Raw genomic sequence first — 240,533 nt, forward strand, 5'->3', positions numbered from 1 at the left:
ACGTTTCAAGATCAAAATCTATAAATCCATCGTCAGACCTGTACTAACATATTATGGTTGCGAAACGTGGACCATGACCAAATCAATCGAAGAAAAGCTCAGACGTTTTGAACGAAAAATACTTAGAAAAATTTTCGGACCTCACCACGACATTAACACAAACCAGTATAGGATCAGAACCAACTTCGAATTAAAAGAACTCTACAATGACACCGATATTGTCCAAGAAATTAAATCACAGCGAATAAGATGGGCAGGCCACGTGCACAGACTTCATAACGAGAGACTTGTAAGACTGGTATGGGAGGAGCTTCCTACAGGCAAAAGACCACTCGGACGTCCCAGAATGCGATGGAGAGATAGCATCCAAGCAGATCTCCGAAAAATGAACATCCCATTTGACCCTAGGTTGATGGAAGACCGAACAAATTGAAAGAAAGTTGTACAGTCAGCCAGTACCCACCTAGGGTTGTAAAGCTACGTGATGATGATGATGATGTGTGGCGGGTATCATTCATCAATGGTTCTCCGCACAGTTACTCAAGTAGGTCTTCTGGCCAGATTCGTTTCAATCTTCTCTCTTCCAAGGGTTGATCGAATAGATCTCTTATAAACAAATTGTCATTATCTAATGTCCGTTCCTTGTATTTATTCAGTCTAGACGTTATTACATCTTTTATTAATGGGATTTTCAGATCGCTGTGTAAGGTTAGATTTATTACATACCAAGGTGCTCCAGATATCATGGACTGAAATAACTAATATTTTGAAAAATATTCTGAAATTGGCTTTAGTATATATTTGTAGATGGTCAGTTTGTTTTCAAGTGATTCTATTGAGTAGCCAGTACATATTTTTGATTTTCAGATTAAGTTTGCTTTTATGAGTATCTTCCATGCCAGTTTCTCGTCCAAGATATTGTACCAGTTTTTATGGGGATAGGGTTGTTATTTATGGAAGCCTGGTGTGGTTTGCTAGAAAATAATGTGTAATTTTATTTAAAACATTTTTAAAAGCGAGAATTATAGTAACAACAAATGGAATTCAGAGAAAATATACCTACATCAAATGAAGAGTACAGGGGAAAAACAAGGAATGACACATTTTATACATATTGAGATAAACACCAATAAAGGTTTAATTCTTATGATATCTAAAAAGTACTTAGGAGATTCTTAGCAGAATTCTAGCAATTCTTATTGCTAAAGTGAGGCTACTTTGTGACACTTTTTAGGTTTTGTGATGATATAGTACATACACTTTCGGTTTATTATAATTTTAAAAATACCACATGAAAGCTCAATGTTTCTTCTATGTTCAGTGAAAACTACAAAGCGCTATATGTTACAGAAATCAAGAAAATGTCAAAAAAAGTTGTCACAAAATCGCCCCATGGGTGGGGGTTTCTTTGTGACACTAAGTTTTTCTGCGATATTTATATGGAATTCTAACTGTGGCACAAAGAAGCACCCGTACATTTTGTACAGACATTTTAATATTAAATGGAGGTAACATAATGTGTTAAAATATAAATTTACTTCGCTAGAAATATCTTCTAAAAATTCTTCTAGGCAAGCCAAATTTTGCGCGCCAAACTAAAATCACCTCTTTTGACGATGATCAAATCAGCTGTGGCATAACGAGCGAAGTTGCACTAAGAACTTTGGTTATTGTTCCCTAGATAGCGCACAGAGTCTACTATTGAAATAAAACATTTTAATTATTCCAGCATTTTTAATGGCACGGCCAAGTTAATAAGTTTAACTTAGAGGCCACTGTCACAAAGTAACCACATGTGTCACAAAGCCTCACTTTACGGTTCTATAATCTTAATATAATATTAATCTATATTTATTTATTAATTTAATAATGCACCAAAAAACTGCTATTAATAACATTCCTTATTTTTGTCCAGTGGCGTGCGGACAATCCTGGTTCTTCGCCTGGATACAAATTCTTAGAAAAATTTTATAGACTGATCTTTCTGGTTATTGTCCTAAATCGATAGTACTCAGTTTTTACTACCACATGGCAAGAAAAGCAAAAATTCATGAAAAAGTGGCATTCCTTGTTTTTCCCCTGTACTCTTCAAATAGCTTCAGAAGTGCCAGGAAAACGAAAAAAAAAAATAAGAAGGTAGGTCTTAAATTATGGAAAACCTAACTTAAAAACATTATTAAAAAGAAAATGAGTAGCCTATCCAAATTATGCTGGAAATCAACAAGTAAAAACAAAGAAATGTAGAGGATAATACGCGATGGGCCTAAAAATGCCACAAGAAATTTTCAACGTTCTAGTCGGGAAAGAGATATCAGTAACATTGAACATAATATCTATAGACGTCAAAGTAGTATATAAAATAACAAAGCATCTAACCAAATATGAAAAACACACTGCACGTTTGATTTTTATCCCCATACATCAATGAAAAAAGCATTATAAAAATTTGTGGTAGAACTCAGGTCATTTTGAGGAACATGGAGAAACTTACAATTGAGAGAGCGTTGATTTAATAAAAGTAACTTGAAGCCCTTTTTTCGCTAAAATAGGAAAAGCTACTGGAACAGGTAAGCTAACTACGGAGCACTTATTTGTAAATTACAAATGCGAAATACCTGAAGAGTGGAAGATAGAGGAAGTGAGATTAGCTGGGAAAATGAACACTAACATATCAAAAAATAAAACCCCATGGTTTAGAGAGGAGCTAAAGATAAATAGGGATGAAGAAGAAAGCCTTTTTATAATACGGAACACAGCAAACACAATAGGCATGCAACCACTATAAACAAATCCAAAATTAAACACATACTTTAGTCAGACAAATATAAAGGGAATACTGGGAAAGCTTCTCAAAACAGATGGAATACGATTTCTGCGGAACAAGAGAAATATGAATTAAACCTGGAAGACAAAATAATCATGTGTGATTAAAAAAAGAAATAGAAAGGTTTTCCATAGCCACAAAATTTAGTTATTAACAAATATTAGGAAAAACACACATTCACCCTGTATAATTACTCGAAAAGAAGAGATCTAACAATAAGCGATTAGTTCTGCACTCAACATACAGAGTAGCCCCTTCTCATCATTCGAGAGAAAAAGAAGAGGTTAAGCGATAAGCGGGACTTCTGGTCATTGACCACTACTCTTCAGTTACCCTCTGGCCATTGAAGTCCATCTGTATTAAAAGGAAGAAGAAATCTAGCGATAAGCTACCACTTCTCACGACCCTCTGAGCATTGAAGACCAGTTCTTGTACTTCCTCACCGAACCAAGGTCACCCAAGGACATCAACACCATCCAGAACGAAGAACTCGATGGCATGTTACCAAAGTGGACTGCCACTGTACTACTGATACTGTGGCTTTGAGATTCTGTTTTATTCCGTTTTATTTTAAGGATAAATACAATTCATCATCATCAATGGTGATGCAGCCCTATAAAAGAGCCTCGACCTTCCCAAGTCTATTACGTCAGTCAGTTATATCCATTGCCAACTGTTGCCAGTTTGCTGCGCCTATTTTTCTACCATCCTCATCTACACCATCCTTCCATCTGAGTTTTGGCCTACCCCTATTTCTACTTCCCACAGGCTGTGACATAAGGATTCTTCTAGGAGGGTTGTTCGGCTGTGATTTTGCTAGATGTCCTGCCCATCTTAGTCTTCCTATTTTTATAAGAGATACTACGTCTTTGCCACCAAATATATGTTTATATCTGTGGTATATTTCGTAGTTGTACCTCCACCTCCAAACACTATTTTCACAGATATTCACACCGAATATTCCTCTCAGGATCCTTCGCTCTAATATAAGCAAAAGGTTTTCATCTGCCTTGGAGATAGTCCATGTCTCCAATCCATAGGTCAACACTTTTTGTATAAGGGTTTTGTATATGGTTATTTTTGTTTTTTGGCTTAAGTTTCTGCTTCTCATATGTCTACTCAGTCCAAAATAGCATTAAATGCTAACAACAAATTTTGTTTCTTCCGTAAATAAAATGAAGGTGAATAATTTACTCACTATACAACAATAAAGGTTTATTTAGAAAATATATTAATTTGGTATAAAGCTTTAGATAAAATGTAAAAAATAAAGTATATAGAACACACAGTAAATCAATATTTAAGTCTTACACTATAAATAGAGCACGTAGGTACTGTTAAATACAAAATTTTAAATCAGATCTAATGAGATTCTTCTAGAAAAGGGACAACTAAGTTCGTCATATTTTATGAGTATTTTATACAAAATTAACTAAACAAGATTTTAAAACACACACCAGTATTCTATTGCCAATAATCTAGATGGAGGATGTACAATATGTAAATCATATTCATTTTTCCTAACTCATGTAACTAAATTAGCTTTGAGGTACCTCTTAAACATTCGACTGTCGCAATACATCCTAAGAACCAGTCGCTATTTAAAAAATGGCATATAATACAATGTCAATCATACCGATTGAGAAATTTCTCATGGCTGGTATGGGCCTTTAATGAGAGCGACAAAGAGACATGTATTTACTATACATTTAAAACGGGCTAGAAGATATACGCCGGCAAAGCGAGGTAGCGCCATCAACCCACTTCGTGTCGTAGGTAGGGCTTTCTCAGCACAGCGTTGCCAAAGTAGATTTAAAAAAGAAAATACCAAAGTAGAAAAAATTATAATATTTAACTTTTTGTAAACGAATATAATAAACAAATTATTTAAAAGAAAAAAACTTATGTAAAAAAACACCCATTTTAAAAAAAGTGGCTGAAAAAGGTTGAATTATAATAATATTTCAACGTTTTCACATTTTTTTAAAATGGATGAAAACAATATCTTTTTATTTAAGTTTTTTTCTTTTAAATAATTTGTTTATTATATTCGTTTACAAAAAGTTAAATATTATAATTTTTTCTACTTTGGTATTTTCTTTTTTAAATCTACTTTGGCAACGCTGTGCTGAGAAAGCCCTACCTACGACACGAAGTGGGTTGTTAATGCTACCTCGCTTTGCCGGCGTATATCTTCTAGCCCGTTTTAAATGTATAATAAATACATGTCTCTTTGTCGCTCTCATTAAAGGCCCATACCAAACATGAGAAATTGCTCAATCGGTATAATAAAATAATTCTCCTATCACCTGGTGAAACATTTACTTGGGGAAAGTTCTGTCGTCGCCAAAATAGCTGTCGAGAGTTCAGTTAATAAGTAAAATTTGTGAAAATGTAAAAATGCAGTATAAAATAATAATAAAATAATAAAAATAATATAATTAAGAATCCCTGAATAATCATAACATATTGGACATAGATTAGATGTAATGATTATACAAAGATCAAATTTATAAACAAAAAATCACTGAAATAAACGCTCTTAGTTCATCCCTTCACAAATATTTATCTTAATATTCGAATAATCCTTAATTATACAAGTAAAAGTGTTTAAGAAAAATATGATATTTTAGCATATTATTCACTTATTTTGGGAAACGTTTAATTAGTTACACAAAATTATGTTAAGACAGCAATTAACTAAAAACTAAATTAATCCCTCCAATATAAATTGAATAAGTAACACCTTTATGTTCTTGAATTCGTTCAAAGCTTGAATTTTGTTCACTTTTTTAAATAGAAAATATAATCATTAAATAAAGAACTAGAACGATATAAATATTTATACGAACACAAACAATTAAAAATCGTGCAAAAAACATACCTACCTACATTATTTTACTGAAGATTCAAAAAATACACAGCAATCCTAAATTGCAATGTAATTTTTAACCATTTTCTTGAAATTTGTCTAGGATTAAGTTTGTGTCTACGAAAACATTGAAATTCAAACAACAATACAGGGACCTAAATAGAGAAGTAAAAAGAGAAGTGATTAAAAGAAAAAACGCAACCTGGATAAAAAAATGTGAATACATAGATCAACAATTAGGAGGAACTAGGAGTTCAGAAGCATGGAAGATGATAAAGAATGTCAGAACATCACAAAAAGGTGGGCACACAATTGAGTATATCTGATGCAGAGTGGGAACAACATTTTAAGGAATTATTAGTAGAAAAACGACCACAATACATAACAAGAATACAAGAAAAAGTGAAGGATATACAGAGAGAACACGAAATTGAACTAGATAAAAGCAAAGTGGAAGAAGCTATTAAAACTATGAAATCCCGGAAAGCACCCGGGTCTGAAGGAATTAATCCTGAATTAATAAAATATGCACCACCCAAACTATGGGATATGCTTAAAAAACTTTCCGAAAGATGTCTAAATGGAGGAAAAGTACCAGATGAATGGCTAACATCACATATTACTCCCATACATAAGAAGGGGCCTAAAAATAACCCCAAAAATTATAGGGGAATTGTAGTCATCAGCACCATTGGAAGATTATACTCCAGGATATTAAGAAATGAAATATGTAGAACGAGAAATTCAAGGAAAGCAAGCTGAAGAACAAGCTGGTTTTTGTGCGGGACGTTCAAGGGTAGACAATCTCTTCACTTGAAAAATAGCACTAGAAAAAAGAATACAGAGAAATCAGGAAACCCACATCGCTCTTATCGACCTAGAAAAAGTCTATGATAGTGTCCCCATAACAGAACTATGGAAGTCAATGAAAGACATCGGTATCGATGGAAAACTGATACAAGCAACTAAAATGTTATATGAGACCACTAACATCAGAATAAAAAACGGCAAAAATTTCACTGAGGCATTTAATACTTCAAAAGGCCTCCGACAAGGATGTTATCTATCTCCCACTCTCTTTAAAATATATCTTGACCAATCCTTACAGAGGTGGACAAAAGCAGTAAAACCGATGGGACTGAAAGTGGGAGACGACTCCCTATTTACATTATACTTTGCGGACGACCAAGTTGTTATAGCTCAAGATCAAGATGACTTGAGCTATATGATACGGAAGCTAAATGAACATTACCAACAGTCAGAATACTTCATAGTGGGAAACGAAGACATTGAAAACCTACCACTGGAACAAGGACATATTGTTGGTGTGAAACAATGCAAATATTTGGGAGCTATATTTAACAAACGAGGAAATAGTGAAGATGAAATACAACACAGAATCAATAAAGGTAGAAGCATCACTAGATCCCTCAATTCAATTTTATGGGACAAAGATATCAGGAAGGAAACAAAGAGAAGAACATATGAAAGTATGTATAATGAAGAGCGCTACAATCTACGGTACAGAAGTTTGGGACATAAGTGCAAGAAATAAAAAGAAGCTACTTAGTACAGAAATGGACTTTTTGAGGAGAAGTTGTCAGGTCTCAAGATTAGAACATGTAAGAAATGAAACAATTAGAGAACATATGAAGGTAGAAAAAACTATAATAGACAATATTGAAAGGAGACATGGTTCGGTCACGTTAAAAGAATGAATGAGACTAGCTGGCCGAGAAAAATATTAGAGTGGGTCCCACCGGAGAGAAGAAAAAGAGGATGACCACGGAGAAGCTGGAGGGACAATATTCAGGAGGCAATGGATTCGAGGCAATTAGATGAAGATATGTGTTACGATAGAAAAAGTTGGAAGCTGGGTATGGAGAGGCGGCGACAGCCGTAGAAATCCATTATATGTTACGTTTGTGTAAGGATTTATCCATCTTGAAGCTATAAAAAATAGAAAATATCTCCTTTACTGAAATTGAAATTGTTTCATGCAAAGGCGTGGCTTCAGAATTCAAATGTTTAAATTTCGGTTCCTGCGCTACGCGAAGCCAGGACAAATAATCCCCGGACAAAAAATCCCCACAAATTATCCCTGAACAAAAAATCCCCGGACAAAAAAAAACCCACAAAAAATCCCGGACAAATAATCCCCACAAATTTTTTTGGATGTGAGTTTTTTCAAAAATCGTGGAAAATATGGGGAATGAGCTAAGGTCCCGTTTTCATGGCAGGCGCTTAACGCGCATTTTGATAACGCGCGATTACAACTACATACATTTTACTTGATACCGTTCACATGCCAACGCACATCCTAATGAAGTAAAACGCTTAGCATGTAAACGGTCTTCAGTAAAATGTATGTAGTTGTAATCGCGCGTTAAGCGCCTGTCATGAAAACGGGGCCTTAGCTCATTTCCCATATCTTCCACGATTTTTGAAAAAACTCACACTCTTTTGTCATGTAAAATTTTAAACTTTCAGCATGCAATTGGAATTCGAAATTTGTTAAAATTTCGGAAAAATTTGTAGAGAACTATTCGGCAGCAAATATTTTTTGGGGATTTTTTGTACGGGATTTTTTGTTGGCATATTTTGTCCAAAAAAATTTGTGGGGATTATTTGTCAGGGATTTTTTCTGGGGAGTTTTTGTCCGGGGAATATTTGTCCGGGAATTTTTTGTCCAGGGATAATTTGTGGGGATTTTTTGTCCGGGATTAGTTGTCAGGGGAGTATTTGTCCGGACCCCGCGCTACGCCTTTACGATTGGCATTATGTCAATAAGAAAATTACGATCAACCTAGTACCAACGCTTGCTCCAAATATTCAGTTATGCATTTGAGCATATAGGAAAATAATTGATACATTGGGAAGTTGTGATGGAAGGACACTTCCAACACGCAGCTTCGAATATCTGTATCCAGATACGACTGTAAGGCGGTCGTCTCCAATACACGCTGTACGCAGCCTACGGCATCTATTGGGTACCACTGGCTAAGTCGGTGGTCACTTCAATTCACTCCTTAATTTGAATTTGTTTTAGAATTACTCTTTTTTAACTAAACTTACGTGCATAGAAATCGGCCCACTTAAAAATTTGGTCATTTTTGATGTCTCATATTTTCTAAACCTGTTGGCCGATTTAACTGATTTTTTTAACACGTTATAGCCTGATTCTTTAACAATACCACTGTCATAATATTGTTGCTAAACAGGTAAATTTTCATTGTATACCGGGTGTACCAACCAAACTGTGTTTTTTTCTCAAAGTTTGCATCACCCTGAGGAATATTCTAGCATTTATAAAATACTGAAATTAAAACCCAACTATAGCCTCAGGTTTTCTTAACATTATGTTTTTTGATTTATTCGTTTATGTTAGGTAACAAAAAAGTTAGGTACTTTAACATCTAGACATGTTCTTCATCTATACACGGTGTTTTTAAATAAGTGCGACAAACGTTAAGGGGTAATTCTGCATGAAAAAATAATGACAGTTGGCTTTATAAACATATGTCCGCAAATGTTTCGTTTCTGAGATACGGGATGTTGAATTTTTTCTTACAAACTGACTATTTATTTATTGCTTTAAAACCAGTTGAGATATGCAAATGAAATTTGGTAGGATTTAAGAGATAGTTATTGCGGATTTTTTGATACAAAATTAAGAATTTTATATTCACCATTAGCGTGCATACGGGTAATATGATCGGTCATATTACACGTATGCGCGCTAATAGTGAATATTAAATTCTTAATTGTATGTCAAAAAATGTGCAATAATTACGTCTTAAAACCCACCAAATTTCATTGGCATAGCTCAACCGGTTTTAAAGCAATAAAATAATTCGTCAGTTTGTAAGAAAAAATTCAACATCCCGCATCTCGGAAACGAAACATTTGCGGACATACGTTTATAAAGCCAACTGTCATTATTTTTTCATGCAGGATTATCCCTTAAAGTTTGTCGCACTTATTTAGAAGCACCGTGTATTGATGAAGAACATGTGTAGTTGTTAAAGTACCTAACTTTTTTATTATCCAACATAAACGAATGAATAAAAAAACAGAATGTTAAAAAGACCTGAGGCTATAGTTGGGTTTTAATTTCAGTATTTTATAAATGCTAGTATATTCCACAGGTGATGCGAACTTTAAGAAAAAAACACAGTTTGATTGGTAAACCCGGTATACAATGAAAATTTACCTGTTTAGCAACAATATTACGATTGCTATTGTTAAAGAATCAGGCTATAACATGTTCGAAAAATCACTTAAATCGGCCAACAGGTTTAGGAAATATGAGACATCAAATATGACCAAATTTTTAAGTGGGCCGATTTCTATGCACGTAAGTTTATTCTAGCTGGTAAGATAGTTTTTGTCCTTCAAAGTTTATTAAAAGTAACGAAAATGAACAATTCTCCTACGGCGTGACGTTGTACACAGCCTACAGCGTCTATTGGAGACCATTGGCTTAGAGTGATTTCAAATCATAATCTAAATATCACTACACATCTGTTAAAGTGTACAAAATAAAATGAGACAGTGTGAAACTTGCATGAAGCAATTAGTAGGTACGTACGCACATAGAATTCACATTTTTGAAGTTATACTTCTTTAGGCACGAGGGTAAATTTTTATTTTACTGGGCGCATGCGCACACCGACAGTATGGTATAAACGTTATACGGGATCTGACTGGGTGTTAAAATCATCTGTCAATAATTGTTCAATATGGAGATTTTGGATAAACAAATTAATGTTGTGTATATTAGTTTTTATTGTTGTGATGGCAGAGTAAAAAGCAAGTTTATAATATTGTAGTGACTTTTTAAATAGTTTTTAAAAGCGACAGGTACGTAATAATTGTAAATGTTTCAGTATCCTAATAAAAAATTTCATAGGTACCTACCTATTTGGAAAATTTAAAAAGAACCTACCAAAATAGTATGTAATGCTTTGATTTACATAATTTGATTACGATCAAAATTTCTATCAATATTCACCTAATATATTGTTTTCTTACTCTATGTTTTGTTGTACTTTAATATTTCTTTCAATTCTAAAAAATTTCAATTCAAAATAATTTGGTTAAATTCAGAACCGTCAAAAGTTTAATCCGTTTAGTTAGTTAATCTTCGCACATGATGACACATGGTCTCCGTGGGTAAAAGTTTAAGGTGAATGAATTTCAATACTAACTGCGCTGATAAGCGGGTTCGAACTCCAATGGAAACTTTTATTTTTTTTATACATTTTATGATTGTAAGTTTATTTATTATATAATTTTTTTTTTCAGAAAATACGTATTTAGTTAAAATTTTTTCCTAAATTGTTCAGAAATCATTTGTGGCATTTTTCAATGTGTTTGTTTGTGTGTGTTTTATTCTTTTATTATTTTAATTTTTGGCACTGTTTTAATAAAAAAATTTGAGAAGTAGTAAGTATTAAAATTAGTTTAATATTTAAATAAAATATAAATAAACTGTTTAAAGTATATTAATTTCGTTGAAATCATATAATAGAAGTATAACTTCTTACGTGCGTACAAAGTACACACACATTCTTTTTTTTTTTATTTCTATTGATAACCGTTTTCATAATATTTCAAGAATAAAAGTAGCGTAAAACCAATCATTTTGGCTGCCTTATTCAATTTACATCAGATGTGATAATTATGTCATTTTATAAAAAAAAAACCATCACAATAAATTCAATATATTATGTAATATAGTAAATGCGGTGTGTAACACCTTCACTGCGTCACGAGACAAATAGACCTCGTATTACACTAACGGTTGATTGCGTCAACTATCTCGTAATGCACTGTGGCAAAAGTTCACTACGGGACATATATGCCTCGTAACGCACTCAACGGAAGTTTGTAAATATCTCTAAACGCAGCCAAGGTGTTAAGGGAGGTTAATACTAAAATATGGCACTGGTAACGAAGCTGGAAGGAACATAACCGTTAATGCAATACTTGGTCAATGTTTATATTAAATGATAAACATATCTTAATACTAAGAAAATGTACTAATAATGGATTTGCATTACCAGCCTGAGCCAAATTTGTTATCTGAAATTTTTAAATTTATGGTTTGTATACATCGACACTCAAGACCATAAAGGGAAATGCCAAATATTGTTTTCTGACAATTTTATGACTCTTCGATACTGTGTTGTATCTTTCACTGGCAGTATGAGTTATACCAAATACTATAATAGACTATAATACGTACAACTCTTGACATTTCCCGTTCATTTTGTGGCAGCAAACAAAATAGCGTCATCTAGTGGTATAAGTTGATAACCACAAACTATGCATTTAAAAGAAAGGTATTTTTATACCATTAAATCAAAATACAAATTTAGTTGTGAGCTATTTTCTTTAATTTTATATTGTTACTTTTTAATTTACATAATTTTTCCTTTTTACTATCGTTAATTGTATTTACATACGCTTTTATTAAAAGACTAAAACATTTATCTATAAAAGTTTTGTACAGTGGAACCTCGATAACTCAGATTAATCGGGACCGCGGCCGATCCGGGTTATCGAAAATCCGTGTTAGCCGGAGAGTGTGGTAAAAATTAATAAAATACGGTATACTTATAGATAAAGTCCGTTATAATTGAAATAACATGAAATATATATGCACAGTACACATCTAACTGACCTATAGTTGTATAGAGTATAGTATAGACAGTATAGAGTATTGTTCATATCTAGGTAAGAAAACTCAGTCAGTTTCGGTTGTGTCAATTTCGTCTGACATCGGAATGATGTTATGTTATTTAAGAACAGTGACTCTTTCATTGTTTAAAAGACCATTGTTTAAAAAAGAATATTTTAAATTGTCTTTTAGTCTTTTTTAAACAATGCTAAGACAGTTGGAAATAAATAAACGAATAACAGGTGCTTGTTGTTTCCGATAGCCCGAGTTAATAAACGTCGCTCTGCCGCCGCCTCCGTGTGCCATGAGTCATTTTTACTATCGTATAGTTCAAATTACACAAATACCCATTATCTCTCAAATATTATTTATGGTCGAAGCGAAGATCGGTGGGATATGCGCATTTTATCAATGAAATTCGATATTTTTAAGACATTCCAGAAGCGGCTACAGATAAAATGTTTTAACATAATACATACATTTTTATTATTGTAATGTTTGTCTGATGAAAATCGGTCCGGGTTAGCCGGACTTCCGGGTTATCGGGGCCGACTTATCGGGGTTCCACTGTACATACATTTTGGAGAGTTTCTTGTAAGAGTAACATTTTAATTTTAATTTATATTAAACATTTTCAGCACTATCTTGTAAAGGGTGATTCATTTAGAGGTAGGTATTTTTGAAGTTATACTTCTTTAGGCGCGATTGAGAGTGAATTTTTATTATTCTGGGCGCATGCGCACACAGACAGTATGTAGTTCGTTGCTAATCTTTCAAGTTATGTATATATCAGCGCAAATAAGTCATTAAAAGAATATATTAGTGTTTTTAGTAAATATATTATTTATTATAATTTTTGTGCCTTTGGATTTGTCTTCCTCGGGAGTAAGATAATAAAGTATATATTATAACATTTTTATACTTCAATTGATCTATTTGTCACCGTGATTTGTAATTTTGTCCGAAATGTACACAAAGTGATAATAGCTTCGTTGGTAGAGCATTGGACCAGAGATTAAGAGGTCCCACGTTCAAATCCCGGACGATTCATATTCTTTTTTTGTTAATTTTTGGTATTGTTTTAATAACAATTTTTTGAAAGTGGTAGGTAAGTATTAGAGTTAGTTTAATATTTAAATAAAATACAAATAAACTGTTTAGTATATTTATTTCATTGAAATTATACAATAGAAGTATAACTTCTTACGTGCGTACAAAGTACACACACACACATTCTTTTTTTTTTTTTTTTGGTGGGGATTTGATATGAGATCGTGCGTGAGTCGTATCACCTGACGTTGTGTTTTTATTCAGTATTGTTTGACATTTCATCCTGGAAAGACTTAGCCCGGCACAGCGTCTAGAAATTATGCAGCTGTATTACGAAAATAGGAGTCCTATGAGGAATGTGTTTCATGCGCTTAGAGCAATTTATGGTCCACATATTTGTGGACTGTTTTTGGCTTAATCTCTCTCTCTTGTCGTTTCCCCATTACTGAGGATCATGATTTCTTCAAATATTCCTAACAATGTTTCTCCATTGGTCTCTATCTTCAGCTGCTCTAAGAGCTTCGCAGATTGAGTTTCCAGCTGAATTATTTATTTGGTCGGACCATCTAGTTGGTGATCGTCCTCTTGATCTTCTCCCCGGAACGTTTCCAGAAACAATTAATCTCTCCAAACTGTCGTCACCTCTGCGAACCACGTGACCAAAGAATTGCAAAATTCGTTGCAGACATATTGTGGAGAGCCTTTTTTTATTATTGAGTTGGTTTATAATGGAAACGTTTGTCCTACGAGCTGTCCAAGGTATGCGCAGCATTCTTCTCCAGCACCACATCTCAAAGGCATCAATTTTTTGGCGCTCGCATGCGCGAAGAGTCCAAGTCTCTGCTCCGTAAAGAAATATTGAAAATACAAGGGCATTCACCAGTCTCATCTTGATATTTTGAGAGATAGATCTGTCTTTCCAAACTTTAGTTAGGCGACTCATCGCATTTTTGCCGTACCAATACTCCGAACTTCTGCTTCAAAGGTGTTTACTATCTGGTATTCCTGTAACATGTTAGTCAGTTGAATAGTGTCGAATCTGTCGACCACCTTTATTTTTGTCTTAGCTTTATTGATTTTCAGACCAACTTTATTGCTTTCATACTCAACTCTTCGCAGAAGATCAAACATTTCTTGCTCATTTGCTGCTATAAGTGTAGTGACATCAGCAAATCTTACATTGGAGATTTTCCTACCAGCTACTGTTACTCCACCGGCCCATCCTTCTAAAGCCATCCTCATTACATGTTCACTACAAATGTTAAATAAGTCAGATGACAACACGCACCCTTGTCTAACACCTGTCTCGGTCTTGAATTGGTTTGAGAACTTCTGATCTAGTCGTACTGTCGCTATATTAGACTGGTACAGATTTTTAATAAGTGTCACCAGGTGCATTGGTGCGCTTATTTCTATTAAAATTGACCATAGATTTATCCAGCTTACACAATCAAATGCCTTTTCCTGTAGTACCCAGAAGTAGTAGTAGAAGTAGTTCCTGTAGTGGCCAGAAGGCCACTTATTTTCTGCTGATACCTCGTTATTTTTATATAGCTCGCCACAGTAGTTTCGCCATGTTTCCAATATTTCATCAGTATCGGTCTTTAAATTACCTTCCTTATCTATTACAGATCACGTTTGAGGTTTAAATTCTCTGGTAAGGAGTTTGATCTTCTGGAATAAGTCCCTCGGTTCATTTCGACAGCCATGTTCCTCTATCTCTCTGCTTAATGGGGACATGAATAAACAAAACACCAGTATTTGGGGTAATAAGCAACCCGAAGAGATTCAAGAGTTGCCATTACATTCAGAAAAAACAACTGTTTGGTGTGGTTTATGGGCCGGTGGAGTTGTCAGTCCATATTTCTTTAAAACATGGACAGCCAGAATGTTACTGTGAATGGAGACCGTTATCGCGCCATGATGACGGACTATTTGGTGCCTGCAATTGAAACCCGTGGTCTTGACGACATTTGTTTCCAACAACATGGCGCCACTTACTATACATTCCGTGAAAATGTAGCTTTTCTGCGGGAACGATTCGGTGAGCAATTTATTTCACACTTCGGACCAGTGAATTGGCCGCCTATATCCTGTGACATCACACCTCTAGACTTTATCCTCTGGGGCTACCTTAAGTCCAAAGTCTACATTAATAAACCGGCTGTCATTGGTCAAATACCAATCGAAATGCTCGAAAGCGTCATCGAGAATTGGAACTTCAGAATGGACCATGGTAATCGCAGTCACAGTCAACATTTAAAAGAAATTATCTTTAAGAAGTAATTGTAAAGCATGGTTCTTTTATATGATTATAAGATTTCGAAATAAAATTCATTTTTCATTGTTTTTTCTTTTTGAAAAAAGTACCTCTAAATGAATCATCCTTTATACTCCATCCAATATACTTACCGTTTTACGTCATCCGCGTCATAGCCCGTGACGTCACATGATACCAACACGAAATATTTAAGCGGTAGGTGTGTTCTTTTTTAGAATAATTTTGCCGACTACACTGGAATTTCAGCCACTAGACATATTTTATTATATACGCGTAGAAATAATATTTGAAGATTTCTATTAATGTTAACTTAAAGAAATACACAATAATATGTTTCATTTAATTTGTATAAATGGATTATAAAGCGATTTTATGAAGCACATTTATTCGGAACACACTGTATTTGTAATCGAACGAAGGTGATATTTTAGCATAAATTGGTAACATTTATTTGACAGTGGCCGTGATGACACTTCATATTTGTTTTTATTCAATATTATAAGTATTTGTTTTATTATATTTACTGTTTTTATTATTTACTTTAACGTAAGATTATAACTTAATTTTTGTTTTATATTTCTAAAGTTTTTATTTATTTACATTGAATATTAATTTGTTTCGTTGTATAATCCACTTCCTCAAAAATTATGTGATGTATTTGATTTAAAATGAATTCAAATTTTTTTTTATTATTGGGCAACAATGTCAACTTACATCTCTGACGTAGATAATGACGTGCAACGGTAAGTATATTAGACGAACAGTATATAATTTTGAGAATATGTAGCTTTTAAATATATCTTTAATTTTATCTGAAGCTCCCTTTATAAGTTACACCTAAATTTCACAGCACCAGGTGTATTATTATTAAAACCCTTAGCCCTAATAATAGAAAATAAATTTTCTGTACAGTCTTGGGTTAGCCTTCTTGTAAAAAGAAATTGCAGCTAAACACCCTCTCATCGGGGTGAATGGGGGCAAAATAATACACTTTTTAGTTAATTTTGTTGCCATCCTAGGTATTTACTGAGAATCCATTTTACCGAACCTATTTTATAAGACATTTTGTGTAAAAATATAAACACGATTCACCAAGATTGGCTACTTACCCAAAACTAACAAAATTAAATTTGTATGTTTACGTTGAGAAGACGTAGTTATTAACTCGAGCCGGCAGAGGCGCTAGTGGCAGCGTGCTGCCAGTTTTCTGAGGTTGTTAGATGTATTATAGTAGGTATATAGTATTTGGTTATACATTTGTAAAGTGAACATTTGAATTACCAAATCACAGTTTTATCAGAATGTATTGGGAAATATAATCGCATCTCCAAACGATTCGAATTTTTGTAAAATGATCTCAAGAAGTTAATAACACAATAAAAAAATGAAACAAAACGTTGCAACGTTGAACAATCAATACAAATAGTTGAATTGCACCTTTTTAATTTCCAAATAACAAATTAGTTCGTTTTAATTAATATAAAATTATACCGGGTGGTGAATCGTAAAACGAGCCTTAGGAAACTCAGTGTAAAATTCTAAACTGTTGAATTCCTGCTTCCCTAATTATTTTACATCAAAAGTCATGAGAGAATATTTGTAGAGAATTGAAATTTGTATTAAAATCAAAAGTTAAAATTGTTCTACGATTTACATGCATTCCAAAATTTTGAAAAATACAATACATTTGCCACAGTAGGTATATGCGTAAAAGTTAGGCCACACGTTACTATTTAACTGACAGCGCTCACACCATTGAGTGAATAAAAAATCTTTATTATTAATACTTTCTCCGCAACTGAGGGTGTCTTATCAACTGTATTGTTTTTAAACAATAAATGATAAAATAAAAATATTGACAGTTAAAAAATGTGAAAATAATAACTTCATTGTGACACATTATTGCACTGTGTGTGGCCTAATTTTGGGCCGAAAAGCTGAAAAATTTATTACATTTTTACAAAATTTTGGAATATGTTTAATTCGTAGAACAATTTTAACAGCTGTTTTCAATACAGATTTCAATCCTCTACAAATAGTTTCTAATGTTTTTTGATGTAAAATAATTAGGGAAGCATGAATTCAACAGTTTAGAATTTTACACTGAGTTTCCAATGGCCCGTTTTCCAATTCACCACCGGTATATTAATATCTGAGATTTTTAGAAAAGTGTGATTTGGGTTTGTGATTTGTTTCTTACGTATTTGAAATAATCAACATGATCCCATTTCTTTCAATAAAGAAAACGTTATAAGCATTAAGTTGAAAAAATTTTTTAAACCAAGTAGTTCATCGAAAAAATGTTAAAAATGTATAAGATGTACCAAAAAACCTTTTATAGTTCGTCATGGTCGTGCTGCTCTTTCTGTTTTTCTAAGATTTCCGTCACCTGTTTCAAAATATCGGATACACCTAAACTTTCAATAGTATAGTATTTTGATGGCGATATATAGAGCCTCACTGTTGGGTAGGCTGTAATTCCTAGAGTCTTTCCACAAAAAATTCGTTCTTTTTCACAATCGAGCTTTCCGGTCCTAACTATACCTTCCAATCGCTAAAAATAAGAAAATAACATTTACTTAATTAAATTTATATCAAAATTTATGTCAGAAATTGTATAGTATTTTGTAAATATATTCATATAAAATAAATTAAAACTTTACCGATTTAGTAATTATTCAATATTGATAACTATCGATTAAAAATCGAAAGCGGCCATATTGCAAAAGTTATCTATCTGTCATCACTGTCATGAAATTATTATGACGTCTAAAATTTAAAAGGTTCTTAAATTGTAAATTCCAAGTAAGTGTTAAAACCAATATCAAATTTTTGTAGAAAGTGAAATTGTAGATAAAATATATTTTGGCATTATCCAAGCTGTCAAGCTTTCAGTACTTCATTTTCCAGTTTTTCATTCAGGGATAATTAAAATTAAAGATGATTAATTTTATGAAATAATGAAGATAATCAAATTAAAAAAATTGTGTAGTGTTATAATGAGATTTTAAAGAAGTTAAATAAACGACAGGTTTTTATTGAATTTATTTTATAAATTTTATATTATTTTTAAATTATTACAGAGCCCAAACTCTTACGTAGTCAACTTTAAGGTGCGTATCATCGGAATTAAAATTCCAAGTTGATTTCCAATCAAACTATGTTGGCGATCAAATTTTGTATGCACCACGTCAGTAAAGACTCTTTATCGAACTCGTCTATTAATCGCCTCGCTCGCTACGCTCGCTCTTCTCGTAATATCAAGACTCGTTTGATAAAGAGTCACTTTACTGACTTGGTATATAAATAACTATTACCGTATTGAATTTCGAATCATAAAGTAAAATTTTTATTTCTTGTTTACTATGAATTTTGACGTTTATCATTTTCAGTAACATTGACATTAGCGAATTTGTTGTGTTTATTGGAATTTATAGCTTATATTGTGTTTATTTCATAAAGTTATATTGTGTTAAATATATTATAACATAGTTAAATATAAACGTACAATATAACTTTATAAAATACGTCCACTGATAATAGCCTTTTGCTAATTTATTACATTGACAGTAGGACATATCGTAGATAATACATATCGACGTACGTTTCATTAATGTTTTGATTGAACTTGTTTGCAAATAAATCATGACGTTGGTAGAAAGATACAGTCGGAAAAATGAACGAATACCCATGAACGATCACATCAATCACTTATTTTGTATTTGCTGTCTGTTTCTATAAATAACACAAACATTTGTTATAGAAAAAGACAGCAAATACAAAATAAGTGATTGATGTGATCGTTCATGGGTATAGGGCTTTTCATTCACAGTCATTTGTTTCGAGCTTCTGTCATGTGTCACATAATATTAATATATCTACGTCATACGTTATTGGTATATAACAATAATACAAAGCAAAGACGTATGGCGTAGATATATTAAAATTATGTGACACATGACAGAAGCTCGAAACAAATGACAATCGATGAAAAGCCCTATTCTTTAATTTTTCCGACTGTATGTGTGTGCGTTTAGATGTATGACCTTGGCTTGAACCAATTGGCCAGCTCAATTTTTTTTAATTATCTTTTTCATACACACAATTTACTAATCTTAACTGAGATACATTATAGTTTAATAAATACACATATTATAATATAATACATACTAATATTAAAGATTATTACTAAATACTTATACTAAACCACTAATGGATTTCAAAATATTTTTTTTCAGCGCTAAGACCTAAACCCGATTCAACACCTCGGAGGTATAGGCCTTCTTTGTTATTTTTTTGTGTGTTTTTATTTTTATTTTTTTTTGTTTTTTAATATTTATTTCTTTTTTTTTTCTTTGTTATTTTTTATTATTTTTTTTATTGTTTTTTCTTAATTTTTTATTTTTTTTAATATCAATTTTCATATTTTTTTAAGTGGTTATAATCAATTTTATAGAAATTTATATTACAATTTATATATGTAGTAAGATATAATGGAACAACTTTATTTGGTATCTACATAGATATAGAAGTTGTATTAATGTATTATATCAGCCAGTTAGTGACAAACTACTTTATATGTGCGTGGAATATTTACTTACTTCTGCAACAGTTCGAAAACTGGGTTCAAATTCAACACAATGACCACACCAAGGTGCGTAGAAATCTATAATCCAAGGTAATATGTATTTCTTAGTTAATACTTGAGCTTCTAGTGTTACTGCAGTAAATGATTCCACTGAAGAAGGCAATAGGCTAAAAGTCCATGATTTTAACGAGAGTAGATCCCTTCTTCCCCTATAGTCCCTAAAATTAAAATTGAAATATACTACTAAAACAATGAAAAATATTACGCTAATAAAAATTATTAACGAATTCAAGATTCAAGAGAAGTTTTGGTGAAATCCAATATAATAAACGATTTCGATGACGTTTAACTAGGGTTACCATACGTCCGGATTTCGTCCGGACAGTCCGGATTTGAAAGACATGTCCGGATTGGCGTCCGGATATGAGATGTGTCCGGATTTTTGTCGTTACGAAAAAAATAGAAAATACTTGTCCCAACGGTGGGAAACCCACGGTGGAAAATTTCATTCTGCGCTAAATCAAATTGTTAAGGCTACAAGGCTAACTTGAAAGAGATGGAAGAGAGCGCTTTAACTATAGTCAGCGTTGTTCCGAATTCTGTCAATGTGGATGAATTATTTGATGAGCGCTCGTCACTTCTTGAAGTTCTAAAAAAGCTGAAACCTAAATGAACTTTATTTACTACCTAAAGAAGAAACCAAACGCACTCATTACAAATGGCAAGAAATATTTGAAGCATTTTCTAAAAGCAACGTTTCCTTGAACGAATATTTTTAAAATAGTAGAATTCATCATTCGTCTGTCTGGTACTTCGGCTCCTGCTGAACGTATCTTTTCGATGATGAATTTTGTATGGACGGCTGAAAGAGGAAGATTATCTCTGCCTGTTGTAAAGGAGCTTCTCAATATTAAAGCAAATTCTGTAATGTCATGTTCCGAATTCCATGAGAAAATAAAAAATGACAAGCCACTTTTGAGAAAATTTATGTCTTCTCAAAAGTACGAAAAAAGAACAGATGAAGAACATCCTATCCCTTGGCCCAATACAGACTAAGCATTTCGCATATACAATGTAGAGGTAGCAACACTCACGGTCAAATTCACATTTTACATTTTCTACAACTCCTTGTACTACCCCTGTCCGGATTGGGCCTTAATAAATTATGGTAACCCTACGTTTAACTACAAAATTACGAGATTGTATAGGTATTATACCTCGTTTTTAAACTAGGAGGAGTAATTCAAATTTACCGCGTCCAAATGCTTGTTTGTAATTGGTCCAACAGTACGCAAGTTTACTCCATTAAATTATAAAATTTTGACACTATTAACGTTTATGAAATTTTGACACTATTGACATTTATGAAATTTTGACACTATTGGCATTTAAAATTTATAAGTTAATTAAGTTATATCGGCGATTTCTTGTATTTTCTGCGTTATTCTTTTAAGGTAGTCACTTTAGAAAGATAAAATAAAGCATTTTTTTAAGATTTTTTTCTCAGCCCCTTTATCAAATATGAACATAAAGCTTTTTACATATTTATATCTAAGTCTTACGACAGTATAAATTGCTTTTTAATTTTTACGTTTACACATATTGTAGAGGTCGTCAAAGTCGAGGCCTCCAAAAAAGTTGTTCCAGTGGCGGACAGGTTTGGGATATTTGAAACAAAAAAATCGTACGGCATTTGAAAAAGGAAGGTTTTTCACCAGTTGGTGACAATTTACAACCGTCAATTGAAAATTCCCCAAAAAGAAAAAATGGCGAAAAATTGGAAAAAAAATTGTGAAAAAATCGCCATTTTTCTTCTGTTTTTCATGTTTAAAAAATAGTAATTGTTTATTTTTTGATCAAATTGTGATGAATTGTCACACAGAATATAATAACAAATAAAACGCACCAAAATTTATTTAAATCGGTCTAACCAATCCGGAAATTAACTGTCCACCAGTTGAAAAAATGAGATTCGCACAAATTGAAATTTAAATTACTATATACAAAACCAAAGAACTGTTACAGCTCATTGGTATTCGCGTTGTGCAAGTATTGTCCTTTTCATGATTATTTTTCAGTGCATAACAAATGATAGGAAAAAGGGTAAGTCCGTGATAATACACATTTATGACATTTATTCTAACATGACATTTTAGTTAAATCTGACAGTTGTCACATTTTATTTTCAATTTGGAATAAAAACAAATCAAAAGTGTTTCTTGCATTTATAAAATGGTATTTTCTTTGATTTGTATAGTCTTATAAATTATACAGATTATATTTGTAATATTATTATCTAATTAAAAAAAATATTTTTTTATTATGGCGCCATCTATCGACAACTAGAATAACTAGAATAAATGTTATAAAAATGTCACCGACGAAATGTAATCACCGACGTGCCTTTTTTTCTGTCACATACAATTTAATGCGTTAGAAAGAAATCGAAAAACTGTGACGCACTGAAAGATGATCATGAGAAATACTGTACTTGGAGGTGATACGAGAAACGATCGTGCGCGAATAGCGGAGAAATCTTGCAACTTTCTTAAATAATTCATATTGTCAATTGAAATTGTCAAATTGACGTATATTTCATATCTACTGTAATTCAAGAAGAAAAATTATATGTTGCTCACAATATTGATATGATATGCAATTATTATAAATATAAAAGTATATTTAATTTATTGTATTTTGCTTGCAGTACTGCATTTTAATAATTAATTTTATTTACTACATACAATTGTTTACCTTTTAATAACATAACCTGAATCTTACTTTTTCTTCTTATAATTTTTTTGGGCTACGGCCTTGACAATTATCCAGCAACCAGGACCAATATGATTGGCCAATATAATTAAAAGTGCGAAAAAAATTGCCGAGCTATGAAACCAGGTGTCGCTTTTCCGAACTTCTTCTTCTTCTTTAGGTGCCGTGTCTGTATTCAGACGTTGGCCGTCATCATGTTGACAATTTCCTGAAATCTCTATCCGCTGCTGCGCGAAATAATTCTTCTACTGTGCAGCCACACCATTGTCAAATATTACGCAGCCATGAAAGTTCCTTTCGACCAATCCATCTCTTAACCTCCACTTTTCCTTGTATTATAAGGCGAAGCAGATGGTATTTGGGTCCTCTAATTATATGGCCGAAGCATTCTGTTTTTCCCCTCTTATGATGCTTATGAGCAGACGTTCTGAATTCAGCATTTGAAGAACATCTTCATTGGAAGTGTGCGAAACCCACGATATCTTTAGGATTCGTCGATAGCACCACAATTCGAATGCTTCTATTTTATTTAGCATTGTGGTTTTTAACGTCCATGTCTCACAACCATACAATAGGATAGACCACACATAACATTTCAGCACCTTCTTTCGAATATTCATCGATTTCCGAACTTGCACGGTTCCAATACAGCCATTTGTTTGTTTTCACGAAACAAATCCCAAACGACGAATCATCCTCCACCAAGACAATGCATGTTTGCACTCAGCTCGTGTCACAATATAATGTTTGATGCACCAAAACATCATCCTCATAACAGTCCAGACTATATAGCAACGATTTTTTTTTATCCAAGACGAACTAAGTTGACAAGTCTCAAAAAAATAACACTCGATGCCTTCAAAAACGCAATTCTGACTGCGCTAGAAAACGCGTGGAATAACTGTTTCCAGAATTGATTGGAGCGAAACAAAAGAGTTTTAATGTTCGTGCGTAACATTTCGAAAAAGACTAAAGTCTGTAAAAACCATCTCGTGTGTTATCCTAACTCTAGATAAAGAATAAAAAAGGTTGTGTACTTACTCATAATTATCCAATCCTGAAGAATCTAATGGATAGGCTCTAATTGTAGGATATCCTCTAATATCCATTTGATTACAAATATCATGATTACTCGAACAATCCAACTGAGCTATTTTTACTGCTGGTACAGTCACCTATAAATAAAAGATTAGATGCATTAGAATACCTTACAACACGCTCAATACTATTGATAACAGTGCATTAAAAGTAGGTTACTAAATAGTAAATGAATGCATATCGATACACATTATATATTTTTATTGTTTAGGCTATTAACCTAAATGGTATTCTTGGATGATATGATATTAAGAAAATAATAGGATACGATTAAATTGCTTCCCTACTTGTTGGTTTCATTTGACATATATTTAAAAAAAAACAGTAAATCCTTTATAAAAGGTATATTTAAAATTCCTAAAAAGGGCTACATCACAATCAGAACTAGTTTTCGACTGGTTTACCAGTCATCATCAGTGCTTACGTGAAGTTTACATGCTAACCACCAAGATATAATTTTACAAAAATATGTGGGTCAAAGCCCTATATACGTGGTCCGTTAAGGAAACATCGGTTAAAGATGCCAATTAAAACATGGATGTTAGAAATATTTTACCATTATGCCCTAGGTAACATCTGAGCTGTAGTGTGACTTGATTACATGGTGGAAGTCAGGTGGCAAGTCACTTGACATATGTCAGATGATGACTGGTAAACCAGTCGAAAACTAGTTCTGATTGTGATGTAGCCCTTTTTAGGGATTTTAAATATACCTTTTATAAAGAATTTACTGTTTTTTGTATTACATGGTATACAGCCAACTACAGGAAAACTTTTTCCTTGTGGAATATTTATATATCTTAACCTTGAGCGATGATTCGGTTTCTTAAATATTCTTAGTAGGAATATTAGTACATAATCGATAAATATTCTTAGTACATAATCGATATTATGACATATAAAGCATCTATAATAGGCAATAGACAGATAGTCCACAGTACATCGTCCTTTTTGGAAGATGATTACAACAGTCTTAAAAATGGTTTTAGCTGCTTCGTTTGAGCGAGTCTACCACTTTCTGAAAAATTTCAGAGTGCAGGCTGGACGCGTTTCCGCACGCCCCACGCCTAAACCTGTAGCTCTAGCGCGGTTAGGTTTTGTTATTGCAAAACTATAAAAATTTTAATTTTAATCAAGATTATACGATATAATAAAATAAATTCTTCACCAAAATCATATATAACAGAATCTACAACAAGTGTGAAGCGGAAATCAACGAGTCACAATTTGGTTTTAGGAACGATTTGGGCACAAGGGAGGCAGTGTTTTGTCTGCAAGTATTAGTACAGAGGTGTAGAAATATGAACAAGGATGTCTACATGTGCTTTGTAGATTACTTGAAGGCCTTTGACAATGTAAGACATGACCAACTAATTGAAATTCTACAAAACATAGGAATTGATGATAAGGAAACCATTTATATCAGAAAAGGTGTGCGACAGGGATGTGTTCTCTCCCCTCTCCTTTTTAATATTTACTCCGAACAAATTTTTAAAAAAGTACTGGATGAAGCAAACGAAGGCATAAAAATCAATGGAGAATTGACAAATAACATCCGATATGTGGACGATACAGTCGTACTTGCTAGTAGCGTCGATGAACTTCAATACTTTATGGACAGATTACAAAGAGCGAGTGAAGAAAGAGGACTTAACCTCAACATAAATAAAACAAAATGGATGCTGGTCAGCAAAACTCAAAAATCTGTCAGATAATTGAAGATAAAAAACCAATTAATTGAACACGTTGACTCGTATATATATATATATATATATATATATATATATATATATATATATATATATATATATATATAACATGATGTTGGATAATCGAGTACAAATATAAAAATAAATAAGCAAAATCATTGGCTAATACTCGTAAAGTGAATGTGAATTTAGTTGGAAATATATAAAATGATGAAGGGTCATCATTCCATACATTTCTGTGCAACTATATACACCGGTGTTTCGGCCTATTTGGGCTTCGTCAGTATAGTGTAGCAAGTTAAAAAAGTTGTTTGTTAACTTGTAAAAGGATTACTACAGGAGCAAGGTTACCAATTTTGGTCAGGTTGTTAGAAGACCCGCAGTCGCAAGGCTACAACTAACATTGCCAAGGAGGTAAAGCTACCTGAGGAAATGAAAAGCCATAACATTATTAAATAAAATGATGTTGGATAATCGAGTACAAATATAAAAATAAATAAGCAAAATCATTGGCTAATACTCGTAAAGTGAATGTGAATTTATTGGTGTTATATATACAAAGTCAAAAAAGCCAAATAGGCCGAAACACCGGTGTATATAGTTGCACAGAAATGTATGGAATGATGACCCTTCATCATTTTATATATTTCCAACTAAATTCACATTCACTTTACGAGTATTAGCCAATGATTTTGCTTATTTATATATATATATATATATATATATATATATATATATATATATATATATATATATATATATATTTATATTTATATATATATATATATATATATATATATATATATATATATCTTAGAACAGTCGTCAACTCGAAATGGGATCAAACAACCGAAATACGATCTAGAATTGAAAAGGTCAGAGCAACATTTAACAACATGAGAAATATATTCGCCCATACCGACATATCTCTCCCATTAAAAATACGGTTGATAAAATGCTATGTATTTCCAGTCTTGCTGTATGTCGCAGAGGCATGGACACTAATGGAAACATTAATGAGGAAGCTGGAGGCATTCGAAATGTGGGTGTATCGACGTATCCTCAAAATATCCTGGACGACTCACACGACCAACGTAGGGGTATTGCGCCGACTGGGAAAACAAAAAGAAATCTCTTTCACAATTAAGAAACGCAAACTTTAATACCTCGGTCATATTATGAGACATGATAAATATCATATACTCCAACTGATAATACAGGGTAAAATAGAAAGCAAACGCGGACCCGGAAGAAGAAGTCACTCATGGCTTCAAAACTTACGGCAATGGTTTGGACTAACATCGATCGAGTTATTCAGAAACGCCGCAAACAAAATTAAAATTGCTATGATGATAGCCAACGACCGCAACGGACAAGGCACATGAAGAAAAGAATAAAATAAATTATTTTTGTCGGACAAAAAAGAGGGCGCGATCGTAGAGTCCGACACCCGCAAGATGTCACTCGAGCGCCGTAGTTTTGTTATTACAAAACTCTTAATTTTCAATTGAAAGTACTTATATTTAATTAATAAATATTGTCGATCTCTTGTCCGACAAATTTACAGCCTCGTTTCGTTAGTCCGACAACGTAAATATGTTAATGATGCGGGACGCGGAAACGCGTCCATCCTGCACTCTGAAATTTTTCAGAAAGTGGTAGACTCGCTCAAACGAAGCAGTTAAAAGCATTTTTAAGACTTTTGCCATTAGGCCATTTTTGGGAAAAGTTATTTACCAGCAATTTTATAGTCCGCAGATGTGCTACTTTTTTTATAAACAAAATGGCGCCCGAAAATCGTGTTTTTTTTTTCAATTTTTGCTCTATAACTCCAAAGATTTTAACTTTACACCAAAAACACCCAAATAAAAATTCACCGTAATTAAATTCTGAATAGAAACATGTTTTTCCCGATTTACTTCGACGATAACTTTGCTCGGAAAATGCGGGGTTTTCCAACAAGATCTTTAATTTTCAACTAAAATTTTAGACGAGTAATTGTTTATCAATATTTAAATAACTTGGTAATATAAAAGCTGTTTTCGTATGAATTATAATTACAGAAGCCGATGGAAATTGAATGAACAGTTTAGCAACAATTGAATTGTTAATTAAAAATTTACGGTCGCTATAATAACCACAATAATTATGATACATAAGAATAACTATGATTTTTGTATAAAAAGACACTGTACCTATATAATGTACTTTACAGAATTGAAATTGGACTATTTAAGCGGCCTCAGGAATATTTTAAAATTATAAACAATTTTTTGGCTTATAAACAAATAGAATATCTCGGGAAATATTCAATTAAATTAAATCATTAAAACGGTATTGGAAAAAAAGCGGCAGGACGCTTCTTTTAAAAGAAAAAACGTTTAATTGTGATGAGTGGTTCCTGGGATACAAACGGTCAAAGTTGACCGGCATTTACGGCAAAGATATAAACAATAGTATCATAATTTTCGAACCATCACCTTTTTATTTCGGTCCTCTTTCTTCACACCAATTTTCATATCTTCAACATACTCATAACATATATTATTATAATAAAAACTATCGATATTACGAGTAAAAATTGCCAAAAATAGCAAAATTCCAATCAAAAATTAGGTTGGAGAAAATGTAATCTCAAAGTTCAAAATCGGTGTACGTTAAAAAAATGCATTTTCTCGGCTTCCCATGGAGCAATTTTCTTCATTCTTTTTTTGTTCCCAAATAACTCGAGTAGAGCCATCTAACTAAGGCATTGTTAAATGTCAAAGTTGCTTTTGTTTTGTTATAATAAATTAATTTATTTATTATAACAAAAATTTTTAATTTGTTTAAATAAAGATTGTTTAAATAATTATACAGCTTTCAAATGAAAATCGTTAAAAGGTACACTTGTAGTAAGTTTATCTAAAAAAAATTTACAACTGGAAAAAATATGTAGTTTTCTTTTCTTATAAATAAATTAATCTATTACAACAAAACAAAAGCACGTTTGCCATTTAATAATGTGTTAGTTAGATGGCTCTACTCGAGTTACTTGGGAAAAAAACGAATGAAGAAAATTGCTCCATGTGAAGCCGAGAAAATGCATTTTTTTAACGTATACCGATTTTGAACTTTGAGATTACATTTTCTCCAACCTAATTTTTGATTGGAATTTTGCTATTTTTGGCAATTTTCACTCGTAACTCGTAATATCGATAGTTCTTATTATAATAATATATGCTATGAGTATTTTAAAGACATGAAAATTGGTGTGGAGAAAGAGGATAAAAATAAAAAGGTGATGGTTCGAAAATTATGATCCCATTGTTTATATCTTTGCCGTAAATGCCGGTCAACTTTGACCTGTTGCATCTCAGGAACCACTCATCACAATTAAACGTTTTTTCTTTTAAATGAAGCGTCCTGCCGCTTTTTTTCCAATACCGTTTTCATGATTTAATTTAATTTAATATTTCCCGAGATATTCTATTTATTTACAAGCCAAAAAATTGTTTATAATTTTAAAATATTCCTGAGGCTGCCTAAATAGCCCAATTTCAATTCTGTAAAGTACATTAGATAGGTACAATGTCTTTTTATACAAAAATCATAGTTATTCTTATGTATCATAATTATTGTGGTTATTATAGCGATCGTAAATTTTTAATTAACAATTTAATTGTTGCTAAACTGTTCATTCAATTTCCATCGGCTTTTGGAATTATAATTTATACGAAAAGAGCTTTTATATTACCAAGTTATTTAATTACTTATATAAAATTTTAGTTGAAAATTAAATATTTTGTTGGAAAAACCCGGATTTTTCAGGGAAATTTTCGTCGACGTATATCGGGAAAAGCACGTCTCTATGCAGAATTTAATTAGGGTGAATTCTTATTTGGGTATTTTTGGTGTAAAGTTAAAATCTTTGGAGTTATAGAGCAAAAATTGAAAAACACACGATTTTCGGGCGCCATTTTGTTTATAAAAAAAGTAGCACACTATCTGCGGACTTTGTATACCTATATTATTAATATATATGTACAATCATAAGATTCGATTCCAGCAATGAAATTGCTGGTAAATAACATTTCCTTGTATTTTGCTAATTATCCCAGAGTAGATGTACTGTGGACTAAGATATAAAGTCAATAAAAAAATCAAAACGCCGCTTTCAAATCAAAGACGGTCTCATGATAAAAATTTTCAAACTGATAGTCTCAGTATCTGATGCCATTTTTTCTTGTAGAATGTGGCAGTTTTCTGGACTATTACCTATGTGTATATTATTTGTTAATGTACTTGTATTTTAATTAATTGTTAATATTATTATTTGTTAATATATTTGTATTTGTATTTTTATATTTACCTGCTTAGCTAACTGCCTCCAGGAAGATTCTAAACTCTGACAAGCCCCACAGTTGGGATGTTGAAAATTCACAAGCCACAATTGTTTCTTCGGTTTTCGCATTAGCAAACCAATGTTATCTTGGTCCAAAGTTACAACTAAAAATTAAAAAAAAACATAAGTAAATTAAAATATTTGAGATGAATATTCCACGTAGGCATTTTGGACCTGATTTCTATCACTGTATGTGACAAAAAGTATGTACAGTAGAGCGTCGATAATCCGAACACTGGTAATCCGAACGTTCGCTAATCCAAACGCAAAAAAATTATAAAATTAAAAAATATGATCGCGGACCGAATTTTTGGATTTAATATTTAATATACAATATGGGTAAAATATGACCGCAGATTTTTGTTTTGTGTATACAGAAATACATACAATATATTTGTTTATTATGCAGGTGTTTTATTCCTTGTAACTAAAACGTAGGTATGTACATATATGTACATACTATGTTTATGAGCTTTGTATGTATTTTGAACATATGTTCGATAATCCGAACAATTTGATAATACGAACTACCCTTGTACCAATTAGTTCGGATTATCGACGCTCTACTGTATTTGTTCTCAATACAAATTTACTTCTTTCATAAAGATAAAATTGCTAACATTACTTACTTGTCGGATTTAACATGTCATCTAAATACTCTATAATACTTCTGGCATCTGGTGAACCATGGAAATGATGGGTTTTGGAATTGTTATATAAGATTGATGTTGGATACGAATTGATCCCTTGACTTCTGCAAAGATCCACATGAGAAGTGCAATCGATAGTTCCAAATTGTACTTTTTGGGAATCGAAATTTTGGCTCGCTTTTCTTAATACTGGAAGTAATCTTCTACAGGGTGGACACCAGGGTGCATACCAGTCAATAAACCAAGGAGTGCCTATAAATAATACAATAAAATATGAGAATTAATTCCTGGCTGCACCAACAAATACTAAGCTCCAGCTTAGCCCAGCTCAGCTTATGCCTGGTTGCACCAATAGATCTTAAGTTTAAGACGTGCCCTAAACATAAATATAAATAAAAAATCAATGGGAAAATCCCAATAGTTGGCTGTATACCATAGTTTAAAAAAACCAATACAGAAGTAAAAACTTCGAGATGTATTCTGGTATAAAATCGTTTATTTAAAACTATAAAATGTCATCGATTGCAGAACGTTTTCGTTCTAAACAGAACATCTTCAGTGCATCCTGCCGAGTATTTTGAAACTAGCACACTGTAAATAGTGTTAACATCATCATATATGGTTTACATAATGTAATATGTTAAAATGTTATGACTACAAGTCGATGTTAATGGATAAAGTGGAACACATGCTAAAAGGGTGCCATGGTTCCCTGCTCGAAGATGCTAGGTACTTGCCAATTCAATGGGCACAGACCAACTTGGCACCCTTTTAGCATGTGTTCCACTTTATCCATTAACATCGACTTGTAGTCATAACATTTTAACATATTACATTATGTAAACCATATATGATGATGTTAACACTATTTACAGTGTGCTAGTTTCAAAATACTCGGCAGGATGCACTGAAGATGTTCTGTTTAGAACGAAAACGTTCTGCAATCGATGACATTTTATAGTTTTAAATAAACGATTTTATACCAGAATACATCTCGAAGTTTTTACTTCTGTATTGGTTTTTTTATAAATATAAATATAAATGTAAATTTTTAAAGTACAAGCTGAGCTGGGTTAACCTGGAGCTTAGCCCAGTTAGTTAAATTTAAAGTGCCTACCTTTTTTTATTATACCATAAAAGTCTTCTTCACATAAAGCATGAAAATTCTTCGATTTGGTACTTTCTTTGGCAAAATTAGCTACTTCATATAATACATCACGTCCATGATGTAATTCAAAAGCTCCACCAGCTTTTAAAACTCCCCACGTTGGATATCTTACGATATGTACACTTGAACACAATGCAGAATTTCGTCCACAATGAATTAAACCTGAAAACACAAAACAGAATCATTTATTTATTGAAACCTGTTGGTAGAAATAATAATGATTCGATATGCAGGCGCCATCTATCCTTGATGACTAGAAAATAGAAACAACTATACGAATCTAAACTACGTGTCAACCGCCAAAGAATTTAAAATATCTGTATCTTCCATATAAAAATGTCTGTAATTCGCTAAGTAGAGGACATTGTATTACGCAATGGAAAGCGCTGTGTATTATCTGACACCAAAGGCAGATGGCGCTTACATATTGTGTTCACCTTGTACTGCAAAATGCAACCCTGCCTCACTCCACGCATGATTTTCACATCTTCGGTGTGTTCACCGTCAACTCTCGAGGTTTGCAGTCTGATTCCAGTAAAGGTCTCTAATTATTTTCAGATCTTGGTTGTTAATTCCTGCTTCTTTTAGTATTTGCATCATCTTGGCGTGTTGTACTCGATCAAACGCCTTCTCGTAATCAACCAGACATGCGTATACGTCGCAATTCACGTCTCTGCATCTCTGGAATAAGACTTGTATTGAAAACAAAGCCTCTCTCGTACCAACAGCATTTATGAACCCGAACTGGTTGGGCGAAATTTGACTTTCACATACATAGCTTGTAAATTCTCGTATGGATTACCTTTAGGAACAATTTTAGGAGATGACTCATCAGGCTTATCGTACGGTATTTTTCGCATTTTTTGGCTCCTGGTTTTTTTGGAAGTGCAATAAACTCAGACTTCAGCCATTCTGTTGGTATTTCTCCAGAGTTGTATATGTTGTTGAATATCTTTGTGATTATTTCTATTGATTTGTTGTCCATCAGTTTAAGTAGTTCTGCTTGTCTATTATCGGGACCTGCTGCTTTGCCCTCCTTTAGCTGTGTTATGGCAGAATAAACTTCCTGCTGTAATATTCTTGGTCCATCATTTACCTCTTCTTCTAACTCAAAGGTGTTATCTCTTTGGTTTTCAAATAGTTTTTCTAGATATTCTTTCCACGTTTTAATTTTACTCTGTTTGTCTAAGATGATGCTTCCGTCAGACTCAGTTAGATTTCCTCTCTGTCTCCGTCTTAGTCCAACTGTGTTCTTTAACTTTCCTATGTACATTGTGACTGTCGTACTTTGACTGTAAAGTCTCAATTTTTTGGCATCTCTCCATTGCTTCTTTTTCTTTCGCTTCTCTAATTTTTCTTCTTATTGATATTGAGATTGTTTTATATGTGTCGGGGTCATTTTTAGCATTTCTTCTTTCGTCCATTAGTTTCAGGATCTCATCTGTCATCCACGATTTCTTCTTGGTTAATTTATCTGCCTTTAAGTGTTTATCCTTTACATTTTGAACTATTTCGGTCATTTGTTTGATCATTTGTTCTTCGTCCGATTCGTCTCTAATTGCAGTCACTTGCTCGTTTAACGTGGCTTGAGCCATCATTTTCATGTCAGGGTCTTTTAGCATACGTAGGTCATATGATTGTGATTTCTTTTTCTGTACTATTTTGAGTTTGACGCGAAATACTCCCACCAGAGGAACGTGGTCCGTCTCTAATTCCACCAATCTCTTTTTATTCCACCAATTTAATAGGTCTGGATCCCGCGTATGAAAAAAAAGTTAATTAATAGCAAGCTGAAAATTTGTTAATAGCTTAAGGATGTCTAGTCGGATAAACTTTGATATATGGGAACACTGGAACAGGGGCAGTTTTAATTGTGGAACAGGTTAAAAATTTGGAACGGTCAGATCACGAAAACGGCACATTTATTTTGTCCGACAGAACAGACTTAAACTCTCCGAACAGAGATTAAACTCTCATGCAAAAATCAGACTGCTATTTATCACCTGTCATAATTCCTGTCATTTGACATATTCTACATGTTCCACTCATGAAAACGCCCATTTGGTAATAAATAGCAGTCTGACTTTTGCATGAGAGTTTAATCTCTGTTCGGAGAGTTTGTCTGTTCTGTCGGACAAAATACATGTGCCGTTTTCGTGGTCTGACCGTTCCAAATGTTTAACCTGTTCCACAATTAAAACTTCCCCTGTTCCAGTGTTCCCATATATCAAAGTTTGTCCGACTAGACACCCTTAAGCTATTAACAAATTTTCAGCTTGCTATTAATCAACTTTTTTTTCATACACGGAATCCAGACCTATAATTACATTTCACTTGTGTCAATCTTGTGTGGTTGTGTTTTAACCAATTATACCAAGCAGGCAGGCAACATAATTCAAATACATTATTTTTAAGTTCATAGTACGGTTGGCCAACAATAAATTTAAAATCTTTCTAAGCACTACTTATTCGTGAATATACTATAAAAATGCAAACTTACCAACTTTTACGTTAGGTATTAGTTGAGGAAGCCGTTTGAGTTGTAAATTTAATTGAGTAGCAGCTCCTAAATAGAAGCAAAACAACCACGGCGATTCAGATTCATCTTCTAGTCCAGTTTTTATTTTCTGTAAGAAAAAATAACATTTTACCTTTTTCATGAAGTTGGAATGCGTAGCTCAGGTTAAGATATAGTTTTTTACGGCTTTGGACTTTGAAATATTTTTTACTTTACAATTATAAAGCTTCTTTGGGCTTACGAACCTTCATAATACGAATATTGTGGCGGCATTATTCGGTACGAGCTTAAACCATTTACGGCTAGCATTGAAGGTTTATACTTATAAAAATATTTAAAAGTTACAGTAATAATACTGCTCGATCAAAGAACACAAAACTTTACGAAAACCTCAAAAAAAATAAAGGAAGAATGAAAATTTGTAGATACGTAGTTGAAAGTGTCTATATTATATAAGAAAAAGTTTACACTTCTACATCCCCTCCATTTTACAAAAATTGGGAAATACCCCCTTCTCGGGGGTAAAAAAATATACATTCAAAATAAGTCCGGCATTGGATAAAATGACTAATTTTAAGTCACTTTTGTCCTATAGAATTTTTTCACAAGTCAATACTTTTGGAGTTATTTGCGAGTGAATATGTTTATTTTTAACAGAAAAGAGATGTTTTTGGACGGGTTTTCGCAAATAACTCAAAAAGTCAGTATTTTATCGAAAAAATATTCTTAGTAAAAATATAGCCTATAAGAAGTGAAAAAAGTATGAAGTCTGTTAACCCAGTAGAAGCAGAGTTGTAGCTAATTAAAATTAGGTTCGTATTCGTCAAATTCCAAATCGAATATTTCAACGGGAAATAACCAAAAAACGGAGCACTTTTCGGAGAAGACTGATTACAACTTATTTAAAAATCCACAAGGAAAAAGTTGTCTTGTAGTTGGCTGTATACCATATAATACACAAAAACGAATAAAATCATTTACAAAAGGTATATATTTAAAAATCCCTAAAAAGGGCTACATCACAAAACTAGTTTTCGATTGAATGACCAATCATCATCAGTGCTTACGTGATCTAACATGCTAACCACCAAAATACAATATTATAAAAAGATATGGGTAAAAACCCTTTAAAAGTAATCCGTCAAGGAAACATAGATGAAATATGATAACTTTAACATAGATGTTCAAAATATTCCATGTAATATGCTCTAGGTACCATCTGAGCTCTAATTCGACTTGTTCACATGATGACAGTATGGTAGCAGGTCCATGTAGTATCTGTAGTAGTAGTGGGGTCTACAGTAGTGGTCCATGTAGTATCTGTAGTAGTAGTGATACAGTATAATAGCAGGTCCATGTAGCCATGTAGTATGGACCTGCTACCATACTGTCATCATGTGAACAAGTCGAATAAGAGCTCAGATGGTACCTAGAGCACATTACATGGAATATTTTGAACACCCTTGTTAAAGTTCACATATTTCATCTATGTTTCCTTGACGGATTGGAAGTTGTCTAGAAATAACTTCAAAATTATTAATAATACCATTGTTTATATCGTGATCGTTTATATTGTGAGAAATCAAGTACAAAAAGCAAATAGATTGGCAGGATGCCTTAATAACACTATATGGCGAAACCGACATATTAACACTGAGATGAAGTCAAGAATTTATAAAGCCAGTGTAAGACCAATAATGACATATGCATCAGAAACAAGACCCGATACAGCCACAACACAAAGACTACTGGAAACGGCAGAGATGAGAGTACTGAGAAGAATTACAGGAAATACACTGAGAGATCGAAAGAGGAACGAAGATATTAGAAGACAATGTAACGTACAGTGTATAAACGAATGGACACTAAATAGAAAAAAAGAATGGAACAACCATATAACCAGAATGGGGGAGACACGTGTGGTCAAAATAGCACGAGATAAATCACCAATCGGCAGAAGAAGTATCGGCCGACCGCGCAAAAGATGGAGCGACAACCTTCCATAGAGGTATCAATCCGCCAATGAACAAGCAGAATTGCTTATAAAGAGGAAGAAGAAGAAGAAGATTGTTTATATCGTAATAGTTGGTCAGCTCAATAGGTAAATTTGTTTGATTCTAATTGAGACAGTCACCAGATGTCACCACCATTTCTGTTAGGGTCGCAACGTCACGTCTAACTAAGATACATCCAAAATGCATAGACATCAAGTTGGATATTCTTTTTCTCATGATCATCTTTCAGTGCGTCACAGTTTTTCGATTTCTTTCTAACGCATTAAATTGTATGTGACAGAAAAAAAGGCACGTCGGTGATTACATTTCGTCGGTGACATTTTTATAACATTTCTTCTAGTTATTCTAGTTGTCGATAGATGGCGCCATAATAAAAAAATATTTTTTTTTAATTAGATAATAATATTACAAATATAATTTGTATAATTTATAAGACTATACAAATCAAAGAAAATACCATTTTATAAATGCAAAAAACACATTTGATTTGTTTTTATTCCAAATTGAAAATAAAATGTGACAACTGTCAGATTTAACTAAAATGTCATGTTAGAATAAATGCCATAAATGTGTATTATCACGGACTTACCCTTTTTCGTATCATTTGTTACGCACTGAAAAATGATCATGAAAGGGACAATACGATCCTATTCATAACACCCCAACTCGCATACATATTAAGAAAAATGTGAGGACGTTTGAGTTGGAATAAATTCAGTATCTCGAGAACGGGCGAATTTGGAGAGAAATCCTGAGACAGGTCGATTTTTATTTTTTAATTATGACTTTTGGCATATATATCATACTTGTGACGTCATCCATCTGGGCGTGATGACGTAATCGATGATTTTTTTAAATCAGAGTAGGGGTTGTGTGAGATCTCATTTGAAAGGTTATTTAATTCTCTATTGAGTAATATAAACATTAACACAATTATTTATACAGAGTGTACAAAAAAAATTGATTAAATTAATTTACACAAAAAGAAGAATGTAAGCGATTTATTTAATTCAAAATACATTTTACTGCTATCAGAAAAACAGATAATAATGTTTAATTCACAAATAAACATCACTTTTCCCTTAAATTCAATGTTCAAACTGCTAAGAGACAGGTGGGTGGCAGTTTTAACATTGAATTTAAGCGAATAACAATGTTTATTTATCAAATAAACATTTCTTTCTATTTTCTGGACGACTCAAATTTATTTTGAAATAAATGAATTACATATATTCTTTACGTCTCAATTAAATTATTAAAAAAAATTTTGGACACCCTGTATAAATAATTATGTTAACGTTTATATTACTGAATTAAATATACTTTCAAATGAGCTATCACACGACCTGTACTCTTATTTAAAAAAATCATCGATTACGTAATCACGCCCAGATGGGTGACGTCACTAGTATGGTGTATATGCCAAAAAGTCATAATTTAAAAATAAAAATCGACCTGTCTCAGGATTTCTCTTCAAATTCGCCCGTTCTCGAGATAATGAATTTATTCCAACTCAAACGTCCTCACAGTATATGGAAGAATATATTTAGAAAATGAATGAATGATATCATGCTACTATATATTAATATTATACATATAATAGCATGACATCATAAAATATTTTTTCTATAAAATACTTACTTTTTGAGTTATTTGCGAAAAACCGTCCAAAAACATGTCTTTTTTGTTAAAAATTAACATATTCACTCGCAAATAACTCAAAAAGTATTGACTTAGTGAAAAAACCCTATAGGACAAAAATGGCTTAGAATTAGTCATTTTATCCAATTCCGGACTTATTTTGAATGTATTTCTTTTTACTCCCGAGAAGGGGGTATTTCCCAATTTTTGTAAAATGGAGGGGATGTAGAAGTGTAAACTTTTTCTTATATAATAATAGACAATTTAGACTACCTATTCCCAAATTTTCATCCCTCCTTTATTTTTTTTTTGTGAGATTGTTCTTTGATCGGGCTATATGCCTTTACCTGCAATATGGAAATAATTAATATTTACTGGACGATGTTAATTAAGTCAAGTAATGTAACAATACATTACAATATTTCCTTTCTGATTAAGCAATAGTGATTGTTCATAACTATGTGGTTTAACGGAGACATTATGCGAAATCGACGAAATCTCCTTTATTACCACGCTTTTTCATAAAAGTTTACCAGGTTGGTGTAATATGGTCTTTTTCTATGTACCTGTTTTATAGAATGATCCCTTGTTTATTTAAGTACCTACACATTTCTAATAATAGTACCTCGCTGAGCTGAACATTAACGACTCTCTTAGTTTGATTGCAGAACTTTATTAGCAATGGATGGCAATCGAAAGTGACGATTAAGAAATAATTCTGTTCGTTTATTGCTAATGTTCTAAATATTAAATTTAATATTATGATGATACTGGGGTGAAATGATATTTAGTAATAAATATATTGAACTTGCTTACCTTAAACTGATCTTCATCAACAGTTTCCGGATCGGGCAATTTTGATAAAATGTCCTCCAGTGTTTTTGATCCGTATTCTTCAATTGTGTGCATTTTTAAAGGACTAGGACCATCGGAGTCTGATTTGGATGGTTGTAATAGTATCATTGGATTATTTTTATAGTCGCTTGATAATTTTTCACATAATGATTCTTCTCGAATTACCCCAACAGATACCAGTCCTTCCTAAAAATATTAATCAAATGGACTTAAAATAGTTTACCAAATAATTTAAAATAGTTATACCTATTGCGAAGCTGATCAAAAATTGTCCAAAATGGTCGAGGTCTACGGAAGTACGTGTTTTTATAATTTGTTGATTATGAAATGGCGTTTGACATGATACACTAATGATAATTGATTGCAATATTAAAAAGAACTGAAGTTAATAAACTAGTTTGTCCTGATATTAATACGGACACCGCAGGATAAACTAGTAAGGCCTTTCTAATATACCTACACAACCAAAATAAATAGATAAACTGAAATAAAATACTCTGTAACTGGAAAATAATCATTTTAATTAAAAGATAATAACTCGTCGGTAAAATTATGGACAATTGGTAACACAAATAATTTTTCTTTTAATTAATATTTTTCCTTTTTAATTTTGAAACAACAACTTTTACTCAACACCTTCTTTCTTTATTTTCTCCATAAAGGTAATAACTAGAGACTGGAAAATATGCACTAAAAAATGTCTAAAATATGCATGCAATATGCATTTTAAAACAAGCTGAATATGCACAATTAACATGCAAATATGCATTTATATATGCACTTATTTTTATATGAATAATTTTATGGTTTACGTTAAATACATAAATAAATAAAAAATAATAAAAATAAATAAATAGGTTTGAATTTAAACCAAATTGTATTATTATTTCTTAATATATTTTTTTAACTTCAGGTTTTGTGACAAATAAAACGGCAAAATATTTTATTTTGACCACAAGATAAATAAGAGTACAATAAAATAAATGTACATATTTTTATTGTTACAATATTGATTCATATTTTCTAAACTAATATTATAAAAAGAGTACAATAAAACAAATTTACATATTTTTATTGTTACAATAAATAATTATATATTGATTCATATTTTCTAAACTAATATTATGTCTTCTATCTGTTAATATTTGTTTATAGGCAGAAAAAGATCTCTCAACGTCACAAGATGTAATTGGGGCATATTTAAACTTTGCTATTAGAGACGGATCCATATTAATATTTTCATCGAAGTTTCCAAAATTGATTATATTATTTATTGAACGCAATAAAGTGAAACCCTCATTTTTGTTTAAAACGTCATCAAGTTTATCTTTAATTTTTACTCCAATTTCCCCATTCAGATTTGTTATTTTCTGTTTAACCGAATCAACAATAGACATACTATTGTGAAGACATAAATTTTGAGCCTCTAATTTTGTAATTGAACTTTCAATGATATCGAAATTCGATTTTATATACAACAATTGATTTTTAATAGACTTTTCTTTAAAAATATTTTGACAGTTATCAATAGCGGTACAAGTCGGATCAAAACTTGAAATAACGCTTTTGATGTCGTCGTAGTGTTCAGATAAAAATATAGCACTTTTAAGCCAAGTTCCCCATCTGGTTAATACTGGTTCTGGTGGTAAAGGAATATCGGGAAGCATCTCCCTATATACCTGTACACGTAGTGGTGCTTTCAGAAATACTTTTTTTACATTATTTATTAAGGTGTTTACATTGGGAAATTCAATTCTAACTTTCTCTGCAACTCTGTTTAGGCCGTGCGCCAAACATGTACAGTGAATTAAATTAGGGAAAAAGATTTTAAGATTGGATGCAGCTTTCATCATATATGAGGCGGCATCACTAAGCATTAATAATATTTTTTCAAATGGTACTTGATCAGGTAAAAAAAAATTTGTTAGGGATTCGTTAACAAATCTAGCTATTGTAGCATAGTTTGTTTTTTCCAAACATTTTACACTAATTAAGTATGAGTTTTTAAAATCGCCAGAGTCGTTAAGAACTCCAACAATTAGATTCGCAATTTGTCGACCCTTTGTATCCGTTGTTTCGTCGACGGAAATCCAAAGATATTCGGCTTTTAACTGATTTTTAATACTCGTCATCACATCTTTGTAACATGCACTGACATATTTTTTCCGAAGAGTTGAAGAACTTGGTATTTGAGCTGGTTTATCTTTAATCTTGCAATAAGTTTTTAAAAAGTTTTGACACGATTTATGTTCTAACTTGTGCAGAGGGATATTGCAGTTCAAAAAAAAATGGCATAAATCCTTTGCAAAGGTTTCTTGCCCAACTGACGTATTCTGAATCTGCAAACTGTTCTGTAGAATCTGCTGGCGAGGTTTATTATCATTTTTTGATAGCTTAGTTTGGTGAAGTGAAGTTTTTATGTGTTGAACTACTTGGAATTTCTTTTGACATGGAATCTGGAATATAATGATAATGATGTTTTAGATGTTTTCGTAAATAGATACCTACATTAAAATGATCAAACTTTTTAAACCTCCCCCAATTTTTTTTTATTTCTCAAAGTGAAATTGAAATCGTCAAACAATAAAGTACAGTCAGTGTACCGTAGTATACAGGGTGGGCCACTCTCAACACCTCGCTCTGTATAAGCCAAACCGTTGCGAACTTTAAAAAACAGTTTTTGAAGAAATGGGACGGTTTGTCATTTTAGAATAGACAGACACATAGATGTGCAAAGAAGTTTGATAAGTTTAAAAATCTATTGAAGTGGAGAACTTACCTTTTTATCACAAATGGTGCAAAACATACTTTCACTGTCGATAACTTTTAGATGATTGTTACTTCCAATCCAACTTCTGAGAAGACTTGATTTTTCCCTTGCTACTTTAGGCATTTTCACAATAATAATAAAATGATTTTTTTACACAGTATAGTCAATAACTTGCAATCACAAAAGTTGAATAATCGGCGATTGATTTAAGACTAACCATTCATAAAATAAAATAATCTATCCTACCCTTAAAATGCTTAAAATTTCGTTTTGGTTGGTTTTCCCAGAATAATTCATAGTTGGCCGACACCAGCAGAAAGTACAGGTAATATTTGTAATGTTATTCAAAATATAATCGGTATTTACTTAGGTAATTTGTAAATTCTGAGAAGTCTATAAATCTTAAATATCCGGATAATGATACCTGCAGCTATAAATAACGCCCATTATGTTTATGGGTACAACAACAAAGGAGCTTAACAGCAAAATATTTACTTTCACATTTTATTTTAATGGATGTTGATGTTACTAATATATACCTTATTTTTAAATGGGGTAGAGTAAATTCCCATCAAAATATGCATTTATATGCTCTTAAATCTCCAAATATGCAAGGCATATGCATTTATGAAAAACATGAGAAATATGCAGCATATATATGCATATGCATTTTGCATATAATCCAGTCTTTAGTAATAACTTAGAAAAATCTTACTTAATTTTTTCATTGCCTAGATATACACATATATGGACAGAATAATATTTTTCTAAACCTTTTTATAACAACTAGCAGTCCTAATCAGTGTGGAGTAACCTCACATACCCCATAAACTTTAATATAGTATGAATTTCAGTTAAATTAATTCATCCTCCATATCAATATTAAAATATTAGACATATAGAGCTCATTGTCTCATAATTTTACCATTAGCCATACCTTTGTTGCCTTTCTCATTTCATTCAGTTAGGTACCTACTTTAATCATCTTCGTGCTGGATGTCAAATAACTGCACACTTATAAGAGTGGCAACTTCAACCTAGACATTGCCTTCACTATGTTTAATAGTATTGAAAAAATATTCACTTATTTTCTCTGCCCTAAATGCATTAGATCATATGGGCAAATTATTATTTTTCAACTATTAAAACAAAAATAAGATCTTCATTTTATTTAAAATACACTCATGTATGGTTGGTTGCCTATCTTTGATAATGCACTTATTAAACCCCACTGACATTTTAGTCGGAGAGATAGAAGCGGATTTTGTGCGTGATAAGTAATATGGAAAAACTATACGGGGATATGTTGAATTAGTTGTGTACATGACTTTCACCAACGACCGGAAACCAGAGTTGGGGCCGAGGGTAGTTATAAAGCTCTAGGGGCGGAACATTGCGTGGCCGACAAAGGGGTGGGGGTAGGGGTGAATATAAAAAATATAAAGGGTTTTTTGCGACGTTCGTGATTGAGATAGTGGACCAAAATTTGGGAATAAGTAGATCATGACATTACTAAGTAAAATCCCCAGAGCCGGAAACCAGAGTTGGGGATGAGGGTAGTTATAAGGGGTCAAAGTCGACGTTTTTATTATTTTTTTTTGTGACGCTCATGATCGAGAGAGTGCACCAAAATTTGGGAATAAGTAGGTCATGACGTAACTAAGTAAAATCTCCAGGGGTGGCACGCTGCGTGGCCGACAAAGGGGTGGGCAGGGGTGAATACAAAAAATATAAGGGGTTTTTTTGCGACGTTCGTGATTGAGAGACTGCACCAAAATTTGGGAATAAGTAGACCATGAGATAACTAAGTAAAATCCTCAGAGCCGGAAACCAGAGTTGGGCATGAGGGTAGTTATAAGAGGTCAGAGTCGCCGATTTTATTATTTTTTTTTTGTGACGCTCATGATCGAGATAGTGCACCAAAATTTGGGAATAAGTAGGTCATGAGGTAACTAAGTACAATCTCCAGGGGTGGAACGCTGCCTGGCCGATAAAGAGTTGGGGGTAGGTGTGAATATAAAAAATATAAGGGGTTTTCTGCGACGTGCTAGATTGAGATAGTGCACCAAAATTTGGGAATAAGTAGACCATGACTTAGCTAAGTAAAATCCCCAGAGCCGAAAACCAGAGTTGGGGATGAGGGTAGTTTTAAGGGGTCAAAGTCGCAGTGTGTATTATTTTTTTTGTGACCCGGCACAACATTTGTCCCCCACGCGGCGTTCCGCCCCTTGAGATTTTACTTAGTAATGTCATGATCTACTTATTCCCAAATTTTGGTGCACTATCTCGATCATGGACGGCAAAAAAACCCCATATATTTTTATACTCACCCCTGCCTACCACCCCTTTGTACCCCAAGCAGCGTTCCGCTCCTGAAGATTTTACTTAGTTACGTCATAACCTACTTACTCCCAAATTTTGGTGCACTATCTCCATCATGAGCGCCACAAAAAAAAATAATAAAAACCGCGAATTTACCCCTTATAACTACCCTCGTCCGCCACTCTGGTTTCCGCCTCTGGGGATATTACTTAGTTATGTCATGGTCTACTTATTCCCAAATTTTGGTGCACTATCTCAATCACGAACGTCGCAAAAAACCCCTTACATTTTTTTATATTCACCCCTCCCCACCCCTTTCTCGGCCACGCAGCGTTTCACTCCTGGAGATTTTACTTAGTTACGTCATGACCTACTTATTCCCAAATTTTGGCGCGCTATCTCGATCATGATCGTCACAAAAAAAATAATAAAAAACGGAACTTTGACCCCTTATAACTACCTTCCTTCCCCACTCTGGTTTCCGGCTCTGGGGATTTTAATTATTTATGTCATGGTCTACTTATACCCAAATTTTGGTGCACTATCTCAATCACGAACGTCGCAAAAAACCCCTTATATTTTTTATTATCACCCCTACCCCCACCCCTTTGTCGGCCACGCAGCGTTGAGCCCCTAGAGATTTTACTTAGGTACGTCATGACCTACTGATTCCCAAATTTTGGTGAACTATCTCGATCATGAGCGTCATAAAAAAAATAATAAAAACCGCGACTTTGACCCCTTATAACTACCCTCGGCCCCAACTCTGGTTTCCGGCCGTTGGTGAAAGTCATGTCCACAACTAATTCAACATATTCCCGTATAGTTTTTCCATATTACTTATCACGCACAAAATCCGCTCCCAGCTCTTAGACTATTTGGTTTTCAAATAACGGTACTTCCACTTTGTATATCATTCTTGGTAGTTTAATAGTGAATACTTATAATCCCAGCATATGATGTTTGTTGTTATTATCGTATTTTGCTACAAATAAATTTTTTTAAACTATTGGCTAGTGTACCTAACTACATATCAGTTGTGCTGTCATCAGTCAGAAACGCTTTCTTACCTGTCACCTTAATTAGTTGACTTTCACCTTTCTCTTTGTGAAGACAGAGAAATCAACTCAACCACCCACATACACGTGGTAGTACAGTCATATAATGCTGTGAGGTATATCTTTTTCATTTTCACCCATCGCCAGGGTTTAACATAATACACGCCAATGTAAGACTTTTGGTCGGCGTTTTAAGGGTTTTAACCTATGTATTTTTGGTGGCTTAGCATGTGGAGCTTGTAAGTATAACCTAATTTTTTATCTTGGTCAACCTTTAAATTTTTTTACTCTTGTCTTCACTAATTATGGTCGTACTTATTTTAGGCTTAGAACACTGATGATGCTCTCTTTAGAGCGAAAACGTTCTGTATTTTAATGTAGCCCTTTATTGGGGTTTTAATAAATATCCTTTTACACAGAAGTCTTTCTTCAATTTTTGTAATTAATGGTATACAGCCAGTTACGGGAAATTTTTCCTTATGGATCATATTATAAGAAATAATCAGTGTTTTTTATAAAAGTAATAATTATACCTCAATTGTAAAAATTATTTATTTTTCCATGGAATGTTTTGGTGACACTTATAATTGCGGATTATCATTGCCTTCTTGTTCTTGCATCTGTTTGTGGAAGAGTTTTTGTTGCAGCTACATTTGACAATACCGTGTACTGATCCAACTGAACCTCTCGTAGCTGCAACCCGATATTTCAGAGCCTTTGTTGATATCTACTACCTCTAAAAAAGTTTGATGGCAAATGTCGAATTCTCATCTGAAAGGGACAGACACATTAATACTCCAAAAATTTAGATAAATTGTCTCTAAAACATCGATAAGGGTTGCAGCTACGAGAGATCTAGATGGATCGGACAAGGTTTTATCAAATGTAGCTGGAACAAAAACTGTTGCACAAACAGATGTAAGTGCAAAAAGGCAATGATACTGCGCAATTTTAAGTGTCACCAAAACACTCCATTGCTTTTATAAAAAGAACTGATTATTTTTTATAATATGATTGTTTGTATTAGCAATTGTCCATTAGTTTTAACGACAAATCGTCATCGTTTTAGTAAAAATGATTATTTTCCAGTTACAGAGTATTTAATTCAGTTTGTCTATTTATTTTCGCTTTGTAGGTATACTATAATGTTTATACTAGGCCGTACTAGTAGTGGGCCCTGCAGCGTCCGTATTAATATCAGGATAAACTAGTTTGGCCTAGACCAAACTAGTTTGTCCTGAAATCGGGTTTGGCCGGTTACATATACATTAACATTGTTATTATTCTGTTCCTTATTAATCTATACTTGAATATAATATATAATAAATGATGCGCCCATGACTCGTAATATTATGATATATTTCTTTAATATTTGCCGTCAACCAGTTTGTTTGGGTTTTTAAACGGACAATATAAATACTATACAAGGTATAATTTTATATTGAAATAATTCTCAAAATGTCTAATTATAACTTCCTCATACCAAAGAAATACCAAAGAGAAAAATGTAAATATAGATATGGGAACGAATTATTGATACAGATCTAATAATCCATCAACTAAAATAATGACATCAACGTGAATAAAAATTGCGAGTAAAAAATATAGTATATAGCCAGTAATTTATTCCAAAACCAATATATAACGTAAATATAGCTTACCAAAGATGTTCCTAATTTTAGCATAGGTTTCCTCTCTGGACAATCCGGATTATCACCACACAAAAATAGCAGCCATGGAACATTTCCGGTGTCAAGATCAGTCCAATTATCAGAACTTATATCAGGTAAGTTTACATCCAATTTCGACAGCACATAATCCTCAAGAGCTTCCAATGTTCTGTCTCCTTTATATTCTAATCCTTCGTAGAGGTGAAACTGAAACAAAAATGTTATAAAATGTGCATATTTAAAATGGTATATAAGATCTTCGACAAATTAGATTTTAAGAAACCTTAAGGATCCTTTCCCGGCAACACTCAGATTTTATTAGTCTGCTCCCTGTATACAGGGTTCAGCCGAAATTGAATATCCAATTCTCAACTTCTGGTGGGATAATAAATAATCAGGAACAAATAAACAAAGAAGATGACAACGCAGCCTTAGTGATCCGGAAACTATAGAACTGAATCTCATTATAGTTCATATTTCCAAATAAGAGGATAAAGTATACTGAAAAATAGCCAGGTGACGAAACTCAGCACGGACCAAAGAAGGATTAGCCAGCAAGGGTGAGCAGCGCTGCGAAGAAAAGGTTTCAGTACTTCTTCAAACAGTCTCGACCTAAAAGAGCAAAGTCTTATCTAACAATCACAAACACTGATGTACAGTATGGTATACAGAAAAGATATTTCAGGTTGCAGTGTGGAGAGGACTACGTGGCCAAGGACCCTTTATTTATAATCTACACATAGTACAGGAGATCAATATTGATATTTATCTACCGCCTGTTTGTTTTTAAGTACTGAAAATACTATTAATTTAAGATACAGTACACCAAACATAGCTGTGTGAAATTCCCATTGCCTGCGCGAACAATGAAGTAAGAACGATAGATATTAACTGGACGGTCAGTGCGAGGTCCGTTGTATGACGAATACGCATCAAGGGCGTGGTTTTTATACATTTTCAGCTATATTTGGTGGGCTGTAATACTTAAAGGATATTCTTGTTGAAACGAAACAAAGACAATATAAGAGAAACGTTTGGAAAATACTACCACACGATAGTAGGATGATCGAATGCAAACTAGAATGTCCAATGATGCCATATACAGCGAGTGGCGTGTCGTGTGGTTTTTGAGACATATTTTGACCTCGAGGAAAACAGCGACACAAAGATTATGTATGGAAAAATTGGTGGAATAGGTTTATACTGCTATCTATCATTTGTATCGCCATCGCACAGATTGGTATTTTACATAAAAATCTGACCAAAAACGGAAATTTAAAAATTTACCTATCTAAACCAGGTAGGTAACTGTATGTGAGATACAGATAAAAACAATAATACGGTTGAGTCCGCGAGTCTTTACCCGTGCGTCATCATTTACCCGGATACGAAATAAGTCGGAAATCTATTTCACTCAACAACAAGTGACAGAAAGTAGCTGCTGTTCCGATTACGGGTTTTATTATAAAATTTGACGTTATCAAATATATTCAGTGTGTGGCCACGTGTTGTTAACAAGACGTTTAGAAGTGTTCTCTCTCCCAAAACATAAAATTCTGGTATGTACACATTAAATTAAAATTAAAGCAATAAACAATATACCAATACCAATTACAAGTAAGAGCCTGAAATAAAATTAAAATTGAATAACAAGTTAACAACGAAGAAATAAAGAAAATCTCATATAAATATCTATAAAATTATACAGAATTTGTTTACTGAATTAAGTTTTTATTTACCAAACGTTTTTATACCGAAGGTAATTATTAAAGTTCATTGTAATAAAGGTGACCACACACTGTAAACTGTAAATATTAAATATAATGGGAGAAAACGAAAACAACGTAACAATTCATGAAGTAATATCAGAAATTAGAAAAAATAGAACAGAGATAAAAAATGCAATAGAGGCTCTGGAAAGTAGATTATTAATACAGATTGCAGACTTGAAAAAGAAAAATAATACGTTAGAACAAGAAAATCAAACATTAAAGAAAGAAATTGAACAAATAAAAATAAACAGCAACGAAAATAGTATTGTAGTCTTTGGACTACACACATCTGTAAACAAACTAACCATTCAAGATATTTGTTTGCGCATATTTTCCCTAGTAGAAGTTGAAATTAAACCATCTGATATCAATAATTATTATACTTTGGGAAATAAATACAACAGCCCATTAAAAATAGATCTTGTAAACCATTGGATGAGAAGAGATATCCTAAAGAACTGTTTTAAATTAAAAGAAAAAAAGGGTATTTCCATTGCACCGGTGTTAACAAAGAAACAACAACAAGAATCCAAAATACTGCGACAAAATTTATTCCTAGCAAAACAGCAGAATAAAGAAAACAGCTACATAAAAAACGGCAAACTCTACGTAAATAATCAGCCCTATACCATTGAAGACTTAATTGAAGCTGAAGAAGTAAGCACTGATAGACTTTCAAATAGTGCTCCATCAACACCAAAACTAGAGACAGACACCCGTGTAGAAAACAACCCACTACCAGGAAATACCGAAAAGCCGAAATTTAAACCAGAAGAGAAGAGTGACCTAAATACAACACCATCATCTTCAAAAAATACCAGCAAGCCCAATACTCGCTTTCAAGACAATAAAAAGAGAAATAACTCCACTTCCACTTCTCATAGCATAATTAAAAAGTAAAGTAGTTTGCTTAATTCACATATCCAGTGAGACTATATTTTAATATATTCTAGATTTAATTATATACCATATTTTATTTTAGATTTACAGATTATTATTTTAGATTACTGTAATTTAGATTTACTTATAAATTGCAATTTCTGTCATTGAGAAACAGGAGAAAAAGTGAAGTTTATTAATTAATTATTTCTTTCTAATATTTTTTCCTCACTCTTTTGAATTATTTTATATTTGTATCGTATTATAAACTATTTCATATAAGGAATATTTTGTTGTATATATTATGGATACATACATTAGGGACATTAATCACATACCTTTTGAAACAAAAGAAATTAATAACTTATCAAATTTAAAAATTTACTTACAAAATGATGATCAACATTTTAAAATTTTACACCAAAATATAAGGAGCATTTACAGGAATTTTAATGAATTTGAAATTTTGATTAAACAATTAGATTGCAACTTTGACTGTATCGTGTTAACGGAAGCATTTCGTATTGGCGACGTTGGTTGTCATAAGCTTGAAGGGTACGAGATAATTTACAACCAAGGAAATATTAATAAAAATGATGGAACAGTACTATACTTCAAAAACTATCTTGATCACTGTACAAAAATTATAGAAGTAGGGGAACATAAAGTAATACAAATGCTGGTAACATGTAATAATAACAAAAAAATACTAATCACTGCTCTTTACCGACCACCTTCAACGAATGTAGAACATTTCGTGTCACACCTAAAGGAATATCTAGAACAAACAAAATCATGTCATGCGGACTGTCATATTCTGGTTGGAGATATTAATATAAACATATTAGAAAATAATGATAATGCTAATGACTACTTAAATACTCTCTCTGAATACAACTTTAATTCTTTAATAAATAAACCAACAAGACTAAATAACTGTCTGGATCACGTATTTGTAAAATTTAAATCCAAAGATCCAATAAACGATTGCAAGGCAGCTGTTCTAGATACAAATATTACAGATCATAAGGCAACTGTAGTCACTGTGCCACTAAATATTATAAATAATCTACCCAACAGAAAGAAAGAAATATTAAATTACAACAACTTAAAATTGGACATTAAAGATTTTGATTGGACTGAATATTATAACTTAAAAGATATTAATGATTTAACGGAATACTTAATAAAGATATTAACGTCTTACATAAATAAACATACTGACACCATTAAAATAAAACGTTATAATTTTAAAAGAAAAAAATGGATTACAGCAGGATTAGTAAACTCCATCAATAAAAAAAATAAACTATACAAACAACATATAAATATGCCAGGTAACAAAGAGATAAAGGAAACTTATATCAGATACCGTAAACACTTGAATATAGTTATTAAAGCTGCAAAGAAAGATTATTTCAGACAAGAAATTATTAAAAATAATAAATGTTCCAAAAATCTGTGGAAAATAGTTAATAACTGTAATAACGAACAAAATAATACCAAAAAGTTCAAAGAAATAGTTACTGAAAATAACCAATCTCTTACGAACATTGATGAGATAGCTGAAGAATTTAATGATTATTTTTCCACAGTCGGAGAAAAATACGCGCAAAAAATAATAAAACCTTTATCTCAACCTCCAAAAAGATGTACTACATTGAATTCCTTCTTTTTAGCAGATGTTAATGAAAATGACATTAAAATTATAATAAACTCACTGAAATCCAACAAAGCGCCAGGAATGGATAACATAAAATCAGAAGTACTAAAAGAACTGGGGCATATTTTAACTCGCCCCATTACACATTTAGTAAATAGCATTTTTGCTGTAGGAAAATGGCCCGAACAGTTAAAGCAAACCGTAGTTGTCCCCATACACAAGAAAGGTGATCCTAAATTAACAAAAAACTATAGACCAATTTCCATAATTAGTTCACTTTGTAAGATTTTAGAAAAAGCTTTAAAGAACCAGCTAGTAAAATACCTAGAAAAATTCAAGTTAATATCAAATAAACAGTATGGTTTCAGAGAAGGGTTCTCCACGGAAAATGCCATATCATATCTATCAAATAAAATATATAACTTAGTTGATAACAATATACCAACGGCTTGTGTATTCCTAGACTTGGCAAAGGCTTTTGATACAGTAAGTCACACACAATTACTAGATACTCTGATAGACACAGGTATAAGAGGGAAAGCATATAATTTGATGGACAGTTATTTAAAGGACAGGCAACAAGTAGTGAGAATAGAAGGGACACAAAGTAGTACAAGGAACATTAACTTTGGTATACCACAGGGAACGGTATTAGGACCAATTTTATTTATTATATATATAAATAACATACTGACTTTCCAAACTAAAGGCGACATTTTAAGCTTTGCAGATGACACTGCGATCCTATACTCTGCTGACACTTGGACCAATTTAAAGCTTAAAATGGAAAGGGACCTAGGAAATATTATAGATATATTCAGTCATAAACTACTCACGGTAAATATTGAAAAAACACTGTATGTCCCATTTACCAGTTATAAAAGTGGCTTACCCGATTATAACTCGTTAATTATAGGAAATCTGATGATTAACAGTGCAAGTAGTACAAAGTATTTAGGAATTCAGATTGATTCATATCTTCGCTGGGATAAGCACATAAATCAAACTTGCAAAACTTTAAGATGTCTTTTATATAAATTTAGATATCTACAAAGTATACTAGATATTCATCATTTAAAAATTATTTATTTCTCCTTAGTAGAGTCACGTCTAAGGTATGGAATTCTTAGTTGGGGTGGCATTGCAAATACGCACCTAAAGCAAATGAACATTATACAAAGAAAAATATTAAAAATTATTTACAATAAAAAACTAGGGCACAGTACTGACGATCTGTTTATTGAAGCTCAAGTGTTAGATATAAGGCAATTGTTTGTACTTGCAATGTTCACTAATCTATATAAAAATAAACAGTTACTTGTACCACTAGAACACACATACGATACCAGAAGTAGATCTCAGTCCTTTATTAGAACAAACTTAACAAAGAAAGTAGTTGGACAAAGAAACTTTGAATACCTTCAAATAAAAATATATAATTTGCTTCCTCAAACATACAAAACCTACTTAATTACTATAAATTCCTTTAAATTAATAAAGTGCATATTTCAGACGTATCTAAAAATAAATAATAGAAAAATGTTTAACCATCTTTTTGAATAAATAAATAATATAAACCTGTAAACCTATAATTAAACACAAAAAAAAATAAATAAAAAATAAACGCTCAAAAATTGATGAACTTCACTTCATACCATGTTCTTTTTGTTTATACTGATTTGTATTGTTCTTGCATGTAAAAATTTTACTTCTTAAAAAAAAATTATTATTATATCTAACACAATAAAATAATTGTTATGTTGTATATCTAACACAACTATACTAAAATGGCCCATGCACAACTTAATTGTTTTAATGGGTTCTATGGTTTGTTTGCGTTGAATACATAACAACATATCTAAAACACATAGATATTATATTGCATCATAATAATTATATATTTTTTTATATGTGTATATTTTTCAAGTGAATAAACGTTATTATTATTATTATTATTATTATTATAGAATGTCAAATGTAAGTTTTGCTTCAAAATTTTTGTGCAGAATTACAGCTACATTTGTGACGATAATAGAATTTTATCGTCTAGAGTACACCAATGAATTAAGTAAAACACGTTTTTGTACTGTTTCGAACGATATAAAAATCGGATCGAAAAGACTAGTTGATTATTATTCTTGGAGCGTTGATCGAAGAATAATAGACAACAGCGAGATACAGGAGGTGAGTTTATGTAGGTAGTATTTCCCGATTATTTTCCGCTGTCGTTTTGGCGAGCTGAGCGAATCCGACAGTTTTCTTCTTACCTATCCTTATATGAGCGGTGGTCGTATATCCTTTATATGTCTTTCCAATCCGGCGAGGTGAGCGGGATCTCCTTTCTCCCCTTTCCGTATACAATCATGTCGTATTGATCAAAGCAATTCCTATTTCGCGCGATCGTCAAAATCATTCATTCATGCACAAAAATATCGTCACATCGGCCGGAACAGTAAGCTCGATGCGTAGAAATTATAAATATATTTTATTAACGAACTTAATGAGTAATTAAGGCTAATTATCGTATTTTCTGTTTATTTTGATTCCAAAATAAAAATGTTTTAAAAAGCAACTCTTTTTCTTCGACTGATAGTTACCTGGAGCAACAACAACGCAACGACCTCGTTACATTGGCGCCCGAGCAGATATTTTAAAAGGGTTTAAGACATTTCAACGGATTGTACTAATTTATATTAAAATATGGCGGAATCAGACGGCACGGTGGGTTTAGAAATAGCGGATGAGAAGGTACGCTGGGTATATAAATTAAAGAAAGAGGAATTAATCAACGTTTTGGCAGAATTTAACTTAGATACGACAGGTAAATTAGATGATCTTCGATCAAGAATGGTCTTACACTTACGCTCAAAAAAGACCGGCACAGTTACCAATATCGAAACTGAGGATCCTAAAACAGACAACACACAAACGGAAAGTGAACACAGTCAAACAATGGACACAGTTAGAAAATGGGGCTTACCTTTTGACGGATCCAAAGACCCCACAGAATTATTGGAGAGGCTATACGAACTAAAAAGCTGTTACCGGATTCGAGACGATGCTTTATTGAAAGCACTACCAGAAGTATTTAGGGGAAAAGCGATACTATGGTTCCGAAACAACGTCGACTCCTGGGAAAACTGGAACAATTTTACGGAGGACTTTAATCTTGCTTTCAAATCAACAAAGTGTGACGATAATATAATTTTATCGCCTAGGGTACGCCAATGAATTAAGTAAAACACGTTTTTGTACTGTTTCGAACGATATAAAAATCGGATCGAAAAGCCTAGTTGATTATTATTCTTGGAGCGTTGATCGAAGAATAATAGACAACAGCGAGGTACAAGAGGTGAGTTTATGTAGGTAGTATTTCCCGATTATTTTCCGCTGTCGCTTTGGCGAGCTGAGCGAAGAGAAGAAGAAAACTGTCGGGTTTCTTCTTACCTATCCTTTTACCTATCCTTATATGAGCGGTGATCGTATATCCTTTATATGTCTTTCCAATCCGGCGAGGCGAGCGGGATCTCCTTTCTCCTCTTTCCGTATACATTCATGTCGTATTAATCAAAGTAATTCCTATTTCGCGCGATCGTCAAAATCATTCATGCATGTACAAAAATGTCGTCACATCGGTCCGAACAGTAAGCTAGATGCGTAGAAATTATAAATATTTTATTAACGAACTTAATGAGTAATTAAGGCTAATTATCGTATTTTCTGTTTATTTTGATTCCAAAATAAAAATGTAATAAAAAGCGAACTCTTTTTCTTCGACTGATAGTTACCTGGAGCAACAACACCGCAACGACCTCGTTACACATTTGAAGTAGCTTAATAATTTTTTTTTATTATTGAGTAATAAATAAATAAACAATTTATAAAAAAATTCAATAACATATTTTATTTTTGTTATTTTATTCACTTTGACGGAAACACAATAATTTCTTTACTGTGTGAATGACGTTAGCTTTGTATGTTTTAAATATTAATTGCTAAAATATAATTATTTACCTTAAAAGTTCAAAGCCCAATATAAAATTAGTTGTGAAAACAACTGTTTGTGTAATATAAAGAAACTTCAAAACGCAAAAATTCGACAAAAACCGCAAAAAATTCAACTGACTGACAGCCACAAAAGTAAACAAAGCAGAAACGTCAAACAAATTGTGCTTAAAATATGAAAACATACCGAATCGTCTTTTTTTGTACCTATCTCTTTTCAATGCACTGAGTCTAGATGGTTCATAAAAATAACATGTGTTTTTACTTAATAACAAACGGCAGCTGGTTTGTCACGAGTTTCATGCGTGGAAGAGAATGATGCTAGATAAAAAGTATGTGTTTTATTTCGCCAGGTATTAATGACGCACGGGTAAAGACTCGCGGACTCAACTGTACATACCTCTTTCTCGTAGTACAACAAAGTAGGATATGCTCGTATATTAAGCTGATGGCAGAGTTTATAGTCATCCTCGCAGTTCACGGCTGCAATTCTAATTACTCCTTCCAGCTCCTGCGCAAGTTTTCTCCATGTTGGCGCCAAGTCGTGACAATGATGGCAATTAGGGGAATAAAAGTTTACGAACCAGGCTTGGTTGGTGTCCAAAATATTTACCTCTGAAATACACAATTGTAATATGTAAGTTGATCTGACCTAATCGACGAATTTAAAGTAAATAACTCTAAAAAATACATGATATACATCGCCTAAAAACAGCGGAACGCGGTGGCCTGCGGCTTGTTTAGACCGTACTGGAACAAACACTTTAAGTCCAACAAAAAGACTTCTGCAATAAAATTGCACAATAACTTCACTTAAAAAACTCTAAACTAAAATTTCGACTCAACTCTTCAGAAACCACTATAAGCGGTCTCTGTCCGAGGCTACAACTACAACTTGAGTTCTTGACGGCTCCTACGTAACTGACTTTCCTCGTCCCAATTCAAGACCACATTCCTAAACCAAACGCCTTCTCCAGAAATCATTCGATCTTTCCCATCAACAATTCAACGACCAATTACAAACTTAAGACAATCAATTAATCAAAATCTTGACCAATAGAAAAATGCGAAACACGCTTCGGGTTGAATCCTCTGGCGTCACCAGAAACAGCTCATCCAATCAAAAATCCACTAACTCATGGGTTTAGCGTCACCTTGGGTTGAACTTTTCCCATCAAATTAGCTGAATCGGCTCAAACACATCTGGCCTCGCTGAACACTCTCATAGCTCTTATCGTTGAACCACTTATCTCTTAGATAAACATAGCAGCGACATTCTAGCTCTAAAATAAATAAAACTCAAGACTTTAAGACTACGTATTAAAGAATTATGACCAAAATTCTTTTGACGGTATAAGATAAAATAAACATATTAATGTCCCTCAGATAAAAATAGAGATACGAATACGCACGAGAATCGAGAATGAATTACGTAATACCAAAGATCCGTGAGAAACTTACGATTCTTTCTGAAACACAAATATGAATTCAACGAATTTAACATACAGTGTGGAACAAGAATAATACTAGGGTTCCGAAAACGTTAGTGACTTTCGTACCGTTACAGTATAAACTACTTGAATCGCTCGTATTCAATGTAAATGTTCGCAGTTCTACTCATAACTCGGATCCGAACTTCTCGGAACCGAGTACTCGTAAATATAAAGCCGGCATAACTCCGTCTCCATCTCCACGGTCATTCGTCACAACGATAGTGGAATAAGCAATCTTGCCGATTTTAGCGCTTCCCTCAGTCGCCTATATCTAATGTAAAACTAAACGTATTGTATATATTACGAAATAAATAAATTGATTACGTGAAGATAGATATACGCCATCCATCTTCTATTATTTAAATTATTTTAACAAATTAATATATACGTACCATAATCGTATCTACTGAGAGTAACAATGATTGGATCGTCATCATAGATACCAAATTGATCATGATAGTAACTGTAACTATGATATTTTTTCTTAAATTGTGTTGAGGGTGTCTGTTCTCCATAAAGATCATAATGTTTTCTGGAATCAGGATCTTTCAACACTTCATAAGCTCTAGCTAACAGAATGAAGTTTTTATCTGCATCTTCATCGTCCTAAAAATATTAAATTTTTTTATGTAATCTAAAAGAATCATCTAAGGAGTGTTGTACTTTTTAGTAATAGTCAAAATAATGGGGTACTCTGTTTGATGCATTAGTGGAAAGATTCCCAGCATCGCCCAATGGCTAGGCGAATCCAACGGGTTTACAGATTACTTTAATTGTTATCGACACACCATATTTCCTCGTTAGAGGTCGCTAAAGGGATGCGTTGGTATATTATTTCAATATATGTACCAACCAATCGGTGCGTTTTGATTCAGTGCAGTCTCCTTACAAGCCTCTTTAATAATGGGTAGACCCAGAACCATGTGTCAGAGGAAGGTAAGGGACTCGAATTGAGTCAAAATGCAACCGTCTATTTTTATTTAGTCAAAAGAATGTTTTAGTGTTAAGTGAAATAGGCAGTCATTATTATTGACCAGTACATAGCCGGCCAATAATAATAATAATAATCTTTAATAATAATAATTTAATCTTTTTTCCGCTCTTAGCTACTCATTTGGTATTATAAAGTGTTCAAAAACGGATATTCTTCAGCGAAAAGCAAGAACACTTCTAACAAAGGCACAAAAACATCATCCACGCAGTGCAGTAGAGAGAATAACATTACCGAGATACCTAGAAGGAAGAGGACTCATGGACATAGGTGAGCAACTGGATAAAGAAGTTACTAATCTAAGAACTTATTTTCAGGCGCAGGCTGAGACAACTACTTTACATCGCGCAATATGCGCAATAGATGACACAACACCACTTAAATTGAGGGAACAAGAAATGCGCATAAACCACCAATCCGGAAGAAAAAATGCGCACCTGGATGAGTAAGCCTCTGCATGGGGGCATCTAAATGAGGTTAACCAAGAACATGTCGACAATTCAGCGTCGAACTATTGGTTGACGTCAGAAAAGATGTTTCCCGAGACGGAAGGTTTCATACTTGCCATTCAGGATCAGGTGATTCCAACTAGAAATTACCTGAAATATATTGTCAAAGATCCTCAAGTCCAAAACGACAAATGCCGATATGGATGTCAAGCCCAAGAATCCATCCAACATCTTACCGGGGGCTGCCATGCCTTTGTCGGAACTGAGTATAAAGAACGCCATGACTCAGTAGGAAAGATTCTTCACCACGAACTAGCTAGAAAACTTGGACTTCTCCAGTCCGACCATCTCCCTTATTATCAATACGTCCCTGATAGAATGCTTGAAAACGACAACTACAAGCTATACTGGGATCGGACTGTGCTCACAAACCAACGAGTGGCACATAATAGACCGGATCTCATACTAGTTAATAAACTTACTAGGCAAACAACATTAATAGATGTGGCGATACCTAATAATAATCTGCTTGGTAAGCACAACGAAAAAATCGCCAAGTATAGAGATCTCGAAATACAAATAAGGAGACAATGGAGAATGGAAAGTACCCAGACAATACCTATTGTTCTTTCTACTACTGGAGTCATTCCGAAGAACCTCATAAAAAACATCAAAAAGCTGGGTCTAAATAAACATATTTACAAGACCATGCAGAAAGCTGTACTACTCGCGACGGCCTGAAGTGTACGAAAATTCTTGGGAGACACACCTGCATTCCAAGTCACCTAGGGCTCGATAACATGGAAAGAGTCCCACCAGAGCTCAATCCTTTTGATACGATAGGTATCTGGGATGAGTAAATTTTCCCCTTAGAGGGAGCGTGAGCCGCATGGCTAAATCTGGAGTAATCTTTAGTTAACAATAACACATACTACTTAGTGCATAACCAGTGATTTCCCACCGTGCTACTATCCATTCAATGTGACATCTGCAAATAATTATTTTGCCATAGATACTCACGAGATTTCACATTCTCAGAATAATTCTTGATCAACATAAATATCAAAAAGTTCCAGGGCTTCAAAATTGCATTTAAAGATATTAAAATACCATTCAACATATCCCCTTCAAAATATTACCCTTAACAAACTATACACTTATTTTGATATTGTTTCCACTACGGAAAGACCATGATAATGGTTTTTGTGGAATAATGTTTTGTCTCTAGTGTTTTTTTAATGTTTTCAATCTAGTCCTCAAATCTTCATCCTTTCAAAAATTGGTTGAACGAGTTTCAACATGGTCGCACTTTTGATGAGTTGATGATGAAAGTGTCTCGAAAACGGCTACCACGGAGGATAACGTGACACTCCTCGATCTCGTATTGGTATATGACCGATTGAAGGTACGCTAGATAGCTAAGATAGTAGACATCTCAAAAGATCACGTCAGCGTCATATCCTGCGTGAAATTTTTGACATGAGAAAGGTATTGGAATTATGCGTGCCGAGTTAGCTCACTCTGGACAATAAGTGCAATCCGAATGAGTTTCTGTGTCATTTCATAACCATCGAAACATGAATCCAATAATACATGCTAAAGCACAAAGAACAGACTAAACAGTGAACTTCATCAGATATTCTATCATCTGGAAAGGTACCTAATGGCCACCATTTTCTGGGGTTCACAAGATGTGATTTACACCAATTACCTGGAGAAGGACAAGTCAGTCACAGTCTACTTTTTAGACTTCGAGGAAACACATTTTTTGATACGGTAAATATTGCAAAAATATTTTTGTAAGATTTATGATAGATTTTAAACAAATTTATCATGAAAATGTGTCGAATTATTTGGTAAAATGAAGACAGCATCCGTAGCTAAAAAAAATCAATAATACACCAGTCTAGACTCAAGATATAGCATGAAACATACATAAATAGTAGGTACCTTCTTTAACGGTAAAATGTTGCAAAACCTCTATATTTTAAAGAACCACTTGGATTGACATGAAATTTGGCATACATATAGCTAACAAGTCAAAGAAAAAAAGTTATATTGTGCCGATGTGTGCTTTTGCCCTGGGGGTGGGTTTCACCCCTTCTCGGGGGTGAAAAAATATACTTCCAAAATAATCCGGAAATGGATAAACTGACTAATTTTAAGCAACTTTTGTTCTATAGAGTTTCTTCATTAAGTCAATACTTTTCGAGTTACTTGCGAGTGAATATCTTCATTTTTCAACAAAATAACCACGTTTTTAGACGGTTTTCGCAAATAATTCAAAAAGTAAGTATTTTGCCGAAAAAAACATTCTTAACAAAAAATATAGCCTGTAAGAAAGTGATAAAAATGTTGTATATATTAGGTCTCTAGACCTAGAAGAAGCAGAGATATAGCTAATGAAAATAGGTTCATATTCGTCAAATTCCAAATCCAAATCGAATATTTTAACGTGAAATAATCAAAACACGAAGCACTTTTTGGGAAAAACTCATTACAACTTTTTAAAGTGTTAACAAATTACGCTCAAAATAAAGTTGGTCCCTTTTTTAAACGCTTTTCTTTAGTTCAATCGTTTGGGTCAAATCTTTGGACGTTAATTTGACTGCTTTTTCTTCAATGCAAATGAATGAAAATTTGCAGACATATGCATTCACGGGAACAATACACGAATAGTCAATAAAAATTTTTTGTTTATTAATTGTTTAAATAAAAAAACGATTTTAACGGAAAATGCTTAACCCTACTGTCCCGTTCGAGTCAACTACACAAATGTACCTACTGTTCGGGTCAATATGACCCAACTATGGTTTACGCTCCTTAATCGAAATAAAATAAGCTAATGGTGATAAATTAAACCTTATTAACAACAACAAAAGGCATTTTTTCTTTCAAAAAAGCCTAGTAACAAATATCTATAGAAATTTAATTCAGTTTACAACTGGGACAGTAATAAAAAGAATGGATTTTACAAATATGTTTGTGATATACAACATAATAATAGGGAACTTGCATAAATTTTTAAATTCGAAAAAAATGTTATAAATCAAAACACAACATAATTTAAAACATGTATCAAAGATAAAAAAGTTTTGTTTGTCTTTCGTTTGGCCCCTAAAGACGATTAAAAATTCAAATTAAAACAGGTGGTCCAAAACGCCTCGTGACGTCACTTGGTTTTACATTTACATTTTTCCATTAAAATAAACAGAATTTTAAATTAGACGTTATAAACGTCACTAGAAAATACATTTATGTGACGTTACAAGTGTTTTTGATCGTTTGAACTATTCATTAGGGTGGGTCGAAAAAAATCGATATTTTTTTTTCGGATCGTAATACCGCGGAAAAGTTGCTAAATGGTATGACTAAAAAGGGGAAAAAATATTAAAATTATCGGATGTTATCTTCCGTTCGCGCATAAGCTCTAAAGTTTTGAAAAAAATAATTTTTTTTTGAAAATTTGTAATAATTTTTTTTTACGATATTTAATATGTAATAGTGAAAAATTTCATCTACGACACACTAATAAAGTAATATAAAAATACCGGTATTGCACTTCAACATCTTCCGTTCACGCATGGACATCCAAATATAGCCAAAATACAAGAAAATCGGATTTTTGTCCTATTTTCTTTTCATGTATAGTTACAGATATCAATAATGTAATACCTAATATCTGATTATACATGTTCTGATAGTTAAAGAAAAAAATTCAGACGTAATTAGGCTTGGTTTTTCGATCGCGCACAGCGATACAAAACTTACTGTCAGCGCCACTAGCGGGTCAACGACCCACGCCGCGTCACGTGATACCCCCTCTCCGCTGCAGGCAGCCATTACACTGGTCCGCCGCGCAATTTTGTGTGCCAGTCTGCTGTTGTCTCTTGAGTGCGGTGGATGTGTTGCGTAGTGTGTGTTCCAAATTTCATATTTTGGTGTAGTTTTTTGAACAATTGTGCAATGAATGATGGCATTATCAAAGACAGTGATCACTAGACAAGAATTCCAGTGTCCGTTTTTCGGTACACCAAGAGACTTGCCGCCTAACAAGCTCCCTATAGGAGAGGACGTTCTTCGATGTATATCGAATGAGAGGTATAATTTAGCAGTTAAAGTAAACAACAAAAGAGTTAGTTTTGGACAAGTAGCCAATACAGTAGCTGGCAAAATAGTGTGTTTGTACAATAGAGCATCAATTCCCACCGTAAGTGATAAGAGAGTAGTACAACTGTTGACTGCACTGCATGACAAGTATTATAGTTTAAGAAAATCTCATACTCGAGACAAAAACAAGGAAGTCTTTAAGAGAAACCTTGATGATTTTAAGAAAAAATGCTGTTTGCTTTTTGACATTGCGGCATGCAAATGCCCCATTGCCCTTGAATGTACCTGTCATAAAACATCGGATCAATGCCAGTGTATCTGCTCAATAACTTGTACTTGTGAAAAGCTTAAAAAAATACCTTTACTTGAGCTGAAATTTATCTATTCACTACGCACTCACGGCATTGGCAAAATTGGAGGTGTGGACTTAAATGAAACAAAGAAACGTGCCAAATCTTTACAGAGGAAATCTCGTTCCAGCTGTCCAAAACCAAAAGTAGATGTCCAAGTTTCCGAAACTGAACAACGTGATGAATCCTTGACCTCCAGTGACGATTGCAGTGACAGTGACCAAGAATTCATACCTGAATCTCCAAAAAAGAAATCCGGTTGGCAAATGAGGATTAACCTTAAATCTACTGCATTAACTAGTGATCGTTACGGTGTTTCCGATCGTGCTACAGCAGCAATAGCCTCAAGTGTTTTGCAGGACGTTGGCGTGGTAACTAATAGCGACAATTCACAAGTAGTTGACAAGTGTAAAATAAGAAGAGAAAAACACAATGTTAGGGCTGATTTGTCCAGTTCTATAACAGAAAATAAGCTAATTGGGCTATATTTTGATGGCCGTAAAGACGACACTATTGTGGTACAAGAGGCACATTCAAAACGATTTAAAAGAGTGGTAAAGGAGGAACATTACGTGCTTATACAAGAACCTGGTAATATATTTCTGGGTCACGTGACCCCGAATTCAGGAAGTTCAGAGGATATTGCGACCTCTATTATATCCTATTTGACAAGCAATGACATTTCTTTGGACGAATTAGTCGTTATTGGCTGTGATGGCACCAATGTTAACACCGGATTGAAAAACGGTATAATACGCCGTATTGAAACACACTTAGGTAAGCCTCTGCAATGGGCAGTTTGTCTTCTTCATTTTAATGAACTACCCTTCCGCCATTTATTTCAGTATTTAGATGGTAAGTCGACCGGGCCAAATTCTTTGAAAGGACCGATTGGTGGGAAATTGATCAAATGTGAAACACTTCCAGTAGTGCAGTTTGAAAGTATTGATTGCCAAATCCCTGAGATAGACAAAAAAACTCTTAGTAAGGATCAGAAGTATTTGCTGGAAATATCAGAAGCGATTAAATCAGGTGAATGCCCAAAAGATTTATCAATCAGGGATCCAGGACCTTTGTCTCACTCAAGGTGGCTAACAACAGCGAACCGTGCTTTAAGACTCTACATTAGTCAAGAAAATCCAACTGCTGAGTTCCAGGAAATAGTAATATTCATTCTGAAGTCATATATGCCGATGTGGTTTTGTATTAAGAAGACCAAACTTTTTACTGATGGCCCTAAGCTCGTGCACCAATGTATTGAAACCTCAAGATATCTTAAAGATGAACTCAAAGCTGTAATTGACCCAGTTATAGAGAGAAATGGGTTCTTTGCGCATCCAGAACATGTTATGATTACTATGACTCAAGATCCCAGAAAACATATAAGAGAACTGGGCCTCCGCCGCATCATTAAGGCAAGAGAAAGAGACCAAAAGAGGAAAACAATTCGAACGTACGTGGCACCTAAGCTAAACTTTTCCGCAACAGACTACACGGAATTAAATTATTGGACAAACTGTGAATTTTCTTCGCCGCCTCTATTGAAAGATGTCACTGATGATGAACTGAAAACCTACATCAAAACAGAAGAAGTACCGAAGTGGGAAATCCTATCACAGAAGATGCCAGTCCATACTCAAGCAGTGGAGAGAAGCGTCAAGTTGGTGAGCGAGGCTTCTGCTAAGGTTTGCGGATCTGCAGCTCGAGACGGGTACATAAGAACGACACTTAAGTCAAGGTCCACGATGCCAGCCTTTGATAACAAAAGACAGTTCAAACTACCAGACATGTAATCTGTTCGTAAGTGAAATATGTACTTTGTATTTATTGGATAATACATCAATAATATGTTGAAGCTTGTATATATTTATTTTTCATAAGTCCACATTTTTGAGGTTTTCAACACTTTTTTGCTATTTTTACAGCCCATGCGCGAACGGAAGATGTTAAAACTCATTACCAGTATTTTTATATTAATTCATTAGTGTGTCGTAGATGACATTTTTCCCTATTACATATTAAATATCGTAATAAAAAAAATTATTAAAAATTTCCAAAAAACTTTAATTTTTTCAAAATTTAATCAAACTTTAGAGCTCATGCGCGAACGGAAGATAACATCCGATAATTTTAATATTTTTTCCCCTATTTAGTCATACCATTTAGCAACTTTTCCGCGGTATTACGATCCGAAAAAAAAATATCGATTTTTTTCGACCCACCCTACTATTCATAGAAAAATTCGTACTTTTACAAAATGGTTTTATTTTCAATAGTAAACCTTCGTTCCTTTCCTTCAAAAACAGTATAAAACTACAATTTTAACAAACTGGTATATATTATTACAATGACATACGATAAATGTCATTAGAATATAAATATTTTTGACTTATTCCACGACAATGAGCTTGCCAAATACCCAAGTAGGTGGAGGCCAATAAACTAAAGAAGGAGAAGAAGAATATACCTAAATATAAGGTTGTGTCTAGGTATACGTTACCGTGTACGCAAATAAAAAAGTTAGAGTGTCAGTGATTTCTTATTTTTTATTTGTTTAGTGTTTGTTTTTAAATTAACTACGGAGTGTGGACAATTATTTAGTTCTTTTAATGAGTTTAAGAACATTTTAAAACAGTACGAAAAAGATAAGAGACTATAAATTAATATATATATTTTTTAGTTATAAATGAAATAGTATGTATTACCGTAAAAGATTAAAATAAAAAGAAGACCTAAAGCTTTCACAATAATAATTAACTTGTTCTGAAGCTATTATCCTTGTGGCATTTTTGTAATCAACTATTCTAAATGGGAACTAAGCCACAATTTAACCAAAAAATGATTTTATTAACGTTTCGGCGTCTAAATCGGACGTCGTTGTCAAAATACAAAATATTATTAAATTAAACAAAAATGGTGTTGCTTGGTAAAAAATTTTTCTAATAATTTATTTAATCTGACTAATTTTTGTATTTTGACAATGACATCCGATTTGGACGTCGAAACGTTAATAAAATCATTTTTTTAGTTAAATTGTGGCTTATTTCCCATTTAGAATAGTTGGTTATAATAATTAACTTACGTATAAAAATTATTTTAACAATATTTTTTACGTGTTATGTCAACTAAATACATATATTTATTTTGCTAACCTAAATATATACTTTAGTATATACATTGATTTATTACAATTAAGTTTGAAACATCTGAATAGTTCTGTTTTAACAAATTCTTCCCTTCCTTCCCTTCCTTTAACAAATATTTTTCTATCAAACACACGCTAAACATATCAAAATAGCATGTACCAAAATATACAGTCACTGCGCACGCTAAATAATAACGTCACTGGCTTGATGAAGTTTAATTCGCGTGTACATACCTAACTTTTTTTATTTGCGTACACGTTAGCGTGTACTTAGACACAGCGAAACATAACCATAATAATAACTAATGTAAAACTATGTGACGTCACGGGTCGTTTGAACTATTTTATACCGCTGAGGACTTTAAATACGTATTTCTAAGTTATTACGAGTTTTTGAAGCGTGAAATTTTTGAAATCTCATTTTTAAACAAAACTGAACATTATTATGTAATAAAAAAAATTGTGCAAGTTCCCTATTAGTCTTGTTATCGTTTTTACGGCAAGTTTACAGCGTGTTCGTTTAGCAGGCGGAGTTAGATTTAATAGACGGTTCACTAGCATTTCCATATTGTCTACTTGTTCCTGCTCGTGTCCTTTTTACCAGTTCGTAAGAGCCTTTAGTTACTGGTATATTTTTTCTGGAAATGATGACTGGATTCATTAGTTTTTTCCCAATTCCTCAAGAAAAATTCGCCGTTTTCCCAATTGATTGGTATTCCATTGGATATTTATTGACGCCCATAACACCAACGCGTTGTAGGCAGAAATGTCCAGTAGATTATTAAAAAAAAACAATCATTGGCCTGCGATTTATCTCTTCTCACATGTATACGTGTCAACAAGCTAATCTAGAGCATTCACTGCTCCCTTATTGGAATTGTAATCTAAAATAATTTGGGGCTTTTTCATTTGATGAAAGTGATGGATGATATGCATCGATTCATGATTCAAGGTACTCATAAGAACAACATTTTTATTATTTTTGGGAATATTGTCAAATCTTGCATGAAGCAAAAAAGACGAGCTATGAACTTCTTTATTCGCGATTTTTGCTGAAAGCTTTGGTTTATTTTACTTATAATCCCCGGCATTTTATCTACTTTGTTTTAGAAGAAATTGTCCTAAATTTTACGATGTAAAAAAGTTATTATACACGTAATATTGTGGCATTCCAAATCACTACTCAAGTCACACATCACACGCATTTCTGTATAGATCTGCAATTTTAGCGCATAAGAAGTTTTACTGTCCATAATTAAATAAACCCCAAAGTTTTGTGCCATATTTCGCTGGCTTGCTGGAATGTACCATTTGAAGGGAGAGCGGCCTCTAAAGGCAACTAGTTGCTTATTGACGGTAACATTTTCATTAGGGTTAAAATTTCTTTTTACATTTTCTACCCATGTTTCATAAATTTCACGTATTGCCGCAAGTTTATCAAAACGTCTTCTATCCTGTCTAGTAGTTTTGTTTGTTATCAAAACGTATTACTTGCAAATTTTTTGTAAATATATCAAGCGACATTGTTGATCGAAATATAGTACGACCCATTTCTTCATTCCATAAACTTTTAGTTGATTCACCCTGGGACTTATAAACTCGAGCTAAAAATAAAAGACCAATGTATGCTTGGAAACCAACTTTATTCATGTCTTTCCAGTTGGTTCCAAATACACGCTGTCCGTCCATGTTGGTCATATTTATAATTTGGTTTGCAACATCGCGTCCAGCTATACTACAGTTTATTTTACAAGTTTTAGCTTGCAGAAACCTGTTTTTATTTACAGACGTATCCGGCTGACAAACACACAGGTACTGCTAATATAGAATACTGCCAACTAAACACACATACACAGGTAATTTTTAACGGTTTAAATACGCGGGTCACATTGACCCGAACGTACCCTAGGTAACAATTTCATTTTTATCAAAAAAATCAGGAAGTTGAATGTTTATCTCATATGCAATTGAAAGACCTCATATTAGGTAATAAAGTCACTTAACACCAAATCGTTACGCCGCGTAATAATTTGTAAAATAAGAAATAAATTATTTTTTGGGTCAAATAGACCCGAACAGGACAGCAGGGTTAAATTCTCTTGTTTTTTACAATGAAGAAACTTGAAACTTTTACAGATTGTAGCTAATTATATGAACTAATTTCACTTTTTACGTTAATTGTTTACGTTATGCTTCATAAATGAACAATAAAGTTTCAAATTTTTTGCCGATTCCGACTACTTTTCATGTTTGTACATCATATTTTTTATACATATTTTAATAAACATGACGATATATTTTAATGTTTGAAAAGTGTAAGACTAAAAAGTAAAAAATAAAAAAATATGAAAAAAATTTTTTTAAGAAACGCTTTTCTTTAGTTACGAGTGGCTACAATTAAAAATATTATAAAAAAATCAACTAAAAACCAAAAATTTAAAAAAAATGAAAAAATCACATTCGTTAAAGAAAAGCGTGGTGCGAAAACCGTTTATTCCATGAAGACGCGCCACGCTTTTCTTTGACTATTAGATTTTTTCAATTTTTTTTTATTTTGGTAAAAAATCGGAAAAATCACCCCCTAATATCATCTCAAATGAACTTAATCGTTACCACTTCACAAGTTGATTTACTCGCGTATGTATTGTTTATATGATCTGTAAGTTTCTTACGGTTTAAAGTCCTCATTTTTGAAAGGGCTGTAGATGAAAGGGCTTGAAGGAGTCACTAAACACGAGTGTACTCAACATTTTGGACAGCATATCTTAACCAATTTTTGTCTTACAGAAAAACAAAAGAATACAAAATATTTAGAAAAGAAACTGCGACTTTATTATTTAAGATTTTTGGTATTTCCAATAACCCCCGTCAAAATAGCCCCGTCGAAAAAGCTCCGACAAAATAGCCCCGACATAATATCCCGCACGCAAAATAGCTCTGACAAAATAGCCTGCAGACAAAATAGCCCCGACAAAATAGCCCCGACAAAATTGCCCCGACAAAAAAGCTCCCTTCAGAATTCATCATGAAATAATCCCTTAAAAATACATTTTTTCGGAAATGGTAATTATCCTTTATTCAGATGTTTATCTTAACCACATTAAATAAAAATGGTCTTTTCAGAGAACTCGAGTCCTGTCTTCTCTGCCTCTTGGAAGTCTGAACCTTTAATTTAAGCGAAAATCAATGTTTATTTGTGATATAAACACTTTTTTCTGTTTTCGGGCAACAGTAAAATGCATTTTAAATTAAATAAATTACATAAATTCTTCTTTTTTTGTCAAATAATTTAAATAAAAAAAAGTTTTTGGACACCTTGTATAAATAATTATGTAATTGTTTATAGGTATTACTAAATACAGAATTAAATAACCTTTCAAATGAGCTAGCACACGACCCCTATTCTCATTTAAAAAATCTCTATTCTCGTTTAAAAAAATGATCCATTTCAGGATTTTTCCTTAAAGTCGCGGGTTTACGAAATAACGAATTTATTCCTTCCATTTGCACCATACTGTACGTCTGAATTACCGATATGAATGAGTCAGATTAAATTAAATTATTAGAAGAATTTTTTTACTGAGCAACAACATTTTTGTTTAATTTATTAATATTTTGTATTATGACAACGACGTCCGAAGTGGAAGTCGAAATTTAATAAAATAATTTTTTTAAAAAAATTGTGGCTTATTTCCCAATTAGAATAGTAATTTAAAATAAATGGTACTCCGTTAAAAGGTAAAACTTTTTATTGGAGGTGTTTTCTAAGAGGCTCTATTAGCCGGGGCTATTTTAGCCGGGGCTGTTTTGACCGGAGCTATTTTGTGTGCGATCTATTTTGTCGGGGCTATTTTGTTTGCGGGCTATTTTGTCGAGACTATTTTGTGTCCGGGCTATTTTGACGGGGCTGTTTTGACCAGGCTATTTTGACGGGTAACGCTTTTAAATCATTTTGAAAAAAAGCATTTTTTTCAAAATTAAAAATTTTATATTTTATTTTAAAACCAAATTTTTTTTTAAGATAAGCAGTTTGAATGAATGAAACTTACAGATCATATTATAAAAACAACATAACTAAAGCAACTTGTGAAGCGATAACGATTAATTTCATTTTAGTTGCTAATTAGGGGGTGATTTTCCCGATTTTTTTGCCAAAGCAAAAGGGACCAACTTTAGTTTGAGCCTAATGTGCTTATATTTGATGCTAGAAACTTTATTTATAAAAACAGAAATAAAAACACTTTAAATAGTTGTAAATGAGTTTTCTCCAAAAAGGGCTTCATTCTTTGGATATTTCACGTTGAAATATATTATTCTATCTGCAATTTAGCGAATATGAACCTATCTTTCATTAGCTATAACTCTGCTTCTACTAGGTCCACAGACCCCATGCATACACCATTTTATTCACTTTTTTACAGGCTATATTTTTACTGAGAGTGTTTTTTCAACAAAATCCTTACTTTTTGAGTTATTTGCGAAAAACCATCTAAAAACGTGGTTATATTGTTAAAAAATGAGCATATTCACTCACAAATAACTCGAAAAGTATTGACTTAATGAAAAAACTCTATAGAACAAAAGTTGCTTAAAATTAGTCAGTTTATCCATTTCCGGACTTATTTTGGCGTATGTTTTTTCATCCCCGAGAAGGGGTGAAACCCACCTCCAGAGCAAAAGCACACATCGGCACAATACCACGTTTTTTCTTTGACATGTTAGCTATGCGTATACCAAATTTCATGTCAATCCATGTGGTTCTTTAAAATTCACAGCAAAAACCGTGAAAAAATGTACTACAAATATTTCTAGATTTTCTTACCTTATTTTTGTCAGGATGCAATTTCACAGCCAGTGTTTTAAATGCCTTTCTAATTTCTTTAACAGTAGCATCTCTATTAATTCCTAGCAATTTGTAATAATCATTTTCTTCAGCTGCTGAGATACTAATTAAAATAAATGTACAGAACAGTAAAAACCACCTAAAAATAAAAAAAAAATATGTGAAATAAATTTATGTGATTTTTCAGTCTTCAACTCTTAAATTTACCAATTGTAAAAAAAACTTCTTATCTGGATACTGAAAGATAAAAATAAGTGGTTTATTCCCAAATAGTTGTATACTACGGAAGGAGGGAATAGAAGAAATTCCCCCTCCCCAACAAAGTTCAAAATTAAAGAAAAAGATTTTTTAAAAGGTAAAGGGTGGCGCAAGAAAGGCGATACTTGTGCTATCAGCTCAACTTAGATTTGTGATATCTGTGACAGTTTTTATGCTTAGTAATGGAAAAATCAAAATTTTTGTCAAAAAACTCCTACAATTTTGTACTGAAGCATTTTTTTTTTGTTTTAGAATTTTCTCAAATCAGAAAAAGAGACAGATTTCGAGCATACACAAAAAAGTCCTTTCACCTACCATATCTCGCATTGTGTTGAACTAGAAGATTTCTGAAAAAACTAATCTCTTTGTTTTTTCATAAACTAAAAAATGTTTCTTATACTTTTTTTTTTTCGTTAGATGCATAGTTTTTAATTCATTAACAGAAAACCCGTCCGAAAAAGTGTCAAATTTTTCAATGAAAATGGAAAATTTTTAATCACGAATACCTTAAAAAGTATTGAGTTTTCAAAAAAAATTGTATAGTACATTTTTTACTTAGAATTAGGACTTCTGAGGTTATTTTGAGCAAACAAATTTCTTCCCCAGGGAAGGGGTGGGGACCACCTCCAAGATAAGGCATATTTTAGAATAGGGTAAACTTTGTTCCTTAGGCTATTCCCTAATTACTATGAAAATATCCTGTAAATTGATGCATTAGGATGAAATTCGAAGCCAAATACCCTCACTGACTAAACTATGTATCAAAAAACATATTGTAAATAATATTTTATTGTTTACTGTGTCAATAATTATGAATACAGAAGTAGTCTGATGAAGTTTACATATATGACTTAATGCATTTAATATGCCTGGATTAAAATTATTGAACCCTTTACCGCATTATGTACCATGAATGGAACAAACCAAAAAAAAAATTTGTTTAATATTTTAACTCAATTTTTGTTAAGAAATCTCATAATTGGGTGAATGGTATTCTGAGATGATGAGAAAATGAAACAAAATTTACTGGTTCTGAAAATTTATCATCCTCGATTTGACAAAACTGAATGATATGCTGGAACAACGTTGTAACTGCCAATAGTTTCATATGTGGGTTTTCCATGGAACAACGTTCTGTATGCGCAAAATAATGTACTGCTGACTGTGAGCATATTACGAGACTTTTCTTTATGCATCCTAAAGTCCTATAGTCTATCATATCAAGATCATAAAGATTCTTTTTTTCAAAATGATCAATTATAACATGTTTTATTCAATGTGTCGACTAAATCTAATTTTGGTGTTTACAACGATGTTCCAACATAACATTCAATTAGCAACTCCAGTCCAACTTTTTAAGTTTCTCTTTCCGGGTTGTCTTATAGAGCAGATCACAGAACAATAAAATTTCACAGATAAACCAGCTAATATAAAAAAAATACGAAATAGAACAAATTATAGGATTGACTATTTATTATAATATGTCATTAGTTCAACTACCATCACCAAGACACTATTGATTTCCAATATTGGTCACCGAGCAGTTAGTTAGTATAACCCAGTGGTCGGCAAACTTTTTAGCCAAAGAGCCAAATATAAGCATTACAACAATTAAAAAAAAATTAGGAGCCAAATCTGCTTGTTCAGCAAACTTTTATTACACGAAATAAAATTAAAGCCCTACTACCTAGTCCCATCCATTACCCCCAAAAAATTAAAAACTGTTTTTTTTTTCGTTTTTTTGGCCGTTTCTAATCATCGTAGAAATTTCTGTTTTCTTTCGTTTTGTAAGGTTTTATTTCCTACAACACTGTCCTTTTACAAAAATTTTGGCGCAAAATCCATTTTTTAAATGTTTATATGTAGAACCAAAAAGGGAAAGAACAACAAACGTGATCTTTTTCAGCTGATCATAAGAATCAGGAATACTATCCCAAGCGTTGAAAATGGTCATGTCTTCCTTCTCCAGGTCATTCAAAGCAGACCACTTGTGTTGTGAACATTTTTTTCTTCTCCGATATTTCCAATTCAACACGAAGATGTTCGAATTTAGAGGGTCATACCTTCTTGTTCTTAAATACATATTTCAAAGCTATTAATGCAAATGTTAAAAGAACAAAATTTCAACTCTGTTATCGTAGCATTAAAAGGAATTTTGACAAATGTTAAAGTTTGTAAGTTTGATAAAAGCTAATTTATCAAAATAAGATGTAGGTAATATTTTTTTTCTACGAAGTATTTTTTAACTGAAAATATTGCGCTTTTCGTGGATATTTGTGCCAGAGCCGCTCCTAAGGAGCCAAAGAGCCACATGCGGCTCCGGAGCCGCACTTTGCCGACCTCTGGTATAACCCAAAAAAACCACATAAGTAGAGCTTCAAAAACTTTCTGCTGAGTGGTATTTCGGGATTCAGCTATGACTTTGATTGGTTTGCTGGTTCCCAAAGTAATATTGTACCTCCAGGAGCACCAAATCTTAGTATGAGCAGTAACATGGTTGTCAAATTAGCAGATTCGATACCAAAACATCAACAGTACAAGTTGTTTTGTTTTTACTGGTATTTCACCAACATACTTCTTTTGATATATCTGACCAAAGGGGACATTTTACCTTTGGGAACAGTAAGAATAAATCATGTTCCTGGAGTTGTAATGCAAACTAAGAAAAATGAAGAAACACAGCAGAGGTTATATGGTAGAGAAAATAGGCAATACAGGGTGTTTCATTAATAATTGTCCATATAGTAACTGGAGAAACCTTAGCACAAAATACGAAGATTTAACCTAAAACACTTAAATAAAATGTGGTTCCTTACTCAGTTGCAGGGTGTTTTATCTAAAAATATAAAAACTATTTTTGTTCAGCATTTTAAAACTATTCGACGTACCCTTTTCATACTTGGCAGGAAGTATAGGTACTGTACAAACTACTAAATTATGTTAAACAAACGTTTCTGTCTATTACCAGAGACGTACGACGGGGGAAAGTGAATGGTTGACCCTTTCCAAATTCTACGCCACTGGCGGAATTGCTATTTTAGTTCAATTTTTGGATTCTCCAATACTTTCTATGAAATTAATATACTCTTCATTCGTAACGATAACGATTTCGAGATCTTTGAAGTTAAAAATGAAACGACACGCTTATTTTGATTAATGTATTGTGTCGCCTCATTTTTAATTTCAAATATCTCGAAAACTAATCATTTTATCGTTACGAATGAAGAGTATATTATTTACATAAAAAGTATTGAAAAATCAAAAAATTACACTAGAATAGCAATTTCGTCAGTGACGTAGAATTTGGGAAGGGTCAACCAGCCACTATCCCCTGCCGTACGCCTCTGGTAGTAGCTACAAACGTTTATTTATCTTAATTTAGTAGGGTGTACAGTACCTACACTTTCTGCCAAGTATGATAATGATACGCCAAATAGTTTTAAAGTACTGGGTACAAATAATTTTTAAATTTTAATCATATGAATCATAGTTCATAGTATCATAAATTGATCAAAATAACTGTGCCGTTTCATATTTAACTTCAAATATCTCGAAAACTAATGACTTTATCGTTACCAATGAGGAGTATATTATTTACGTAGAAAGTATTGGAGAATCTAAAAATGGCACTAAAATAGTAATTCCTCCAGTGGAGTAGAATTTGAGAAGGGTCAACCATTTACTATCCCCAATCGTACGCCTCTGGTAGTAGCTAGAAACGTTTGTTTATCATAATTTAGTAGGGTGTATAGTAGTCACACTATAGTAATAGTAGTTCCGCCAAGTATGAAAAGGATACGTCTAATAGTTTTAAAATGCTGAGAAAAAATAGTTTTTAAATTTTTAGATAAAACACCCTGTAACTCCGTAAGGAACCACATTTTATTAAGTGTTTTAGGTTAAATCTTCATACTTTGTGCTAAGGTCTCTCCAGTTATTATATGGACAATTATTAATGAAACACCCTGTATAGACAATATGGATGTCAGTGTAGTGTCCTGGTTTGATAATAAAATAAAAATTCGTTACTACAATGTCAACATATGCTGGACATGAACCAAAGGGAGAAAAAAAAGAAGATTTTTGAAACAAGAAAGTACACCTAAAATGATACTTTTCCTTCTTATCCACAACAACTACATGGGAGGTGCAGATCTCCTTATTAGGATTACGGATATTTTTTCATTTCATTAATATTACAGCAGTTAGTTATTAGCCAGAAGTACGAAGAAATTTGATTTGCCCCTTTTGGATACCAAACTAGCAATAGCCAACTAAACAGAACAGAGTAGGAAGCAGTGGCGGCTCGTGATTTTTACAATAGGGGAGGCTATACCTAACTGTAAAATATCTAGACAAATTTGCACTAGCAAAAAAATTCGCCAACAAATCTAATTTAAGGCCCCATTTTTTTGACCATTTTTTATTTACATTTTATAATATCATCATAATTCACAATTTCATATCATATCATTTTAGAAATAGTCTAATTGTAAAAGTGTATTACCAAAGTTTGTGTCGTTTATTTGTTAACAATTCTATCTCTGTAAGTAGATATGCATATCAAAATAAATACAGATTTGAAGTTTTGCAGTCCATAAAGGTTGAAGGTTCACATTTTTTAAGATACTCCACTGAATTTTTTTAATTCTAAAAGCGGCCTACTGAGAACCCAAAAACACAGTAAATTACCGATATTTTGCTTTGCATTACAGATATCGGAAAAAGTTATTTGAACAAGTTGTTCCAAATATTATTCTAATTCCAGATACCAAATTTCATCACAAAATTCGCACTTTTAGTTTTTTCATTATTTGTAGTCAGGATCCTAAAATCGCAGAGGAGGCTGCTGGCCGATTAGCCGCCCTTGCCCAATCTCCGGGCAGCATGTGCGTTAAGCGAGAATGCAGCTCTAAGGAGACCGGGTCTCCTTAAACCATCCTTAAACGCTGCTGGGATGCGCGGAGCATTAGCAAGTGAGATTTTCCGGCCAGCAGCCTCCTCTGCGATTTTAGGATCCTGACTACAAATAATGAAAAAACTAAAAGTGCGAATTTTGTGATGAAATTTGGTATGTGGGGTTAGAATATTATTTGGAATAACTTGTTCAAATAAGTTTTTCTGATATCTCTAACGCGAAGCAAAATAGCAAAGTAAACAAAACAGTGTACCTAGTATGTGTAAAAAATTTATGGGGAGGCTAAGCCTCCCTTGCCTCCTCTGACCAGCTGCCACTGGTAGGAAGACTATCAAGTGGTAGCCTTCAGCAGATGTGTGAGTATAAATGAAAAAAGGGACCCACTAAAAAATACACCAAAAAGACATCTGTAAAGATGGGATTGATCATTTTCCCTATTGGGATGAGAGCACTAGGTCAAAATGCAAATTTCCAGGATGCACAGGAAAACCATATTGTGCACAAAATGCACAAGTTTTTTGCAGTTTCATACTGCATAGTGTATACTGTAGCTTCAAGCTAGTTTGACTTTAATATTACATTGTTGCAGGATGTTCCATATTTAGCACCTAATAAAAAATTTTTTTGTCAATCAAAGTTTTCCTAATTAATAAAAAAGAACAAGAAAAAAAGAAAGAAAAACAAAAAAACCAAAAAAAAAGAGAAAAAAACTAAGAAGATGTAAACCTCCGAGATGTTGAATCGGGTTTATATCTTAGCAAAAAAATATTTACATCCAAAACAGTGTATTTTTTAGATAGTAGTATGTTAGTTTGTTATGTACATATTTACAGTTAGAAATACAGAAGAAATTCCTCTGATTGAAAAAAAATTGTTTGTTCTTAAAATAAAATGTCTGGCTAATTGGCTCAGCCAAGGCCATCAAATTCACACAAAAAAAAAGTTTTCCTCATAGCTAGATTTTTTTCAATATTTTATGTGATTATTTTTTAATGATTTTAACTTCCAATCGTATAGTAAGATATTTGATCACTTGTTTAATTCTGTCCAATCAGATTAAAATTATACTGAGAATTATCTACTGTAGAAAATTACCGATAGAACTTTTTAAGTAGATTGTTTCTGTTTAATGGCAACCAGTTTCCTAGTTTTGACAACTGTCACATTTAAGAAAATATCCATAATATACGTATTAAAAAATAATCTTACAAATATCACACGACAGTAAGAATAAATAAGAAAATAATGCTTCATTTTTACTTAAATTTGTTGTCATTGGGCAATAGCCACTCGAACCCTGCGGGCTCTCGTGTCTATTGCCAGACAATAAATTTTTAAAAACTGTTGCATTATTTTCAATTTATTCTCATTCTCTTGTGATATTAGGTATACCCGAAAATAGAATTAAAATTCTTATCTGAGAATTTATTTTTGATAAAAAACAAAAATCCAGGGGGAAAGGGTTAATGACATTTTATAAGAAAACACAGTGATGAAATCGTAGATTTTATTTAAACTATGGATAATGTAGCGGAAGTTAAAATTTGCTTTGCCAAGTTTTACAAACAATAAAAATTATACTACTTTCTACCGCCTACACTCGTTTAAAAACTATGTAACAACTAGATAGTTCTTAAGTTAAGCAATAGTAAAGATTAATACACATAACATTGTTTAATCACATCTTTATTTAAAAATATCAAAACGTATAAAATTTAAAAAATGCTATATGAATAATAGGAAATAATGCAAATACATTCATCAAAAACCAATAACTTACCCTAAATATTGATTCATTGTTTATACACCTGAAATTAATAACAAATATTTAAATAACCGGTTTTGCTTATCAATATTTACTAACCGTTATTATTTAAAAAATAATTAAGATTAGATGTTACAATATTCAAATCATAACACAAAACTTTTGTATTTTTTCACGTGCAAAGAAGCAAAATTTACACCGGTACACGTATGGCAGGTTTTACATCAAAACCACGTCATTCTCAGCTGTTTATAGTAATTAGTAACTGTATAAGATAATATCGAAGTCCATCATGACCAATCCATATTTCGAATCAAATATCCAAAGAAAGAATTATTTCATAATTTCATTATTTAATAGAATATTTAATATAATATTTCATAGAATTATGATATACATAACTCCCACAAAATAGAGAAGGATGGGTTAAAATATTTTTCAAATTATTTTTATTTATTTTACGCTGTGTCTAGGTACACGCTAACGTGTACGCAAATAAAAAAGTTAGGTACACGCGAAACGTCATCAAGTCAGTGACGTCTGAACGTCACTATTTGACGTGCACCGTTACTATTTTTTTCATAGAGTTACATATTAGCATAGAGAGAGTATCATTCAGAGCGAAGTGACCACACCATCTTTTTTATTTGGATTAGTGCTGTTTCACTCTTACGCATAGTAAAGCTGCTACAGTTGTCCTCCTCTTCCGTGCCTATATTCACACTGAATGTCATTATAGATTCTCGATACAATGTGTTAGAAGGAGATGCAGCAAACCAGTCCCTGAGATCTTGTCGTCAGGAAGCGCGGAAGGTAGGCTCCCTCTATGTTAATATATACCTCTATGATTTTTTTGCATACAAGCTAACTGGAGCCGCGTGTATGCTTTGGTAAAAGTACCACGAGTGTCAACTTGCGGTTAGAATTGGTCTAATCGCGTTGTGTTTACACTTCAATATTGATTAGTAAAGAGATTTCTTTTTTTTTTGTTTAGTGTTTTTTAAATTAACTATGGAGTGTGAACAATTATTATTTAGTTCTTTTAATGAGTTTAACAACATTTTAAAACAGTATGAAAAAAAGAGACTATAAATGAATATATATTTTTTTAGTTATAAGTGAAATAGCATTACCGCCCAAAATTGAAATAAAAGGAAGACCTTAAGCTTTCACAATAATAATTAACTTGTTCTGAAGCTATTTCCTTGTGTCATTTTTGTTATTAACTATTCTAAATGGGAAATAAGCCACAATTTAACTAAAAGAATGATTTTATTAACGTTTCGTCGTCCAAATCGGCTGTCGTTGTCAAAATACAAAATATTAATAAATCAAACAAAATTGTTGTTGCGACGTTTGACGTCGAAATTAACGTTTCGACGTCCAAATCGGATGTCGTTGTCAAAATACAAAATATTAATAAATTAAACAAAATTGTTGTTGCTTAGTAAAAAATTTCTTCTAATAATAATTTATTTAAATCTGACTAATTTTTGTATTTTGACAACGACATCCGATTTGGACATCGAAACGTTAATAAAATCTTTTTTTTTAGTTAAATTGTGGCATTTTTATATAGTATTTTTACTACAAAAGCGATATTACGTAGGTCAAAATTTTTGTCGTAAGAGAACTGTCAAAACGTTAGAATGTGACTTTTCATTTTTGCCATGTTTATAATAAACATGGCAATAATGAAAAGTCACATTCTAATGTTTTGACAGTTCTCCTACGTTAAAAATTTTGACCTACGTAATATCGCTTTTGTAGTAGTAAAAATACTATAATTAAGTATTTTCTATGGGAAATAAGCCACAATTTTACTAAAAAATGAATTTATTAACGTTTCGAAGCCCAAGTCGGGTTTCGTTGTCAAAATACAAAATACTATTAAAATAAACAAAAATATTGTTGCTAAGTAAAAAAATTCTTCTAATAATTTATTTAATCTGACTCATTTATATTGGCAATTCAGACGTATATTATACATTTTAAAGTAGAAGACTTTAAAATGATATCGCCAATATTTATGAGTTGCGTTCCTGGGACGACTTTACTAAAAGATAGTTCATTCGATTACATGAAATCAATCCCAACTCAAGGATATTCTTGAGTTGGGATTGATTTCATGTAATCGAATGAACTATCTTTTAGTAAAGTCGTCCCAGGAACGCAACTCATAAATATTGGCGATATCATTTTAAAGTCTTCTACTTTAAAATGTATAATATACGTCTGAATTGCCAATATAAATGAGTCAGATTAAATAAATTATTAGAAGAATTTTTTACTTAGCAACAACATTTTTGTTTATTTTAATAGTATTTTGTATTTTGACAACGAAACCCGATTTGGGTTTCGAAACGTTAATAAATTCATTTTTTAGTAAAATTGTGGCTTATTTCCCATAGAAAATACTTAACATATTTATTTTGCTAACCTGAACATTGATTTATTAAAATTAAGTTTGAAAAATCTGAATAGTTTTGCTTCCTTTCCCTTCATAACAAATATTTTTCTATCAAACAAACACTAAACATATTAAAATAGCGTGTACTAAAATATACAGTCACTGCGCACGCTAAAATAATGACGTCACTGGCTTGATGATTTGATGAATTCGCGTGTACGTACCAACGTACCTAACTTTTTTATTTGCGTCTCACGTTAGCGTGTACCTAGACACATCATTTATTTTATGTTAAATTTATTTAAAAAAATTTTGTTTTAAAAACAGATCTGAAAATGAAGAAGTTTATTGACAATTGAGAGTGATAGGTTAGAAGTTTGTCATTATTTGACATTGACGACATTGTGACATTTTCAATATAATATAGTTTCCATTTGAATGTCGAAACTTAAATAAATAATAAAATGGAACGGTTTTTAAAATATTAGAGAAAAATAATACTTGCTATAGTTAACGGTATAATTTTGTAATATGCTAAAATAGTTGTCACCAAGTTTTCCGCAACTAATAAGTGCCCTTTCTATTTTTAAGTTTTCCAAAAAATCATAAATAATGAGCTATCTAAAATTACTGGCTCGTTTTGGTTCTGCTGGATATCGGTCGTGTCTACAAACCTATCGTAATGCTCCTAATACAATTGCTATTTTACATATACAAGATTTTAAATACGACCAGAAACGATATTATAAAGATTTTGGCCACAAACGGGAAAAAGAACCTACAATAACAAAAATTTATTACACATTCTTATTTACTATGTGTTTAATTCCTATGATAGATTGGGTCTGGTAAGTACTCTTTATATTTAAGTTTATTGGAAAAAAAATAATGACCTAGATATATTTTATATTACAAAATAGTGCTATTGTTTCATCTTAAATTGTTAAAATATATCCAGATCAAATAATCATAGTAACAAAAGTTAACTGTAACTGTAAGGTTACTCTAGCTAAAGAAATAAACCAAATAATCTGCAATTTGACTGCTCTATAACAGGTTGCTTCTATTAACATGTTTGCGGTGTATATTTTGTTAACTACTTCTTCCAGAACCTGAACTATTTTAAAACCTTTTTATATACTTGGCTTGGTTGGTGTCACGGACTCCGCAAATTTTGTAATCCATTTTAAAAATAGTTCTAGGCTACCTAGACACCTGAAATTTTCAGGATAGCTTAGAACTAGCTAACAATGCAATATTTAACTGCTATTATACAGGGTGATAGATAATTAGTGGGGTGAAGCTCCGTAGATCCGTTATAGTAATGTATAGCGATAATACTTAATAACAAAAATTGTTGCGAACTGTGAGCTTCACATTACAAAATTAGTTAGAATGTTACAGGGTGTTCGATGACATAGTGGCAGACAAAACTTATGTTTTTTTTTTAAATAGAACACCCTGTATTTTATGTTATATTCGAAATCTTCGTAACTTTTCGAATACAAAAATATAAAGGTTTGGTATGTTTTACGGGATATTTACAAAGTTATAACCAATTTAATATGAAAATCGTAACAAGTTTAACTACCTGTATAAATAAAAGCAAGCACAAGGGCAATGGTTTATTGACGTCATATTTTTTATTTATTGTCAAAATTTTCATAAATGGTTGTTTTGCTGATTTTCTTTATATTGAATACAGGGTGAGTCAAAACACAAGTACATTATTTTCTCAGTAATTTTAAATAGAACACCCTGTATTTTATATCATTATCGAAAAGTACCATTACCATACTATAATTTTTGTATAACATTCCCTATGTGTAAATTTATTAGTTTTCGAGATATTTTCATTTTTCAGAGCAAAATTATTAATAATTACGGGTCTTAATCTTTCCAAATTTTAAGTAAGCCATGACTGAATAATAATTGTCTAAGGGCCGGTTGTTCGAACGCTAATCAAAACTGATCATTATCAAATATTTAATTACAATTATATTTGATTAAGCGTACTTCTGACAGATGTCGTATTTTGAGGTTATGTTGACTGATTTATTTTATTATTTTGGTTTTAATTTAAAATAAAACATAATTAAACTCTTTCTGATGTTAATTTCTTGTTTTACTTACAAATCAATAATAATAATAAGCAATTTTTAATAATTTAAGAGCTGCGGCTATATTTTAATTACTGTTTTACCTACAATCAATAACTGATTAGTGTTTTACATGTATTTTTCATGTCGCGATTTGATTCCCATCAAGAAAATTGATTACAATAAATGATTGATTATAATCAACTTCTTGATTAGCGTTCGAACAACCGGCCCTTAAACTTACAATAATTTACGATTACTGATTATCAATATGTAATCAAAGTTGGCTACAATGTTTGTTATTAACTTTTATTACTATCTATTACTATAACGAATCTACAAAGCTTTTACCCCACTGACCAATCACACTACTGTATGGATAAATCGATTTTTTTAATTTCAAACTATTTTAAAAATGTGACTAATGCAATGATATTTTAAAGTGAGTTATTAAACCGATATCTACAAATTGATGGTGCCTCAGTGGCATTAGACTGCAGATCAAGAGGTCCCCAGTTGGAACCTGGCTGTTGCGTATCTTTTTTTAATTGTTTTAATAAATAATTAAAAGTTTATATACTTAAAATTATATATACCATTTTAAACAACCATGTTATTATAAAAACTACTATTTTATACTAGTGTAATTTTTGGAATCATAATAATTATAAATAACAGTTAATACACCTACTAAAAATTCATATTTTATAAGTTAATTATTCTTTCCAAACATGTGTTGTCCTATATACAATAACAGAACCGTGATATTATAAAAAGTACTTTTTTATTAGAGTGTAATTTTTGGAATTTTAAGCATTTTATGGTTAAATTATTTTATATTCTTTCCTATAAATAATAAAAAGGTTTTATTATAAAAAAGCTCTTTTTTATAAAAGTGTAATTATTTTGTAATGTAATGTAAGTTAACACATGTCACTCATTGGTGACATCTGCACTGGAGAGGGAAACCTAATGTTGTTGATGAGTGACATGCACAGTGAACGTGTTAACAAAAAAAATTAAAGATATCACATAACTTTTGTAAGCAATTGCTCAGATTGTTAGATGTTTGTATTCTTTATTTTGACCTACAGCATATTATGGTAGGGGAGCAAAGTATGCTAAATGTGCAGTCACTCGAGCGTTATGGGGACCTATTGGGTTGTGAAGAGTAGGTGCTAAAACCAAAAAAAGTTAAGTAAAGTTTCCCATTTTAGTGGGCGCTTGCCATTTTTTAATTTAATTTTCCATTTCCAACAATCGTTTTTCCGATTATATCGCCATCTATCCATAATTCGAAAAAATGTTTTGAATAAAAGGTACCTATTTTTACATAAGGAATTCAAATCTGTAATAAAAAATGGGGGCTCCTATTTAATATTTTAAAGTAACCCCCACCCCACCTCTATGGGGGTCGCGTTTGATGCCATTCGATAGATTTTTCAAAAATATTGAATAAGTATTTTACAGTTTTTCGATCTGATGTTTGTATTTAAAATATTAAATTTATCCCCCCCCCCCTCACCGTGGAAAGTAGTTTTTGGTATAATTCGAAAGACTTTTAAAAAATATTGAGCACATATTTTTTAGTTTTTTGATCTGTCATTCATTTCGCGAAATATTCGCCTTTTTGTTGTGAAACTTTGGGACTCACCCATTTCCTTACGCCCGGCTCAAATCCTCAGATTTTTGAAATATATACTCTTTGCATGTACTTAACTTACCTTATCTTAATCTGACAATTTCGAGTTTTTTTAACGATAGATTTTTTCTTTCGGGCCCCCCTTAATGAACTCCCCTGTGTTAAGAGCCAATATATGGTAGAGGTACATCTGCAGGGTATAGTTCGAGAAATTTATATTGTGAAACAGCTTTAAGATCGGCAAAATTTTGTATTCTTTGTCAAAGATGTTTTAAAAGGCGGTTCTTTTGATGACATCTGTTTTTCACACCCACATAATCGGTCCCCTCAGACATTTACAAGTTTTACAAAACTTTTAGTTCAGTAGTATGCACAAACCATACATACTCATAGACGTTTCACGTAAATTGTCAAGGTCAAGACAGCAAGTTAGTTACCATTCCAATCCAGAGATGTCGCTGTCAGTCAATTCTCTTGTCATATTTAACAACTGACAGTTGACAATTAAATTAATTTGTTATTTACATGTTATTTACTTTTAATTTTACAGTTTGTGGCTTAATTATTTTATTATAGTGGTGTTACGTTTTTAATTAGGTTTAATCAAAATTTTAATCAATCGTATTAATTTCCTCTCTGTTATAATGAGTAGAATTTTTAGTTTACATTGATCATCCCGTGTTGTGTTTCTCCACATTTAAAAAACAATATAATAGATCCTGGAACAGTTTATTTTAATAGACAAGTGTGTCATCGACATTTCGGGCCTATATATTTTTGGAGGTTTGTAAAAGATTATAAGGTAATATTTATCTAAACAATCATCCTACAAGATTCTTTCAAAAATTTTCATTCAACTCAATATTACACATCAGTGCTTTCACGTGACACATGGCAGTAGTGTTTAGCATTTTGAAAACAAATTGGAATATTTGAAGTTTTCACTAAAATATTGAATAAAACATTGAATTGTCTTTCTGTTGTTTTAATTTTCTGCGAAATTTCATAAAAAATCCCGCAAAATTTATAATTTGAAATTCCTACGTAACTAAAATTTGTCAATTTAGTTTCCATTCCAATCAAGAGATGGCGTTAATTCGATCCGAAAGATTAACATGGTCGTGAAACGTCTATGAGTATGTATGGTTTGTGGTAGTATGTCTTACTGGAGTATAGGTGTGTGATTTAAAGCTCGATAATGGAGTGTAAAATGTTGTTTAATTTAAGAATAATTAATTAATTAATAATTAATTTTAGCACATACGATATGTCCTGCTTTAACGGTATATCTAAGTAAAAATAAATATTTTTAATTACATATTTAATCACCAGAAAAAACAACCAGCCTCCGAACTATATTAAAGGGGAACTAGCAGGACTTACAAATCTGACCCGTTTCACTGTATTGGTTACTTAAACTATACCAGGTTTCTCCCCATATGATAATCTGACGAGCTCGAGTAACTGCAAAAATCCCCGCTTGGGCTCCCCTACCATTACAATGCTAGTGGCGAGTTCAGAAATATGCTAAATATTTCTGAAGACTATCTCAAACCACATATTATAATTAAAAACATATTTAAAGTATGTACCGGGTGTCCCAATAAGAATGGCTCTCTGCCATATCTCAGGAACCGTTTATTGTACAGCTTTGAGAAAAAAAAATTTTATAACAAAAGTTGTCTCGGGGAAAGCCTGGAAATTATTTTCATAATTGTAGGTTCACCGCTAGAGGGCGTAATTGAATATCAATAATTAAAAAATCTAAATTTTACAAAATTTTCCCAATGAAAGTGCACTGGAAATCCGATCATCGTATTCTTCATAAAATTCTGCGCATATTTAATTTCACTAGTTTAAGTCTACCCTTGCAAATAAGAGGTGGGGGTGAGTGGGAACCTTGTTATGAAAGAATGCCTGTAAGTCCGCTTCTGCTTAATCGAATTTTGCAAACTTGGTCTTGTTGAAAACAGCTCTTGTTCGTCAATGTAAAAGTTATAATTTCGAACCAGCTTACTAAGTAATATGCCAGCTAGGAGGCTTTTATTTAATTTTTTCAAAAATCTAGTTTTCTTTGGAAAATATTAAATACAAGTATGCATTTTTAATCATATATTACAAAATTAGACTAAATTAGCAACAGAATAGCGAAAACCGCATGTTGATACCTTTCTTCTATCTTGAGATATCTTACGAAACGTGTAAATTTAAAAACGTAACTGTAACTGTCACCGGTAAATGAAGTTAAGGAAAAGTAGTGTGCTGTGGAAAAAAACAAAGGAACATTTTCCAGATATCAACGTATATAACAGGGCTTTCCAACGCTTCTCATTTCTTTCAAACCTCTGTCATATATGGTACATTAATATTATACACGAATTATACGATATTATGACAGAGGCTCGAAACAAATGAAAAGCGCTGAAAAGCCCTATTAATTAAAGCAACAATAAGACAAACAACACTATAAAATATAACAAAGAAATAAAAACAATTATTTAGTGATGACCTAAATGTTCAAATTGTTGCCAATCATTTTCGATGCAAGCATTTACTCTTTCTAGAGTAGATTGAACAGCAGTCTCAATTTCTGCTCTCGAAAGGTTTTCTCGAGTAATGTAGTAAATGCTTGCATCGAAAATGATGGGCAACAATTTGAACATTTAGGTCGTCACTAAGTAGCTGTATTTATTTCTTTGTTATATTTTGTGTTGTTTGTCTTATTGTTGTTTTAATTAATTATATTTATATACGTTAACATCTGGAAAATGTTTCTTTGTATTTTCCGTAGCACACTACTTTTCCTTAACTGTTTACCGGTGACGGTAACAGTTATGTTTAAAATTTACACGTTTCTTAAGATATCTCGAGATAGAAAAAAGGTATCGACATGCGGTTTTCGCTACTCTATTGCTAATAGGGAACTTGCATAAATTTTTAAATTCGAAAAAAATGTTATAAATCACAACAGAACATAATTTAAAACATGTATCAAAGATAAAAAAAGTTTTGTTTGTCTTTCGTTTGGCCCCTAAAGACGATTAAAAATTCAAATTGAAACAGGTGGTCCAAAACGCATAGTGACGTCATATAGTTGTGCATGTACATTCTGCACCAACAAAGTAAACAAAATTGTATATAATTGACCATTCCAAATCACGTGATATAATATGGCCGGCAGTGGGCAAAAATTTAATAATATAGGGTTTACATCAGTTTTTGTAAAGAATATCCTGTTTGGTTTTGTTTTTTATTGTTAATTGTGCACCGAAATTGTGATAGCAAATAAATATAAACTAGTTTATCGCCTACATAACTGAATTATCCCATAGTAGGTATTGACCCAAACTGGTAACTAATATGGGATAATTCAGTTCTGTAGGCGATAAACCACTTCATATTTAATTTGTTATCACAATTTCGCAGATTTTCCTACACAATTAACATAAAAAAAACAACCAAACAGGATTTTCTTTACAAATTAATGTCGATGTAAGGTTAGATTTTGCCCACACCCGGCCATGTTTGACGTTTCATTGGAATGCCTAATTTTAAATTAGACATTATAAACGTCAGTAGAAAATACAGTGATGTAACGTCACAAGCGTTTTTGATTGTTTGAACTATTTTACATTGGCTAAGGGTTCTTCTAAACCAAGGCCAGAAAACAGAAAAAATATATAGATTTTATGCCCGGTTGCACCAACAGATCTTAAGCTTAAGTCGAGAATATCATAAGAATTAATATAATATAATTATAATATATTACAATAAGAATACCATAATATAATAATAGATAGGATTGAAAATAAGGTAAGAATCTAAAATTATGGTGCAACGTAAGTGATACTCAAGGAGGCACTATTTATAAGTAGATCTTAGCTAAGCTGGAGCTTAAGATATGTTGGTGCAACCAGGCATTATTAAATTATCTTCTAAGTTATTATGAGGTTTTATCGCGTGAAAGTTTGGAAATATTATTTTTAAAGGAAACTGAATAATATTACGTAATAAAAAAATGTGTAAGTTCCCTCATAAGTTTGGCGTTCGTTTTGACACTGACACTAAGTTTTATAAATATATTTGATAATTTCTATTTCTGATATATTTGAGTGTTTTTAAGATATATTTTTTAAAATGACCGAAGAGGGTTTTTGTAAAGGGCAGTCTGATAACTTACCTATAGTTGATATGTGTATGGTGGCTACATATTTTCAAAAAAGTGAAAATTTTTCCGTCGGAGAAGTTCGGGGAGTTAAAGCAGATAAGTAAGTACATATATTATGTATATTATACTCCCATTATACCTACTAATTTTATACTGTGATTTTATTCTGATTATTATTCTCATAAGTATTTAACGATAAAACTTAGTAGGTACACACTTTTCCTATTAAGTATAGTGGCAATATTATAAAACACAGAAATATGAAAAAATATACTTGTTTTATTTAACACTATTAAGCAGACAACAGACTACTTACGATAAAATGATCTTGACATACATGAAGACCTTGTGTATTATCTGAAATATATTTTTTCGACATGCAAATAACCACTTTAAACGGCGTTTTTTATCCCTTGGTAATCTAATAAATATTTTATTGGGGTTTTGAATGCTTGTACTTGTACAGAATGGCACTAAATAATACTTATAAAGTTTTTCTTTATTTTCCATATTAATCTTTCTCTTTTTTCCTTCAAAAACTGTAAACTCCAATCCCAACAAACTGGTATATTTTTTATATTATTACAATGACATACGATAAAAAAATGTCATTACAATATAAATATTTTCCCATATTTCGCGACGATGCTGTGGCCAAATACCCAAGTAGGTGGAGGCCAATAAACTAAAGAAGAAGAAGAATATACGTACATATAACCCTCCCACATCACTGATATAACCATATAAAAAACTAATGTAAAACTATGTGACGTCACGGGCCGTCTGAACTACTTTAAAATAAAGAAGACTTTAAATTTGTATTTCTAAGTTATTATGAGTTTTTGAAGCGCGAAATTTTGCAAATCTCATTTTTATACAAAACTGAACATTATTATGTAATAAAAAAAAATGTGCAAGTTCCCCATTCAATCTAATTTTATAATACAGGATTAAAAATGCATACTTGTATTTAATATTTTCCAAAGAAAACTAGATTTTTGAAAAATATTAAATAACGCCTCCTAGCTGGCAAATTACTTATTAGGCTGGTTCGAAATTATAACTGTTACATTGACGAAAAAGATTTGTTTTCAACAAGACCAAGTTTGCAAAATTCGATTTAGCAGAACCGGACTTACAGCCATTTTTTCATAACAAGGTTCCCACTCACCCCTACTTCTTATTTGCAAAGGTAGACGTAAACTTGTCAAACCAAATATGCGTAGAATTTTATGAAGAATACGATGATCGGATTTCCAGTGCACTTTCATTAGGCAAATTTTGTAAAATCTAGATTTTTTAATTTTTGATATTCAATTACGCCCTCTAGCGGTGAACCTACAATTATGAAAATAATTTCCAGGCTTTTCCCGAGACAACTTTTGTTATACATTTTTTTCCCAAAGCTGTACTATAGACGGTTCCTGAGATATGGCCGAGAGCCGTTCTTATTGGGATACCCGGTACAGTAAAACCTCCGTTAACTGAAATAATTGGGGGGAGGCCGTTTCGGATAACAAGAATTTCGTAATTAACTATTTAGATGGGAAATAAGCCACAATTAAATTGAAGAAAATAATTTTATTAACGTTTCGACGCCCAAATCGGGTGTAGTTGTCAAAATACAAAATACTACTTTCCCATCTAAATAGTTAATTATAAAAATGCCACAAGGAAATAGCTTCAGAACAACATCAAGAATTTCGGTTAAAAATAACATTGATTTTTGTATTTTTCTTATTAGATCGGCCAGTATCGTCGCCCCCGCTAGCGAAATTATTCCGATTCGATTTTTTTGCAGAAACTTACTCAAAAAGAGGTCTTTATAACATATCCACAGGGTGCCGGGCGGTGCCGTGGTCTAAAAATTGTTTAAACAATTTTTTTTAAACAAATTCACAAAAATAATTTTTTCACTTCGAACAAAATTTTTTTAGATAAATTGGCTTATTCTGAGCAAAAAAGGTCTCTTGTCATTTTTTTCTAAAATTGATTGTTGTCGAGTTATATGCGATTAAAAATTTGAAAAATTCGAAAATAGCCATTTTCAAGGCTTAATAACTCGAGTAAACATTATTATTATGCAATTCAAAAAGTGACCAATTTAAGTTTCAAACCCCTTCTTCAAGGTCCTGAAGAGATCTTTGTCATTATTTTATTACAAAGCTGTTATTTTTAATTATTAACAATTGGCGCTATAGTCCAGGATTTATCCGTCGCCCCCGTTAGTGAAATTATTCCGATTCCATTTTTTGCAGAAACTTACTCAAAACGAGGTCCTTATAACATATCCACAGGGTGCCGGGCGGTGCCGTGGTCGAAAAATTGTTTATGGGCCATTCCACGAACATACGCCTGTTTTGGATTACTTCGACAACGAATATTTTACTATGCAACATAAGAAGTACGAAAGTAAATGGCGCTAATAATTATTCCAATAAACAACAATGTAATTTGCAATTTACTTTCGTTCTTCTTATTATGCACAGTAAAATATTCGTTGTCGAAGTAATCTAAAACAGGCGTATGTTCGTGGAATAGGGTACACACAATTTTTTTAAATAAATTCACAAAAATATTTTTTTATTGCGAACGATTTTTTTTAGATAATTTGGGTTATTCTAAGCAAAAAAGGACTCTTGTGATTTTTCTCTAAAATTGATTGTTGTCGAGTTATATGGCCATTTTCGCATTTTTCAAATTATAAATCGCGTATAATTCGACAACAATCAATTTTAGAAAAAAATCACAGGAGACATTTTTTGCTCAGAATGTCCCAAATTATCTAAAAAAAATTGTTTGAAGTGAAAAAATTATTTTTGTGAATTTGTTTAATAAAAATTGTTTAAACAATTTTTCGACCACGTCACCGCCCGGCACCCTGTGGATATGTTATAAGGACCTCGTTTTGAGTAAGTTTCTGCAAAAAAATGTAATCGGAATAATTTCACTAACGGGGGCGACGATAAATCCTGGACTATAGCGCTAATTGTTAATAATTAAAAATAACAGCTTTCTAATAAAATAATGACAAAAATCTCTTCCGGACCTTGAAGAAGGGATTTGAAACTTGATTTGGTGACTTTTTGAATTTCATAATAATAATGTTTAATCGAGTTATTAAGCCTTGAAAATTGCCATTTTCGCATTTTTCAAATATTTAATCGCATATAACTCGACAATGACAAGAGACCTTTTTTGCTCAGAATAAGCCAATTTATCTAAAAAAATTTTGTTCGAAATGAAAAAATTATTTTTGTGAATTGTTTAAAAAAAAATTGTTTAAACAATTTTTCGACCACGGCACCGCCCGGCACCCTGTGGATATGTTATGAGGACCTCTTTTTGAGTAAGTTTGTGCAAAAAAATCGAATCGGAATAATTTCGCTAGCGGGGGCGACGATACTGCCCGGTCTATATATCAAATTACATAGTATTCTTGGGCACAGTTGGTATTAAAACATATTATGAGGTGATTTCGCAATGTGTTGTATATTTAATTTTCTTTAGTTGTATGAACACAATGTTGAAGATGTTGATAAATTAACATCGAATTGTTTCCGTTTTGCGATAAAAATTTAATTTCTATTGACGAAATCTGCCGTTTTGATTAAACAATGTTTCGGTTAAAAAGGTTTCGGTTAACAGAGGTTTACTGGATTTACATAATCAAAATACGCTAACAGCTCAGTCTTGCTCCTCTATTGTCATCAAATTGGGGTAGTTGTGCGGCCTCTTGAATTCCTCGGTTGATCAGTGTTTTTGTTTGATCCACCCAATGGGTTGGAGATCTTTCCCTATGTCTTTTCCCTTCAAATTTGCTCTTGATGATAAGTTTTTCTATTGTGCAAGTACCTCTGTTGTATTTGTTTAAGCAACCAATCTTTTATATTGATTATTCTATTATGGATACATGTGTTCGCTGTTCACCCCAAGCTATTCTCAACATGCGGTAGTATACCCCCGTCTCAAAAGCCTCAATTTTGTTCTTATCTGTTTTCTTCAAGATCCACGTTTCAGATGCACACGTAGCTATGGGAAAAGTGAGTGCTCTTGCTACTTTTAATTTTGTGTGCAGTGTTATGGTTGAGTTTCTCAAATGTAAACTGTAGCTTGTGCTAATGACCATGGATATCACATGCATGTTAATTACAGTGGAATCTCCATTAACTGAAATAATTGGGGGGGAGGCCGTTTCGGATAACGCGAATTTCGGTTAAAAATAACATTGTTTTGTGTATTCTTCTTGTATCAAATTACATAGTATTGGAGAGAGTGGCCGCACATGTGAGCGGTCGTGGAGTAACGGCAATACCGCTGGCCTCATACGCCAGTGCACGTGGGTTCGAGCCCTGACAAAGACAAACCATTTTCATTTCCATAATGACACTAGCCGTCTCACCATGCCTCGGAGAGCACGTTAAGCCGTCGGTCCCCCTGGGCTAGTGTATATCGGCACTAGTTGAAACAGGGTTAAAACATGTAAATGGCGCCGGAACTGTCCAAAAGGATCTCCCCAGCAAAAGTGCCATACGATATTATTATTATTATCAAATTACATAGTATTGGAGAGATATAGCTACAAAACATCGTTGTCAAAGGAAAACATAAAAGAAAATAGAAGATGCTCCAAACATGTTCTTTTTCCTGAATTTTATTGCTTTTTTAAATGTACTTTTTATTGACGAAATTATTAAAACTGTCAGCCATTTCGGTTTAACAATGTTTCGGTTAAAAAGTTTTCGGTTAACGGAGATTTTACTGTATTTAAATAAATAAATAATCAATTGTTTTATATATATTCAAGAAAATTAATCATTTTGTTTGTTTTAAGGTTGAAAAAGTTATTATCAGTTAAAGCAGAAAGTGAGAATATTAGAGAAGGAATTCACATTCCAAGGGAGGAACTGGATGATTCTGCTGAGGATGATACCAAGAAGAAAAAGCACAGAAGGGAAAAAATAGGATTTAGAGATAGAAAGGTAAGAACTATTTTATATCTTGCTAATAAATTTAGGTGTTAGTGCTTATTTATATAGCTTAGGTTACTTTTTGGCAATTTTTGGAGGTACAAATTAATGGTATATCACATATTATTATACATTTCTGTTATAATTTAAGACCATAATATTCAGTACTCAATGCAGCAGAAACTATAAAACAATACAAAATGAAAAATAATATTGCTGTAATCTAAATCATACATTTCAGCTATGTGAAATTATTCTATTAACTAACTGTTTACAGAGTAATTCTATCAAAGCGTCCACAATATGGTTCATTATATTTTTATTCTTTGATGACGTCAAATATGTATTTTTATAAATTCATACCTCAAAAATTGTCTTAAAAAGTAAACTAAGTTTTTGTAGTGTTACTAATCTAGAAAGTATTTAATTTTATATATTCTTTAATAAAAAAAAATGAAGCTACAAAATTTTAGAATTGGTTATTTGTACTTTTTGCCTAACGTCATAAAATAATGCTTGTATGTAACCGAAAAAACCTATCTACATTGTTTTGCACTATCTGCTAGGTTATGCTTTTATCCTGTAAGATTTATATTTTGTTTTTTTTTATTAACACAATAACATGATTTTTTAAACTATTTATCGAATTTTTGTTTATTTTTAATATAAATTTTGTAGCTTTTTAAAAAATATATGTCATTTTAATAAGAGCATTAATTCATTACCAAAATTTTGCCATATATTTGAGGAAAGAACACAAAGAGTCTATTGCAAGCTTTTCTCATTATTCAGATTCTTCTTCTTCTTAGCCCTCTATCATCCATTTATGGACATAAACTCTCCCAACTCCTTCCATCAATCTTTATTCTGAGCAACATACTTTTAATTTGTTCTGGCTATTGTGTTTATGTCGGGATACAAAATATTCACAAACATCCTTAATCGAAGACTTCAACCTCTCACGAAAAAAATCATCGGGGAATATCAAGCAGGGTTTAGGCAAAATAGATCTACCATCGACCAACTATTTACAGTTAAACACATACTAGCCAAAGCATGGGAATATGACATGGACGTTTACAGTCTCTTTGTAGATTTTAAACAAGCCTATGATTCAATAGATAGAACAATTCTACCTAATAAATTGGAAGAATTTAGCATACCATCAAAATTAATACGACTAGTGCAAATGACAATGACAGAAACAGAAGCACAAGTATGTATTCAAGGACAGATCACTGATGCGTTTACGATAACGCAAGGACTGAAACAAGGCGACGGACTGGCTCCAACGCTTTTTAATCTTGTTCTTGAATATGTAATTAGACGGTTGACGGTAAGCGGAAATAACATACTTACAAACAAATCTACCCAATTAGCAGCATACGCGGATGATATAAACATAATGAGCAGAACAATGAATGCAGCGGAAGAAACCTACGTTGAGTTAAAACAGAGTGCAGAAGCAGTAGGGCTAGCAATAAACACAAATAAAACAAAACTACTCATACAAACCAGATCAAATAGACCGGCGCAACAACACTTTATTGACGATATAGAACATGTGAATAGATTCACGTACCTAGGAATGGATCTGGTTGCAAGCAATGAAGAAGAACCGGAAATAAATAGAAGGCTTGTGCTGGCAAATAAAGCCTATTTCGCGATGGGCCACATATTCAAATCGCGAGACGTACACCGGAAAACAAAACTCCGGGTATATAAAACAATAATCAGGCCCATAGTAAGTTATGGCTGCGAAACATGGGTGGTGACACAGAAATCTGCCAATGCATTAGATGTGTTTGAAAGAAAAGTATTACGTAGGATACTGGGCCCAATAAGTGAAAATAACAACTGGCGAATTAGGTATAATAGAGAAATATACGAGCAATATAGCGAACCAACTCTAGCACAACACACTAAACTGCAGAGACTACGGCGGGCAGGGCACGTGGTCCGCATGCATGAGAATAGAATCCCCAGAAAATTGCTGAATGCAAGAATGCAGGGAAGAAGACCTGTTGGAAGACCTAAAAAGAGATGGGAAGACGAAGTCGATGAGGATGCCAGGAACTTCCTGGGAACCCGTTCATGGAAAAGAACAGCGGTAAATCGAAATGATTGGAGAAGCTTATTGAAGGAGGCCAAGGCTCGATTTGGGCTGTAGTGCCATTGGATGGATGGATTGTGTTTATGTCATCTACCCATCTCGTCTGTGGTCTTCCTTGTGGTCCTCTACCTTCGGAAAATCTCCAATATTGTATTGTGGCATTCCAACGTTGGTTTTTTTGTCTAGTAGTGTGGTCTGTGAAGCTCCATTTACGTTTGGCAATTTTTCTTGTAATATCCTCGACTTTTGTTTTTGATCTTACCCAGTCGTCCCTCTTTATATTTGTAGTAGTCCAAGTAATGAAGCTTAAAATAGGACAAAACCTCGCAATTTTTACAGAATAGATCGATTTGCTTAAAAATTTGAGAGTAAGTAGTGGATAGTCCAAGGATCATATATCCTGGGGATCATATATATGGGGGTTGGAAATTGTTTATTATATTTTGAACGCAAGAGTTGGTAAAAACATTCATTATAAGCAAAAAATATTTTATATATTTTTTTAATAAAATTAATAGTTTTCAATTTATTCGCTATCGAAGGTGTTAGTTTTATATCGAAAAAATCAATGTTTTTAATAAGTTTTCTGCTAAGAACTCCAAAAGTTTTCGTTTTATCAAAACAACTTTACTTAACAAAAATGTACCTTTTGAAAAAATAAAGAAAACCGTTTTTTTTTATTTTCTTTAAGACCAATAGTAATCGAACTATACTTTATTAGATGTTGGCTCTTCTTCGTCAAATGCTAAATATTGTAGTTTCAAAGTCAAAGGACGGAAAACTATGTATCTCCAGAAATAAAAAAAATCTCTAGCTCAAAAAATTAAGTGACATAATGAAAAGAATGTCAGAATGTCATTTTTTTCAACAAAAAAGTGATCGTAAACAACCCCCTAATCACCACCTTAATTAAAATTTGTCATTGACCTGATTTGGTTTTCTTGATTTATGTATTTTTAATAGGTTCTAGAAGTTTGATCGGCTTAAAATGATCAGTTTTTAAAAAAATGGAGTTAAAAGCGAATAACGAGTTTTTGTAGTTTGTTAAAAAATGCCCTTTTCTTCAGAATAGGAAGATTAGCATCAGAGATACGAAAAAATATTTTAATATAAAATTGTAGCTTATTTAATTCCCAAGAAAAATATTTTTTTACGGCAAAAATTGAGTGAGCTATTGACAATTAAAACTTGTAATATCATGCGAAAACCACCTTTCAATGCCACCTCTTTTTGTGACTGAGAATTTTAAAAGGATTTAATATTGATAGCTTTATAGATCTTGTAAAAACCTACAAAATTTTTTTTAACGAACTTTCTAAGATAAAAAATAAAAAGGTACGGTTAAAAAAAAAGAAGAAATCTAATTGGAAGCATAATAATGTAATTTAGCGGTGTTTTTAGTCATTGGCCTTATTTATTCTTCTTTATTTATGTATTATTAATAGATTCTAGAAGTTTATTGATTAGTTTAAAAAAAAACTGAAGTTTAAAGCGAATAACGAATGTTTGCAATTTGGCAAAAAATGCCATTTTCTTCAGAATAGAAAGATTACCATCAGAGATGCGAAAAAATGTTTAAATATGAAATTGTAGGTAGGTAATTTAATTCCCAAGAACTTGGTTTGATAAAATTTGTTCTACGGCAAAAATTGACTGAATCGTAAATGAGTATACCATCGAAAAACATTGATTTTTTAGATATAAAACTAACACTTTCGATAGCGAATAAATCAAAAACTATTAATTTTATCAAAAAAATGTATAGAACATTTTTTGCTTAGAATGAATGTTTTTATTAACTTTTGTAGTCAAAATATAATAAAAAATTTCCACCCCCGAGATGGGGTGGCAACCACCCCCATAGTAAAAACGCCTGTCGGCATCATACAGATTTTGATCCATGGACTATCCACTACTTATTCTCAAATTTTCAAGCAAATTGATCCATTCTGTAAAAATTGCGAGGTGAAAAGCTTTGGTTCCTGGACTATAGCAACACTGACTGTTCATGATCTGATTTTGTCTGTTATCATCACATCTAGTTGGTGTCTTTGATGTCTTAATATAAACCATCATATGCACTTTGGATCTAATCCCTTACTAAGCCAAATCTGTGATTATTCAGACTATCATGATTAGTGTTAAAAAATTCTCGAAAATGAAAAATCGGAGAATATTCTCGAGAACATTCTCAATATGGAAAATTTTCTGAGAATGGACCCCATGACGCACTTAAGAATATTGTTGAAGATGAAAAATGGGGTTTTAAAAATCATGATGTTATATACAAAATTATGAGACGAAACAGCAGTGTTCTTTTATATAAAAAATACAAAAACAACAGAATACACAAAATTTCTTTGATAAAAAAATGAAATTTTCTTTTTAACAGCAAATAATCGATGTGGTATGTATGATAAAATATGAGACCTCATGTTCAGAATCTATTTCTATCATTAGCTCATCCTAGTCATCTACAATCTGCATTTCAATGTACTGATGAGTTGTGGGATTGTTTTTCACGAGTGGCCAGCTCAGTCATGGATTGGTCTACGTCTAACAATTTTAAATTGTGAGCAATAAAAGTTACCTTACGAGCCCGTTCAGCAGTGAGCCGGTTTCTTTTAGAGGAGTGGATTAAAAAAACCATAAGTACTGAAACTTCTTTCAGTCTCTGCACTGGATGAAAGCATGCTTAATAATATATCAACTACTATTTTAGTTAATTTTGTTCCGAAACATGTACGTTTTCACCATATGATTAAGTCTAGTTTTTCAATTGATTTTACAACGTATGGTTTTCCAAAAGATCCCTCCTTAGGCCGATAAAGTGCCAAATCTGCCATTATTTCAGCCGACTCATCACCATTTTTAAAGTTGCTAAATTATCTACAAACTCAGTTTCCTCAACTTGTTCTTCTCTGCTTAAATGAACACCATTCTCAATATGTGCACGTTAATATTGCACCAAAACAATAAATATTGACACTGTCAACACCCTTGCTAGTGGTTCATGGGATTGGCAAAAACAATATACCTACATATTTTTTAAATTATAATAATTTGACCCGTATCTAGTTTTTATTTTTGTTTCGGTTTTTGAAAATATAGAAAAATTTTTGCCGAGAATATTCTCGAGAGAATTTTCTGGCCGAGAATATTCTCTTGAGAATATTCTCTTCTAACATCACGAATCATGATTAAACTTATTGTCCTATGATCTTACACTCTTTAACATTCTTCCTCTTTGGAATTGGAACGATAGTCAGTCATCCAGTCATTTGGTATTTCTTCATTTTCATAAACCGTATTAAATCATTTAATAAGCATATAAAAATTATTTTCATTAAGCGAGTTTAGTTCGATATACTAGGGGAGGAAAGTATGCTAAATGTGCAGTCACTCGAGCGCTTTGGCGACCTATTGGGTTGTGAAGAGTAGGTCCTGAAACCAAAAAAAGTTAAGTAAAGTTTTCCATTTTAGAGGGGACTTTCCATTTTTTAATTAAATTTTCCATTTCTCACAATCGTTATTTTTTTCGATTATAGCGCCATCTGTCCATAATTTAATAAAAAAATGTTTCGAATAAAAGTTACTTATTTTTACGTAAGGAATCCAAATCTGCAATAAAAAATGGGGACTCCCATTTAACATTTTAAAGTAACCCCCGACCCCACCTCCGTGGGGGGTCGTGTTTAATGCCATTCGATAGATTTTTGAAAAATATTGAATATGTGTATTTTTCAGTTTTTCGGTCTGATGTTCATTTCGCGAACTATCGCGGAATTCGTATTTAAAATTTTAAATTTACCCCACACCCCTCTCCGTGGAGAATCGCGTTTGGTATCATTCGACAGATTTTTGAAAAATAATGAGCACATGTTTTTTAGTTTTTCGATATGTTATTCATTTCGCGAAATATTCGCTGTTTTCTTGTGAAACTTTGACTCACCCATTTCCTTACGCCCCGCTCAAATCGTCAGATTTTTGAAATATACACTCCTTTGCATGTACTTAACTTACCTTATCTTAATCTGACGATTTGGAGTTTTTCTAAGGATATATTTTTTTTTCGGCCCCCCCTAACGAACTCCCCTACATTAAGAGTTAATATATGGTAGAAGTACATTTACAGGGTACAAGGTTTCTCCCCATATAATAATCTTACGCGCTCGAGTAACTGCAAAAATCCCCGCTTGGGCTCCCCTACCAATAGGCACCTCGTTTACATCTAGAATTTTTCTATTTTTCAATGCATAAATCACTTCTTTGTTTGTTATATTGTGTGAGTCTATTCCTTTGTTAAGATATCTGCTTCTGAAATTGCTGTAATGTTTTAATTTCGCAGCATTTCTCATTCAGCCAATTTTTTCGCCTTTTATTATCTTCTCTTGTATTTCTTGGTAAGTGTTACCATCTTAACTATTACCATTTTAACTAATCTTCTCTTTTCCATTAACTGAATAATTTCTTTGGTCATCCAGTCTTTTTTGAAGACTGAATAATAATTTTGCTCTTAGTAATTCCATAAATGTTAAAATGTATTGCAATAATATCTTTGTGTTTCAAATAAGTTCAATTTTTTTTTTATAATATTACCACATGAATTAAAAACTTCATGCAAATCATTATTTATATAAAAGAAATAATTAAATGCATAAACACAAATAATATAAAGAAAATATTCGAATTGCATTAAATACTTTTGCTCAATAAACAGATAATAAATTGAAACATTAGTTACAGTACTTATATTATTCTTTTTCTCCTTACTTTAAAATCTTTTTACTTACTTACACTGTAAACAGTTTTAGTAAATCTGCCGATTTAAACATGGTAAGAAATACTTTGCCAAAAGTCAGTAAGTTTGCCTGCTGGCAACTGCCAATTTACTTTTACAAATATATTATGATTAAGCAGTAACTTTGTGGTTAATTTTGTACATTTGCAGTTTCTTGTTATCATTTTAATATAGGCAAATTTACTATATGGTTAGCAACCGTCATGATATCAATATTATTATTTTCTGTTTACCATTCTCTCTCTCCCCAGCATCTGCCACCAAGTATCTCTTTCCCTGGCTGCTCTCCTCGTATTTTCCACCCGTAATATCTTTTCAGTATCGGTGTTCACTTCATCTATCCACCCTTTCCTCCTACTGACTGTCATCCGTAAAATGACCGTAGGTATATACAGGGTGTCCCGAAAAGATTGGTCATAAATTATTCCACACGTTCTGGGGTCAAAAATAGTTCGATTTAACCTAACTTATCTTAGTACAAATGTGCTCATAAAAAATGTAAGCCCTTTGAAGTTACAATATGAAAATCGATTTTTTTCAATATATCGAAAACTATTAGAGATTTTTTATTGAAAATGCACATGTATCATTCTTATGGCAGGAACATCTTAAAACAATATTATATTGAAATTTGTCAACCCCATAAAAATTTTATGGGGGTTTTGTTCCCTTAAACCCCCCCCCCAAACTTTTGTGTACGTTCCAATTAATTCATTATTGTGGTACCATTAGTTAAACACAACGTTTTTAAAACTTTTTTGCCTCTTAGTATTTTTTGATACGCCAGTGTTTATCGAGATGCGACTTCTTTTTTAATATATTTACATAAAAATTTTATGGGGGTTTTGTTCCTTTAAACCCCCCAAATGTTTGTGTACGTTTCAATTAAACTATTATTGTGGTACTATTAGTTAAACACAGTGTTTATAAAACTTTTTTGCCTCTTAGTCTTTTTTTGATAAGTCACCTTTTAACGAGATGTGGCTTCTTTTTCAAAATATACCTAAAAATATAAATTATAAATGAATTTTCAGATTATTAACAGGTCTCTATAATCGTACTTAACCATATACCAATAAGTGGTGGATTCGACAAATATTCAAAATATCTCGATAAACACTGGCTTATCGAAAAAGTATCAAGAGGCAAAAAAGTTTTAAAAAGATTGTGTTTAACTAATGGTGCCACAATAATAATTTAATTGGAACGTACACAAAAGTTTGGGGGGTTTAAGGGAACAAAACCCCCATAAAATTTTTATGGGGTGCACAAATTTCACTTTAATTTTTTGTTAAGAATTTGCTGCCATAAGAGTGCCACATGTCCATTTTCAATAAAAATCTCTAAGAGCTTTCGATATATGAAAAAAAAATCGATTTTCATTTTGTAACTTTTTTTGTGTGCACTTTGGTATATAGGTGAGGTTCAATCAACCATTTTTGGTCCCAGAATCTGTGGTATAATTTATGACCAATCTTTTTGGAACACCCTGTATAAAGGTAATTTAAGTAATGGAAGAGAATAAGTCTGCTAAAAAAAATTGACAGCATACTTTTTTTCATTGTTTTGCCTTTTCGTTTTTTTATAATAGTTTTTTATAAATATGTACTATTAGTTAATTGAAATTGTTTCGAGATTTTTTTAGTTAGCTTTAAATTGAAGTTTACATAATATTATATTTATGTTTATGCATCTAAGTTTATTTAAGGTGATACAGTAGCGATCAACAGGTAGTCAAAACGCGTTCCAAGATTGCGGCTGTAATATTGAATATTTTTTCGAGATATTTGGCACACGTATTCGTAAATTTGAAAAATATATTAATATGTGAAAAGTACTCTGTAATTAAATACAATATTAAAAAAACGAGCCTGTACCGCCATTAAGAAGAACAAAAAAATACACTTTCTTCAAATGAACTTTTTTATCCGATGTCTAGATTTTGTGTCATTTTGGAACTACTAATGAAATAAAAAATTTTAGTAGTTCCAAAATGACACAAAATCTAGGCATCGAATAAAAAAGTTTATTTGAAGAAATTGTATTTTTTGTTCTTCTTAATGGCGGTACAGGCTCGTTTTTTTCATATTGTATTTAATTACAGAGTAATTTCCACATATTAATATATTTTTCAAATTGGGCTCTGTACCGCCATTCTTTATTTTATTACGAATACGTGTGCCAAATATCTCGAAAAATATTCAAAATTACAGCCGCAATCTTGGAACGCGTTTTCGCTACCTGTTGATCGCTACTGTTTCCTCTTAAAGTTACCTAAAAAATTATATAAGAATTCATGGTAAAAATGATATAGACTATAGTGCAAATAATATAGTTGTATTAAAAAATGTCATTGTTATATCGTTGTATATTTGTAATCATTGAGACAGTACCTGATGAATTCTCGTATAATTTATAAACAAACTCATACCTTATATTCAAGCGTTTAAATATTTTCGTGAAATCGTTTCATCTGTTGAGGTGCTACAATCAAACTTATGATTTTTTAATTTTTTTTATTACAATTATTTGGATACTGGTGCAAGTAGAATTTTTACATAATATATTTTTCGATGCATCATAATCCAAAAAATTTCAGTTGTCTCCATCTTATCACAAGGGTGAAATGTTAATAATTTTTGAAACAGAAAAAAAGTTCAAAAATAATTTTTAATTTTTAGCAGAATGTTATAATACTCGTCTATCGTCTTCTTTAGGGTAAGAACAGAACAAGTGGGTCGCGGTGGAGGTGGAGGTGGAGGTCGCGGTCGATGTCGATATCCATGTAAAACAAACACATTGTAGTGAATGGAAGAGAACAGAGCAGGTAAGTCGCGGTGGAGGTTTAGCGCGATGCCATCCAGGAGGTTTACATCGATGCTTTTGAAAATAAAATGAGTTTGTTTTACATGGGTGTCTACTGCGAGGCCTACAAGGATGCTTCCCTGTGATTGCTCCGTTCGAAGCCAAGTTGTCATTACCTGCGCTATTTGAGTTGATACTTTTTATATAATCCCTTTTTTGTATTCAGTTTATTTTTGAATTTCTAAAGTAATTAAATTTAGTAAATTTTTGAAATATGAAGGAGGATCTGATTATTTACAACTGAGATTTCATTACTATCATCACTTGACTGACACAATATCGCAAAAGCACAGTCTTTTTGTCATTCAAATTTCATTAAACTACTTCACTTGATAGTGTTTCTAGCTCGACTGACAGCGCAGGTGACCTCCTTGCTATGTGCTGTCGACATCGACCGCGACTTAACTAGTAGCATCCACCGCGACCTACACCTCCACCTCGACGCACTTGTTCTGTTCTTAGGTGTCTACAAACCCATAACATTTCAAGTTGAAGCGTGTTTTTGCAGAAAAAAAACAGTAAGCAAAACGTTCTTAAAAGAGAATATTTATTTTGGACATTTGTGTTCAAAAATTTGATCTGTGTACTATGTCTGCTTAAGTTTTCACTGAGGTGGTGCTGTTACTCTTCGCCGATATTACCAGTTTTTATTGAAGGTATGCGAAGGTAAATAACTAGTTTTATTTTCTACCAAACAAAAAAATAATAATAAGAAATAAAAAAAATCGGAGAATTCACAAACTATTTATTCTTATTAACCAAAACTAAAATAATTCATATTAATCTTAATTGAAAATATAAAAAAACCCAAAAGGAAAAGGTAAAAAGCTCAACTAAAGTTTATATTTGCCTCTAAGAATATTCTTTTCAGCGTACACCCATATTATAATTCTTAAAACTATGTAATATTATATTTAGATACTATTTACAAGAAAAAAAATACAAAACCAAGATATTTGTCAGACTGCTGTATGGTGTGGTGGCTTAGACAGGCAAAACAACGTTCTTTTAAGAGAAGTATTGGTTTAATCCTACCTTATGTTTTCTTTTGTCGATGTTATACACGTGGACGATGTCGTACGGCATTTACATACTTGGATACTTCACAGATATACAGGTTATATAAATATCGACCCTGGACAAGGGTGTTTCAAAAAAAACTCACAACATCAAAATGAATTGGAGAGAAAGAAAAATTGTTGGCCTGAAATGAATAGATACATCAGCATGCAAGCAGAGCAAAAGGTATAAATTAAAATTACTAAAGGTTTCCCTTTAGACAACGAATCAGGTGTTAAAAAAACAAAGCTTACCTTAAAGATAGCGTATGGCCAAAAAGAAAGGTCTTGGGGACCTAAATATCCAGATATTTTAAATCCTTGCTGAGCAAGACAATCGTCAACTTCATCAAATTGAATATTTCTTAATTAGTTATCTGGATTACTTCTGATTAAATATCCTCAAGGAGTTTCATAGGACAATACTAACTTGTCCTCATGAAGTGTAAATCAAAAGTGAGCAAGATATGACACTAGACAGGTAAAGACAAAGAGATGACCCTTACTAGACAGGTAGCAATGTATACCTAAAGCCTACTTCATGCCTGATTTTCTATATGATTTCGGACTTAAAAATGGCTTGATAGCAGCTAATGTTCAAGACAATATAGAAGCCTGATTTTTATAATTGTTTAGGCCAGTACTTGTGACAATAAAGCAAAAATTATGACAATCTTATTTATAAGAATCGTTTCTAGTTGCTTAGCGACTTTTAACCCGTAACAACCCCACCCTTACTTGCAAAAAGTTTCAAAGAAACTTTTAAGTCCTAACGGTACAAAACAAAATAAAAATAAAACAAAAATAAAAAAAACAAAACCAAAAAAAATAAAACAAAAACTTGTAAAGATAACAAAATCTTACAATAAAATTTTCAACACATTGTAACTCTATACTTCCACATCAGGAGGTTTAGACTTAATGTCCTTAACCTCACTGTCCTGAGTAACCGGTTTCAAATCTTTTGCATTCCAGGTTCCTGCATGAGAGCCATTTTCATCAACAAGTTCATAACTCCATGGGGAGACCACTTTCTTAATACTAAATGGTCCTACAAACTTTTGGGCCAATTTTGCGCTGAAATATCTTGTAGCATCAGACTGAACGAAATTTCTTCTCCAAACCATGTCCCCTACTTTATATGTTTCTGTCCTTCTTCGCAGGTTATATGGAACTTTACTTTTCTCATACGCTGACTTAAGTTTCTTCCGAACATCAGAAAACAGTTTATCCAGAGATTCCTTCCTTGTTCCGATATTATACTGACCTTGTTCAGACTCATGTCTATTTCTATTGCCATTCAGATTGATTTCCCTACCAAAATTAATAAGGTTCGGTGAGACTCCGGTGACTTCATGAACCGAACATCGCAAGGCACATGTAATCTTTGGCAAAAGAAGATCCCAGTGTCTTTGATTTTGAGAGACATAGGCCGTCAACATAGTTTTTATTACTCTATGAACTCTTTCCACGGGATTAGCTTGTGGATGGTATAGTGCTGTAAACTTTAATTCAATACCATAGTTTGAGACAAGTTGTTGGAATGTATGGCCACGAAATTGTGCTCCATTATCCAACAAAATTCTCTCTGGTACACCATAGACTAGAAACACCTCATTTTCTAGCAACTTAACTATGTTGGCTGATGTCGCTGCTCTAATCGGGAAAGCTAAAATAAATTTGGAAAAGCAATCTAACACGGTGAAAATATACGAAAATCCTGAAGTGGTCCTAGGTAAAGGTCCAACTAAGTCTATACTGATGAGAGTCCATGGATGAGTGGCAGTCGGCTGCTGAGATAACAATTGACCTCTAGGACGTTGCTGTTCTGGTTTTATCCGTTGACATATTGTACAGTTCTTTATATAGCGTCCTATATCTGATCGCATCTTTGGCCAATAATATTTTTGACTAAGTCTTCCAAATGTTTTTGAAACGCCAAGGTGTCCATACGTTGGAGGATCATGATGATCTCTTATAAGGTTTAGTCTTTGTTCCCTTGGAACAACCGTTACCCACTCTGATAAAGCTAGTTCAGGGTATCGCGGTTTTATATTCTTCAAAAGTTTTCCTCCCTCTATCCTCCAAAGTGGATAGTTTCTAGGAAATTTGTTGACCTTGGAAATCATACCCAAGTACCATCGGTCTAGAATGACCTGTGTAGAAGTAGAACAGTCTACATCCAAAGCATTTATGCAAGGAACTGCACGAGATAGTGCGTCAGGCACTAGATGATCTTTTCCTTTCCGGTGTATGACTTCAAAGTCATATGCCTGCAAACGCAGAGCCCAACGAGCAATTCTGCCTATGGGGTCTTTAATGGAAAACAACCACTTTAAACTAAAATGGTCTGTAATAACTACAAATTTAGTAGCTTCTAAGTATGGTCTTAGTTTCTCTACAGCAAATAGAACGGCGAGACATTCTTTCTCTGTAGTAGAATACTTCCTTTCGGTTTTTGTCAGTGATCGACTCAAGTAAGCTATAACGTGTTCTTCATCTCCATGTTTTTGAGAAAGAACAGCCCCCAATCCATAGTCACTTGCATCTGTCTCTACTATAAATGGTAAAGAAAAATCTGGACACGCCAAAATGGGTGCCGAAACTAAATATTCTTTAACCTTATTCAGGGCGTCCTCGCATGTCTTATTCCAAACGAATTGTACATTTTTTCGAGTAAGTTGAGTAAGCGGTGAGACAACAGTACTAAATGATGGAATAAATCTCCTATACCATGATGCCATACCTACAATCCGACGAACATCCTGAACAGTTCTCGGTGTCGGTATTCCCAGTATTGCTTCTACCTTTTCTGGATCGACAAGTAATCCAGATTTATTTACTACGTAGCCTAAATACTTCAATTCTGAACGACATATTAAACACTTCTCCCTATTAAGAGTAACACCAGCGTCGGTTAAACGCTGAAATACTGTCTCTAAAACTTTTAAATGCTGCTCAAACGTTGATGTACAAATAATTATATCATCAAGATATACAAAAACATAACTGTCTAATTCGGGACCTAAAATATTGTCAATTGCACGCTGCCATGTAGCAGGAGCTGAATGTAGCCCAAAAGGCATACGACGAAACTGAAATAAACCTCTATTAGGCACTGTGAAAGCAGTTAAAGGTCTAGATTCCATAGCTACATTTATTTGCCAATATGCTGATTTGACATCCAAGGTAGTTAAATATCGTGCATCTCGAAGTTTATCTAGAATAGATGACACATAAGGAATTGGATATGCATCCGGAACGCTTACCGCATTTAACTTTCTATAGTTAACACAAAATCTCCATTTGTCATTCTTTTGTACCATGACTATGGGCGACGACCACGGTGAGGTTGAAGGTTCTACTATGCCTTTTTCTAACATTTGGTCCAGTTCGGTATTAACTACCTTTTGTAGAGCTGGTGACAATGGGTAGTACCTTTGTTTAATGGGTGGTGAATTGGTATGTATCACATGCTCCACGCCCTTTATACATCCTGTCTCTTGAGATGGCATTCCTAAAAACGCTTTATCTACAATCTTTTGTAATTGATCACATTGTTCTTTATTTAATGAATCAAAGTCCTGGATTCCAGAAATTAATACACTATTTAACTCTTCTTCACGGTTAAAAAACCATTCTCCCTTAAAAAGGTCTGGGACTATCCCCATAGCTGACCAAAAGTCAATACCTAAAATAAGCGAAGAAACAAGGGATGGGATAACTAGAATATTCAAAACACGAACCCGATCTCTTAACCGTACTGGTACAGTAATAGATCCTATACTTTCACATGAATCACCTGAAGCAACTATACATGATTTCTTGTTATCTTCATTTAATGGGCAAATGTCTTTAAACACATCCCAACCAGATTTTCCAAGAATGGTTCGTGATGCTCCACTATCCAATAATCCAAGTATATCCTTTCCAAGAATTGAGACACTCAAGTATGGTCGTTGATCACCTTCAGCATGGGCTAAAATGTATTCAAGGACCGCTGTATTATCAGTTGTCGGAGTTGATTTACATTCCACTCCACTCGTCCGACTTACCGAGGGAGAGAAGCTGCGTTTTTTTGAACATCTGGGACAGTTTTTCGTTGTCACATTGTTGCATCCACATTTATAACAGAAGAACTTCTTAGGCTGGTTACAATTTTTAAACTTGTGTCCCTCAGATCCACAATTAAAGCATGTACCCTTATTCAAATGTTCAGATTTATCGCTATTTGCAACTTCTTCTGTAAACACAGGTGTTGTAACCGGACTCGTAAAAATAGGAGTTGACGGCTTTCTATAAGCTAATTCAGGTTCTACCAAAAGTCTGGTGCTTGAAGGAGGAGGGCAAAATTGTCGAATCCTTGTTTCCATTGCTTCCATAGCCTTGGCTAATGAACAAAGATCACTGATGTTGCTAATTTTTGTTAAAGCCAAGCCCTGCTGAATATAAGGAAGCATATTCCTACGAATGATATTCAGTCTTTCTTCTTCGTTAGGGGGGATCAATAGTTTCTTGAATAGATTTTCCATGACTGAAATATAGTTTATAACTCGTTCCTGTGAGCCCTGTGTTCTTCTTCGGATTTCCTCCCATAAGGAATTCTCATAGTCATGGGGCTGGAAAGCAGACCTAAGTTCCTGGACCAGATTATCCCACGATGTAAAATTTCCCATTCTGTACCAGAGTAAGGCGTCTTTGGTAAAAAGTTCTGGAGCCGAACGAAGTAGTCTCTCTTTAGATACTCCTCTTGAAACTCTGAGTTCCTCCACTCTTTCTAGAAAACTAGTAACGCTCGAGATTCCATCATATTGTAATCTCCATCTACTTATATCAACGTTCTGAACATCATGCTTTAAGAAATCTAGCGAATCCATTATTTTACTGTTGAAGTTAGATGAAGGTGTTTCCAGATTAAAATGTCGAGCTAAAGTATTATCAATCTCCCTTGTAGGTACTGTTGCACTACTTCCATTATTAAAATTGTGCCTTGATAATCTTGTATCAGTTTGTGGTTCCGTATGCCTATTGTGATTTTCAGAAGAATTCATTTCTCTACTTGAATTAAGTGGTCTATTTATAGCACTGGACATATACTCTTGATTCCCATCTGATATTCTGCTTGAAACCCTCAGAGAACTAGAACATCTTTGAGAATGTACTTGTGGTTGTATCGTGCTATCATGTTGATTTTCTTCAAAAACCTGCCTTAAGAATGAAACTCTATTGCCTGCAGGTGGTGAACTGTTAGTAGCTCCAAACAGCGCAGCTTCAATAGGATGCTCTTCAGCTAATGATTCTGAGTTTACCAAACCACATTCATGAGACCCGGAATGAACAATTTCAGGCAATAATGGAACTGAAGTATCCAAAAGTGAGATGTGCTCTACTTGATTATCTTTCCCAAAGCTCTCATAAATCCTGTTGACTTCTAATAGTAACCGTTTGTGCCAATCTAATAGTTGATTCCTTTGAGCTTCCTGTTTTTCGTTGCATTGAAGTCTGTTAAGTCTAAGTTTAACATGTGTTAGACGGGAACTAATTCTTTTAAATTCATTAGTTCTGTTCTGTTCATTAAAATGTTCTATACCTTCTTCCAGATCGCTAAGTTTCCCTGAGCACAACGAAAACTCAAAAGATGGGTCTATATTAACCACCTTAGGAGAATCTCTTTGTCCCTCTCTTTCTGCTTTAAGAGCTTCTCTCAACGTAGCCCTTTTCGTGTGTACATTTGCATCAATTGGTAAACTTCTTATTGATAACTCATAACTGAGTTCATCACCCAAAAGTCTATTAACCTCCATATTAAGTAAACCGAAAAAGAATAAAATAAAACCCTATCTCGGTTAGAGATAAAAAAATATGATAAAATAAGAGATGAAGTATAAAGTAAAGACAAAAAAAAATCTCAACAGTATATTATAGTATCCTATTCTTAAATATTTTTGCGTGAAATGGCAACACGCAACCCTTACCCAATGTTACAAAAAACAAAAAAAAATAACTTCAACTACTACTTTAAGTTATGCGAGCTTACAAAAAACAAAAAAAAATAACTTCAACTACTACTTTAATTTATGCGAGCTAGTAGTAAGTCAATACACAACTATTGGGTTAAATCCGAACACTAAAACCGATAAAATACTATGCAATATATATTTTATGAGGTGCAATAATTTTGAGCCACCCTGTATATTGGAAATAAAGAAATAAAATTAACTATTTATTTGCAAGAAATCAAGAAAGTGTCCACAAAGCACAAAAATCAAAAATATTGTGCCTAATAATATTTGTGTGCAGCAGTGTATATCAAAATATCTGTGTAATATGTAATAATAATTAATATTAAGCCACTATGCCATATCAAAAATCAAAAATTTTATGCCTAATAATATTTATGTACAGCAGTGTGTATCAAAATATCTGTTAAATAATAATACTCAATGCTTTATAAAATAAACAATAACAAAAAATTTTACGTTGGAGCGCCAAATGTTACTCTTCGCCGATGTTACCAGTTTTTATTGAAGGTATGCGAAGGTAAATAACTAGTTTTATTTTCTACCAAACAAAAAAATAATAATAAGAAATAAAAAAAATCGGAGAATTCACAAACTATTTATTCTTATTAACCAAAACTAAAATAATTCATATTAATCTTAATTGAAAATATAAAAAAACCCAAAAGGAAAAGGTAAAAAGCTCAACTAAAGTTTATATTTGCCTCTAAGAATATTCTTTTCAGCGTACACCCATATTATAATTCTTAAAACTATGTAATATTATATTTAGGTACTATTTACAAGAAAAAAAATACAAAACCAAGATATTTGTCAGACTGCTGTATGGTGTGGTGGCTTAGACAGGCAAAACAACGTTCTTTTAAGAGAAGTATTGGTTTAATCCTACCTTATGTTTTCTTTTGTCGATGTTATACACGTGGACGATGTCGTACGGCATTTACATACTTGGATACTTCACAGATATACAGGTTATATAAATATCGACCCTGGACAAGGGTGTTTCAAAAAAAACTCACAACATCAAAATGAATTGGAGAGAAAGAAAAATTGTTGGCCTGAAATGAATAGATACATCAGCATGCAAGCAGAGCAAAAGGTATAAATTAAAATTACTAAAGGTTTCCCTTTAGACAACGAATCAGGTGTTAAAAAAACAAAGCTTACCTTAAAGATAGCGTATGGCCAAAAAGAAAGGTCTTGGGGACCTAAATATCCAGATATTTTAAATCCTTGCTGAGCAAGACAATCGTCAACTTCATCAAATTGAATATTTCTTAATTAGTTATCTGGATTACTTCTGATTAAATATCCTCAAGGAGTTTCATAGGACAATACTAACTTGTCCTCATGAAGTGTAAATCAAAAGTGAGCAAGATATGACACTAGACAGGTAAAGACAAAGAGATGACCCTTACTAGACAGGTAGCAATGTATACCTAAAGCCTACTTCATGCCTGATTTTCTATATGATTTCGGACTTAAAAATGGCTTGATAGCAGCTAATGTTCAAGACAATATAGAAGCCTGATTTTTATAATTGTTTAGGCCAGTACTTGTGACAATAAAGCAAAAATTATGACAATCTTATTTATAAGAATCGTTTCTAGTTGCTTAGCGACTTTTAACCCGTAACAGTGCGTTCTTACAAAAAATGAGTAATATAACGTCAGAACAAGCAGCCCAAATTGTAGCTCTAATTAGAGATGGACAATTGCAACAATATCTTGCTGATGTTATGGGAATCCACCAATCCAGCGTTTCAAGAGCTTTAAGAAGGCATAGAGAAATATGTATATGAACGTTATTTACATCTGCAGACTTTGCATACACATCATGTTACAGTTAGCCATCTGCGAAATGATCTTTCTACAGTCCGTGGCCCGTAATATTCGGTTCGTAAAGTGCCAATTCGGTTAGAAACAGATTAAGTGATTTTGGAATCAGAGCCAGAATGTCTGCTACTGATCCACTGTTAACGAGTTCACACCGTATAGCACGTTTAAGTTTTGCACTCGTTAACAATGGAGCAGTAGCAGGCATTTTGGCTCTGATTCCAAATTCCCTTAATATGTTTTCTAACCGAATTGGCATTTACTCATTAAACATTAAACATTACGGGATGTGGAAAGATCATTTCGCAGTTTTCTAGCTGTAACACGATGTGTACGCAAAGCCTGCAGATGTAAATTTGCAAATCTAAGAATCCGTTCCATACCCATATTAATTTCATTAAGAAAGATACTTTAGAACCATCGACTAATCTGGATCCATTGACCCCACCAAGAGTTAGATTAACCAATAACTCAAATAGTCGATATTTTTTAGCCAGATTAAGGGAACCGGATATCTTAAAGGCCATAAACTTCATCTTACTTTTCTACACGACCAACCAGCATCAGTATTTTATGATGAGTATACCAACACAAGTGTTAAACTGTTTCTGGCTTCCGAAGGACTTCCTACAAAGAGTGAAGATCTACGAAAAATTCTTCTAGATTTTAATGATGCTTATGGAATTGGTGCAGATGAGTTGGACGCTGATCTTGCTGCTTTTAGGTCTTTTCTAACTTCGGAAAGAATTATTCACCTGCAAAAATCAAGGGAATGCCACCGAAACTACTATTCCGCTGCCTCTTCAAGACGAAATTTTTAAACATCGCGACGTGTTCTGATGGACTAGAATCCTCAAATTATTTTAGTGATAACAACTTTACCATGATTCTGATTAATATTCGTTCTATAAGATATAAAACTGATGAATTATTTATATTTCTAGAGGAATTAGGGTTTCCACCGATAGTTGCGGTTACTGAGCACTGGCTTGAAGTCAACGAGCCTCTTTTTATAGAAAAATATTCCACTATTGCTAGGTATGATCGTCCAAGTTCAGCTCATGGAGGCATCCTAATTCTTTCTACAAATAATGATTTTTCTCTGGTAATAAAATATGACTTTCTATTAAGTGAAGCATTCTTTGAGTTTTCCTTAGTTTACAGTAAGAAACTTAATCTTAATCATAAAAGCAGAAAAATTTTATGCGGGGACTTCAACATATGCACAAATGTCCCTTGTCAACATATTTGAATCATATGGTCTATCAATGCACATTGATTCTCCTACAAGGATTACAAAAACTTCATCTACCATAATTGATTATATTGTCTCAGATTTCTCACCCCGTGATGTCTGCGCTACAACTGTTAATGCGGGACTATCTGATCATGCAGCGGTTTATACCAAGTTAAACATCTTCGGCAAACCCTCCTCGAAAACCCGACGTTTAGGTAGGATTTTTTCCGCTCGGAATTTTCATAAATTTCAAAATTTATGCTTAACCTCTGACTGACACTTTCCTTCTATGGACGTCGATTATAATTTCAATGATTTTCTGAATCTTGTCTGTATTTTCAATAAAGCATTTCCTTTAATTACAATTAAGCCAAAACATCGCGAACCCTGGACTACCAAAGGTGTCCGCATATCAGCCAAATAAAAATATAACATCAACTATTGCGTCACAACAAGATCCCATTTCCTATCTCCCTAATTCAAGAAAGGTTTCGAATTCATTCTTTATAAGACCGGTTGATAAATATGAACTGATCCAAACAATCAATAATATCAAAAGCAAATCTTCCTGTAGTACCGATGGACTATCCATAAAAATTTTCTCAAATCTTCCAGACAATGTGTTGGGAGTCCTCATCTCTCTAATTAATGATTCTTTTGAGAAACGTAAATTTCCAGAGTGCCGAAAGACGGACATCGTTATTCCTCTTCATAAGGGTGGTGAAAAATCTAATGCCTGCAATTATAGACCTATTGCATTACTACCGGTACTCTCCAAAATTATTGAGAGACTCATAAAAGTCCGACTTATGTCCTTTCTCGTGGATAACAATATTTTATCACAAAATCAGTTCGGCTTTTTAAATACTAAATGTACCACAGATGCCATGTTTTCTGTACTACATGAGGTTTATCAAGCATTAAACAATAATCTGCACACTGCCACTGTTTTTTGTGATTATGCCAAAGCTTTTGATTGTGTAAATCACGACATTTTGATAAAAAAAATTAGATTTCTATGGAATTCGAGGTATTTCTTTGAACTGGTTTCAATCTTACTTGGATAATAGGAAACAACTGGTTAGAGCAAATGATACAGACTCTATTCTCAAAAATGTTGTATGTGGGATACCACAAGGTTCAGTATTGGGTCCTCTACTTTTCCTTATCTTTATTAATGACATCACTAGTTTAGAAATCGATGGAAAAGTTTTTCTTTTTGCTGACGATACCATTATCACTTGGAACAACTCAAATATCGCAACTCTTCATGCTAATATAACTTCACAATACTCACAATAAAATCCTGGTCCGATTCTAATTTACTCTCTTTTAACGTAGATAAAACAATAGCATTATCCTATAAAGAAACTCTTCAACCCTTACCTCTTCATAACAGCCAGATCAGTATCGTTGATTCTGTAAAGTTTCTTGGTATTTTTTTAAATAGCAACCTTAAATGGTCCCTTCATATTGATGTGTTAAGCAAGAAACTATCCTAAGCTTGCATTGCAATAAGATCTGTTTCGAAGGAAATTAATTTAGCCTCTTCTAAAATAACATATTTTTCTTTGTTCGAGTCCCATCTTCGATGTGGTCTTCCTTTTTGGGGTTCTGGTACAGCTGGTACAGCTAAAGAAATCTATAATATATTCTGCAAAAAACTATACAACCATCTCCCTATACAACTTAAATCTGCAACATCCTTCCCCAAGTTCCGTAAAATGGCAAAAGCCTATTTATCTGAAAGACCATATTATTCAGTAACAGAGTTTCTTAACCAATAACTAAGAAATTACAGTATTCTTATGTATAAGTAGAATCTTAATATATATTTTATATGCAGCAGCTTAACTTATTAAATTTCTTAAGGTAGATTACGCAATTTGCATTTTTTTTTTTTAATTTTGCAATAGATTGTTACTGATTTTATTTCACTTTTTATGTTTTATTTATATTGACGATTTTTATATTTTTAGTAAATTGTATTTGTGATTGTTTTTATTTATGATTCTTGTAAGCTTTGTCTATAAAAAGTGTTAAATTTTTCATGACAATAAAGCATATTTCTATTCTATTCTATTGTAAATAACGTTCATCTGAGAGGTTCGTGCACCAGTTCCTGGAACTGGTCTTCTTGTGTATCCTCTACTTTCTCTGTACCTTCTTAAAGTTCTTCAAACGCTGGATTGGTGGATTCCCATAACATTAGCAAGATATTGCTGCGATCGTCCATTTCCTACTTGTTCTGGCGTAATATTATTCATTTGTTGAAAGAGCGCACCTCCTTATGGAAAACTTAAGCAGACATAGTGCACGGATCAAATTCTCGAACACAAATGTCCAAAATAAATATTCTCCTTTAACAACATTTTGTTTACTGTTTTTGTTTTTTCGGTAAAAACACGCTTCAACTTAAAATGCTATGGGTTTGTAGACACCTAAGCCAAGCCGCACACCAAAGAAACATGAAACGAAAAATATGAAACATGAAACGAAAAACATGTTTCATGAAAAGAAAACACTGCTAAAAACATCTCAAAGTCCGCCTACTAATGAAACGAGTGTGATTCATGCTCATGACACATTTTTATTTTCGGAGAGTCTCATAAATGGCCGGATATATATTTGTTTAGCAGTGGTTTATTTCCATGAAACGTAATTTACGTTTCATGTTTCTTTGATGTGCGGTCGGGCTAAAGAAGACGATGGACGGATACCTATTATAACATTCTACTAAAAATTTTAAACTTTTTCTGTTTCAAAAATTATGCGATACTTTTTGTGATTAGTGTATTTCACTTATAGGGCAGTCAATGAGAGTATTTGGCTCCGAATTCCATCCTACTACATCGATTTACTTGATATTTTCACAGTAAGTAGGGAATAGCTCAAGAAACAAAGTCTACCCTATGCCGATGTGCGCTTTTATCGTATGAGTGGTTCCCACCCCTTCTCGGGGGTGAAAAACGTTTTGGTTAAAATAGCCACGGAAGAGGTTAGAGAACCTAATTTTAAGCAAAAACTGTTCTATAATTATTTTTTGAAAACTCAATACTTTTTGCGATATTCGTGGTTGAAAATTGGCCATTTTCATTGAAAAATGACATCTTTTCGGACGGATTTTTGCGAATACCTTAAAAACTATGCATCTAACAAAAAAACTATATAAAATATTTCTGTAGGTCATAAAAAAACAAAGAGATTCGTTCCTTCATAAATCTTCTAGTTAAAATACAAAGAGGGATATGGTAGGTAAGAAGAGTTTGTTTTTTTGCTGCATGCTCAAATCGGTGTATTCAACTTGAAATAACAGAGAAACGGTCGATTTTAGGTGTATAATGATACAAATAACTTTTGTAGTGCTTGAAAAGACCTTTAAAATGAGCAATATTAAATGTCGATTCCATTCAAACTAAGCGAGATATTCAGCAAAAAAGTTGATGAGTAATGTATTTTAAGAAGAAATGAGAAGTATATTTAACCCCTCATCCATCAGAATTTAAATACATCGTTTTTCTTCTACAATAATTTTTATTATAGTGTTATTTCCATGTTCAAAACGTTTGACTGGTTTGAAATAAATGGTTTTTGAAAAAAAATAAGATTAAATTATAGAGCGCATTTTTAAATTTTCTTAAAAATCTTCCTTTTTCTCCATGTAACTCGAAAATGATAAGAGATACGAAAAAAAGATACCACACAAAATGTAGGTTTTTTTCAGATAAAAATTTCCTTGTTATTTTTCATTACTGTATCTCTTATCATTTTCAAGTTACATGGAGAAAAATTAAGATTTTTAAGAAAATTTAAAAATGCGCTCTATAATTTGATCTTTTTTTTTCAAAAAACCATTCATTTTAAACACGTCCAACTTTTTTAACATAGAAATAACACTATAATAAAAGGTATTGTAGAAGGAAAACGATGCATTTACCAGTGGCGACGCGTGACTTTTTCTAAAGTGTTACCAAACCAGATGTAAAAAAATCTTATTTAAAAAAAATTATTTTGAACCTCCCAAATATAAGTTTTTGTTTTCAATCATGTGGGATAAAATTAAACAAATCACTATTCCCAAATTATATGTATGTAATTATGTATATGTAACAGGTATAACAATAAATAATAAACAAACTAAACATATTATTCTACCATAAAATTAACATAAAAAATGAACAAGTAGGAAAAAGAATAGATTTTGAAAACTATTGTTTATATTTTAATTCTTCCATTTTCAATAATATCATTTTTTTTTCAAAATTATATATAAAAAAATATACAAGGAGAATAACTTTTCAAGTAGTTGATCAAATACGCAATACGTAGCAACACTCTTCCATGTTTAAATGCACGCACACTGTAATCTGTAATAGGTACTAAACTAATGTTACCAATCCTCAAAATGGTTAAAATACTGATATACACAGCGTGCCCGCGCGCCGTCTCTAACAGAGCAGTCGCTCCTTCAAAATTTTCAGAAACGAGCTAGTCCCGAGCGACAGCGAGGTTTCTCCTGCGTTACCACTGCCAGTATTGGTAACAGCATATAATAACGTGCAAGTGCAATGAATTAAAAGCACTACAAAATGTATTGGTAAAATTATACACCTAAAATCCACCGTTTCTCTGTTATTTCAAGTTGAATACACCAATTTGGGAATGTAGCAAAAAACAAACTATTTTCACCTACCATATCTCTTTTTGTATTATAACTAGAAGATTTATGAAGGCAAGTGTCTCTTTGTTTTTTTTTATAACATACAAAAATGTTTAATATAGTTCTTTTAGTTAGATGCATAGTTTTGAAGGTATTCGCAAAAAACCGTTCGAAAAGGTATTATGTTTCAATGAAAATGGCCAATTTTCAACCACGAATAATTCAAAAAGTATTGAGTTTTCAAAAAAAAATTATAGAACAGTTTTTGCTTAGAATTAGGTTCTCTAGCGAATTCCGTGGTAATTTTAACCAGAAAATTTTCCACCCCTCAGAAGGGGTGGGAACCACCCCAAAGATAAAAGCACACATCGGCATAGGGTAGACTTTGAATTAAAGGATAAGTAGAGGCTAGGCCGAAAATTTTATTAAAATCCATGCAGTAGGATAGAATTCGGAGGTAATTCTTGCTCCCATTGACTGGCGTATTAGGTCCGGTTTCACCAACAACAAATAAATGAATGAATAGTTATTCGTAGAATAAAATTTATTAGACGTTTAAGTTTATATTTTGTTTCAATATAATTTTGATAATTTGAAGTTAAACTGGCGAATTTACTTTCTTCCAAATATTTACAGCCAGATTAACTTGCCACTTTACTCGAAGAGTAAGTATTTTTTTAATAAATAATTAAAATAAGTCTTATTTGACATTAGTAAAATGGAGAAATGTCAGTTTATTGGTCGAATAACATTAATCATAGAATAAACTACTATTTGTCGTTGGTGAAACGAAATCGTAGTTATGTTTGTGTTATTCACATCAAAATTTGAAACGGTTTGGTTTGACTTAGTAAACACTTTTTTTTAATTTATCACACACCAGATTATCGAATACGAAAACAGAATGCGAGCTTATTCCACACCAGACAAGATTTTTAGATACTTTGCAACCGTTAAGCTCCTGTACCACGATGTAACAGAAGTATTCATGACACCCGACGATTTTCTGAGAGCTATAACTCCCGGAATGAAACAACCAGATGGTAAATGCCAAATGTCATGTTACTCACGATGACACTCTTGCTTGGTGTTGGATTGTACTAATTCGTGTCAGTTTAGGATGATGCTGATGCAATGATAAACGGAATGTTTAAGATAATGTTTCCAAGGCCCACTATTTCGAAAACACTTTGAATTTTTTATGTCATCCAGTGTTCCGTATGTTTCCCTTTTTTTACAAATTTTCATAAATATTTGCATTTAAAAAACCTATCACAGCATGAATTTCAAATTGGTGGTAACAGCGACTGGGACCTCCATCTTCGAAGGCTGCTCCGACACTGAGCAATGCAGCGAGATGAAACTGATGGAGAAAAAGAGTGTGAGAGTTGATGTGTTCTCAGCGGTATAGGGAACCTTATTTTACGAATGACATTTTTTCCTTCTGTACATTTATATTTCCACAATGGCCATTATATTCTCATTAATCTAATTTTGCCATTGATTAATCTTTACTAGAAAATCTACAAAACTATGCCTGCTGTCTTCTGTAAAGTTTTTAGTTACTTTGAAGGTCTGTTTGTTTTTATACATATTTATTGTTAGTCAATATTCGACCTTTGGTCACATTTTTGAAATATTGATCTTGGAAATATTAGCTGCAACATCTTGTATATGACATTTAATTTCTTACTAACATACTGCCTCTTTAAATCGCAAAATCACAATTCAAAAAACATATATTAGTAGAAAAAGATGTTTAGTCGATAAATCAAAATTATTACAGGTACTTTTATTGTAATGTTTTAAATATTTTACACTCGTAGAATTTTCACCTATATAGTAACTATCTATTCAATTTAAAAAAATGCGGTGAACTATTTTTCACACAAAACACTTCTAACCGAATAGGATCATATTGTTTTCACTTATTAGTTTCTGTTAATTTCACGTTTACAAATATTTTCTCTTCACAAAAAGTATCGTGCATTTTTGAAAACAGGGAAAATATTTATCAAAGAGAGAATTAAATATCACTTTTTCAAATAATATTTTATGATATATGTATATATTTATTTAGCCTAGCTCTTTAATCTGGGAAGCTGGACACTAAATAAGGAACTCCTTAAAAAGATTGTGGATCTACAGGCGTGTTCTCAGAGTCTCCTGGATGGATAGAATCACAAATCAGGTAGTGCTGAAAACAGGCTTTAAAGCCTACATACAAGAAGGAAGAAGAAGAAGAATATTTTGTGAGAGTTTTTTGTCCGGGATTATTTGTCCAGGGACTATTTGTCCTGGGTTCATTTTTTTTTTGTTACTCTTTTGATCTTTGAGTTAAATTAGATAAAGTCGCATTACCTGTATTTCTAAAAAGTTTTAGGAGATAATAACTATCGATTAAGAGGAAACAGTAGCGATCAACAGGTAGCAAAAACGCGTTCCAAGATTGCGGCTGTAATTTTGAATATTTTTTCGAGATATTTGGCACACGAATTCGTAATATAATAACCAATGGCGGTACAGAGCCCAATTTGAAAAATATATTAATATGTGGAAATTACTCTGTAATTAAATACAATATTAAAAAAAAGAGCCTGTACCGCCATTAAGAAGAACAAAAAAATGCACTTTCTTCAAATAAACTATTATATCCGAGGCCTATAGCCCAATAAATGACCGTTTTGGAGTGTAATTTCCAGGGGCAACTCTGAATTGCATGAAAATTTGGATTTAGGTTCTACTTACCCTCCACTTCAAAGTTGAATTTGTGCCGTTGGTTGCTTTTATTTGGGGGGTGACATTTACCCCTTCTCGGGGGGTGAAAAACGCGTGTTTAAAATAAGGCCGGAAATGGATAAATTGACTTATTTTAAGCACCTTTTGTTCTATAAAGTTTTTTACGTAAGTCAATACTTTTCGAGTTATTCGCGATTTAAAATGTTGATTTTTTAACAAAAAAAGTACGTTTTCAGACCGTTTTTCCCAAATAACTCAAAAAGTAAATATTTTATCGAAAAAAATATTTTTAGCAAAAGTGTAGCCTATAAAAAAAACGAAAAAAATGGTGTATCAGTAAAGTCTACAAATTGAGTAGAAGCAAAGTTGTAGCTCATGAAAAATACGTTCTTATTCGTCTAATTCCAAATCGAATAATTCAACGCGAAATCACCGAAGAAAGAAGCGTTTTTCGGGAAAACCTTATTAACATTTTTAAAGTATCGAAAAAAGCTTATTATTTGTTTTTTACAAAAGTTTACAGCATCAAAAATAAACGAGTTACACTGAAAAAAAAGTTGGCCCCTTTTTTTTTGGTAAAAAAAATCGTGAAAACCTCCCTCTATTTAGCACCCTAAATGAAATTAATCGTTTGGCTTTACCATCTATTTTAATTGTATGTGTATTGCTTAATATGATCTGTAAGTTTGATTGGTTTGAAGTGCTTATTTTTGAAAACATTTGGTTTTATAGTAAAAAAACCTTTTTTTATAATTTTTGAAAAATTTCATTTTTTCAAAATAACTTAAAAAGTATTAGTGATAAGAAAAATCTTAAAGAGTTAAAAAATGTAGGTTTTGTTATTATAAATATGCTAGTATAAATATGCTAGTTTCATTTTGTTTCTCCGTAAAACAAAAATTGGTTAAGATATGGCTGTTCAAAATTTGCATACACTCGTGATTAGTGACCCATTCAAGCTTTCTCAATTATAACCCTTTAAAAAATAAACACTTTAAACCGGTGAGACTGACAGATCATATACAAAATAGATAGGTAAGTAAATTGTTTGTAAAGCGGTAGCAATTAATTTCATTTGGGGAGCTAAATACGGCGAGAGTTTCATGATTTTTTACAAAAAAAAAGAGGGCCAACTTTATTTTGAGCTTAACTCGCTTATTTTTCATGCTAAAACTTTTGTTAACAATTAAAACAAAGCTTTTTGTAAACACTTTAACAAGTTTAAATGGGTTTTTCCTGAAAAGTACTTATTTTTTCGGTGATTTCACCTTGAAATATTCGATTTTAACTATTTAGCTTCAGAACAACATTGAAATATTCGATTTGGAATTAGACGAATAAGAACGTATTTTTCATGAGCTACAACTTTGTTTTTATTTGATTGATAGACTATACTGATAAACAATTTTTTTGGGATTTTTATAAGCTACACTTTTGCTAAGGATATTTTTTTCGATAAAATATTTACTTTTTGAGTTACTTGCGAAAAACCGTCTGAAAACGTAGTTTTTTTGTCGAAAAATCAACATTTTCAATGACAAATAACTCGAAAAGTATTGACTTACGTAAAAAACTCTACAGAACAAAAGTTGCTTAAAACCAGTTAATTTATCCATTTCCGGTCTTACCTTGAACATATGTTTTTTCACTCCCGAGAAGGGGTGACTGTCACCCCCCAAGTAAAAGCAACCAACTGCACAATTTCAACTTTGAAGTGGAGGGTAAGTAGAACCTAAATCCAAATTTTCATGCAATTCGGAGTTGCCCCTGAAAATTACACGGTATCACCGAATTTTCATTTCATTTACTGGGCTACTAGATTTTGTGTCATTTTGGAACTACATACTAAAATTTTTTATTTCATTAGTAGTTCCAAAATAACACAAAATCTAGGCATCGGATAAAAAAGTTTATTTGAAGAAAGTGTATTTTTTTGTTCCTCTTAATGGCGGTACAGGCTCGTTTTTTAATATTGTATTTAATTACAGAGTAATTTCCACATATTAATATATTTTTCAAATTGGGCTCTGTACCGCCATTCTTTATTATATTACGAATACGTGTGCCAAATATCTCGAAAAAATATTCAAAATAACAGCCGCAATCTTGGAACGCGTTTTCGCTACCTGTTGATCGCTACTGTTTCCTCTTAAAAGCAACTTGTGTGATACTTTTTGTAACGAGTGTATAATATATTGGTAATAGATAATGGCAGTACAATAGTAAGTTACCTTGACAGATTAGCACATCAATCAATGTTGATCAGGACCAAGGAATGTACGCTCAGAAGTGAACCGAACAAAAACCATTGGAAAATGTATGTGCTTTAAACCAATCAGTGTTTTCTCTGTTCAGCTTTAGTGTAAAATGTTTATTTTATCATTTACTACAGTTATCTTTTTTATGGCTAGGTTTATGGTTAGGTGTTTTTTATGAAACTTCCAAAATAGTTATAAATAAAAACTATAAGGATAGAATAGTATATGTTTATAGAAGTTGGTTATAGTATATTTGTACTACTATGTGTTATGCATGTGGCTTCAAACTTATAACGACATATTGACAACTTTCAGGTCTTTTGTGGTTTATACCATAAGGAATTTCGTACGTAATCCATCTATTATATCTATTGACATATTTAGTTTTGTATTTTGTTTTTTTATAACGTTAAATAATAATTTTGTTAATTGATGGATTCGACCGTTACTTGATGGAAGTTCATTTAATCTAACAATAAAACACTGAAAACGTTTGTTTTCTATATTTCCACAAAATTTATTATAATTATGTGACTACAGCTGTTTCGGCAGAGTGCCTTTCTCAAGTGATTTACTGCCGAAACAGCTGTAGTCACATAGTTATAATAAATTTTGTGGAAGTATAGAGTGTTTTATTGTTAAATAATTTTGTTGCTTAGAATACTCGTGTGAACTTAATTTTTTGCGTATGTTTGCATTTGCCTCACCCAACACAATTTTTAGATTATATAAATCATCACAATCATCATTTAGATAATAGGTTAGAAGCAACGTTTGCTTATTTTCGAACTACAAAATTCATATTTTGTCAACTTTTAGTCTTCCGCTATCATCATGGCAATTTTTATTTTGCCTGAAGCAGCTCGGAAAAGCTGCACAGATGTGGTGTTAAACCAGCTTCTGAGGTTCTGAGATATTACTATTACGTTGCACGGGTTTTGTTCTCCTTCTTTTTGGCATGGATCTGTCTGTTTTACAATGTGCCTCCAGTAAGTTGTCATTCGATCGTTTTCGTGTTCTTCCCACTGATCGTCTTCCTATTGGGGAACCGCCTCTCTGTCTTCACTACTCTATTTGTTGTCACTCCGCTTATGTATGTGGTCGTTCCATTCTACTCTTCTGTTTTTTACCCGGTTATTAATGTTGTTCACCTTGCGTCTCAGTCGTATATCTGCACTTCTAGCTCTATCCCATAGTTTCTTACCATCGATTTTTCGAAGGGTTTTCATCTCTGCTGTTTCTAGGATTCTTTTTGTCCTTGCTGTATCAGGTCGTGTTTCTGCCGCGTATGTCATTATTGGTCTGATGACTGTTTTGTAAAATCTGCCTTTCATATCTTTTCCAATATTTTTATTTTTCCATATTATTTCATTCAGCCAATCTGCGGCTCTGTTAGCTTTATTCACTTGATCTCCCACTTTTGTTTCGAGCTTTCCGTAGCTAGATAGTGTGATGCCTAGATATTTAAACTCCATGACTTTTTCTATTATCTGACCCTCTAGCTCCAATTTACATCTTATTAGATTTGTTGTTATGACTATGCGTTTGGTTTTTTTTGGGAAAATTAACATGTCAAATTTTCTAGTGGTTATATTAAATTGGTGCAGCATACGTTGTGAGTCATCTTTACTTTGAGAGACAGGTATTGCGTCGTCTACATAGCAAATTATTTTAAGTTGTTTTTCTCCCATTTTGTATCCTTTTTTAGTTCTTACTTTTTCTATTATTTCAACCACGATCAGGTTGAACAATAGATGATTCAGGGTGTCTCCCTGTCTTATTCCATTGCCAGTTTCAATTGGGTCAGTTAGTTCTCCGACTTTTACTTTTATTGTGTTGTTCTGGTATATATTATATTTTCGATCGTATTAATTATTCCTAGAGGTACCTCTCTTGCGTATAAAAACTGGATAACGTCCTTTAATTAGACCCTGGGCTTCTTAAGTTCCTCGAAACATAAATATGCCAGTTTGTTGAAACAGGTTTTCTTGAACTCTGTAATATCCCATTCATGCCCGTCCCCTTGTATGTATAAAGGAGGAAGGTAGAATAGGATCATAGCTGATCTCAGAGCCTCTGTAGTTTCAAAGCAAGGAGTTCTGTAGTTCCAAACCTTGCTTAGTTTGAGGATGGCACTTGTTTGCTACAACTTTGGCCACCATACTACTAATACAGGTGTTAATGTTGGTATTATGTCATTTCATTGCCGTTTACTTCTTAGTACGCTGTCGTAAACCATTTTTTAAATCAATAAAATATAATATGACACTCAGTACAATACATTAGACTTTCCTTCTGGTATATCTTGCAACTGACTGTACATTCAACTGACTTACAGGTATAGTGTATATAAGTCATCTCATGACCTGTAAAGATATTAACTTAGCATATTTTTAATACGCATGTGCGGCTCAGATAATCGAATACGAGAATCGAATAAGACACTACTCGACTCCAGATAAAGTTTTTCGATACTTCGCGACCCTTCAAGTCCAGGGACCAACGGTCGATCAACACGAAATTTACATGACTCCTGATGACTTCCTGAGATCCATGACTCCAGGTTTAAAACAACCTGATGGTTAGTTTAATCATCTCTTCTACCCGTTACGATATTTAAGTTGCAGTAAAAGCTTCTTTAAATTTGGAATTAGTTTTGCTTGCTTTTGTTATATACGGCATAGCTTATGTCCATATTCACCAACAATAAATAAATCATTAAGGGTCTACATTTATTCACATATTAAATTTCGTTTCACCAAAGTCAAGTAGCGCTAATCCTCCCGAACATCTACTAATAACTAAAGTAATATGGCCACTTAACTTTTGATACTTATTTATAACCGAAATTTTTAACATATTAAAATGTGTTTTTTTATATTATAACCTTTATATTTTATTTAGGCGATAATCAGTGGCGGCTGGTGATAATGTTAACAACTATTTTTTCAAAACTACAGTCGCATACATAAAGAGAGGGCCTGGGCGCAGATGTATATTCTGGCTGGCCAGTGGCCATATAACGTCAACTTATCTATTTTGAGGTGCTTGAAGTCAATGTGTTTGTCAACATCACAAGAAGATAGACACTTTTAAAAGAACAATATAATATAATGTGCATGTTGTTCTGAAGCTATTTCCTTGTGGCATTTTCATGATTAACTATTTAGATGGGAAATAAACCACAATTAAATTGAAAAAATAATTTTATTAACGTTTCGACGCCCAAATCGGGTGCCGTTGTCAAAATACAAAATACTACTAAATTAAACAAAATTGTTGTTGCTAAGTAAAAAAAATTCTTCTAATAATTTATTTAATCTGACTCATTTATATTGGCAATTCAGACGTATATTATACATTTTAAAGTAGAAGACTTTAAAATGATATCGCCAATATTTATGATTAGTAACTCAATAACATATCGAGCTAGTACATATTTTATATTTTAGTATTACTTTATCGATGTATTTTTTCCATGCCATTTTCTTCTTTTTTATTTCTGTTTTCACTTCTTTATTTCTTCATCTTGTCCTTTTCAATTGATTATTACATTTTTTGATCCCACATACTTCAGCTGCTGTTTTCTTTAATACTTCCCTGTAAGTTTTCCATCTTTCTTCCATTGTCCATGTTTCTTTTTGGCACTCTATCTGCCTCAATCTTTTATTGGTTTCCTTCTTGTAAAGTTCTCGCACACGTTCTATCTTTAGTTTGTTTACTTTTACTTTCTTGTACTGTTTTCTTTCCACCTCCTCTATTTTTTCATCCTTTATTTTTGCAGTGACAAGCCTGTGTTGTGTGGACAGCTCCGGCTCTTTTTCCGTTAAGATATTTTATATTTTTTATAATATATATATACTATATAGTCGATTAAGCTCTTTGCATTTCTTTCTTCAGCCACAAATGTGTATTTGTTGTCAATGGTTTGGTCACTGAATGTGTTTCCTATTATCAGGTCATTCGTTTGGCAGAATTCTAGCATTTTAATTCCATTTCTATTTAATGTTTCTTCCCCATATTGTCCAATACATCCTAACTCCCTATTAACGTCCTTACCTACTCTAGAATTCCAATCTCCTAAAATTATTATTTTTCTCCTGTCTGTCTTTACTTATATAATGGATATTGGAGTTCGTTGTAGAATTCTATCATAGCCTCTTCTTCACTACCTTCTGTTGGTCCGTATATTTGTATTATCCCTATCTTATCTTTTAGTTCTATTTGGGCTGTAATTATTCTGGATGATACTGCTTCGTAATTTGTTATCCTTGATTCTATTCTTTTATTAACTATTATACCAACTCCTTCTTTTGATCTTTGTCCCTGCAGTACTCCGGAAGTATAGGCTATATTTCTCGTTGATATTTATATGTCCTCTGCCTATCTTTTTTATTTCGCTTATTCCCAATATTTGTACATCCATTTTTTCCATTTCTTCTATAGCTTCTATTTCCTTGCCTGTCAGAGATGTCACATTCCATGTCGCTATTCCTATATGATTTGTCTCGTTATGATGTATTTCCTCATTACCGTTTCCTTCTTCTCCATTACTAGTATTATCGTTGATTTCATGCTCCCTGGTTTTTGTATTATCATTATATCTGCTATTTGTTTCGTTACTGTGTTTATTTATAATACTTATATTTTGTTTCCCTACCTTCATTACTATTTATATACCCATTCCCAATATTTCCTTCACCCATCATATTGCCCATATTGTTGTTATACTTAATACCTATATTTCCATCACCAGTAATATTATTAATACAGTATTTATCATTTTTACTCATAATCCTATTCTTATTACTACTTAAAACTAAACATTTATTAACATTGTCCAACTTATTTAGAAATTATTTTTTCCCTGTTCGTTGCATGTCCCCTCCTTGGTTCCTTGTATGCAGTTCTGGTAGTTTTTTGGACTCGCTATTTCCACTACTTTTTCTTCTTTATAACTCCATCTCCATTCCTTTTACCATCTACTGTGATTTTATTGTCTCCTATTTTGACCATTTTTCCATTTTCCCTCATCTCTCTTGCTTTATATCTTAAAGCTTTAATTTTCTCTCTCTCTCCTTTTGTGAGATCCTCTGTTATCCAGATTTTCTCGTGTGAAGCATTCTTAAGTTTATATTTGTTTCTTAGGACTGTTGCTTTTTCTTCTTAATCTTCTAGTTCAATTAAGCATGTTTGCCAAAGCCAAAAAAACTCAAAGAATTAAAATTTAGTTTCATTAATTCACACACCCTCATTGCCATTTCTTAAGATGATAAAGTTAAGTTTAAATCCGTACCTTGAAATAGCTAAAAATCCTGAATATTTCTTCAACGCTCCCCGCAGCACCTAGTAGGTAAATGTCCTATAGAAGATTTAGGGCCGGTACTTTATGTCCCGGTTAAACCTCGGTTAGCTAACCGGGGTTTAATCGGGACAGAAAAGTACCTCATAGGGCCTCTTGCGTTGTAATAAAAGCAATTATAATTATTATTATAATCATTTATGAATATAATAATAAGCATAATTGCGTTTATGTCTATGTTATGCATATATTTCTGTCCCGATTAAACCCCGGTGAACTAACCGGCTGTTAACGGAGACATAAAGTACCGGGCCTTAGTTGAAGAAACGGGTATTTTATAAACGTAGTCACCGAATAACTGTTTTGTTGCTATTACTTCAATTTTATATTTACTTTATCAACACAAAATAATTATATAGTACGTTTCCATTTGTAATAGTTAACCAATAGAACGTTAAGTTTTACCTCTGGACTGCTTTCTGAACGCCCATATAATCGGCTAGCGGCTCCGGGTCTGGATGGCGATGTGTCCCGAAAAGATTCTAGTTACTGCATGTTGTTTCCATGGTAACCGCATGCGTTTATCGGGCGTTATGAAATCAACCTCGAATATTGTATAGTGCATTCAGACGTTTAAATCAAATGAAATTGTAAAATTCAGTTTGGTAAGGTAAATATATTTTAATAGAGTTTTAAAAAAGTTTCAACAAAAACGTGAATGAAGTGTTAAAAAAATGTGAATGTGAAATATGAACATATGAAATACAATTCATTGTTTATAAATATTTTTTCTAATGGAGGCGATGCTCCGTATCCCTCCTTCACCAGCTGCCACTGGAGGTAAGCAATTAATCAGTGTATGGTTCCAGCCATATCTTTGTCAATAAACGTCCGGGTAAATGAATCAAAAACTTTCATTACCATATTAGTTTCCTTCCTATATCAATTTACACTGCGCGTCAATTGAAGTGGAACAGTAGAAGTATATGAAATTTGTTATTAATGTTATCAAATTCATAATTTTAAAGTTTTACATGTGGTTAAGACGTGTAAGTGGAAATTAAATACAAATCTTATTGAGAATGCATAAAAATGGATAACGGCCCACAAGCAACTCAGATTCAACTCAGGGCAACTCAATGTCCAAAAAATAAGAAACAGTTTTAAGCCCAATTTATCCTACGATGAGACGTGGACAGCACGTGCCGTAGAACAATAGACGGCGCACGTCCCCGGTGTCGCCCCGTTCCGTTGTACGATAAACTAGCCAATGATTTTCATATCAGACGACTCTTCAACGTGCCCCGTAAGACAGCCTTGTCGTCCACGTCCCCGTCATAAGATAAATTGGGCTTAAAGCTCAATTTATAATTTAACCTTGTTTAACTTTCTACGATTAAGATGAGCCCCTATTCATATAATTTGAGAAGTGGAAGACTTATCAGATATTCGAGAGTAAAGCTGTAGTACATATAAAATGGAAAGGCGAAACTTGGCAAGAGAACGCTTATAAGGGTCGCTGGAGAATGACATTTTTTCTTCCTTAATAATTTTGCTGAATGCGATATCCAGAGAATTGTCCTGCACGTTCTCTGGATACGATTCCTATAGAGTATATATGAGAATATTTTGGGAGCCGGATTAGACACTTTAGAACAATTAATAAGTACTTTAATGGAAGAGTAAGTTTCAATGTCTCAAGGTTTTGTGCAAACTTGACAATGAGCATGCCTCGCTGATATGAAGCTTTATATAAGCTTCAGTTGGGTGCCGCTAAATTGATAGAGCAATTTTAATTTTAAAATATTACACAAAATGTACAATACTCCACTTCAATGGACGCAGAGTTTAGTTTCATTCTTATTTATTCTTGTTTTATTTTATATTACTGGTCAAAATATTGATGAAAGGTAAAAGCGTTAAAAGTGTACGAATAAATTTTATTTGTCCAATATCTACATAGAGATTTCTTTGTTGTTAATGAATATAGGCATTAAACAATGAATAATGTTTGTTGTTTTGGTGATAATTTGTATACTCCATTTAAAAATAATTATTATTATTTAAATATTTTATCTTGTCTGGAAGCCGTCTGTTTAGTACGGTTGTATTCCAGCCAGTTGTTTTATCGTACATATTCACAATCAAAGCACCTTTCCATACACAACTGCAGAGGAAAGGGGTATGATGGGGCAAGCGTTATGAGTGGTGTACATTCAGGCGTACAAAGGCGCATAACTGACATTGAAAAAACAGCTTCCTGTGTTTATTGTATTAAATCCCATAATCTGAACCTAGTGTTGAATGATGCCGTTGCTGGTGTACAGGAGTTGGTTTTTTTTACGATATAATTAAGAAATTATATGTTTTTTTAGTGTTAGTATAAGAAGATGAGATGTACTATTATAACTTTGTATTCAACGCGTTTGCCAAGACTTAGACGATTATGTGAAACCCGGTGGTCATCCAGACATTATGCTGTAATGGCTTGCGCCGAGATTTTCATTGCTAACTAAAAAACGATGAAAAATTAGAACTTAATGCATTATTAGGGCATATGAATAATTTTGAATTTGCCGTTAACATTACTATTCAATCTAAAATACTTAACTTCCTTAATCTGCCATCAAAACTTTTGCAATCGGAAACGGCAGAGTTAACGGTCACCCTTCAACTTTTTGAAAAAACTCATGATACTCTTCGAAAAATGAGAAATTCGTTTTCCGAAACTTTAGCAGAAGCAGCAGGAGTAGCAGAATAGTGGGGTATTATATCGAAATTTAAAAATAAACGGATAAATCATATAAAAAAATTTTATCTACTCTATGTCATATTATGTATAGGTTTTTAGTTTGTGAAAACTGCCATTATAGATAGCAGTGCGTGAAGTGTTTAAAGTGTGCGTGAAATAACAATGTATTTTAAATGGGACTTACTTTTCGCACTGTTTGTGACACACTTTCATATAATTAAATATTCTTAACTTTCGCGTTGTCATGGTGATGACATAATGAGCAATAAATTACGACAAAAGTTTTGACAGTTTTATGGTTTGAAACAAGTTAGAATTTTTAAATGTCAAAGTTCTAAAAATTGTAGAATAGAAATAAATTCCAGTGACGAAAAGTTACAGTTTTTTATTTGTTCATCATAGATAAAATAAATATTGTATGAAACTGTGCATGAAGTACTTTTTGCGAACTTACGCGATGTATAGCACTCGCTCCGTTGTCTCTCGTGCTCTAAATATCGCGTGCGTTCGCAAAAAGCATACTTCACGAACTGTTTCATAAATAACTATTACGATGAGCTCAGTTGCGACGAAAAAATAGCTAGTAGAAAAAAAAGTTTTGAAGTTAATGTTTTCAATGTAAATTTTGATAAAATGTTGCAACAACTTACTAACAGGTTTGTCGGATTAAAGAGACATGTATAATAGGATTTCATGTCTATTCCCAAAAAATCTATTAACACTAACTAATGTAGACTTATTAAAAATAAAGGCCAAATAGTGCCATTTACATATATTTTAGTAATTATACTGTTATTAGTTGTAGTTACGTTTATAATACGGGGCCCCACAAAAATTGCAGCGGGAGGGCCCCCCAATCTTCAGCTACGCCACTGGTTGTATTCTGTAACTTTCTTTATCAAAAATTGTACCTAGTACTTGTAGGTGGTCATTAGTTTCAAATCAACTCCCAGAACAGCTTACTTTAGTGGTTGGTGAAAATCTAACTTAGGTCCCAGTCTGTTAGTAATGATTCTCATAATGAACTTATATTGATATAACAAGCTGATAGGTCTGTAGTTTCCAATTTTTGTTACATCTTTCTTTTTATACAATACTATTATAACGGCACTATTCCATTTTTGTGGTGTATGTAATCCCTCCAAAGAGGCAGGCAGGCAATGACATTATCATCACCATCCAGCCTTCTGCATTTAAAGTTGAACATAGGCCTTCTCAAATTTCTTCCAGTTCTGTTGGTCTTGGGCTTCCTGAAACCAATTCCCAGCAACCCATTTGAGGCCAGGGTAATAAGACAAAAATATACTCTGTTCGTGACACTTCAGCAGCCAGGGTACTGAAGCGTTTTTTCGACAAGCAATACCTATAGGAACAAATTGTAACTATTTCCTGCGTAGTATCTGGCGGCCATTTTTATTTATAAACAATTAACTGTCAAAAATGTCATTTTTACCTTTTTTTTTTTAAATCAATGGAAAACAGTGAAACTTATGATTTTTTTTGGTACAAATATCTTGGAGATTATGGAAAAAGCTTTAAAATGACATATTACAAAGTTTGATATACTCATTTATTGTTAATATAATTGCGAAAAAAGGTCGGAATTGCAAACAAATTATTTTCGCAATAACTATTGTAAAAATTAGTGTACAGGTTTGAAATTTTTGTCAAACGAGGGTTCTTTGGTGCTTAATATGTGATAAAAATTTCAAAGCAATTCATTCAAATTTTATTCGAATTGTTTATCTCATAGAGCATTTTTTTGCAATAACATAAGTCAGAAAAAATGACGTTAGAACCATCCAACAGGTGTCAAATGTAAGAGCATGAGCTATATTTTCAACTTGGCTTAAAAAAGCGAATAAAAATGCATTTATTAGTAATAAATAATTATGCAAAAGTATCGTAAATCTTTCCATATAAACTTTTTGGATAACTTTTTCCAAAAAAATTAACTTTTTTACCCTGTTTTAAGTGCACAACTACCAAGTAATGTTATTTATATCATAATTGATAAAAAAATTGTAATAAGTATATATAATTTCTTATATAACAAAATAAAAAGTTTATAAGGAAAGATTTACGATATTTTTGTATAATTATTTATTACTAATAAATGCATTTTTTTATTCACTTTTTTTAAACCAAGTTCAAAATATAACTCATGCTCTTTCATTTGACACCTGTGGAATGGTTCTAACGTCATTTTTGTTTACTTATGTTATTGCAAAAAAATGCTCTCTGGGATAAACAATCTGAATAAAATTTAAACAATTGAATGAATCGCTTTGAAATTTTTATCACATATTAAGCACCAAAGAACCTTTATATGACAAAAATTTCAAAGCTGTACACTAATTTTTACAATAGATATTGCGAAATTATTTTTTTTTTGTAATTCCGACCTTTTTTCGCAATTATATTAACAATAAATGAGTATATCAAACTTTGTAATACCTACGTCATTTTAAAGCTTTTTCCATAATCTCAAAGATATTTGTACTAAAAAACCATAAGTTTCACTGTTTTCCATTGATTTGAAAAAAAAAGTGAAAAATGCCATTTTTTGACACTTAATTGTTTATAAATAAAAAATGGCCGCCAGATCCTACGCAGAAAATAGTTACAATTATTTGCTCTTATAGGTATTGCCTGTCGAAAAAACGCTTCAGTACCCTGGACTATTTGACTTCGTCTGTCTATCTTCTAGATGGTCTACCTCTACTTCTTCTGTTTGCTCGTGGTATCCACACTGTAATTTTTTGGGTCCACCTCCCGTCCTTCATTCTGGCTACATGGCCCGCCCAATTCCACTTCAGCCATGCTATTCGCTCTATGACATCTGTGACGCCTGTCCTTCTGGTTTCCTCGTTTCTAACCCTGCCTCTGAGTCAGTCCAAGTAGTGACCGTTCCATTCTTTTTTGGGCCACTCTTTCCAGGAATGCCATGCTTTCCAGGTATTTTGTTGTTCTTCATACCTTTTAAGGCTGAATGAATTTACTTCTGTGGTGTCTTATTTATTACAAAACCACAGTATGAAATAAACTATATATATATATATATATACAGCGTGTCCGCGTAACTTGGAACCATATGGGAAACTTTTTTAATATCAATTTTACGAAAAAAAGTTATTCTTCATAAAGTGCTCTGCATAGTCTAAAACCTAAGATGCAATCATCAGATATCAAATTTTATCAATAATATACGAGGTATGTCCAAAAATATTAATTTCGCTCAAGAGTAAAGTGCCTTTATATTTCACAATATTAAAAATTGTTATTAAGAAAAGTTGTTTGTAATTAAAAATTATGTTCTAATATGCATTTTTTACACTCTTCTAATTGAAAGAATTTTTTGAAAATTTTGCTCAATTTACTGATACCAACATAATTTATATTTAAGATAACTCCGTTATTATTAATTTTGCGAGAAAAATTTATTCTTTATAAAAATGTCTGAATAGTCAAAAAACTAATATGCAATCATAAGATATCAATGTTTTTCAATTTTATACGAGGTATATCAAAAAATATGAATTTCGCTCAAGAGTAAAATACCTTTATAGTTTACAATATTTCAACTAGAAGGATGCAATTGCATATTGAAACATAGTTTTTAATTCTGAACAACTTTTTATAATAACAAAGTTTAATATTGTGAAAATTAAAGGTACTTTACTCTACAGCGAAATTCATATTTTTTGACATACCTCGTATAAAATTGACAAAATTTAATATCTTATAATTTAATCTTAGTTGTGAGAATATACAGAACGTTTTATAAAGAATATTTTTTTTTCGTAAAATTAATAATAACGGAGCTATCATAAATAAAAATGTTGGGTGTCCATCATTTGAGGAAAATTTTCAAAAAAAATTTTTTAATTAGAAGTGTGTAAATGCAGATTATAACGTAAGTTTTAATTACAAACAACTTTTCTTAATGACAATTTTCGATATTATGAAATATAAAGGCACGTTACTCTTGAGCGAAATTCATATTTTTTGACATACCTCGTATACTGTTGATAAAATTTGATATCTGATGATTGCGTCTTAGGTTTTGAACTATGCAGAGCACTTTATAAAGAATAACTTTTTTCGTAAAATTGATATTAAAAAAGTTTCCCATATGGTTCCAAGTTACGCAGACAAACTGTATATATAATATCGGTTTACAACGTTCTTCGACGTCTTCCGATTTCCAATCTCCATCTCGTTCTGTCATTTCATAGATCGTCCTCGAGTTCTCTGTCCTTGATTTCTCTATCAACTCCTTCTCTCTAACTTCTTCTAGTCCTTCCTTTTCTGTGCCTTCCTCTTGGTTGCCATTCGAGGATTTGTCTTGGTATTCTATTCTCCGGCATTCTCCTTACGTGTCCGTACCAGCTGAGTTGTTTCATCCTGATGTCGTCAAAAATAGTATGTGTAACCCCCATGATTTCTCGGACTCTCTCGTTTGTTATTCTGTCGCGTCAAGATATTCCCGCCGAACGGCGCCAGAAGTCCATTTCTGTTGCTCTAAGCATTTTCTCTGTTCTGTCTTTTAGGGGCCAAACTTCGCATCCATATGTTGTGATGCTTTTTATTATAGTGTTATATTATTTTTTTTTATTTTCCTTAGAAATATTTTTATCCCACAGTACGCTGTTCAGTAAGGATATGCCTTTCCTTCCCTGTATATTTCGTTCCTTAATAGCTGCATCTAATTTTCCGTCTTGGGTGATCTTTACTTCCAGGTATTTGTAGTCTTACATAATTTTATTTCTTGATTTTCCTCTACTCGGAGGCTTAGTTGGTCTCCTCCGATACTCATGTATTCAGTTTTTTCCATATTCACTTCTAGGCCCCACTCTGTAAACTCTTCTAATAGTTTTCGCATCATGTAACTAAGATCTTCAGAGTCCTGTGCGATGATCACCTGGTCATCCGCAAAGCACAGCGTGTACAAAGTTGAGTCCGTTAGTGGTATGCTCATATTCGTACATTTTTTTCTTCCAATGAAATAAACTACATTTTTAAAATGATTTTAATGTCAATATTGTATCATTGGTAATAATATTATGCATTTCCAAGATAACAAATTATTATTCATTGTTTAGCTTGTGCCTTTTCGACGTAATTTATAATTTAGAGAAGCTTCCTTATCATTTTTGATATGCACTGTATACTTTTTATTTTCTTATTTTTTTAGGAACCTATTTTTTAGATATATTTATCCCTTTTTTATCAGTAGGTACTTATTAAATTTGTAGTTTATATAACAGAAAACCCAAAGAAGTAATATTTTGTCTATTTCAGAATGCATCGTGCTGTTGTACAATGTAAACGTCTATACTGATAGAATGTTTAAACAAAGTACCTTTCTGTCTTTTGCTTTTGGTTGTAGACCGTAGATACATTTAGTTATGCTTGCTTACTGATAAAATTAAGATGCCTTAATCTCTCAATGCCTATAAAACTTAATTTCAAGTTACCGATATCAATAAATCTAAAATAAAAAGTGCTAGAAATATATACTACTTAGCAATATTTGAGCTAAATTGTTCCGCAAGGTGACAATAAGAAGAGCCATATAATAATGAACCACAGAAGTCCAGACATCTTCTGAAACAGTAGACCTTAAAAACCTCTCTAACCTAAAAGTTGCATCTAAAATTCCATGAGACCTTTAATACTCAGTTAGAATAAAAGTCAGCAGTAAACGTCACACCAGAATTTGACATAACAAAAGGACTAAAACAAGGATGTCATCTATCACCAACATTCTTCAAAATATACTTAAAAAGAGCACGAGCTACTTGAAAAAGAAATTCCAAAACATGGGTATGGCTTTGGGCATCGATACAACGTTCTAATATACAGTGCCATTTGCAGATGATCAAATTATTGTAGCACATGATATAGACGATATAGAATCTATCTATCTATCTAATCAGCCCTAAACATCTATCCTTGGATATGGGCCTCCTCTTCCTTCTTCCATGCCTCTCTATCTTGGGCAATTTGCATCCAATTTGACCCAGTGTGTTTCTTCAGGTCATTCGACCATCGCATCTGTGGCCTTCCCCTTTTTCGTTTATGGTTCCACGGTCTCCAATGTATAATCATCTTAGTCCATCTTTCATCCTTCTGCCGTAGGGTGTGTCCGGCGAACTTCCATTTAAGCTTTGCTACTTGGGTAGAGACATCTTTCACTTTTGTTTTGTTACGGATCCATTCGTTTCTTTTCCTTTTTGATAGTTTAATGTTCAGCATTTTCTTTCCATGGATCTTTCTGTCTTTGCTATTTTTTCCATATTTTCTTTTGTAAACGTCCATGTCTGAGAGCCATATATTAGAACAAGGAGTATACATTGATTGAATACTCTTATTTTTAGGTATTGCGGGTATTTTCTGTTCTTTAGAATATAAGACAGTTTTCCGAATGGTGCCCAGGCCAATCTTATTCTTCTCTTTATTTCTTCGGTTTGATTTTTATTTAATCTAGTGATTTGTCCTAGATATACAGGGTGTCCCGAAAATAATGGTCATAAATTATACCACACATTCTGGGGTCAAAAATAGTTCGGTTGAACCTAACTTACCTTAGTACAAATGTGCTCATAAAAAAAGTTACAGCTCTTTGAAGTTACAAAATGAAAATCGATTTTTTTCAATATATCGAAAACTCTATAAAGAGTTTAAGAGAAAACTCAATAAAAAAGAGATTTTTTATTGAAAACGGACATGTATCATTCTTATGGCAGGACCACCTTAAAACAAAATTATAGTGAAATTTGTCCACCCCATAAAAAATGTATGGGGATTTTGTTCCCTTGAACCCCCCAAACTTTTGTGTACGTTCCAATTAATTCATTATTGTGGTACCATTAGTTGAACACAACGTTTTTAAAACTTTTTTGCCTCTTAGTATTTTTTCGATAAGCCAGTTTTTATCGAGATGCGGCTTCTTTTTTACTATATTTACATAAAAAAATTACGGGGTTTTGTTCCTTTAAACCCCCCAAATGTTTGTGTACGTTCCAATTAAACTATTATTGTGGTAGCATTAGTTACACACAGTGTTTTTAAAACTTTTTTACCTCTTAGTCTTTTTTTGATAAGTCAACTTTTATCGAGATGTGGCTTCTTTTTCAAAATATACCAAAAAATTTAAGTTATAAATAAATTTTCAGATTATTAACTGGTGTCTATAATCATACTTAACCATATACAAATATGTGGTGGATTCGACAAATATTCAAAATATCTCAATAAACACTGGCTTATCAAAAAAGTACTAAGAGGCAAAAAAGTTAAAGTTTGTGTTTAACTAATGGTGCCACAATAATAATTTAATTGGAACGTACATAAAAGTGTGGGGGTTTAAGGGAACAAAACCCCCATAAAATTTTTATGGGGTGCACGAATTTCACTATAATTTTTTTTAAGATGTTGCTGCGATAAAAATTCCTCATGTCCATTATCAATAAAAAACCTCTAAGAGTTTTCGATATATGAAAAAAAATCGATTTTCATTTTGTAACTTCAAAGGGCTGTAACTCTTTTTGTGTGCACTATTGTATATAGGTAAGTAAGGTTCAATCAACCTATTTTTGACCCCAGAATCTGTGGTATAATTTATGACCAATCTTTTTTGGACACCCTGTATATCCTCTTTCATTTGTTCTATTCTTGTTTGTGCCACTGTAATTATTAGTTCTTCTTGTTGATTGGTCATGGTTTTTGTTTTACTGTAATTCATCTTCAGCCCTATCTTTGTCGATTCTCTATCTAGTTCTTCCATCATTCTTTGCAATTCTTCACTTCTTTCTGTTATTCATACAATATCATCAGCATATCGTAAGTGATTCAGATATTGCCCGTTTATGTTTATACCCAAGCCATCCCATTGTAGTTGTTTGACGATGTAGTTGTTGTTTGTAGACGATATAGAATATGGCACGCAAAATGATAGAGGACTATAAAATTTAAGGCCTAGTAGTCAACGTAAGTGAAACACAGAATATGTGCATTGGAGGAAAACAACAAGATTTACAACTAACAAGCGGTCAGAAAATAAACACGGATCTGTGTACAAATATCGGGGATGAAAATAGCAAAAGATGTAACACTCGAAGAAGCAATATTGGACAGAAATATGATAGGAGGGAAAGCAATATCAATGTTAAAAGGAGTCTTATGGGATAGAGCAATAAACAACATCAATTAAAAGCGAATTTACAATACTATAATAAAGAGCATAATCATGTATAGCTGCGGAATATGCATTTAAAAAAATTGATAGAAAATAGACTAAGAGCCACAGATATGGACTACTGGAGTCGAACAGCGCAGTGGGAACATCAAGACGAGAAAAAATCACAAATTAAAAAATCAGACAAATTATGGAGACATCACATCATAGTCGAAATACAATCCAACCGGGTGTCCCAATAAGAATGGCTCTCGGCCATATCTCAGGAACCGTTTATAGTAGAGCTTTGAAATAAAAAATTTTATAACAAAAGTTGCCTCAGGAAAAGCCTGGAAATTATTTTCATAATTGTGGGTCCACCGCTAGAGGGCGTAATTGAATATCAAAAATTAAAAAATCTAAATTTTACAAAATTTTCCTAATGAAGGGGCACTGGAAATCCGATTATTATATTCTTCATCAAATTCTGCGCATATTTGATTTAACAAGTTTAACTCTACCTTTGCAAATAAGAGGTGGGGGTGAGTGGGAACCTTGTTATGAAAAAATGGCTGTAAGTCCGGTTCTGCTAAGTCAAATTTTGAAAACTGGGTCTTGTTGAAGACAGATCTTTTTCTTCAATGTAAGTGTGATAATTTTGAACCATCCTGATAAGTAATAAGCCAGCTGGGAGGCGTTATTTAATTTTTTTTAAGAAATCTAGTTTTCTTTGGAAAATATTAAATACAAGTATGCATTTTTAATCATATTTTATAAAATTAGATTAAATTAGCAATAGAATAGCGAAAACCGCATGTCGATACCTTTTTTCTATCTCAAGATAGGTATCTCGAGAAACGTGTAAATTTTATACATAACTGTTACTATCACCGGTAAACTAAGTTAATGAAAACTAGTATGCTGTGGAAAAAAACAAAATAACATTTCCCAGATGTCAACGTATAAAAATGTAATTAATTAAAACAACAATATAAAGAGAAACAATACTATTAAAATTAAATATAACACAGAACACAAAGAACTACTTAGTGACGACCTAAATATTCAAATTGTTGCCCATCATACACTACTCTAGAATACATTATCCAGAGAATACTAAACGCCATTCAAAGCATATCGAGAGCAGAAATTGAGACTGCTGTTCAATCTACTCTTGAAAGAGTAAATGTTTGCAACGAAAGTTTATGTCATCACTAAATAGTTGTTTTTATTTCTTTGTAATAGGGCATTTCAACGCTTCTCATTTGTTTCGAGCCTCTGTCATATGCCGTACAATCCGTGTATAATATTAATTTACGAGATATGAACGAGGCTCGAAACAAATGAGAAGCGTTGAAAAGACCTAATATACGTTGACAGCTGGAAAATGTTTCTTTGTTGTTTCCATAGCACACTACTTTTAAAGAATTATTTCGTTTACCGGTGACAGTAACAGTTATGTTTTTAAATTTACACCTTTTGTAAGATATCTCGAGATAGAAAAAAGGTATTAACATGCGGTTTTCACTATTCTGTTGCTAATTTTGTCTAATTTTGTAATATGGTATTAAAAATGCATGTTTGTATTTAATATTTTCCAAGGAACGCTAGATTTCTGAAAAAAATTAAATAACGCCTTCTAGCTGGCATATTACTCAGTAAGTTGGTTCGAAATCATAACTTTTACATTGACGAAAAAGATCTGTCTTCAACAAGACCAAGTTTACAAAATTTGATTAAGCAGAACCGGACTCACAGCCAGTTTTTCATAACAAGGTTCCCACTCACCCCCACCTCTTATTTCCAAAGGTAGACCTAAACTTGTCAAATCAAATATGCGTAGAATTCTATGAAGAATACGACGATCGGATTTCCAGTGCCCCTTCATTAGAAAAATTTTGTAAAATTTAGATTTTTTAATTTTTGATATTCAATTACGCCCTCTAGCGGTGGTCCCACAATTATAAAAATAATTTCCAGGCTTTTCCTGAGGCAACTTTTGTTATAAAATTTTTTATTTCAAAGCTCTACTATAAACGGTTCCTGAGATATGGCCGAGAGTCATTCTTATTGAGACACCCGGTACAAATCATAGAATCCCAAAGAAAGTATTTGAGTGGAATCCAAAAGGAAGGAGAAAACGTGGAAGACCACGTAAAACTTGAAGAGAATACGTTGATTAAAAGATAAGATAGAGTGGTCTGGAAGATGGCATGTGGAAAAGCAGAGAAAAACAAAATGTGGCTTTTGTCGACTACAAAAAAGCGTTCGACTACAACTTATACATCGTTCGAATACATCCTAATGGAGATTTTATAATTGGTTGAATTTAAGTCTCGAACCTCTCTCTAATTCTCTATGTATGGTTATTTTTCCTTTTTATATGTTTGAGCGCAAAGTTTTAGAAAATAGTAACTTGAAATTAAGATTTGAGCAATTTTTTTCCTTATGCATGAACTTCGCTGTTTTATTGTAAAAACGTAAGTTTATTGACTGGAATACTGTATGGTTATTATTATAGTTCCCTATTAAGTTGTTTTTATTGTATGTATTTCTACATTGCTGTCAAGCACGCCAAAGGATAGAGGACCAGTTAATGGAACCAAAGTTGCCTATTAAACGTGTAAACCCATGTTAGCCCAACGTTGCCGTATGCCAACGCGAATCGGGTGTCTATAAAAAATTCAATGTATAAAATTTGTCTTGTAACACAGACGGTGGTGTAGGTCGCTTCAGTAAGATTGTCGGATTTACACGTAGACAAGAGACGTGTGTAGACAGAGAATTAAATAAAATATTAGGCAATTTTTCCGATGCAATATCATGAAAAACCGTCTAGCATCAACGCCTTTCCACCGTCTCCATGCTTTCCGATCTTGCGTTAGGTTTCTTGCACTTTCCAATGTCAATCCCTTCTTCTCGACTTCTTTCCTGATTTCATCTACCCACATCATCTTGGTCTTCCTCTTTTGTTTTCCCCTGCACTCTCGTTTCGAACACTCGTTTTGTTTGCCTCTCGCTCGACATTCTACACACGTGCTCGAACCATTTAAGTTGTCCCTCTACTATGTTTTCATTGATTGATTCTAGTTGTAGGTTTTGTCTAATTGTTTCGTTTCGTATTTTATCTGTCCTTTTTATGTTTGCTATTTTCCTCAGGAACCTCATTTCCATAGCATTGACTCTGGATTTTTGTCTCCCCGTCAATGTCCATGTCTCGCTGCTATACATGATTGTCGGTCTAACTACTGATTTAACGACTGCCGTTTTTACTTTCTCCGTTATCTCTTTTTTCCCAAAACTGTTGTTTTCGTAATGTTAAATAAGCTTCCCGTTCGTCCCATTCTCTCGTTTATTTCCATGTCTTGTTTACCATTTGATTCGGTTATTACTCCTAGGTATTTAAAATATTCCATTTGCTCTAGTTGTTTCCCGTCTAATTCTATTGCGTGTGTCTTTCTCGTATTTGAAGTTATCATTGTTTTTGTTTTCTCTGTATTAATTTTCATATTTATGTTTGATAGTTCTTCTTCTAGGATTTCAAGATTGTTCTGTAAGTCCTCTCTGTTTTCTGCTATCAATACCATGTCGTCTGCAGAGTCCGTTTCATTTGCCAGTATCCTAATGTTAGTTTTCTCATTCTTCTCTTGGCTTTCTTTATCGCTTCATCCAGTACCACTGAGAATAGCAGTGGACTTAGCACGCATTCCTGTTTGACGCCTTGACTTGTAGTAAGTTCTCTGGATTTCTCGTTATTGGTTCTTACTGTATTTGTATTATTTTTGTACATATCCTTTGTTACTTCTATTATGTGTCTGTCGACTCCCCTTTCTTTTAGTGTCTCCCATACGTCCTTTCTTCGGATTCTGTCAAACGCCTTTTCCAGGTCAATGAAGCACATTGTATCTCTCTATTCTTCTTGATTACCTTCTCACTTACTTGTCTTAATGTCAATATTAGGTCTTGCGTGCTTCTGTCCTTCCTGAATCCTCACTGTGTGCCTTCCATAGTTGTTTCTATTTGGGTTTTTATTCTTGTCTCTATTATTCTTGCGAATACCTTCCCAGAGATACTTGATGTGGTGATACCTCGGTAATTATTACAGTTTCTCTTGTCTCCCTTTTTGTGTATTGGTAATATAATGTCTTTCTTCCAGTCCTTTGGTAATTATTCTGCTCTATTTATGATATCATTCATTAGTTCTTTCATGCTATCCATTCCCTCTGTCCCCATGAATTTTATCATTTCCGGGGTGATATGATCCTTGCCTGGCGCTTTGCCCAATTTTACTCTTTCTATTGCTTTCTCTAATTCCTCTCTTGTTATGGATTCCTCTATGTTAAAAGTAATCTATGATTGATTTTTCGTTTCTGCTGTCTTGTACTCTCGTGTGTTTGTGTCTTCTTTATGTTTAAGTTTTGCATTTGTTATAACTAGTTTGTTCTCCATACATATTTCTATTATTCTTTCACCATTTCTGTTTAGTATTTCTTCTCCTTCTTTTCCCATGCACTCCTCTATTCCGCTGTTGTTGTTTCCGACTCTACCGTTTGGATCTCCCATTACAATTATGTTTTCTTCCCCATTATCAATTTGTATTTGGAGCTCCTTGAAAAATTTATCTTTCTCTTCCGTTCTTGCATCTTCATTTACTCCGTAGGCTGTTATTATTGTCCATATTTCTTCGTCCATCAGTTTCATTTTCACCGATAATATTCTCTGGTTAACATATGTTTCTTCTAGAACGTGTTTTAGTCTATTCGGTGCAATTATTATCCCGACTCCTTATTTTGCTCTCTGTTTTGTATCCGCTCCTACCCAAAGTAACCAATATCCTTTGTGTATTTTCTTAAGACCTTTTCCTTTCATCTTCGTTTCCGTTATTCCTAGTATTTCTATTTTTTGTTTTATCATTTCTTCTACCAGTTCTTCCTCTTTTCCATTGATGCTCCTCACATTCCATGTTCCCATTTTTATCTCTACTTTTTTCTGCAATCTATCTTTCCCCTTCTTCTTATTTTCATCCTTGTTTACCTTTGCATCATCTTTTTCCCTATCGCTTTTCCCATTCATTGCCTTGGTCGTCTTTGTTGTGGGTCCGGTCTCATTATTTTTTATTACTTTTTTGGGGTCTTTTCCCCGATATTTCTGTGAATTTGTATAATTTTCTCATTATTACGGTCCCATTTCCACTCCTTCCCATTAATCTCCAGTTTCATATATCCTTTCGTCGTAGTATTACCTTTGTATTTTTCTTCTTTTGCCATTTTCTTAATTTTTGCTTGTATTTCCCTTTCCTTTCTTGTTAAATCTGATTCTATATACACCTTTTGTCCCTGTAGATTTTTCAGTTTTCCTTTATTTTTTAGTACACTTAGCTTATCCGTTAGGTTTTCCATTTCTGCTACAAAGATTTGGTCTCCGATCTTTCTTCATATGAAGATTCAGATTTCTTCATATGAAGTCTTCTACTGACTCCTTTACTGGCTTTCCGTCGTTAGGATCCAATGTATATTATTTCACCGTCTCAATGTATATTATTTCACCTTTTAATACTATATTATTTCACCGTCTATCTTTTTCCAATTGTTCTATTCTTTTGTTTGCCATTTTTAAACCGTCTTCCAATTTTTCGTTTTTTTCTTTTGGCTCCTTAATATATTTCATCGTTTCCTTTTGGTCTTTCCGTATGGTTCTTATTTCTGCCATCATTTCATCATTTTTCCACATAACTTCCCGCATCATTTTTAGCATCTCTTCATTAGTGTTGTTGCTTTTATTCGGTATTCGTCTCGTCATGTTACTCTTTTCAAAATACAATTAATCTTCTTTATATTTTTTATTCTTAGATTCTTCGTCGCTACTATTTTCATTCCTTTTATTGGTTTTCTTTCGGATTGTTCTAGTGTTTTATGACGAAATAAGTTAAATGCAAATTTATCAATTAATTTAATTGTATGTGTGTGTATGCATGTAAATTACGATTGTACGATACCTTTGATGTTGTATCCTTCTTCATCTCTCCAGCGGGCTGGGATGTGGAATCTCGGGTTTGCTTCTTACACTCAGATTGCGGGTTATATCAAAAACTGGTGTTACTCTCACGTTGGATACACAAATACTGAATGTGTCAGTGCAGACTTCGCACCCCTTAAGTATATTAGGGTGGTGTCTACAAAGACCGTATTAGTAACGTAGTAAAGACATACACACAAGTGAATTAAACCAAATATAAAAGGAAAATAATAATAAAAAATACAAAAGAAAAAATATGTGTGGAAGAGCGGAACAATTATTTATGTTTATTATCCAAAATTCAACAATTCAACAATTATTATTCATGTGCGCGATTGATTTTGAAAAGGCCTTTGATAAAGTTCGCCATGAAAAAATTCTACATATTCTCAAGACTACCGGTCTGGACGGTAGGGACATTAGAATATTCGCAAATTTGTATTGGGGCCAGGCTGCATGTGTTAGGGTTGGGAATCAGTGCTCTGAAGAAGTAAAAATCAAGCGTGGAGTTCGACAAGGCTGTATATTGTCACCAATGTTGTTTAATCTTTACGCTGAAACAATCTTAAATGAATTGTTGGAAAACGCAAAAGAGGGCATACTCATTAATGGTATGCTTATGAACAATATCAGATACGCAGATGATACCTTGTTAGTGACAGGATCAATTGAACATCTTCAAGCGTTATTGAACCGAATTGTGACGTTCTGCGCGATATATGGACTCGAACTCAACGCAAGAAAAACAAAGTTTATGGTTATTAGTAAACAGGCAGCCGTAAATAATAATAACTTTAACGTAACAATCGGTAATGACTCAATTGAACGAGTAAGTAATCTTGTATATCTGGGTACTCATATTAATGAAAGCTGGAACCCTAGTACAGAAATAAAAAGTCGAATTGCCAAAGCAAGAACAAGTTTTATGAAATTTAAGAAAATCCTGTGCAGTCATGATCTAAATTTTGAACTTCGCATAAGAATGGTTCGGTGTTATATATTCCCAGTATTACTTTACGGGGTTGAAGCATGGACCCTGACAGAATCGCCTTTAAAAAACCTAGAAGCATTTGAGATATGAGTCTACCGCCGTATTCTGAAGATCAGTTGGGTAGAAAGAGTCACAAACGAAAGGGTTTTGCAACGTTTGAATAAAAGTTGCGAAGTAGTGAACACGGTTAAAAGGCGCAAATTGGAATACTTTGGTCATATAATGCATCATCCAGAAAAATATGACATACTTCACCTTCTCATGCAAGGTAAAATAATGGGAAAAAGAAGTGTAGGCCGCCGTACAACTTCTTGGCTTAAAAACCTACGCCAATGGTTTGGGAAAACTAGCACTGAACTATTTCGTGCGGCTGTAAATAAGACCGTGATTGTTACTATGCTGGGCAATATGAGAGCCAACGATCGACAAGCGGTCTCGGCACCTTAAGAAGAAGAAGATTATCCAAAACGTGAGTTCCATATTAACTAATGTTATTCTGAGATTCGTGGTTCTGTCACGTCAGCATGGTCATTAATTTTATTCCTTAAATTATTCCAGTCAATAAACATACTTATAGATGATAATTTCGATGGTATTTTAATATAATTTTGTGTATTTTAGGACTGGGTCTAGATCAGTACCGAAGATACGATCCCAAGGTAAGTGACTTTAAAGTAGGAAGTTATTATTTTAATTCTTTTTTCCAGCAATTTTAAGATAGCAATTTCTCTTTTTACAACTATTTTTTCTGTATCAAACTCTCCTCAACACTACTTGTGTAACTATCCAATGTGTAAATAAATTTTTGTTTTTATTCATTTCAGCACGGTGTACAGGTAATTATTATCTGTCGGATGTTTTGTGCATGTTCCCTTTTTGACACTTTTTTGTTGATTTTTCTATTTTTTATCTTATACCTGATTCTTGGCACCGACTTGTATTCAACTAAAAAAATATCTTTTTAACTCAATAAATATGTTAAATCCTAACAAATTTTTAATGAACATTATTACTTTAATTTTTATGTTCTGAACTTTTTTGTGAACTATTTTTAAAAACGGGAGTAAATTCCTAAATAAATGCTAATAATAATAGACCAGGGCATTTAGGAAAAAAATAAATCGATTTTTAAGTACAGCACCTATCGATTTGCAACTTTTTGCATTGTGTTCGGAATGACGTCAAGAACAAAGTCTACAATAGAGAAATGGGTGAAATGCTTAATTGATTAAGAGACAACAGTAGCACGTCATCAATATAACTTTGGGAGATAGTAGCACACCTTTTTGCGAAAGTTCTGCGAAACTTTGGCAACAGTGCGTCGGGATTGTTTGACATAACTTGAATATTGTGACATTAACTTATAGAAAACAGTTTTATTATGAGTAAATAAATATTTATAAAAATAAACCAAAATAGCTGAAAAATTTATTAAAAGCGTGTATTTTGGTTTTTTTATTTAAATTTAAAATTTATATTTTAAACCATTGATGATATTTCTAGACTAAAAAATCCTCCTAAAACTTTATATACTCGCATTAGAATTCGAAATATTTTTACGTAAATTATACTATAACTCACTTATAACCCAGAGCCGTGCGGTACATCTTTTCAATATGATGCAAGTCTTCGAAATGCCGCCCCCTAAATATTATTGAAACTTAATACTAGTATTTATTTTTATTACATGAAATTACACAAAATTAACGAAAACTTTTATTTTAAAAACAAAACATACTTTAAATTAAATGAAATAATATATATTAACATTAAATAACATTTATGAAAATTACAATTTTATCCTTTTGATTTTAATTTTGGCAAACTCGTCAATCAGATTGGTGTAGTCTAAAGTAGCAGCTAGTGAGGACTCTATTGAAATAAGTGCTAATTTTTTTAGTTTTGTTTGTCTTATGGAGCTTCGTAAATAGTTTTTAATCATTTTTAATTTTGAAAAACTTCTTTCCCCAAGCTACCGAGACAGAGAGTGTTAATAAAATTCTTAGGGCCGGTACTTTCTGCACCTCGCATGACAAAATTCCTCTAACCGAGTTTTAATCGGAACAGATAATACCGGCCCTTAGTAACTATATTTGGGTATAAAGAAATTAGGTTATTTTGGCACAAATAGTTCAAAACCTCTAAAGGTTTCACGGAGTATGGTATCATTTGGCATAAATCATGCAATAAATCTTATAGAAAATCATTTGCCTCTATATCCGATTCTTTTTCTATGAAAAGTATTGAATGAATATTTTCTAGTATTTTTCTAGTATTTTATCATCTTTCCCTTTTCTTATATTTCCCTCAATTTAAAAATATCATATAAAAATTTTAAAAATGGATAAAAATGGTATACATTTTTATTTTAAAATTTACAATTAAAGGCAATGTTTAAAATATAGATGAAAAAATTTACTTTAAATTTATCTTTCTCTGTTGAGAGCTAATCCACAGGTCAAATTGACGCATTTTTCTCTTGCCTCAATATTCGTTTTCAGCAGGAAATTCGGAACTTATTTACAAGATTTTCTGCAATTTTATTATCAGTAATTTTCATTTGGTCATAGCCAAATTCTCAGTAAATTTTCATTTTTTCCACAGTTTCTGACATTTTTACACAATCTGACAAATTTATAGTTACATGTTGTAACATCTTCGATACTGAATTTATATAAAATAAAATATCATGCCAAAGAACTACACCGCATATAAATTTATAATTTTTAATATTTTTTACTAATCCTCGTGTTTTGACTTTGGTTTCTGAAGTATTGTTGACGTCTTCTATTATTTCGAATAAGGCATTATGTATTTCACAAAATTGAAATCTTAGAAGTTTCAATGCATCTATTCGACTTAACCATCTATTAGTACTCGACGGTTTTAGTGTTAGTTGTGAAACATGTTTTTTTCAGAACTTCCCAACGCTTTGTAAAACCCGAAATAAAGTGTACAGTTCTTGTATAATACAAAAAAAGTTTGTTATTTCTGTAGAAGAAGACGCTGCGTCATTTTTCAAATATTTCAGATATTCTCAGATATTTTTCAAATATTCTGTTTTGCACACCCTTTCTTATTCCTTTCATATTAACCCTGTGATCATAACCTTGTCCTCTGAGCCGTTTTAAATCAAGAACTATTTTTTCCAAAATTTTCAAAATATGTAAGTTCTGTTAAACCTTTATCAGTTAAATATTTTCGGCTGACGCTTAGTCCTATATATATACTTTTAATTATTGAATGGCTCAATTTGTATTTTGATTTTACTGATTATGCCGCCCCCTTGTGATGCCGCCTGATGCGGCTGCCTCACCGCACCATAGCACCGCACGGCCCTGTTATAACCTATAAGTAAAACTCACAATAATTAACAATAATCTATTTTTTCAGATAGTCCAACAACTTAGTTTTATTACACAAAAATATAATAAATTAATTATAAATAAACACTAACGAATTCTTAAAATAATACACTACTGCACTGAACAGATATCGATACCAGATAACAGAACAGATAGGCGAATCGTGCTATTATACATAGAAATCTGACGCACGCTTGTCAAAATGACAGTGACTATTTGTGTATGTTGCCTAATCAGTTTTACAAATATGTGTGCCAAATATCCCGACAAAATATTCAAAATTAAAGCCGCAATCTTGGACCGCGTTTTCCGTTTTTGATGACGCGCTACTGTAGCCTCTTAAGGGCTAGATTTTGTTATCAACTATTCTAAATGGGAAATAAGCCACAATTTAACTAAAAAAATGATTTTATTAACGTTGCTTAGTAAAAAATTCTTCTAATAATTTAATTTAATCTGACCCTTTATATCGGCAATTCAGACATATATTGTAGATTTTAAAGTAGAAGAGTTTAAAATGATATTGCCAATATTTATGAGTTGCGTTCCTGGGACGACTTTACTGACAGATAGTTCATTCGATTACATGAAATCAACCCCAGCTCAAGAATATCCGTCACAAAAAAATCATAGCATATGATAAAAATATTTAAGAAATATTATATGATTTAAACTCTTCTAATTTAAAATGTATAATATATGTCTGAATTGCCGATATAAATGAGTCAGATTAAATTAAATTATTAGAAGAATTTTTTATTAAGCAACAACATTTTTGTTTAATTTATTAACATTTTATTATTATAACAACATTATTATTAAAAGCATTTTTTAGTTAAATTATGGCTTATTTCCCATTTAGAATAGTTGATTACAAAAATCCCACAAGGAAATAGCTTCTGAACAACATTAGGTTTTGTTACTCGGAATCGCTAAATATGAATACGTTATCAAAATCGGTACACGACAATTAGACCGAAATCATTAGACCGAAAGCAGTAGACCGAAAAGCACTTTACCGAAACTTCACTAGACCGAACAGCATTAGACCGAAATAGTACATAAATTAAAAAAATTACAGTAAATTATGCTAAGATTTTCTATATCTGTCTTTTTGTTTATTGTATTTTTTTTGTATTATTTTATATATAGATTGTGTAATTTGTTACTCTGTACAGTCTGATATGAAATAATTTTCATCCGTTAAACAAATTAGTGAAGGTAAAAATAAATTAAGGGTAGAGTGACGTTATAGTTATTAAGGTACCAAGGGTATTATAATAATAATAACGTTTAAGGTCAATGGTGTATTTACTGAGGGCCTTCAGCCCGAGGGATATACGTTGACCGAAAGCGTTATTATTATAATACCCGTGGTTCCTTCAACGTTTAATGTCCGACTAAATTATTCTTTATATGCAAAATATTTGAATGAATTTTGAATTAATTAGTTTTCAAATAAGTACATTTACCAGTAACAGTAGTAACGTAATTGTAACCATAGTTTTACGTAGGTTGATATTTGTCAACTTGACAGTATTTAACTAGTTATTCAAAATAACGCCCTAGGACATTATATCATACTTCACTGACTTCGAAATCATGTCATTATTTGTCAATAATATACCAGTCGGACATTAACACCATTTTAACTGTTTCTAATAACCCTTCAAATAACATTTAGTTGTAATTACATTATTTGTCTTATCCCTTTTACAAGTAAAAAGAAAAAGAAAAAACAAAGCAAAAAATAACCTCTAAACTCGCCAATACTTTGTGCTGCCAGTCCTGGATTTCCTCCTCCCTTCAGTCCTCCCTTCACCACCCTTTATCCAGCTTAAGCCTGGATAGAGAGTGGTGAAGGGATGTTCATGTTACCCTTGCTCAGATTACAATCCTGTTTGAGCACCCTGTATATGTACCTAATGCTTCTCGGTCTCCTACTGTTCGGTCTAGTGAGGTTTCGGTAAAGTGCTTTTCGGTCTAATGAGTTCGGTATACTGCTTTCGGTCTAATGATTTCGGTCTCTTTACAGTAAACCATCAGAACCGACTCCCGAAACACCCGGTGCGCGGTGCCCAGAGTTACTGCTAAAAACCTTGTCGGTTTTTTCAGCACAGATCAAAGGATTTCAGTGCCACAGACTGAACGACCTTCAGATGTGTGATCAGCCTGTTATGATACATCCGCGGACGCGTCTGCCGATGTGTAGAGGAGGCATCTCAGGCAAGTCATCTGGACTTTCGAGGGTTTTCGGCACTAAATTAATACGAACAGATTACTCGGGGATTTTTTAGGTCGCTGAACACAAATACGTCATCAGAAAGATTATTTTAAAAATAGTCAGATGTGATTATAATCAAAAGTTGTTTAGTGGATATTGTTTTCCAAATTGACGGCTACTTATAGTCATGTGGTGAGACCGCTCCCTTCTGGAAAAATTTCTGATTCGGTTTCTTTGTGGATTCCTATTAAAAAATGTCCCCTTTAAACAAATATGAAGGGTGCCGGGCGGAATTTTTGGGCAGAAATTTTTTTTAACAAATACAAAACATCACGGTTTTTGCTCTATAACATATATTTTTAAGTTTCGTGGGTCATTCTAAACAAGAAAGGTATCTTGTAAAGTTTCTCAAAAATTGATAGTTTTCGAGTTATAAGCGATTTAAAATCGGAAAAATCTAAATCTAAATTAGTATTTTTGAGGTTACCATATATTTATATTGAAGTTTAAACATCCAGCTTCAAGATTCTGAAGAGTGATCGCGTCTAACCTTAATTTAAATCGTTGTTTTTTAATTGTTAAATATGCATGCCCATCCGATTTTTTTGCCGGTGCGGCGCGCTCTATTCCAAAAATCTCCTATTTTCCTCCGAAAAATATTTTTATAGATTCTTTGGGAAATTCTAAATAAAAAAAGTTTCTTGACATTTTTCTCAAAAGTTGATAGTTTTAAAGTTATAAGTGATTTAAAAACCGAAAATACGTTTTTTGTCATTTTTCGGATTTTAAATCGCTTATAACTTTAAAACTATTAACTTTTGAGAAAACTGTCAAGAAACTTATTTTATTTAGAATATCTCAAAGAATCTAGAAAAAATATTATTCGGAACAAAATAGGAGATTTTCTTAAATAGAGCGCGCCGCACCGGCAGAAAAATCGGATAAAAATGCATATTTAACAATTAAAAAACAACGGTATAAATTAAAGTTAGACGCGATCACTCTTCAGAATCTTGAAGCTGAATGTTTAACCTTCAAATTAAGTATCAGGCATCCTCAAAAATACTAATTTAAATATGAGTTTTTCAGCCTAGAAAATGCGTATTTTCGCATTTTTCAGATTTTATTTAAATCGCTTATAACTCGAAAACTATCAATTTTTGAGAAAAATTACAAGATGCCTTTCTTGTTTAGAATGACCCAAAAAACCTAAAAATATATATTTCAGAGCAAAGAACGTAATCTTTTGTATTTGTTTAAAAACAATTTCTGACGACAAATTCCTCCGGCACCCTTCAGATTTGTTTAAAGGGGACATTTTTGAATAGAAATCCACAAAGAAACCTAATCAGAATTTTTTTCAGACGGGAACGGTCTCACCACATGGACTATTAATAATTTGCCTTGATCTTACCAAGGAAGAGATGTGAAAAATATGAACTATTCTACTCCTTAAGGCACCGTCTTCTTTCTAAGGTTGGTGTCTGAATTATTCATATACAGGGTGGGGCATTAGTGTGACAAAGTCCAGTTACTCGTTTGTCGTAAGAGATACGAAAAAAAGTTATTTAGGTAAAAGTTGGGGTACAGATAGGACTATAACTTAAAAATATTTTCAAACATACAGGACCACCCGTATTGACAAACTTATGTTTTTTTAAATGGAATACCCTGTATATGTTTACAGTTTTGGATTCTCCTGATACCTTCTTTCATAATAACAGGGTTTTGTAGTATTATACGAGGTAGTTTAAAAGATAATTACGATTTTTTTGTTAATTTCGTAACAACATTCACACCCTGTAGAATAGGGAACTTGCATAAAATTTTAAATTCGAAAAAAATGTTATAAATCACAACAGAACATAATTTAAAACATGTATCAAAGATTAAAAAGTTTTGTTTGGCTTTCGTTTGGTCCCTAAAGATGATTAAAAATTCAAATTAAAACAGGTGGCCCAAAACGCGTCGTGACGTCATTCGTTTACATTATGTTTACATTCTTCCAAAAAAGTAAACATAATTTAAAATTAGACATTATAAACGTCAGTAGAAAATACAGTTATGTAACCTCACAAGTGTTTTTGATCGTTTGAACTATTTTAAATTGACTAAACCAAGGCCAGAAAACAAAAAAAATATAGATTTTAAATTTGTACTTCTGTTATGAGGTTTTAAGGCGTGAAATTTTGGAAATCTTATTAAGAAAACTGAATATTATTATGCAATAAAAAAATGTGCAAGTTCCCTATTAGGTTTGGCATTCGTTTTGACACTGACACTAAGTTTTATAAATATTTTGATAATTGCTATTTCTGACATATTTGAGTGTTTTTATTACTTAAGACAATAGGAAACTTGCACATTTTTTTATTGCATAATAATATTCAGTTTCCTTTAAAAATAAGATTTCCAAAATTTCACGCCTTAAATCCTCATAATAACAGAAGTACAAATTTAAAATGTATATTTTTTTTTGTTTTCTGGCCTTGGTTTAGAGAACCTTTAGCCAATTTAAAATAGTTCAAACGATCAAAAACACTTGTGAGGTTACATAACTGTATTTTCTACTGACGTTTATAATGTCTAATTTTAAATTCTGTTTACTTTTTTGGAAGAATGTAAACATAATATAAACGGAAGACGTCACGACGTGTTTTGGGCCACCTGTTTTATTTTGAATTTTTAATCATATCTAGGGGCCAAACGAAAGCCAAACAAAACTTTTTAATCTTTGATACATGTTTTAAATTATGTTCTGTTGTGATTTATAACATTTTTTTCGAATTAAAAATTTTATGCAAGTTCCCTATTGTAGTGATTTGACATCAAAATTTTGATTCATGTTCCAAACGATTTTTAATATAGTCTACTATTGTTAATATATATTGTTATATACAGTGAGCACGTAAAGGTTGGAATAAATTCATTTTCTCGAGAATGGACGACTTTAAAAAAAATACCGAAACCGGTCAATTTTTATTTTTAAATTACGACATTTTGGCATATATATCATACTAGTGACGTCACCCATCTGGGCGTGATGACGTCATCGATTATTTTTTTAAATGAGAATGTTGGTCGTGTGGTAGCTCATTTGAAAGGTAATTCAGTTCTCTATTCAGTAATTTAAACATCATCATAATTATCTATGCAGGGTGCCAAAAAATTTTTTTATTTCAATTTTTTGACATAAGAAGAAGAATGTGTGTAATTTATTTAATTCAAAATACATTTCACTGCTATTAGAAAACAGAAAAAATGTTTATTTGACAAGTAAATATTGTTTTTTGCTTAAATTCAATATTAAAGCAGCAAACCACCTGCCTCTTGACAGTTGGAACATTTAATTTAAGCGAAAAGCAATGATTATTTTTTAAATAAACATTTTTTCTGTTTTCTGAGAGCAGTAAAATGTATTTTGAATTAAATAAATTACATACGTTCTTCTTTTTTATGTCAATAAATTTAATTAAAAAAAAAATTTTTGGGCACCCTGTATAAATAATTATGCTAATGTTTATATTACTGAAGAGATAATTGAATTACCTTTCAAATGAGCTATCACACGACCCCTATTCTCATTAAAAAAAATTGTCCATGACGTCATCACGCCCAGATGGGTGACGTCACTAGTATGATATATATGCCAAAAAGTCATAATTTAAAAATAAAAATTGACCTGTTTCGGGATTTTTTCGTACATTCTTGAGAAAATGAATTTATTCCAACCTTGACGTGCTCACTGTATATTAATATATAACGTTAACAATATAGCTAAACGTTTAATTGTAAGTATACAGGGTTGGTAGAAACTCGGAATGAATATTTTCTGAGTTTTCTTAAATGGAACACCCTGTATTTTAGTATTGTAATAAAATGACGTATTGTAATGACGTATAAGAGATTGATCACAATTATAAGAAACCGACTAAATCAATACACAGAAAAAATTATAGGATCATACCAACAGGGCTTTAGAAAAGGAAGATCAACAATAGATGCAATACACGTACTAACACAAACAATTGAAAAAAGCTATAAACATGACATAGAATTACACATACTATTCATCGACTTCCAACAGGCCTTCGACAGCATATACAGACAACAATTATTAAAGGAAATGAAAAAAATGGAGATACCGGCAAAATTAATAAGACTAACTAGAATGACAATGAAAGACTCAACAGCAAAAGTTAAAACAAATGAGGGAGATACAAACGACATCAAATAGAACTTGGGGTAAGACAAGGAGACAGTCTGTCAACGACACTATTTAAAAGCTGTAGGAGTAATTAGGGACACAGGTCTGAAAAAGACAATTATTCAAAGCTCAACACAGATCATAGGATATGCGGATGACCTAGGACTGGTAGCACGAGATAAAAAAAGACTAGAAGAGGCACTTTTAACCCTGGTAAGAGAAGCAAAGACGAGAGGATTAATAATCAATCAGAATAAAACTAAATACCTTATAAGCACAAGAGACAATGTAAACAGAATAACAGAAATAAAGATAGGTGAAAATACATTCCAGAGAGTAGATTGCTTCAAATACCTGGGGTGATGGGGGTGATGGTGGGAATACCTGGAGGTAATAGAGTATATTGGAAATATCACCGACTACTCAAGGACAAAAACCTGAGCAAAAAAACAAAATCAAAAATATATACAGCAGCAATTAGACCAGTGATAGCCTATGGAGCAGAAGTAATGTGTCTTACGAAAAAAGACGAAGAAAAGTTAAGAATAATTGAGAGAGAAATTTGAGAAGAATACATGGCCCAGTGAAGACAGAAACAGGGGAATATAGAAAGCTGATGAACCATGAAATAATAAATATAACTGAAGGAGAAGATATAGTAAAATTTATTAAAGCACAATAGCACAAAGGCTCAGATGGTTTGGGCACACACAAAGAAGAGGGGTAGAAGAACTGATCAGGAAGATAATGAACTGGAGACCAATAACAAATAGACCAAGAGGAAGACCAAAAATAAGATGGGAAGACCAACTGCTAGACGATATATCAAAGATGGAAATTGCAAACTGGAGAGAAAAGATTCAGGACCGGAGTGAGTGGAAGAAGATAGTAGAGAAGGCAAAAAAACATCACAACCTATGAACGACGACCTAAAGGAAACTGCGGACTAATCCACCGCGTGAAATGGATTAAAAGAGCTCATAGTATTTGAGCCACCTAACAAGAGTGAACGGTCCATACAGTATGTCCCTGTAAGTTGTATCCATATGGAAAACTTTTTTATTATTAATTTTACGAAAAAAAGTTATTCTTTATAAAAAGCTCTGCATGGTCCAAAACCTAAGATTTAACCATCAAATATCAAATTTTTTGAATATTATACGAGGTGTCAAAAAGTTTGAATTTCACTCAAGAGTAAAGTAGCTTTATTTTTCGTAATATTGGAAATTGCTATTATGAAAAGTTGTTTGGAATTAAAAACTATATTCTAATATGCAATTACATCCTTCTAATTGAAAAAAAAAAAAATTTGAGAAATTATGGATAACTATCATTATTTTTTCAGTTATTTCAATTCTGATAACTCTTTTATTATTAATTTTACGAAAAAAAGTGATTTTTAATAAAAAGTTCTGGATGGTCTAAAACTTAAAATACAATCATCTTATATCAAATTTTATCAATTTTATACGAGGTATGTCAAAAAAGATAAATTTAGATCAAAAGTAAAGTACCTTTATAGTTCAGAATATTTTAATTAGAAGGATGTAATTACATAATAAAACATAGTTTTTAATTCTAAATAACTTTTCATAATAACAATTTTCGATATTGTGAAAAATAAACGTATTTTACTCTTGAGCGAAATTCATATTTTTTGACATACCTCGTATAAAATTGATAAAATTTGACAACAGATGGTTGTATTTTAGATTTTAGACCATGCAGAACTTTTATTAAGAATCTCTTTTTTTCGTAATAATAAAAGAGTTATCTGAATTAAAATAACTGAAAATAATGTTAGTTATCCATAATTTTTCCAAAAAAAAAAAATTTCAATTAGAAGGATGTAATTGCATACTAGAATACAGTTTTAATTCCAAACAACTTTTCATAATGGCAATATTCAATATTGTGAAAAATAAAGCTACTTTACTCTTGAGTGAAATTTAAACTTTTTGACATACCCCGTATAATATTCAAAAAATTTGATATTTGATAGTTAAATCTTAGGTTTTGGACCATGCAGAGCTTTTTATAAAGAATAACTTTTTTTCGTAAAATTAATAATAAAAAAAGTTTTCCATATGGATACAACTTACAGGGACATACTGTATATAATAAAATGATATTTTATGGTATTTTTTTATTTCGTAAGCATTTGCTATACCTAACTGCTTTAATTTGCCTAAATTTAAATCACCCTATATAATATAGCTCTAAAAGATAAAATGTGATAGCTAGAACAATTTTGATAACGAATTCGTCATCATCTAGGCGAAAAACAATACCTATTTAACTTTTAATTTAGGTCATAAAAAGTATTAAAACTCATTATTAATAATATATGTACTTCTATGATGAGCTAGCTACTTATTTAGATCCATAAACTTTTATTAACTCATTAATTACGGTGAGTTTCTAATAATCAGGTATAAGAACAGAGGGAATTAATATTTTATAGCATGCATTTTTCTTCAATAATTGGCTTTACGAATTGGCTGGCTACTTTTTGACTGAAATTTAAAAAATTATAGAATTTTCACGCAACAGCGTTTGCCGTTTTTTGGATTTTTGAATACAAATAAGTAGATTTTTCACCTTGTTTTAAGAAACTTTCACCTACAGATGTAGTTAGAGAACACATAATACATTATATTTTACATAGATTTATTAGATTATAAACATATTACAAAAAAAATTGGATAATTTGCGTAATCACCCGGCACGACCTGACAACACCAAAACAAGAATTGGAATTACGAAACGATCGCAAAGTGTTCGAGACATATTTGGCTTCACTTGGCGGCATTTGCCAACGTAAATAAACAATTACATTATGTTTATTCTCTTCCCAGATTTTGAAAAGTGTTTATTAAATAAAACCCTAAGAAATATTTATGATATAAATAGTGGAAAGAATGCTACATGATTATTATTATTGTCGTCTCCACTCGCCGAAGAGTTCCCACCGCAAGTAAGACAGTTCACGTTTATGTAGTTTAAAAAAGTATAATAAAACACTAAATACATTGTATCAACAGTAGTGAATTTATACAAATAGTAAATGTTTATAATCTAATAGAATTAAATAATTTTATACATTAAACATACACATGATGTGTTAGAAAATGTTTACCTCTATACTAGAATTTTTAGTATCATAGCTGTTTATTAGATATGTTTGGTAGGTTTTTATTAGGTAAGATCATCTCATTTTAAACATTATTAACATCATTTCATTTTAACATTTAATAGGATAGAGCTATAACTATAACTGACATCTATGTTCGAATTGAACCAGGCCCATTTAGTGACTGTTTTAATGGACTAAATTCATAGTCATCTTTAAAGTCGGCTTTGTAAAATGTATGATAAGATATTTCATATGCGTATAAGATCCTTCTTGGTGTCGTGCATTGTCACGCAAAATAATGGCATTGCTTGTGAGATCTCTGGAGTATTTATTGAATGTACTTTTATTTATTCAAAAATTTGGTTATTTCCCTGCATTTTTTCGGTTCCTTGCTTTTTCTCTCCAATGTCTCACGCCTATTTCTGACAAGTTTTGCTTTACTGCTTCCAACCATTTCCTCTTTGGACGTCCCCTTCTTTTTCCCCTTTACTTTCTCCTTCAGTATTTACTTAACATTTCTGTTTTTTTGGCATTTGTATAATGTAACCAAACCATTTAGATCTTTGGGCTCATATTTTTGCCGTAATTATTGGTTTTCCATACATCCTCATTATTTCTTTATTATTTGTTCTCCAAATATTCTCTGCCGTCTGGATTCCTCTGAAGATATTTTTTGAGTGCCTTTCTTGTCCATATCTCTATTTTCTTTTTTTCTTGCTGATTTATTATCCATGTTTCGCTCGCATACATCACTATCTATCGGTCTGATTACTGTCTCAGTAGACTCAGAGTTTAGCGTTTCTTGACACATTTTTTGCTTTCAATATTGAATTTACTAACCCTATCGCTCCGCTCCTTTTCATTAATATTTTGTCTAACTCTTTTTCTTCTTTTCCCGTGTTCGTTTTATTCCCTTCTAAATATTCCAATTCTGACACCTTTTCAAAGCTATACGCTATGAGCCCGTAGGTAGAGGGGATAATTAAAAATTCGCGAGCGCCAGTAGTGACAAGTCTGTAAGCTTTTACTGGAAATTTGACATAAATGTCAAAGTGATTAATTTAAAACATTGAAATTAAAAACAATAATAGGAAATAATATTAGTTGGTCAAAGCTGTGGTGTATATTTTTACCTTAAATACATATATTATGTACTTACGTTTTAAATACTTAATTTAAGTTTTTTTAATATTTCGTAATATGTAATTATAAATTAATCTAAGCGCCATCTACACGATAATTGTGAAAGTATCCGAAGTAAGAAATTAATATTTCATTAATAGAACGTTAAAATGATTAGCAAAATCTTTAAAAAATCGATTACAATTTAATTACATTTTTGCGTTGTAAATATTAAGCGATAACAATTAAATAATAAATTTAAAAATTACCGGTGAAAGTTGCATTAGTAATCCGCTAGGAGCGACACCAGCGAAGCTCAGAGCGTATAGGCAGCGTCTGTTCTGTCATTTTGATATATTTGCTATTATTTGTTATTTCTCCTCTTATTTCCATATATGTATTGAGTCTTTGTTTGGTTTATTGTTAGTCCGTATCTTTTCGCTTTTTCTTCGAAGTTCTGGAACACTTTTTCTAGATTTTTTTTGTTCTCGCTAGTATCATCACAGAATAATACAAAGTTGAATACATTCGTTGATAGCGGATCCCCTTGTTTTAACATTGTATTCACGGTGAACTGCCTGCAAAAACGTTCTTCCTTTGTTACCCTATTTACTGTGTTTCAATCGTCATTCTTACTAGCCTTATAAACTTTATAAGTTCTGCTATTTATATTGTTCTCTTCTCATGGCCTCATATAGCATTCTTGATTTATGGAGTCGTATGCCTGTTTAAAATCGATAAATCACATATGTATTCATAAGTTTTGTTCGTAGCTATTATTTTATATTAATTTTAACATACTTATTTGATCGATAGTTGTTCTTCCTGCTCTAAAACCTCCATGGTATTCTCCTATCACTTTTTCATCATATTTCATTATTCTTTTCCTAATAAGTTGCAAGTACCTATGTATAATGTTAAGATTAGGTTCTTTAAAATACAAGCGCATCCTCTGAATGAAAAAAATAAAGCCAATACTTTTTCTGGTCCATGTTGAGCCTTTTTGGTTTTCCAAATTTGAGGCTCTAAGAATATCAATTATAGGCAATACGGATTTCATACTTACACACACCCAAACTTATATGGAATCACCATGTATTTCAAAGTAATGTTTATTTCTTTTGAAAAAACTTGTTATTGTTGCGAAGAATAAAGGTTTTTATTAAAAATAAACAAATATAAGACAATCGGATAGTACAGCTCGGTACAGTATAAGTTATTTGCTTGAGTTGCAAATTGAACGAAAATAAATAAACTAACTTTTGCGTCCAAAAACGAAAATATGCCTGATGTGGGGTTATAGGACTTACAAAGAGGAAAGATTATTGGTCTTGTGGAGAAAGTAATGTTCTCAGAGGGACATAGCTGTAGAGCTAGGCGTAATACAGGGCGTTCTGTCCAAAACCTATGCTAGGTAACAGGAACTAGGAAAGCTCAAAAATAAAGCAAGGGAAAGTCGCCAAAAGTAATAACGGCTCTCCAAGATCGTTTAATTGTCTAATCAGCTGGAAGACACCCAACCATTTCTGACCTGCAGCTCCAAAGGCAGCTTTTGGAAGCTACAGGTGTAACTGTTTCAGTTGAAACAATAAAAAGAAGAGTTCGTACCAAGAAGTATACAGCAGGAGACAGTTATGGGTTCCCGAGTTATCCGGGCAGCACAAGATTGATCGCCTAAATTGGTGTCTTCACCACCAAAACTGGAACATTGGGAATTGACAAAATGTGCTATTTTCAAAAAAAGTCAGGATTTGTGTAAAATCAGATGACCCATGAAATCGTGTACTTAGAGGTCGAGGAAGACAAGCGAGAACGAAAACTGTCAGATCTGTTCACAAATATACAAGGAGAAGTGTAATGTTCTGGAGAGGAATTGTCATCCGTAAAAAAACTCCTTTAATTTTCATTCAATCAACTTTAACTGCTCACAGATATGTTGATAACCTGTAGTCAGGCTCTGGAGAGGTGCAACAGGAGAAAATTTAATTTTATTGCATGATAAGGGACCTCTACATACCATTAGAGTGACTTCAGACATCATTGAAGCAGAAGGTATCCCTTGTTTGGAGTGGCCTGCTTGCTCACCCGAGCTTAATTCTATAGAGTATTTGTGGGATATGCTTAAGAGAAAAATTTAAACTTAAAAGAGCTCGCCGGGAAAATCCACAAAACACCGCACGGCTAGTACAAGCTGCTCTTAAAGGATGGAGCAACCTACCACAACAAAATGTTGATAATTTGATTAGGAGCGTGGCCACGCAAACTGAAGCTTGCATAAGGACTAGAGGTGATAATACTGACTACCAAAAAATACAAAAAAAAATAAATAAAAATAATTTAAACATTATTCGTTTTACATTAAAATTTTGTATGTTATTGACTTTAAAACAACTACTTTCAATTTGTTTGTTAAATACTTTATTGTTTTATTTAATTGTTATGTATTTGTTATTAAATTGCTTTAAAATAAATATTGTTTGACTTCGTTTGTTTGTTTTTTTAAATTCGCACGAAATAGTAAGAAATATCAGATGATTTCATATAAGTTTGGGTGTATGTATATATTTAACTTCTATGAAAATTGTCAGATATTCATACGCCTATTTGCGAGTTCTCAACTGTCTCAAATTTACATTTGATACAACACTTGCTGGTCCTGTACTGGCCAAATCATTATCGGATACTCTTTCCGGTTGACATCCCTCAGTGGCCAAAAATTGAATAACACCACGCATATTTTTGTATATATTGTTGTTGTTGATCATGAATGTAATTTTTCAGGTCAATAACTAAGTCTAATATTTTTTAACATAGGCGTCACTAGCCGTGGTAAAACATCTTGTAACGGGCAATTTGTAACGCCTTCAATGCGTAACGGCGACGATTCTTAACATCGACAGTTCGTAACGGTATAATTCGTAACGTCAAGATTGAATTAATCTGTTTATTTTTATGAACGTGGAAACCAAATTTTATTACAGTTGAATTGAAATTACGTTTATCAATTTAACGAACCAGCATTAAAATGAACATTTTTAATACATTTCATATTTCGCGGACAAATATTATTATATTCTTAAAATTAATATAATCTACCTGTAATAGTAGTTTTGCTACTTTAAAGTGATAATTCAGGATGAGAGATTTAAAAAATTATTCCTTAGTTGTCATATCTACAAAAATATATGAAAAAGTATTGTGAAACATATTTTAAAAAAAGTGGTCTTAAAAAACTGCTACTACTTTTAGTGTAAGAAATACTTGCATTGTATACATTGAGTAATGCTAATTTAAAAAAAAACTAAATGTTGGCATTACGAATTATACCGTTACGAATAGTTATAAGTTACGAACTGTTGCCGTTACGAATTGACGGCATTATGGATAGTCCGTTTGGATTTGTGGGGTTACGAACTGTCGCGTTAGGAGAAGTCATGAAACCGTCACACTGTGGTTCAAACAGGGCCGTAACTACCATTTTGGCAACCGGGGCAGTGCCTCGGGGTCCCCGCATTTAACCCGCCCCCGGGTCTAACGAGGTCAAATAAACTTTTTAAAGTACTTTCAGTCAAGTTTACTTCGAGTTGTCCGATTGTAATAAGTACACGGCATATTAATTCTGACAACTTTAATGATTGTTTTTAACATGTTTCACATGCACCATTATAAAAAATTTTGTCTCAAAATCTCTCCATAAAGTCACCTCATTTTCTTTTCTTTCAAACCACAAAGCAGCTCACGGTGAGCTTGAAACACGTTATTATCTAATTTAATATAGCTTTAACTTTTTTTGTTGGAATATCTTCTACAACTCAAAAGTAGACAATACAAGACAAAATTTAAATCCGCTAAGCGTCCCTTTTTGAAAAAACGATTTTTTCTAAAAAATATATAAATTTCTGAAATGTTTGAAGAATTTCTTAAATATATCCTCCACCCGTTGTATTTTTTTAATTTGCAAATTAGTGGATAAAAAAAAATTAGTTATGTATTTGTTTATATAGGGTGGGCCAAAGAAAAGAGTCGACTTCGATATTTGGCAGTAGTTATTAGATTTTAAGGAAATGCCGAAACAGGTAGATTTTTATCTTTGAATTACAATTTTTTGATACATATTTCATACTAGTGACGTCATCCATCTGGGCGTGATGACGTAATCGATGATTGTTTAAATGGGAATAGGGGTCGTGTGCTAGCTCATTTGAAAGGGTGTTCAGTTCTCTATTCAGTAATATAAACAATAATATCATTACTTATACATGGTGGCCAAAAAAATTTTTTTTTAATTAAATTAATTACCGCCAAAAAAAAAAGAATGTATGTAATTTATTTAACTCAAAATACATTTTATTGCTGTCGAAAAATAAAAAAAATATGTTTATTTGCAAATAAACATTGCTGTTCGCTTAAATTAAATGTTAAATATGTCAAAAGAGGTAGGTGGGAGGCTGTTTGTGATTTAATTTAAGCGAAAAAGAATGTTTATTTGTGAAATAAATTTTTTTTTATATTTTCTGACAGCAGTACAATGTATTTTAAGTTAAATAAATTAAAAGGAGATTCGTCTTTTTGCGTCAATTAATTAATTCAAAAAATATTTTTTTGGTCACCCTGTATAAATAATGAGATCAATGTTTATATTACTGAATAGACCCCTATTCCCATTTAAAAAAATCATCGATTACCTCATCACGCTCTGATGGATGACGTCACTAGTATGAAATATATGCGAAAAATTTGCAATATAAAAATAAAAGCCGACCTGTTTCGGCATTTTTTTAAGATCGAATAACTACTGCCAAATATCGAGGTGAACTCTTTTCTTTGGCCCACCCTGTATTTATATATTGCTGTGTTCATGTACTATTAATATAGAAGTTTGAATAAACGTTTCTTTCATTTTTCAAACGATTACAACGATAGTTATTGCAAAATATTTATGTAAAATGTTACTTTTCAGAAATTTATATTTTTTTAGAAAAAATCGATTTTTTCAAAAAGGGACGCTTAGCGGATTTAAATTTTGTCTTGTATTGTCTATTTTTGAGTTGTAGAAGATATTTCAACAAAAAAAGTTGAAGCTATATTAAATTAGATAATAACGTGTTTTAAGCTCACCGTGAGCTCCGTCTTAAAGATGGCTTCTTATAATTTCTTTGCAGTCTTCGAAGTTCTGCATATTATGTGTTTTTTTAAATTTTAATGAAAAGTACCGGATGTCGTTTTCTAGTATCCCCGCAAAATTGGATTCTGCTCTCATTAGAGCTGTACACAATTACTTCCCGACGGTCTCCTCCTTTTTGACATTTTCCCATCTCCTTCAATTTTTCTTCCACTTTTTCAATATCGAATTTTAACGTAATCTCGAATTTTTTTCCACCTTTTCAATTTTCTGTATCTTCTCAGCAATCTGGTTTACCTCTTCCTGCATTTTCTCTAAATAAACCTTCATATCTTCATATTTTTCCAACTCCTAACGAACAGTATCGTTCGTTGGGAGGCACTGAAGTCCTCATACCAACCTGAAAGATGTTCCTCGAAAGTTACTCTAAAACCTCTCAATCCAACACGCTGGGCTGGAAGATTTGATGCAGTCAATGCATTGAAACACAGATTTTGCGATGTTTTGAAGCGCCTTTCAAGTCTAGTTCTGGCAAGTAACAAAAGAAATGAAAGAGACGAAGCAGAACAACTAAAAAAGAAACTAGAATCATTCAAATTAGTTTTGCTACTAGTTGTGTAAAATAAAATCCTTGAAATCTTCAACATAATCTCGAAAACACTGCAATCAGAATCCTTGGACCTTTTAACAGCTTACAGTTTACTTGAAGAGAGCCTCTTAAAACTAACTGAAATGAGAGGACAATTTGAAACCTTCTTTAAAGAGGCGTCAAATATGTGTCAACGTTGGGGAATACCAGTAGGGTTCGCTCAAAAAAGAATGCAGAAGACGAAAAAACATTTCGATGAACTGTGCGAAGATGAAAGACTTAGGGATCCCAAGTCATGCTTTAGAGTAAGTGTTTTACTCAATGATCGACACATTATGCCATCAGCTAGACACTCGCTTTGAAGGAATGAAAGTAATGTTAGGTACGTACCGGATTGTTCAATATGATTTTATTTTGAATGCAAACGAATAAGACCTTCAAAACGAAGCAATCAACTTCGTAAAACATTTTCCGGATGAGAGATGGTGATTTATCCCTCCTTCCGCTGAGGGTAAACCCCCGAGACCCCACGGTAGGGGCTCCCAGATCACGTTTGTCCCGGGGCCCCAACATCGTACTTACGGCCCTGGGTTCCAAATGCCAAAAACGTGGCCATGAACCTTTAAAAGCGTATATTGTTCATACACTTCCGAATTACTTTTCTACTTAGGGTTTTTGGCATCGCTGATTACGAATCTGACATTTTTTTTTGAAAACAAAATGGCGGATCCAATGTGGCGGTAAGAAGTTGAAAATATCAATCAAAACGCAATATGTTTCCCAAATTTGGTAACTTAAGGTCGCTGATTACAAATCTGACATTATTTTTTTGAAAAACAATATGGCGGATCCAATATGGGGGAAATAAATTAGAAACTTTTATTTCAAACGCAAATTTTTTTGAAATTTTGTATTATAAGGAACCTTTGAAATTGCTGGTTACGAATACAACTTATTTCTGAAGTACAATATTCAAAACCTATTACTTATGTACAACCGCCAATGCATTCTCAACAACCGCCAGAATCATCTATAAGTCATTTCACACTTTTGTATTCAAACAACTGCCGACAATACAAAGGCAGTTAAAGGCAGCTAAACCAATGGGATTCTGTATCTTTGTACTATACATTTTAAAATTAATAAACGTTAATCGCAGGATTATGCAGAATTATGTACTTTTTGAATTTATTTTTACAAAATTTTGATTATTTCAAGTATATTTTTACTATGTAATCATTAACAAATTTTCTGCATTTATTCTTAGAAAATCTTAAGTCAACTTATATTTTACATTAATACATACCTAGTTTAAATAGAAGAATAAGCTTTACAGCGATAAAATTGATAAACTACGCGTTCTTTTTCACTTTCACTGCCGGTCAAAATTATTTTGTACATGGCTCACTTTTCCCTGAGCTACGAATAAGAATGCATCCGGTCTGATCCTTATACGTGCATATTACGACTCTACCATAGTATGAGAAAATAGCTGTAAACATGAAAATCCCTTGATAGCGACTTTTTTTACGTCATGATCACGTTTTTCAGCATTTAGAACCACTGTGCGTCACTAGCATATAAACAAACAAAAAACTCAATAATTTTCGATGCCATGGTAATGAAGTCACCAATCAAACGTATTAAACCCTGTACCCCTTGAGCAATCCTAATAGTTTTTATTCTTATACATATCTCTACCTTTATTTGTATATACATCATGTGATCCCTTTTAACGTATTCGTTTTTTCTGTATAATTTTGTAAAATGTTGTCGTTTCAGTTCTATTGTATCCTTTTGAAAATTAAATTTTATATCATATGAAAAAAAAATAATATACACTCACATTAATAACATGTATACACTTCATATTTTATAATATATTTTCTTTAAAATTTATGATCAGTTCTTTATTTTATTAGACGGTGCATCAAAAATTGGAACTTACGCTAGATGAAGACAGCATTTTCTACAAGCTTGGAAGTTCCGGATTAATAACGTTTTCGGATTACATTTTTCTTCTTACTGTGTTATCTAGTAAGTTATTATTATATTGTAGTAACAGAATATTTTGACTTATATTAGTAATAATCATGACCTTTGTATATAGCTAAGACTACCTATAGACAAATATTTGTTTATAGCTAGAACTAGGGTGTAGATATGGAATTAAATTTACTATTCTAGTTGGGAAAAAGCCACACATTTACTTTGAAATTAAGTTTATTTGACGTTTCCATTTCCACATCGAAAATCGTTATCAAAATACAAAACGTTAATAAATTAAACAAGCGGCTCTAATTATGTTAAATGAAACCACATGTGTCGCAAATTCCTCGGCAGAATGCAGTAGGATGTGATTACCCGTATTAAAAGAGGAAATCAATAGAAAGAAAATACCACATTCCATCTCAAGATCAAGATATACAAATAAATTAAATACAAGATAGAATAAAAAAGAAATATGCTTTATTGTCATGAAAAATTGTGGAATTTTATCGACAAAGGTTATAAAAAGTCAAGAAAACAAAAACAATAGGTAACAATTCAATATATTTAAAAATAATAATAATAATGAAGTTAAACAGAAAGAATCAATTGCAAAATTTAAAAATTTCCTACCTGGTAATTAATAAGTTTAAAAGTTAAGCTGCTGCATATGGCACTCAAATATAGATAAAAAAAATAATAGAAATACTACTGAAAGTATACTGTAATTTCTTAGTTATTGATTAAGAAAATCTTCTACTGAATAATATGGTCTTTCAGATAGATATGCTTTTGTCAGTTTACGGAATTTGGGGAAAGATACTGCAGATTTAAGTTGTAGAGCAGTGGCGGCTCGTGACCTCAGTATGCGGGTAGGCGACATGTATGCACAAATTCTATTTTTTCTAACTTCATCATTATATAACTTATTAGATAAAGAAATATGTCCAGCTAAAGCACTGTCAATAGTTTGATTATTTTTTTCTAGCCGTATTAAACCTAAGCAATTATTTAAATGTTCTTTCGAAGATTCAGGATTTTTGACACTAGCTGATAAATTTTTCAAATCTGAATATCCCTGACTCATCCAAACATTATTTTGCTTCAAATTTGAGAGCAACAGACAAGGCCAACAAAAAAATGAATTTTTAAAATAACTTCCGCTTAACCATTTATGGTTTTCATACCGTATTGTTTTAAACGATCTCGAAAATGGTCGATTGTCTTTCTTCTTAGCTGTTGATAAAAATTTTAAACTTGGTAAAGGCCGACCCATTGATATAATTTCTAATCTTTCTTGATTTTGGCGCCTTGAAAAATTCGTCTCGATTAAACTGCAGATTATATCGTTTATAATATTTATTTTATTTTACTATGGACGATTTCATTAACGACAAATAGTAGTTTATTCGATGAATAAAAATATTCGGCTAATAAAACTATCACACCTACGTTTCACCAACGTCAAATATGACTTATTTTATTTGTCTCAAATAAAGATTTACTCTTCGAATAAATTGACAAGTTAACCTCGCTTTAACTTTTAAATATCTATAATCAAATGTAACAAAGAAAATTCGTTATTTTAACTTTAAATTATCAAAATTGTATTGAAACACAATAAAAATAAAATATTTATTTATTTATTTATTATTTATTTACGGACCGAAGTCCATTAGTACATGATACAATTAAATTAAAATGTCACACAAATTAGAAAAATAAGATCTAGTAGGTACAAAATTGGTAAATACATAACAAACAATAATAAAGAATAAAATTACTTGCTCTCATTTAACAATTGAGAGCTAGAACATTTTGAAATTGACAAATACAACTTATCCTAGAACAAAGACAATAACAGTAACAGTAGTTGACAAATCAGTCTTGAAATTAGAACATTAAGTTAAGTATAAATGTAATTGTGTGGAAAACGCAGTAAAGTCGTTCACAAAGAAATCAATTTGCGGAGATAATGTGTTTGCTAATTTAATAGTTTTAGAGAGATAGGAACTTGAACCATAATTTGTGCGGTTAATGACCTCGTGGAAGGTGGTCACAGAACGGGTGGTTCTTGAAGGTACATGTAGACCAATTTTATTTAAAAGTGGGATACAGAATTTATGACCATGAATTAAGTTATATAAGAAGCAAAGATCTTTATGTTGACGACGACTCTGTAATGAGTCAAGTCGAATAATTTGCAGTAAAGACTCATAACTTTGACCAGTGAGATGCATCTTATAAGCATAATAGCGTAAGAATTTACGCTGAACTTGTTCGATTTTATTAATATGACAGTTATATTGAGGTGACCAAACACATGATGCATAATCTAAATGTGGTCTAACCAAAGAACAATAAAGAAATTTTAAAGAACGACCAGTCGTAAAGTCATAGCTGCATCTTTTAACAAAGCCAAGCATCTTTAATGACTTAGAAACCATGCTATTAATGTGTAGGTTGAAATTCAAGTTAGTATCAAGAATAACACCCAGATCTATAACTGAGTCAACTAATTGTAACCTAGTGTCCCGTATAAAGTAAGAATTATTCTCAAAGTGTCTTAGTCGAGTAAAAGTTATAGCATGGCATTTGTTTGCATTTAAGTCCATACCATTAAGTGAGCACCATTCCACAAGACCATTAAGATCTGATTGCAAATTGTAGTGATCCAAATCAGAGGTAATTATGTGAAATAATTTAAGGTCATCAGCAAATAGAAGAAATTGAGCAAAATTGAAGCTTTTATTTATGTCATTTATAAATAAATTAAAAAGGATAGGTCCTAAGTGGGAGCCTTGAAGTCAGGGCCTATTTTACCACTAGGCCCGTGAAGCACCTGCCTCGGGCCCGTATTTGAATAGGGCCCGGGCCCGGAAAGATCACCAAACACAACATGTTTATTACAATAACAAAACAAATTTTCAAAATTCTTTCATTTTACGAATAAATGATAACCATAAGAGTTATAATTAAGTGGATAGGCGCAAACTTTTGGTGCAATGCTCTTTAAATGCATTCATATTTTCGAATCCTCAAAAAACGAATAAATATTTTTAAAAAATTTAGACGCAGAATGAAAGATTATATTATTACCGAGGGCCGAATGTCCCTTAGAATAAATATAAAGTTTCTTTTGAATAAGATATGTATTTAAAATTAAAAATCACACTCAATTTTCTCTTTTTTTTCACCCCTGTAACTTATTAAAATAAACATTATCAAAGATTTCAGGGACTTTCGGCCCTCGGTAGTAACGTAATCTTTTATTCTGCGTTTAAATTTTTCAAAAATACTTATTAGTTTTCTCAGGCTTCGAAAAAACGAATGCTTTTAAATAGCATTGAAGCCGAAAGTTTGCGCCTATCCCCTTAAACAATGTTTAATTGTTTAAATATAAATTCTATTTATTGTTAATAAAAATTTTATTTTCTTGTCCAACTATTAAATAATTAATACATTTAAAAAATATATTATTATTAAATTATATTTAGGGGCCCGAAAATTGTGTAGTGCCTCGGGCCTGATTTGAAGTAAAATAGCCTCTGCTTGAGGTACACCCGATGTAACTATAATTTCATTAGAGAAATAATTCTTAATACGAACTATCTGCCTTCTATCTAATAGATAATTTCGAATCCAACTAAGCAGAGGATCAGAGAAACCCAACTGTTCGATCTTATGTAACAATAACGTATGGTTGACTCTATCGAATGCCTTGGAAAAATCTGTATAAATCGCATCTACCTGTTGTTTACTTTCCAATGCTTCATTTAAGAAGGAGGTATAATTTAACAAGTTCATTTCAGTTGATCTCCCCATAACAAAACCATACTGTTGTTCAATGATTACATTTTGTATAGTAGGCTTAATTTTGTCACATATTAAACTCTCGAATAGTTTAGGTATAGTATTAAGGATACTAATAGGTCTGTAGCTCTGTACCCTGCTTCTATCTCCATTCTTGAATATCGGTGATATAAAACTAACTTTCCAAACGGGAGGGAATTCACTCGTTTGTAATGATTTTTGAAAAATAAAGAATAAGGGACGAGCAAGATTAAAACTACAGTATTTCAGTAACTTAGGTGGGATTCCATCAGGCCCTGGACCCTTATGTATGTTTAGCTGGGATAATTTGGTATATACCTCTGAAATAGATAAGTCACAACCAGTAATGTTGAAACTAGTGTTAGCCCTTGCACTATTTGGAATAGGACATTCGTCCTCACTATATACTGCAGCAAAGTACTGAGCAAACATCTTGGCTATGGTAGCACCATCGGAACTGGTTTGGCCATTATGGTTTAAAGTGTTCGGAATGCTATTATTGTTCCTTTTAGAATTTACGAACCTCCAGAAGCTTTTAATGTTACTAGGAAGTGTATGTTCAACGTTTGCTACAAACTGATTGTATGCTTGACCTGATAAGGACTTGCATATCGACCTCAATCTAGAAAATTCATTATAGTCTTGAGGTAACCTGGTCACTTTAAATTTCTTATGAGCTTTCTTTTTAGCAATGATGCAGTTTCTTAACTCTCGGGTATACCATTTAGGAAAATTGCCGGTATAAAACTTTTTCATTGGTACATAAACATCGATAGCGCCATATAAGACATCATAAAGTATATTGACCATATCATCTAAACTTTTGTCTCTGAAAATTTCATCCCAGTATATTGTGTCTAAGTAATCAGAAATACCTTGAAAATTTGCTGATTTAAAGTCGTAGAAAAAGCCTTCAGCTTTCATTTCATCAGTTAAAACATCTCCGCGGTTTAAATTAAAGCATAAAGGAGGGTGGAAACTATCGGGGTCAACTAATCCCTCATCAGCTTCTGCGACAATGCAATTTTCATCATGAACCAAAACTAGATCAAGTAATGAGTTTACATTATTATAGATGTTATTGCGTTGGAAAAGATTTTGATAGGAACATATATGATTCATAATATTTATAGCATCTTCTTCGATTAAAGGAATATCTGGAGCAGGAATTGCCGTAGAACAAAAATTATCATGAGACCAAGTACAGTGTAGGTTGAAGTCCCCTGCAATAAAGAAATGAGAGGTGGGAAATGTATTTGAAAGATTATCGATACTGTTATTGAAAGAGATATATTTTTCTAAAGCAGACTTAGGAGGAAAATAAAGCGCTCCCACAATAAGCGGACAATTAGTACTGCCAACAGCCACATATATTTGTTCTATACCTGGAAAAGATTCCAGCAGTCTACTAGGGATAGATGAGCGTACTGCAATTAGAACTCCCCCCCCTCTGCTCGCAGTACTAGTGAGGTGAGAACGGTCCTTTCTATATATTACATAATCAGTAAGATCAAGTTCTGAGTCACATATTTGGTCATTTAACCAAGTTTCAGTAAATATAATTATATCATAACAAACTCCCTGCGAATTGTTTCTAATAACACGAAGTTTAGTGCGCAATCCACGACAATTTTGATAAAAGATAGAAAAAGGAGACTTATGAAGATGGTTAAAACTTAGTTTTTTGTAACAATTTGAGGTACACCACGAATATACTTAATTATTAAATTTTGTTCGCCCTTGGAAGTCCGGTCTTGTAGTTGCGTCTTCATATTTTTCTCATAAGCTTGCTGTTTTGGAGTTAGATCAGGAGTTATGAATACATGCGAACCTTTTAATGCTGAACGGCCCTTTAATATAGTTTGGACATCATAATTACTGGGTAAGACAACTTTAAGGCTTCTGTTACCAGACTTATTCTTCTTTCCTACTCTAACAGCCTTTTGAATAGGTATGGGCTCATTGGTACTTTTCATAAAAACTGACTTTACTGCTTCCATATCGTTGTTGGATTCAGGCATATTAAAGATCATCAAATTATTTGAGCGTTGTTGACGTTCATAAATTTCTGCAAGAGTATTTTCATCCGACGAACTATTCCCTTTTAAATTGCTTTTTAATATTTCAAGTTCATTTTTTAGTTCCTTGGTTTCCTTATCTTTTTCTTTCCTCAACTGCTTAATATAATTTTTGATGGTATTCACTTCTATGTTTAGTTTGTCAATCTGTTGCAATAAAACAGGTATTTTCTTAAATGCCGATCGACATTCAAGACAAAAATATACTAGAGTCTTTTTCTGGATAACTACAGCTCTCAATTCTGATGCACATAGACCAGTGCAATTATCAGTGGCATGCATTGTTAAATGACAGCTATCGCAAGTAGCGGTTTTGTCTTCATCCTCCAAAGAATTTTTACAAGTTGAACATTTACTGACCATAATTGTTACTGTTTAATTATATTCAACTACTGGCCTATGGAACTTGAATAAATCGAGTTTTTGTCTGCTAATGAGGTTTTACAGTTTTTGTTATATGTTTATAAATTCTGCAAGAAGTAATTACATCAAATTGATGCACAGAAGACACAATTTGGAAAATTCAACAATGGATTTTGTACAGAATTTCATACAGTTTCCTTTGATATAAAAATCAATATTTATTTTGAAGTATTTACCAACAGAAGACAGGATTTTGAGGAGCACTTTTTACACATCAACTCACTTCGACTGTGACTTCGATATAATCGACTTATAAATTTTATTCCACCAATAACTATTCACCGATTTATTTGTTGGTGGTGAATTATTACTAAATTAAAATACCCTTCAATAGGCCAATCTTAAATTTGCCTGTTTATTATTCACTTTTCATAAACAAATTTAAATTGTCCTACCTATTTTTATTGAATACTTAACCTACTAACAGCCCAAATCAAAAAACAATTTAAAATAGTTTCACAACACACAAGAGAATCAACTGAGATGTGAGCGATTTTGTTATGCTGAAGGCCTTAAGCTCCAAAATCTGGTGCATAACTCCCTAAAAAATTCGTGGAAATTATGATCCAGTACCGCCAGAACTTAAGGGCTTTAAGCTGGCGTAAAGAGCGAGATGGCACAGCAATTCATGTCGGTAAAGTCAGCAGCACCACTTCATAAGACCAAATTCAGACTAAGACTATATTTTATTGCTAATTTATTACGCAAAGGAAAAATTTATTGCTGTAGCCGTTTCCGAGAAACAGTGGGTGCTGCTAGCTTTACGGTAAAGCTAGCAGCACCCACTCTATATCTCGGCAATGAAAAGGAGTACAGGGATCATTTTAACGGCATATTTTATTGCTATTTAATTGCTCTTGATTGGTATATTAACCAATCCTGAAAAGCTATCCCATCATCCCCTAGCGTAAAACTCACCCCCAAAAAGATGATGAAAATTGAAAATTCAACACCAAGGAATTAATTGCTAATTTATTGCTAATTTATTACGGAAAGAAAAAATTTATTGATGTAGCCGTTTCCGAGAAACAGTGGGTGCTGCTAGCTTTACGGTAAAGCTAGCAGCACCCACTCTATATCTCGACAACGAAAAGGAGTACGGGGATCATTTTAACGGCATATTTTATTGCTATTTAATTGCTCTTGATTGGTATATTAACCAAACCCAAAAAACTACCCCATCATCCCCTAGCGTAAAACTCACCCCCAAAAAGATGATGAAAATCGAAAATGCAACCCCAAGGAATTAATTGCTAATTTATTGCTAATTTATTACGGAATAAAAAATTTATTGCTGTAGCCGTTTCCGAGAAACAGTGGGTGCTGCTAGCTTTACGGTAAAGCTAGCAGCACCCACTCTATATCTCGGCAATGAAAAGGAGTACGGGGATCATTTTAACGGCATATTTTATTGCTATTTAATTGCTCTTGATTGGTATATTAACCAAACCCAAAAAACTACCCCATCATCCCCTAGCGTAAAACTCACCCCCAAAAAGATGATGAAAATCGAAAATTCAATCCCAAGGAATTAATTGCTAATTTATTGCTAATTTATTACGGAAAGAAAAAATTTATTGCTGTAGCCGTTTCCGAGTAAATTGCTCTAATAATTATTTCAATAAGCAACAATGTAATTTGCAATTTAGTTTTGTTCTTCATATTTTGCACAGTAAAATATTCGTTGTTAAGATAATCCAAAACAGTCGTATATTCGTGAAATGGATAAACCTAAATAGACCATATTATAATAAGTTAGTGCTGGGTTTGTTCTGCATTTCTGTCAAAGCGTGAAATTTGCGCAAAAACAGTTACACAAGATATTATGCGTTGCTCCAATTCTACCTAAATGTACTGCCCCATAATATAAAATCCAAAAAAAATTTGATTAGGCTAACTTTGTTATAAAGCTCATTCACAATAATTCTAAGAATTGACTTATGCAGAGTAACCCGCTGATAAAGTCGAAGCAATAAAGGGATTTCAGGTAAATATAAGTATTGAAATGGGCCGGCTTAAGAAATTTTATATTTCATTTGGTATTAACTTAACATTACATATTTATTTTAAATAAATATCTAGATAAATAAGGGAAAAATACAGAAACTGATAGAGTATTAGAATTAATTAATTATTATATTTTTCTGTGTGGATTCTTTATTAAATATATCCCAATTTTGAAAGTAATTAACAATTTTTGTTATGTTATAGGTATTTTCCTAAGAAGTGCGGAAAGTAATACTTTTCTGCACGCGATTGCGCGAAGCGGAGTTCGGCAATCAGTCGAGTGCGGAAAATAGACTTTCCGCAAGAGTTAGGAACAATATTTTTTCTACGAGCGTTTAAAAAATGACCAAATCTTAATCAATTAATTGGGTCTATTGAATAAAAAGAAGTATTTGCTTTTACTTCCTCGTATTTAAGTATTTACTTAACGGTAATTGAATAAAGCATTAAAGAAATGACTTTATTCAATTAGTATTAAGTAAATACTTAAATACTTGTAAGTAAAAGCAAATACTTCTTTTTATTCAATAGACCCATTGAATTAATTGCACATTCTGAACAAATGCACTGCTAGGTTTGTCCAAACAAATGCAGAAAGTCATACTTTTCCGCACGCGACTGCAGTTTGCCGAACGACGCGAAGCTGGAGTTCGGCAAGCAGTCGAGTGCGGAAAAGAGACTTTATGCAAGCGTTAGGAACAATATTTTTTCTACGAGTCTTTAAAAAATGACCAAATCTTAATCAACTAATTTAATTAATATGAAAATACATACACAAATTAATTCTTTGACAAGGTTGTCAAAACCAAAGTTTCAGCATAATTGGTTAGCATGACGACGATCTTGGTTTCCATGACGACGATTCAAAACCACTGTTATTGTCTACTGATTTGACTTTCGAATATTATGTCATAATTATTTTATTTCATCGAATTCTCGCGTTAATTTCATTAAAACATAAACACAATAAGATATATTTGAAATAAATTAGTAAATAATATCTATATATTAGTTTATTGCATGTATTATAATTACTTTAAGGCCATATTAACATATCTAAATTAACACGCGTGCGGAAAAGTAAAACGCGTGCGGAAAAGTAAAACGCGTGCGGAAAAGTAAAACGTGTGTGGAAAAGTAAAACGCGTGCGGAAAAGTAACACGCGTGCGGAAAAGTAAAACTTTCTAAACTAAAATGCGTGCGCGAAAGTAGACATTTTTGCACGCTCGTAGAAAAAATAAATTGCAAGTGAAATAATAAAAGAGTGAAATGAAAATTAAAATACAGACCGGACCTGATTCCGAACCACAAAGCGTGTTTAATTTCAGCTCCGATATACTCGCAATTTTATACCAGTATTTTCACAATAGTAAATTAACAAAAGTGATATACCTGTTAAATAAAGTTAGTGTTATAAGAAGACCCAAAAACGTGAGTAGAAGAACATTAATTAGATTGAAATAATATATTCATTTGGAAATCTATCTATATAAAATTTTCATATCAACACTACACCGGACTGGTTTTTTATTAACAACAATTAAAACCAGGGCCGTACTTGAATATGTTTATAATAAATCGTTCAAGTAAAATTAAATGATGAATAATACTTTATCAACAATGGAAACTCCTACCACTTCTCAAAACACTCCAATGTACTCTACTATTGCATCTCAACAAACTACTCCAAAATTACCAGTGAAAGAACAAGCCATCATCTTCAGTTCAATTAATGGCGCAAAATTGCAAGATTATCTTTTGCAACTAGGACCACTCGTCCAACCAAAAAATATTATTTATTCATCAAGAATCTCTAATAACCGAGTATGCGTTTATCTTTCAAGTAAAGCTGTAGTTGATGACTTTCTAAATAAAGCAGGATCCATAAAAATAAATAATGAAGTACTTCTAGCACGTAGATTAGTCACTCCATCGGAACGTCTTCTCTTATCTAATGTTCATCCAACAATACCGTAGGAAATGTTAATTAATATTCTCCAGAACCTAGGCTTGAAATTAATGTCACCAATAAAATGTTTGAGAATTGGAGCTACAAATCCTGAATATAGCCACATACTAAGTTTTAGGCGTCAAGTATACATAGAACCCCTAGGTAATATAACCATACCTGATTTTGTCATGGTTAATCATGATAATGTTAGCTACAAAAGATGTCTACATGCGGAGCTAAAGATGTCTATAATATTGTTAAGGATTATATACCAGATTTACCATTACTTATTAAAATGCTTGTATACCCTATTCCACGAACATACGCCTGTTTTGGATTACTTCGACAACGAATATTTTACTGTGCAAAATAAGAAGAACGAAAGTAAATTGCAAATTACATTGTTCTTTATTGGAATAATTATTAGCGCCATTTACTTTCGTACTTCTTATGTTGCACAGTAAAATATTCGTTGTCGAAGTAATCCAAAACAGGCGTATGTTCGTGGAATGGCCCATAGACACTCATCCTCATTTTACTGACTCAAAATTAAAAAATCGAATCACACGACTACGCAAAAAGCTAGAAAGACTATTACAACATGAAGTATCTGAACCCGATAGTGATTCATGTACTTCAACTAAACAATAAATCACTTTCAATAGTATATTACAATGGAATTTAAATGGGTATTACACCCATTTAACAATGTTACAGCTTCTTATCTCAGGATATGCACCAGATTTTATTTCGTTACAAGAAACTCACTTCAAGAATAACTCAACACACAACCTGAAAGGTTACACAGGATTTTGCACTAATCCACCCAATCAGAACTACGCTAGTGGAGGAGTAGCTCTATATATAAAGTCAAATATACCTGTTCAAAATATAAACCTCACAACTAATATCGAAGCAGTTGCTGTAACAATACTTGCCCCTCTAAAGTTAAATATTTGCAGCATTTATGTTCCACCAGACAAGACTCTGACTAAACCCGAACTACTTAATCTTCTCCAACAAATTCCTTCCCCTCGAATAATCACGGGAGATTTTAATTGCCATAATATTACATGGGGATCAAATAAAACAACAACGAGGGGAAATATGTTAGAAAACGTTTTGAACACTATGAACTTATGCCTACTTAACGACGGCTCGCCAACAAGATTCAATACGGAATGGGACGTTTCGGCGTCGCCGTTTCGGCGTGGCCATTTCGGCGTGGCCGTTTGGGCGTAGAGCCGTTTCGGCGTAGGCCGTTTCGGCGTAGGCCGTTTCGGCGTCGGCCATTTCGGCGTCAGAAATTTTATTTTAGTTGACTAAATACCTACATTGAGGTTTATTGGTCAGGCAATTTTTTGGAAAAAAATCTTTTAATATAGTTATTTAAATACATTGGAGTTCATTGGTCACACAATTTTAACATTAATGGTCAAGTAGAAAAATAAACTAAATATATTTCTTTTATAAACATTTTGTTATATTTTATTCTGCAAATACCTATATTGGATTTTTTATTAATGCATATTAATAATAATTGCTGTTCTCTTAATTGTCCCAGAGCTAATTAGATGATAACTGACATTTTTCAACTTTAATTAGACATACATTATATGGTATATAGACGGAGAATTTTAATATTGTTAAAATATCTTTTTTAAGCAAAAATATTTGCAGAATGTATATTTTTAAAAAAAATTAAATTATACAATATTTTCTTGAAAGGAATCTGCTTTTAAAATATTTACCATTAGTTAGTATAATAATAGTTATCCCTATATTTATTGCAGTTTCTTCGAAAATTTAAATACAAAATTCTATAAATCACATAATAATGTTATTAACATTTCCTCGAAAACTAAATTACCTGTTAATTCCAAATGACATTATCATGTATCAATTAGTTGTTGATTTCAAAAATTACATTATAATGTCATTAACGAGAGATGCAAGTTATTTGTTGATTTTAAATATTCGAAAACTAAATTAGTTGTTGATTTCAAAAATTACATTATAATGTCATTAACGAGAGATGCAAGTAATTTGTTGATTTTTAATCTTAAGGGAAATTTTAAGTAGGTACCTACCTATTATTGATTTGATTGGTTGGATTATTGAGGGTACAGCTATATAAACAGAGATCAGTTTAAGAGTTTATGTAGTGTCTTATAATATTTCATAGTAGTATTTATACGATATACAGACGAAGAATTTTTAAGCTATGGAACGAAAAATTTTATCGACCAGAGGAAGAGAGAAATTTACCACTGATGGTTTCATGTATGTTTTTGACGCTGTTAGTAAAAGCGATGAATCCCTAAAATTTTGGAGGTGTGAGAGGAAACAAACGTGCAAAGCAAGAATACATACAAGAGATGGTGAAGTCATCAAGAAAGTAAATGTTCACACTCACGACTCCTCGGCGATGGACGTGGAAGTAGCACAAGTTGTTACAAAAATGAAAAAGCGTGCTACAGAAACAAACGTAGGGACAATAGTGGTAATCAATGAGTGCCTGAGAAATACAAGTCAAGCTTGTCATGGTCGGCTCCCAAACACTGGCGCGATGAGAAAATTCATCAGACGAAAACGTAACGAAGTTCATGCAGCCCCATCAAATCCGACAACTGTTGAAGAGTTAGTAATTCCCGAGTCTTATCGTGTTTACACGTTACAAGATGGTGTAGAAGAAAATTTTTTATTAGCAGATGATGGAGAAGGATTGCAAAGAATTTTGATTTTCGGGAGAGAATCGTGGCTGCAACATCTACAGACCTCAGATGTGTGGTATGGTGACGGTACATTTGCTATAGCACCATCTCTATTTTTACAAGTATACACAGTTATGGCCACAAAATATAATGGAGTCCATCCAATATTTTATGCCATGCTGCCGAATAAAACAAGATCCACATATACCCGTATGTTTGAATTGATCAGACAAATTGTACCAAATTTGCAACCCAGAGCAATCCATTGCGATTTCGAACAGGCGGCATTTAAGGCAATGGAAGATTGTTTTCCAGGCGTCGACATCAATGGATGTTTTTTCCATTTGGCACAAAATATATAGAAACAAGTGGCTGCTATGGGATATACGAGAGAGTATAATGCTGATCCACAATTCGCTTTAAATTGCAGAATGTTGACAGCATTAGCATTTGTTCCTATCGAACATTTAGATGATGCCTTTGCCGTTCTAGCGGAAGCTCTACCTGCTGAACACCAACCACTTGTAGACTGGTTTGAAGACTACTATATTGGACGTATGAACAGAAGAGGAAATGGCAGAAGACCAAGTTTATTTCCCCAAAGGATGTGGAACCTCTACCAGAGAACTCTGGATGGAGAAGACCGGACAAATAATCACGCTGAGGCCGCCCATAGAAGACTCAAGATGGAATTGGGAGCAGATCATCCAACCATATGGAAATTTATAGATGGCCTGCGTCAGGTGCAGAAAGGTCGAGATGTCTATTTCGAGCAACTTGTGGCAGGTAATCTCCCACCATTGAAATTAAGAAAATACAGAGACGCAGATGATCGCATTTCACGGCTTGTGGGAAATTTTGATGCAAACGGGGATGTTTTAGAATTTTTAAGAGGACTAGCACATAATTATAATATGTAAGTAGGTACTTTATTTTAATTAATATTTCGTGAATAAGTTTTGTAGGTTAAATATAAATGTCTTGTATGTAAGTATAAATGTTTCAGAATTTTTAATTGGACTAGCACATATCTAATTATAACATGTAAATAATAACTAAAATAAAATATTCATTTTTCCAAAATCTTGTTTATTCATTTATTTATATATAATATCTACAGCTAGAAGCCAATTACAGATATTACATTAACTATGAGCTAAATAACAAGCACACACACATAAGTATAAAATTGACATATACAAATCTACCATTAATATTAAAATTTTGTGATCAATGGACTCCAATGTATCTATTTAAATAACTATATTAAAAGATTTTTTTCAAAATAATGTCTTACTAATAGACTCCAATGTAGGTATTTAGTCAACTAAAATAAAATCTCTGACGCCGAAATGGCCGACGCCGAAACGGCCTACGCCGAAACGGCTCTACGCCCAAACGGCCACGCCGAAATGGCCACGCCGAAACGGCGACGCCGAAATGTCCTAGACCCAGATTCAATATGGCTACGGGAACTTCTTCCGCCATTGATCTCTCCATATGTGAACCCTCATTGATCACCCAACTAGACTGGACAGCATTAAAAGTTTTATATAGTAGCGACCACTTCCCAATCTTAATAAAGCACACAGTAAATTTAAACACAAATACAATACCAACTCAAAAATGGAAATTAAAAAAGGCAAATTGGATTGAATTTGAGAGAATTGTATCTAAACAGAATGGATCAGATTAAAATTTCAGACTCCATTGATGACACACTTAGGAGCTTCAATCAGCTTATACTGGATGCGGCTAATATAACCGTAGGTAAATCTCAACTTTTAAAAAAACGCAAACCAGTTCCCTGGTGGAGTTCACAATGTGAAGCCGCTATTAAATTAAGTAAAACAATTTGGAACCGCTACAAAAAATACAAAAATATTGATCTATTAACAGAGTACAAAAAACGTAGAGCTGAAGCAAGAAGAATAATTAAAAAAGCAAACAAGAATCATGGCAGACATACATATCTAGCATAAACAGTAGTACAAAAAAGTTAAAAAAAATAACAGGGCAGCATACCTACCAACAAATTGTGAGCCTGCAAAAAGAAAAAACGCTACTAACTGAGCCACAGGATATAGTAAATGAACTGGCTGATACCTATCAAAAATTCTCATCCAACCAAAGTTACAGTAACGAGTTCCTAACATACAAACAAGAGGAGGAGGCAGTACCTATTACAATTTCCGACGAATTTAACGCTATTAATATACCTCTCAGTTATGGGGAATTTGAAGATGCACTTAATAGCATAAAAGACACTGCACCAGGTCCAGATGACATACCAATACAATTCATTAAAAAACTTCCCATGGAAGCAAAAGAGTTTCTGCTCCAAATTTTCAATATTATTTGGGAACAAAAATCATTTCCAAAAATCTGGAAAAATGCCATTGTTATTCCTATTATTAAAGCAAATAAAGATAAATTACACCCAGAATCATATCGTCCTATATCATTAACGTGTTCCTCATGTAAACTTATGGAAAAAATAGTCAACAGAAGATTAATGTGGAACCTGGAACGCAATGATCAACTGATTATCGAACAAGCTAGCTTTAGACCAGGCAGATCTACAAACGACAACATTATCGATCTGGAAAACGCTATTCACGAAGCTTTTAAAAATAACCAAAAATGTATGGCGATTTACTTTGACATAACTAAAGCATTTGATACAGTATGGAAACACCGTATATTGAGCATCCTAAACAAATTTGGATATCAAGGAAATATTTTAGCCTATATAAACAATTTTTTAACTCAAAGAACATTTCAAGTCCGAGCGAATGGTGCTATATCCTATCTTAGAGAACAACAAAACGGAATCCCACAAGGATCAGTCATCAGCCCTACTCTGTTTTTAATAGCAATAAACGATATAGTAAAAATCATGGCGAAACCTGTTCAGGCACGACTATATGCTGACGATCTGATTATTTACATCAAAGGAAAAAACGTAAATCATATGGCGTCAATATTACAGGAACACTTAAATAAACTAGTAAATTGGTCCTTAAACACCGGTTTTAGTTTTTGTTGTAATACAACAAAATGTATAATATTTTCAAAAAAACGTATCGAGGATAAACCAAATCTCACGCTTGAGAATCAAAATATTTCCTATACAAACGAAATAAAATTCCTAGGAATGATATTTGATCAACAGTTAAATTGGAAAAGTCATATTCAGCAGTTAGTTCTTTCATGTCGAAATGGTCTTAACTTGTTAAAGTATCTAGCTCACAGGACTTGGGGTGCCGAAGGTAAAACACTGCTCATGCTATATAGATCCTTAATTCGCTCTAAGATTGACTACGGATGTGTCGCATATGCATCTGCCAGCAAAACAACGTTGAAACCTTTGGATACGCTACATAACATCTCCCTAAGGATTATACTTGGAGCATACAGAACAACTCCGATAAATAGCATACAAGCTGAAATAGGCGAACCCACTCTAATGCTTCGTAGACAGCTGTTAACCTTTAATTACGCTTCTAACATAAATGTACATAAAAGAATTTCAATAAATAACATTTTAGATCCATCCATGACCAATGACTCTTCAAAGTTCAATCTCCCTTATTCTCGCAGAATCCACCATGCAATGGAGCTACTTAACTGGCAGGAATTTCCACCCTTATATCAATACAAAGAAATATCTTCATCTCCACCTTGGACTGTAAAAATTCCAACAGTCAATTGCAGTCTATTACAATTCCAAAAAAATAGCACTAACCCTAATCTCATCTTACAACACTTCAGAGATCTAATTAACTCTCATTCCGATTACACAGTATACTATACAGACGCGTCTAAAACTGAAAATGGAGTCGGAGTGGCATTTGTTAACAACACAGAGACTCACAAACATAAGATTCCAGATACTGCAACTGTATTAACTGGGGAACTTTATGCGATCTACCAAGCAATACTACATGCAAATGCGAACAAGATGAAGAAGATATTAATCGTCACAGATTCTATGTCATCACTACACGTAATAAGGAAAATTTACACGTAGCATCCAATAGCTTTACTAATAAAGGAAGAACTACATAAATTGCATACTGAAGATTTAAGAATCAAGTTTCTCTGGGTCCCATCACATGTTGGAGTAGCAGGCAATGAAGCAGCAGACCGAAATGCCAAAGAAGCCATAAATGATAACAGTATTCCAATGTCGCTTCAATCTGTAAGTATGGATCTAAAAAGCTACTTCAAAAAACATATTTTCGAAAATTGGAACAGTAAATGGAAATCCACATCATCAAAGCTTCAGGAGATAAAAAACAACGTTGGACCATGGCAACCACCCGAGGTATCTAGACGAAAGCAAACAATTATTTCCCGTTTACGACTTGGACATACCCAATTTTCTCATGAATATTTGCTGAAAAAAGAAGAACCTCCAATTTGTGATGAGTGCGGGTCACCCCTTACAGTGAAACATGTGCTAGTGGAAAAGTGTGAAAAGTTCAATAGCCATAGAATTAAATACCATTTAGCTAACAATCTTAAAGACATTTTAGACTATAACAACACTAATAAACTATTTCTGTTTCTAAAAGACTGCAACTTACTAAACAAAGTGTAATTAACTGTTAAGACCGCGTCCCACCATCAAATAATTTGATCAAACTTGACAGTTAGTGACACAAAGTGACAGTTAGTGACGTCACATCCTGAGTGTTCATTGTGGATAATAATGAAAAATTTTAATTTTAAATAAAGTACAAACAAGTTAGACAACTCAATACAAAAAATTTGATCAAACTAGACTGATAGTGAGAGCACAGATTTTTAGAATTTCAAAAAAACTGCAATTGTGACGTCACTTTGACGTACTTCCGCAGTTTGCTCAAACTGTTTGATCAAATTATTTGATGGTGAGACGCGGCCTTTACTATCCCGCTAATAACCTTCTAAAGGCCCCGTCTCACCATCAAATAATTGACAGTTATTTGATCAAACTTGACAGTTAGTGACACAAAGTGACAGTTAGTATGTATAGTTTGTGTCACTAGTCAAGTTTGACTGTCAAGTTTGATCAAATAACTGTCAATTATTTGATGGTGAGACGGGGCCTTTAGGTTGAAGCGGATTGTTGTAAATAAAAAAAAATTATAATAAATTAATGTAATAGGTATTATTAGATATTATATTCCATGTAAGAGAAGAAAGTGAATATTACAATAATTTTATTATCAGAAATACGACAATAACCAACAATTATTGACGAAACCGTAGTTTGTGACAGGAGTGTTCATTTTATTTCATAGAAAAATATTATGCAGGGTGGTTTATTGCATTCGCCCCGGTCTCTGTATTACGGGAAACGACTTGATATTTAAAAAAAATTCTTCATAGAAATATACAGGACCAATGTGAATTATGCAGGGTGCTCCAAAAAAATAGTAATATAATCAAAGTTATATTTTTTCTTATGGAACACCCTATATCAGATAACATTTTGGAATTTTTCTTAAAAAATAAGCTGTACTTTTATAAGGGTTCTTCATACCTAAGTACAAGGTGTTTTGATTTATTTCGATTTTTATAAAAAAAATTATATAAAGGTTTTATAAAAAAGTAAATATTTATGAATCTAAAAATCGGTGACAAATTTTTTCTTGGATCTTAATAATATACTACTCAGCGTATTTAAATAGATATTTATGGTAGCAAAATTTTGTACAGGGTGGTCAAAATATTATATTGTTCTATTAACAAATTCAAGCTGTAATAACTCATTTATTTTAAATTAAACGCCCTACATTTTATTAGTTTATCGTATGGAAAATTTACTTAGCTTTTAATCTTTTTAAGGGTTCCTATACCTATCTTTGTACATGGTAGTTAGAATTTTAGATTTTTCTATTAACAAATTCAAGCTGTAATAACCTACTTATTTTAAATGAAACACCCTAGGGATTTATAGATTGTTCGTATATCTCAGAATTTAAGACGTTTAGGGCATCTTAAATAAAGTTTTCTTCTTAAAATAAACTCAAATAAACGCCCCCTTAAATATTTTACCATACTTTTGAAACGCTGTGTATATAAAGATTACAGTGGAACCTCGATAAGTCGGATTAATCGAGAATGCGGGCAATCCGGGTTATCGAAAATCCGTGTTAGCCGTAGAATATAGTAAAAATTAATCAAATACGGTATCCTTAGAGATAAGCTCCATTATAATTTCAAAAACATGAAATACATTATGCACAGTACATGTGAATTACGTACAGTTATATACAGTATTGTTCATTCCTTGGTAAAAATTTCAGTCAGTTTCGGTTGTCAATATTAGGTTTTTATTGTTGAAATGTTTGTCTGATGAAAATCGGTCCCGGTTAGCCAGACTTCCGGGTTATCGGAGGCCGACTTAACGGGGTTCCACTGTACCATTTGTTTTTTTATTTCTTTATTATTTATTTAATTTTAATATTATATTTTTTATATAATATTAAATATTTCGAGTATCTTATATGGTCGCCTAAGTGCACATTCAGAAATTGGAGAATATAAAATTGGTTTAACCCTTAAATGCATGATTTTTTTTGTTGATGTTACATATCAAAAAAAGGCCTTTAGCGGAAGCTTAGAAATGATGAAAAAATAGTAAAAAAAAAGTTAAGTTTAATTTTAAACACTTGTTTTTGACAACAACAAGTTTGTTGCCAAAATTCTACATTGTGCATACAAGGTCAAGTAAGGATATAAAATCTACATTGTTAATTTACACGAAAATTATAAAAACAATTAAGTATTATTTCTATTGAAACACAGTGCCACACCACATTTCTGACATTTTGTATGTGTAAACCCTTTGATAAAGTTCGCCATGAAAAAATGCTACATATTCTCAAAACTACCGGTCTGGACGGTAGGGACATTAGAATAATCGCAAATTTGTATTGGGTGGCCAGGCTGAATGTGTTAGGGTTGCGAATCAGTGCTCTGAAGAAGTAAAAATCAAGCGTGGAGTTCGACAAGGCTGTATATTGTCACCAATGTTGTTTAATCTTTACGCTGAAACAATCTTAAATGGAAAACGCAAAAGAGGGAATACTCATTAATGGTATGCTTATGAACAATATCAGATACGCAGATGACACCTTGTTGCTGACTGGATCAATTGAACATCTTCAAGCGTTATTGAAACGAATGGTGGCATTCTGCGCGATATATGGACTCAAACTCAACGCAAGAAAAACAAAGTTTATGGTTATTAGTAAACAGGCAGCCGTAAATAATAATAAATATAACGTAACAATCGGTAATGACTCAATTCAACGAGTAAGTAATATTGTATATCTGGGTACTCATATTAATGAAAGCTGGAACCCTAGTACAGATTATTTGATCTGATGATAATATTATGTACCTACAGTTGACTTGGAAGCCGGTCCTGACATCTTGGGTAATTCTGAAAACTATACAACAATAGAGTAGGTATTATATTTTACAAGGGATTATTCAGCTTTACAGCTGTTATTAAAATAACTTTTATAATGAGACACTAAATTTCTGGATACAGATAAATTTTTCCATAAGCGTTATAATAACAAAATGAAAACTGAAACAATGAGAAATTTCAAATACAGCAGCAATACATGATTTTTTTTCAGCATAAATAAAAAATCGGTTTATCAATAACACACAGTATTTGTCAAGGAAGGGAATCAAGAATTTGTAAAATGCATTATGTGTTCCGTTTGTGGAAGAGACATTAATTGTTACTACGTTTTCAAGCAATTTTTTTGCTCCCATTCATGTTTTTGTCTTGAAAATTGTACATTAGTCGAGTTAACCGACATTCCAGCAACAGTTAGTTAGGTACCTTAAAAAACAAAACACCAAATTAAAGGCATTGTTGAGTTTGTTCCTCCTGAAAACGAAATAACAATTGGACATTATATTTCCCACTGCCGACGAAATAACAATAAATGGGAAATTTACGATGATCTTAAAACTTCGGTGGGGTCAAACAAGACAAAAAGCAAATCTTTTGTTTTATTCTTGATTATAGACTATGTTTTCTAACAAGTTTTCTTCAAATGATCAGTGCTATACGAGTCCCGAATCATATCGTTTCCATAAACGTTTGTGGGGCACTACAGTTTTAGGCAAAATTGTAGCGCAACATTATATCTTGTATAACCTATTTTGTTTATGCAGAACATATTACACGCTTTGGCAAAAATGCAGAACAAACCTAGCACTAACTTGTGGTTTATTCAGATTTTCTCTAATCGTTTGGATTCTATATGGGCAATACAGCTTTACGTAAACTTGGAGCGCCACATTATATCTTATATATATTTTTTGTTTATACAGAACAAATTACACGCTTTGGCAAAAATGCAGAACAAACCTAGCACTAACTTGTGGTTTATTCAGATTTTCTCTAATCGTTTGGGTTCTATATGGGCAATACAACTTTACGTAAACTTGGAGCGCCACATTGTATATTGAATAACACTTTTATTTTTTTAGAACAAACTTCAAAATTACAGAACAAACTAGAACAAACCTAGCACTAACTGCTACAGTTATGAAAAGATATATTGGGAACTGGGGCAATACAGGTTTACAGACATATCCGTGCATTATGATCTTCCTGTCCGAAATCCTTGCTGCTCCTCTTGCATAGTTATTCGTTCGTTTATCTTTGTCGCTATAATTCTTGTTGTCAATTTGAGTGTTGTATTTAAAAGATTTATTGCTCGATAGTTATTGGGGTCCTTCTTATCTCCTTTCTTGAAGAACCTCAGCATGATCGCTCTTCTCCATTCATCTGGTATTCTGTTCGTGGCGATTAATTTATGAATAAGAAGTTGCAGTTGTTGTACGTACACCACCATATTATAAGAGTTCATTTGGTATTTGATTTTATTTGGTGTTTCTGGTAAAGATTTTTCGTTTTCTTTTTTAAAAATTTCTGTCAGGAAGGCCACCCACGTATCCTCTTTTATGTGTTCTATTTCAACTAGTTCTTTCATTTCGCTTCTTTGTTGTCTTATGAAGCGCCTTGTTTCTGTTGTCCATAGAAATCCATCTCTAGTCCTTTTGTGAATCTTTCCCAGTATAATCTGTTATTGTTTTTCTTACCAATTGATGAGTTTCAGTTCTTACTCTTTTATAGTTTTCATATGATTCATTCGTTTTTTCTGACCTATATTTTAGGAAAGCTTTCTTTTTTTTGGTGAAAGTTTTATTTAACCTCTAGTGTAAACCATGGTGTTTTCGTTGACCAATTTTGGTTTTTGTTTATTATTTTCGTTCCAGGGGCTTTCCGGTAGCGTCCAGAATATTTACAGAATTGACATGACGGAATTTTGACAGAATTATTAAAAATAATTAGCAATAAAATTGGTCGCCAAGATGGACCCTGTACCCATTTTTCTTGCCGAGATATAGCTTTAACCGTAAAGCTAGCAGCACCCACTGTTTCTCGGAAACGGCTACAGCAATAAATTTTTTCTTTTCGTAATAAATTAGCAATAAATTAGTAATTAATTCCTTGGGGTTGAATTTTCGATTTTCATAATTTTTTCGGGGGTGAGTTTCGCGCTAGGGGATGATGGGGTAGTTTTCGAGATTGGTTAATATATCAATCAAGAGCAATTAATTAGCAACAAAATATGTCGTTGAAATGGGCCCTGTGCCCCTTTTCATTATCGAGATGTAGGGTGGGTGCTGCTGGCTTTACCGTAAAGCTAGCAGCACCCACTGTTTCTCGGAAACGGCTACAGCAATAATTTTTTTCTTTTCGTATTAAATTAGCAATAAATTAGTAATTAATTCCTTGGGGTTGAATTTTCAATTTTCATCATTTTTTCGGGGGTGGGTTTCGCGCTAGGGGATGATGGGGTAGTTGTTCAGGATTGGTTAATATACCAATCAAGAGCAATTAAATAGCAATAAAATATGCCGTTAAAATGATCCCCGTACTCCTTTTCATTGCCGAGATATAGAGTGGGTGCTGCTAGCTTTACCGTAAAGCTAGCAGCACCCACTGTTTCTCGGAAACGGCTACAGCAATAAATTTTTCCTTTCCGTAATAAATTAGCAATAAATTAGCAATTAATTTCTTGGGATAGAATTTTCGATTTTCATCATCTTTTTGGGGGTGAGTTTTACGCTAGGGGGTGAGTTTTACGCTAGGGGATGATGGGGTAGTTTTTTGGGTTTGGTTAATATACCAATCAAGAGCAATTAAATAGCAATAAAATATGCCGTTAAAATGATCCCCGTACTCCTTTTCATTGCCGAGATATACAGTGGGTGCTGCTAGCTTTACCGTAAAGCTAGCAGCACCCACTGTTTCTCGGAAACGGATACAGCAATAAATTTTTTATTTCCGTAATAAATTAGCAATAAATTAGCAATTAATTCCTTGGGGTTGAATTTTCGATTTTCATCATCTTTTTGGGGGTGAGTTTTACGCTAGGGGATGATGGGGTAGTTTTTTGGTTTGGTTAATATACCAATCAAGAGCAATTAAATAGCAATAAAATATGCCGTTAAAATTATCCCCGTACTCCTTTTCATTGCCGAGATATAGAGTGGGTGCTGCTAGCTTTACCGTAAAGCTAGCAGCACCCACTGTTTCTCGGAAACGGCTACAGCAATAAATTTTTTCTTTCCGTAATAAATTAGCAATTAATTCCTTGGGGTTGAATTTTCGATTTTCATCATCTTTTTGGGGGTGAATTTTACGCTAGGGGATGATGGGGTAGCTTTTCAGGATTGGTTAATATACCAATCAAGAGCAATTAAATAGCAATAAAATATGCCATTAAAATGATCCCTGTACTCCTTTTCATTGCCGAGATATAGAGTGGGTGCTGCTAGCTTTACCGTAAAGCTAGCAGCACCCACTGTTTCTCGGAAACGGCTACAGCAATAAATTTTTCCTTTGCGTAATAAATTAGCAATAAATTAGCAATAAATTAGCAATAAAATATAGTCTTAGTCTGAATTTGGTCTTATGAAGTGGTGCTGCTGACTTTACCGACATCAGCAATTATGTTGCATCGTTGTTCTGTTCTTACCAATGAATATAGAATCTTAAAACTAGGGGAGCATGGGTTACAGTGAACCACTTTTTATTTGGAGCGGTGTAACTCAGGAAAAAATATGCATATATGTCTGAAATTTGGATGATGAATGCTATAACGTACGAACTTCTGCTCTCATAAGTGAAACATGATATAACCAGATGTTTGGTACTCATTACAAAATATTTTTTTCAAAGCGTCACTTGGTTCAGTGTGCCCCTGTCCTTGTGAACAGTGAACCAGGCTTATGGGTAACAATGAACCAAATGGGGGTACAGAGAATCAGCCGGTTTCTTGAAGGGAAGAAAACGCATGATATAGCAAAACCTTTAATAACTCACTACTACTACAAACTAGCGGATATCTATTTGAGTAAAATTTAATTTGAATGAATAGAATGACTGTTGTCGTTTAGTATTCCCACAGATAGTTGGTTTTGGTAATATCAATTTTACGTCTGACAGTGCAACCGGAGATACATCTAAAACGTCTGGCAAACGGAATGTGTTTTCCATTTTATAATTCCTCCTTAAAAAACTTACTTGTACTTCTTGTTCCTTGGCCTCTTGTAATACCTTAGCAACGTAATAGACTTTACCATTCTTCCCATTGAATTCAACCAACACATAGTCTCCTTCACTGGGTAATTTTTCTAATGGATTAAAAGAGTCGGGGGTTATAAGATTCTCCTCGTCACCGCTTTCATAATAGTCTTCTTCCTCAGAATGAACACTGAACGTATCTTCTTCATCTGTTGTATCTTCTGGTTCTTGAAACACTTTTTTCTTTATGGGTTGCGCTTTCTTCTTTCTCTGCTTTTCTGCTTCGCGCTCCTCAATTTCCATTTTTTCTGGGGTGTCCGTGGCTATCATAGATTTACCCTTTCGTTTTGGTTGTCTGTTATTTTTCCTCGGCCCAGCCTTTGGCAGCCCTCGGAATTGATCCGGAGTTACAAATTCCAAAGATATTTCAGCCTCGGAGTCAGGAGTTCTACTTCTACTATGTTGGGCTCCGACTGCCAGTGGATTTTCTGGATTGAAGATTTGTCCATCTGGAGTATTTCCATCATTTTCAGTAATGGGTCTGTTAGTAACTTCACTTGGTAAGAAGTCTATGTCGGTAAAAACATTTCTATCGTACGGGAAGATGCCGGTCGTCTTAAAGGCACTACAAATATTTGACGGAGTCATTGCCTTCAGATGTGCATCCCCAACGCAAGCAGCTACCTCATAAATGATTAGAGGTTTTCCTGGATTCCGCATCATCCAACTGTCTACAGCTGCATTGTAAGCAGTTTTGAAAGGTTTGTAAATGCAAACGTCTAAGGGTTGCATCTTTCCGGTAGAATGAGGAGGAACTGTTAATATTGTCACACCATTTTGCTTTGCCAATTCAATGGCTTTTATGCAAATGTGAGCTTCAAAGTTGTCCATTATCAGTAAGCTGGGGGTTTCTTTGGTAGTGTTTGAGAATTTAATAAAGTGTTTCATCGTGTCTACAAATAGTGTGCTATTCATCCACCCAGACTGTGTAGCCAATCCTAACGTGCCGGTGGGAGCCCCATTTGTCATGTGATGCTTAAAATGGACACGAGGAAAAATCATGACTGGTGGTAAAAAATTGCCGGAAGCATTGACGATACAACAGGTAGTTACTAATGTTCCCTTTTCACCACTAGTGACTTTGCTGACCTGTTTTTGTCCTTTCGCTGCGAGCACCTTTTGAGATTTTTGCACGGTCAGGGAACTAGTTTCGTCAAGATTATATATCCTAGTCCCATCAGCAAATTCGGGTCTACGTAACATAACTTCTTGTAACTTATCATAAAATATGTTCACATTATGTCGGTTAAATGACGTAGCTCGGGACAGGCTACATCCCTCAGGTGTCCTAAGGCTTAATCGGGGATGTCGCTTTCTAAAATTGTATAGCCATTCGATGCCAGCAATCTTTCGATCATTCCATTTTTCAGGAATTTTGACGTTGTTGACTATTGCCATTTCGTAGGCCAGCTGACGACATTCCAGCAGTGTTAACCCGTAAAACATTTGGCTACATTTTACAATGTAATTGACCAGTGCTTCTTCCTGGATGGCTGTGAAAATTTTATTCACTTCATAATTAGGAGTTAGCCGTATTGGTTCATCTGTATTTTTAAATTTTTGCCAATATCTTCTAACAGTCGGATAGAGAATCCCTTTAAGTTTTGCTACACTTCTTATGCTTTGATTTTCTCTCGATATGAGGTCTAAAGCACTTCGCATCTGCTCTTCACTGTGCATGCCAATGTTTGTTTTTCTAACTCGGTTGCGTGGCATTTTGAATCTAAAAATAAATAAACATAATCAGAATAGTTATTTATGAAACAGTTCGAGAAGTATGCTTTTTGCGAACGCACGCGATACTTAGAGCACGAGCGACAACGGAGCGAGTGCTATACATCGCGTAAGTTCGCAAAAAGCACTCCACGCACAGTTTCATACAATATTTTATCTACTCTTCGATAAACAAATAAAAAAACTGTAACTCTTCGTCACTGGAATTCATTTCTATTCTACAATTTTTAGAACTTTGACATTTAAAAATCCTAACTACTTTCAAACCACAAAACTGTCAAAAATTTTGTTGTAAGTCATTGCTCATATTGTCATCACCATGACAACGTGAAAGTTAAGGATCTTTGATTATATGAAAGTGTGCCAAAATACCCATTGAAAGTGTGCGGAAAAGTACATTGTTACTTCACGCACACTTTAAACCCATCACGCACTGCTATCTATGACAGTTTTCACAAACTAAAAACTGATACATAATATGATATAGAGTAGATAAACCAAATTATGATTAATGAAATTAAATGCATACATTCTTAGTATAACATTTGTATAGTAAACCATTATGGGTTACAGTGAACCAGGTTCAGTGTAACCCATTCGTCAATGGTTCGCTGTTACCCATCGCCACCTATTCAACTAAAAAATTTATTTAAACAAAAATAAACTACATTGATTTGAAAGACAACATAAACAGTATGTACAAAGACCTATTAAGTAGCTTGAAATTATAATTGATCTGAGTTGACCGCCAGGCTTGGAACAAAACTAATAAATAGAACAATGTGAAAAAAAGCATTCGACTTACCGTTCAGCAGATATGGAAATACACATCTACACACTATGTTAGCTTGATGCGGACTAAAGTAGTAGCGTGTTCCGTAAAACCGGCAGATATTTGAAGAATAGAGTTGGGCGATAAAGTGCATAGGCAAAGAGTGGGGGCTGCTGGTTCACTGTGTAACATGGTTCACTGTGACCCAGGTTCCCCTACTACTACAAGGGGCGTACAATATTTACAATTTCGGAGAGAAATTAAAAAGTAGCTTTTTTTATTTGAAGGTATTGTGTCAAAATTTAACAATTTTGAAATAAGTAATTTATATTAATATTTTATATTATTGTACATTTGAAGAGGTTAGGCGGCGCCTACCTTGCCTACCCCAACGGGCCGCCCTTTTTGTAGAGGGAGATGGTTGAAAAGTTTTTTGCGGAATGTAATATAAATTTCTTTACTAACTTAGAGTACGGGGTCGGTAAATAGACGTCAAAGGTAGAATTCCTCGTGAAGTAGTCATGATTAGGTTTTGGTGGAAGTGGAAAGACATGTAGATGTTTACGAATTAAACAAACAGTTTCTAAAATATACAAAGATGGAAGGGTTAAAATTCCCTAATCTTTGAAGTAACTTCTGCAATGTGTTGTTCTTCTGACGCCAAACAGATATTTTATTGCTCGTTTTTGTAATTTGAAAATAACATCGAATTGGGCAGCTGTACTCGAACAACGAAAATATGTTATTTTGGAATGGATATACATATAAAAATGATAATGGATGGATCTCTACCTAAAGTAACGACACAAGAAGGTACTTAGCACAAAATCAATTGCAATAGAAACAGGAGTACGGCAAGGCGATTCCCTGCCAACCACACTATTCAACATAGCAGTAGAAGGAACAACTAAGGCCAATGGAACTAAAGGAACTATAGCCCACTTCTGAACACAAATAGTTGCATACGTAGATGCCATAGTTCTGACGGGAAGAGACAAGGAAAGATTAAAAGAAGCAGTAACAATCCTAGCAAATGAAGCAGGGAAAAGAGGTCTAAAAATTAACGAAGGAAAAACAAAATATCTACTCTGCTCTAGAAGAGAAGATAACATAACGAGAGAAATCAAGATAAAAACTACACTTTTTAAAGAGTTCAACTCGTTTAGAAGTGTTTTGAAAGAGTATATATTTGTGAGTAATTCTGAATGGCAAAAATAAGAGAAGTGAAGAAGTAACGGAGTGAATACTAGCAGGCAGTAAAACATACTGGAGATATAGGCTACTGAAGGATAAGAACCCAGAAATGCAAAACAGAAGTATACAGAGTTTCAATCAGACCAGTAGTTACTTATGCACCTGAGACAATGTGCCTCACAGAAAAAAAAATGAAATGTGAAGAAGACTGAACCATGAACTACGAGAAATAATGAAGGGATTTATTTAGATTTATTAAGGGGCAGAGACTGAGATGGCTGGGACATATAGAAAGAAGGAACAACGACCTCTGGTTAAGAAGATCACCAGATGGAAGCCACAAACTGAAAGACCAAGGGGAATACCCAGAGAGAGATGGGAGGACCAGGCCATGAGAGATATCAAAATCCTGAAAGTGAGAAACTGGAGGCAACTATGCACACATCGAAATGAGTGAAAGAAAATTGTAACGAAAGCCAAGTCATACAACAAATTTTGACAACACACACAAAGAATGCGGAATGATTCACCGGAATAAGCGAATCAGAAAGGTCTAAGAAGTAAGACCGGCAAACATTCCATCCGCAATAAAGGCCTTGATGATGAATTTTAGTCAACCTGTTTTGGGTCCGCCACTGTTAATTAACGTTACTTTGACGTAAAAAGTACGTTTAAACAAGGCAAAATTTTAAAAAATCGGCTAGTAGATATGTAGGGGTGTAAACTATTCAATGGCCGCGGCTGTACATTTTTTAATAAACTACATAGTATTTTTTGTGAATTTATTATTAACGTCAACAGGGTTAATGTTTTAAAATTTTCATTTTAAGCATCTCGTCGTCACTTCGAAATTGCTTTTCGCATGTTTGACCTCAACGGAGATGGTGATGTGGATTGTGAAGAGTTTGAAAAAGTTGCGACGCTCATCAGACAACAGACCAGCATTGGATCCAGACATCGGGACCATGCAAATACAGGCAACACTTTCAAGGTACAAAAATGCTCTTAAATCTTAATGTGAAAATACTAATAGTACTAAAGAGTTCTGGACTTGTTATCAGGTTCTCGTTTACGAGACTCATAATATGCGACAGTTAATATGCACTATTTTTTATACTGGTGTCGCCACTAAGTCATTATATGCACAAGCAAACACGTATTATCATTGTTTATATAGTCATAGTTGATAAACGCAACGAATAAATTTGTTTGCTTCCAATTGAGACAGTCACCAGGTGCCACCACCATTTCTGTCAGGTTTGCAAGGTCACGCGTAACTAGGATAAATCCAAAATGCATAGACACCAAGTTGGATTTGACCCTATTCATAACACACCAACTCGCCTACATGTTAAGAAAAATAAATATATGGAAGAATATATTTAGAAATTGAATTAATGATGTCACGCTATTATAATATGTATAATGTATAGTAGCATGACATCAATAATTCAATTTCTAAATATATATTCTTCCATATATTTATTTTTCTTAATATGTATGGGAGTTGGTATGTTATGAATAGGGTCGTATCCAACTTGGTGTCTATGCATTTTGGATTTATCCTAGTTACTCGTGACATTGCAACCCTGACAGAAATGATGGTGATATCTGGTGACTGTCTCAATTAGAATCAAACTTTATAGGGCTTTTCATTCACAGTCATTTGTTTCGAGCTTGTGTCATATTTCGTATAATCCGTGTATATTAATATTATACACGGATTAAAAACATATGACAAAAGCTCGAAACAAATGACAATCGGTGAAAAGCCCTATTCGTTGCGTTAACCAAAACTATAACTATTAGGGCAGTCAATGAGGGTATTTGGCTCCGAATTCCATCCTACTACATCGATTTACTTGATATTTTCACAGTAAGTAGGGAATAGCTCAAGAAACAAAGTCTACCCTATGCCGATGCGCGCTTTATTCTTGGGGGTAGTTCCCACCCCTTCTCGGGGCTGAAACATTTTTTGGTTAAAATAGCCACGGAAGAGGCTAGAGAACCTAATTCTAAGCAAAAACTGTTCTATAATTATTTTTTGAAAACTCAATACTTTATAAGTTATTCGTGGTTGAAAATTAGCCATTTTCATTGAAAAATGACACCATTTCGCGGATTTTTGCGAATATGTACCTTAAAAACTATGCATCTAACAAAAAAACTATATAAAATATTTTTATAGTTTATAAAAAAACAAAGAGACTCGTTCCTTCATAAATCTTCTATTTAGTTATAATACAAAAAGGGATATGGTAGGTGAAAAGAGTTTGATTTATTGGTACATGCTCAAATCGGTGTATTTAACTTGAAATAACAGAGAAACGGTCGATTTTTGGTTTATAATGATACTAATAACTTTCCTTTTTCTCCATGTAACTCGAAAATGATAAGAGATACGAAAAAAAGATACCGCACAAAAATGTAGCGTTTTTTAGATAAAAATTTCTTTTTTATTTCTCATTATTGTATCTCTTATCATTTTCAAGTTACATGGAGAAAAGGGAAGATTTTTAAGAAAATTTAAAAATGCGCTCTATAATTTGATCTTATTGTTTTTCAAAAACCATTCATTTTAAACCCGTCCAACTTTTTGAACATAGAAATAACACTATTATAAAATGTATTGTAGAAGTAAAACGATGCATTTACATTCTGGTGGATGGGGCTTAATATTACTTCTCATTTTTTCTTAAAATACATTAGTTATCAATTTTGTTTGCAGCATATCTCGCTTAGTTTGAATGTAATGGACCTTTAATATTGCTCATTTTAAAGGTCTTTTCAAGCACTATAAAAGGTGTTGGTAGCATTATACACCTAAAATCGACCGTTTCTCTGTCATTTCAAGTTGAGTACACCAATTTGAGCATGTACCAAAAAACAAACTCTTTTCGCCCACCATATCTCTTTTTGTATTATAACTAGAAGATTTATGAAGGCAAGTGTCTCTTTGTTTTTTTATAACCTACAAAAATATTTTCTATACTTTTTTTAGTTAGATGCACAGTTTTTAAGGTATTCGCAAAAACCGTTCGAAAAGGTGTTGTTTTAATGAAAATGGCCAATTTTCAACCACGAATAACTCAAAAAGTATTCAGTTTTCAAAAAAAATATATAGAACAGTTTTTGCTTAGAATTATTCTCTAGCGAATTCCCTAGTTATTTCAACCAAAAAATTTTCCACCGTTGAGAAGGGGTGGGAACCACCCCCCAGATAAAAGCACACATCGGCATAGGGTAGACTTTGAATTAGGAGATAAGTAGAGGCTATTCCCAAAATTTCGTTAAAATTCATGCACTATTCTTGCTCCCATTGACTGGCGTATATACCCGTCCAGAAACTCTACCGACAAACGAAGACAGAAGATTCTTCAGATAATTTTAAAACATTTTAACCCAATTCGCTTAGTCCGAAAATGCTTCCTAAGGGAGCTAGAGCTCTTTGAAGATGGCGTCTTGTAATTACTTTTTCTTAAATACCTCCAGAACGCTTCTATTTAGAAAAACAAAAATAGGTGCGCGTATTTATCTTCCAGAGATAACTCTACTCCATCCATTGCGAATTTCTGGTACCGATCATAGGCGTCCGTTTTGGGTAGGGCAACGGTTATTTTATCGCCTAACTTTTTTGTCTTTCATTTTTAAGCATTTTTAACTCTGAATTATTAAATTGTGAGGTATTCTAGTACTAAAAGGTACTATTGATTTAATTCGATAGGATACACCGTTTTCTAGAAAAATCGATTTGAAAATTTTTCGTTTCTTGAATTTCAAAAAAAATTTTCAAAAAAAACTATTTAGAAAGACGAAACCTGGTACATTTATTTATATTCCAGAGATGAATCGATTTCATTAATTGCAAATTTCCAGTATCGGTCATAGGCGTCCGTTTTGGGTAGGTCAACAGTTATTTTATAGCATAACTTTTTTGTCTTTAATTTTTAAGCATTTTTGACACTAGATGATTAAATTATGAGGTATTCGAGTACTAAAAGTTACTCTTGCTTTAAGTTGATGAAATACATATTTTTTTTATTTTTTTTTATTTTTTTTTTTTTTTCAAATTCCAAGAACAAAAAACTTTCAAATCGATTTTTATGGAAAACGGTGTGTCCTACCGACTTAAAGAAAGAGTACCTTTTAGTACTAAAATACCTCACAATTTAATAATCCAAGTACCAGTATCAAAAATGCTTAAAAGTTAAAGGCAAAAAAGTTATGCGATAAAATATTCTTTGCCCTACCCAAAACGGACGCCTATGACCGGTACTAGAAATTCGCAATAGATGGAATCGATTCATTTCTGGAAAGTAAATATGTATACCAATTTCTGTTTTTCTAAATAGAAGAATTCTGGAGATGTTTAAGAAGAACTAAGTACATGACGCCATCTTCAAAGAGCTCTAGCTCCCTTAGAAAGCATTTTCGGATTAGGCGAATTGGGTTAAATTGTCTTAAAATTATCTGAGGAATCTCCTGTCTTCGTTTGTCGGTAGGGTTTCTGGACACCCTGTATAAACAATGGTATTATACACCATTCACTTACATAAATTTATATAAATACATGTCTGGCTGTGATCGCACTGCCAGGCCGGAAAAGCACCACAATTTCGACACGTAGATACCATAATTATCATTTATGAACCCTACACTGATCACATGGTCGCTTTTCTATACTTCAATTAGACCGAAATGCAGTAAAAATCATCAGCATCCGACCGTGATTCCAAAACCGATACTTTCTTGCAGATAACAAACAATGTCCGTTGACGTCATATAAACATGATGGATCACTGCCCAATCATGTTTAAGCTTAATGAGATACTTTATGGAAATAATGTATTCAGAGTTAACTATATGAACATGTATGTGAGAGAAAAATGTATTATGTTAGGGAGTTAGTTAATCTCACCATTATTATTTTATTTTAGGGTGTTAACTCCGCTTTAACGACATATTTCTTTGGACCAACTTTAAAACAAAAATTAACCATCGAAAAGTTTTTGGAATTTCAAGAAAAACTTCAGAAAGAAATTCTAAGCTTGGAGTTTCAAAGAAAAACTCCAGACGAAAATGGAAATATATCCGAAGCCGATTTTACCGAACTGCTTCTGGCCTATGCTGGTTATCCCCAAAAGAAGAAAGCTAGGATGCTAAAACGAGTCAAAAAGACGTAAGTATACATTTTTTACATTTAAAACCAACAACCACGGCGACTTCTCAATATTATAAAATAACATGTCATAACATATTGTAATATGTAATTATTTTTATATTTATTTAGCAGTCTTCTAGTTATATACCTTATAATGATACATAAACCCTACTCCTGCATAGGCCTCCCCTTCGCTCCTCCATCTTTCTCTATCCTGAGCCATGTGCATCCAGTTTGAGCCGGCTTGGTGTTTTAGGTCATAGATACTAAGATACACTTCCATAATTCTATTAAACAAATATGTTATCCAACTTCCTGTATCGCCTAATATTTCCACAGGGATATAATTGCTGTACCTTTATTTTTCAAGTATTTGAGTAATTTTTTGCTATTTTAGTGACCATTGCTGTTACTGTCTTTGTTGATTGTTTTCTGTCAATTTGTTCGTTTAATGAATGAACAAACCAAATATTTTTTGCCATCGCTTTTTGACATCCTTTTCGTGCATTCGTATCATTTTCGTCTCAGGTACATCTAATCCAATTAAAATATTTTTTTTGTCTTTATTTGAACTCTTATGCTTTAGCTTTCACTGGTAAACTGGAACATTTTTGTAATAAAATATATTTTTTAGTTTCAGGGACCATGGACAGGGAATATCTAGACAAGACTATTTAAATTTCTTCCATTTTTTAAATAATATAAACGACGTCGATACAGCTTTGACGTTCTACCATATAGCGGGTGCCTCTATCGATCAACAAACCTTAAAACATGTTGCCAAAACAGTTGCTCATGTTGATCTTAGTGATCATGTTATTCATGTTGTGTTTACCATTTTCGACGAAAACCGTAAGTAGTGTACTCTTAATAATAAATGGTGATATAGAATTCTTTTTGAGAGCTTATCACGCGCGGGGAGCTATATACTACAATAAAATATATTACATGTATTATATCTCATATCGTTCACTTATTACTATTCGCTCGGTGCATGACTGACGTGACACCTAGCATCGTGACCTGAAATTTTTGGCAACCACAATTTAAAGTTAAGCCAGTGGCGTAGCGTGAGTGTCGGCTGCCCGGGGCGGAGGACAATTTTGCCGCGCTCTTATTTAGGTATTTTAATTTAATGTATACTATACATTACAAGCATTAATTATAGAGAACTTTTTGGCGAGAACAGTATCATTATTGTGCGTTATACAGGTTAGATTTTAAATAAAAAAGTTTATCTGTTTTACAATCACGTTTATTAATACAAAAATTCTTTTACTTTAACCAATTAGATAAATTGATATAGGTAACTTAGGTACCGATCACTTAAGATCCTACACATTGACGATGATAAAATCAATTTTTAATTAGAACTAGAACGATACTATAATAGGTCTGGATCCCGCGTATGAAAAAAAAAGTTGATTAATAGCAAGCTGAAAATTTGTTAATAGCTTAAGGGTGTCTAGTCGGATAAACTTTGATATATGGGAACACTGGAACAGGGGCAGTTGTAATCGTGGAACAGGTTAAAAATTTGGAACGGTCAGACCACGAAAACGGCACATTTATTTTGTCCGACAGAACAGACTTAAACTCTCCGAACAGAGATTAAACTCTCATGCAAAAATCAGACTGCTATTTATCACCTGTCATAATTCCTGTCATTTGACATATTCTACATGTTCCACTCATTAAAACGCCCATTTGGTGATAAATAGCAGTCTGATTTTTGCATGAGAGTTTAATCTCTGTTCGGAGAGTTTAAGTCTGTTCTGTCGGACAAAATACATGTGCCGTTTTCGTGGTCTGGCCGTTCCAAATTTTTAACCTGTTCCACAATTAAAACTTACCCTGTTCCAGTGTTCCCATATATCAAAGTTTGTCCGACTAGACACCCTTAAGCTATTAACAAATTTTCAACTTGCTATTAATTAACTTTTTTTTCATACGCGGGATCCAGACCTATAATGTTATATTTTTATTTTTATTGAAAAGTAATATGAGTATTTAATTAAAAACAAAACTTCAGTCATCAATGAAAAATTTATACGTCTACTTTTTTAAGAGCAAAGTCTTTTATTGCACCGTCAATGTCTATCGCATCACACACCTCTTGCTCAATAGACAAAATAGCCAAATTATTTAGTCTTATTCTCGATCTTAGCTGACTGACAGCTGGCATTGCTTATAGCAACTGTGAAAAATATTCGGAACATTATTCAAATATTGGGCAGAGTATCTTCCAGCTTGGATTTAACAATAAATTTAAATAATTCAAGTGAGTCTGCATTACTTAATCAATTTATTTTCGTTGCCTGTAGCAGCAATGAATGTCCGCAGTCGAAGTCTTTCTAGCATGAAATCCTGCTCGTCAATTTCGTCAAATGCATGGTCTAGATTACATTTGGTGTTGTGTGGATCTAATAATATAGCCGGCGTTAAATAAGCAAACTTATCCGTTAAATTCTGTAGCTGTTAAAAACGCTCACGAATTTCTACAGTAACTCTATCTAACGAAGAAAACAGCTTTCGTCTCAACTCACTCCGAGGTTTTATGAAAATTCCAAGTTCTTCACACATATATTTTGCATGTCCTACAGGGCCATTTGCCCATTCCTCTCTTTTCTCTGTCAATATCTGCAGAGCATTTACTTTCTGAGTGCACAATCTTATGTCAAGTCCCCTTGTTTTTAAATATTTTTGTGCATCATTCACTTCATGTAGCACCGGTTGCCATAGGCCCAAAAAACAGAGAAAGGATAAATGACTGCATCGAAACTAGTACAGCACCTGCATCTGTCCTAGTGTTTAAGCTTTCACCTGCCTCTGTAGTGATGCCATGACACATTTACGACATCGCCTCTTGTACTCCACTGCGTGTCTTGACCATTTTTTTGCCTGTAACTGCTATCAGAACTTCCCAACGATGTGTCGATGAGGAAAAAAATAGAAAAGCAACGTTCTAAAGTGCCGAAAAAAGTTATTGAATCAGGCAGCGTGTAAACAAACTGGGTTTAACGAATAATTTGAGCAAGGTACGAATTCAGCTTTATGGTTTATTTCTTGAATTCTTTGGCGAACTGTATGTAATAAAAGTCATTCTCGCTGATTGTTATTCATAAACGGGCAATTATTGTTGCCAGTCGCTACAAAATATCATTCAAAGTAAAGGAATTTCCCGAATTCGTCACAAAATAAGTAACGAAAAATTCCGTGCTCCTTTCAATCGGTCCGAATTTGTAATTGCGATAAACATATAAAATAGTTTAAATATTTACAGAATATTTTTATTATTTATTGTTAAATTTTGCCGCCGATGCGACCCGCCCCTACGCCACTGAGTTAAGCATATGATAAATACAAATTGTGAAGTTGCAAATTATTAATACATGATTAGTTTTTTAACGATACTTTACCAATTTATGTATAAAATAGATGTAGTATTAAGAATTGGGTTTCTAAAAATTCATCACAATTTATCTTTTCAACCCCAAACGGAACAAATAGGAAAAAATCTATCTTTGTTTTTAAACTAGGAGAAGTAATTCATTCAAATTTACCGTGCTGTAATGCTTGTTTGTAATTGGTTCAACCGCAGGCAAGTTAACTCCACTAAGTTATGAAATTTTGATACTATTGACTTATAATTTCTTAGGTTAATTAATTACTTATATCAATTACTTAAGAGGATCGGTACGTATTTTCGGCTGCAATGCTATTCAAATGGGGATTCATTTTTTTCAAATCCTGAGAAAACTAATAAGTATTTTTGAAAAATTTAAACGCAGAATGAAAGATTACGTTATTAGCGAGGGCCGAAAGTCCCTGAGAACTTCTATAATGTTTATTTTAATAAGTTACATGGGTGAAAAAACTAAGAGAAAATTTAGTGTGATTTTTAATTTCAAATATCTCATTCAAAATAAACTTTTTATTTATTCTAAGGGACTTTCGGCCCTCGGTAATAATTTAGTCTTTCATTCTGCGTTTAAATTTTTCAAAAATATTTATTGGTTTTTTCAGGATTTGAAAAAAATGAACACAATGCCGTGGTAATATTTTCCAAATCTGTCTTTGTCTTACAACGCACTCAACCGAATATAATATTGTCAGCATATATTGTCAGTCAGACACTGACAATCAGTGACAATTTTAAATATTTGACATTGCATCGGGAATATTTTGAGAAATTGATTAAATATTATTGATATATAGTGTATTTGATAAATAATTGATTTAAGACGTGAACTTAATAAAAAGTTATTTATTGTGTATTATTTGTGGAAGATCCAAGCAGAGAATACATCAGATATATCATGTGATCCAAGTATTTTGTTGTTAGAGATGTTCAAAATTGTAAGCGTTCCAAAATAACAACATATTATTAAAAAATCACTTTAACACTTTTCCTCTTTTCTCGATTGATTATTAGTTTTTGTTGTACAAATAAATTATTACAATCACTGAAAACATAGTTAGTGAAAAAATTATCACATTTATTAACTGAATTAATAATTTGCAATTATAAAAATAACAGTTATCCAAGAACATTCAAAAGCCATCTCTTTAAATTAATTATGACATTTTCAAGTAGAATTACATTCTAGTAATGTTTACATATCCACACCAGTGTGAATTTTACTACACGTAATTTGCCGTGTAAAGACAGAAAAAGTGGGGATACACGTAAGATATTTGCGAATTATGTACCCATAGCCTTAAAACAAACTGTTGTTTTTATAACTCTTTAGAAAATTTTGTTCTGAAGCTATTTTCTTGTGGCATTTTTGTAATTAACTATTTTTAATGGGAAATAAGCCACAGTTTTACTAAAAAAATTATTTTATTAACGTTTTGACGGCCAAAGCGGATGCCGTTGTCAAAATACAAAAAATATTAATGAATTAAACAAAAATGTTGTTGCTTAGTAAAAAATTCTTCTAATAATTTATTTAATCTGACTCATTTATATCGGCAATTCAGACATTTTAAAGTAGAAGACTTTAAAATGATATTGCCAATATTTATGAGTTGCGTTCCTGGGACGACTTTACTGAAAGATAGTTCATTTGATTACATGAAATCAACTTAACCCCCAACTTAAGAATATCCGTCACAAAAAAATCATAGCATGTGATCTGTCTTTAAAAATTTAAAATTTAAAAATTCTGTCATTAGAGAATTGTTATTAGTCTTATAAGTTGTCCGATACTGATTACTGGATTACCGTCGAAGGCCGACATTGTCAAGCAAAAAAAAAGATGAATCTGGTGATTTTTATATTATCCTCCTAGTTTAAATACTTTCTCTAATTTATCTGTCATTATTAGAGATCTATAGAAATTACGGTTATTTTTGGCTCTTATTAGCACAATTAAATACTTACGCAACATTTATTTACCATTTTTGATCAAATTTGTTATTCGCGGTGTGCAAGTACTTGGAAGGGAAACGAGAAACGACCGTGCGCGAGTCGCGGGGAAATATTGCAACTATCTTAAATAATTCATATTGTCAATTGAAATTGTCAAATTGACGTATATTTCATACCTTCTGTCATTGAAGCAGAAAAATTATATATTGCTCCACAATATTGATATGATATGCAATTATTATATAAAGGTAAATTTAATTAATTGTATTTTGCTTGCAGTACTGCATTTTAATAACTAATTTTATTTACTACATACAATTGTTTACGTTTGCATAACATAACCTGCATTTTATTTTTCTTCTTATTCTTTTTTTGGACTATGGCCTTGACAATTATCCAGCAACCAGGACTAATATAATTGTAGCCTAATAAAATAAAAAAAGTCAAAATGTAAATTCGTACAGGTTGAAACAAATTTTATATCAAAGTTTAGGTGTATACAAAAGATATTTTTAAAAAAGTATCCAAATCATACAAGGGGATCATTGTTTAAATAATTAAAAAGGGGTCATTTTTGCAAAAAAATTACTTTTTTAACTGCTGAGGTCTCTTCTTCTTCTTCTTCTTAACTCAGGCGAGACTCGTTAGTCTCTGGCACTTGGTCATAAGACCTTTGTACCAAACCCTGTTCTTCTCCTTAAACTTTAATAGGTCCTGTGGCCTCAACGAAGGCCAACAGTTTTCTTATTGGTAGTTTTAAGATCTCTTCTGGTTCAAACCTCATTTGACCAGTGAAGTTCTGCCTTACATCACCTAGCACACTGCAATAGCATAGTATGTGTATGGCAGTTTCTTCTTCCATTTCGCACTTTCTGCACCATGGTTCATTCACCTTACCTAGTTTGTATAGGTGATTTCTTAAACGACAATGTCCAGTCACCATTTCAGTGACCGTTTTGATCTCTCGTTTATTGAGGTTCATCAAACTGTTCGAGAGTTTTTTATCAATATTCTTGATTATTTTTTTAGTCTGGATTTGCCCTTGAGTGGTTCTCCATTTATTTTGATGATTCTTTATCAGCCATTTCTGAACCTCGTTTTTCATAGCATCTTTAGTGATGCCACAGAAAGGTTCTGGGCCTTCAAAAGTTTTTCTCGAGCCTTGTTTCGCTAACATATCTGCTCGTTCGTTCCCATGCACCCCTTCATGACCCGGCACCCATATTAAAGACACTTTGTTGTCTTTTGCCAGGTTATTGAGGAGATCTTTGCAGTTTCTCACCAGTTTTGATTTGGTGAGAGGGTTCTTTACAGCCAGAATAGCCGATTGGCTATCTGTGTAAATGTTGATTCTCTTAGCTTTAGGGTCCTCATCAATTATTTCATCAATGCAGGCCACCAAAGCAAAAACTTCAGCCTGGAACACCGTTGTATGTTGACCTAGGCTGTAAGATTTATTATAGTTACATGTTTGCCCAAAGACTCCTGATCCAGTACCATGGGCAGTTTTAGATCCATCAGTGAACCATATTAAGTCTCCATTAATGTTTGGGACTTTTTGTTCTCTAGATGGTATAATTGTGTTAATCTTCTCAGTGAAGATTAGTTCTGGTGTCATCATATCTAAGTTCATCATAAAGATGTATTCCTCAAGTATAGTCCCAGTAATGTATGTGTGGCTATTCAATACATAATTTGGCCTCCAAGTATTGTTTGCTTTGAGCCTCAGGATGGTCATAAAGGCTACCGCCGAAATATACAATTCCAGCGGAGGGAGACCTGTGATAGCCTCTAATGAAGCCGTTCCTGTACTATTCAAGGCTCCTGTTATATTTAGAAGCGCTTGTCTTTGTAGGGTGGTGAGAGTGGTCACACAAGATTGCAAAGCCGTCTTTCTCCACCAGAGTACTGACCCATAAGTAACTGTCGGTCGTATCACTGATGTGTACAACCAACATATCACCTTTGGTTTCAATCCCCAGGTTTTACCTACAACTCGTCTGCAGTTCCAGAAGAGTCGCTTAGCCCTATTGGTTATATTGGTAATATGAGTATTCCAATTGAGTTTCGAATCCAGGGTTACCCCTAGATACTTAACCTCATTGGTTCTTTCCAGTACCTCTCCAAATAATTTCAGCTCACTCAGTCCAGTAAGCTTCCTCTTATTTGTAAAGGCTACCAGTTTAGTTTTAGAAGGGTTCACGGAGAGGTTCTCTTTCAGACACCAGTTCTCTATGTAGTGAAGGGCATATCGCATCTGATACGCAACAGTGCTGGGAAATTTTCCCCTAGTTACTATCACGATATCATCTGCGAAACCCTGGACCCAGATTCCTTGGGCGCTTAGCCCATGAATCAGATCATCGACAACTATGTTCCATAATGACGGTGACAATACACCGCCTTGAGGGCATCCCTTAGTTGCCCTCAGATTTATGGTATCTTCATGCGTATCTGTGGATATTATTCTGCTCTGAAGCATCTGAATAATCCACTTGCATGTTGTGTTGTTGATTTTCTTCCTCACCAGTGCGCTTTGTATAGACTCGATTGAGGTATTATCAAATGCACCTTCTATATCTAAAAATGCAGCAAGGGCGACTTCTTTCTGATGCAGACTCCTTTCGAGTTCCGACACTAGATTGTGCAGGGCGGCTTCACCTGATTTCCCTGCCTGATACGCCCATTGCCGTTGGTGCAGTGGATTTTCATTTAAATTGTTTTTCTTGATGTGTTCGTTCAAGATTTTTTCCATGGTTTTTAACATGAATGAGGTCAGACTTATAGGCCTGTAAGATTTTGCTAAGGTGTAATCTGTTTTTCCTGGTTTGGGAATAAACGCCACCCTTGCCCTTCTCCAAGCTTTGGGAATGTATCCCAGAGCATGGCTAGCTCTAAATATTGTGATCAGGGGACCCATGATTATTTCCAGACCCTCCTGGAGAAGCTTAGGAAATATACCATCCGGTCCCGCAGTTTTATAAGGTTCAAAAGTTTCAATAGCCCATCTGACCTTGTGAGAACCAAAGATCTCGTCAGAGGTCAGCCAGTCCCTTTTGGTTGGGCTATTGTTTGCTTGATGATTATTATTAGCAGTCAATTGCGTCGACCCTGGAAAGTGAACACTTAAAAGATGCTCTACAGCCTCCTTCTCTGTGTCCGTATACTTCCCATTGGGCAATTTCATTGACTTGGGTTTGTTAATGTTATCTCTTTTGAGGATTCTGTTAACCCTGGCGCTTTCAGGTACACTTTCAATGTTTTCACAGAATTCTCTCCAGGATCTTTCCTTAGCGGATTGGATTTTCTTATTATAGGTTTTCAGTTTAGCCTTATATGCTTCCCAATCACCTGATTTCTTCGCCCTATTGAAGAGCCGTCTTGTTTCTCTTTTGAGATCAGACAGCTCCTTATTCCACCAAGTTACTTGCCTGGGAGGGTGACTTTCTTTTAACGGGCAGTTTTCCTCATATGAGACGACTATTGCATGCTGCAACCAGTCTACTGCCATCTCAACCTCAACATTGTTTTTTGGCCTTTTAGGATAATTCCGTACCCTTGTTCCAAGATCCCTCTTAAAGGATTCCCAATCGGTCACCTTAGGGTCTCTATAGAACCTTGGTTCCGGTTTGACTGAGTTTATCTCAAAGCATATGTATGCATGATCCGATAAGGATAACGCATCCGACACATGCCAGTCAGATATTATGTTCCCAATCCCCATAGAGCATAGGCTTAGGTCGATTAGTGATTCTGCTCTTGATGTCCTGAAGGTGGGCTTATTACCCCTGTTCAGAAGATCAAGTTCAGTAGTGCAAAGGTACTCAAAAAGTAACTTACCTCTATTGTTTGTATCTCTGCTTCCCCAAATGATGTGGTGGGCGTTGGAGTCGACTCCAATGATAAGTTCTGTATGCTTATCATTGGTGTATTCTAGAAGGTTCTCTAGGTTAGTCCCTGGAAGTTGTTCTTTACTGTCAATAGGAAGGTAGAGAGATGCAACAATCAACTCTGTAACCAACCCATTGCAATTCAGTTTAATTCTGGCAGCTGTCATGTCTCCCGTACAGAGCTCCATAACTGGTACCAGGTTAAGGTCAGATCTACAAAATATACAAGTTCTGATTTTATTGTCAGGTACTCCCAAAATTAGTTCCCATCCCTTAACATTTAATCCCCGTATCTTACCTTCATTTATCCACGGTTCTTGAATAAGCACCATATCAATGTTTTTCCCAGCTACTTCCTGGCACAAAAGTGCCGAAGCTGTTTTTTTGTGCTGCAAATTGATCTGTATGATCTTAATTTTGCAGTTTATTCATTTTTGGGGTCTCTAACAGGCCCTCTTGTAATTTCTTCCACCTGCATAGATTCCCCTTCGGCCTCCTGCAGTTCGGAAGTAATCGTTGCAGGTTTTGGTTCCCCAATGTTCCCAGCCTGTCTTGCTTTACCCTCTTCCAACGGTATAATACTTGCTCGCTGTAGAAGGTAATAAGGCTTCCATTGAAGCCTTTCGAGCTGTGCCTCTGACTCCTTATCAATTCGGAGACTCACATGCAGTCCTCCGTCAGTTGCTGGTTTGGAACTCAGAATTGCCCAACGACTGGTCCTTAGTTCAGGATTTTGTTTTTCAATTCGTGCCAGTGGCACTTTCAGATCCTCATTTTTAGTCTCTGGAAGGTACATCAGTACACGCTTCGATTTTGGGAGTTCCTCAGCCTTAACGACCTTCCACTCCGTATTTTCTTCCAAGAAATCCTTTGTGATCTTAAAGGACTCCTCGTCAGCACATATCAACCCAAAGTATCCATCCATGAGCCGATTACCTTCGTAACGAGGTGCGCAAGGAACCTCATCGATAAGTTTAATTAGGGCCTCTTTTATTGCCCCAACGTCTTTTTCCGTTACAGATATGTCTGGGTATTCTTTGGGAATTATTGCCGTCTTTATTCCCGTAAGAGCTGCTTTGTAGTTGCTGCTGAGCTTTTTGAAAGAGGCAGCAGCAGTTCTGCTCTTTTTTGTTAATTTCTCCTCAGGAGTGCTTCTATCAGACACAGTCCGTTTGACAGCTTGTGTGATTTCGGCATTTCCAGGAGTTTTGTTTTGAGGTCTAGGAGGTAATTTGACCTTAGAAGTGTCAATTCCCTGTTCTCTCATTTTCCGAAGCTTTCTTCTCTGTGCCCCAGATATTTTTGGCCGAGAAACCTCATCCTCAGCATCTTTTAAAGGAGTCCGCATTGCGTCCTCAGTATTTTTATTACCCGATGTGATGGGATTATTTTTTTCCAGATTCTGCCGAACAGTCTCAGTGGAAGTTTGATTGTTTGTTGGGTTCTCCTGCGAGACCCCTAGGGTTAAATCTTTTAAATTTTTGAATGGTTCCATATTGATCCCACGAGTATGGGAGAAATAAACTGTCCATACCAGCAGCGCTCCCTGTGCCGGTACAAGGCCTTAAATGAAAGGGGGTGTGGCCTGGTTCCCCCAGTCGACCGTTTGAGACAGTTCAATTTAGACACACAACTGCCATGCAGGCCTGGGCACGGTACAATTACACCTTTACCTTGTGTGTTGGGGGTGTAGGTTTAGTGGGAAAAAGGATGAAGGAGGGATAGCATTTTCTGGTTGTACTCGGAGTGTAGGATAGATACAGCTGGTAGATAATATCGGGTCGGTTGACTATATATTGGCGATGTGAACGGTGCCGTAGAATGGAGATGTGGCAGTGAAGACCAGAGGGTCTTCTACTTAAATTTACGCCAGGGGAGTGGTACAACCAGACATGGGTGGGTTAACTTAGGGCGGGCTACTTCTTGGTCGCTGAAGCAGTTCATACATTCCTAGTCTCTCGAGTACCTAGGAAAGATTCCCAGATACTCCAGAGAGCTAAGTCGTGACAGGAACCGGTCTAGCGAGGCTGTTTCACATCCTTTCATACTTACCATGCATTAGGCCTTGCCCGTTTATAGGGGGTGCCTTCTTTCGTCGGAGAGCTCCTTATTAGGGAGATCCCATGCATTCGTACACACATACTTGATCCACTTCCTGCGCCAGACTACGGCCCTATCTGAACAGTCAGCTTAAGCCCCCGAACCAACGTCAAGGTCGTGAAGCCCCTATCGGGGGACTGCTGAGGTCATTCAATTACTAATCAAAGTCAATAAGATTATTTTCTGTAAAGTTGAAGGGTAAATCTTTCACATAAGACTTACTTAATTAAATTTGACCCCCTCTTTATTAAAATAATTGTATATAAAACTTTAAAAACACATTTGCAAAAAATTATTTTTATCGTTTTAAATAAACACTATAAAATATCTTTTTTTACAGAAAAAGTTGTGCTATGTTACCAGTACAGTGGAACCTCGATTATCCGTCAGGGCACCGGACCAAGAGTATGACGGATAATCGAAAAGACGGTTAACAGAACATTTAAAAAAAATTCATAGTATTATGGTGACACACTGAATTATGGTGACACACTGAATTATGGTGACACACATAATATATTGACTAATAATTATTGTGCTGTGCGTTTTTATTTTCGGCTTCCGATTCAAAAATAGAACTCTAAAAGCACGGTATCATTTATCATTACCTATTTAAATTGAAATTTAATCCAAAGCCCTGGATAAGAACAAAAATTATTTATAAAAAAATGCGGTGGTGGCATAACTGCACATGTACATTTCAACGAATTTTGTTTGGCTTATCGCAATCCTCAAACAAAATGAATTGACGACTAAATTTTTACTTATGTACAGTCCGTCTAATTTACTTACCGTTGCACGTCATTATCTACGTTAGAGATCTAAGTTGACATTGTTGCCCAATTACAAAAAATTCTTGAATTCATTTTAAATCAAATACATAACACAATTTTTGCGGAAGTGGATTATACAGCAAAACAAATTAATATTCAATGTAAATAAATAAAAACTTTAGAAATAGAAAACAAGAATTAAGTTATAATCTTACATTAAAGTACATAATAAAAACAGTAAATATAATGAAACAAATACTTATAGTAAAGAATATAAACAAATATGAAGTGTCATCACTGCAACTGTCAAATAAATGTTACCAATTTATGCCAAAATATCACCTTCGTTCGATTATAGTTACAGTGTATTCCGACCAAAAAATGTGCCTCATAAAAACGCTTTATAATCCATTTATACAAATGAAATGAAACATATTATTGTGTATTTCTTTAAGTTAACATTAATAAAAATCTTTAAATATTATTTCTACGCGTATATAATAAAATATGTCTAGTGGCTGTAATGCCAGTGTACTCGGCAAAGTGATTCTAAAAAATAACACACCTACCACCTAAATATTTCGTGTTGGTATCATGTGACGTCACGGGCTATGACGCGGATGACGTGCAACGGTAAGTAAATTAGATGGAGTATATACAATATAACTTATGTATGGACCCTGACGGTTAACAGAGGTGACGGTTAATAGAGAGACGGATAATCGAGGTTCCACTGTATTAGGCAAAAAAAAATTGGTCAAAAAATATTTAATATTTTTTGAGATATTGAATTTGTTTATTAAATGTTACTATATTTTCATTTGCAAAAACGCGGTTGTTGCCAAAGAAATATTCACCTGAATAAGATCTCGTTATTTTGATTTTTATCGATAATTTCGATAAATGTATTTATAAATTCAAATTTCAACGAAACTCCCCCCTAAAATGGCATTTGAAAATTATTCAAATTTGTTTATATTTTGTTTTTTTAATAACGTCGCGGGGATTAAGTATTTTGAAATACCGTTTCGATAATTGGGTTCCTGGGAATTTTTTACTAATTAACAAAATTTTTGAAGTTATACTTCTTTACCGGCGATAGCGGGTGATTTTTTTATATGTTAAAACCTATGTTAAAAACTTTGTTCTGATTGGATGTTTAAATGACATGTCAAAAATTATCCGATATGGCAGCTGTGGTTTGGAGGTAAAGGTAAAGATAAACAAATGTATAATATATTAGTTTTATTGTTGTGAGGACAGAAACAAAAAAGTTTATAATATTGTAGTGACTTTTAAATAGTTTTTAAAAGCAACAGGTACGTAATAATTGTTAATGTATCATGGGTATAAACCTACCTATTTGATCTGCCAAAATACATAGTATGTAATACTTTTATTTATATAATTTGATTACCATCAAAATTTCTATCAATATTCACCTAATATATTGTTTTTTTACTCTATGTTTTGTTGTATTTTTTCAATTCTAAATCATTTCAATTCAAAATTAAAATAATTTGATCAATTTTCAAAATATCACAAGTTTAATCCGTTTAGTTAGTCGATCTTCGTAAATAATGACACATAGTGTCCGTGGCTAAGCGGAGAAGGCGAATGAATTCCAATACCAACCGCTCTTATCAGCGCTGGTTCGAGTCCCAATAGAAACTTTCCTTTTTTGTTTTTTTTAATACATTTTATGATTGTAAGTATATTTATTATATAATTGTATTTTCAGAAAATACGTATTTAGTTAAAAAAAATTTCGACAATTAATGTTCAGACATCATTTGTGGCTTGTTTAATGTGTTTGTGTGTGTTTTATTATTTTATTATTTTAATTTTTGGCACTGTTCTAATAAAAATGTTTGAGAAGTAGTAAGTATAAATTAGTTTAATATTTAAACAAAATATAAATAAAAAGTATATTAATTTCGTTTAAATCATATAATAAAAGTATAACTTCTTACGTGCGTACAAAGTACACACACATTCTTTTTTTTTGTCGTTTTTTCTTCTTCTTTTTTTTTTCTTGGAGTTATATTACTACGGGCCCTTTTAGGGTTTAATTTCATTAAGAATATTGAATCTGTGAGTTGTAGATTCTAGACCTAAAAATATTAAGATTTAACTAAAATCTCTTAAATAAAATGTGGCTACTTACTGAGTTAAAGGGTGTTTTATTTAAAAATTATTGTTACCAAGTACTTTAAAACTATTTGACGTATCCTTATCATACTTGGCAGAAAGTGTGGCTATTATACACCCTACTAAATTGTGATTAATAATCATTTGTAGCTAGTGCCAGAGGCGTACGACAGGGGATAGTGAATGATTAACCCTTCCCAAATTCTACGCCACTGAGTGAATTACTATTTTAGCGAAATTTTTCAATTCTCTAATACTTTGTATGTAAATAACTTTATTGGTATCGATAAAGTCATTAGTATGCGAGATATTGGAAGTTTAAAATGAATGAATTATTAATGAATCAAAGTAACTATGCCGTTTCATTTTAAACGTCCAATATCTCGAAAACTAATTACTTAATCGTTACCAGTAAAGAGTATATTATTTACACAAAAAGTATTGGAGAATCAGAAAATTTCGCTAAAATAGTATTTCCCTCAGTGGCGCAGAATTTGGGAAGGGTTAACCATTAACTATCCCCTGTCGTACGCCTCTGGTAGTAGATTGAAACTTTTATTTATCACAATTTAGTAGATTGTAGAGTACTCACACTTTCTGCCAAGTATGATAAGGATACGTCAAATAGTTTGAAAGTACTTGGTAAAAATAATTTTTAAATTTTTAAATAAAACACCCTGTAACTCAGTAAGTAGCCACATTTTATTAAAGTGATTTTAGACCAATCTTAATATTTTTAGGTCTAGAATCTACAACTTGAGATTCAACATTCTTAATGAAACTTAACCCTAAAAGGGCCCGTAGTAGTATAACTTCAAGAAAAAAAAAAGAGGAAAAGAAGACAAAAAAATTTGTTAATTAGTGAAAAATTCCCAGGAAGCCAATTATGGAAACGGCATTTCAAAATATTTAATCCCCGCGACGTTATTAAAAAACAAGTTATAAACAAATTTGAATAATTTTCAAATGTCATTTTAGGGGGAAGTTTAATTGAAATTTGAATGTATTAATACATTTGTCGAAAATATACATAAAAATAAAAATAATAAGATTTAATACAGGTGAATATTTCTTTTTCAACAACCGCGCTTTTGCAATTGAAAATAGAGTAAAACTGTAGAAACAAATTCAATATCTCAAAAAATATTAAATATTTTTGGACCAATTTTTTTTCAATTAATATTGATAACAAAGCGCAACTTTTCCAGTAAAATAATATATTTTATAGTGCTTATTTAAAACGCTAAAAATATTTCTTTGCAAATTTGTTTTTAAATTTTTATGTATAATTATTTAAATAAATAGGGGGTCAAATTTAATTTAGTAAGTCTTATGTGAAATATTTACCCTTCAACTTTGCATAAAATAATTCTGTAGACCTTCATTAGTAATTGAATGACTTCAGCAGTTAGAAAAGTAATTTTTTTGCAAAAATTACCCCTTTTTAATTATTTAAACAATGATCCCCTTGTATGATTTGGATACTTTTTTGAAAATATCTTTTGTACCCACCTAAACTTTGATATAAAATTTGTTTCAACCTGTACGAATTTACATTTTGATTTACATGTAGTGTAATTTTATTTTACTAGACTATTGGCCAATATAATTAAAAGTGCGAATAAAAGTACAGAGCGTAGAAATATAGGTCGCTTTGCCGAACTTGCACGGTCCCAATACAAACAATGACACTGATTTACGTTTTTTAATAGTATGTCTAATAGAAAATTATTTTTTTTTCTTTTTTTATTTTCAGAGGACGGTCAACTGAGTAACAAGGAATTTATCGCTGTTATGAAGAATAGATTACTAAGAGGACTAGAAAAACCCAAAGATACTGGATTTGTCAAATTTATGCAATCTATTTTAAAATGTGCTAAAGAAACTAAACCTGCTCTTTTAGATATTTAATTTAAATTTTTAAAATAATGTTGGCTTCCTAATATATTAATAAAATTTTAAAAATCAAATTTTTATTTAAATATATTCGTATCGTTTGATAGATCCCAAAAACTGCACTATTTTCACATTTTTACGTCTATACAGGGTGTTTGGTAAAGAATGATCCATAGCTTAACCTTAGATTCCTGAGGTTAAAATAGGTCGATTTAAGCTAACTTACATTAGTACAAAAGTTGATAATAACCGAAATACCGTCAAAGTTAAACTTGTATTTTATTGATTTTTGAATATTTCCTGACAGGCATGGGACAACAACACGAAATTTGGTAAGTTGTGCTGGTACTGTCCACCCTACTAAATTATGTTAAACAAATGTTTCTGGCTACTACCAGAGGCGTACGACGGGGGAACATGAATGGTTGACCCTTCCCAAATTCTACGCCACTGGAGGAATTTGGGAATTTTTGATTCTCCAATACTTTCTATGTAAATAACATACTCTTCATTCGTAACGATGAAGCCATTAGTTTTCGAGATATTTGAAGCTAAAAACGAAGGAGCGTAATACATTAATCAAAATAAGTGTGCCTTTTCATTTTTAACTTCAAATATCTCGAAAATTAATGACTTTATCGTTACGAATGAAGGGTATATTATTTGTATAGAAAGTATTGGTGAATCTAAAAATTATGCTAAAATAGCAGTTTCATCATTGGTGTAGAATTTGGGAAGGGTCAACCATTCACTTTTCCCTGTCGTACGCCTCTGGTAGTAGCCAGAAACGATTATTTAACATAATTTAGTAGGATGTACAGCACCTACACTTTCTGCCAAGTATCATAAGGATATGTCAAATAGTTTTATAGTACCGGGCACACATAGTTCTTAAAGTTTTAAATAAAGAATAAATTATTTAAAAAAAGAATACTTTAAAATAATTTGACATATCGTCATACTTGGCAGAAAGTGTAGTCACTGTAGACCCTACTAAATTATGTTAAATAATCGTTTCTGGCTACTAGCAGAGGCGTTTGTCAGGGGAAAGTGAATGGTTGACCCCTCTCAATTCTACGCCACTGATGAAACTGCTATTTTAGCATAATTTTTAGATTCTCCAATACTTTCTATGTAAGTAATATACTCTTCATTCGTAACGATAAAGGCATTAGTTTTCGAGATATTTGAAGTTAAAAATGAAAAGGCACACTTATTTTGATTAAGAGGAAACAGTAGCGATCAACAGGTAGCAAAAACGCGTTCCAAGATTGCGGCTGTAATTTTGAATATTTTGTCGAGATATTTGGCACACGTATTCGTAATATAATAAAGAATGGCGGTACAAAGCCCAATTTGAAAAATATTTTAATATGTGGAAATTACTCTGTAATTAAATGCAATATTAAAAAAAACGAGCATGTACCGCCATTAAGAAGAACAAAAAAATACGCTTTCTTCAAATTAACTCTTTTATCCGATGCGTAGATTTTGTGTCATTTTGGAACTACTAAAATTTTTTATTTCATTAGTAGTTCCAAAATGACACAAAATCTAGGCATCGGATAAACAAGTTTATTTGAAGAAAGTGTATTTTTTTGTTCTTCTTAATGGCGGTACAGGCTCGTTTTTTTATTGTATTTAATTACAGAGTAATTTCCACATATTAATATATTTTTCAAATTGGGCTCTGTACCGCCATTCTTTATTATATTACGAATAGGTGTGCCAAATATCTCGAAAAAATATTCAAAATTACAGCCGCAATCTTGGAACGCGTTTTCGCTACCTGTTGATCGCTACTGTTTCCTCTTAATGGATTATGGCTCCTTCGTTTTTAGTTTCAAGTATCTCGAAAACTAATGGCTTTATCGTTACGAATGAAGAGCATGTTATTGACATAGAAAGTATTAGAGAATCAAAAAATTGCACTAAAATAAAAATTCCGCCAGTGGCGTAGAATTTGGGAAGGGTCAACTATTTACATTCCCCCGTCGTACGCCTCTGTTAGGAGCCAGAAACGTTCGTTTAACATAATTTAGTAGGGTGGACAGTACCAGCACCACTTACCAAATTTCGTGTTGTTGTCAAATGCCTGTCAGGAATTATTCAAAAATAAATAAAATAAAAGTTTAACTTTGACACCCTGTATTTTGGTTATTATCAACTTTTGTACTAAGGTAAGTTAGATTAAATCGACCTATTTTAACCTCAGGAATCTACGGTTAAGCTATGGCCCATTCTTTACCAAACACCCTGTATATAGCAAAGTCATAACCATCAAGTTTTGAATTTTCTTATTTATTAAATAAGTTCATGTCAAAGTATGCAGGTAGCAGAAGCATCAGATTCAGTGTGATCATGGTGGTACAAAATTTATTTTTACTAAATCCACATGAAAAAATTTTCCTGTTGCTGGCTGCATACCATTAATCACAAAAGAATTATTGAAAAATCCTTTATAAAAGGTATATATTTATTTAGAAAATTCTCAAAGGGCCACATTTAAATCACAGAACGTTTTAGATCTACATAGATCGTCATCAGTGCTGATGCAGGCAAATCACATGCTGAGCCACCAAAAATACATGAGTATATATATATTCGTTTGAACTTTACACATTGCTAAAACATACAATAGATTGTAAGAATATAAATGAAAACATTAAAGGCGGATATTGCTACTGTGGAGCCATTCCATTGCCTCAGGAGTTAGTTCGTGGATTTCGATTAAGCTTCCTTCGAATCGTGTGGCTGGACATTCTTGTGTAATGTGGTGGACTGTTTGTTCAGCAGCATTGCATTTGTCACATAGCGGGCTGTCTGCGATACCCCATTGGTTAAGTGATTTATTGCACACTCCATGACCTGCCCTGATTCGGTTCAGATTACACCATTCTCGACGCGGAAGAGAGAAACCGTTGAGTTTGACTGTAGGATTTCCTATTAGGTGTGCATTGTTCACTTCTTCGTTCCATTCGCTTATCCAATGCTCATCGATTGTGAAATTGTTTGGAAGATTTTTTGCTGTTCTTGTTGGCGGGTTTCGAGATCTCAGCCGCAATTGGCCCTGGTTTAACTGATCTATGTCGGTATTTATTGGCAATGAGGGATTCTTTTGACATTTCTGGTATTGTGATTTAAGGGCAGCTAACCGTCGTGTTTTGGTTGGTGCAATGTTGCTTAGAACTGGAAGCCACTGAGTTGGTGTGCTTTTTATGGTCCCCGTAATATACCTCATTGTCTGATTTAGTTGTGTGTCTAGGACGTTAGTATGGTGACTGTTTAGCCAGACTGGAGCACAATATTCGGCTGTTGAATAGACTAATGCAAGACAATACATGAGTAAAAACCCTTTAAATGTTAACAAAATATGTTGAGTTACATTATTATTAAAAAATCCAAGTGATGGATAAAAATCCGTATGGATATGACCTTTGGCATCTTATGACTCCCCACAAGGCACTTGGGTTGCTTGTTTGAAGTGTAGTATATCTTCAACTCTATAGCAGTCCCATGAAAGGGCGCTATTTGTATACCATTAACACGTCAAATGCCAGTGAAACGTTGATGGAAAATAAAATTTTGACAAGATGTTTATATGTCATAAGAAGATGTGACGTGTTATGCACAATGAAGAACATGTACACGGTAAGTTTAGAATCGGAAGAGATGTGAGGGTGGATCTTTAAGGGATGTTATTAGTATACTCTTATTAGCTTAGAAATAAAAAAAATAGAAAAATCGAAATAAGGATGTCAAATAAAAAATAATAAAATATTGGGCGCCACTGGTTACCTTAAGGGAACCAAAAACTATATAAAAAAAGAAATATTAAAAGAAAAGGTAACTAAAACAAAAAAAAACAGTCACACAGAATATACACAATATACTAAATACTTATAACGTAACTTACCTTATCTTACTCTATATATACTCAACCAATTCTTTATTGTTCTTACGATACAAGAGAGAAGGAAAAGAGAAATAATAAGATTGTATTTAGCAAATCAAACATTATTTATTTAGACCAAAAAAAATGAATTTAAATTTGTGATCTCACGGTGTTACAAACTGAGATCGAGATTACCAAACAAAAAAATGAAAGAAAAGTTCTACATAACAAAAAATTATACCTTGTACAATCATTGTCCTGTTTCTTCTTGGTGGTTGTTAAGTCCAATGGCGATTTCACCTCACTAAAGTCAGTTTACAAATGTTTGATACAGCAACAGTACATAATTGATGAAACCATAGTTCATAGAAAAATCTTTATAGAAAAGTTCAGCATTGTATGCATTCTGCATTCTCAAAAACACATTAGTTCTACTCGAACAAAAATATTAAAAATGATTTGTTTTATAGTTCATTAAACGGAATCAAAAAATATTAGAATGGAAGCAAACTTTATGCTTTAACTAGGGTGTTGAATCTAGTAACACAAAACGAAAACTTCTTCTGCATAATTCCTGGATCTGACTCCATGTAAAAAAACTAATACCAAAAGTGGTAAACAATATCGACAATAGCCTAACAACAGCTAAACTTGCCGGAGTTCACGTATTCTGTCCGCCATGTGTGCCGAGCTGAGCCAAACTCTCAGAGCTTTAGCCAGCCGGGCGGAGAAACTTGTAACTACATTTTAACTTTACTGGAAACTAACTGCAACTCAAAACTAAACTTCACTTGATGACGGCCCTAACAGAACTGAACTTGATGACGGACCTAACAGAACTGAACTTGATGACGGACCTAACAGAAGTTTCTCTTCCCGTCTCAATTTTTTGCAAGGTTCCTTCTCAAAAAAAGAATTTACCTCCCATTCTACCAACATCAGACCGTTGTTTTTTGTTTTTGAATTTATGGCTTTGGTGAGAACCAATTAGCCAGACTATGTTAGATTGAATAATTAAGTTGTGTAAATTGTTTCATAGTATCAAACTTGAGCATGATTATTCATTTGTTTTGTTAGTAATATGTAGCATTAGTAAGGTGTTTAATTTTTTTTTTCAGCGCTAGGGCGTCAACCCGGTTCAACGCCGCGGAGGTTTCAGCCCACTTTGTGTGTGTTTTATGTTTTTTTTTTTCATTTTTTTTATTTATTTTTTTTTTAATTGGTTTTTTAATTTTTTTTTTGTTATCACCATTTTTTTTCTGTAATAATGCTTTAATTTTACAATTTTAGTTTACAATTTATGATGTGTTGATGAAGTACATAAAGTATAACGTAGAATGAAGTAAACACATATACATAAAGTATATCATTATTTCCTGAAAAAATAATACAATTTAGGTCTATTGGAAGGTTTATATTGTAGTGAATTAGATTTTTTTTTAGTTTGTTAATGTTTACATTATTTATTGGACATTCAAGTAAAACGTGTACCAATGTACCCATTTTACCACAACTACAAAGTGGATCGTCTGTAATTTTCATTTTGTGCTTATAATAAGGTGTTAGTGCATGATTAGCACGTATTCGATTTATTGTGGCGACAAAGTTTCTGTTTGGTATTTTGTGAAACCATGGTTTTCTGGGGATTCTTTGCTGGTGTTTACAAAAGTTTGTTCCGGTTGTTGATGCACTGTATAGGTTATGCCACATCTCATTTATTTTGTTTCTTTGATTTAAGAATAAATCGGACGGGGGTAGTTTAAGATTTAGTTCTTCTCCTGATGTTGAGGCTGTTTTTGCTAAGGCATCCACCATTTCGTTACCTGTTATACCTGCGTGTCCCTTTACCCATAGATATATGACGACTTTATTCTTGATGTGTATCTCATTATGTAAATACAGGATTTTTGCTTCAATATGATTAACTGATCTATTTATTTTAACATTTTTAAGTTTATCTACTGCACTTTTGCTGTCCGTACATATTATGAATTTGTCGTGGTTAGAGCCGAGTATGTATTTCATAGCTTGCACTATTGCTGTTAGTTCTGCAGTGTATATGAAAGCTTCCTTTGGTAAAATAAATTTTTGTCAGTATTTTCCTCAAAATGGTAAAAAGCACAACTGGTATATTCTTTTGACTTTGATCCATCAGTGAATATAGATTCATAGTTTGGCCAGTATTTGTTTTTTGTTTCGTTGAACTTTGTTTGATTGATACATGCTACTTCTTGACTTTCAAAATAGTAGGTTCTAATTTCACGTGAAAAAATTTGTGAGTAAATTAAAACCGGGGGAGTTGGTTGGAATAGACTATATCTGTAATGTCAGCTATTTCTGAGAAAGTTTCTACTATGAGGGGGGTTTTCTTGAAGTCCCAGTATCTATGGGTCAAAACTTGAACTGTTAGTGACTGTATACTATTGAGGTAAGAAGTTTTTTTGGAAATGGTTTTTATCATGAATTTTTTGCTCAATAGTTGTCTTCTTAGTTTAAGAGGAGGTTCCACGGCTTCAGCTTGTATAATGTTTATGGGCGTTGACTTTAGATATCCCAGGCAAACTCTTAAGCATTTATTTTGTTGTATCTCGATTTTATTTAGATGTGTATCTGCTGCTGTTCCATAGAGTTGACTTCCATAATCCATTATTGATCGTACCATTGTTTTGTAGAATAGTAAAGCCGTATTTGGGTCTGCTCCCCACTTTGCTTTACAAAAAGCTCTTAAAATATTTACAGAATTACTTGTCTTTTTGATAATTTGGTGGATACAGTCCTTCTATAATAGTTTTCTATCTAGATGCAGACCAAGATATTTTACAGAGTTACTAATACAGAGTTTATATTTTCCTATTGTTAATTGTCTTTGATAGTTGTTTCTGTTTCTAGAGAAAATACATATATTGGTTTTGGACTCGGATATGGAAAGTCCCATGTTGTCTAGGCATTTTTGGATTTCTGTAAATTCAGTGTTGATATTTTCTATACATTTGTCCTCTGATTTGCTACTGGTGTAAATAACAACATCATCGGCGTATTGAATAATTTTGGACTTTTGTGATATAACATTTTCTATGTCCATTGTGTACAGGCTGTAGAGAATTGGGCTCAGGATACTACCTTGTGGTAATCCAGATCTACATATTCTTGATTCCGAAATTTCTTGATTTATCTTTAAGGAAACTGATCGATTAGAGTAAGCTGATTTTATGAAGTTGGCAAAGGAGGTTGGTAGACCAATATTGATGAGCTTCTCTTCTAGTATATTTATTTGAACATTATCATATGCTGAAGTTATATCCAAAAATGTGGCCAAAGTGCTGTATTTGTATGTGAATCCTAGATAGATGTCATTTACCAGTATCGTTAGGGGCTCTAAGGAAGATCTTCCCTTTCTAAAAGCATATTGTGAGTCAGGTAATATTTTTTCATTTTCTAGCCAATATTCAAGCCTGTTCTTTATCATTCTTTCCATGGGTCTATATGAATCCGCATTTCCGTTCTGTTTTCCAGGTTTTTTGATAGGTACTATGATGTATTCTTTCCACATCGGTGGAAAAGGAATCCTATTTATCCAAATCGAATTGAACAATTCCAACAGGGCTTTCTTATGGTCTAAGGGCATTTTATGCAACATATTGTATGAAATGTTATCCGCCCCGGGAGATTTATTATTTGTTGACTTAATGCAATGATCGAGTTCCCATAATTGAAATAGCGATTGTAGAACAGAAGTGTTCCTATTTACGGTAGCTATTTGTTGAGTAATGTTGTTTTCAACCCATGGAGGTGAGATTTTTGTGTGGAATTCGCTTATCCAGTCTTCTTTGGGGTTTATTGGGGGTTTATTTGCTTGTTTTCGGTTTTTATATCGGTTTACCTTGTTCCACACTTCTTTAATTGGTGTATTTTGATTTAGATTTTGGCAATAATTTATCCAGCTTTTTTTCTTGGTTTCTTTAAAAGTTTTTTTAGCTACTGCATCAAGTCTTTTATATTCTGTTAGATTATTAAGATTTGGAGCCTGTGTGTAGGTTAAGAAAGCTTGTTTTCTTGCTTTAGCAGCTATGTTACAGGTTTCGTTCCACCAGTCCTTCGAGCAATGATTTCTATTTTGTGTGTTTGATTTTCATAAGGGAATTGCTTTGTTGGCAGCTTTGTTAATATTGTCGATAATGCCCATTAGTGATGATTTTGGTTCTGTTGCTTCAAGTGTAGCGGTGTATACTTCCCAATTTGCAGCCTTGAGTCTCCATATATTATGTTTTGTCTGTTTAATTTGCGCAAGCGGGATATTCCTTCCAAATTTTATGTGTATTGGTAAGTGGTTAGAGCCATAAGGTTCTTCTAAAGTAGACCACGTAATTAGTTGTGCCAGATCCTGTGTACAGAGGGTCAAGTCTACAGCTGACTTCTTATTGTTTGCTAATGTAGGTGATCCGTCGTTCATAACTACTAGGTTGCATTGTTCGATAGCTTCTAAAAGAATCTTGCCATAAATGTCGTCATATCCATCGTTCCATGCCAAACTATGTGCGTTAAAGTCGCCCCCAATTATGAATGGTTTTGGAATTTGTTCCAAAAGGTTAGTCCACTGTTGTAATGATATTCTAGTTCTCGGTTTAAAGTATACTGAAACGAAGAAAAATTTTTTATGTATATATGGAAAATTAACCGAGATACAAGTATGCTCAAAGTTGATTGTAGTTGGAATTGAGACTTCTTGGTATATTAAGTCTGATTTTAATAAAATGGCAGAGCCACCGTACCTGTCGTCCCGGTCACAGCGAATATTGTTGAAGCCTTCAAAATTATAATATTTTTCTGCTTTAAACCATGTTTCCGATAGAAGTGCAACGGAGTAGTTGCCCCTATCTAGTAGATATTTCAAGTTATTTTTATTAGAAACTACCGAACGGCAGTTCCATTGAAGAATATTTATTGTCTGATAGTTGAGGTCTGAGAATGTAATGACGTGTTTCCATTTATAGTTAATTTGACTAAGTTTTCAAGTTCTTCTTTATTTACATTTATACTTTTTGTTACTAAAACTTTTGAGACAATTTCTATAACTAATTCTAATATTGAATTTATCATGCTCAAGTCTGAATGAGATGCAACTGGATTATTATTAATATTTCCCTTATAGTTAATACTTTCTAATATTCCTCCCGTAGGTAATTGAGATCTAGGGGAAGGTATAATTTCATTATGCAAAATTAATGTTGGACCTGGACTATTTGGTCTTTGTCTTTTAAATGTTCGAGAATTTGTACTATTTGAATTATTATTGTAGAATATATTATTAGTTGACATTTTGTTAATTGAATTTAATGGGAGTTGGGTGGGTGTATAATTATTGGGATTTAATGGAGGGAAAGTTTTGAGGCAGGAGAGGTTTGTAGTTTGTTCAGTATTAATGGATGTTACTTTTGCATAGGAGTTTCTGGGGAACTGTTTGTTGGCGTCTTGATAACTAATATTATTGGAAGACATAGCGTCTTTAATAAGTTTTTGACGCTAAAATTCTTGACACGCGCTTAAGTTTGTAGTAAAATGATCTCCCGAACAATTAAAACATTTTGGAGTGAGATCGGTCTTTTTACATTCTTTTGAGTTGTGGGATTCTTGGCATTTATCGCACCTAGCCCTGCTCTTACACTGCCCACCTGTATGTCCGAATCGAAGACAATTAAAGCATAATAACACCTTTTGTTTATACGGTTCGACTTCCTTTAGTACCTTGTTGATTGTTATATATTTTGGTAGCACTTGTGACTTAAAACTAACTATACATGTTTTTGTTGGAATGTATTGAGTACCGTTTTCATCTACTTGCCTCCGATTTAATCTTGTGACTTGAAGGACTTCAAATTTACAGTGTAAATCGTACATTTTGATTCTGTTCTTAACATACTCTACTGAAAATTCTGTGGAAATATCTTTTATTACGCCCTGTCTTACTAAAAGAAACTTAGGAATGTATATGTCTAAATTATTTTTTGTGAATATTGCTTCATTTTTTTTAGATATGATATAGTTAGCCGATTTATAATCTTTAAATTTAATACGTATTTTATTTCTCCCTACTGCGTCAATGTTTACAATTTTTTCATCAATTTCTTTAAAATTTGTGATAATAATGTCACCTATCCTCAACGCGTTTAATCTGCCCTGAAAATCGGGTGAATTATTTTCTAAATATGCGTAAAAAGGTCCTACATCGTTTTGTCGGTAAAGAAATTCCTCCCTTTTTGTTCCTACTTCTTTATTTATGGTATTTGTTATTTAAGTTTGTACATTAGCAAAGTCATTATCGATAATGGGTTTATTATTAACAAGTTTTGTGGTACTTATCTGTGTAACCGGAACAAGATTTTGAAATCCTAACAGCTCCTCTCTTGAAGATGTTGCATGTTCTGTATCCATTTGCGCCTCTAAAACATTTTTATCGGGGGCGTCGCCCCCGCTTACTGCACTCATAAGTTTTTAATGCCTTTATTTCGATTTCGCTTTTTTTATTTGGTGTAATTAATTTACTTTTAAAGTTCACAAAATATTTATTTATATACCTAATTTATAAACACCGGTTTTAAAAACAAGCTTCTTTCCTACGCACGTCCGACTACCACGACGAATGAAAGCTAATGATCAGACCGTTTATCCAATAGAAATAAACCAAACACTTCTTCCGCCAATAAGATAGCGAGAAAATGATAATAAGAGCATCCCACTGAGGCCATTAATCTTCCTCCTGACCAATTACAGATTTAAAACATTCAATCAATCAAATCTTAACCAATAAGAAGTTACAAAGTACGCCTCGGGTTGAACTCCCTGGCGTCACCAGAAACAGTTTATCCAATCAACCTAGAGAATACGCAAACAGATTTCAATACTTCGTACCGCCTATTCTTCCCATGAAAAATGCTTAAGTCAGCTATAAGAACACTTAGTGTTTATCAAACTTTGGAGCTCTTATCGCCGAACCACTTATGCTCCAACACAAACAAAATTCAGACTTTATGTCGGTAAAAACAATTTACTGAAAGATTTATGGCTCTAATTTCTTTGACGGCAAGCTTACCAGCGAACGAAACTGAGACACTCATAAACAACTACGTCACATTCTGCGTAGAAACAGATTATACATTCGACGTTCGTGAGAATCAAGAATGAATTACGTAATACGAAAGATCTGTGAAATACGATTGTTTGATAAACAAATATGAATTTAACGAATCTAACATACAGTGCGTAGCGAAAGTCAGTGATTAGAAAATACTAATGACCTTTGTACCCGTTACAACTCACCGTTCGTAAAGTACACATGGTAATAAACAAGTAAGAGCACTTATTGACACTGGATCGCAGACAACTTATTTTACAACGTACCACACAAGAAATGGGTTTTTCTGCTAAGAAGATATTATGGAAAATTATGTACATAATGACAAATTGTTCGAAGTAATTACGAGTGAAGGAGATTAGTCTTGTTCATTTGATGTTCGTAGATCAACCAAAAATATTTGCAGATGTCACCTGTTTACTCAACGACATGAATATTTCGCTCAGCAATGTCGGGGAGACAAACAAATTGAGATTCTGTTGGGAGCTTATGTTGCAGACAAATATACAGGGAGAATATATCAGTTACAGTGCTTTCTCGTAGCAGTTGAAACTTTGCTAGGTCTTATGGGTGCCGGAAGTTGTTTCTAATTTGGGTACAACTATGATTTCATTTCCACTATTTGTTGGTAATTCTTCTATAGCGAAATTCTGAGAACTTGTTATTTAAAAAATTTTTTGCTTACTTGGAAATCCAATGAAATTTATATATTTGAGGTCATGTGAATAAAAATAACCAATTACAGCCACATTACACTGATAACGGATCACATGGAGAAGATAAACGAAATTATCGAGTCAAATACAAATACACCCAGAAATACTGTGTACAGTAAGAAATTTGTTTGCAAAGCTTTTATGGACTTTTGCAGTATTATAGAGATTATGAATACGTTTAATTTTTCGAATTGTTCATTTACTAATTGTACCTTTAAATAAATAATTTTGTTTTTGTATTTATTTCAAAAAATACAAAAAATTTTCAGTAGTAATTGCACTCTTCTTAAAGTGCCTATCCGTTCCGGATGTTGACTTTGTTTACCGCAGCGCGGAACAGTTCAGTGGTAGTCGTGTTATTTCGTAGTTCGTAGTTCGTGGTAGTCGCAAATTTTGAAGCCAGGAAATGCGTCTTCTTCCCGGTCCTCTTCCACCATTTACCTTCCCTTGGAGAATCAGTTGGAGAAGGCCGTAACGTTCTTGATTTCTCATTACATGTCCTAGACATTCTAATTTTTTTGAGTAATTGCACGAGTTCTCTAAAATTATCGATTTGTTTCCCGAGTGGCACTTTATTGACAGTTTTAATGTCTGAAGGGGAGTGAAATTATGTCAAAGTGTCACAAGGGCAACAAGTCGATAATAATTTTAGAGATCGAGTGTAATTCGCTGAGATTATTTCATGAATAAAACTGTCTTTTTAAATAATTTTGAAAATTTTATTGATATCTTCATCTGAATATTTGCTAAACCTGTTTCTTGGTGTTCTCTGTGACAAGTTGTAAAACATTAATTGTCAATAATGTCACTGAATGTTCATTTTTGCGTAGTTACGAAGGGCATCTGACATTATGCTTGACGACGGGATATTATCAAAAATTATCGCTATAATTTTTGTTTCTGTAGCTTTCTATTGGTTATAATGTCCTATGGATGAAATAATCTTCGGAATAACCCTCCAACATTGATAAATCCTCATAAATGTAATAACAATTGTCTCAGGCTTGTTGCTTATTGGAAACTGTTTCCAAGCAACAATCTTTTGAAATATGTTATTAAATTTTTTTGCACAATTATCAATGTCCTCGGGTTATTACTACTGATTACAGACCCTGTAGAAAAATTGACACGAGAGGTGATGGGCCCCAACAAAAAGTAGAAGTTGATGAAGAAGAATCGAGCAAAATAGAAAAGTCAGTTCAGGTGATAATAGAGGTGACAGGCTACTCAGTTGCCTGTCACCTCTTATAACACAGTGACCTAATTAATTGACCCACTTACCATCTGTGGGAGTCATATGTTGCCCTAAAGCCGCATCCATAGGAATTTTATCCATCCTTTGGATTTTAGGATGTTTATATTTATATAAGACTTTTAGTCTATTTGTAAAAGGTTTCAACCTTTGTATTTTTGGGTGGCTCACCATGTGCTTGTTACACTGATGATGCTCTTGTTACAGAGCGAAAACGTTTTGTTTATATGTTTGTAGCCCTATAGGGGCTTTTTAAACTAATATACCTTTTACCAAGACAAAATTTTTTATTAAATTTTACTTGTAATTTAATGGTATACAGCCAGCTACAGGAATTTCTTCCTTGTGGATATTTGTACCAAGGTAAGTTAGCTTAAATCGACCTATTTTAATCTAAGGAATCTAAGGTTAAGCTATGGCCCATTCTTTACCAAACACCCTGTACATAGTTTTTGAAGAGATGGTATTAAATTGTGTGTGTTTACTATGGAAAATAAGAGTAAATACTATAAGCATTCTATAAGTGTTGTTTAGTACGATTGTGTTAAAGTACAACCATTAAAACCCCCAATAAAGTATTTATTAGATTACCAGTCGATAAGCAACGGCGTTTAAAGTGGTTGCGTACATGCGGAAAGTACATTAAAGTCATTTCAGTTCATTCCCAAAGTCTTCATTTATGTGAAAAACATTTGTATTTAATGTAAAGTAAAAACATGTAAGTATTTATTATTGTCTGTTGTCTGCTTAATAGTTTTTTTAATAAATCAAGTGTATTTTAAACAAAAAGAAAATATAACTTTTGGTATGTTATGGTAAATGTACATTACAATATTTATCTATAAAATATTTTTCTTGAACTGTTTTTACTATAAAATTAAAATAAACTAATCATAATAATAACGATTTATGTTTATAATGGGTAAGTTATCATACTGCCCTTTAGAAAAACCCTCTTCGGTCATTTAAAAAAAAATGTCTTAAAAAACACTCAAATATTATGAAATATATAGTTCACAGCAACTATCTAAAGATTTATAAAATTAAGTATTTTCAATGGGAAATCAGCCACAATTTTACTAAAAAATCAATTTATTAACGTTTCGAAGCCCAAATCGGGTTTCGTTGTCAAAATACAAAATACTATTATAAAATAAACAAAAATGTTGTTGCTAAGTAAAAAATTCTTCTAATAATTTATTTAATCTGACTCATTTATATTGGCAATTCAGACGTATATTATACATTTTAAAGTAGAAGACTATAAAATGATATCGCCAATATTTATGAGTTGCGTTCCTGGGACGACTTTACTAAAAGATAGTTCATTCGATTACATGAAATCAATCCCAACTCAAGAATATACGTCACAAAAAAATCATAGCATGTGATCTGTCTTTAAAAAGACAATCAAATGCAACGATGACAGTAAAATTCTCGCGTTAGAGATTCCATAGTAAATCACGAGGGAAAACCAGGAAAAAAACCTCGTGATACTATCCCGACATCGTAAGTATTTGGTCTTACATTTAATTTACCTTCAAAAAACTAATACCAAATTCTGACTTTAATATGTTTAAATTATAAATAATATTAATAATACATAGATATACAATAAGTAATACTAAAATATAAAATTTGTATTAACTCGATATGTTATTGACTTAATAATCGTGGTATTTTCTTTCTATTGACTTCCTCTTTCAGTATGGGTAACCACATCCTACTGCATTCTACCGAGGAATTTGTGACACAATTGGTTTCGTTTAGCATAATTAGAGCCGCTTCTTTGATTTTTCTCTTTTTACTATCTGATTCTTTCAGGACTATACTTGAATCTCTCCACTGAACTCTAATGTTCATTATCCACTGAAGGACGTGGACCATGGACCAAGAGGATAAATCTGATTCTGATTTTAATTAATTAAACATATATCAAATCTCATAATCATGAATTCAAAAAAGAAATTAAAAATTATTCAGTGGAATATTAGAAGTATCAATTCAAACAGGGAAAACATAACGAACTTCTTCATAACGAAATCCTAAATATGGCTCTATGTTCTACTTGGGGTGTCATACAAGATTGTGGAAATAGCAACCATTTCCCCACCTTTGTCATAATAAACAATGAGTTTAACAAAAATGATAGCATCTATACACAAACATACAAAATGAGAAATATCAAAAGAGCAGACTGGTATACATTCCACACTGGAATGATAACAGGAATGCTTGATTTACCGGTAAACTCTAATTACAATGAGTTTTTGAAGGTAGTTAATCAAGTAGCAGATAACTCAATTCCCTATAAAAACTGTAGAACACAGGGTAAACCTTCAAATCCGTGGTGGGATGAAAAATGTTCACTTTGGATCAAAAGCCGCAAACAGGCAATTCAAAACTTTAAACAATCTGTTTCCTTAGAGAACTATATAAACGCTAAACGTATAATCGCCCAAACTAAACGAAACCTCAGAATTAAAAAAATAAATAAATTCATTAACTTCTGTGAATCATTAAATAAGGAATCTAACACTACCTATGTTTGGAATAAAGTTAAAAAATTCTCAAATAACAAAAATTACGGCCAGACATTTCATAACCCCGCAGATAACATTAAAACAGAAATTCTACAGAACATGTCTGCAGTTTTTATTGATCCAAATTTTGAGCTTGACGATATAAACGAGCAAGTTTCCCCTTTTACAATCTGGGAACTTAATAATGCTGTAAATAATAAAAAAATTCGGCACCAGGTATGGACGACATTCCTTACCTTATGATAAAACATCTACCACTACAAGCTAAACATTTTCTGTTGAACATCTACAATAATTGTCTAAATGGTGACAACCTGCCTGAAGATTGGAAAAACCATAATGTTATAAATATCTTAAAGCCACACAAAAATCCACTCTTAGCCAGTAGTTTCAGACCAATAGTTTTATCCTCATGTGTGCTTAAAACATTAGAAATATTAATCAAGAATCGCCTAGATTGGTCCTTAGAACATAACTGTTCATTCACCAACCATCAGACAGGTTTTAGAAAAGGTAGAGGCACTGCTGACAACTTGACCCTCCTTCATTCCACAATTGTGGAAGCCTTTGAATCCTCCCAATCGGTTTTGGCCATCTTTCTTGATATCAAAGCAGCATATGATAATGTCAATATATACAAACTTTATAGCAAACTAAAACTTCGAAATATTCCATCTGCAATAAATAATATTGTAAAAATTAATAACCATTTTCAATTTCGTTGCAAAACGAAAACACAGCCGAACCATATTCTAGTCCAATCAGAGAGTGCTGCAAGCACCCCTACCGGTTTCGAAACTTATTAGTCTCTCATCAGGAGGCACATATGCTGCTCTCCCTGATCCAACCAAAACAAACCCCAGCGTGCAGTCCCGGATTGCAACGAACGAAATGGCATAGATGCCCTAGCGGCAACTGCTAGCAAAAAGACTAAGTTTTCACTCTAATGGCATATAAAACAACATAATGCCATTCTACATCCCACCAGAATGAAAACAATGGGAACCTTCTCTGGTTACACCTCCGAGGCTTCTACAATTTGCAAGCCATACGGATGCTGAGACTAAGGAAGATGAGGGAATTCTACAATTTACAATTCACGTCCCATCTGCTCAGCGCGGTAAAGGTCCAACGAGAATGGTTCCCTTCATACTCCACACAGAGTAAATGTAAATCAAAAATGAATAACCATTTTCAATTTCGTTGCAAAACGAAAACACAGCCGAACCATATTCTAGTCCAATCAGAGAGTGCTGCAAGCACCCCTACCATTGGCATTATGTTGTTTTATATGCCATTAGAGTGAAAACTTAGTCTTTTTGCTAGCAGTTGCCGCTAGGGCATCTATGCCATTTCGTTCGTTGCAATCCGGGACTGCACGCTGGGGTTTGTTTTGGTTGGATCAGGGAGAGCGGCATATGTGCTTCCTGATGAGAGACTAATAAGTTTCGAAACCGGTAGGGGTGCTTGCAGCACTCTCTGATTGGACTAGAATATGGTTCGGCTGTGTTTTCGTTTTGCAACGAAATTGAAAATGGTTATTCATTTTTGATTTACATTTACTCTGTGTGGAGTATGAAGGGAACCATTCTCGTTGGAACTTTACCGCGCTGAGCAGATGGGACGTGAATTGTAAATTGTAGAATTCCCTCATCATCCTTAGTCTCAGCATCCGTATGGCTTGCAAATTGTAGAAGCTTCGGAGGTGTAACCAGAGAAGGTTCCCATTGTTTTCATTCTGGTGGGATGTAGAATGGCATTATGTTGTTTTATATGCCATTAGAGTGAAAACTTAGTCTTTTTTTAAATAATATTGTGTTCAAAATTTTACAGAACAGACTTTTATATTCAAGATCTAATGATGGTGACTTTTTGGGACCTTTCATGGCAACTAAGGGGCTACCTCAAGGTTCTCCCTTAAGTACCATTTTGTTTAATATTTATATAGCAGAATAATTGTTTTGTATTATCAATAATGAAGTTAAAATATGTGGATATGCAGACGACTTGGTTTTGTATATTAAGGGATATGATATCCAAAGCATGGTAAGTAAAATAAACAAAGAATTGGAAAACACATTACACTGGCTTGCAGAACATGACTTCCTTGTCCAAAGACAAATGTGAAGCTGTATGGTTCACAAAGGGTAGGCGAAGAGATAATCTAACAGAAATCAAAATCAACAACACAACCATTCCTCTAAAAAATGAAGTGAAATTTCTAGGCATATTTTTTCATAAGCATCTATCATGGGACTTACATGTTGACAATATTATAATCAAGGCAAAGAAAAATATTAACATCCTACGTGCAATATGTAGAGTCTGGTGGGGAGCTGACCCACGAACACTCCTAATGGTTTTTAATGCCTTGATCAGATGTCACCTCGATTATGGTTCCTTCCTATTCAACCCAATATCACAAAAATGCAACAACAAACTCAATGCAGTATTTTTTGAGGGACATAAGATATGTTTGGGGTGCATGAAGTCTACACCAAATTTGGTAGTCTTGGCAGAGTCTGCCCAAATGGACCTAGAACATAGAAGATTATTGATAGCCTCTAAATTTTTAAGTAAAATCATCATTATTGAGAATCATCCCATAATCTTACTCCTAATTGAAATACGTAAAAGACTCATAAACAAACATAATTTTTATACAAGGCATAATGTTCCATACTTAGTTTCGGCATTAGAATATTTTTTTCCATATTTTAAAAAAATATACAAAAGCGCAAATTTTCCATGCTATGAATTAGATGATACACTCACTAATGAATCCACTTCCAATTCTAGATTGTAATATCAAAAAATATGACCCGATGATTAAAGAAAAATTCCTTATGACTACTGAACAATATGGGAAAGACCATACCTTTATATATACTGATGCCTCAAAAAACAAAGAAAGGGTAGGTTTTGGGATATGCATCCCGAGTACTGAATATAATTTCTCCTCAAGACTTCCTGGAGCTCTAAGCATAAGCAAAGCAGAGAGTATAGCAATACATCAAGCGGTGGAAGTCGCAACTACAAAACATCTAAAGAAAGCTATAATATTTTCTGATTCGCTCAATGCAATAACCAATATTAAAACATGTAACATATCTGCTTCAGCAGATATAAGGGCCCTAAAAACAAAGAAACTTATATCTTCAGCCAATGAGAATGGCACCAAAATTCTCCTTTCCTGGATACCTGGACACTCTAATATATTTGGTAACACCCAGGCTGACATACTGGCAAAAATAGGAAGAGACCTGAATGTACCAATGGAAGTACAACTGGATTCCCAGGATGCCCTATCAGTCACCAGAGGAAAAATTACAAAAAAGTAGAAGAGTACCACGAAAAATGGAAATCTTTAGTCCAGAAGAAGACTTCGCAATACAAAACAATTCAAGACTTCTTTCCCACAAAACCTTGGTATTCAAATTTTCCATATAGAAATAGAAGACACACTACCACCATCATTAGAATGCGCACAGGCCATTGTTTAACAAAACAACATCTGTATAAAATGAATATAAAAGATAATCCTTTTTGTGAATGTGGTCGCCTCGAGGATCTAAACCACATCTTTTTTGAATGCCCGATTAATGTGATTCCTAATTTTGATATATCGTCGTCAACACAAGAAAAACTCGTAACTCCATTTTCCTTAATTTTTCAGGAGAGCCTAAAAACAGTAACATTAGAAGAACATGTAACTCCAACATGGGTTCATAAAATAAAATATGGAAAACCATGTAACTCCAGCGATAGTTTAAAGCTACAAAAATCCCTTTATTTTTAAATCGTACTAAAAACATTTATTACCCAAATCAACTTACTTTATCTTACTTCCTTACAGATGTAAAATTAGAACTTAAAAACCTCTATTACACTCCAAAAAAAAAACAAATCAAACCAACGGCAATAATCACTTAACTGACGGAGTTGCGTGTTTTACTAACATATAATTTTTTGACAAGGGAGATACCTGCTTTTCTAGTATACATTTTAAAATTAGAAATCTACATTTAAATGACGTCTTATTTGTCGGATGGCTAGAATAGGCGATTGGCTAATGGATGGCAGTAAAATCTCATTTTAAGTAAAAATTGGAGTTCGCAGTTTTCTTGTGTCGACGACGATATACACAAAATTCATTTCCATGAACTTCAAAACACCGCTCTCTATATACAATATTCTAACTTCCTTAACGGAAGAATCAGTCAATGTAATTATGCGTTTTCTTGCAATTAACCAAATAAGCTTATAAACTGCAATGCGTTTTCTAGCAATTAACAAAATAAGCTTACAAATTGCAAGGCTCAACTGTTTATATGTATTCGTGTCAGCGGCGGATCCAGCATCGTTAAGAGGGGGGGCCGATTGGCTAAAATGAAAATCGGATCGAAGAACTGAAAAATACCTGTTCAGTAATTTTTAAAAATCTATCGAATGACACCAAATACGACCCCCTACTGCAACCCCTGGAGGTGGGGTGGGGCTCAATTTAAAATCGTAAATGGAAACCCCCAGTTTTTATTGAAGATTTGGATTCCTTACGTAAAAGTAAACAACTTTTATTCGAGACATGTTTTCTATTCTATAGAAATAGAATAATATAGAAATAGTCTGTCTCGAGAAATACACTTCCAAATGAAAAACTAAAAAACACGTGTTTAGTATTTTTCAAAAACCTATCGAATGACACCGTGTCGTGTTTGTTGGCATTCGCATTCGATATGATTTTGAAAGATATTCAACTTGTGTTTTTTGATTTTTCATTTGAGAGTGTGTTTCTATAGATATTAAACAATTTCTATAATATAAATTACCCATGGTATCACGATAAATAGTTTTTCCGATTATAGCGCCATCTATCCAGAATTCGAAAAATGCCTCGAATAAAAGTTACTTACTTTTACGTAAGGAATCCAAATTTGCAATTAAAACTGGGGGTCTTCATTAAATATTTTAAAGTTACCCCCATCCCACTTCCAGGGGGTCTAGTAGGGGGTCGTGTTTGGTATCATTTGATAGATTTTTAAAAATTATTGAACACATATTTTTCATTTTTTCGATCCAATGTTCATTTCGCGAAATATTCAACGGTTCCGCTACTTTTGGGTTGGGACACCCTGTATATAAAGTTGATGAAATAAAAATAAATATATGTAGTGAATTATCATTAAAATTTAAAAAACCTACAAAATGAGACTTTATAAGTTAACAACTTACAGTAGTTTCGGAAATGTAATAATGAATTAACCGAATGTAATTTTCAAAAAATCAAAATACTTTACTTTTTTCAAGGCAAAAAAATTCATGTCGAAATAGTTTTAATTTTATTTCGTAATAGGAAAGTACATCATGTGACACCTCATTTAAAATCGTTTGAAATACTGATTACAAAAATGTATAATACGTACATGCGCAAAATTTTGGTCAAATGCTTTTTAAACGCATTAATTTTTTTTCGAATTCTGAGAAAACTAATACAAGAATCTTCGAAAAATTTAAACGCAGAATAAAATATTGCATTATTACCGAGAACCGAAAGTCCATTAGAATACACAAAAAGTTTCTTTTGAATGATATATTTGAAATTAATACGCTGACGGACACAACGTCTATAGACGTCTAATTTCCATTGATGTAATGTGACACAACGTCTATAGACGTTGCATTTTCCCCTATTCTACTTTGCAAAATACATATAGTGTCACAACACTTGCTTATACATTTGACGCACTGTCCGTCAACGTGTTAAAAATCATACTAAATTTTCTCTTTTCTTCACCCCTGTAACTTATTAAAATAAACATTATAGAAGTTTTCAGGGAATTTCGACCCTCGGTAATAATCTAATCGTGCATTTTGCGTTTAAATTTTTCAAAAATATTTATTAGTTTTCTCAGGATTATAAAAAAAATGAATGCATTTAAAAAGCATGGGACGGACATTTTGCACAAGTATTGCCTATACATTTTAGTAATCAGTATCTCAAAAGCTTTTAACCCGGCACCTGCCACGTGACTTTGCAAGGCGCCAACTGCCACGTGGGGATCTCACAGCACCCCTTAACAATTTTCTGTGATCCACTTGTTTAAAAAACAAAATAATGTGTTGAGTAACACAAGAATATAAATAAACATGTTTTATTAACTTATTAGCCACTAATATGTTATAAAAGTTGAAAAATAAAATGAAAAAGGTGTTATAAGCAAATTAGCAAGTACCAAACCATAATAAATGAAGTCAAGTAAAATATCTAAAAAAATTAAGATATAGTGAGTATAGAGTCTATATTAATAATTTAAATCAGTTATTTCAATACAAAATGTAAATTTGACCTGTTTATATCAAAAATACAAAAAAAATTTAAAACATAAAGTGCCAGATGATGACACCCCAATTCGACTTTAGAGCTATAAGTTCAGAATGACACTAAATAACCACTTTACAGTATTTCTCATGATCATCTTTCAGTGCGTCACAGTTTTTCGATTTCTTTCTAACGCATTAAATTGTATGTGACAGAAAAAAAGGCACGTCGGTGATTACATTTCGTCGATGACATTTTTATAACATTTATTCTAGTTATTCTAGTTGTCGATAGATGGCGCCATAATAAAAAAATAATTTTTTTTAATTAGATAATAATATTACAAATATAATCTGTATAATTTATAAGACTATACAAATCAAAGAAAATACCATTTTATAAATGCAAGAAACACATTTGATTTGTTTTTATTCCAAATTGAAAATAAAATGTGACAACTGTCAGATTTATCTAAAATGTCATGTTAGAATAAATGTCATAAATGTGTATTATCACCGACTTATCCTTTTTCCTATCATTTGTTACGCACTGAAAAATGAACATGAAAAGGACAATAAACACTAACACATATATACTATATAATATTATAGAAAGCTACTATGACGCACAGCTCGCTTACCAAACTTGAAATAACAAATATTTGATAAAAATATGTTATGGGGTGCTGGTAGATCCCCACGTGGCAGGTGCCAGGTTAAAAGAGGTGTCACATGAAGTACTTTCCCATAATATGAAGTTTAAAATTTAATTTATTACCATAATTTTATATGTGGATGATTGCATCCCACGACATAAATGACTATCAATCTATCGTACTCGTGGAGAAATACTCACTTCTGTCAAACGTGATATAAAATAAACTTATATAATATATACATAAGACATACATTTCTTGCATATACATAAGTATAAGACATACATTTTTCCATAAAACTCTCGAAAGTAGAATTGGTATTTACTGCATCATCGTTGATTTGTATCGGGCACACTGAAAAATCGCATGACTTGTTTTGAATTCTCTCAGAACTTAAATTTGATCCAAGATCAGTAGTAGGTCTCATAGTATGATCTATCTGATAAGATGTACCTTGTACATATCTATTATCATCATTATTATTAATATTATCACCCAAATTACGTTGATTTTTAAAAAAATAATCAGTTATATTGCGACATTTCAATTTTTTACTTTTTAAGTTCTCGGTAGAAGCTTCTGATTCCTTTCGTTTATCGTTTCTTTGACATCTTATAACTCTTCGTAAATCACAAACTATATTAATATAAAAAAAGAAGAATAAACTCAAAATACTATTAATCACGCTAACAATGTACAAACTAAGATCTGTACGAATCAGTATTAGAGATGTTATTTGCCTCGATAACCAAAATGCACTAATTACTAATAATTAATAAGGCTGTTCTTTTTTCGTGGTCAGCTATCGGTGTGTGAACATATTTATATTTTCGGCGAATTAATATA

The 240,533-nt window shown here is 32.9% G+C and overlaps 2 protein-coding genes across 7 annotated transcripts; one reads left to right on the plus strand and one right to left on the minus strand.

The window, feature by feature from the left end:
- Positions 1-4,024: 4,024 nt before the first annotated feature.
- Positions 4,025-77,907, minus strand: LOC114327227 (dnaJ homolog subfamily C member 10-like). Its single transcript, XM_050657218.1, has 14 exons — positions 77,671-77,907; positions 77,587-77,614; positions 70,610-70,769; positions 57,135-57,348; positions 55,650-55,864; positions 46,922-47,137; positions 39,072-39,296; positions 34,582-34,708; positions 32,031-32,243; positions 30,893-31,165; positions 30,231-30,367; positions 24,114-24,247; positions 20,314-20,518; positions 4,025-18,266 (listed from the first exon to the last, which is right to left on the minus strand). Exons 2-14 carry the CDS (start codon positions 77,601-77,603, stop codon positions 18,048-18,050), a joined length of 2,355 nt encoding a protein of 784 aa, XP_050513175.1. The 5' UTR covers positions 77,604-77,614; positions 77,671-77,907; the 3' UTR covers positions 4,025-18,047.
- Positions 77,908-80,241: 2,334 nt separating this feature from the next.
- LOC114327219 (calcium uptake protein 1 homolog, mitochondrial) lies at positions 80,242-217,252 on the plus strand. 6 transcript variants are annotated; one of them, XM_050657244.1, is made up of 11 exons: positions 87,726-87,744; positions 87,846-87,990; positions 92,725-92,872; positions 118,333-118,492; positions 146,310-146,347; positions 146,513-146,524; positions 167,376-167,490; positions 196,661-196,821; positions 200,768-201,009; positions 201,626-201,843; positions 217,039-217,252. In XM_050657244.1, the coding sequence occupies exons 1-11, from the start codon at positions 87,741-87,743 to the stop codon at positions 217,191-217,193; spliced, it is 1,398 nt and encodes a 465-aa protein (XP_050513201.1). In that variant the 5' UTR covers positions 87,726-87,740; the 3' UTR covers positions 217,194-217,252. The 6 variants fall into 6 exon arrangements, with proteins under 6 accessions (XP_028131559.1, XP_028131558.1, XP_028131561.1 ...); XM_050657238.1 differs by lacking the exon at positions 118,333-118,492 and adding an exon at positions 124,862-125,027; XM_028275758.2 differs by lacking the exons at positions 87,726-87,744; positions 87,846-87,990 and adding an exon at positions 80,242-80,829.
- The last annotated feature ends 23,281 nt before the right edge of the window (positions 217,253-240,533 follow it).

The sequence above is a fragment of the Diabrotica virgifera genome, chromosome 1, assembly GCF_917563875.1.
Source record: "Diabrotica virgifera virgifera chromosome 1, PGI_DIABVI_V3a".
Lineage (NCBI taxonomy): Eukaryota > Metazoa > Arthropoda > Insecta > Coleoptera > Chrysomelidae > Diabrotica > Diabrotica virgifera.

Coding starts and splice junctions, on each gene's coding strand:
- LOC114327227 (XM_050657218.1), bottom strand. Junction 31,166..32,030: donor TTATGGTATAATAAAAAAAG/GTAGGCACTTTA, acceptor TATTATTTATAG/GCACTCCTTGGTTTATTGAC. Junction 30,368..30,892: donor TGACATGTTAAATCCGACAA/GTAAGTAATGTT, acceptor TTTAATTTTTAG/TTGTAACTTTGGACCAAGAT.
- LOC114327219 (XM_028275757.2), top strand. CDS start 80,594: ATGAGCTATCTAAAATTACTGGCTCGTTTTGGTTCTGCTGGATATCGG. Junction 80,830..92,724: donor CCTATGATAGATTGGGTCTG/GTAAGTACTCTT, acceptor GTTTGTTTTAAG/GTTGAAAAAGTTATTATCAG. Junction 92,873..124,861: donor TAGGATTTAGAGATAGAAAG/GTAAGAACTATT, acceptor TGTGCGGCTCAG/ATAATCGAATACGAGAATCG.